The 288,358-nt window shown below is 45.6% G+C and overlaps 5 protein-coding genes across 11 annotated transcripts; 2 read left to right on the top strand and 3 right to left on the bottom strand.

Moving 5' to 3' along the window:
• Window positions 1-67,300: 67,300 nt before the first annotated feature.
• On the bottom strand, window positions 67,301-69,680 carry LOC126530981 (uncharacterized). Its single transcript, XM_050178327.3, has one exon. It carries the CDS (start codon window positions 69,378-69,380, stop codon window positions 68,739-68,741), a length of 642 nt encoding a protein of 213 aa, XP_050034284.2. The 5' UTR covers window positions 69,381-69,680; the 3' UTR covers window positions 67,301-68,738.
• Window positions 69,681-109,249: 39,569 nt separating this feature from the next.
• Window positions 109,250-153,240, top strand: LOC126530980 (uncharacterized). Its single transcript, XM_050178326.3, has 14 exons — window positions 109,250-109,306; window positions 110,581-110,903; window positions 113,901-114,070; window positions 115,709-115,855; window positions 117,008-117,145; window positions 121,851-121,970; window positions 131,794-131,874; window positions 134,074-134,127; window positions 137,695-137,859; window positions 142,097-142,136; window positions 143,338-143,423; window positions 144,035-144,530; window positions 147,063-147,153; window positions 149,523-153,240. The coding sequence occupies exons 2-14, from the start codon at window positions 110,594-110,596 to the stop codon at window positions 149,701-149,703; spliced, it is 2,079 nt and encodes a 692-aa protein (XP_050034283.2). The 5' UTR covers window positions 109,250-109,306; window positions 110,581-110,593; the 3' UTR covers window positions 149,704-153,240.
• Window positions 153,241-155,831: 2,591 nt separating this feature from the next.
• zetaCOP (COPI coat complex subunit zeta) lies at window positions 155,832-163,967 on the bottom strand. Its single transcript, XM_050178325.3, has 7 exons — window positions 163,883-163,967; window positions 163,556-163,624; window positions 163,366-163,447; window positions 163,186-163,277; window positions 161,329-161,462; window positions 158,480-158,570; window positions 155,832-155,956 (listed from the first exon to the last, which is right to left on the bottom strand). The coding sequence occupies exons 1-7, from the start codon at window positions 163,898-163,900 to the stop codon at window positions 155,909-155,911; spliced, it is 534 nt and encodes a 177-aa protein (XP_050034282.1). The 5' UTR covers window positions 163,901-163,967; the 3' UTR covers window positions 155,832-155,908.
• A 207-nt stretch (window positions 163,968-164,174) lies between these two features.
• On the top strand, window positions 164,175-241,866 carry mor (SWI/SNF- related protein mor). 6 transcript variants are annotated; one of them, XM_055070893.2, is made up of 25 exons: window positions 164,175-164,312; window positions 164,853-164,972; window positions 177,502-177,587; window positions 178,298-178,421; window positions 179,771-179,894; window positions 185,476-185,545; window positions 188,274-188,349; window positions 193,073-193,156; window positions 193,997-194,038; window positions 198,418-198,512; window positions 199,262-199,386; window positions 200,805-200,896; window positions 204,335-204,477; window positions 205,223-205,294; window positions 205,546-205,659; window positions 207,067-207,223; window positions 208,168-208,555; window positions 211,454-211,576; window positions 215,356-215,529; window positions 218,552-218,649; window positions 219,036-219,305; window positions 219,994-220,128; window positions 226,814-227,048; window positions 239,019-239,162; window positions 241,265-241,866. In XM_055070893.2, the coding sequence occupies exons 1-25, from the start codon at window positions 164,196-164,198 to the stop codon at window positions 241,366-241,368; spliced, it is 3,312 nt and encodes a 1,103-aa protein (XP_054926868.1). In that variant the 5' UTR covers window positions 164,175-164,195; the 3' UTR covers window positions 241,369-241,866. The 6 variants fall into 6 exon arrangements, with proteins under 6 accessions (XP_054926868.1, XP_050034278.2, XP_050034277.2 ...); XM_050178321.3 differs by having other exon boundaries at window positions 226,814-227,402; window positions 241,295-241,866; XM_050178320.3 differs by having other exon boundaries at window positions 226,814-227,402.
• Window positions 241,867-246,410: 4,544 nt separating this feature from the next.
• Window positions 246,411-261,151, bottom strand: Ostgamma (oligosaccharide transferase gamma subunit). 2 transcript variants are annotated; one of them, XM_050178319.3, is made up of 11 exons: window positions 260,937-261,151; window positions 260,125-260,297; window positions 259,937-260,054; window positions 259,497-259,579; window positions 259,287-259,344; window positions 258,934-259,074; window positions 257,731-257,814; window positions 257,532-257,595; window positions 256,194-256,268; window positions 255,251-255,341; window positions 246,411-246,553 (listed from the first exon to the last, which is right to left on the bottom strand). In XM_050178319.3, exons 1-11 carry the CDS (start codon window positions 261,024-261,026, stop codon window positions 246,541-246,543), a joined length of 990 nt encoding a protein of 329 aa, XP_050034276.1. In that variant the 5' UTR covers window positions 261,027-261,151; the 3' UTR covers window positions 246,411-246,540. The 2 variants fall into 2 exon arrangements, with proteins under 2 accessions (XP_050034276.1, XP_050034275.1); XM_050178318.3 differs by lacking the exon at window positions 246,411-246,553 and adding an exon at window positions 253,401-253,641 and having other exon boundaries at window positions 260,937-261,149.
• Window positions 261,152-288,358: the final 27,207 nt, after the last annotated feature.

The raw sequence follows: 288,358 nt of genomic DNA, 5'->3' as shown, positions 1-288,358 counted from the left end.
ACAGCGCTATCAGTACACCAGTGAAATCAGTTGCTAAGTGGGTCAGTCTTTTGCATATGAAAGTGTAGTTACGTCACTTCTTGCTTCATGTGTTACAGTTGCCGCTTCCCGGCCACTGCAGTTTATGCAACCTTAATCGTTGCCGGAAAACACTCGCTGCAAACGCTATGCGCGAAGGGGACCTTTCTGGTTCTCCTTTTTCTTACCCACCGTGGTTGCTCAGTGGCTATGGTGTTGGGCTGCTGAGCACGAGGTCGCGGGATCGAATCCCGGCCATGGCGGCCGCATTTCGATGGGGGCGAAATGCGAAAACACCCGTGTGCTTAGATTTAGGTGCACGTTAAAGAACCCCAGGTGGTCGAAATTTCCGGAGTCCTCCACTACGGCGTGCCTCATAATCAGAAAGTGGTTTTGGCACGTAAAACCCCATAATTTATTTTTATCCTTTTTCTTTCCCCCGCATGTCCGGCGCCGCTGTCGCGGAAGCGCGGAGGCGAACGACACCTGGTGGTGCTGCAAGGAACCCAGCGGCGCACGCGGTGTGCGCCTCCCGCTGTGATTGGTTGAATTTTTTTGCCCGCGGGCACGACAGATGCATTGGGGGGTAGAGGTAGACAGCTTAGCTGTAAAAAATCGCTTCGTAAACACGGCACACTTCAGCATGCTCTGATCCGCGATTTGGCCAGCGGACCTACAAGAGAGCACGAACACATCCCGCTTGCATGCGAACTGGGAGGGGAGGGCTTCCGTCACGGAGGTTGTCGTATACAGCCTCCTTGGCTTCAGTGGCAACTCTACTTCTCCCGGCTCCGCCCCCTCTCCCTCTAACTTCTGACATCATCAGTGACGTAATGAAGGCATTTGTTTTCTTTGAGAAGTATTTCCAGTTGAATATCCGGCAGCCACCAGTGGTGGAAGCGGCGCTGCCGCTGCGTATATCGGCATGCGACCGAGCGTCGCAATGCAAGTATAGGGAGTTTCCGCACGCTGGTCAAAATTAACCCGGAGCCCATCACTACGGCGCGCACAATAATCATATCGTGTTTTTGTCGGGTTAGACTCTAGAGTTTAACTTTTTCGATGCCTTTTTCTACTGCCCACCACTGAAGTTTCGGACATTGAAGAGCAGGTCCATTATCAGCAACGATGACGTTAAAATTGCCGAGCACTCTTCGTTCTATGAGTGACGTCATTTAGTTAGCATCTTCACGGCCCACCTTCGCAGCCTCATACCGCGTGCCCTCGTCTACAGCAACCAAAAAATGCTTGAGCTTTTCTCACACCGTCATCCTTCTTTTTGATTCCAATAAATTCCTGGTGTTTCTCATTGGCTCAAAATTTCTGTTTAGTCCCTTTGTAACATATTGAATTGCAGACGTACCAGCTAAGCTCTCAACAGAGTCACAGTACTCGAAATAAATAAATAAATAAATAAATAAATAAATAAATATTACCGACGATTACGATACTCCCTAATGCAGCATTTGTGTGCACCTGTATACGTGTTTTCATTTCGCGACATATTGGCTGGCGCGGGGAACGTCTCGTGCGGCACTTTGTAAACCGAGCGAAGTGTAGCGCGACTGCCTCGCTAATCGGCTGATCGCGAGGGGAAGCGCGTGGGTGACGCGTGGGCGTGATTCACAGCAGCCGCCGCAGACAATCTTAACTCATGCAGTGCTTTGTTTCCATACAGATGACACACGCTACTTTGGCGCCATCTCGCAGCCATCGTCGCCGCAAAGCCCCTCATGCTCGACACTACTCTTTTCTTCTCACGCTTTCGCCATAGCCTCCTCCTCCGATTTCCTCCTCGCGCTCTCTTCGCTCTCGCCGCTTTTTCATTGCCCACGGCGCTTCGCGTTCGCTGTCATCTTTCGCTGTACTCGTTCGCTCGGTTACGAGGTAGGGCACTGACGCTCGCCGCGTTAGTGCTGCACTCTAAAATAAATAAATAAGTAAATAAATAAATAAATACTCCGAAAAACGGAGGCACCATAATATACAGGCATTAGCATTTTTTACCTTGTGGCCCGAACTTTACATGGTTGACAATCATGACGCATTGATGGCTCTAGTGACATCAGTCTTCATGTTCGTTCAAGTGAATCTATGAGTGAGCCTTATGTAAGTCCTACAAAATCCATCTGGGCCTCCAGTTTCTACACTGTTGTAGTATAGCCTGAGGTGACATTACTGCTTTAGGCACATGTACTTTACCGCTTTAAAAGAACTAATCTTCTGTTCCTACCCAGAGTCTTGCAAGGTTCACATTTTGAAATCCAACCTCTTGAAGGCTGGAAAAACCCCAGCATGCCTTTCGCGGGGCGATGAGCAACCTCGCAGGCATATTGCTGAATCTCGCTCGTCCATCTTGCAACTATACCCCTTGGTTGTGCGAGGCCAAGGTCAAGGCCTTGTTCTCAGCAAATAATTTACAATTGTCTTCCAAGTATACGCTCCGAAATTCTTAAAGGCAGCGACCACCACTAATGCCCCCTTTTTTATGTGGCATTTTAGTTCATTCGGGAATTCGTAAACATGTACCAGGACATGCCTGTTACTCGTAGTTGTCTGAATGCAGTTTTTTTTTTTTTTTTTGCTACTCGTAAAGAACAGTCCCAGTTCCGTAATGGGAAGTGTCAGTGTAGAGCTCGAAACGTAAAGTCGGGAAGCACCAGCATGGGGTCAGGTGAAATGACGTTAACAAGGCCTACTTAACAGCGTTCGAACTTATCGTGTCATGTGAATTGAATGCCTTTTTATGTTAAGGCTGCGAGACACTTTGAATTCTTAGCGCAATCATTAATAAATGCTTGTAAAGTGTCCGGCAAGGCGTAAAAACGACGTGAAGAGAATAAAGGCCGTGGGGGGCTTCGAATGAATTTTATACTAAACTTTCTCAGGCTATTAAAAGGAGCAAAACAATATGAGTGCTCATAATCTGAATGTGGTGTAATTTACGGGCAGTACAGTGGTGCCCTTGAGATGCTATAACAGGTCCTACACAGTATGCAGTATACACAGTAAGCTTTTAAGAGTGTCAGCAATTTTGACGCACCCGCGTGTGTAGCATCTGCAGTTTCACCTGCGTATATGTAGAACACCATCGGATGAGTTGATGCACAAGATAAACCTAGCAACTATCCCTCTCAGTGCTTAGAACCGGCCAAATTCTTTTTTTTCTTAGTTCACTTGATGTTCCCGTCAAAGCACCTGCAGTGAATTACCACACTCTGGCAAAAAGACTGACAGTGACTTAAGTATCCTTGCGTGGTTTGAATGTGAAATCATTACGACTTCTCTGATTAATTGGTTACGTCCATGATACGTGACGTCATACATTGTCGCGTGTCCTTCACAACTGTACCTTAAGCCACCTTGTTATAATTTGTACCACCCTTAATCCGCTGTAACCTACTGTAATCCACCTCAATCCACCTTGCTCTAATTTGTACAACCCTTAACAAACTTTTCTCCACCTCAATCCACGTTAATATACTTTAATCGACCTTAATGCCCCTTGATCTAATTTGTGCTTACCTTAATACTCCTCAATCAAGTTTAACCTACCTTAGTCCGGTTTAAAGCTACCTTAATCCACTGTAATTCAACTTCATTCACTTTACTCCACCTTAAGTCGCCTTACTCTAACTTGTCTTAACTTTAATTCAGTTCACTGTAGTTCCCTTAATTCACATTAATTGCCCATAATTACTACGATTCAATGTTATACCATTTACTATCTCTTGTCCTGATGAACGTGTATTGATGATATATAATCGTCATCATTAAGACGCTGATGATGATCTTTGGTAGCACTCCTGGCGGACAATGCCAGCTTTTCTGCCTCACGGGACGTCTAATGGTTTCGCAGTAATCCCATATTCCTCCTCAAGTTTATTTTGAGTCTCTCATTAATGCGGACAACACTGCCGAGAGACAAATGCTAAACGTATTCTTAAATAGCTACCGGGGTTGGTTCTTCATGATTGCTTCGTTGTGCAAACGTTTCAACAAAACAATGTATAATTGCTTGCGTTCGAAGATGGTAGCTAAAAGGACATGAATGAAGCATAAACAATGTTAAAGTTAGATGTTTAATTTATCGCTGCCTAAAGTACTAATTAGATATCCACGCGAAATCTCTAGGCTAACCAGAGCGATGACAGGGGTTTCACAATACCAGGTATATGAGCAGTGCTTCCATTTCATTGACCCCATTCACAGACAGTCAACGTGCCCTTCGACGGTCATTGTTGCATCTTTGCCTGTCTTAAGTAATCCAGCGCTTCCTTTTTAGGTGAGTACACATGGCAGGACGGACACTACTCTGTGTTGATTAACACGATAACGTTAGGGGCCCCGTGCGCAGAAAATCCGATGTCGGCGTACCGCGTCTACCATCATTGCGCGAAAAATCATTCCGAACCGCGCATACCCAACCACGAAGGACCTCCGTGTAGCGCAGAGACGTCGCTGAGCTAATTGAAGTTCTCGAAGTATAATGCGCCACAAAAATCATAAAGCACGACCTACGCACAACCTACAGACATGATAGCATCGGATTGTAATTTGAATGTACGAGAAAACATAATTTTGTTACGTGGAAACTCAAACATAAACTCCTTTTCCAGCGTTTCTATCATTCATAGAGCGGCGAGCCGAGCTCGGTTCCTTGCCTCCGCGCATTCGCAGCCCACGTAAAAGGCCGCGTTTCTATCAGAAAGCTCGCCTTTGTGCATAGCATTCGCTGTGAGCGTTTCCCGGTAAACAATGCGGTTACATAAGCTGCAGTTGCCGGGAAGCATGAGAAGCAGTCAGGGACCTTTGAATGCTATCGCGTTCGGCGAAGATTAAGCGTCCTCCAAATTTATGAAATAGACACACGTTACATTCATCAACAATGAAGGCACCGACTGCATGCGCATTCATGACTGCAGGAATGGACAAAAAGAACAGTACACACAAAAAACCGTACAATAAGGTGAGCATATTGCACATTATTACCTTTTGTTTAGGAATCTGTATTCATCGGCACGCAGGAAGACTGAAGTGGCACTGACGCACATGTCGCCTCTCTGCCTGATAAAAAAGAGGCTTCGGATAGCTCGCGAGCTAATCTGTCCGTACTTCTGGTTATAATTTTGGTTCCCTTAATAGTCGTGGCTCACAGTTTTGATCGCTTAAGTATTTGCTATAGCGGCAATGGGTGGGTAGATTCTGAAACAAGGCTGTAATATATCCTAATGATCTTTCATGTTCCTTGGCGCGTTCGCTGACATAGCGCCCAGTTTTACCTACAAACTTTGCCACATGAGAGAGGGATCTCGTAGACCACGTATGTGGCACACCGTACCTACAGTTTTTGGTGTTTCATTCCACGATCGGAAGTCGTAGGGCCGCTACTACAAACCTCGGGGCATATCTTGGCCAATTTACCTGGCGTGAGAAGACCACCAGGACGCCGTACTTGTTGCCAACAATTTTAGAGCGCAGCTCCTGGGCGCTGTTACGTTTCGCCTACAACGCGCGGTAATGCCGGCGCGGATGCAACGGACGCCGGGGCTTTGTTCAAAGCGGCGGACATTTTGGCCCGTTCGACGCCGCCGCAACGCCTACCCGCCAAGCGTGTCCAGGCGTGTTTCAGTGCCACGTGTCTTCGTGTGTGCGTGTGTGTGTGTGTGCCCTCGCTTGTCAAAGCGCGGCAGCCGGGGAGCGGAGTTCCCCGAATGAGGAGCCTGGAGGTCTCTCGGCTCAACCGTTCGCGCCGTCGTGTGGGCGGGTTGGCGATGCGTCACTGCACTCGGTTCAGCAGGTCTCTCGGCTCGACCGTGCGCGCCGTCGTGGGCTCATGCTCCGCCGTCCCGTGACCTTCATCCCGTGACCTTCATCCCGTGACCTTCCCTTTTGGACCGCGACGCCGAGAGTATAAGAGCAGCTGCCCCCGGACGCCAGGAGAGAGGCTCCGATTTGTACTGTTGAGTTACGTGCTCTCCCGTCTCTCCACTTCGGTCGACCTGACCGGCCGCTCTTTTGCCATGTTAGAATAAACAAGTTGTTCTGTTACCAGTCTTCTCTTGCTTTGCCGGGACCTTCGGATGCTTCCAGTGCCCCAGGCCGCCAGGCCAACGCTACCCTTGGGGCTTGCGACCCATTCGCAATAACGGGCGCCAGCACCGAGACCCCAACAACTCGTGCCAGCGGTGCGATTACAACATCTGGTGGCAGCGGTGGGATCGCGACAACGGAGGCCAGCAGCGAAGAGATGCGGTTGAATGTATGCTGAGCAGCACATCGACCATCCGGGAGCAGTGCAACGAGCCCTGTGTGATGACTGGTTGCCTGCAGCGGAACGACTGCGCTGAAGTCTTGGCTGCGAGGTTTGGTGAGTGCGGGACTTTCTTCTTCTGAGTTTTGCCAGGCTTTTGTTAGTGTTAGAAACAGAGCTGGTAATTGGGGTTGTCGTTGCTGCCGGGTTAGTTTGCGGCAAGACAATAGTAGGCAGTAGAGAAAGCAGCATTCAGAGCAGCCATGGATTTGAAGTCGTTGCGCAAACCGAAATTGCTGGAGCTTGCGAGAGAGTTGGGTCTGGATGTCTCAGACAAACTCAGAAAACCAGAACTGCTAAGGGCTATTCTTGAGTTAGAAGCTGAGGATGACGAGCTGTCGGAATGCCTTGAGACCATTGAGGAGAGGGAGGAGCAAAAAGAGAAACAGGAGCGCGAACTTAAAGAACAGAAAGAGAAAGATGAGCGCGAACTTAAAGAACAAAAAGAGAAAGAAAAAGAAGAGCGCGACCGTCAACACGCTTTGGAAATGAAGCGTCTCGAGTTAGAGATGGAACGCGCTCGTAATGGAAGTCAGGCACACGGTGCAGGAGAACGAGTATTGTTCAAAATGACTGACCTGATGCGGCCGTTTAAGCTTGGAGAGGACATTGGTTTGTTCCTGGTTAACTTTGAGCGAACGTGCGAGAAGCAGGGGTTCTCTCGGGAAACGTGGCCACAGCGCTTGCTCACTTTGCTACCCGGCGAGGCGGCCGACGTAGTCGCTCGCTTGGAGAAAGAGGAGGCAGAGGATTTCGACAAAGTGAAATCGAGTCTGCTAAAAAAGTACCGGCTGTCAGCGGAGGCGTTCCGTCGGAAGTTTCGGGAAAATGAGAAAGGCAAAAGTGAGTCATATACAGAGTTTGCCTACAGGCTTATGTCAAACATGCAGGAGTGGCTCAAAGAAGAGAAAGCGTTTGGTGACCACGAGAAAGTTCTGCAGTGTTTCGGGCTAGAACAGTTTTATAGTCGGTTACCTGAGAACGTGCGGTACTGGGTCTTGGATAGGCCAGACGTTAGTACGGTGGCTAGAGCCGCTGAGTTAGCCGAGGAGTTTGTGACGCGTCGGGCTCGCGGAGCTAAGGACGGTCAAAAGGGTGAATTTGGCTCCAAGTTTGAGAGGCCGAAGTTCACGCCCATGAGAGCAAAGGGGGATACACGTAGTGCGGATGCGAGTGAAAGCAGTCCGACCGAACGTAAGGAGACGGCGGCAACCGAAGCCGAACGCAGAAAGCGGTTCGAGACGAGGCAAGCGCGCGTTTGTTATACGTGCCAGAAGCCGGGTCACTTTTCGGCGCAGTGTCCAGAAACAAAAACACAAGTCGTGTTTTTGTCTATATGCAGCACTGACGAGAACATGAAGCTTCTCGAGCCTTACATGCGAGACCTCCTCGTGAACGGGAAAGAGTGCCGAGTGCTTCGCGATTCCGCAGCTACAATGGATGTAGTTCACCCCTCTTACGTAGAACCCGATAGGTTCACGGGCGAGTGCGCATGGATCAAGCAAGCAGTGGAAGCTCATAGCGTGTGTCTGCCGGTAGCAAAAGTGCTTATTGAAGGACCTTTCGGAGCACTTGAGACGGAGGCCGCAGTGTCATCTATGCTGCCCCCCCAGTACCCGTACCTATTTTCGAACAGGTCCGATCACCTCCTGCGCGAGAAGGGGCTTTTGTTTGGTGAGGCTAGCGTTCAGGCCTTAACCAGATCGAAGGTTCGGGAGCTCGCTGCAAAGGCGGTAGTTGCGGGGCCGACGTTGTTGAACGATGAAAAAGGGTCAGAGGCGCAGCAAGCTGGTATTCAGAGCACGCCCGAACTGAATAAAATTGAGCCTGTAGCGTTAAAGGCACCAGATACTGGAGAGGAAAATCCCGACACGGGAAAGTTAGAAGAGCTGTCTCCAGATTTGCTCATCGCGCCTACGTCAGACGGACTTAACAGGTTGCTAAAAGTCAGCCGGTCGGCTTTGATAGCCGAGCAAAAAAAGGATGGCAGCCTAGAAAACATACGCTGCATTATCAAGGAAGGTATCGCCAAGAAAAATGCTCGCTTTGTGGAAAGAGGTGGGGTCCTGTACCGGAAGTATCTAGACCGCAGGGGAGTGGAGTTCGATCAGCTGATCGTGCCTCAATGCTATCGTCAGGATCTGTTGCGCTTGTCGCATGGGGGTTCGTGGTCCGGACACCTAGGAGTTAAGAAAACTAAGGACCGTCTCTTGCAGGAGTACTATTGGCCAGGGTGTTTTCGGGACGCAGACCACTTTGTGAAGACATGCGACACCTGTCAGCGGGTGGGCAAGCCAGGGGACAAATCGAGGGCGCCGTTGAAGTTGGTACCTATCATTACGGAGCCTTTTAGACGGCTCGTTATTGATACAGTGGGACCTCTGCCGGTAACAGCCACGGGGTACCGACACATTTTGACTGTGATCTGCCCAGCGACAAAGTTCCCTGAAGCAGTGCCGCTTAAAGAACTCAGCTCAGTTGAGATAGTCAATGCACTACTGTCCATATTTGCGCGAGTTGGTTTTCCTGCAGAAATCCAGTCAGATCAGGGTACAGTGTTTACTAGCGCTTTGACGACAGCCTTTCTCGAAAGGTGCGGGGTAAGGCTGTTACACAGCTCAGTGCACCACCCCCAGTCGAATTCCGTTGAGAAGCTCCACTCCGTCATGAAGCGCGTGTTGAGAGCATTGTGTTTTGAACATCAAACTGACTGGGAGCTGTGTCTGCCTGGAGTGATGTTTGCTTTAAGAACCGCGCCGCATGCGGCTACGGGGTTCTCGCCAGCTGAGCTGGTGTACGGTCGCTCGCTGCGATCTCCGCTTCGCATGCTTCGAGAATCATGGGAAGGCAGGGGCGACGACCCAGTCGTGGTAGAGTACGTGCTTAAACTCCTCGAACGCTTAAGAAGGGCACAGGAGTTGTCAGGTGAAGCAATGGCAGAGGCCCAGCAGAGGGCCAAGGTTTATTATGATCGGACAGCCAGGGCCCGTCGTTTTGAGGTGGGCGATGAGGTCATGATATTGCGCACATCGCTAAAGAACAAACTCGACGTGCAGTGGGAGGGCCCAGCACGGATTGTTCAAAAACTGTCGGACGTTAACTACGTGGTGAGTCTGCCAGGAAAGCGGAAAGCACAGCAAGTTTACCACTGTAATCTGCTCAAACCCTATAAGCAACGGGAAGCAGTGGTGTGCATGATGGTAAACGTGCCCGAAGAGCTTCCGGTCGAGCTTCCGGGACTAGGCTCAGTGACGAACAGGAAAGACACCGATCAAGTCATTAGTGACTTAATAAGTAAAGCATCGCTGTCGCCTGAGCAGAAAACCGAACTACACCAGCTCTTACAAGAGTTTCAAGGTCTGTTCTCTGAGAGGCCTGGTAGGACTTCTGTCCTTACTCATGACATAGAACTTACCTCCCCAGAGCCAGTACGATCCAAGGCGTACCGGGTGTCACCCCGCCAGAGCGATATTATGGAGGCTGAGGTAAAGAAAATGCTACAGCTCGGTGTTATTGAAGCGGGTGAGAGTGATTATACCTCCCCTTTGATTTTAGTTGAGGTACCGGGCAAGGAACCTCGTCCTTGCGTCGACTACCGCAGGCTTAATTCCATCACTAAGGATCAAATTTATCCGATCCCTAACATCGAGGAGCGCCTTGAGAGAGTGAGTAGCGCTCAGTTTATTTCCACCCTAGATCTTGTCAGGGGTTATTGGCAGGTTCCACTTACAGAAGAGGCTAGTAGGTATGCGGCGTTCATTTCACCAATGGGGACATTCCGTCCTAAAGTTTTGAGTTTTGGTTTGAAGAACGCGCCATACTGCTTTTCAAGCCTCATGGATAAAGTGTTGCGGGGACAGCAAGAATTCGCTTTACCGTATCTAGACGACGTAGCGATATTCTCCGCATCCTGGCCTGAGCATATGGCGCACTTGCGGGCAGTGCTAACCCGCCTGCGCGATGCGGGCTTGACAGTCAAGGCTCTCAAGTGCCAGTTAGCACAGGCCGAGGTTGTCTACCTCGGACACGTGATTGGTCGGGGTCGACGCCGCCCCTCTGAAATAAAGGTGGCCGCTGTGCGAGACTTCCCGCAACCGCGCACGAAGACCGATATTCGGTCGTTCTTAGGTGTCGCCGGCTACTATCAGAGGTACATCCCCAGGTACTCTGATATCGCGGCTCCCTTGACGGATGCTCTAAGAAAGACAGAGCCGCAAACAGTCGTCTGGGATGAGACGAAGGAAAGAGCTTTTAGCGCCCTAAAGAGCGCCCTAACAAGCCAGCCTGTGCTACGATCGCCCGACTACACAAAAGGGTTCGTTGTTCAGTGTGATGCTAGTGAGCGAGGCATGGGCGTTGTACTGTGCCAACGGGAAAATGGAGAAGTAGAACACCCCGTCCTGTATGCTAGTCGTAAGCTGACGAGTCGTGAGCAGGCGTATAGCGCCACCGAGAAAGAGTGTGCGTGTATCGTGTGGGCCGTTCAGAAATTGTCATGTTACCTAGCTGGCTCGAGGTTTATCATTGAAACGGATCACTGCCCTCTCCAATGGCTGCAGACCATCTCTCCCAAAAATGGCCGCCTCCTGCGCTGGAGCCTCGCTTTGCAACAATATTCCTTTGAGGTGCGTTACAAAAAGGGGAGTCTCAACGGTAACGCCGATGGCTTAAGTCGAAGCCCCTAACGTGGGAATCAGCCTCAAAATTGCTTGTTACTGATGTTTTTCTTCCTGAGGCAGGATTTTTAACCTATTGCTTTTGTGTAGTGTTTCAAAGTGATGATGTGCTTTCTAGTGCAATTTTCCGATTTGTGCACGCGTTCTGAGTGCTGCTAAACTACTGTAAGGAACTAGGCAGCAGTATAAAAGGGGAAAGAGCCTGGCAGGGCTTAGTGAGGGTTGTGCCGTGCTTGCTGACTGAGCGGTTGACTTTCGGCGTAGTTCTAACGCTTGCCGGAAACGAGAACAAAAATGTCAACTCTCCCGAAGTCACTTTGCAGTGTCCTGTGTGCACCTGAACGTGAGAACGAGGCCTTCTCTGTGCGCTGCGCTCAAGAAACGCCAAAGGACGCCCGACTTCGGTTATGAGCATCATCGAGCGACATCCCTCCGGACAGCGGATGCAGTCCCCTGACCATCGGGATCTCCTTCCCCCGGCGGGGCGGTCTGTTACGTTTCGCCTACAACGCGCGGTAATGCCGGCGCGGATGCAACGGACGCCGGGGCTTTGTTCAAAGCGGCGGACATTTTGGCCCGTTCGACGCCGCCGCAACGCCTACCCGCCAAGCGTGTCCAGGCGTGTTTCAGTGCCACGTGTCTTCGTGTGTGCGTGTGTGTGTGTGTGCCCTCGCTTGTCAAAGCGCGGCAGCCGGGGAGCGGAGTTCCCCGAATGAGGAGCCTGGAGGTCTCTCGGCTCAACCGTTCGCGCCGTCGTGTGGGCGGGTTGGCGATGCGTCACTGCACTCGGTTCAGCAGGTCTCTCGGCTCGACCGTGCGCGCCGTCGTGGGCTCATGCTCCGCCGTCCCGTGACCTTCATCCCGTGACCTTCATCCCGTGACCTTCCCTTTTGGACCGCGACGCCGAGAGTATAAGAGCAGCTGCCCCCGGACGCCAGGAGAGAGGCTCCGATTTGTACTGTTGAGTTACGTGCTCTCCCGTCTCTCCACTTCGGTCGACCTGACCGGCCGCTCTTTTGCCATGTTAGAATAAACAAGTTGTTCTGTTACCAGTCTTCTCTTGCTTTGCCGGGACCTTCGGATGCTTCCAGTGCACCAGGCCGCCAGGCCAACGCTACCCTTGGGGCTTGCGACCCATTCGCAATAACGGGCGCCAGCACCGAGACCCCAACAACTCGTGCCAGCGGTGCGATTACAACAGCGCCTATTCCTGCGGCGAGCGTCGGCATCCTCGTAACCGAGCGAACGAGCACAACGAAGGAGGAAAGACGGCGATTGCAAGGAGCGCGTGAGGAGGAAAATGGAGGAAGAGGGTGCAGTGAAATCATGAGGCGGAAAGCGGAGGAGGGTGTGGCGAAAGGGCAAGAAGAAAAGCGTAGTAACGCGCAAGACGGGCTTTGCGACGACGATGGCTACCAGAGGGCGCTAGAGCGCGCGTTGTCTTTTCGCCGATGACGCCACCGATACCATACAAGGAAACAAAGCACTGCATGAGCGGAGGTCTGTCTGCGGCGGCTGCTACTAATTGCGCCCACGCTTCACCCACGCGCTGCCTCTCTCAATCTCCCGATTAGCAAGGCAGTCGCGCCACACTTCGCATAACGCGCCGCACGAGACAGATTTTCCGCGCCAGCCAATATATCGCGAAATGGAAACACGTGTTCAGCTGCGCTCAAATTTTGCATTAGGGACTATCATAATCGTCGGTGAATTTTTCAGATAGTGGGGGACACTATGGATACTGGTTTGGCGCTGCTACGTTTTGTGTCCGTGGTTCCTTTGATCTTACCTTGATTTTCTGTAACAGTACCTCGGCCACACTACCAAAACGGGGTCTGAGAGCCCTGCTAAGTAAAACTGAAAATTGAATTCACAGGTTTTACGGGCCAAAACCGCGACATGATTAATGAGGCACGTTGTAGTAGGAGACACCGGATTGGCCTTGGCCATCTGGCATAGGCGGAGAGTTTTCATTTCTCCTGGGGGGGGGCACTGGGGCCCGACCAGCTTTCCAAATTCCATATATATATATATATATATATATATATATATATATATATGAATCCGAGGAAGGCCGGTCGTCCGGCCGAAACGTCAGCAAAAACACGTGCCTTAACGTTCCCCGCCCCGCCCTTTTTTTTCTCTTTTTCGAGCCGGGTAAGAGCGCAGTGACGTGACATTCTCCATATATCGCGGAGTTTATTTATCAGTCGGAAAAGATTAGTATGCAATTAGTAAGTCGCTGAAAATACCGCAGGTAGATTTCCCTTGGCTGTGCCTTCAAATGTCTCATTGACACTTTGATAATCAGGATAGTACGTCTCGAGTTATATAATGAATTACAATTACCTAATTAAATATCAGTAACGAAAATATTACTGGAAGCTACTCCACTGTACTGTAAACAATATGCACTAGGTTTTCTTCGATTAACGCATAGCTCTTTTTTTTTATCTTGGTGCGTGATAGCTAATTGGGACAACCTGTATATATTTATGACCTTTGCATGCAAGTGACGATGTTTCCATCCCTAATAAATGTTGTAAATTGTTAGAAATGTTTTTTTTTCCTGAGTGGTTAGCATTGCTTACTGAAAAGAGAAGAAATACAGAGACACGAAACACTGACGTGCATTTCACACGCCATTAATAAGACTGCCGAAGGATTCACTGAAGGCTAAAGGTTTTTTTTATGGTCAAAAAAGCATGTAAAGCAATTTGAAGCGTGGTGAACATACAGCAACATATTCATTCTTTAGGCATAGGCTATCCACACTTTTAGAAACAATATTAATTGGCTACCTCCATCTCTTTCAAAAATATAATGAGCTTTGTCCTGTGTGTATATTTGAATATATTGTGTATGTGCATGGTGTTCACAGTGGAAATTTAAAACAATGTTGAAGTGATAAAGTACGGATGAGCCAGCCGCCGCTGAAGCTTCGAATGCGCGTGTCCTCCTGTTGTCAGGATTTGCAGAAATAAAGCGAAAGTATGAACTAAAAGCCGTGCACATCCGCGCCCACAATGATGCAGTAAGCTATCAGCCCCAGTAAAATTTCAAGTGAAAAGGTCAAGGAAAGTCAAAAGAAACCTCAAATGATGTGGGTGACAAAGCTCTGGTAATGGCACTTTAGGTGTGTGTGTGTGTCTGGGGGGGCGGGGGGGGGGGGGGTGAAGGGCTTCGGCATCACCCGGGGTGGGCTAAGTCCCTTCTCGGAAAACTCCGGAGGGGTCTTGGCTTCCAGAAAGTACTACACAATTCACATCACGCATACAATCAGATTACAGAACAATCGCTAGCCATGACAATCGAAAGAAGCGCGAACGAGACCAAACCAACCAAAGCAAACAAGCGAGAGCTTAGAACGAGCTAGTTGGTAAGGATTCCTTATGCAAAAATGAGGTCAGGCGTGCAGAAAGGACTGAAGAGTACTCTCGGTATATCGGCATTTGTGTTGTCCACTTCTCTACTCTTGTGTCCTGACTGCACGCCTCACCTCTTTTTTGCATAATGAAGCGAGAGCTGACGCGAGCAGACGATAGTACTAAACTAGCGGTCCGGCTGAGACCAGATACGAGTACGCATCAAACGGGTCCGCATGAAACCAGTTTCCCGCGCGCACATCACTGAAGGGGCCGCTCTCATTGGTGTCCGCCGTTCGCGGCTCACGTCTCTTTTCATCTAACACTCCGCGTTCGCTCTTTCATCATTGGCTGTGTGCTCGTTCGCTCGATTACGCTGAGACAGACGCCGACACTCGCCGCAGGAACGGGCGCCTAAGAGCTGCTCTCGAAAACATGTGAAGTCACGAGCATGAAGAGTAGAAAAATGTATGTACTCAACCATTACTCACATGGTAGCGGAAAGATCGCAGCCGCCAGCGTTCTCTCTAGTAATTTTTGTGGCAAATCATATAGAGACCTCGCCTTTCTTTTCCGTTCACCGAATACGACACGGCGGTAGCCCACCCACGCGCTAAACCGAGACAGAATCGCTGCCGAGAATAGCACGTACGTACACCTCTCCGGGAAACAATGGGCGGGCATGAGGCGCTGATGAATCACGTTCAGCACGCGCTCGGACGCCTCAGGTTGCCTTCCAAAAGCAGACCACGACGCCAGCAAACCGGCAGCCGCCTCTTCTCGAGTTACCGGCACTCGGATAGGCGACCCCGCAATGAGAGCACGCACGCGCACACGTGCATGCGTTATCAATTTCGGACTCGCATGCGCGCGCGTGAAAGTAAAACCGCTCTTCGCTTCGCATGGCACGGTACAAAGGAGCCACGATATTGAAACGGAGGAGGCACTGGCTCTCCATTACGGGTGTTCGCCGAACGCCCCTTCTCCACTTCGCACCCGTTACGAATTATTGATCCGCGCGATCCTTATCGCAAATGCCTGGAGGCAACCGCGAGGAGTTCGCGCACGACAGAGCAGAGATGCGCTCGCGTACTTCACGCCGCGTGAAGTGTGCGTGCCGCGCACCGAAGACAAAAAAAAAAAAAAAAAAAAAACAAGCGATGCCGAAGTGTTTTGCGGGCATTTGCATCCTATGACGCAGGACGTGGACATCTTAGTCGACCTCAAGACGTTCTTCGGTGAATGGAAGAATAGCGAACCCCACCAAGTCTCGAAGAAGGGCATGGTGACACATGCACAGACAGACAGATACATCGGAAAGGAAACATATGGAAGACAAGCGCTTGTCCCCTGACCGCTTCTTTTGTTTTGCGGTGTGTGTGTGTTTCTGGGTTTCTGGCTGATTTCATGCCTTTCGTGCTTTGTCCTCATCTGCCTTGCAACACATGTAGTTCCATGTGTACTGTTTGGTTACCGAACAGCGCATAGCATTCCTTCACATGCTGCACACACAGACAGTGCAATGCGCTGATAACGAAAGAAATATTTTTTTTTTATTGCGGGTGAGAGGATTTGAGAGAAGTGCGCGCAATCTGAATAAATGGCTAACGCCAGTAGAGAATTTTCATCGCTGACTCATGTCAAGACACGGAAAACCGGCGGTTGTGCTGTATCCTTTAGTATACGGGGTATTTCAGTGAACACTCATAAAATTTCACAAATAGCCCGAACTCCACGGAAAGAATCTGTAAATTGTAATATGTACCACAAGGTAATTAGTTAAACATAATTAGTGATTTTTGTTAGCTAGTCGCTTGTGCATTTCAAATTTTTGTGCAAGTAATGTCCGCCTCTTCGAGTAGACCAGCTCATGGACTAGAATTGTGCTATCTAACACAGGAATTTTTTTGACAATTTTTGAAAGTGTTCGCTGAATAAGCACCCGGTATATCGGTTAATCATGCCGACAAGCCAATTTACTGAGACAGAAACCTCTATGGAAGCGTATCATAAATGCCTCAGTTTGTTTACTGTTCTCGGAGAGCGTGTGCCGATTGCAAACGATTTGTACATTTGAGCGTAGCTTGAGTGAAACACTAGATACATTTCATGCTACAAGTAAAACAGCGACACAACACGTAACTTGACGTACTCTATGTTTGCGCCAATTTTATATCAATGAACGAATAAGGTCCCTTTATAGTTGTGATCGTATGTTTGTGCTTATATGTCTGTGCGTGTTGCACGGGGAAAGGGGAGTGGTCTCGGTTTCTTCACTGTGCCTTGGAACAGCCAGCAGTAATATAACGTATGCTTTCCTCTTGTGCCTGCAGTAATTAAAAACAACAAACACGCGGCACGATTTGAGGGGCCTTGCACCTCAGTCTGTCTCCCGCAGCCACGGCACTGATGAGAAGGTCTGTAAGCCATGTGCATGTTGGTCTGTGCACGCTTTGGAACTTCGAGCTCTGCAGTTAGAATCTGCATATTCATACTTCGGACGTCAAATGTGAATGCAACCTAATCAAGGTGTTGGCCTAATTTTGACAAACGTAATGATCCCGTTGATGCACTCATAGCAACCACGGCCGCGGTCGGTGTTGTGAACTCAAACAAAAGCAGTCCGCCTGCGAGGTGTTATATCAGATCCGCGATGACGTGGCAGTGTTTAAATTCTACAGCAACCGTTATACATACATGAGTCTTCCAGTCTAATTAACCCAGGATTCTGATGCTATGAACAAAATGCGTTGAACGCCCTGCGAGATACAAAATCCTGGCACCCAGCGCACGCGCTGCGTGCGATTGTTTGGAAACTGAAGCCACGAACGAGTATACTTCCCGCGTGGGTACTCCGGAGTTAGAGATCCGAAACGCTTGCTGGCAGCGCACGTGGGCGTATCTAGTGCAGAAAACAGCCCAAGCGGTCCGTGTGAGCCCTAGGAAGCCAAGCATGAGGCCATCGGGACGCTACAAGAAAGCGCCGAAAACGCTTGTACTCTGAAGAAAACAAGAGCACTCGAAAACAAAGCTGTCTTCAAACGTATTTCCAAGCGTAGATCTGCAAACTACAAATAGCTGCTACGCGCATGTGCTGTTGCACCCTTCGTTACTGCTCTGACCGCACAAAGCCTTCCGCGTGAGACCATTTCGCATAGAGCATCAAAAGTAAAGCAAGGGAGCACGCGATTCAATTTCGTAAGTAAAATGTTCCACTCACATCTATTGGGCGCCGAATGCTTGCACGCATCTGTGCCCTCAACTTCTGCCGTCTGCACACACACACACACCAGATGCGCCCGTACATTTGTGTAAGACGCATACTATATAGGTGCAGCCAAACTCATCAACAGCGGCTGAGCGGCCGGCTCAGAACTGCTCCTGCGGCGCCTGACGCCACCTGCTGGGTTCAATATCTGTCTGTGAATAGCGCCGAAAGCAGGCATGCGGATGCACGCCCGATAGCCTTATCGAACCCTAGGTCAGCGAGCTGGCTTACTCGCTCGGCTGACTTAGCGCTTTAGTGTGGATCGTGATGAAGCAGTATTTGCCGTGACTCGCCGTGCGCTCGCGTCCTTCGGGTTCGTCTTTCAAGTAACAGTGTTGTATGCCGTGAGCGATATAGAGCACTGGAAGCAGGGGACTGAAGACGAGGCTTCAGATTTTCTTTTATTTAATATGTGGCTTTACGTGCCAAAACCACGATTTGATTATGAGGCAGGTCGTAGTGGAGGGAGCTCCGGAATAATTTGGACCATCTGGAGTTGCTTAACGTGCACCTAATTCTAAGTACACTGGTGTTTTCGCATTTCGCCCCCATCGAAATGCGGCCGCCGCGGCCGGGATGTGATCCCGCGACCTCGTGCCTAGCAGCGCCACACCATAGCCGCCACGCCAACGCGGCGAGTACTTCGGTGGGTACTATGCCACTGCGGCTGGTAACGTGACTATATTATCCCTAACGTTAAACTAAGGTTGCGTCATCGTTATTCAGGTGCTTCTTCTGCATGGTTGTTTCCATTATGTTGTGAACAAGAACGAGCCAGACATGGTCGCAGGGCATGTTTTTAATGGCTGCCTTTTCTGGATTATGGATAGAACATATATATTGTGCACCCATACACATCTCGAAACGTGTTAAATATCTTTTAGATACCGTGACTGTTGTGAGACTTAGCCGACCATCAAGGAACCCGGACCTTAATATCATAATTAGGTGAGACCTAATGCCTCAGCACATGTCTGACACTCGCGCAACCTTCGACAATCTGTGGGAGGCAACCAAGGAGCGGCGAGAACACCTACGATGCTTTCGTGATTACGCGGATTTCGTCTACAAACTCGATCGGTTGTTAAGAAACAACCGGCCTGTCCAAGTACTCACCAAATTTATTTTGCGAAAGCTTGCAAATGAAAATTCATATCTCTATTTTACGTCGCTTACTGGCGCAAATGAAGCATTACGGTTCGCGAGAGTTTTCCAACCGCCCGCAGGTCCACATTTACTTCGTTCTTTTGTTATTTCAGGCTCTGCAGCGACGACCACTTTGAGCATGTATAGTTGAGTGCCAGAAGTAAGGACGAGAGGGTAGCACCCAGCTGCATGCTCGCACCTTGTTCCTACTCGAAGTGCGAGGCTGAACGGTTGCTTGGTTCAAGAGTCTGAATACTAAAGTCGAAGTTCGAGCGACACCAAAGCACGAAAGCTGGAGAGCGCTGCAAGTTTGCTGCGTACTCTCAGGCACAGCCTGCCAGAAAAGTTGTACCAATGTAAATGCAACTGAAAAGTGCGAATTACAGTCGAACTCCTGTTAGTACGAACGCCTTTACAACAATAATACTCGCATGTTTACTTGCACACGATAATGCCTGTATAACGAAGGATTACGTATTTCCCGGCTAGACTTCTATACTTCAAACGCGTTTTGAATGCAGCGATGACAACTACAAGGATTTGACTGAAGCCAAGAAATTTAGGCGTTCCCGACGGGGGGGGGGGGGGGGGGAGGTGCAGATTTGTTTCCCCGCAACGAGTGCACATAGCGGCGTAGCCATTCACCGCCCTCTGCAGGCCAGCCGTGAGCTGCGGCGCTCGTAGGCCAGGAACGCTGCTCGACAACACAAGGACGGCCCGCGAGGATTCAGAATACGTAGTATACAGGTATGGTATTACTCTTCCTCCTCGCACACACATAGCTTAAGAACGGAAATAACAAACCCAGTGGGCTTTGACACTGACGAACGCACTGCACTGTTCGCGGGCTGTTTATTGCACTAGCATGCAGAGATCCTCGATGCCATGAAGCCGGCTGCATGAAGTTTGACAAAATGGGCACAACAAATATAGTGTTTCTTACACTAATTACCGGCTAGTAAGAATGTCATGTACGTACGATGCATACCGTGGGAGCGGCCCGCATCAGTCCTAGACTGATCCCTCAGAAGCTAAATAAAGTTCTTCATACCATACTAAGTACTGGCTCTTGCGGTCATGCTAAAGGATCTGTTCTTTTTTTTTTTTTTTTTTGAAGGTGCTTAGTCTGCCGTATTGCGAGTGGTACACAGCGCCATCATTACAACGAAGTGACATTTATAACGAAGTATTTTGGAGTTTCCAAGCACTTCGTTATAAAGGCGTTTGATTGCAGGTGTTCTGTACTGAACTTGTTCTAATGAGGGCGCAGCTGCAACATAAAGCCTCGACATTAACTTCTTTAGGAATGTAGACTGTTGGCCACATGGTTTTGCATATTGATCATTGCGCCGAAAGAAAAAAAAAGATGTCGAAAAAGAAAGAGAGGTCAGACGCTCTGGACAGACACTCTGTCCAGAGCGTCTGTCCTGTCCGTCTTAACTGACGACCTGGTCTTTTATTCGATAATTTTTTCTCGTCCAGCGCAATGATCATTATATTCTTTAACACTTGGCGTTGAAACGTCCGTCTTAATTAAACCCCAGCAGGTGGGCTTTCCTGGAATCCAACCGAAATGAAATGAGGTTGCCGCGACCCCAAATGGGAGCCTCGACGACGTGCTGGGCAGAGAGATGACATATATTTCCCCATTCGCTGCATTCCTTTCTGCAATCTGCTGCAGTCTTTCGAGATAAGATCGCTGCTCCCGATTCCAGCAGGGCAATTCGCCTTCACCCTTGGCTGGCTTACACGACCTGAGGCTTGCGTCGATTACCTTCGTCGCCAAGTGCAAAACCGTTTAGCGCACCGTGAGTGAACGCGAACGGGTTGGCGCACGCAAATAGCGCCTCGCGCATGCATGCGGGTGCTGCGCGTTCGCTGCTCTAGGCACGCCGGTCTGGCCAGCGTAATTGCATTTCTCTTGACATTGAGAGCCGATAATTAAGCGAGCACGTGCGTATATTACTGGCCCGGTAATGAACACGAGCAAAGAGCACTGACCGGAGTGGCTGGACGCCTTGCAAGGGAAGCTAATTGTGTCAAGAATGCGACCGGCATTACCGAGATAGAAGTAAAGTGTTTCAATGTTGCTGAACTCACTTATCGGTAATGCAGCGCGTAGACAATGCGTTGTGGACAAGTAGGTCACCGCGACAGACACAGCGAAAATGTTAAATGTTCAGAGATAACTGTAAGGCAGTGAGACACGAGCCTGTGTAGCTGCTACACATTGCAGGTATCTGGATATATTGTAACACTTAGCAAACGATGCAAAGGAAAGAGGTTGGCCGCGCGGCAAAGTGGCAATCCAGGATGACAGCGGAACTTGTCACTTTGAGAAAAAGTGCACCTTTTTTATTTCTTTTCATTCGGTTTGGTATTGTCTCCTTGATAAAGCTCATCCGCGGTGAAAGAATTACGACTGAACCGCCAACAACAGTTAGCGCTCGAGAGCCGCTTAATAACTACCAAGCACAACGTCAACTGCACCCCGAGATTCTCCCAAATACGTGGTAGTCGAAAGCCACTCTGGAGGAAAATAAATATTCTCTCGTGTATTCTTCGTGTACTGCAGAGCTCTCATTAATTGTACTGCGGTGTGCGGTACACTGTCGAATTCAGTGTTCACGTGTGGTGTGCAGAAAGTGCGGTATGGGCTATAGAAATCTAAGGTCCGAATTTTGTTACAAATGTTCGGATGATTTGTCTGCATTATTTTCTTATCATACGTCGCGCTGTTGTCTGATCCGATGACGAAAAAAGAAAATAACGGAACACTTAAAAAAAATTTATGGGGTTTTACGTGCCAAAGCCACTTTCTCATTATGAGGCACGCCGTAGTGGATGACTCCGGAAATTTCGACCAACTGGGGTTCTTTAACGTGCACCTAAATATACGGGTGTTTTCGCATTCAGCCCCCACCGAAAAGCGGCCGCCGTGGCCGGGATTCGATCCCGCGACCTAGTGCTCAGCAGCTCGACACCATAGCCACTGAGCAACCACTTTTTTTTTTTTTTTTTTTTTCTTTATTGCCGACTTCAACACGTCAGTTTACAAAATCAGTCCGCGCGAAGAACACAACACGTATGCTAAAAATACGTCACCCTCACTTGGGGTTACGTGATGAGATTAAAATTCACGCATGTGTAGCAAAGCTTCCATTCTTGGAAGCCACTCAGGCACTGGGTCTTGTATCTTGTATCCTTCAATAGCTCTGCTAACAGATTCACAAAAATACTGTCTTATCGGCCTGGCATCAATGTCTGCGTGGCTGACCGCCATCCTGGATCGCCAAATACTGTGCAGGCCCAATATCATAATCATGTCAAAAGGAACCCCGTCTTCACTCTCGACGGGTAGAAATCTAATTCCGAAAGCATCAACCGGTAAGTCTTTTTTAATCGTGCGTTGGAGAATGTCCCAAAAGAAGAGGGCTTCCCAACAATCTAAGAAAACATGTTCGATAGTTTCCGGCTTCCGGCATATGAAACAATGATTTCCCCAAGGCACAAAGAAACCCTTCGCTTCCAAATACGTCTTGACTTCAAGAGTGTTCGTATGGAGCTTAAAGAAGAAACTTTTAACTCCGCCTGGTACAGTCATTCTTTTCACACGTTTAAGAACTGACTGCCATGGACCTGCACAGTACAACGACCTGTACAACGGTACCGGAAGAAAGACCTCACACAGGTCCTTATAAAGTTTCTTTCGCGACACCACTGACAAATATTCAAACGAAAATCGCACTTGCAAGACGCGACATGCCATGTACACCTCTTTAAGGAAGCCAAAAATGCTCCCTTGCATACTCTCCGAACTAACAACCAAATTTGGCAAAACCCTGCCCAACCTAACCTGACACACAGTTCGCAAAAAGGGGTCATTCGTGTCACGAAAAAACATAAATCGGTTAACCAACTGGCCCCTGTCACCATTGCTTTTTTGTTTGTATATTGAACCTTTTTGTTTGAGCGTTATTGAAAGCAACAGCGTTCATGGTTTTCGTTTGCATGCGGCGGAGGTCCGCATTCTCGCGTATGCTGATGACATTGCCGTATTCTGTGCTGACTACGAAAGCGTTCGTGTTGTGGTTCAAATCGTGAAAGACTTTTGTTCTGTGAGCGGGAGTGCTGTGAACTGGGCTAAGTGTTTGGGGTTCTGGCACGGCGACTGGCCCTTAACCCCAACGAATTTCGCAAACATGACTTGGACAGCAACCCCAGTAAAATATTTAGGAGTGCCGCTGGAGAATTATCGCGACAGTGAGCCATATTGGAAATGCCAAGTTGCTGAAATGCGTGAGAAGGCCGACAGGCTCAAAGGCTTCAGCTGGTCTATTTTCGCGCGTGCCACAATTTGTAACCTTTTTTTTGTAACCAAGCTGTGGTATGTCTTGCAAGCAATTCATTGTTCTCGCGTCAATGTGCAGAAGCTGCACCGTGTATTTGCGGTTTTTGTGTGGGGAAGCACTTGGGAGCGGACACGACGCACCAATCTGTTTCACCGCGTCCGCTCTGGAGGACTAGGTTTGGCCCATCTATATCTGCCACTGAGCAACCACGGCGGGTCGGGCTGTTGTGCTTGGCCACCGAAGTTCGATCCCGTCATCAGACGCGTAAGTCATTTATTCTTTGTGTGTGAGCTACTCGATAAGGTAGCAGCAGCCGGCAGCCATAGTCAGTAATGTCTGGGAGGGATCGCAAAGAAGAATTCCTCTCACTTATGCTCTCATTAATTCCTGCGACTAGATGTTTCTTTTTAGAAAGTTAGAAGCGAACATATTTCTTTAAAATACAAAAGCAAATGCGTATGTTAAGTGTTACTACAGGTACTGTCTAGATTTGGCGATATGCATACTGAAAAAAGAAACGCATAAATGTTTTTACGCGCTCGAAATTATGCCCTAAATTGAGTTATTTGTGAATGTAAAACATTTACTGCTTTGTACAAATATTGTGAGGCCAGCATGCAGCACAGCTGAATCACAAATTTCAATAAGAAAAGAAGCTGTGATGTGATTTTTTCAAACGAATACAAGCCAATTCCTTGAAGAATGTTTCCCAACTTGCCATGGTGACTAAACGAAGTCAGCCCAGAATTTATTTTGGTAATCTTAGTATCAAGCTACACGCCGACTACACCCTTCCATTTTGTCATTTGAGCCGTCAATCCACGTTTAGCTGTTACGCGAACATTTGTGATCCACACCGCGTTGGGACGCTGACTTAACTCCGTGTTATACATTCGGAAAAACTCCGCGTTGATAGCTCACGTTTGATGATGGCACTCCAGCGCTTCAACAAACTTTTCAGATTACATTCGTCGGGGCCGTTACGTTAATCCCTCTACGGACATATTCTCATTTCTGCTCGCGGGGAAGTCAGCGCCGCACACGCCTATGCTACTGCTCAGATGCTTAAATCTAGTGGTAACGATATTAACCGGTTGTATTACAGTTAGAAAGCGCTACATGTTAACAAAGCATTGCGGCGGCAGATTTAGTACCTCTTGAAGATACCTTATGTAAATTCTGTGCTTTCGAGAAGGAAGTCGACGTCGGTAGCCTTGAAGGGGCACTAAATAAAACTAAAACATCACTGTAACGAAGTTGAAGTGGTATCCAGGACTACTTTGGTATATGCATTAATACCTGCACTGCAATATGAATCTTTACGGGCACTTCAAGGGAAATCCCACTTACTTAGTTATATCAATTATTTCGCTATATCCAGCCTCGCATTTTCTTATATTGCGCTCGTCCTGTGGTTCTCTTTTCACTGTGTTTTGTCTGTCCCGCTAGCATACACCAATGACACCTTTGTGTGATTGGTATATGGTATACGATAACCATTGGTATATGGTACGATACTCTCTTGGCACGATAAGAGCGTGTTCTATTTTTTCTTTTTTTTATATATTGCAGTGGCACAATTTACTAGTATGGTTGAGTTTTTTTTTTCTCTTTGGAAGAATTTCTCCGTGAGAAGAATTTGCCGGCATTGGCGAGTGCTACACGGCCGGAGAAACTATGTCGTGCCTCAAGACACGCGGTAAAGAGCGCACGCGTGCACGCTGCGAGATACATGCACTCGCTGAAGAAACTTTCGCGCGCACCGCGCGACACTTGGACGCTTATCTGGCGTGTCATCAACGGCGGTCGCACAGGCGCAAAGCGCGCCGGCACACTGCCCCACCCACCTCACGTATATATAACCCTCTGTCGCGCGCTGCAAGCAGCGCGTAGGCAGCGACAAATCGCTGCGGAAACGCGCCGCGCGTTCCTTCTATAGCGCCGCGCGCGTTGCTATACCGCCTGCTGCGCGAGCTTGTCACCGGACTTGTCCCGCGGCCTTAGTCAGTGCCGCACTCAACTTTCTCACCGTCGGGTCGCCGGTGACACTACGGGCGCCGCCGGCGTCAACGAGCGTCGGAAGGCGGGGCACTGCGTTCGATCGTTTGCTCGATACGGTCGCTGTCTCTCTCGACAAATAACTCTGCTTACGCAGAATGCAGAAGCGGAGAGATGGAGGTAATCACTTTAATAGAAACTAAAGCCGCTAGCCAAGTCAAAGCGTTAGTAGTTCCCTACAGAAATGACTAGAGCGAGCTCATGCCAATGTCTACGGGAACTGGATGTATACGGGGGTTCAGCGAGCGCGCGAATGATGACCAGCACATGGATTTGCCTAAACTTCGTCCCGCTGGCTTTGAACGGCCTCGCGAGTTTAAAATTTGATAATTTTCAATAATATGTTACGCTATATATGCAACGATTCGCAATCATATAGCATGCTCGGAAAAGCACGAGCGCTTGCAAATTTATAAAGATGAGGCGTAATAAAGAACGTCACAAGAACATTCGATTTCATTCGTATTAGACAAAAGTATGCGCTAACCTTCATTCTCGTGGTAGCTGAACGAATGCAGCGCCAGGGATTTCTCTGGTGCATTCTTGTGGTAAACTCAATGGGTCAGAGGACCTCGGGGCGCCATTTCGTGCACCGCAGTAGCGTACGCATTTGGGCTGATTCGTTCGTGACTTGATCGGAAACAGTGCGAAATAACTGAACGTGAGAAAGGGGCAGACAGTCTGTTGCTTTCTATTACACGAATAGCCCGGTTACCTGCCCTATTACACGAACAGCCTTGTTATTTTGCGCTGTTTCCTTTCAATTCTGTATGCATACACTGTCAAAATTCAGTCACATTGTCAAATTCATCATCTTGCCATCTCTGATTGGTTCACAGGCCAGCTACGCTGTCCTCGATTCGCTCTAAACGCGAACATGGCTGAATTGGAGAAAAATCGCGAAATTATACAAATTTCAAGAATAGTGTCGTTCCTTTCTACACGATTGCCGGTATACTGTAAAATAATTTACACCCTAAAAAGTGAAAAAGGGTGTAAATGTGTCTATAGCTCACACCCTTAGGGTGTCCTTTATATAGATAACACCCCAAGGGTGTGAGCGGTAGACATATTTACACACTTTTTTCACTCTTTAGGGTGTAAATTATTTTACAGTGATATATATACTCTGCAATCGGTGTGCCACTCGAGGCAGTGCATGCGCACTGTGGCAGCGATAAAATTTATCAGTTTTAGTTTAGTCCCTAATTAAACCAGATATGTTTAGCCCTGCGTGAACATCGTGTGAAAGCAAGTGCATAACGCTCGCCTCTATAGTGGCATTAACGGCATCGCTGCAATATCCCGAAACACCAGTTGTGGCCACAAGCTTAATTCACTGTGCAGTTAATTGAATACTCTAACCCATGACGAACAAGACCACAAACACGTGGAGAAGCCGATTGAGTAGTTGGCTCTCAGTTCATCTTAAGTAAACGTAACCGCCGTTGTTTCGCTGGCCCATTGCACGGGTTTCGCAAAGTAGTTATTCGTCATTCGCGTGATCCGCACAGCTAAAAGAGTACGATGAAGCAATTTCAGTGAATAATGCCAAATTTACATTTACAAAGTCTCCCAGACAAAAAATATTGATGATAAGCGAAGTGTCTACGACTTTTAAAAGTAAGGTTGAGCTGAACGCTGACAGGTGCTCTCGCTGGCACCCTTAGCTCACTACTCGATCGAAGCAGGGAGTTCTTGATATTTGCAGGACACCTTTAACGCAGTGGCGTTAAGGGCCCCGTGTCGTAGAAAACCCGGCGTCGGCGCCGGTGTTGGCGTCCCGCGAGGGAAAATTGCCGTATATATTTAGGTATATGTATATGTCGCGCCTTCCTATGTGACATGCGGTACATGCGGGTTACATTGCCACACCATTCTATCACTAAAGCTGCTCATACATTTTCTTAAGTTCTTGACAAATCATTAGAAGCCAACAAACAAAGACACCAAACACAACATAAGGGAAATCGCTTGTACTTACAACGTATATTACAGAAAGGATAAATTAATGGAAATGGAAAAAAAATGAAGGAAAGCTTGCCGCAGGTGGGGAACGATTTCCATTAATTTATGATTTCTTTAATTCTATTAGTAGAAAGTAATTTCCACCATGCTGTCCTTGGTGTCTTTGTTTGTTGGTTTATTATGATATGATTAATAAAAATCAGGCCCCCAACATGGCGGAGAGGCTAGGTCTTTCTGTCCCGACGTGGGAGCAGCACGCTACGTGCTAGCGCACGTGCCGATGTACCTTATTAAAGTTTTTCAATCCGTCCCCCATCTCTCGGTTCCCTTTCTTTCATTCTCGACAACGTTATTCCTTTGGAATTTTGAGAACGACAGCCCACAAACAAATGCCACGAAACAAAACACCAACAGCGCATTTATTTTATGTTGAATATTCTCAGGCTTAAATAATGAAAGTGCGAAACAATAACAGGAACCTGAAAATGGTGTTTTATTTTTTTTTCGGCGTGGCTGTACACTACTTTCGTGATCGGCCCACGCAAGAGGCCACGTTTCTACCAGAAAGCTCGTCTTCGTGCATAGAGTTTGCCACCAGCGTTTCCCTGTAAATATTACGGTAATATAGACTCCAGTTGCCGGGAAGCGTGAGAAGCAGTCAGGGATCTTTGAATGTTATCGCATTCCACTCGTAAAGGCGAAGCTTAAACGTCCTCCAAATTTTTTTCACAGCACTTTCTTGCGTTTGTTCTCTTGCAATAATGCGGGCAGTAGACGTGCCCCATTTCGTCTTTGTATTTCGCTCATTAGCGCGCCTAATCACCTCGAACCGCATCGCGGCATCATGCACGCATTCAAAATTGGCTGGGGCTTAGCTAAGGTTAAGCCTGGATCTCTCGAAGCGAAAAGGTTCGGTGATGCTTATGGTTTAGCTTATGATTATGCTTTATGATTTAGCCTATGGTTATGCTTACGGTTTAGCTTATGGTTATGCTTTATGATTTAGCCTATGGATATGCTTACGGTTTAACTTATGGATATGCTTAGGGTTTAAGTTATGGATATGCTTACGGTTTAGCTTATGGTTATGCTTTATGATTTAGCCTATGGTTATGCTCACGGTTTAGGTTATGGTTATGATTTATGATTTAGCGTATGGTTATGCTTACGGTTTAACTTATGGATATGCTTATCGTTTAAGTTATGGATATGCTTACGGTTTAGCTTATGGTTACGCTTTATGATTTAGCCTATGGTTATGCTCACGGTTTAGCTTATGGTTATGCTTTACGATTTAGCCTATGGATATGCTTACGTTTTAACTTATGGATATGCTTATGGTTTAAGTTATGGATATGCTTACGGTTTAGCTTATGGTTATGCTTTATGATTTAGCCTATGGTTATGCTCATGGTTTAGGTTATGGTTATGCTTTATGATTTAGCCTATGGTTATGTTTACGGTTTAACTAATGGATATGCTTATGGTTTAAGTTATGGATATGCTTACGGATTAGCTTATGGTTATGCTTTATGATTTAGCCTATGGGTATGCTCACGGTTTAGGTTATGGTTATGCTTTATGATTTAGCCTATGGTTATGCTTACGGTTTCACTTATGGATATGCTTTGGTTAGCTTATGGTTATGCTATATGTGTGCCTTGTGTAGTTATGCAAATTGCTTATCAATAATATATACCATAAGTTATGCAGGATTATTAAACTTCTTTATTCATCATTGTTGGGCAGATTGTCTTGCGATTTCTGTACAGCCATAAACACAGCTCTCTGTACCGGTAGTATCACTCTCTTCTCCTTCCATGTTGAATGCGCACGCCTATTCTCTGGCAAGCGGTTATATAGTCGGCCTCAGCGACAAACACGCGCTTGCGGCGAACGTCAAACGATGGCGCATAGCGCGCGGCAGTGGCCACCTGCGCCGACTCCGAACACGCTTACGGAGCCAATTCCGACATACTCCGGCTCGCGCGAAGCGCGGTGTTGACTAGCGTAGTGAAGCTTTTCGCTTCAAAACTCAGTATGCTCCTATATGTCGTCGCTCGTCATGGTCTGTGGTGCAAATTGCACGGGACATTTGTCTCTGCGCGTTCCACTGTGCCTAGTAGGTGCAGAGGTTGCACTTGTTCTCTCTCTCTCTCTAGCTTGCTGCTCCGCTCTAGACTTTCCAAACGTTTGACACTTTCTCTACGTGAATCAACATCATCATCATCAGCAGCAGCAGCATCATCGTCATCGCAGTCGTCGTTGTCGTCGTTGTTGTTGTTGTTTGATAAGGAGTAGCCATCACCATTAGAGTAGCCAAATTTCTTTATTTTTCTGTTAATTCAACGAACACTTTTTTTTATCCCCTGGGGTTCTTTAATTTGCGCCTAAATGTATGCGCACAAGTGTTTTCTTTATTTATTTATTTTTTTTGCAGTTCGACCAATTAAAGCGTTACAGCAGCGGCTGGGTATCGAACCCGCGACCTCGTGCTCAGTTGCAGAACTCCATTATTCGCTCAGTCACCGGCGTATTGGCGGCTGCTCTTGAAGTTCCTGAGAGAAACCCATTTTTTCCAGTGAGCGGTTTGTTAGTCGTCTCTTTTAAAGGTCAGCTACTCAAGAGGGAGAAAAAGCATATTTCAATATTATTTATCTATTTCCATGGCTTTCAATGCCCGAAGGCGTTAAAGGAGGGAGTGGAGAAAGAAAATCACCACGTACAAAAAGTACATACAAAAATCTTCAAAGGCAGATGCGGAAGCGTTGAGAATGGTGACAGCGAAGGTGGGCAAGCAATTCCATTCACTGGCCGTGCTCAAGATGAATGGATTAAGAACAGCACATCGAATTAATTAAAAAAACAAAGTAGGAAATAAAAGATCAAGAAAGATGTGCTAACAAAAAAATTGACAGCCGGCTATGTAGACAGCCACACGACGCCAACGGAAAACGAAGCCAAGGATCACATAGGGCGAAATATATATATATTTTTAATTGAGATGTTTGTAAATTACTGGCAACGTGTAAGCCCATGTGCGCTCTTGAATCTTGCCGAATATGTCTTACTCGCACCGTGGTTTTCCGGACAGGTGGCACGCGAATGCGAGTGCGTTGCCTTACAAACTTGCACGCGGCCTTGACGACGAGGCACGAAACTCGGCGGCCTGATCGAGGGAGCAGAACAATGGGGCGGCCAACGAACGCTCACTAATGGACACCACAGGTGCGGCGGTGAAGCGGGGGCATGTCCGCGCGACCTTCTCCCACCCATTCGATTCCGTCCGGGAGCCCGACGCTGGCAGCATCACGGCGCGCAGCTGCGCTGCGTCGCCAATCGATGTAGTAAGATTGTCGGATACCGCGTCATGCCGGCGCTGTGGGGCGCAACGAAAGCAGAAGTGGTGAGGGCAGCAGCTTCAAACGGTGGCCGAGTATTCTTCGAGCATTTTAAGAGCGTAACAGCTACGGGGCCGCTGGTGAATCGAGAGGAGGGAGGCCTAAGGGCAGCCCTCCCCCTTCTTCCTCCCCTTCTCTTAGCAATGTCCTTGTATGTTTCCGTAAGAGAAATTCATTCAATATAATGCACATGAGTTACCAAATGAATGTATTAATTACTGTGCTTTCAGTTCCGTTTTTTTTTACTCCTGAACCTATGTGCGTGCGTGTGTTGTAGGGGGGGGGGGGGGGCAGGTGTTGGTAGGGGCTGGTGCTGGTAGGGTTCGGAATCTTGCTTTCACTTGGTGGTAACATGCGCGCAGCTAGGTACATTACATGTGTCGAGACATTTGTACTCCCTGGTGTTCTTTTGTTGCGTTTGTCTGGTTCTTTTGTTTGTATCGTGAATTGAGATACTCCAGATGCTCTGCCGTAAGAAGGGAACGGCGCTTCCCTCAGCCGAAGGCTGCTCTCTACCCCGAGACTCTCTTCATATTTGCCGGGGGAGGGGGGGGGGGAGATGTCGTGGGGTGGGCGGGAGGAAGGGACTCGAGGCGGGGCTGGGGGAAGCTGGGAGAGCAGGCAGAGGTGGAATGACTCCGATGAGCTGGTGCGCAAGCATCTTATAACAGCCGCTCCGACGAGATCTTAACATGTTAAAGTGTTCTTGCATAACTGTAACTGGAAAAATAAACGACGGTATATGCATCAAACGGCAGTGCCTTCCTGAACGACCATCAACTACAACAACGACGAAGAAGTATTACAACAACATCAATTGTAAATGAATGCTATCAATACTTACCGCAGGACGAGAAACGGAACGATAGGAAGTTCTCGATCCAACGAGAAATATCTGCCGTATCTGCCGCAGTTACATCAATCGGATACTACGTCGCTTCGTGTCACATGTTCCCTCTGAGTGAGTGAAGAAACTTTATTGATATGTTCCATCTCAAGCGCGTAGTCCCATATTTCCGCTTTTGACGTCAAGTCAATCGAGTAGTAACTGAGCTCTCTCTCTCTCTCTCTCTCTCCATTTCTCTTCACTTTTCCGTCCCATCCACCGCTTCTTTGTTTCAGCGCCTGCGCGCTTCGACAAAGCGAAATCACCGAAACGAGTTCACGTGTCGGAACGCTGGCACCAACAGACCCTTTTGCGCGACGGGCATATTCTTCCCATCGCTTCGGCTGTTCGGGACGTGCTCGGCATTCAAGCACAGCGCGCGCGCGATTCATGGCGAACTCGCCGCGGCGGCGAGGCGTGTGTGCTGGCGGGCGTCAGCTTCGCGGTGGCGGCCTGCTTTCACTTTTCGCGCAATTTGCTCGCGCAACGCGCCGCCGTGAAAGCTCGTTCGGCCATTAGGAACGCGCACCACGCGCGAGCCGCTACAAAGGCAATACGGAAGTCCTCGAGTAGCGGTTAGTGGGAGGGGGTGAGTAGAAAGTAGTAACGGTAAAGAGGAGATCATGGGGTAGGGGGGGGGGGGGGCGTTTTATGTTGCCCCGTCGCCGCTTATGAATGCTCACGGCGCACTAAACACTGGGCGCGTGCTTCGAAGCCCTATTCATGCCGAACGTTCCTTTCACGAGCGTCCATAGCTTGGCCGGTAGGCTCGACCAACTGCGCTGCGTTTGTCTGTGCCTTCCGTTCGCAACCGCAATCTTATTGCAGCACGCTCCCTCATTTTCTCGTGCCCAGGTTTCGTGCATTGCCAACGGAGTATGCGCACCTAGACGGCGCTTCCGGAAGAGAAAATCGGGGAGCCGTTTAAATAGTCAACAACGCAGCGTCAGTTTGGCGGAAGAGGTGCTCCGCTTACTGGCCTGGCCGTGATGGTCAGATACCGGCTGCGTTTTGAACGAGCCGCGATGCAAAGCACGTCCCGGTGCCATAAATCTCGTTCGGCGTTACAGAGTGCCAGCGAAACCATTACACTTTCGGAGCGTCTGTGGCGGTATATCTTCATGGCGGGATATCCCCAGGGGCATGAAGCCAAGGATATAGCAGTGTGCCGTACTTCGAGAAGTTATTTAAATGTGCCGTGTCCTACGTGAACTTGTGGGAGCATCTTAGGAGGGGGGAGTGACATTCATACGCTCTTTCTTTTCCGCGCAAGGTAATTTAATTATGCGTTGTGGTTGAATAAAAGGGGTGTGGTTAATGAGAGGTAATATTATAATGCGCGCATTGCTTTATTTACCTGTGACCGTTTTACAGCGAAGCTGTATACATCTATCCGAAAATGCATTTGTAGTGCCCGTGGGAAAAACGTGGGCCGATCCCGCAGGTAGTGCAAATTCGGGTCGACCCGCGGCGGAGGTGACGCAGGCTTCAAGCACTCAGGCAATAATAATAATAATAATAATAATAATAATAATAATAATAATAATAATAATAATAATAATAATAATAATAATAATAATAATAATAAATGAAATCAATCAATCAAGAGGAATTATTTCAACTCAATTCATATACTGCAATCGTTTGTGAACAGTACATGGGCACACGAGCAGGAGGCATTGCGATATGCGGAAAGGACAAAATGTATGTACAACCATACACTTTTGACTCGCAAGAGGACAATGCCCTAACTGTGGGGATGTCTGTGCCGTACAAACGAAAGACAGAATTGTGATATCCACTGTGTATATACATATCCAGGCACACCAAAGTGCGATATCGAGAAGTTCATGACCATGCACTTTGCATGGTTTAGCCGTGATCTTGTTAGAGATCCCTGTGATCCCTGTGATCATTGTTAGCGATTTCAATGTGGACATTTGAAAACCAGACAGGAAATCGTTCACTCAGCTTGTGCTAGAAGAGCTTGGTTTAAAGTGCCCCACCAATCAAACAACGGTCGAGTGTAGATTTAACTTTTGTCAGGATTCTGTCCAAGGTTGTAACCGAACCAATCAGTGTATATCACAGTAATCACAAAGCTATCGTCACCATCATTGCCAAAATGATTGAAATAAATACATGTACCATTCTTTAACCCTTTGTGATGTGATACAGCTTCGCTGCTCAAACAGATTCACGGAATGGAATGGCTTCTCAATTTTTTTTCAGCGATTATCACTGTTATCGCTGGGAGCAAATGCGCCTACCTACTGTATCCTCAATTTCTTTAATGTTCTCGCGCATTCTACAGCGAAAGAGAATTGTGTAAGCAGAGCGTGCGCGACGCGAACAGTGTTGCACATTCTCGAAAGTGCCCGAGCCCCTTTGATAACTGTGAAATGTGCGGTGACAGTGTTCGGGTTTAAATAGGGGACGGTCTCAACTGTTGAGCTTCTATTCTACGCTCGACGACTGTGCTCGCCGCTATCGTTGTGATATGAGATTTATGTTCTTAAATCGCAGCTGTGACGGTGTTTGGCTCTTTACCGTCACTGCAACGTGGCAATATTGGGAGTCAACAAAAGGTGCACCTTGCACACTTGGGCTTGGAGTAGTTTCCCCGCTAGATGTCCTTTGTTTCAGCGAAATTTATTTTCACTTGTAGAATTCAAAGAACCGATTCATGGTAGCTTTTCTGCACCACACTCACAGTTAAGGCAACCGTCAAAAGAAACCACATGATTCTGGTATGACACATATCACCTTCAGTAGTGTCTTTTCTAATAAAAACGTGTTTCTATGAACAAGTGCCACATCACTCAGCTTTCATTGAATGCACGTGCTTGTGAAAGAGGCCATCCCGGCGAGGCATTATGTGCAACATTCGGTTGAAAGAAATATGTGATAACCACTAATAAGCTCCTGAAATGAATAATGTTACCTAGTAAACCCATTTATTTGCCGTTGCAGCGAATATTTCGTAACTGTGAAATCAAAGCACGGGAAGGCGTGTCTGTCCAGTAGAAACAGTAATACTGGGACAAGGGGCCGTATAACGTAAAACTACTGCAATAAGTTTTATTCCAATCTCCTCACGTCAAATTTGCGTAACCGCCGACGCAAGCATCGGGCGGTCACCCGCAGGGTTGTCTGAAATGACCAATCAAATGCTCCCCTCGTTCATAAGAGGTCACTTTTGTTTGCTTGAAAAACTAATAAAATTGCCTGCACTGAGCGGCTTGTCTTATCTAATTGGCTCACAAGAGGCGTAGAGCATGCTTAAGTGGAGAGGGATTCGAGGGGGCCGACCCACTGCACTGAATATTGATAACCGGATGAAGAGGGTGGTGCCGCGTCTGCAATTGGTCCGCTTTCCCTTACTTATCTTGCGGTGGCTGGTCGAAAATCGCGACGGCATGCAGCGTAAGGTTAAGAATGCCGCTAAAACGGATCCTCAGCAAATAATAGTTCGCAGAACGAGGTTGTAAACATGCCGAAAGTGCTCGAAAATGTTACACGGCCACACAAAAAACTTTATTGTATGCAAATAAACCCATGCTCTCCGGCTGGTGCGAGTAGCCAGTGCCTGAGCCATCGGCGGCAGCCATCTTTTATTCCTTTCGGAACGGGGCAGCCTGTGTCTATTCAGCAGAAAACTCAGTTTTGTTCGGCATATTAATGCACCTTTAACGCGTACACGTCACTTTGACGTGGTGAGTTCTCGCGGTTTTGTGACGTCGCGGGGCAGGCAGGTGAAGTGGGTGTCGCCCGAAAACTTTTCACCAATAGCCGAGCGCTAATGGCAAAAAGGCGTCGAATCATAAACAACCATTTTTTTTTCTTTCCAGTCATGCATAATCAGTGTGTTCACGTCATATCAGATGCGGAGCTATCGCGGTTTTCGTGACGTCGCGTGACAGACAGGCGAAGTGGGGGTGGTCCAAAAAAGTTTTTGACCAATCGCGGCGGGCTGATTGCAGAATTGGAATAGAAAAGCTTGGAATAGTTTTACGTTATAGCGCCCAAGGTTTTCAGATATTCGTCCCAAACAGTCTATCGCGGTATGCCACGTAGATTTGTTCATCAACAGTTAACTAGGATTTGTAAAGGAATGACGTATGCAGCAGCCAGATATCGCACCACATTCGAGGAGGCATAATCAAAATTGGTAAGGGGTCTCAGGCAGCATTCCTACTGAATGGACAAACCTTGAGAGCACCTCTTCTTTCAATTTACCAATTACTTTCACACTATAGTCGCCAATCAGGAGTTAACATTTTAGATAATTAAAGAGGTCATCGGGGAGAATCTGAAAGTTCTTTATACCAATTGCCGTAATTATTGTGCTGCAAAAAGAACAAAAAAGAACACAAGACAGACTGATTAATGCGTGAGATTTAACGTCCCTAAACTGCACAGTGGATTGTGAAGTACCCCTCAGTGTAGGACTGCGGATTCATTGTGAACATCTGGGGTGCAGCTGCTTAACGTGCAGCTGCTTTTTGCATTTCGCCTCCGTCAAAACGCGACTTACGCGGCTGCGAGTCGAACCCGTGACCTCGAGCTCACCTGTGGAACGCCTCAGCCACAGCGCCCTCACGCCGGGCTATATGTATATGAGAGAGAGAGAGAACAGTTGTAACGTTATACTGGCTTTTAAGCATTACTCGATGTCATTGCTGAAACACTTGGCGTGCCGTGTAAACACAAAAGGCGAAGTAAAAAGCACGGTACTTTCGAGGATGATACGACAAAACAATTTGTTATTTCTTCTTTTTTTTAATGCGATTTGGGAATAGTCTATTTTACTTTAGTGTTGGCGGTTGTGTCATAAGAAAAGCAGCTGGCCGGCAAGAACGAGACACGGCCTAAGGGTCAGACGTTTCTCAAGCCTTCATTCCAGCCTCTGTGGACAGCGCTCTGAAGGTTAAGAGGGCGCGAGATTGGAGCAAAGAAGCGGAACACTCAGGCACGCGCGAACACCCACACCTCCAGACCAGTCGCAACGTTCGCGTGTGTCCCGCTTTTGTGGCCGTGTCGTGCCTTTTCGTCAAGCGTCGCCGTGTCGCCTATGCGTAAGCTATGTCGCCACAAGTGGACCGTGAAAGGGCCTTGCGCAGTTCCTGGCAAAGCGTTCAGCATGCCTTCGAACGACTGGGAGAGAAAACTACGAAGTGTGAAACGTGTGTAGCGTACAGGCAAATCGGCGGTCATCATCTATACTGCCCCTAGCATCACGTATCGGTTTTGCGGTACAACGATTTACAGTGGCACGTGCACATCGCAATTGCATTTTGTTTAGTTCGAATGTAATTATTTTTTATTATCTACTGTGACAGCGCAATTCGGTCTGCTGACGTAGATTGCGGAAAGAGGCGAACGGTATTTTAGCTACAAATCACTATGGCAAAGTGGCTAACCTAAAATATTCATTAATTTACTTTTTAATTATTCACTTTAGAGCACCTGTTCCAATTACAAAAATGAGACTGAGCGCTAGTGAATTCATGTTTGCTTAGCAAAATTCATAAGTTCAACACCACTTTCGAGCTATCCGGCCTAAAAATCGGCGGTGAAATACGTTAGCATTCCAGTTAGCGGTTCCTGATTATTAAGCCGTTCGTGATTATCTTAACTTTAGCGCAAATGCATGTTTAGCTGATTTTGGAGACACATATCTCGAAAGCGGCGTTAGTCTTAGGATGTCTCCTAAGCACGCATGACTTCACTATGTTCATCATCATCATAAGCCTGGTTACGCCCACTGCCAGGCAAAGGCCTCTCCCATACTTCTCCAACTACCTCGGTCATGTACTAATTGTGGCCATGTCGTCCCTGCAAACTTCTTAATCTCATCCGCCCACTTAACTTTCTGCCGCCCCCTGCTACGCTTCCCTTCCCTTGGAATCCAGTCCGTAACCCTTATTGACCATCGGTTATCTTCCTTCCTTATGACATGTCCTGCCCATGCCCATTTCTTGTTCTTGATTTCAACTAAGATGTCATTAACTCGCGTGTGTTCCCACACCCAATCTGCTCATCCCTTAACGCTACACCCATCATTCCTCTTTCCATAGCTCGTTGCGTCGCCCTCAATTTAAGTAGAACCCTTTTCGTAAGCCTCCAGGTTTCGGCCCCCTACGTGAGTACTGGTAAGACACAGCTGTTATACACTTTTCTCTTGAGGGATAATGGTAACCTGCTGTTCATGATCTGAGAATGTCTGCCAAACGCACTCCAGCCCATTCTTATTCTTCTGATGATTTCAGTCTCGTGATCCGGATCCGCGGTCACTACCTGCCCTAAGTAGATGTATTCCCTTACCACTTCCAGTGCCTCGCTACCTATCGTAAACTGCTGTTCTCTACCGAGACTGTTAAAGATTAGTTTTCTGCAGATTAATTTTTAGACCCACCTTTCTGCTTTGCCTCTCCAGATCAGTGAGCATGCATTGCAATTGGTCCCCTGAGTTACTAAGCAAGGCAATATCATCAGCGAATCGCAAGTTACTAATGTATTCTCCATTAACTCTTATCCCCTATTCACTATACTGCTGAGCTTCAATTTCGCAACTGGAACTTGAGCCCTGAAATAATTAGTTAAACAAGAATAATCAGTTACTGCTTTTATGTTTTAATGAGTTACTTGAATATCGTGATTTGTAGCACATATAAGGTCCGCTCTTTTAGATAATCAACCTAAACAAGCCTAGTTGCGCTATATGCATCATGCGATATTTATCTATTTTTTCGTAAAGAACAATAAATAAAAAATAACATCGTATATTCGGTGCATGACACAAATCAAAAGGTAACCTTTGAAATCACCAGATTTTGACCTGAGTGGATGAATTGTGTTTCTATAGGGCACGTACTAGCTAATTAGCCAAACTGTCATTAAAAAAGCAATATCTAGAAAAACGCGCTCCGAGATGCGTGCTTGAGACCTTCGGTATTAAGTCGTCAGACCTCTGACGACCAAACACCGTAGCTCTTATAATCGTATCTTCCAACGTAAATTTTTAATCTCGTTTTTTCTTTCTTTTTTTGAACAGCTAGGCCTACGTTAGCCGGGGCACATGGTATATGCAGCTTTATGAGCAGTGATATCAGAACGAGCAACAGTTTCCAATAGTAGGTTCCCCGAGTTCCCTGGATTGTCCCCTTAAAGGATCCATAGGGGAAGCCAGTCGGACGTCGGAACAGTGTTCATTCATTAATCCGTAGGGTTGGTATAGCAAAGCAACACGTGAACTATAAGAGACGCCGCAGGGGATGGGTGTGGTGATTCATTCTGACCATCTATAAGCTTCTTTGACTTGCACCCCTGGCACTTTTGAACTCTTTCCTCCCCCCTACCCTCCCCATCCCCCCACTATTTCAATGTGGCCGCCACCGCGGCTGCAATTCGAATTGCGAGTGCGTCTTTCCTCGATTCGTTTGAGCAGCGGTGTCCTACTGCTTAAAGACGATGTCGTAGGTTGTTAGGTCTCATTATATTTTGTATCACTCTGAAAGAAAAAAAGAAACTAAAAGAAACGAAGAGGTACGCGTAAATGGTGGCGTCTTACTGGTCTCTTCGACTTAACATCGTAGTTGCAAAACGTGCTGACGCGTCCATACAAGTGTGCATACTCACCTACTGTTCATCGGCATGGACCCCCCAAGAACGCGTACGTCGATCCTAGTATTCCACTTAAGTGCTCAGAATCAGGTACCGGTGCACCTAGTTATCTCCGAAATGGACACTAGTGTCATTTTGCAAGTGTTCACGATTTGCCATCTGGCACTTTGTCTTGTTCTCTCATCTATGTCGCTTCTACATCTACATCTGTTTCACTCTCTCCCTGCTTACTGCAGTGATAAGAGTAGTGCATACCAAGTGCCTCAGTAAACGTGCAAGTGCAGGAATACGAGCCTCAAGTGAGAAATTCAATGCACATTTGCTACAGCTGCGACCATATTGCAACACATAGATCCCAATGGAGAGTTGTTCCTCCACACTACCCGAGCATCTTGCGTACACCGTGCTCTATTACCCCGACGAAAAAGAAGCATAAATGCGGCTATGTAGCCCGCCCCCATCGTCTCCCCGAGCACATCTGTGCGCGATAACAGCTATTCCCGTGCATGTCAAGATCATCATGCAAGAGCGCCTCGGTACACTGGCTTTCCCGTACTGTTATACGCCCATAACGACCCGAAAGCTCGTAACTGCTATACTCGAGCGTCTTAAGTGCCCGCGTGTGCCATGCTTGTGATGATAAAAAGGAAAAGGAAAGCCATAGACAACGAAAAAGAGAGACAGAGATAGTGGAAAATTTTGCAAAGGAAGACGAGTCGCGCACTGTCACGAGGGCTGACATTCGTGCAATGCGCTTCCGACGCGTGCTTTGCGTCATCGCCTCTCAGCCAGCCTCCTCACCTTGCTCCTCCTCCCCATCCTCCTCTGTTGTTTTTCCCTTAGGTCTCCTTGGCGAAGACACAGTGATCGCTTAACGCTTCTTAAGGGCTACTATGACGTGGAAGCTTTCCTCCTGCGCCGAGGAAGTTGTTGAAAGCAAGCACCACAGTGCGGAGCGCCCATCCTATGGCGCCCATCTGAATGTTTTCCTCCGTTGTTCGCGTTTTATTTATTTTGTTTGTTTGTTTCAGATCGTTTCCGTTTTCAATTTAAGGGCCTCGCCCCGTAGTGGGAGGCCTTCAGCGTGACTCGAGAGGGCGGGCTCGATGCGCTCAGCAAGCGTGCCTGTTGAAGTGTGACCTCCATCGTCAGTAATTTCGGTGCTTCTCAAAACTATGACGTCATGGCGTGACACAAATTTTCGGAGGAGCGCCGCCACTGGCGGCACTACAAGGATATCCGGTTTTAAACTCGGCTCACCCCGACGACTTTAAGCTTTGCTTTTACCGTGCTTTATCATTGTCGGGAAGAATATTTAGCGCAGAATTCAAAACAGTAAAGAGCATAAGAAGGACCCATAAAGAGACTTGTCAAGGCATGCAAAGACAGAAAGACGCGTCATAGGGCCTTGGAGCGATGCAACAACCATTTTTGTCGGCGATAAAACTATCCTGTGCCACCACACCGCATAAAATGGATTTTATTCCTTCCTGTTGTCTCCCCTTCGACCAGTTTCTATTCGAAATATCGCAAGTATTATTTAGTTTCGAGTACAACCTATGCTGTGTTACAGCGGTTGGCTTACTTCTTTCGCTGACGTGGGGATGTTAGAAGTTCATGTACAAAAATCTTGTTCTTTATTTTTATTTGTTACGTCCATTAACTGCTCAGACGTGTTAGTAAAACTGCCTTCTTTCTATAATGCACTCTATTCACCTTGTGTACGCATTCTACAACCATAAGTATATCGTGAATAAAACGACAGCATGACAGTTTCCATCTCCAGTTTACGTCAGTCGATCGAGCAATAATGTTTGACCTATCGGCCACTCACTCACTCACTCACTCACTCACTCACTCACTCACTCACTCACTCACTCACTCACTCACTCACTCAGTCTATAGCCAATCTATCCATAGGCAATCAAACGATAGATAGATAGATAGATAGATAGATAGATAGATAGATAGATAGATAGATAGATAGATAGATAGATAGATAGATAGATAGATAGATAGATAGACAGACAGACAGATAGATAGATAGATAGATAGATAGATAGATAGATAGATAGATAGATAGATAGATAGACAGACAGACAGACAGACAGACAGACAGACAGATAGATAGATAGATAGATAGATAGATAGATAGATAGATAGATAGATAGATAGATAGATAGATAGATAGATAGATAGATAGATAGATAGATAGATAGATAGATAGAAAGATAGATAGACAGACAGACAGACAGACAGATAGATAGATAGATAGATAGATAGATAGATAGATAGATAGATAGATAGATAGATAGATAGATAGATAGATAGATAGATAGATAGATAGATAGATAGATAGATAGATAGATAGATAGATAGATAGATAGATAGATAGATAGATAGATAGATAGATAGATAGATTCCCAGTAGTCCATGTTGTATGCTAGGCGAGAGAGCAACCCCTGGGGGCGAAATGCAAGAACGCCCGTGTCCCGTGAATTGGGGGCACGTTAGATATCCCCTGATGCTCACAATTAATCCTGAGTCACCGATTACGGTGTGCGTCATAATCAGATCGTGGTTTTTGGAAAGCAAAACAACAAAATTCAATTCAATTACATTAAACAGCAACCTAGTGGCCTAAGTTGGCTCTCCTCCTATATTTTTAATGCAACTACCATTCTTCGGGAACTTCGTCCAGTTCACGATATCTAACCTCTTTCACGTAACTAGTGACTCAAGTTATTCACCAACTTGGGACACTACGCGTGTGTTGGCTGCTGTCTTGCCAGGCAGATAACGTGGGCGCCTGACCTATAGGAGTCTGGCCTGGTATACGACTTGGGTCACTAGATATTTGCAGGGACAGACAACTCCGGCTCTGCGTGCGTAAGGTACTGTAGTAGAAATCAATATACTGTGTCGTGGTATCGTTTGGCATTGCGTAGGGCAGCGAGACAGCCACTTCGCGTATTCACGAATGGCGTAAGTATATGCAGCGGGTTACACAAGAAAGTTGTCACTGGCTTTGACAATCATCCTTGATGGTTCCTGCCCCAATGTTTTTTACTAAAAGCGGCGAATATATCGAACATTCTAAAGAATTAACAGCGCTGGCGACTGCTTACGAGCGAACGGTTGTCTGTACAGTATGTTGTTCCACTTGCTGGAGCTTTTGCGTTCCCCGATGAAGTTCTTTGACTGTAGTTACGACAAAAGCGATGTGAACTTGCTCTGTCACAACAGCTAACGAACGTATTCTTCGCGGGGTACGAAAGCTTTTGAATATAAATTGAATATGAAACAAGTAGTTACAGCCACAAGAAGAGTTGTCAGCACTCTATGCGCACCTAAAGTGAAGAAGCGAAGTGCCAGACCATGCATTTTATTTTCCTTCTTTTTTTTTTTTGCCGCTACTCTCAACATCGCGAGTATACGTCGTGGTATTTTTGTAGCTTCGCTTTATTTATTTCTTGCCGCTCTTCCGGTGATGCATATTTGTTCCGGCAGTCGGTCATTCTACATGTGGTATCCGCTGGGCGGCCGTCAATGCACGACAAAACCTGTTGGACGCATCTTAACACGCGCCACACGCAAAAACATATTCCTCTCTTCCTTTACATTCTGACGCTGGTATCGCCATAACCGGAGATAAAAAAGAAAGAAAGAAAACAAAACAATAGGCAGCGCGGCAACATCACCGGGGCATAAGGATGACGCGTTCTATATGTGCCTATACGAGGAAACACCTCGCAGCCCCGTTCACGGTTGGCCGGCTGTACGAGGTTCGTTCGCCCGGCAGCCTCCGGGGGCGGGGGGGGGGGGGGGTATAGCAACCAGAAGCCGTCACGCCTGACCCTTAAATCACGACGTGTCTTCCATACGGCCGGCGTTTGTGTACTCTTCCGAAATTCCGGTCAGGCGGGCGACGGGCCTCTCAGCAGCCAGCACCCGGCTACCTTAGTACGGTGCAGCTTCAAAAAAGCCGGGGCTGGGTGCCAACTAATTACCTACGGAGACCGAACGTAGAAAAGTGCTTGCAGCTCGCTTGGCTATAGTCATATCATAGAGGGAGCGGTCTGTCACGGTGCAACTAAGACGACGGGGCGAGATGGCAGATGTCGTATAGTCAGTGCTGCATCCCTTCTACATATATACGGTGATTAAACAGGTGCAGTGTCGTATAGTGAACATCGCTAATAGTAACATAATCTGAAGACACCAGTTGTCGCGCTGATGCCTTTTAAGACTTCTCCTACTTCGCATAGTTGGCCTATTGATTTTGCTCTTTTCCCTTTTTTTTATGCTTTAATGTCTTATTTTTGTATCTTAGTTATGTTTGGTCGACTTTTTCTGCTGCCGTAGACTTCACTTTCTGTCAGCTGCCGTCATGCGTACATCACGCCACTATTTACTATACTATACTATTTAAAGTAGATCTACGCCATTTGTGATAAGCAACTTGAGTATGCGTTCTTCGTGAGAAGTTGAAAACCCAAGCGTCTTATGACAAAACGTCCTATTCAAATGTGTGTCCACCGAAATTGCTGCAACGTCAGCAGTACTTAAGGACGACCTAGAATATAAGCACTAGTGTTACGCTCATTGTCCAAAACACTGATCTGCTTGTGCTGCAAGGGAATACAATCTACACGGTCCCTATGGTGACAAGTTTCTGGTGCAGTTATGCCTGCTCTTGTGTGTCTAACGTTCTTGTCGAAGCGGTTTGCACTGATCATGTGCACCTCTCGCGTTGAGTTTATGCACAAAACGTACGCAAGTAAGGACAACCCAGAGTTCACTGGAGCTTCGACTGCTGTGTATCACTGCTTATCACGATCGGCCCAGCGCAGCCACGCCGACCAATCACAGACCCTATCTTTCTATACTCACAGCCTTTCTTTGTCAAGAAAAAGTTAAATAAAAAAGCGGCGTAAATTCAGCCCGAGCTCAACACGGAGTTTAAATCGGAACGTCGCGCCGAATCTGTAATGGAAAACCAACAAAAAATTACACCCCCGGTTATTTCTGTTGCGAAATAAGAATTCTTGGTAGGGTGGTAGGGGCATTGCACTTGTTTGGGGTGAGCTGGCGTGTGTTGTGCACATGAAAGATACAGCGCGACGTGGACGAGCAGGCAAAGACAACGACGACGAGCAGACAAAGCCCTTTCAAGAGACGTGTTCGGCTGCTGACGCCATAGCACAAATGCTTTTAGGCTCCGGCGTACTGCACGGTATTAGGTGACGAGACAGCGCCCCCTCGCGGGCTAAAAACTGGTTTCCATCTGCCCCGACTGCTGTTCCCGCTCCCCGTTGCCATGTCTGGGCCCACGCGGCAGCGGGCAGCTTCTCTCGTCCAAAAAAGCCACCAGGTATCCAGAGTCACTTGCACTCGGGGTCGTCCCGTTTCCTTTTATAGCCTAGACGCGTGCTCGCTCGCTAAAGGAGAGCGAGCTTGCTCGCGCAAGAGGAGCTAACGCCAATTTTCGCCCGGCGCGCGAGAAAGCGCCGGGCGTCGTATATACGTCGCGGTGCATGTAGCCTGACATCCTGACGGGCTTAGCTCGCATTCCCGAGCCACGCAGATGCGAGGCTCTCTCTCTCTCTCTCTCTCTCTCTGCCTGCTCGACGAGCGGGCAGAGATGCGTGCCGTTGCGACGTTATGTCGGACGTCAGCTGTGTCACGAGTGAAGCAAGGTCCGATCCGCTCGAACTGAAATGCAATGCAAAAAAAAAAAAATACAAGAAAATAAAATAAAAAGCAAATTAAGAAGGTCGGTAGACCTGTCCATACATTTGGCCGTACGTACAGCATTGACAGCGGTAGCTCGCGCGAGCTCTTCCTCGGAGATCGACCAGGAAACTTTGGCGAAACTTTAGGGCAAACCCTGACGTACAGTCAGAAAGCCAGTAAGTTGCTTGATGGGCACTGTTCACTTGATGGACACTGTTCACCGCACACTTGACAGTTGCAGCGCGACTTTAGGCGAACAGAGTCCAGTTAATATATGTAGAGTGAAGAGTAACAGGATATCTTACGCGCGCTGCCTATAAGTAAGTGCACGTTTACACCCTTAATTAGCTTTGGAAAGCTAACAAATGTTATGTGGAAACAGCTTTTAACTACACGTGATAAACCAGCTGAAAAAAAAAATTGACAAGAAACACGGCGTCAGGCACAAGTATACACATAAATTCCCACTTACGAAACCTTCACACACCGGCACACAAACTAGCAATAAAAGCTTATACACAGCTTGACTTTCATTTTAAAAAGTGATTGATGATAATAATAATGATGATGATGATGATGATGACGATGATGATCCTTCAAAATATTACACATACCCGCAATAGGCCGAAATAGGGCATCTGTGCGCATGGATAACGACTTCAGCAATTATAATTTGAAAAAGTAAAACTAGGAATAACATAGTGTGTAACTGAGAAGTGAGACCGAATGAATGAATGAATGAATGATCACATTTAAAAGAAATAAAAAGAAGGTTCCTTGAACAATTTAGACTGAAGGGAGCTTAGAAAAATTAGAATAGAAATAGTCAGTAAATTAGGAATAAACGTGGTGTAATGTTTCGGCGTCAAACACATTGCAGCGGCTAAATACCTTGTACCAAGGCCGCAAGAGACACTATTGCCAGAACAGATTCATTCAAACGAAATTCATGAAGCGGCTGCTCAAGAAGCCTTTTTCTTTGTACAATAATCTGACGACAAATTGAAAAATTTTCCCCATTAGATTCAACCTCTGTTCAAAGTTCTTGGCTAGTCTTTTCTGTAGTTCCTTAGTATCCGTGGTTCCTTTTTTTTCTTTCTTTTTTAGACTCTCATTATCTATTTAGCGGCAGGTGCAAAAGCCACGTGCAAGAGCGTTGTGCCAGAAGAAGAAAAGTGATCGCACCGCGTGCCACGCAAGCGTGTCCTCGCGAGCAACCGTTCCATTCTTCAAGGGCTCAGTCAGAGACCGTCTTTTACCTGCAGCTTGCGGGCCACTACGTTCGCATGGATCCGCCCTCGCGAAGATCTCCCAATTCCGACGAGTCGGCTGGCCACGCGAGAACTATCAGACAGCGCAGCAGCTCACCTACGAGCAGCGTAAGCCTCAGCGTCGAAGACGAGCGCAGGACCACAGCTATGGTGCCGGAGGTACCCGTCCAAGACGCCACCGCCCTCGGTGCCGAGGTCTCCGACAGAGAACAACATCCCTCGAGAGATGGCCAGAAGTCCTTGTTTCAGCGCCTTTCCCGTGACCGATCAGCGAATGGCACCAAGACGCTCCCGGATGCGAGTCGTCTGTCAGCCATCAACTGGGACTCGGACAACGCTCGGCGCCATCGTAGGTCAGCGACACGGGGCGCTTCGTGGTACACGGGCAGTCGAAACACCGACGCAAGGACCGAAGATTCGGCCTCTGCAGCTGCAACTCAATTGCACCCTGCCGCGGCTGGGCTGCCCACTGGCATGGGCCGGTGCATCTCCGGAAGCCGGAGTAGCTCCGAGAGCCGAAGCGGCACTGGTAAGCCGGGTCAGCGCAGTGTCCCGTCGCGTGGCTCTATGCTATCCGCTGCGACAGCGCTCCCGGATGGCGCTTTGCGAGCCGCCGTCGCGGTGCCCTCCGAGAGTCACTTCCTACCGGCAGCAACCTCGCCTAGGGAACCTCGGCCTCTGCTCCCTATGCTCCTCGTCGGAGTGTGCCTGCTCTTTCTCGTCATGGCAGTCATCGTCTTCGTCGTCCTGTTGCCCGGACGCCCTGGTCCTATACCGAAGCTTTGCTCGACATTCGAATGCGTGATGTACGGCAAGCTGCTGTCGTCCTCCATTGACGCCTCGGTGCCACCCTGCCACAACTTCACCCGCTTCGTGTGCGGTGGTTGGCAGCGGGAGCATCAACTGAGCGTTCGCGAGGAACTCAACGAGCGCGTCATCGAGCGCATGACGCGCCTGGTGCGAACCATGGCGGTGCCGGCAGCGGACCAGAACAGCGTGCAGCGGGCGGCGGCCGTCTATCGTAGCTGTGACAAAGTGCTGCAAGGTGAGCGGGATGAATTAGCGATCGTCAAGCGAGCCCTCCTCGAAGCCGGTATTACGTGGCCGAGCTACAACATCGACATGGACGTCGTCCATACGCTGCTTTATAGCTCGCTAAGGCTCGGCTGGCACGTGATACTGCGCGTGGATCCCCGCTGGTCAGAACAGGGGGTAGCAACCCTCCTGGTCGATCCAGGCGAAGCTTACCACTTCGTCGTTCGACGGGCGCGCGTTCTGAACGCCGATTTCGAGCAATATTTTAACATTCTCAGAGACATATTCCTGTTCTCTGGCAACGAGGGCACAACATTCGAGGACGTCATGGGCTTCGAGGACTCCTTTCGCGACAAGTTGACCGCAGCTTACTACGAGCGCACCGAGTACCGTGACTTTCCCGACAGAACGTTCCTAGGGCTCGGTGACACTCGCTGGATGGACGTGCTAAAGAAGTTGAACGTCACCGTAGACAAACACTTTCAGGTGCTCACAACTGGCCACCGTTTTGTCTACAGCTTCTTCGACCTTTGGGACAACCACGGCGAAACAGTAGCGTACGGTTACACCTCTTGGTGCACCGTCCAGGTGGCTGCATTGTACGCAAACCGCGATCTCGTCCTCAACTACTACGGTGGTAGCGCGAGGAGGGTGCAGGCGTACCACGGCGCCTTCTGCGTCACTGCGGCGTACACGTTCTCGCGTTACGCCGTGTTCGGAAGCTACAGCGCCGAAATGCTACGTGGCAGCATGCGCACAATTGCCGAAGCCATGACGCGAGCCGTTGGCGACAGCTTCCTGCGGCGCCTGGCCCGGTGGCGCCTATTCAGCCGTAACATCCAGGTCATAAGCAACTGGTCGTCGTCGTTGTCCAGAGCGTTCCGGAGCTTCGAAGCCGTCCACGACCTGGCGTTGGCTCCCGCTGGTCTCGACATGAGCGACTCCTTCGTGCAGAACTGGCGCAAATCGACGCTCGTCTCGAGAAGTGCGGACGATTCGGTACTCCTGGCCGCCGTCAACTCGCTGGAGCTGTTCGCCGTGTACCTTTTCGGGGCACGGAAAGAATTCCAGCTGCTTCCTGTCGCGCTGTCCTTCCCGCTGTTCGACATCGCGCTGACGGCGCCCGTCGTGTACGCAGGCTTCGGGGCAAGCGTGGCGTGGGCACTGGGACTGCTCTTTCTGGCGGCGTACAGCTCGGACCCAAGTACAAACACTACCGTAGAGCAGCTGAAGGAGTGCGTCGCCGGCAAACCACGCGGAGCAGAGTTGGACGCGGACACCGTGATGGCTGTGGCCTTGGCGGCGGAAGCCGTGCTCGATGCACTCGAGCAAGACGTTCAGGCGACGACCGACCTGCCCATCCCACAGTTGGAACACTTCACCCCGACGCAGCTCTTTTTCGTGGCTCTGTGCTTTGTGCATTGCGAGGGAGGATACGCGCGCGGAAACCGGGCCGACATCTGCGACCTGTCCTTCAGGAACGTCCGGAGGTTTGCGTCCGCCTTTGACTGCGCCGCTGAGTCTCCCATGAACCCCACGCAGCGCTGCGGTGTGCCTTAGTACTCCCGGAGTGTTTTATTTATTTTTATTATTTTATTTCAATGTCCTAGTTTATTTTTGAATTAGATTGCTGTTTCCTCATCAACAGTTTTTTGTGAGAACTGTGCGCAACTATTAGCTCTTGCAGAGTGCTTTATACGCGAGGTAATATGGGTGGCGCGATTATTTTCAGACGATATTTGTTCTGCTTGATTCTACTTCTGCGCGCTTCCCGCGATTACCCGAGTGTCTTGATTAAGAGCTGTAGGCTTGGAAGTTAAAGCACGGGAGTGTTTTCTCGTCATTCACGTGCTTACATTAGCGGCTATTAATGTACGCTCATACTTTATACGGTGTTTAAGGTCGTATTGCAGCGTTGTTGCAGCCGCGGTGTTAGACGTTCTGCGTACTCACCATTGAAGACAGCTTTTTAGCGACGAAAGTACTGTACTTGACCACAAGTTCATAAGTTCTAGGCAGTCTTTTATAGAATTAACCCACTATATATGAGTTGATCCTCAAGCACTTTGCCATGATGAACGTGATTTCCCTTCTGCGAACTTAAGTGTAGTGTGTACAAGTTTCCGGTGGTTTGCTTTGTTATGTCGCAGCATAGCGTTGGCGATAGCGCTGGCCGTGTTAGTGCTTGGTTCAGGTGGCGGGTCGCTGAAATCTCGTCTTGTGTAGGCCAGGATTTTGCATTTGTTAACAAACGCAACACGTCATAAGCTCAGTGTGGGCAGAGCTAATCTTATGTGTGGTTCGTTACCATTAACATGTTAAGTTCGCGGCTACGCAATGTCTACGCTTACCGGCTTACCACAAAGACTGCAGTGACTGCAGACGTCGTGGAATGCAAGCTTCCTGTTGGGCTACTTACTGGAAAGAACCTTAGTTCCGCCTGGTGGACTAGGTGTGTTACGTCGGTAGTTCGGTCATTGACGCGCGGTGGACTACAAGTGGCTGGTTGTCGAGTTGTCGGACGTCTAGCTCGATTGCTTGCAGCCCAAAGAGAACTATAAATGTCAATCTTAAGCCTTCAATGTCGTTTACTTCCCTTCAAAGCACAGCCACGTGCCAACGATGGAAGAGATTTTTGATGGTTCCATGTTCTAGCGGCACTATCCGTAAAAAAAGAAAAAAAATCCGACGAGTTCGTCATATTCTTGTATATGTCTTACCTTACGCACGAGTAATTTTTTTGTTTTTGCTGCTGATTCGACGCCTGTAGTCTCGCAATGCGTCCTCATTTAACGAAGCCTAATCTGTCTACTGACTGTCAAACGAACGACTCACGGCACTTCTAGAGCGGTCGCATATTGTTTGTGCAAATAACCTCAAAAGCTGGAAAAATTCGAAGTGACCTCAGCTTTTGCGTTCGCCTATAATTTCGTCCCGAAAAAGAAATATTTCTACCTAAACCCGGCAAGAAACTACAGCTGGAGAACGTGCGCCCATCTCCCTCACGTCTTGCGTGGGCAAGTTGATGGAGCACGCGTTTCTCAACTCACGGATTACCTCGATGACAACGAATTATTTCCACACACCACGATTAGGTTCAGAAGACATCTCTCCACGCAAGACGCCCTTCTGCAACTAAAACAATTATAGACAATCCGGGGCACTCGACGAGAGCCATCCTCGGGCTGAACCTGAAGAAGGCCATCGATAACGTTCGCCACGATGCCATATTGCGACAAACAGACAAGCTAAATCTCGGACTGCGAACGTACAACTACGTCCGAGACTGCCTCGCGGGAAGAACCGCTCGCATGCGAGTGGGACAACTAGTCAGATCAAATCAACATCGGGAGAGAGAGAGAGAGAGAGAGAGAAAACATTTATTTGTCATTAGATTGGGCGACTTCCTCGCAGGGTGGAGCCCTTAGTTCAGGGCCCCATCGGGAGCTCGGGCAGCCCGCAGGGCTCGGTGATCTCGCCGATGCTCTTCAATCTCGTCCTCCTGAGGTTACCCGACCGATTGCTTCAAATCGAAGGCTATCACACGCTATACGCGGATGATATTACGATCTGGACGACAACGGGCAGTGACGGAGCGATCGAGCAACGTTTACAGCAGGCCATCCAATGCGTGGAAAACTATTTCGTGGGCACGGGACTTGCCTGCTCGGCCGAAAAATGCGAACTGCTGCTATATAGACCGGTCAGAAAGGGGCACCCACCTAAAGGCTACAACCCCCCGGAAAAGGAAGAGATCCACTTAACGGCATCAAACGGCCCACCCATCCTGATGGTAGATAAGATCCGGGTATTAGGAATGATGATCGAACACAAGGGCGGCAATGGCGAAGCACTTCACAAGATAACGGCAAAGGCCACCAGCACGATGCAGCTCATTCGTCGCATCGCCAACAAACACGCGGGCATGCGCAAAGGCAGCGTCATACGACTCATACAAGCCTTCGTCATTTCTCAAGTAAAGTACACGGCAGCATTTCACAACTGGACGGTAGCGGAAAGAAACAAGCTCAACGCCCTCATACGCAAGGCGTACAAATGTGCGTTGGGACTTGCGCCTGGAGTCAGCACCACCAAGCTCTTAGAACTAGGTCTACACAATATGCTCGAGGAACTCGTGGAGGCGCACCAAGTGTCCCAACTCGAGCGCCTATCCAAGACCCGCCCGGGCAGACACGTGCTCGAAAAGCTCGGCATCACGTACCACACGCAGCACGGCATAAAAGTAGAAATTCCAAGAACCATACGCGAGCAATTATACGTACCCCCATTTCCTCGCAACATGCAACTCCAACACCACACCGGGAGACGTAAAGCCATAGCGCAACGCATGAACCAAAGTTACTCCAACAACAAGGAGGCGGTCTTCACCGACGCAGCCCGTTATCGAGACAGGAAGAGTTTCGTGGCGGCAGTTACTAGCCACCGATGCATCCACCTCACGAGCGTCACCGTGAACACGGCACATGCCGAAGCGGCAGAGGAAGCGGCCATAGCACTGGCCCTCCCACAAACAAAAGCAACATACGTGATCTGCGATTCGCAAACGGCAAATCGCAATTTTGCAAATGGGCGCATCTCGCAAGAAGCGTATCACATACTCCAGCGACATCGCATACACCAGGGAGAGGCCGACTTCGATAACCGAAGGCATTTGCTATGGATCCCGGCACGCACTGGATTGAGCACGCCCAACGAAGCGGCTCACCGCGTTACTCGAGGCCTCACTCACCGAGCATCATCGGAGGAAGAGCCCCCGCGGGGTACTGCAAACGTCTGGGCGTAGGAGGATCGTATGACCAGGTTCCACGACATCATGACACACTACCAGTTACAAAGACGCGTATACCCATTCCCTCACGCTAGCTTAGACAGGACGCAAGCAGTACACTTCAGACAGTTACAAACGGATTCTTACAGAAACCCCAGACTCATACACGCGATGTATCTAAACATGTACACTACAAACAGACGCACATCGTGTGGCGAGGTTGCCACACTTAATCACATGTTATGGGAATGTCAGCACTTAACAAACAAGTCGGGCAGTGCCCACCCCTCCGTCTCTTCCACCGCCAGCCTCCGCTCGCACTGGAAGACCGCACTGCTCAGCTCGAACCTGACAGCACAACTCTGGGCCGTCCAGCGAGCCGAGGAAGCCGCTTCAAGACAATGTCTCGGAACCGCGTCCGCGGCGGGTGCCCAGACCCACTAAAAAGACGCCGGACTCAAATCTTATTGATTTGAAAATAAAGTTTACGCTCTCTCTACCGTGCGATTATGCGAACGAAAGATAACTCAGTACTCATTCTCAACTTGGCCTGAATATACCTTTTATTTTCTCGCGTCTTCCTTTTCAGACAGCAACGTCAGAAAAAAAAAAAAGAAGAAACAGATGGGATGAGAGAGATGCTCTTTAATAAGATGCTTGCCTGGCAGCTCGCCTATGCCCTGATTCTCTGACTTAATGTGATGAAGCTAGAAAGGGCACGCACAGAACACACCCAGGTTACATATCTTGTCACAGCCACTCAGGAGGACAACAACAACAAAGCGTGCGTGATCCCTCACTCCTAAAGCTAATCACAGCACCTGGTTAAGGCCAAAGTATCAAAGAAGCGTAAGAAGCTTCTTCGTACTCGATATATGCGCAGGAGGAGCTGCTCTGCGTCGTTTGCCGATCGATTTTTTTTGGATTGTAAAACTTTATTTGTCCAACAGATGGAAGGCTTTAAGCCTTCCCACCTAGACGACGGCCAGGAGTCCTTGGACCCTAGCGGCGGTTTCGGCCAGCCGGACGGTCTTCAGTTGAATCTCCGGATCGGAGCTGAGTAATAAGGTCTCCCATTGTCTTTTGAAGTCTTTTGAATTCAGCTCCTCTGACAACGCAGTGTCGCTGTCACTGTGCTACGCTGCTGCTGCTGCTGTTCTTTAGTGAGCTGGCGCAACACACTTTGGGAGGTCATACATGTTGTTTCCTCTGAACGTGACATTTGTGTTTCTTTCCGAATGATGCATGATCTTTGTTATCTTCGGGCATACACAAAGCAGCTGATTTATTGAACGCGAAGCTCATGACCGTAACATAAGCATAAATTCAAATTCGGACAAGTCACTAACGACTACAACGCATTGTTCTCACCCTTAATCAATGACCACGTGGGAGCTGGACGCGCTAACCACTTGGCGATCGGCAAATAGGTGCTGTCCAAATCCACGCCCCAACAATCGGTCTCCCTGTATAACAGATACAGATCTCGAAGATTATGCTTTTACTCTCTACATGCGCGGGAAGCACGTCAGAGATACGACTTGGAAATCATCTATTGTGGGGGGGCTTCGCTCACCCCGCATCCGGAGAATGGTGCACGTATTTCGTAGGTTACGGCATGCAGCAGTGTATAGCGGACGGGAACGGTGTTGCCTGCATCGCAAAGTCGAATTTGTTCTCCAGAGGACGGCAGCGTCCGCTTCGTGACCCTGCCTCCGTCTCGGCGAATGATCTTTGAGGCAGAGGAAATGCTGAGGACTGCTCTTTTCTCTTGCGACACCACATGCCATTGGTTGAAAGATTTAGTTCTCCGAGTTTGCATATTGCTGATGTTGCGAAGACACGGTCCCAACTTCTTTTCAACTACACAGAAACTCTGAGAGATGGATATTGTTTTTGTTTGCTGTAAGCAAGAATGGCCCAACTAATAATGAGTTCGGCTTCGGAGTCATCCGCACGTCCAGAGTGACACTAATCATATTTTTACACTGTGATGAATTAATAAATATCGCGGCTCGGCCGCAGACTGCTCTAAATGAGAACGAAAACCACCCACTGCAATTATAGATATGCGCCTCTTTACATCCATCGACTGTAGTTTTATTAAAGTCTGCGATGTGTCGCTTGACCAAATATAGTTATCAAAAACCGAGGATCTAGAAATAAAGGTTCTGAAGCTGTTCGCTATCCCTCAAAGACTGCAGGCTCACACAGGAAATAGCTGTCACCTACCTCGAATTCTTTTGAACAGCACGCCCAACAACTTTACGCCCCTGTCGTTTTCAACTTTAGCCAATGTTTCTGCTTTATCATACGAATTGTGCTTATGTTAACTGAGTTCTCTTGATGCTTAATAAAAGATTTCAACGCAACGCCTGGACTGGAGAAGTGCAGCTGTTTTACTTTGCCATCTAGGCTTGTTAAACGTACAACTTAAATGCACGAACATAGCTGCATTCCATCCCAGGCGAAACCGAGCCGCCGAGTCTGTAGATCGACCCCTTGATTCAACGTCCGGCCGTACGCAACAGCAGATTGTCATAATCGCTGACACATATCGCGGTGGGCTGTACACTCGAAGTGCCTCGAGCCGTCAAATGCTCCTTATACGTTACAGCTCGTGCAGTTCACCTACTTTATTTTTGAAGAGTGGTAGTCACACACATACACGTATTTATCGCGCATCTTTGCCACTTTAATCGTATCAACAACCCAGAGCACGCAAAACAACGGGAGATCATAGCGTCCTAACTGCGCCGCGTTGCGCTCAAAATACGAGGGCGTGTTAAACCATACAATCCGCCGCCTGTCCGCAAGATATACAGGAAGCTTAAGTCCCACAAGTTGCCAACAGGTTCCCAACAGGTTCCCAACAGGAGAAGCAGTCATGTTTCCGACGCGTAGCCTGACGGGTCGGATGGCATTGGAGCACATGTGTTTCCCGATCCGGGTGCGGCAACGCGTCACACGCCAATAATACGTTAGACAGTCGTTTCAAAGATAATTGCAGCCTTATAAAATTCGCATCATTTTTGCTGCTCCGCATTAGCTACCCGTGTCCTTCAGTGTCCCGTCTTCAAGCATCCACCGTCATTGTAGGCATTTTTATTTAATTATCTGGCCTGTTGTGGCTTCCATCCAGCGTGGTTGTGTGCCTTCAGAAAACCTGCTGGAAAACATGTTGCTTACCAGCGTGCCATCAGAGCAGAGCGTTGACTCTGATTTAGAGTTGTTGATGAAAATGAAAAGCTCCAAGCCGCACTGAAGTTCGTACATTTATTGAGCTTAGCTTCTTCTTCCAAGCATTTTACTACTAAAAAGACATCATTCGTTCCAGAAGAGATTTATTTCGGTGTCATATCGGGCGAGCAAATGTGTAAAAACTCGGAATCAGCCGAATGATCTGTAACGCACGCCAAGCATGTGGAAACGCAACGGAAGATCAAGCCGGCCCTCTCGTGGAGGCTCAACTGCTTTCACTCATTTTGAAGCGTTGAGGAGCTCCTTAGTCACCGAGGAGGCCTTCGACACGATCCTGGGGCCAGCGTGAACAGAAAGCGGCATCATATCCAAGCCTCAAAGGCCGACGTCGTAGACGATGCTGCCGAGAGAGTGGCATTTTATCAAATAAAACATACTCTCCCTTAGAAGGGCTTGGGTGCGAGCTAGTTAGTACGGATCATTCATTTTGAACAGCGCCAAAACAACACAGGGACAAGGACAACAGCGATTGGTCCTGTGCTCTTCCTTGTCCGTGTGTTTTACTGGCGCTGTTTGAGATGAATGATATATTCACACTATTTGCTTCTTTATTCCCCTCTGATTCGCGCATAACCCAGTGTTCGCGCTACGACTTTGCTTTTTTGCTCAGCGAAGGAAGCCCTTACGAGTCGCCGAATAGAAACGGAATCGGCGGCACGTTTCCCTGCTTGTTTCGGGGATCGTGCAAGCATTGCGCCAGCTGCCCGCTCTCTTCTGCAGGTCGTCCTCTTAAAAAGCCACGAGGGAAAACGAAGCCAAATTGGTCGAGCCCTTTCCTCGGACCGTGGGAATGGATTAGAACATACCCGCGAAAAAAAAAAAAAAGAAAGAACTGTCGGGTCTTGCGAATCCGGTTCACAACCACCTCAACCTTTCCCCATCTGCCGGACCCCTTTCACCAGTAAACGCGTGCGCGTGCGCGTGTTTTCGAGCTAAGTCTCGCTCGCAGGAGTGGCTTATTCCCGTAAGCGAGGGCACCCACGCAGAAGCACAAGCGGGCCACGCAGTGCGTATAAATCTAGCGGGCCACCGCATTGTCTCGGCCCCGACTGACAAATGGCGATCACCGGCGGTAGTAGGGGCACGGCCGCGCGTCGGAACGTATGCGGAGCGGTGCCAAGGCTGTTTCCCTTCGGCCCGAGGCGACGGTGGCTGCTGCGTCTGTGGTCTATCTATGGATATTTTATACGCACCGCTGCCGCAATAAATAGCTCGGATTTTGGACCGCTTAAACCGAGCTGGCGTTGTTCCACGTGAGCCTGCACACTCCGCCTTACAAACTCCGTGCACTGCGGGGAAACCTACGGGTCGCGTCGGCCACTTAAAACGGAGAAGCAGAAGAAGGTCTACTCCGTCGAGTCGAAGCTTCGCGGAGGGGCGAGCCATTGATTTTCAGAACACGCAGCCGACTCTCGTTACTGATTAGCTGACACGCGAGCCGCAGCCTCCGCTGCACTGCACGGAATTATAGTGTGACGCTGCGGACGGTGCAGGTGGCTACGCAGCCTTGGGTCAACCTCCAGTATACTGGACGTTTTCGACGCGGATTGGGCCTGCTCGATAAGTGAAACCGAACGCTTGCCGAGAGTTGACGGCCAAGCCCGTCTTTCCAAGGAAGATTTGCCTCTCGGCCACTTTCGCGCACTGCCTCCGTAATTGGCGAAATGATTCTTTCGAGTCAGCGCGAGGAGTAAGAGAAGCTAGACGAAGGCGCGCCGAGACCTAGCGTCGACGTCGTGACAGAAAAAACACAAAAGAAAAGGGCACACGAGCAACCATGCAGTAGCAAGAACCCGGAACACAGCCGCAACTCTTCGCAGCAGAGAAGACCAGAGCGTGAGAAGTATTATGTAGATGCCATGATACGAAAGTGGGGGGATGGACCCAGCGTATATCAAGAAAAAGCTGAGGTGAATAGACATCATTGTACTCCTTGTTAATGTACCCTACTGTAATTATTCTTTATTCTTCAGAACCCCACCTGATTTTCTGCCGTACTCGAATCCGCTTCCTTTCCATTCTGTAATTCTAGTGGTCCACCGCGTACCCTACGCATTACATGACCTGCCCAGCTCCATTTTTTTCTTTCTCTTAATGTCAACAAGAATATCAGCTACCCCCGTTTGCTCTCTGATCCACACCGCTCTCTTCCTGTCCGTTACCCGCCGTGGTTGCTCAGTGGCTATGGTGTTCGGCTGCTGAGCACGAGGTCGCGGGATCGAATCCCGGCCACGGCGGCCGCATTTCGATGGGGGCGAAATGCGAAAACACCCGTGTACTTAGATTTAGGTGTACGTTAAAGAACCCCAGGTGGTCGAAATTTCCGGAGTCCCCCACTACGGCGTGCCTCATAATCAGAAAGTGGTTTTGGCACGTAAAACCCCATAATTTAATTTTTTCCTGTCTGTTAACGTTACGCCTAACATTTTCTGTTCCATCATTCCTTGCGATGTCCTTAACTTGTTCTCGAACTTCTTTGTTAACCTCGAAGTTTCTCCCCCACATGTTAGCATCGGTAGAATACAATGGTTGCACATTCAACGACAGTGTTAAGCTCCCAGTGAGTATTTGGTAATGTCTACCGTATGCACTCCAACCAATTTTTTTTTCTTCCGTAAATTTCTTTCTCGTGATCAGGGTCCCATGTGAGTAACTGACCTAGATAAATGTACTCCTATGCAGTCTCTAGAGGCTGACTGGTGATCATGAATTTTTGTTTCTTTGCATATTAATTTTCAACCCCACTCTTGCACTTTCTCGGTTAAGGTCCTCAATCATTTGTTGGCCTTCGTCTTCATTGTTGCTAAACAGGATAACGTCATCTCCAGACCGAAGGTTGCTGAGATATTCGCCGATCCTCACTCCTAAGAGTTCCAAGTCTAATAGCTTGAATGTAGTGAATAGCACCGGAGAGATTTTGTCTCCTTGCCTGGCTCCATTCCTAATAGGTAATTTTCTACTTTCCTTGCGGAGAACCAAGTATAGCAGTGGAATCTTTTAAGATATTTGCCTAGATATTTCACGGATGCCTTCTGCACTCCTTGATTACGTAGTCCCTCCATGACTGCTGGCATCTCTACTGAATCATAATCTACGAAAACCATAGAGAGAGGTTATTTTCCTTTATCAACCCATAAAACTCAGCTACCACAAAGACAAAAATAATATTAAGTTTAAAGTATGCGGTATATATACGCTTGACTACACTCGTTTGGTTACCTTTAATTACATTTTTTACCAATTTTTATTTTCTTCTTCGTGCGAGGATGACTACGCATTTACTTGTTTGGCTTATCATTAGTTTCTCTCTTATTTTCGTTTACCTTTTGTTATCGAAGATGGCGCCCGAATCCTGGCCTGTACATTACAGTGGGCTTGTGCGGTTGTTAAAGGAAAGGGATTGTCGAATCATCTTTGTGCTCCTCTCTTAGAGTCCGGCAATTCGCATATCTTAAAACTTGATACTTGCTGACTCGTCATCATTTGCATTTATTTACGTTTTGTATGAGTACCAGGCCACAAAGCTCTGTGTTTATTAAAATAACGGATCGTTTAACTAAGGCTTCCATCACTAGCGCTGTCTTTTATGTTCTTCCGACGACAGTTGTTATCACTTCGATCACATTCCGTATAAATACGCGCTTTTGACAGCAGAATCAGGACTTACATCATCTGCATGGTATAAGCATTTACTGTTCCCTTGGAGCAGAAGTACTTGTAGAACGCGTCAGTTTGAAGCAGCACTAAAGGGATTGCTGTCGAGTCCCACCCACAAATTTTTCCATGAGCCGGTCTGGTCTATTTGACTCTCCATTTTGCCAGTTTTGCAATATCATCGATCGATCACTTCTTACTAGACGGATGTTGATTGTGATGCCAAAGGAGAAGGGCTTTCAAAGCCTCACTGAGACAGTTCGGCCCGACCTTGAAATATCCCGCATTACTCTATTTCTAATGGCTTCCGTGCATGCATGGAGGGTCAGTCTTACAGTGTTATGCGTATGCATCGCCACGAAGATGTCCCTTTCCGAATTCCACAGTTGAAAACTTTCTGGTCGTTTGTTTTTTTCTCACCTGTATTCTTCTCAGATCATTTTCGTGTGCATTCAAGCTGACTGCTACCCGTCGGAGTTGCTCAGACACTATGCCGCTCTGCTGCTGAAAACGTAGTCGCGGGTTGGATTCCCAACCGCGATGGCCACATTTCGATTAGGGTGAATGGGAGCTCCCAAGCAGCAGTATGAAAAGGGCGTCGGCGATGAATCATTGCTATAAGAACAACGTGCAACGCAGCCCTACGAGGCCATTGGAATGCGCAGCCGTGCAGACGTCTCACGTTGGTAAAGCCGTAAACCTCCGTATGTCCGACACTGTACAGGTACACGTGCCGGACATAACACAGGCTATAGATGTACTAAGGTTTGGATATACCGAATAATTTATTATTTAGGTGCACGTTAAAGAACGCCAACTCGTCAAAATTAATCTGTTGCCCTCCATTACGGCTTGTCTCATAGCCCTAGCGTTGTTTCGAGACGTTAAATTCTATGAACTAATAAGGCTGACGGTTCAATCAGAAAATGGCTTTGCTCTTCCTTCTTTTATTTAGTTATTCATTATAATATTATGCTTTAAGTTAGTATCTCTAACATCTTTACGAACGCCACCCACCTTGTGGCCAATCTCTCTGAGTGGGTACGTGCCACTTATTTGAGTTAATCACCAGCAACACAATTAACACCGTTAAATACCGGCTAGTGTACAGAGCACAACGAGTTTCGAAGTGTGGATGAATAAATTGTTTGCATAAAAAAGAAGAAAAAAATCTAAGCAAATTGATTCCATGCACAATAAGAATCAATGTTACGCGAAGCGTTTCACTGGCACGTGGCTACACAACATCGTTCGGGATTACGCAGAGCGTTACCAGCTGCGTCAACGTCCCCCCCCCCCCCCGCTTTTTTTTTGGCAAGACTAACAGCTATGTGACTGACACGATCGTGTGTGTGTGACGACAGTAGCAAGACTACGGTGACGAAGATCGCGTGACGCCGACCTCATGACCTCTAGTCCAGCCGTTCGACGCGAGCTTACGGCATACACCGAATGTTGGGTTCTATATAGGTATACCGTACGAGCGTAAGCGAGAGAAACGCCGATTCTGACGTCATCAGCGACTACATGTTGTGCAATCGTACCTATACACCTATATGGCTATGTCGCGTCGTGTATGTTAAAACGACGATGGCACTTGCACTCCGGTGACGAAACCTTAAAACCTGTTCGACCTGAGCCGATCGTGAAGGCGGTACAAGCGTCGCACAGTTTCTACGAAACTTCGGCTGCTAGGAAGAAAGCACTGGGGAATGTGGGCCGATCCCAGAGATGGGGATGCAGTGCAACACCGCGCCTCAAAGCGCGAGCTGTCACGAGAAAAGAACGCGAGAAACTGACACGTGACGCAGGTGCCACACACACACACAACACCGCGCCTCAAAGCGCGAGCTGTCACGAGAAAAGAACGCGAGAAACTGACACGTGACGCAGGTGCCACACACACACACACACACACACACACACACACACACACACACACACACACACACACACACACACACACACACACGCACGCACGCACGCACGCACACACACACACGCGCGCGCGCGCAGAGAGAGAGAGTCGACTTTGGCACGAGAGGGGGTACGCGTGCGACCGTGCATGGCCTGGCCTAGTGGTGTAGCGCGACATGCTCATGCTCCCGGCCCTCCACGCTCTGTGGAAAACGAGAATGACAGCGCGACGTGCGTGTGTTGATATCCGTCCGATCCGAATCCACTCCATTGAGAGTGCCGCGCATAATCGGGAAGTGTATCGTGCGCAGAGTGAACCTCCCTAATGGGTGGCTATTATTGATGATTTAGTTGAGCTGAAACTATTCTAAATTTCCGAAAGTGTGGTTGACATGCTTTAACGTTGAAATGTATATTGGTTTGTACGCTGCAATGAAGAAAGAAAGAAGGAAAGAAAGCGATTGTGTCCTAGTGGTTAGAGCACTGGGCTGCCGCATGTGCTGGAAGACACAGGTTCAATTTAACTTTCGGTCATGCATTTCTTTTTTTTTTTTATTACAGCGATCACAAGTGTAGCGAAGCAACAAATACCTACCAACCACAAGGTGATTGGAGTGAGGTAAATAATGCTACGCACCGAGAACATCCTGTTTACAGGTCATTCTTATACCAGTGGCAAGTCGCCAGTGACAGGCGGTAGCGTGTGCTCTGTTAACCTCCGTATTTATTTATTTATTTATTTATTTATTTACATGTACCTTACAGGCCTTCGAGAAGGCATAGTGTAAGGGGGGAAATACGGTAACATATTAGTATGGAGTCGGGAAAGAAATAAACATCAGCAACAGAACATGGAAAAGCATTGTCATAGCTCGTTCGTTTCTTTACCTGTACTTGCACAAAATGGAGTTTATACGAAGTTTCTATATGTCCACACTCGGGATTCCTTAACAACAATGACAAAAATTAAGAGAGAAAAAAGAATACGAATGACAGACTTCGTGATCTGCTACCTTCTATAGACCGACCAGGATATGCCATTCGTGCACTTATGCAAATCCAGTTTCCAGTGCCGTTTCCTTTACCCGCACCGGCACGCTTCTACGAATCGCCTTAATCCGATCGGCTTAACGTTTGGTTCTGCTAACGAATTTTCATATCGGGTTCCCGGTAAATCGAGCCGCATATCCTTGCACGGCCCCGGGGAGTGCGGCAGGGGCATGGCAAGGGGTAAGCCGCGTGCGGCCCGTCGCCAACAGGCAGGCGTGGAGTGTTGGAAGGCGTAGGGAGGGAGGGGGTGGGGGGGGGTGAACACGCCCATCGATCTCCGCGGCGCGATAAAGAGAAAGCGGGCTGAGCCGGACTTGAGCGAGCGGGCCCGCAACCGTTCGTACTCGCGGGCTGCCCGAGGACAGCGGCGCCGCACTCCGGGAAGTATAAAACGCGTATAAGTTATACAGGACTTGCAGTGAGCAACACCGTCGCGCAACCGCTGCCGCGATACTTCCACTGACAGCGCTGCTCCCAGCGTTTGTCCTCGCACCGGTAAAGATCGGCAGCGAACGCTTCGCGATGAAAACAAAGAAGACAAGAGAAAAAATGAACGGCTGAAGAGATCGCTGTAGGGTAGCCTAGGCGAAAACAAACGTGTATGCTTAAGAGACACTGCGCGTTCACTCGCGTACGTGGTATGTGAAATTGTGTGCGCGCGCGCGGTGTGTAATACGGGTGGGGAGGGGGAGAGACTTCGAAACCGGCGTACAGAACGCATAACAAAACAAGGTTCCCAAGGTAGCATTCAAACGCACACATACGCACACACGCACGCTCGAGCGCGGTGTATAGCCTTGCGTACGAAGGCTCCCCGCTATCAAACCTTCCTGCATCTCAATGATCCACTATACAAACGGTTGAACGCATGCAAAGATGCGGGGTGCTCCGCGCTACGTACGCGAACGGCATTTAGAGGAGCGGTTGCAACGCCACATGTGTATTTCTTTACCGTCGCTTTGACTTCCATCTGGTCTTCTTTCCTCCTTCTGCTTCTTTCTTTTTTCCTTCTTGGTTGCGTGATCTCGCGCGCGGTGTGCGGAAGCTGACGCTCCGTGATGTCTCGCGCGTTGTCGGTGGCCGGGTCACTTGCGCAACGACGGCCCCTGGCTGTCACTGCGTGTGCCACAGGGTACTTCCCGGTTCGACGCAATGTCTGCCTCATTAATCACCCACCGACGCTGTGTGGAGCGCGCGCGCGCGCGCACTTTTATAATGGACATCGAGGCCCGTGGGGTAGACTCGGCAATTAGCGTGCCCGCTTCGAGTAGGGTTATAGTATAAGATTCCAAGATACGCGTAAGCCGCACGCGGGCGATGAACCAGTCGAAGAAATGGGAAATGCGAATCGGTATAGTCGAGCGTTATCGCAGCTCTGAATCACGCTCTAACGACGCAGGACTTGTCATCTGTACCTCCGTAGATACGTGCTGGAAACCACATTCCCGAAGCTACAGCAATAAAGCGCGAAAGAAAGAACACTAGGAAATGCGGCACGGAAACTGGTCTGCGCTGCGTTTCGGTCTTGGCGCTGTTGCCATTGTTGGCGAAGCGAGAAATAACGGCAAAATAATAATGACCCCAATGCGCTGGGCGTTCTGCTTTCCATATGCATCTGAAACCTGATTGTTCCGTTTCATGCGAGGCCTTAGCGGTACACTGCAGCTTTCCACAATTTCTATTTCCGCTTTACGTTTGGCGTGGATGAAAGTTCTACTTGGAGGTAAATGCTTCGTGTCGCAGAAATATAAGGAACCGAGTAAATTTTACGCGCCCTAGATCGACAGATACAAATGAAAGGAAGTAATTGTTATAAACGGGACCGCAGAAGGTATGTGCAATATTGACATGCATAATGCACCTTTCTACGAGTAATGTTGTATCCCAAGAATGCAGTATAGTTTCGTCCACGCAGAGCTGTCAGCGCGCTGACTTCTTTTTTTTTTTTCGTTCTTGAATCAATCGAAATGCAGCGGGTGTGACTATACAGCAAAGAGGTAGCAGTGTTCTCTGCTTTGACTGCAACAGTGATGGTTAATGTGAATGCATAAATCTTCAACTGTGCATACACCCGAACGTTGGTATCGTCAAGCCTCGGGTAGCAGCTTTTGTTGTTTTTGAGGAATGCACTTTTTGTACGCTACACGTAAAACGCACTCAGTGTACACGTACTACACCCTCGCCACAAACGTTGTCGAAAACACTGACGTGGCGAAAACGTGGCGCATCCTGTCGGATTCGACACTCGCCCTGGATTTCATGGGCGCGGCATGACTGTTTCCATATGGGAAAACATGAACTGCGCCTTTTCGTGCTGGAGCGGATGCGATGGCTGCGACGCAGATTCCTTGCACCGATAACTTTAAGGGGCAGATATGTGTTGTTCTACAGTGAAAGATAAGTTGCGATGTGGGCTTGTTGATATGCAATCTTGAAATTGCAATGTGGCACAAACAGGAACTGTTGTCCATATATAGTTTTCTATATGGTTTGTTTGAAAGGTATACACCGTTTGGAGCACATCTGTGAATTAAGAGCAGTAGCCGGCACCGTCGAACGGGCGCCAACATCTTGATCACAAACAACACACACACGCACATTATCATTTCGCTACCTTAATAAAGGTTATAAGCACAGCGTCTATACGCCTTTGTCGAGTGGTTTTGGAAAGACTTTGCAGGGACGGTCAATTGGCGCTTCATGTGACGTCGTGGTATATAAACTGTTCAGTAACACATATTTTCTGAATATATAGTAAATGAAAACGCACGCTCATGTGCAAAATAAAAAGTACTGGAGTCACTACTACGAGTTACTACGTGTCACTGAAGAGTGTAGCTGGATGCGCTCTATGAAATGTAATGCGAATGCAAGCAGTCGGCAGAATCCCCTTTATGATTGAAGGACGCACGCAGAAAAGACGGGGATAACGACAAGGCGCAATCACTTTCTGCGTTAATTACAGCCGTGATAACAGTGTGACATATATTTGAGGTGAAGTGCGTCATCTTGATCTTTCGTCTTCGTATTGGCCCGTTCGTACCTGTGCTTGAGATGTCGTGTAACAGTACTTTCGCAAACCGCGAGCACAGCGCAAAAGATCTCTGCAACGGTCACCTCTTGTTCTCGAGGCGTACCTTGTAGCGCCCCCTTGAGCTTCGAGGAAAGGTCTGGTGTTTGCTAGGCCGTCGACGGCTAATGCCACAAGTTTCACAAGCTATTCAAATGAAGGTCGCCCGCTCTGTCGAACTAGCCAGTTTATGAAACTCTGTTCTGAAGCATTTCACTCACACACACACACACACACACACACACATGTATAGCCAGGACACGAGAAGTTCACACGACATCGGGCAACGTAGCGCAGTGTCTGTGTTCCTCCCGTGTCCTAGTCATGTTTGACTGCACTATTATTCCAAGACGGTCGCAAGTACTTAGAATGCCTCACATTAATGGCCACAAAGGCCGGCAAGTACAGTTTCCAAAACCGAAATAGTGGCCCATCCAATCATCCTTCCGGAGTTCATGTAGAAAGAAGAGCCTTAAAAAAGCTGCTCGAACAAAACCGAAACCTGGCATAAGTCCGCCAAAACGAAATGAAGATAGAAGTCCAACATGTTTGGGGAATAGCGTCGCTAGCAGCAAGCGTTCATGTTGACCCCGGTCAATTGACTCGACTTCGCAGACGTATAGCACGCGTGCGAATACTTTAATGTAGAGCTCGGGATTAATTTTATACGCGATATAAGCACGATTAAACGACGCCAAGAGCTGTGCAAACTGGTGCTTGTTGATTCGCATATATCAACAATACATTGTCAGGTATTTAGGGACACTGCGCGTGTTTGAATGCTTTGAAAACAAATTTCAGGAATACTGTGTACTCCTGTTGCAATCAAACTTGCCAGTACCGAATCACTGCACAACGTCACACGCATCGAAGTACGTGCGCCTGACACGTTGCACTTGAAGCATATTTGCAGTTCGATGCCGCAGTGCTGGCATACGTTAGGCGCTTGACCTATGAAGCGTGTAGTGCTACACGTAGTACTCGCGTCTGCATTGCCACAGAGAGCTTCACGCTTACCAGCGAACTGCGCAAAGCTGCCGAAATTTACCCAACGCATCAAGACTTGCAAGAAAGTTTGCCGAAAATGTATTCAGTGCCGACTGCAGTCCTAGTTGCAATTGTTGACAACACGCTTTATGTAGCAAGAATCATACAATCCAGAACTCTTCTAACTATACGTCGCGCGCGCACGCTCATTTTGCTTACCTGCCGACGTTTTACATTCCGTAAGCAAATCTGTTCAACAGGCTTGCAACGAATTTCCTCAGCTATGGATTGCCTTGAATGAGCAATCGGAGTGCAATACCGAGACAGCAGTTTAGTTCCCGGATCTAAACGCACGTTCTTGTTTTTAAGCTGAAGCAGCCAGCAGCAAGTGGAGAGCACGAAAGAATTCCAGCCTCGCCCACACGCACACGCTTGTCAAGTCCTATAATAGGTGCAGTAGCTCCGCGACAACATCGAGCTCTTTCGAGTAACCTGCTCGCTCCAATGTAAGCCTTGACGGGGCACTATCGCCTTCGAGCAGCAGAAAAACAAGCAAGCTTTGTGCCGCCACACTCCAGTCGTGGACGAATGAAAAGGTTTATCTTCGAAGTGGTCAGAAGAAAAAAGAAAGCGGGGTCGGAAGCTGCGTCCGGCTATCTGGCATTATCTCGCGCGGCGGGTGAAAGCATAACGTGTTGCTCTGACAGCATGAAAACCCGTCGAGCGAACGGTTCTAGGAAGCAAAATTTACTGTGGTCGCCGGACCTGTCGCGTCGACTGCCATGTGAAAGTATACTATTTCATCATACCTTGCCGTACATCACCTTGCTTGGTTATTTTTTGGGGGGGGGTGTCCTGTCATTACAAAGCCATTATATTAGAGTGCAATACTTGCGCACTGCCCTCTTTCTGGTGCGAGCCATGGACACTTCAGGGCTAATTTTGACCAGGAAGCGCATTCTGTAAATTTACGCATTATTTCCAGTTCTGTAAAGCGTCGCTACGAGCGGCCGGTGCAAACGATAACTGCGACGTCCTAACCGATGACGACGAGCACAGAAGGGGAAATTAAAGAAACGGATGGGGGGGGGGGGGGGGGGGGGGGCGGTGTTACGTGCCAAAACCATGATCTGATTATGAGGCACGCCGTTGTGGGGGACTCCGGATTAAGTTTAACCACTTGGGGTTCTTTAACGTGCACCCAATGCACGACACACGGACGCTCTTGCATTTCGCCCCCATCGAAATTCGACCGCCGTTGCCGGGATTCCGATGGGAAAAATAATGATAATCGTTATAAAATGCGCTCCCCAACATGAAACCAACGGAATTTCGCCTAAACGCCCCGAATAACTGAAACTGCGACCCTGTGATCAGCTGCATAACGCTACCGCACATGTTTCCACCCTCCTCCATCGCGTTAACTCACTTGAGTATAGAAAAAGGCAAGCAATTTTAGACAACTCGGCATAAATCTATATTACAGGTGAAAAGGCACAAAAAGAACACAACTCAGCATGTATTATTTACAGTAATGGCAACGCGCCTATTTACAAGAGTTCGTCGCGTATAAATTCGCCCTGCAATATGCGGGCGAAAAGAAACGCAGGACTACTTTGCGGGCACAGCCTCGCTAACTCTGAGGTGGTGTCCTCACGCACAGCGTTTGGCAACTTGGACAAAGCTTGAGAAAACTGGCTGGTTTTAGAGTCACTCGCGGTAGGCACTGTTTTCGGTTCACAACGAAGAACAAAACGGCTTCAAGACGACACAACCACTACACACGATGTCTCACAAAAGGCACTCCGATACATTGCTAACTCTGAGGCTTGAGTCCTGAAAGTTGCTTATTCGCGAATGAAGTACTCCTTGGAGGAAATTGCTGAGATAATTTCGAATCAGTTTCGACATTACCAAGGAAAAAACAAACAAACTCACGGAACAAGCAACACCAGTTCAACACCCCTTCAGTAATGACCGCACACGGCTACGCCGGCTCACAAAACAGAATGCTACAAACGGGCAGGAGAGCGTTAATTACAGTGTTCCGGTAGCTACGCCCTGATTGGCCGCTAAATTGCAAGTCTGCGATAATGCATATTATATAACATTGCCTTCGAAGGAGAGCAACAAAATACGGGGGCGACCAAACACACGAGTGCGGTCGACTGCGTATACATTGCAGGCTTGGTTGATAGCCAAGTCAAAACGAGCGTCGGGCTTTGAACGAAGCTCGCACTATTTGCATGCGCTCGTGTGCGCGCTATAAATTTTAGCAGGACCAATGGCACGCGCCTGGCTAATAATGGCCTTCGTTTCTTTTCTTCTTCGGCCGAACACACTGACTTAGGCTGCTGTTCACTCCTGGAACCCGTTTCTACGTTAAACGGGACTGGCGCACTAGTGTGATATTAACTCACATCACCGAGGAGCAGCAAACAAAAAGAACTGCGCGAAGTTTGAGGCTGCATGGCGTTAGGCGGTCAACGTTTTGACGCCAAACTAACGAGTAGCTAAATAGTGGGGCGAACGCGAAGATGCGATTGCGCAAGTTTTAAAAGCGCCATCGCGTGGTTCGTGCCTGGCCGACGCATGCAGTGTAAATTCAACTCGAAGACGTAGTCTAGAGTGCCGGTACGCCGCCCTGGACCCGATAACACCTTACGTGAAAAGGGCGGTGCAGGCCAGATGCCGCGGGTGGAACGAAGTTTTAGGAGAAGTAACAACAAGAAAGTGCCTAAAGTTAGGAAGCCGCGGCAGGCACATCCAGCGTACGCAAGGACACAAGAGGCGTACGAATAGGCCATAGATGGCATCGTCGGCCGCACACGCACGAAACGGTCTTCGCGGTCGAAACTTCAACGGTGACAGGCCGGTCGTCTCTGACACGGCTACGCCTCGGAGTCCTCCGGCACGCATTCGCCGTCCTCTTCGCCGCGCAGGTCGATGGCGAACTTCTTGGTGTACAGCTCGCGGGTCCTGGTGCTCTTGACCATCTTGCTGAACTCGCGGAAGGCGGCGGCCAGCGTGAGCGTGAGCCGCTTGGCCACCGCCTTGCTCTCGCACACGAACGCGTGGCACCGGAACGGGTGCTCGTGCAGGTGCTGCAGCGACGCGGACGCCGACTCGCGCACCACAATCATGGCCACCACCTTGCTGTAGCTAACGTCCTGGACGCCGTACGAGATGCACTCGATGGGGTACACGCACGACACGGGAGCCCCGCCGACGCCGTTCACTCCCACCGATGCCGGGTACGGCGAAGGCTTGAGCCGGTTGTTGGCACTCCCTCTCGGCACTCCTGCAGCCCCGGCGCCGAGCTCGACGAGCGTCACGCCTTTGTCGGACACCTCGAGCTTCACCATGGGCATGTGCGCGCTCGTGAGCTTGCCGCTCTTGGCGGCGGCCACGAGGTCGTCGACGGCTCGCCGCGTGTGCTTCAGTCCCCACAGTCCGGTCGCGTCCTGCACGCCCAGGTACTTGACCACGAAGCAGCCGGGCAGGCTCACCTCGTCGTTCGGGAAGCCCTCCATGGTGACCGCTTGGCGAGGCCTCGGGGAATTTTCAGTTGCCGGCCGGTCGGCCGCACGCGAGCGAGGGCCCTGCTGCTACCGCGTTTGACGTTGGCGCGCTCCTCCGGCTCCTGGCTCGCTGCGCCGTCCGCGTTGGTTTGTTGGGTCGGCCTCTCAACCGACTCGGCGGCTGCTGTGCGGCAGGACCGGCGGCGGCGGCGCTCTGCGTAGTTCCGGTTTGAGACAAGCGCGTGACGACGCGCTCCCTTGCTTCTTCCCCGCATCACTCCTCCTCTCCATCCTGCTCCCTCTCTCCGCGTTCCTTTCCTCTGTGCCAACTGTCCCGTGCGGCTGCGGCGGCAGGATTTTTCGCCGTGGGCTCTTTTGTTTTGACGAGAATGCTCCCGCGGGCCTTTACCTCTGTAGGACGCAGTCGTTACGTCAGCAGCTTTCCTGTCTGAAGCCAATTGCGTAATGCCTCTCTCTCTCTCTCTCTTGCCATTTGTGATGTGCGAAATCTCGGGAATGTTTCCTGTCTTCGGATGGGTGCGGAATAATTCGGCCTGAGGCGCGCCCTGCAGCGAAAGCGAAGTGCAGTTCTACTTAGCGATGAATGATAACGTCGTGATCCACTATGCTGTGTAAATAAGCGCAGCACAGAATCACAATCGTTGGCTTCTGCGCAGCACGCTGACCCAGTAACTCGGTGTTTTCCGTGAACGAATGGTTCTATATGTGGATTGCTTGAAAATGCGACACCATTTTTTTTTGTCACACGCCCCAACTTTTTTGGTTAGCTATCTTTCTTCGAAAGTGTACTAAGGGAAAATATGAAGCAGGAACTCGTTATTAGCATGGCACGAACCAATAACTCTAACACTACTCGATGCCCTAACACTACTGTGCAGTCTGAACCGCAAAGTACAGAAAAGAATTGTATTACGATGTTATTCATCTAACTCACAAAATGGTTTTAACGCGTCAAATTAAAGATAAAATCACAATACGTGGAATCTTTTCTTTCGTAATGTAAATTAAGCCCTAGAGGTAAGATCTACCTCAAATGCTGGAAGTGTAAATGACCACATATTCGCAAGGGAGGCATACAAATGTTTAAATAAAGAAGGCATGTATCATACATCGTCCCTATATATTCGCTGTCATAGGCAGTGAATCATTTACAGATCGCCAGAATCTCCGGTCGCAGACCTAGTCACAATAAACTTATACAAAATTATTAATCTTGTCGTAATACACCATAAAACATACGACACTGACGCTAAGGATAACGAATATCTATCGCGTTCTCATACATATTCATACTGAGAGATGAAATCAATAAGCCTTCTTTTTTTTTTTCGTTGGTAAGACGGCACCAGCGGTATCCACGGCGTCAGAAAAGTTCGAAAGCTCTGCTAACGAAGGCCATGATCGCACGCCTGCGCAACCACTTATTTATGACGCCGCGACCAAATAAAGAAGGTTTCATTAGGCTCGGCTACCAACACGTCTATACTTGATTACAGATAATGTCTGATGCCTATCACGTTAAACAATGATGCGCGTTTCGTGAGCTCGCACAGTTGTTGCTTTCGGGGTTACAGATGAAAGCGGCGCACGTTTTCAAAAATCTGACAAAGGAATAAATGAAATAGGACGAAGCATCGAGATTACGTTGTCTTTTGACCATATGAAAAACATAGTTGTTCTGGTACAACTGGTCGCAGACCTAATCCTTGTCGCAAGTCGTCGTTTACCGGGACTTTCGTTAACTCTTCCAACCGGGTGTGCTTCTTTCTGCGAGGAGCAAAAAGAATAAGGGGGACGGAGGGGCTCGGTTTGTGCTCTTTACAACCTAATGAAGCCAGTAGACAGTGCAGCCTAGAAAAACACAGGGGAAATTAACCATTCTTTTTTATCTGAAAAGTAGAAATAACAAGAAAACAAAGGGAGGAATCAAAGTGCAGAAAAAATACAAGTATACACTCTTAGGCAAAGTTACACCCTTTGGCTTGCCCCTTCTGCCACACAACAATAATCGTTATCTGGCTTCATGCGTTTCCTTTCTTTAACGATGCGAGCCCGGTACTTTCCAGTAACGAACGGCACGCGCGTTATCAGCATAGAACAGTTTACACCCTTTGGAGTACCGCTTCTGATTACGCGTGTGCCGATCGTTACTGGAAAGTCCCTGGCTCGCAGCGTTAAAGAAAGGAAACGCATCAAGGCAGATAACGATTATTGTTGTGTGGCAGAAGGGGCAAGCCAAAGGGTGTAACTTTGCCTAAGAGTGTAGGCGCCAGCGTTAAGGTATCTTTTCTACTCTTAGATCTAGATGCATGTTCGCGGGCGAGCTAATTCCTCTATACGAGTGCCTGGACAGAAGTTATTGCGCCCTCTGTGGATGCACTATAATATCCATCTAACTTGTTCCTTGTTGATCTGTGTACGACACTCGAACACTCAGCCACGATTCTTATATTTAAGAACGTAAACGGCGCTCACTATAAGTGGAAAGTTCTGCGCGTATCACAATGGCGGCCAGCACGTCACTACCGCCCTTCTACTCTTCGCTGCCAACGAACTGTATCCGTCTTCTTTTCCTTGTTTTTCTTCTCGTCGAAAGTTACGTGCAGTCTCTCCCTTTGTTAATTTTTTCCTGCGTCTCTTCGGATGCTTTTGCACATAACCTTCAGCGAAAAATAAAAGAAACCGCACACACATCGCCACGAAATGCACTTGTGCATTGTTGGCCTTGGGAAGTCAACCGTGGCCTTTTCTACGCACAGATCTCACAGCCGCTGTCGTAACGCTGACAGATGTGGCATACGAAGCGGAAAACAAAGACGAGCTGCGTACTAAGTGCCCGCCTCAGAGCGACAAGGGAGTGAATGCCTCGTGTCACGCGCAACGCTGGAGGAATTCCTGCGCTGGAGGAGCCAGAAACAAACAGGGTTTGCCCAAATTGACCTGTCAGTATATAGTACAGCTGCGGGGTAGAAAATGAAAGGAACAAATCTAACTATATGTTCTGTCACCGCACATATGTGATCACTATAAGCGGTACAGTACGCCAGTGTTAGTGCTGTTACTAGAAGAAAAAAAAGAAATCAGTTAAAAAGGTAGTTTCAAAAAGAAGACAAAAGTCGCTTTTGCGTCTTTCGGTGTAGTTGCCGCCTGTTTCGTTTTGAATAACGTAACAAATGAGACTTTTACAACATTCAGCCTTAATTCACTAATTTCATTTAGTTGATGCTATGTGGATTAGACACTAAACACGCGAAAACGAAAAAAAAAAAAAAACAGCGACAGCTTTGTTATTTATTATAACAAACTGGAGAGATAGGCATCCTTAGGGCCGGTTATCCCAATATCCCCAAATACAATGCTCAAGCAAGAATAAGTTAGAGGAACACATGAAGAAATATCAAACAAGCACCGCACACATGAACAGCGTTACTATACGGGCATTAGCGCCGGTCGTGTGGCCCAGTCATGCGCACACATGTGTGCGCATGACTGGGCATGCATGTAGGCATGCATGTAGGCATGCATGTGCATGCATGCCTACATTCGCAGCGCAAATAAACGTGACCATAGCGGAAATCACAACACGGCCTCGGGAGTCTCCGCCATAACCGCAGTTATGAATGCAACACCTTCTTCCAGAAGGCTTTTCTGCGACTCCAGTACCTTGTACTCGTCTTTTTCCATCGATGCCTGATAAGAGGGGGACAAGAGCTCTCCGCTTCCGGCATAACTGCTATAACTCGTGGTCTGAAAATGTCATAAATGCGCTGCTTTCAGCGCGTAGCCATTTTGCGACGAAAGTACGCACTTGTACGTACGGGAGAACAATTCGCGAAAAGAAGGCTTTACCTTTGCGCAATACATTACCGTGACACGTTAGGCCCACTGCGCATGCGAGTCCTATAACACTGACTATACCACGCGGCCTCCCCTGCAGGTCAACGCGATTGTGCATCAACGAGGCGGCATTCAGACCACCCGCTTCAATCCTAGTTCGCCCTTGCTATACTTGCTCCGTGTCGCGTCTGCGACATATATAAAAATGGCAAACTCAGCCATCGCTTAGTTTCATCTCACGCTGAGGATAAAGATCAGCCGAAGCTTTGTTGGGCGAACCTTCGCGGTGTTTCCTGACAGTAGCTGCTGGGTGCTGCTGTTGCCTTGCCGAATAGCTCTCACATTAGAAAAAAAAAAAAAAGGTGAATGACGTGCCCGATGGTCGGATCGAACCTCGGGCCCCCAGCACGTACAGTCGCGGACAGAATAAAATGGACCACGGGATCTCCGAAAACGTTCAATTCCCGAGCAGCCTGTACCAGTAACCAGTAAAACTGCCCACGACAACGTTGTTAGCATATTCTAGTCGAGGTCCAAAATGCAAATACCAGCTTTTTCTTAGATTTCATGGTCCATAATATTCTGTCCACGACTGTACGTACAAGCAGCCAATTGTGCAATGGCGAGTATAGCTTTATAGTGTCAATAACGCCAACTAGCCCTTTGCGATGACCGCCGCGTGTCATATACATGTAAAGCGTAGCGCTAAAGCACAAACACACGCTCCAGTTTCCTTTACGCCAAATACGCAGGAATGAAACGGACAAACTTATAGCATTTGATGAGCCTCTTCACAAAAGCTCCGCTTGGCGTAGATTCCTGGATGCACATTGGGTGTGAATCTTTTATTTCTTTTTTACATTGCTATATGCTTGAGAGACAGACCTAGAAAGTGCTTTGATTTCAGTGAAACGCAGCTGTCGCTACAGCGTTAAGGTTGGTGATGAGTTGGTGCTGCGGAGCGCTCCAAAACCCAGTTCTTTACTGCATCATTGATTTATCTGTGGTGCAGCTGTGAACACCATTGGTTCTCATCATCGTATATTAAAGCCGCTTTTTTTTTTTAATATGGCTTGAATTGAATTCTGGGGTTTTACGTGCCAAAACCACGATTTGATTATAAGGCACGCTGTAGTGGGGGACTGCGGATTAATTTTGACCACCAGGCGATCTTTACCATGTCCCCAACGGAACGGACACGGGCGTTTTTGCATTTTGCCTCTGTCCAAATGCGACCGTCGCGGCCGGGATTTGATTCCGTGACCTCGTGCCTAGCGGCGCAACACCATAGCCGCCAAGCCACCGCAGCGGGTTCTTAAATAGCTTCACACACGTTAGTTGGGACCCACTGTTTAAATAGAACCAAACAATACCTACTGCCCAGTGGCGGTTTGCAGGATTCAAATAACGTTTTATTGCGAGTGATAATGTCTAGTCTGGAAAGTCTGGCTGCTTGAGCGATGCAGCGTGTGCTGTACACTGTGATTTCCTCTATGGATACGGTAAAAGTTATCACATTATTGCTTTAATTTCGTGTTTGATCACGTACAGCCGAAAACAGTCGAAAAAATTTCCGGACAATGATTATTCGTCGAATGGTGGTTATTCGATTTGTTATTCGTTAGTGTCGAATATTTGCACACTCTTATTAAAAAGCCATCATATTTCTAGGCGGTCATGGTAGCCAGTAATAACTTTTCTTTTTAATGCGTTAGCATTAGGAGTTTCAAAGTGGAAAATAGTGTATGTGGGTAAAGTGTGGAAAGCCGGTAACATGATAGAGGTATATATACATCTATACGTATATAAACCGAGGGTCCCGATATTTCTTAATTATTATTATTAGTCGAAAGCACCCGTTCACTTAGATGTAGGTGCATGATAAGGAACCCCAGATGGTCCGAATTTCCGGAGTCCCCCACCACGGCTTGCCTCATAATCAGATAGTGGTTTTGACACGTAAAGAACGCCATAATCTAACCAAATCGATTTTTAGTACTCATATCATAAGAAGCCAACAATGACACCACGGACAGCATCGGGGAAATTACTTGTAGTTCTTAATTACATTAGGAAGTATATATATACGTACACACAAACACGAAAAATCGTCAGTTGCCCTTCGCTCCTAGAGGAGGCAGGACGTGTGTCTGTCGAGTGAGCTCCTGAACAACACTTTGCGATGTGGTGAACGCGGTTTAAACCACGGATCCGAGAATTCAAAGAGACGCGATGTAACGCTAACGCATTTTTATCGCATTTACCGCTAAATCACCATTATTTTCCATAAATATATTGTTACAGTAGCGTAAACGCAAGTATGTAATTGCACAGTACGCAGACTGAAGAGCGCAGTTGCTATGTCACTACAACGAGCTATAGGTGTATGAAACAGTAGACAAAATGTGAAAAGCAACCTTGCGATTGCAACACAAAATTGAAAAAAAAGAAACTCATTTACACTCCACACGAGTGAGCACTCGTATAGGCACTTAAAATGCAAACATTCAGAGAATGTGTTACACTCACAGAGCAAAGCAACAAGGAACAGGGTACAGAAAGACACGTCAGTTCATAGTGACCTTACGCTGTACACGTCGGTCAATGCACCAACTATTCCGCTTATCTGCGTCAATAACGCAGAGAAATATTTCCCTTAGCCGCAACGCAACAACAACATCGACCAGATGGGTCACCGGTGGTGTATATACGTAGATACGTGAATCGCGGAAGATTGTCGACGCTGTGCACGTGGGTGGGCGAGTCACCGTCCTAGCCGGCGCACATCCGCCCAGGGCAAACACGACAATGTTGCTTCGTTTGCACAGCTCTCACGCGCGCTGGCCGCCCGCGTTCGCGGAAAGGTCCGCTTCGGTGAAGTGAGATTGCTCACCTGCTTGGCGAGCCCCGGTCAACACAACTGGCTTGTGCCGTCCGTCTAATGCGTGGTCTAATGAGTACATCGTTGCGCCAAAAGGAAAATAAAGAATTAGGAGGGAGAGTAAGAACTTTCCCTCCTAAGTCTTTATTTTCCTTTTGGCGCAACAATGTATTCATCAGATATCAACCAACTCGGCCAGCAACAAATTCTACTCAACTGCTGCGTGGTCTCCGGCATTTTCCGGTCGCCAGTGGTTTTCAGCACCGTCGAGCACGTGTAAGCTACGTGAATGCCGCAGATACTGGATTTCATTCATTCATTCATTCATTCATTCATTCATTCATTCATTCATTCATTTCAGCTTGTACAAGTTGGTGGAAGGTCGTGTGCCTTAAAAACAGCTGTCTAAAACACGTGTGTTCTTATGTACTCGAACACTGTCCTAGCCTCGTTATCGCATTTTATCCCAAACGCCGCTTCCCGAACTATACTTCAACTGACCGTTACGATCACTATTAGTTACGGGCGCATAGAGCACGGCGCAAAGCACTAAAGCGAATAGGAGCGTGCTGAGAAGGCAAATGGACACCCACAGAATTGCTGCTTCGTATCAAGACATGTTTCCGAGATTGGTATTTCTAAATTACTTTTTTTCCAATTACCTATTAATTGTGCGAAAGGTCACTTGAAATGACCAAAAGCAAGATTATAGCTTGTTTACTCTGAACTTTGTATCGGTACCAACACGCTAATGCTTATAAAGCGCCAACTTCTACTCACATATATCGTAGTACATATGCTATAATAACACGATTGCACCGTCTGTGTGTGTGTGTGCGTGTGTGTGTGTGTTCGTAAAGCTTTTTTTTTCTGAAGTGCACGGAGCATATAGCGCAATTCAACCTGTTCAGATCAATCGCCTGAAGAGACAGACGTTATACTTGCGCGACAAATCGTAATGCCCAGGTGGATAATAAAAATAGATATGTCACTAATCTATATTTGCATGATTAACTTTACGGCACATGTTTTAATTGCGAAATAAAAACCAAGCTGCGATAAAGTAACGTCTGTGTAGCAGAAATTCCAAGACTAGCGCCACACTCGAGATATCCTTATTCTAAATCTGCTGAAGAAGCATTGGCGTTACAGTTAAAGGGACACTAAAGCGAAAGAATAAAACAGTTTAGGCTAATGAAGCATTGTTTCAGAATCCTGCAGGCAGTTCCTTTCAAAAAGATAGTTTGTTTATTAGATGAGAAAATGAAGGTCCAAGTATCGGTATTTGAATTTCGCGCCGAAACCCCAGTGCCGGTACGTCAGCGTGACGTCAGGGATGCCAAAGTATGTTTTCGCATTTGGGCAGCGTTGGCTGAGTAAAGGTTCCCGAAACTTTCCATGTTTAATATTTGGTTCCTTTAGAACACAATGTAGTCAACCTGTACCGCTATATTTAATTAGTAGGGCCTAGAAGATGCCATAAAAATCCATGACGTCACAGCCACCAGGTGCGGGAACTTAAGTAGGCGTCGCCGCCCGTATTTCGTTCTTGCGCTTTTTCTGGCTTACCAAACGTCTTATCGTTGTAAGAGTGGTGTTTTTTGGTGTTGTAGAAAGGTAATTTACTGATGCAGAAGAAATCATTTTTCACTTTAGTGTCCCTTTAAGTTCATCCCGAACTGTTCGATGGAATCTTTTGGAAAATGTTTACCTGGAACACCCATGCATTTATTATAGCACACTTTAAGGCCGGATGTCTTGAAAATTGTAATAGGCTTACAAATTGTGCAAACATGACTTCATCCTACTTTTTCTAGTTCATCGTTCTGTTTAATCAGTAGGGTTGGTAAATACATGTGAAATTGAAACAGCACTATCACCGGCATATATCACCGGCTTATTAAAATTGATATATGATCTGCACACTACTGCTCGGCTTCGATTTCCCGATTACAACATGTGTCTTAATGTTAATAATTCATTAGTTAATTAGTGTATCCTGCCTACATTTTTCTTGACTTCGCTAAAGCTTTCGACACTGTTTCTCACGACCTACTTTTTCTAAAGCTTACTGAATTACACCTTCAGAAATATGTTCTTTCTTGGGTTAAATACTTTATATAAGGTCGTTCACAGTACGTAGTTGCTAACAATTCTTCTTCATCTTGTGAACCTGTAACATCTGGAGTTCCACAAGGATCTGTCCTTGGGTCCCTGCTCTGACTTTTTATTAACGGCTCACCAGAAGTGTTCAGTTTTCTTCTATTAAATTATTTGCGGACGATTGTGTAATCTACCACAAAATTACTAGCCCTGATGACTCTCGTAAACTACAAAGTGACCTTGACAGAATTTCTTCGTGTTGTAACAACTGGCGCATGAATCTCAATATTAACACATGTAAATATATGCATGTATATCATCGTCTAAACACCAATACTAATGAACTTTCTTATTTCATCAACGGTACCAGACTAGACTCTGTTGACTAGTTCCTACAGGTATCTTGGACTTTATATCACCAATAACCTTTCATGGAAGGTACATATTGAAGACGTGATTAACAATGTCAGTCGTGCACTAGGGTACCTACACGATAACATTAAAGCTGTACCGAGTGAACTGAAGCTAACTCATTACAAGACATTTGTTCGCTCTAAACTAGAGTATGCTTCGGCAATCTGAAACCCTCCTCAAGCTACCTTAATACAACTAATTGAAAGTGTTCAAGATCGTGCTTCTCGTTTTATATTGTTTATTTGTCTTACGTCAATGAAACTTGTTCTTAGTCTACCAGGGGAGATATTCTATGAGTCCACTTAGTGGACTGTCCATTTCGGCCGCTGCTGATTGGCTGGGGCCACTCGTCTCTTCTTGCATCCAATCAGCGGCGGCCGAAATGGACATTCCACTAGGTGGACTTTTACAGAATGCCCCCCCCCCCCCCCCCCCGAGCTCTTATCCCGTCGTAAATGTGCACGATTATGTCTTTTTCAATAGATCGCTAATTTCAAACCCATTCTGTAATTGAACAACTTATAATACGTCCGTCATACATATCGTCCCGTTGGGATCAGAAACTTATAGTTGGTGTAGCGTATTGTCGAACAAAGTTGTGTCAGGATTCCTTTATTCCAAGAAGTTTGGATTGGACCACCTGCCTGCTTCCATAGCCGCCGTTCCGGACAATGCAAGTTTCAATACAGCCGTAAACAACGCGGTGGGTTGAAGCTTTACTGCTACCCGCCGTGGTTGCGCAGTGGCTACGCTGTTGGGCTGCTGAGTACGAGGTCGCGGGATCGAATCCCGGCCATGGCGGCCACGATTTGATGGGGGCGAGAACACGCGCGTATGTATGTTCAGGTGCACGTTAAAGAACCCCTGGTGTTTCAAGTTACCGGGGTCCCGAACTACGGCGTGTCTCATAATCAGGACGCGTGGTTTTGGCACGTATAACCACATATTTTTTTTAAAAAAAAGCTTTGTTGCTGCACATGTATGTCATTGTTGTCCATGTATGCCACTCCTTTCTATAGTGCCTTCGAGCCTGGAAAGTATGTGAATGAATGAATAAATGAACAAATTTATTTATTTATTTATTTTTTTATTTATTTATTTATTAAGTGCAGTGTTCTGAGGTTGGTGTACTCTAAGGGCAAGCGTAAAAGCCAAAAATGAAAATAATATTGTGGCGGTGTGTCGAAGCAGGCAGACGGAAAACACAGGAAAGGCGGTGCTTGCGTCGTGCCTTTTCTTTTCTTCCTTTTTTTTTGCGAGGCTGGAGGCTTTTAGAAGGTGATTTAACTAATGGACGAAGTACACAGCGAGCGGTCACGCAAAGGAAAGAAAAAGAGACAGTGTATTTCTTTATCCTCTCTCTTTTAAGTCTTACTTTCCGCGTGCGCTGTAGCGCGTCTTTCCTCTCACGCGCGCGTCGCTGACTTCCTGCACCTGCTTCGACGGCCGCGTGAAGGCACCATCGCTACATCTGCACTTTGAGCAGCAATATCGTGCGTAGTGCGCATAGTAAGGTCAATATTGCCCCCCTTTAAAGCTATGCGGTCACGCAATCACACCAATTATTAAGCACAATTCAACAATAGCTCTCTAAGTACCTCAGCCCTATAACGAGCAGTCAGAGCTGTCAAAGCTCGCTCTTTAGTCTTGTTTTGTCCTGCTTTGAGATAGAGTTTGAGGTATAGCTTGTAAATAAATACCAATTCAACTCTGTCCTCAAACTACTGTTGTGGTGAAGACATGGTCAATATCTTTTATACTCCATTTCGCGACGTTAGAGGTAAACTATTAGTTGATTAATACTAAATAAATAGTAATATGCTAATGGCAACCACGCAACGTGCAGGCCTGTGGGCGCGAGAGCCGAGGCGCTATATGTACTCTTTCACCCCTAGCTCCCAGTTAGAGCCTCGCCACTTCCGGCTATACGCCTTGAAGAGGAAAGATGCTGCCTATGTACAAAGCCGCGGAGGCGACCTCCTGGAACTACAACCCCCGAGGTCGACGACCTTCTAACCAAAGGGATATAAACACTGGGGGCCCCACGTGCTGATCACTAAGGTCAGAGCTGTGCATATATCACGTATTGACGGACGACATCGCTTCCTTGCGGACTAGCGGCGACGGCAACGCAACGACCTTCGACGATCCGAATCTATAGCGCCGCGAGTGAGATGTTACGCATGCTCCGACGAAGTGACCCCAAATTCCTATAATTCTACCACCTCGTGTAGGCATGCGCGAGAGAGCAGATATTCCGCGATAAGCAGCGGACCAAGGCCGCGTGTGCACTGGTGTCCTTCTACGTGACTGGCGACGTCCACTGAATAACGCTATGAGGAAACACTCAACTCATTACACGAACTTAAAAATTCTAGGCTTTTACATGCCAAAACCACGATCTGATTATGAGGAACGCCATAGCGTGGGACTGAAATCGAGGGTTCGACGGAAGCCCGTCTGGTCGGGATGAAGCATTGAAGAAATAAAACGAAGGACACCGACCAACATAGAAGTGCTAAAAAAAATGAAAAAATCTAAAAGACGTTTCGGCTTCGCTACGGAAGCCTTGTTCACAATGGGATGACGGAAGGTTCATGGAAGCTATCGAGGGTTCGACGGAAGCCCGTCTGGTCGGGATGAAGCATTGAAGAAATAAAACGAAGGACACCGACCAACATAGAAGTGCTAAAAAAAATGAAAAAATCTAAAAGACGTTTCGGCTTCGCTACGGAAGCCTTGTTCACAATGGGATGACGGAAGGTTCATGGAAGCGTGGGACTATATGTGGATTAATTCTTGGCCGCCTTGCGTTCTCTACAACGTGCACCTAAACCTAAGCGCGCGAGCGCTTTTGCATTTCGCCCAATCGGAAAGTGGCCGCGACTGATGGGACCGAACCCGTGACCTCGAGCTCGACAGCGCAACGCCATAGCCACTGGACCATCGCGGCGGGTGTCACGGACTTCGCACGTCAGGCTCTCATAGTGATCCTTATCCCCCTTTCTCGTTCCCTTTCCCCAATGAAGCCGATGAGACGTCTCTTTTTAATAATTCCTCTCATCTAATCACCTGCTGTGGTACTGAGGCCGCATTCTCAGTTAGTCATCCTTGAGGATGTTGCTTTTAGGGCTCTCTGATAGGCAAGCGAGCGGATGTTATTAGAAAGAACGTACAGAAAAAGAAAAAAAGAAGAACATCTCTCAGCAACGTTACTTTTGTGTCGCATAGTTCTCGAGTGCATTGAAAGCAAGCCCGTCGCAACAGCGTGACATTCCGATCGACGCTACTTCAAGCAAAGGAGAAAGTACCCACAAGAATGACCGGCGTGCACTGCGGTTCCAAGATGTTGCAATCATCGTGCAATATTTGTAGCCCTCTGCACGGGAACGACGTGGTCGTTAGGTTCTTTTTGTCTATGAAACCATACTCGACGTTCGAGTGAGCGGAGTTCCGAGCTCAGTATCGACGGGACCCACGTACGAACCTTGCTAATAGGCCCCTTTATATACTTATTCATTAGCATCGACATTGCCGTTGCGACGACAACGTTCTCGGTAACGCGTCTGAACACGTTGACAAACATGCAACTTCCTCTGCTCCATGTTGCCACCGTCTACCTTCAGTCGTCGTCGGGCCGTCATCGTCCTTCTCGTCGCTATTGCCGCCAGGCAAGCCATCGCTAAATGCTACGCAATACTTTCGTTTAGTCGTCGCTCAAAACATGTTTACTTCCTAATTAGCGCATGTCCGAACTATAGGAACTGGTGCTTGTAACACAAGCGCCTTTATATTCAGAGATTTAAAAATTTTGCGATATAGGATCACGAGAAGAAAGCCAGTTTGCTTAGAATGGTGGAGCTGAGCTGACGTGTTACACTCTAGTTCGTAACAGTGCACACGGCGTTGACGAGACAAGGACGGGGTCCACTCTGCCTCCACAGCTGTCTCGTTGTTTTGTTTTGTTCTTCTTTCTCCTTCGTCGTTCGGTGTTCGTCAACTGGGCAGCTTTGATCAAGGAACTCGCTTTCTTGATGAGCAATTACGAACGGTTTTCCGAGAGCAAAGCCCCCCCCCCCCCCCCTCCGCCGCGTCCTTGCCACTCCACCTTCGCTGCGCGAGCGACGTTTGCGGTCGAGTCCGGGTTAGCAGAAAAAATCGCTCGGCAACCTTGGACGGGCACCCGTCTGGCCGCCCAGCGCGCACATACCCCCCTTCTTAGAACGATACACATTTATACAACGGCACTCACGCTCACCGCGGAGCGAGCGAGTTTTCGCGGCGAGCAGGGCGGCGTATCTCGCGGTTTGATTGCCGAATTGCATCGTGTATGCGTCGGCTCTGATCAGCTGCATACACGTTTAACCGCTGCCCGCCAGCCTGCTTGTACAGCATGCCTGCCTGCCCGACACCGAGAAGCTGTCTGCGAAGTGAAGACTTTCGGCTTAACACTTTGTCTCTTTTTTGTTTCTTCGGTGCTTTAACTTTCCTGCTCCTTCTTTTCTTACGTGTTTCATCGAACGAGCGACCGGTTCCGTCGCACCGGGGGCCCTTATCTGACCCATTTCCAAGTTTGAACATTAATTGGACTCCTATCCAGTGTGTCGACTTTTTGTATGTGTGTGTACAATCTGTGGGAAGAACGAGGCCTAGATCTGCTGAGCCGCGTTTGACCTCAAGCTCACCGAAGCACACTTGACCTTCCTGAAACCTCCGGCGTTTTCCCGCATATACGGGCGGAGTGACGATAGGAAGCCGATGAAGGTATACGGCCAAGTACTGCCGTTGTGCCGCTTCACATTGACCAAGTCATTGACTACTTCGTAAACAAACGCAACTTCGCGCTGAGAGAGTTGCGAGTGAATGAGCGAAGCGCTGTAGTTCTATAACACTGCGGTTCTATAAAGAAACGCGAAATGGCGACATACGTAAGATTGGTAGAGAACACTCCTAGCAAATTCTCTCTAGTGCTTGCTTGAGTCCAGGTTGTATGTCAGAAGCAGCGTAGAAGGTTAAACGGCTAGCGACGCCACCGTGAAATGCCGGAACAAGATTACCGTGACGTCATGAATTATAGCAGTACCTCACGCGCCCTATAGTTATTTCGTTATTAATAAAGAAGGCTCGCGTTGCGTTCTAAATTAGATGACGAACTGAAAAGGACAACCTTGATGCGCTTTTGTTGCACAAAAGGTAATCACATGAGCAAATTTCGTGCAGTGAAATCATGACTCGACGACACTAGTGCTATGGTTCGCGCGTGAGATTTAAAAAAAGTAAATTTTGATCTTTGCTTTTTCCGCTAATATTGTCGTTTTCTCCAGAAGAAACGTGGACAGGAGGAGGAGAAAGGAAACGGAGAAATAAGAAGAAAGGGAAAGAAATATAGCCACTTATATAGAGCCAGACGTGATATAGCCAGTGCATAGACCGGCTTAACCCAGCGCTGACGTTAAAAGGATAAATTGAATTAGTGATGGCAGAAAGAATTATAGGCAAAGTTCTGAACACAATAATCTGGCAGTCCAGGCTTACGAGGTATTTTAACCTCTACTTTTACTGAAGGAAGCAAATGAATCGTGTTGTATACATGAGAATGTTATGTCTTCGTGAAAACATTGTCTAATACAGTTGTGAATATGCGCATCTAGAAAAAGTTATCCATTAAATCCAGTGCCATTTCCTGGAAGTGGATAGAAAACTGGCGGTGAAACTTTGATTTGAGAATGGTCGCTCAAAGCAAATAGTACACGTAGCAGTTCAACCACTTTAGGTGTAAAGGCAAAAATATTCATGTCATGTCGAGCGAAAAGACGGAAAGACACGCAACTGAAGGAGTCACACAAACGAGACTGGTTACTTTCCTTGCATGATTCCTTTCGGCATATTTCGTCTTTTCTCACCGCGTTCAAATCACGAACGTCAACCAACATTCGCTCATTCACTGATTAATCTATACTCTGTACATGTAGCAATATATTGAGGCCTCCTTGCATTCCCCTTCAGTACCTGAATTCCACCAGTTTCACTTCCCCCATCTTCACTCGAGTTCCTACACATCATCATCATCAGCAGCAGCAGTAGCAGCAGCAGGCGGCGGCGGAGGCGGCGGCTTATTTTTATGTCCACTGCAGGACGAAGGCCTAGCTCTCCCAGCGTTCTCCAATTACCGCTAACCTAACTTGCGCCTGCAAATTTTCTCATTTCATCCCCCTGCCTAATGTTCTGCCGTCCACGACTGCGCTTCCCTTCCCTTGGCAACCATTCTGTAATGGTCCACCGGTTATCTGCCCTACGCATTACATTGTCTGCCCAGTTCCATCTTGATGTGAAAGCGTCAAATGGCTCATTGAGCGTAAAACGCGGCGTCCCGCGTCTGTAGCAGCGAAACGGCACCTAAATTCCCATTGGCTGGGACGGAGTAGTGGTAGGAGTAGTGATCTATAGAAGGAAATGCTATAGATTCTGCAACCCCTGAGGGAGCACGGCGAAGCGCCGAAACGGAGTAAAGTGGGCGAAAGCGCACACCTGCGGCCGCAGTAGCAAGGTGTTGCGTCAGGGAAGAAGACATCGCCGCGACGCCACGTCACCCTCGCTCTCACTCTCGAAAGTTTGTGTTATCCGCGCGTTCTTTGTGCGCGCAAGCTATCGTCTGCGTTCTAACTGCGCCTCGGTAAGGCCAAATCAAAACGCGCCAAACGTCTCAACGCGCTCGCTTGGCCTGCGAGTTCATAACTCGAAGCACCGCTCAACGGCGTTCAATTTAATCTTGATGCTTTCGCATTCACACTTCACAAGAAGGGCTCAGGCCTCCTAGGATATTTTTTAGCGCGACAGCTCTACTACTCCAGGTAAAGACCCAGAAAACGCCCGGTACCGCAAATCTGACCTTCAAGCTCAGCCAAGGTGAAACTGGAACGCGCCGGCAGCGCCGACCAGCGTCTGTGTGTTTTCTGTTAATCCCACCTCTTGCGCCATCGAGGGGCGATACCTGCAACGCTACTGGCAGGCTCATCACGCCAGCCTCCTGAAGCGCCTTCTGTGCAACGCTAAACCATGCTATCGCATTCAATGCTTCGCCTTCGGGTAAAACTGGGAATTGTTTCTCTTCAATCCCCCGCGCCGGCCTCTCCCGCTGGGATCGCTCCTTTCTCCTGCGGCTGCGCGTCGGCTGCTACAGCACGGCCGCCCGATTGCACAGACTGCACGGAACAGGCAGCCCCGCGTGTACGGAATGCGGCGAGGATGAGACACTGGAACACCTTCTCCTGCGTTGCCCATCCTTCGACGTTGAGCGCACCGCGCTCTGTGCTTCATATCGCCGAGTCGGACTACCGTGCAGCACGGAGGGTGATCTCCTATTTCCCGCAGCCCCCGCCTCCATCGCCAAGAGAGCGCTTGCTGCCCTCCTTGGCTTTTGTGACGTGACTCAGCTGAGAGCGCGGCTGTAAGCCCCGCTTTGCTTCTTCTTTAACCTTCTTGTTTTTTCTTTCCGCTCTCTTTCATTCTCTCTCTAATCTTTTTCTCCCCACTCCCCTTACCCCGTGCAGTGCTGTTGAGGTGCCCTCCCTTGAGAGACAGTTACGGCACTGCACTTTTCTCTTCCTTTCATCTTAAAATCACTACACACACTTTCTCTTCAACTAGAGTCAACTAGAATCTCGGCTATCCCTGTTTGCTCTCTGATGCTCACCACTCTCTTCCTGTCTCTTAAAGTTACATCTATCATCTCTCGTTCCATCGCGCTTTGCGTGATGCTAAGCTTGTTCTCAGGCTTCTTCGTTAATCTCCAAGTCACTGCTCCGTATGTTATAGCACTGGTGGAATGCACTAAATGTACACTTTTCAACGACAGCGGTAAGGTAGGTTTTATACCGGCTCCTTATTGAGCTATGGCTATTTGTATTCCTCACTTGGTTCCGTAGTGATACTGCGCGAACTATAAAATAGGCGACGCCTTTTCTAAGCGAGCGAACCACTTCGTACTTGGCGGACCGCGTGTTCGTGACCGATGTCATCGCAGCAGTGGTAAATAAATCGCGGCTATAAAACGCTCTGATTATTTGAGACTCGAGAGAATTCATTTGCGGGCTTAGATTTACGAACACTGTCTCGTCCTCGAAACCGTCGATGGATCCTGTTTCGCCAATTTCCCTTCTGGCTAAAATAAATGTTTGCTCCCACCGGCCTGCCAGCCCAACTCACTTTGCTCTTATCGGATCCTGCATGAAGGAGCTTCTGCACATTCAAAGATACCGCGCTAGCTATTTCGCTCGATGCTAATTCTACTCGAGTAGCTTTTCGCATTAATACGAGAAACCGACGCTTTTATTTTATCTCCAGCTGACATATCCTTATCTCCTCTCCTCTTGTTCCCTCGCGGAAGGCATTGTCGCAATGCATACCGAGCGAAAAGTCAACGCACGTTTCCGTATCTCGCGTATGCCCTTGTTTCGCCCCGACATGTGTGCCAATGTTGCACTGCGCGCGCCATATCGAAAGGGACGTCTTCGGCTATCTCCTTTCCACCAACCAACAATGGAACCGCGCGGCCGCTGCAGGTTTATATGCCTCCTCGAGCAGATTGTCGGTGCGCGCTTACCGCATAGCGGACTCCCGTCGCCACGCAGATAACCGTCTCTCACCTTGGCTTCTGCCGCCACTCGCACACAGAACGCGTGGCGCGCATTAAGAGGGAGGAAGGGGATGAAGCGAAGGTTCGGCGTCGCGTCCCATAAAACGCGGCAGCGCCGACAGACGGCTGGCGAAACGAGGTAAAGTGGCTACGAAGGACAACGAACAGCGCGTTGCACAGAAAGAAAGCGCCCGGAGATGCATTGTATATCGGGAGGCCGGAACTGTTGCTTGCCTTCGCGCGGCGGCGGCGAGGAGAACGATGCGCTCTTCCCGCGGCTGATGTCTCGCAAATGTCGTCTTGATGACGCGATTTCTCGGCTCGCAGTCCTCCCGCGTGGCACGGTTGATTATCTTCAGTTTGTTCGTAAGACGTCGCCAATGTGTACTTGTGCGTGCGTTCGCTTTTTTTTCCAGCCACTGATGTCTTGCACTAACCTGCTGCCGTTCCTCTTTTTTTCTCTCTTATCTTTCATTTCTTCCTTAGCTCCTAGGTCATATTCCGGAAAGTAATTTCCAGGCTTTATCTTCGGGCTTAGTTATTTTATGATCAGCGCGAGAGTGTTCGAGCTCGGTTGAACTGGTAATTCGTGTGCACAGTAAGAAGAGAGCGCAAGACGACCACAATAGAAGGAGCCACAAGTCTCAGCATGGTTAGTGTTGAAGTGCGCCTTTGTGCATGACCTCATCAAAATGAGAAATTTATTATTCTTTTAAATTTTGACATAGTGCTGGCAAGAACATACACGCTTGAAAGCGAAATCGATTGCCAGATCCAAGTGGTGAAGTCATTTTTTTTTTTCTTGTCTTCTTTTTTTTTTCTCTCGCGCGCAAGCGTACGTGCTCCGTCTGGGAAATCGGCGAGATTATGTGTGTCACCGCGAGGGAAGCGAGCGCCAGAGGAGGAATAAGGTGCCTGGAGGTGGAGAAGAAAATCGCGCGCCTGCGAAGATACGGAAGAGCGCGCTGAGGATAGATGGATAGACGGATGGATGCTATGAGCGTCCCCTTTGAAACGGGGTGGTGGTTTGTGCCGCCAAGCTTTTGTTCTTATTTTGCCTAATGTCCCACCTATATTTTTGAGGAAACACAAACGCAATGAATTTCCAGCATCAAACATTTTTAACCATTACTGGGGACTTCTGTTCTTGTACGCTTCCGTTGTTTGTGGTCTCCCTATTTTTATGCCACCAATACTCGAATCGCCTCTTACTAATCTCTTTTACGGACATGTTTACTTTCCCCCTGCTAACCTCTAACCCAAGGGCTTGAAGGAGGCCAGAGGTAACCGGCAACTGGGTAGATATCTTCACATTCTAACAAAACGTGCTTCCCCGTTTCCCTAAAATTACCGCAACAAGCACATGTTTCTTCATCCTTGGTGCACCTCGATTTATAACTACACCTTCTAAAGGCATACGGGGGGGGGGGGGGGGTTGGAGCTGTGCGAGCGACGAGGAGCCGAGTGGCCCCAGCCAATCAGCGGCGGTTGAAATGGACAGTCCACTAGGTGCACTCTTACAGAATAGGAGTCCCCCCCCCCCCCCCCTCCCCGATGTCGTTTCGAAAAGTAAGGAGCTTCCTTCACGCGCCAAAGCAACGCCACCTAGAGGAAAGTCTAGGCGGCGTTGAGCGAAGCGGGGAAGGAGAAAGGAGGCGAACCGTCGTGGAGGAGGAGGGTAGTCGGAGGTGCGCTGGGTTGACTTCCTCTGCCAGTTGCTACGGGTTCTGTATGCGCTAGGGACGGTACGGCTTCTCGTAATCGTGAGGTCGAGTGCCGAGTGAGAAGGACGGAGCAGCGACGCAAGCGGCGGTAGGCCGAGCGCGACTGGACCAACCCCGAAGTCGTCGCCAAGCGCCGGGCACTATCTGAATAAGTCTGGCAAAAGGCGCGGGCTTGTCGTGCCCAGGAGACTCCAGAAGAGGAAGAAGGAGAAGTAGAGGGAAGGGAACAGTGTGAATAGTACATCACCAAATTATTTCAAATAATGCAATAATAAATAATAAAGGCTGTGCATTTTTTACAGTGTCTTGCCATCTTTCCTAATGGCACTTTACACATTATAAAAAGCGAAAAACGGACATAACACATACAATATCAAAAATAAGCCTTGATATATCCACCACACTTACACACAATCAAAGCATTTTTATAACAATCTACGTGCAGTGCACAAAAAGAGAATAGCACCCATGCTCTTGCTCGTAGCCCGCGTTCACGAAGAAAAACGTTGCTGTAACATTTTGTATTATTACTGAGTGTATATATTTGTATTAACCTCGATCAAAATCACAGTTGGAGTTACTGCAGCGCTGTTTTTGAGCTCCTTCTTCTCCCCCTAACCTTGCGCGCCATTCTTAGCGATTACGATCAGCTTTCTTTTTAAATCAGCTATGACATGGCAATCAAGCATTTGCAACATTCCTGCTCCTTCTCTTGTGTGTGTGTGCGCCCTTTCAGTGAAATAAAGGGACGTGAGGCCTTACTAACGAATGCAAATTCCCCGATCTCACTCGCTAAACACAAGGAAGAATAGCGATGTTTTCACGTGGACACACCATGCCAAATAAAACTAATGAAATATGTCCGGTATAATTTGATTGCAAAGAAGCACTCGCATAACAACATGAATCCAACGCATGTATCTGTTCACGACCTTGCAGCAACTACCGTATATACTCGTGTAAGGGCCACCCTCGTGCACGGGCCGCACCCCAACATTGGAGGGCAAAATTTTTTTGGGGAAAAAAACGGCCCACCGGAAAGCGAAGTTAATTCTGTTGCCGCTAGATGACGATAGCTACTTTCCCGTTGATGCCGCTCAGACCACGTGGCTCAGGCGGGCGCCGCAGCGCCATTTTTTCTTTGTGTGGCGCGTCATATCGGCTGTGTTGGCAGTGTTCCCAGTCAGATCGGTGGCATTTCGCCTCCAGAGAAGGAAACCCTGTTTGGGTCAGCGCTGGTCAGTGACGATAGCCCGGCATATGAGGTCGTTTACTGAAGCGTTACATCCATTTGCGTCTCTCTTGCCCTCTGCTACAGTTGCGAAAACAGTACGAACCTTTAGCGGGCCGTCATCGGCCTAATTCGTGTAAGGGCCGCACCCAGCCAAGATTCTAGAAACAAAGTGGGACCTTTACACGAGTATATACAGTATTTTCCTAACCTGAGCCATCTGACGAGCTTTTTTTCTTAACTTTCCAGATATGTTGATGTCTAAATGGGTCACTGCGGGGAGAATAAAGTAGAAAATACCTTGGCTGCTGCCTTTATCTCTATCCTAAACAAAAACTTCTTTTTTAAATTAGGCTACTCATGAATACAAAAAAAGAAGACAAAGTAATCGCACTCCTATGCAGATTTGAAACACGCTTATTCTCTTCGAATCTTTTGGAACAGCGATGGGAGTAAACCGACTGTTTCACTCCGGCTATGTTCCTGACACAAATACTCGCTTCATTTTGGAGGCAGTCATCCGAAATCAACAAGTGCAAGGTTGCACTTGTTGCGAGCATGCGTATGTTTATCTGAACCCTGAGTATGTAGCGATGTATACTTATTCTGTAGTACAATACCATCGGTTTGGTGCTGTTCGTGTATTAAAGAAGAAATAAAAATAAACATGCTCAATAGCTTAGTGGTTTGTTGTATATCTCCTGTCCCTTGTCCTTTGTCGTTGCTGTTATTTTCATGCTCGTTTCCGACGCCCAAATGTGTACCGACACGCCGAACAAACGCACGTTGCTAAGCTTAGTCGTTAGCGCGCATGTCTGTAAAAGGGAAAACTGAGCAAATTGGTATAAGTTGCACATGATAGAATACAGCGCGAACGACGCAGTACGATGAAAGAGGGACAGGCACAACCAGCACTGCCTAAAAACGGTACCTTTATTTGAAAAAGAGAAATCGTCAACGATACTCCTTATTGCGAAATTTTGAGCGCAACTTCATACGTGTTTTCATTTCGCGATATATTGGCTGGCGCGGACAATCTGCTTCGTGCAGCACGTTGCAAAGGGAGTGAAGTGTGCCACAACTATCTCGCTAATCTGGAGATCGCCATAGCCAGTGCATGGGTGGCGCGTGGGCATGATTCACGGCAGCCGCCTCCGACAAATTTACCAGCCGACGCGCCCTACTCTGGCGCCATCTCATAGACGTCGTCGCTGCACCCTCCTCTCTGCTTGTTAGTTCGCTCGGTCACGTGCTCGTTCGCTCGGTTACGCCGCCAAAGCTCGCCGCAAGAATGGGCGCCTAAGAGCATGCGCTCTAAAACAATGGCAAACTAAATCACAATCGAAACAAGCGCGAACGAGACCACACCAAGCAAACCAAACAAGCGCTAGCGAGAGCTGACGCGAGCAGACGATAGATCGAAACGAGACCGCTGAGACGAGACGGCTGAGGCCATATACGAGTGCACATCGAGCGGTCGGGCGGGTTCGCATGACCAGTTTCTCGCGTGTATGTCAATGAAGGGGTCGCTTTTATTGGCCTCCGCCGTTCGTGGCTTTCATCTCCCGCTCCGCGCGCGCTCTTTCATCTTTCACTGTGCTCGTTCGCTCGGTTACGCCGACGCTAATTCTCGCCGCAGGAACTGGCGCCTAAGGGCTGTGCTCTAAAGCAAAAAAAGAAACATGAATTATAAGGGCAATGCTACACGCATCCGCATTCTATCATGTGTGATATTCATAGTTTATGTCACAATGACAGTATAATGTGTCTAGACCACTGATCTCTACTATGTAGCATGTACGATGTAGAGTATACGTCAGTGGTCTAGAAAAGTATAAAGCACGGATGTCACGTGGTTATCACGTTCGGCTCTCAATTGCCCGTTGTTGTAATGGCATGAACTCGATCTCCAGAAGCGTGAGTGGGTAGTTTCGTTTTGAGAACGCAGTTCCTTGGCGCCCGTTCCTGCGGCGAGCGTCGGCGTCAGCGTTGTCCCTCGTAACCTAGCGAACGAGCACAGCGAAGCCTGCAAGAGAGGAAAGAGGGCGATAGCGAAGAGAGCGCGAGAATGAAAGGGGAGGAGGAGGGCGCAGCTGAATTATGAGACGGAAAGCGGAGGAGGAGGGTATGGTAAAGCGGGAGAAGAAAAGCGTAGTGCCGCGCAAGACGGGCTTTGCGACGACGATAACTACAAGATGGCGCCAGAATAGCGCGAGTCAGGCATGTGGAAAGAGATCGCTGCATGAGCGGAGGTGTGTTTGCGGCGCCTGCTGTGAATCGCGCCCACGCGACACCCAAGCGCTGCCTCTCGCGATCTCCCGATTAGCGAGGCAGTCACGTCACACTTCGCTCCGTTTTCAACGTGCCGCGCGAGACAGATTGTCCGCGCCAGCCAATATATCGCGAAATGAAAACACTTATAAAGATGCGCTCAAAGTTCGCGTTAGGAAGTATCGCAATCGTCAATGATTTTTTTTTTCTTCGCCTATGGGACGGAGAAGTTGAGGATGACAAGTTGGCCCGAGGACGAAGACGCGACGACTACCGCGACGACGGCATGACGAAAACATCGTAATAGAAAGAACAGACGTGTAGCGCACGCCGCCAGGAACGGCAAGACCATGTGACTGTCGACTTCTAACCTCCTATGGGCGGTCTCTCAATAACGCACCGGTGTCGTCTTTTGAAAGGCCGTGCATTGGAGTATACTGGAAATAAAGGAGTGTGTGTTTGGGTTCCGTAAAGACTGCCTCACACGTCGCTCCTTCTCTCGGAGACCAATGCGCGCTCGGCAGGATGGGCACGAAGCAAACAAGGTTGGAACTCACGCAGCAAAATGATGTCGTCTGTGACAAACGATTCATAGCGGCGAATCATTGCACTGCATGGGTGCCTGGGCAGCCATGACAACACAATTCAGAGAGGGAAGGAAACGGGGCATTGACCTGCTACTGATAAGATCATTTTGTTATGGCTATTGAGTAGTGCATGTTCGCTATCACTTTATTTCCTTTCGTTTCCTTGATCTTTAATACCTCGGGTGGCGTACAGCCTTCCCATGCAAGAAACGTTTTGATCTACCGGGTGTTACAGCGAACACTTTCAAAAATGTTTAGAGGTAGCCTCTGGCAGATGGGACAATTCTAGTTAATGAGCAGGTCTACTCGACGAGGCGGACATTACTTGCACGAAAAATGGAAAAGCATACTTGACTAATGAACAAAAATTCAATAATTAGGTTTTTAGCTAACTACCTTATGGCCCATATTTGTAATTTACAAATTCTAGCAGTGTATTTTGCAAGGCGGATCCACTTCGAATGAATTCTCAGGATAATACCAGTTTCGAGACATCAATTCCCCAACTTTGCGGAGAAATGCACTGGCGTTCCAGTTAGTTTCTTAACAAAACGTCGTTTTATGCATTGAAACACAAAAGTAACTGGAACGCCAATGCATTTCTCCGCAAAGTTCGAGAATTGATATCTCGAAACAGTGTCATCCTGAGAATTCGTTCCCTTGCGAACTCCGAGGCTAGAATTTGTAAATTACAAATGGGGCATAAGAAAATTAGTTAGTGACCTAATTAGATATCTTTCTTAATTAATTGACTATGCATTTCATTTTTTATCCAAGTAGTGTCCGCCTCTTCGAGTATAGACCGGCTCAAGCACTAGAACTGTGCTATCTTCCACAGGCAATCTTTAAAAAAGTTTGAAAGTGTTCGCTGAAACACCCTGTATAATGTACTTGGGGTGATTGGCTGGTTTGTACATAGCATATCGTCGACGTTACCAAATATGTTGACGCTTACTATAGGCAAGAACTCAAGTTTTCTTGCAATCATCGCCATTGCTATGTTATATATACCGAGTGTGCTCTCCTGTCCACGCCTCGCAGTGAACCGCCGCTGGCGTCCATCGCGATTGAGACATCGGTATGCAATTCGCTCTAAGTATGCGGGAAAGCAATCCAGCCCTTAGTTCTCTCGAGAACCTGACTGCCAGTAACGAAATAATATTGGCAGACGTCTTCACTGCAGAAAATCGCGCATGTGATCTTGGGTATGCTACTTCCTAATAGGCTTCTTAATGCTAATATACTCCTTCTTGATGTAATTCCCACTCGATTTCTTTCTCTCTCTTTATCACTCTCTCTTGATGCATCACGCAAGCACGTGGGCCATTTTTTCAGAGGCTCCGACCGAAAAGTAGATCGCCGACCTTCCGACTCCCACTGACGTCTCCAAGGGCACACTTGGAATTCAAGGGACGAGTGCCAGTCCCCACGAGTAGGCCGTGGGGCTACCTTTACTACGGACTCAGTAATTAATATGTTGCGAAAATCTGGCATGTGGCATCGGAGGAAAGTGCAGTGACCATTCCCTGCTCCCGAAATACACCGCCATTAGTTCTGAGTCACTTAGATACCGACATATTTAGCTGGAATATGGTCGGGATAGATGGATATGCGCGTACATACATACATACATACATACATACATACATACATACATACATACATACATACACATACACACACAAACATGCAAACATGCATGCATACATACATACATACATACATACATACATACATACATACATACATACATACATACATACATACATACATACATACATACATACATACATACATACATACATACATACAATTCTCAATCTACCGAGACGAGTTGAACGTTTTGACAGTGGAGTGCTCAACAGACAATAATGAAGGGACAATAACAAAACTCTTAAAACAAGAAGGGAATAACCGATAATCAAAGAGCACACAGAAGGAGACCTTAAAATTCGGGTGAGACCGAACCCGGCGATGAATAATTGAGAGCCACGCTGTCAGGCTGGGCTGTCTCAGCAATACCTCCGGTTAGACCCGCTCGACACAACTTTATGCAAACGAAGCTAATCAGGATAGAAAGCGTCAGGGGCAAAGAAAGTGTAGCATCGGCCAAAGTAATCTCTCGCCGCACATAAAGAAAACGCTAGCAGTTGTTTGCGCTCCAACCTTTTACTAGGAGATGAACTGCACGGCGTCCGTTTGCCTGTAACTCAGTGCCAGCAGTGCGGCGAAAAGCCGCGTGTCCTCCACGAGGAATTCTGGCACACACACACTCGGAACGCCTCTGCGGATTACGCCTCGCTCTCCGTCAACGCGCGGCGCGGTGCCAGGCTGCCGATGTAATAGATGGACGATGGCACGCACTGTTCGCTCGAAGCGTCCATCGCCTATCTCGCAGCCGCCGCTGCCGCCGCAGGCCTTGAACCCAATTCGCGCATCCGCCCTGCGCGTCCGCGGCCAAACATTTCCGAAAGGAGGCCGGCCGACCACTGGCCCCGTGTATACACGAGTCACGTAGGAAGGGACGCACGGAAAGCGCGCGAGGGAGAGACACACACACCACGCCCAAATCTAAAGGATTCGCGCCTGACACGAACTAATAGGCGCCGAGCATGAAAGCAGCCGCCCTGTCGTCCAAAGCACGCATGTGGGATACACGTTGTCTGCGTCGTCAGGAGTACGGACTCCTCAGAAGGCGTGAACTGTGACAACGGTGTAACCCATTTCTCGCACGCGCACATTACAATGGCGTAATGACAGAGGCCAGTTTCGCAACCCTCCTACTGCGCTGGCGTTCTCCGTACTAATCGGACATCGCTGAGCATCACAATCGCGTGCGCGTGTATGTGTGTGTGAGAGAGGGAGGGGGGGGGGGGGAGGTTACGGGTGTGTATGCGTTTCCACAGCAAACATTCAATCGACGTGTATCAATTTGGCACAAAAAGCAGTTCGGCGCGTGTTGAAGAGGTGCCCACATTACCTCAATATGATTAGGAGGTTGCGTAATTTTGTAACTGGCAAGTCTCAACCGGATAAAAGGCATGCCTTAATTTATTCAAATACCCGTATCTCTCGTAATACGGCATCGTCATTTCTCCAACTCTGATTTCCCCATTGTCTCAGCACATCATTGCTACAGATCCACCTGTGAAAACTTAAATTTTCTGAACACGTGCGCGTTTGATGTCATGCGGTATTTTAGCAACTATACCTTGTTTCCCACAATGTATTTGCATGTACCCTACACGGCACACAGAAACCCCTCTTGTGTCAGTGGCTTTTGGAGAGAAAGCAAATGCATAGATTCCCGTCACATATAAGCCGCCTGATACATTTCCTTGTAACCGTGTTCATTGGTGACATCACCAAGTCGTTCTGTTATGCTATTCTTTATTGTAAAGCAACTTGCTTCACGTTGCAACTTCGCTTTTACTTTGCACAATATAGTCAGTTCTTTTATTTTCGCCTTTAAAGCTTGGTTATGAGGTTGCTTTATGCAACGCTTGCATGCTACTTAGCATGCAATGCTATATGCAGTACGATATGCATGCGCGTTCTTAATGCTGTAATTCGCAGACAGTGTAAATGAAAGTGCAGTTGCACTGTAATGCAGACGACGCTCAGCCGTATCAAGCCCATCATCGATGCCTCGCTACCGCCAAATTCCCCTTACTTTCCTCCTTTCTTTCTTTCTGTCTTGCCGCAGATTTTTCGTGGCGTGTGTACAAGCACGGCCAGAATTTTCAGGATGTGGAGAGAAAACTTACGGCAGAACTCACCTCACGTGACTGCCGATGGTAATGCGGTTAGCATTCAAGCAATGTAGCGACACGCAATATTTCTGAAGTCAAGTTTGTTTACCATCTGTAGTTATCATTATGATACTTAGGTTGCTTTGGTTACATGTGGCATAATCCGGTGTCCTCCCATTTTGCTATGGCACTCGTTTGCCATAGTAACGCTTGATCATGGCGGAATGACAACGGCTGTATAACGCCAAAGCACTAACAACTATGGAGTGACAAAGAAGGAATGACGTTGATGAAACGACAAAGGCGGTATGACAAAGGTGGTTGGTGACGACAGCGTGATGACGCCGCCATGAGAGGACGCCATGATGACGCGACGAGTGTATGATGACGATGGCAGCGTGACGACGGTATGACAACGGACGCATGATAGCAACTGTCTGGAGACGACGCCATGAGGAAGGTGCTATGATAACGGCGGCTTAATCACGATTGAATGACGACAGCATAATTACGATAGAATGACGTCGAAGGAACGACGAAGGCAGTATGACGACGACAGCAGGATGACAATGGGATGACGTTACGAAGTAATAGCAAAACGACAGCGTGACGACGACAGCATTGCAACAATGGTATGATGACTACTGTGTGACGACGACAGCATGACAAGAGTTGTGTGACGAAGCTAGAATGACAACAACAGAACGACTGCGAAGGCACTACAGTATGACGACGAATGCATGGCGGTGGCTATATGACGACGACACAATGACGACGACGGCGTGACAACAATGGTATGATGACTACTCTGTGACGACGACAGCATGACAAGAGTTGGATGGCGAAGTTAGAACGACAACAACAGAACGACTGCGATTGGCACTACGACCACAGTATGACGACAAATGCATGACGGTGGCTATATGACGACGACACAATGACGACGACGGCATGACAACGGTATGATAAAAATCGGATGACGGCGAGTGTATGACGACAATGGCGCAACGACGACTGTATCACGAAGCCTGTATGACGACTGTGGCATCCCGACAACGGGGTGAAGGCGACGCGGTATGACGAGAGGCGATTAACGAAGCTAGAATAAGGATGTTCATGCAAGCACGACAGCATCACCATCACCAGCACATACCTATTGGCGCAAGCAGTTAGACAACCTGCCCCACTGGGCTGGCGTCGAAGGTGCGACGACGACGGATATGACGCGAGTCGGATGAATGAAGCTGGAATGACGACAATGGACCTCCTGTCTATGGCGCTAACTTTACAATGTTTTATATCTGCGATGCAAGCAAACAGGATCAAAAGTTTGCACTACTTAAAGAATCGAATGCGGGTGGAATTAACAGCATCAATGTCACGATATGTGAACTCCGAGAGTTTCGCAACTCCGTGCGTTCTTTTCCTGACGTATAGTCAGGCAATAAACATTTGCGGGAGTCATTTAAATTAAATTCTTGGATATTGGGTGCCAAAACCACGATCTGATTATGAGGCACGCCGTAGTGGGGAAACTCTGGGTTAATTTTGACCAACTGGGGTTCTTTAACGTGCACCCAATGCACGGTACACGATTCTGCCTTTTTTTTTTTTGTATTCCGCCCGTATCGGAATGCGACCGCCGTGGTCGGGATCGAACCCGCGACCTCGTGCTCAGAAGCGCAACGTCATAGCCACTGAGGAAGGTTTGGGGGAAAGGATTTACGATCACATGTTTGCAATCGCAGTACTTTTATAAGCTCGGCATTTCTAAATGGTTTTAATATTCAACAAGGTTCTTTTTTTTTTTTAATCTGCAATGTAGTTGTTATCAATGCGGATCTTCGATCGGGCGTTTCGATAACAGATCTCTTCTTTTTTAGTTCTATATAACGCAAGAAAACGGCGTAGCAGGTGTCAAAGGAGAGCAATCGCGCGTTCCCCGCGAATCAAGATACAGAAAAAGAACGACGGGAGTTGTGTATAGCGATGAAATATAAAGCCCGCACGCAAGCCCGATCGCGGCTTCCGCGCGATCCACGTCTCCTCGAGCGAGGCCGCGCCTTCAAGGATCATGGGATTTGTGGCGAGCGGCGAGCTGACGAGAAACGCTGCCATGTGCAGTTAGAATGTAACGACAGGAAGGCGCCAAGGCGCGTGTATGCGTGCCGAAGCGCGTCTGTGTAGGTACGACGCCCGCCGCTTATAGGCGGGTGTGCGTGAGCGCGCGCGTTGAGCGAAGTCCTGTCGAAACGGGCCGTTCTAAAACTCATACCCGGAATCGGAGTTCGCCAAGATTGAAAAAAAAAACGCCCTTATTTTCTTTTTCTCTCCCTCCTCCTGGCTTTGGTGCGAAGGTTACAGTGCAAGGAAACGTCTCGCCTTGAGATAACGGCGCTCAATACATAAACATTAACAATCAACAAACCGTTAATGGTGGGGCGGCTGGTTGTTTCCGGTGGGGGTTGGAGCCGCCCGCGCTTTTATAGGAATACAGGCGCCCGTGCCAAATGACCCGGTCTTCTTTTTTCTCTATTTCTATTCTCGTCTCGATTGCGGCTGTAACGCTGGCGAGATTTAGAAATATTGCGCTAAGCGCGGAATATTAAATACCGTATGGCGTCTTCGGAACTGCGCGAAGAACGGGACTATAGACAATAGACAAGCACGAACGCAGACTATCGACAGGTATTTATTTGAAAGACACATACATATTGCTGCGGAACAGTGTTTACAATGACGAAGAGGCGAGCAGTGAGAAGACGACGACGACGATTGGAGGCTAGCGCGGGCTGTTGCCTCTTGGCCAAGTGCGGCCTATTCCCTTGTAAATATACTTGTATATAGCTTGTCGTCTGCGTCTTCCTACGTAGCATATCTGGTGGAGGTGGACGTTTACTGTACCTCATCACGGAGCTTCGCAGTGGACGGTACGTCGAGCCTTCCTTCATGGCTCCCGGCGACGACAACTCGACTCCGCCGGCTCCGACTCCTGCTGCCACTTCGACGACCTACATCACTCTCCCCGCTCCCCGTGATCCTGGCGTATTCTCGGGCAAAGATGGGGAAGACGTCGATGACTGGATCAGCCTGTACGAACACGTCAGCCGCAATAACCGGTGGGACCCTACTATCATGCTCGCCAACGTAGTCTTTTACCTCGGTGGCACACCTCGAGTTTGGTTTCGGACGCACGAAGATGAGCTCACCAGTTGGGATTCGCTTAAGCAAAAGCTCCGAGACTTGTTCGGCAACCCATACGGTCACCAACTTGCCGCGCAGAAGGCGTTATCCGGCCGCGTGCAGACGTCAACGAAGCCCTACGTCACGTACATTCAGGACGTCTTGGCTTGGCTCTGTGCCGCAAAGTTGACGCACACATGACAGAGTCCGACAAAGTCTCCCACATCCTCAAAGGCGTTGCCGATGACGCCTTCAACTTGCTCCTTTTCAACAACGTGGCGACTGTGGATGCAGTTATAGAAGAGTGCCGCCGCCTGGAACATAATAAAAGCAGACGTATTGACCAGCAGTTTGCCCGTCTGCCCAACACCCCAGCGACATCTTCCTGTACCGACGCTCCTCGTCCCACCAACACTGGCGATGTTACCCGGATCGTCCGCCGTGAGATCGAGGCCGCCTATCCGGCTGCCTTCGACTCCAGCCCCTCCAACGCACCTGCAATCACGGTTTCCCTGATCCAGGCAGTTGTCGCCAGGAATTCGCAAACACGGGTCGTCACACCATCTGCTAAACGAACAGTGTCGCACGAACGCTCGTGTTTGTACAGTCTGGTCCCGGTCTTCGCGCGGTCCCCCAAAAATCACGCAATATGCACCGACAAGCTCGGTTTGGAACCATTCTTCAGTATATATACTATGGGCTTGCGAGTACGAAGTGTATTTCTACGGTGCAGTTGCAATAATAGAACCACGCAATGCCCTGGCGGGCAGCTGAATCATTGTCTTCTTCTTATTCTTCTTTTCTTTTCTTTTTTTTTTGGTTGCGGCATCGAATCCCGACCGCGGCGGCCATGTTTCGATGGGGGCAAAATGCAAAAACGCCCGTGTATCGTGTATTGGGTGCCCAGGTGGTCGAAATTAGTTCCGAGTCCCCCAGTACGGCTTGCCTCGTAATCAACTCGGGGTTTTGGTACGTCAAAACCCACAAACTAATCTAATCTTATCTAGCATTGTCTTTTGTCTTTTTGACAGCACACCGAACGCGAATAGATGTCGACGTGCTCGAAAGTTTGCGGCTGTGAGCTAACAAATTTTTATGAGCGTGCGAATGTATACGAAATTTTGCAATAACGAATACAGCTGCGCTCAAATTTCGCATCAAGATCGCCAGATATTTTTTTCCCCGTCGTTTGTTTTACAATAAGATATCTTTTTACTTTTTCTTTTCTACATTTCAGTTAGAAGAACAGATACGTTTCTTTATGATTTCCTCGGTTTCATATCTGTCGGCGTAAGCTGGAATTGTGACAAAGACTCAAATCCCTCCGCGGTTCCCGCTTTCTTTTTTCGTTTTTTTTTTCTCTCTTTCAAGTTTATTTCGAAAAGTAAAGGATTTGTGCGATTTCTTTCCGTCGAAATACAGAGCGCGAAACCTCTCTCGTCAAAGCTCTACAGATTGTGGCATGCAGAAAAGATGCTGTAACGATAAAACTCCCCGTGTATATCCTCGAAAGTTAGCCGTATGAATTGGACGCTTGATATATCTATAGCCACGGAGCGGGCCAGCTCTGTAGGACGCGGAGGCGCATTCGATGCCCCCACGCTGGATGATAAACACGACACTGCGCGCGGGCGTCCTGAATCCCAATGGCGATAAAGGGGCCCCGCTCGCGGTCGTGTGATGCCAAGCACGTTTCCAGGACGCCGTCCCTGTCGAAGTATCGTGCGCGCACGTCCGTACATGGCGGATGCCCTGCACGAGCTTGTGTTTTCCTTTTTTTTTTTGCGATCGTAAACCCAGGATGCGTATGCATTGCCTGCGTTTTCGGTAGTCGGAACGGCAAACGACGGGAAGGATCGAGAAGCGGCGAGACGGGAAGGTTTTGCCACTTCACCGCGGAGTCGCCGAGATTCTACTTTGTCAGTCACGACACGTCTTGAACGGGGCAGGAAGCAATGGTATACTGGCTTATTCTTGTTGCTTGGTTCACGGCGCGTGCGTCATACTCAGTTCCCTTTGACTGTCGCCGTAGCAGTATAGTATACAGCTTTGTGAACAAAAAGGAGATGATTAACTGTGCTCCGTGAATGTTTAACTTCTATGTTCGCGTCGTTTTTCTCACCTCGACCTCCCACGCGAGCACGCGCACTTGCGCACGAACATGCATCTCATTTCTCTGCGGAATGAATACGGCAAGCTTCACGCGGTGAGCTGCGGTAACACGTGAGTTACGAGGTGGTGTCGGTCGAAGTGAAGACATGCGAGAGGCGAAGCTCGCCATGTTCACAGCCCTCGTGACTTCTGACTGTCCCATAGCGTGAAAACGCGCCATGCATGAGTAGGGTTGCCAACCGTACCGAATTTAGTGGGGAACTCCATAATTTCGAGCAAAAGTTCCAAGTTTCGACTTGACCCAGTCAGGATTAAAAATTAAATTATGGAGTTTAAGGTGCCAAAACCACTTTCTGATTATGAGGCACGCCGTAGTGGAGAACTCCCGAAATTTTGGCTACCTGGGGATCTTTAACGTGCACCTAAATCTAAGTACACGGGTGTTTCCGCATTTCGCCCTCATCGATATGCGGCCGCCGTGGCCGGGATTCGATACCGCGACATCATGCTCAGCAGCCCAACACTATAGCCACTGAGCAACCACGGCGGGTCCCAGTCAGGATGGTCAAATGTACCGACTCTTGCTCGATGTCAACTGGATGGCAATAATTAAACCAGATTTTACTTTTTGTAACGCTGGACAATTTTATAGCGCGTTTTTCTCGTTCGTCTTCTGTTGTATTGTCATAAACGTAAAGGCGGATGTTGTCTTGGCTTTACTTATGTTGTATATATTATGTTGTATATAACCATTCACAGGTTTGCCTCTGAATGCAAATCACGACATGAACTTTCCACGCCTTCCCTCCAACGCACGCGGAAAGTCCAGGTCGGCCATGCACACGGCTGCACATAGACAAGCGGCTCCTGGCACTGACTGGCAGTGTTGCCACATTTTTGGGGCACGTGTCGCTAAACTGAGACAGAAAAGACAACTTTTGCAAAAAGGTCGCAAAAATTTTCGCTAGAACTTTTGAAGGAACTTTAAATTAAGAAAGCATTTCGGAACACTATATTACATTAGCCAATATGGGATAAATAATCTACCGAAGTGTTTCACGTTTGTCTGTAGTCTCTGCGCAGGTGAGGAATAAACAGCCAATTTACCGGCAAATTGTATAGGGCTTTTTATTCACTAATATGTCTACATAACAACGGATGAAGCAAACTGGACTGGCGCGCGCTGACATTCATATTGTAAGGTTAGAAATCCAGTACAAAAAGCAAACAAGAAAACACGGGTAACATGATTTAATTCCTTAACGGGAAAATTAAGGCACTTGGATCAGACTATTCCTGCAAATTTTATTGTTCTTGATGCTCGTGAAAAGAGAACGATGTTATTGGACACGCGCTTAGTCTAGCAATGTGCTGTTAATGCAACGATAACGATTTCGTCATCTTTATACGTAGGTCAAACACTGCGATTCTGCCGCATGCTTCACCTAAGTTTGCCCGAAAGCTGTGAGGAACGAAAGCGGCGCGTTCAGATTTGCGTGGTCGAGCCCAGCCACTCCGACATCGGCCTGTTTCTGCAGTCGAGCTGTCTGATTATGCGCCTGCTGCGTTCTGATCTCACCATACACTTTCTCGCAGTTATTTTTGGCAAATTATTTACTGGCACGTACAGTTGAGAATGTTCTCCAACCAAGCGTATCTACTGAAACGACGGTCTCTGCAGCGCTACAGGTTCATTCAAATTGGTGTTGCAAAAAAAAAAAAAAAAAATAGCATAAGAAACACACATCTTGATAGCACAGTGCGAAGCGGAAGCACAAGCACAATTTGAACACCTTCAATCCGAAGACAAGCGTTGCTTAATCATGGTCACAGAGCCCATGCGCCGCACCGTCAATTTGGGTCACTTACTTGTAGTTTTTTAGTAATAAAGTGCGTCCTGAAAGCAGTTTCCGCAGCGACTTTTCTGACTTCGAAGTCGTTAAAATGTCGCCATTTATTCTGTCATGTCACTAAAAAAATGTCGCCAGTCGGTAAATAGTAAAATTTGTCGCTAAACAGACCAGAAAGTCGCTAAATCTAGCGAAAGTATCGTTAAAACGGCAAAACTGCTGAGGATCGGCCGTTGCCCGGCACTTTTCATATGCAACCACCGTCGGTGGTCTTGGACAATTTCTTTTTTTCTCTGCAAAGTTGTCGCAACCTCCTCGTCATAGAACCATTTGTTGTATCCATTAGTAACCATCCTTAAGCATCGCAGTTTCTGGTGTATATTACCTAGTATTCAGAAATGTTTAATTAAAAAGGTACAAAGGAAACTTAAAAAAAAATGTTTTCTCAGGATTTTTCATTTTATTCCATTTATTTGCTCTCAAGGCCGGAGCATTATCAGAAAGGAGTGCGGGTTACAAAATTACGTAAATATATATAAAAAAGTCACAGGCTTGCTTGCCCGACACATGTCGCAGCAGTCACAGCGCAAGCTGAGTGTGAGCGCCCCCATAGGAGCCCGTAATGCTAATTACGGGCTCTAATGCTAGGAGCCTGTAATGCAGATATGCTGGTGAAATCTGCGGACTATCCAGAACAAGCACTGAGCATTTTCATGATTGGGTATGTATAAGCAGTTGCTGTATGCTTTATGCTGTATGCTGTATGCAGTTGCCGTGTGCTTAGATTTAGGTGCACGTTAAAGAACCCCAGGTGGTCGAAATTTCCGGAGTCCTCCACTATACGGCGTGCCTCATAATCAGAAAGTGGTTTTGGCACGTAAAACCCCATAATTAAATTATTACGGAAAACAGCAACACGCAATTCCTTTATATAAGTATGGCGACAAACAAATAACCTCCAATAAATTATAGGCCAATCTCTCTAGCATCCTACTCTTGCAAAATTCTGGACGGCTTAATACACGCGCATATTACAGAGTACCTTGACAGTAATAATATTTGGTCAGAATCTCAACATTGTTTTACCGCGGTTATAGGACTGCCGATAAATAGCTGGAATTTCGTCACGACGTCATTTCTGCACTTGATTTAGGTTACCAAGTTGGTGACACCTTTATCGACTTCTCCAAACCATTCTACACAGTCCCTCGCTCTAAGCATTTACGCAAGCTTGACTCATTATTGAATAATTGTTCTCATGTTAATTGGATTGCATGCTTTCTTACCAGCCTTTCACGGTGCGTAAACACTAACTCTCCTGCCGTTGACGTATATTCCCGCGCGCCGCAGGAATCCGTCCTGGGGTCATTACTCTTCTTGCTGTATATTAATTATCTACATTCTAACATACCTATAAATATACGCTTACATACGGATGATTGCACACTTTACCAAATTATAAACTCACAAAATGGTCAAGTTCTTCTTAATGATGCTTTCTGATAAATTTTCTCAGTGGTGAGAAACCGAGCAAATGACCATGAATTTTAACAAAACCATATAGGTCATTTTCCAACGTTTGCTTCCAATCATGTTTCCTTGTGAATTTAACGGTTGCGCACTAGAAAATGGGCCCGGATATAAATACCTAGATCTTTATCTTGCTAACAATATGTCATGGCCTCGTCACATAAGTTGTATTTGCAACAAAGCACTGAGAAAGCTGGGTTACTAACGGCGTACTCTGCGCTCAGCTCGACTCTAAAAACTAAATTAGACACTTTCAAACCACTTATCCGGCCACTCCTGGAGTGTGCCTGTGTGTTATGGAATCCATATTAAGAAAAAAAAAAAAGGCATTCAGAAGCTGGAAATTATTCAGAAAAAAAGCTATCAGGTTCAGCTATATACCGCTGTTATGATAGCAACATTATCCCTGTCTTCTAAACTTTCTGCGTTAAATCCAACTACTCTCTGCACCCGTCGCTACATATAATTTCTAAAGCTTTTGTACACCTTTGTTAGTTCGCCTAACTTCTCTTCTCCTATAGCTCTTAGCACATACATAAAATTCGCGCTACCATCCTCATCTTGTACGCATCACCGTCTTAATATTGCACCCTATTGGTCACGAACTGAGGCATTTAGGAGGAGGAGGAATAAACTGTTATTGTAGAACCAGATCGAGTTTTTTTTTCCCCTGTAACTATAGAATATTGGAATTCATTACCTGGAGCCATTGATTCTATTCCGTTGGGCAATTTATTGCTCAACTAGAGTGTTATTGATCCTTCTTGTTTATGGTTTGCTCTGTATAGTGCTTGTATATTCATACCGTTTGAGTGCTGCACAATTGTATATTTCCTCACTCCTGTCACAGCCCTAAAAGGGCTGCAGTATTGGAAAATAAATAAATAAAAAAATATAAATATACAAACCTCCGTCACCGTTTTATGCATTGAATCGCAAAAGTAACTAAAGTTCCCGCGCATTTTGTCGCACACTTTGGGTATGTGTGTGGAAAATGGTGCAATCCTAAAAATTATTTACAAGTGGATACGCTTAAAATTCGTCAATAACAATATGTCCCGTAAAGTAATTATTTAAAGATATAATTTACGAATTATTTTAATTCGACGATTATGCATTTCGATTTGTTGTGAAATTAATGTCCGGCTCTGAGTAATCCAGCTCAGTGATTACAATTACGTTGTCTGCCACTGGATATACAACCCCGCTTCCACAGTCCTTCCATGTTTTTCGGAAAGGGTAGCACTCCCAAGTGGATAGACCCACGTGAACCTTTAAGTCGCGTTCTCCTCGTTCCCTGCACACAAACATCGCGGCGCCTTCGCATACTGCACGGACTGATCGTTCCCACCAAAGAGGTTCTTCACCCGCTGGCCCTGTTCCCTCGGCGGATCCTTGCTGGGACGCTTACGTCACGTCTGCTGCACAGCGGAACCACGCTTCGACGTGCGTGCCTTCCTGTTTCCACCCTCCACGCCCTCTGTTTCTGTTTGCTTTGCACTCCGGGCTCATTTAATTCACAGTTGTGCTATTGCGCTTGTCTGTACGCGTGCGTGTTCAAGTGCCTATGTATGTATGTATGTAAGTATGTATGTATGTATGTATGTATGTATGTATGTATGTATGTATGTATGCATGTATGCATGTATGCATGCATGTATGCATGTATGCATGCATGTATGTATGTATGTATGTATGTATGTATGTATGTATGTATGTATGTATGTATGTATGTATGTATGTATGTATGTATGTATGTATGTATGTATGTAATATTTGTTAGTTTCCAGAGCAGTGTGAGGAGTGCACGAGGAAACGGCGCACAAAGACGGGTAGTTTTTACGCAGCGTGTCACGAAGGCACATATTACCTACGCCGACACGGTACATGTTTCATTACGCCACGTACATTACACTCCGCCATCCCCTGCAGGAAAAAAAAGAACAATATCATCGTAACCGTTGAGAAATATATATGGTGCCTCCAGTGGAACAGGCGGGGATACTGACCACTATGTACTAACGAGAAATGTATTACTTGAAAAAACAAAAACAAAATATATATATATATATAGTGATTATAAGCAGTGCGCAAGCAGCGCATGACGGGTGCTTGACAGTGACAGTTTCCACGGGCCGTTCAATGACTCGAAATGACACACAGCGTTTACCGAAACCGTCCGGGCCAGCGCACAAATGAATTGGTGTCACGAGGTCTACGCAGTTGACCGCAAAGTCGTCACACTGTCATCATAAAGTCGTGGGAGGTTAACTACACACTCTGGATACAAATTCATGATACACCGTACGTAAAACCATATGCATAACTTATCGACGTAAACCTGCAGTCTTTCCTTAAGAGCGAAACTCGATAAAAAAAAAAAAAAAAAAGCTAGCCTACCATATATTTCATTCCACGATATCAGCCGCTCAGAAAAACGCAGTGTTTTAATACCATTGGCTTGGTCCGATATAGCGAGGACGCGCGACAGGAGATTTGGCATGAGAGTTTCCTGTGTGTGGGGTGGCATGGGTGCGCGTCATGAACAGCACTAGAGCAACTCTAAAGAAAAAAGAAAAAAAAACATTTTCTGGTAGTCTTCACACTCTTTCAAGATGATCTGATTAAATATGATTCAAGATGACCCCCGAAAAAAAAAAATTCTGGCTGCGCCACTGTACAGGACACACAGTACACGTACAGAATCGATTTGCTGCCGCAAAGGCGTAGGAAGCAGCTGTCATTGGCGTATGGTGGACTTATTATTTTTGTCCATTGTGACATAACAACGACAAAATAAAAATAAAGACCCTTCTTTTTAAGGCGTTGTGGTTGAACGCGTGGTTTATTAAAGCGTCGTAGGACTGCCTTACCAGCAGTGCTGCGGCCGTCGACGTCTCAGGTCTTCCGGTAATTAGTAAACTGTATGTGTTTACGAGTAGGACAAAGCTATAACTATAGCGGCTTGTTGAAAGCACACTCTGGTAATGACTAATACAGTGAATGTTACAGCAAGCTGCGTGGTTCAGGTATCCGTTGCCTGAAAGGATTTTCAAATATTTTCGCCTCCCGTTTGATGTTACAACACATATTTCATGGAAGAGACGCGTGGACAACTCAACAGCCCACCCGCTTCCTTAAATAAGCATAACACTCAACCCACACATACCATTGTCCAGAAACAAGATATTTGCGTCTGCAGGGGGTACATGTGCTCTACATCTGCGACCAGAAAGGACAAATAAACGATTAAAGAACTGCCTAGTCTAAGGTACATATTTTTAGACGATGCTTTCCATTTTGCGTTCTTTTTGACGTTCGGCATTAGTTTTGACAACCGCTCCGCCGTTATGTTGACGACGAGGCGACTGATGTGGTATCAACCATCAATTCATACAAAATACCGGACCAAATTTATACCTAACGTCCAGGTTCTTTCTGCAGGCTTGACTGTGGTATTTCTTGTTGCCAGTTTAGGTTTCATCCATTGGCTGGGCAGTTAAAAATATGTATATATTTTCGATTGCATTGCGGCCATCCATTTCAAACCAATCCAAACTTCGCGCCTCATACGCTTGCGTCACGAGCACGTCACCAGTAATGTTTAGCTCACGTAAGGGTAAATGAAATATAACAATTGTTAAAAAAATCGCGATGCAGGGCACAGTAATATTTTATAACTGTTCTTTAACGATCTGTATTATAGAAAGTAAAATCTTAGAAAAAGAAATTGTCACGTGATGTTGTGACTGGTGGATTCGTCATTCCATTCCGTGCATCGCTGTTTCGTATCGTATCTTGCGTCTGGTAAGATGTTTTCGCTTTTTATTGCTTTTTCCTGCCAAACATTGCAACGATGACTCACCCTTAGTGACTAAGGATTTGCCAAGCTTTCTGTGGTTCTTTATTATTTAACAGGAAAGCGATAAGCACTGTCGCCCTACGTTGCATAGACATATTCCACTCTCACTGTTTGTAATGTACGTGACGTCGTTTGCTTCCGCATTGAAAAATGAATTGCTTGAGAAACACAAATAATTACACGCGCTCTGCTTTGCGAATTGAATATTTGTTTACCTGAGCCGAAATGCGCTCGTGTCATGGAGGGCTTGGGATAACCTTGCCTACTTGCGCGCTGATGGTTGCGTTACCTGGAACGAGGGGAGACCTCCGTGAGGACTGAATTAGCTTAGTCGATAAGATAATTGCGTCTCGCGAGACGTCATTGGCAAATTGTATCTGCGCAGATGTCCGTCTGTTGGGGAGCTTACGATTTGGAGAACGACCCTTGACAAACGAGCCACGCTCAGTGCTGCTACAGGTGATCTTAGCAGCGCATTTTGCGTCGGGAACTAGGTCGTGGATTGGTAAACTTTCATCTAAACAGCGTTGAGGTTATTTCTCAAGCTGAAAGACGACAGTGCGTCTTGATTATTTTTACGCGTGTGCTTACGCGTTCGCAAATAAGGGGCCAGAGAGGCATTTTTATCAGATCTGTCATGCCTAGTCGCGCAGCGGTTTACTTCCTGTAGCACCTTTTTTGTCGAAGAACTTGCTCTCGAATGTAATGCGCTGCACACTTCGCCTACTGAGGGACTTTTATATCAACCCTTATCATGCGGGAGAGAGTGCGACGTAATAAGTTGGCTATGTCGGCTGTCGACAGCTGATCCCATAGACACCTTGCGCTGAAGCTTACCACAGTCAGAACGCCAGATTAATTTGCTTTATCGCGATAACTTTTTGCACAGTGTGCAACAGCGCCCGAGCAGGCGTCATAGCGAACGGAGAAAGTAAAATTGGAAAGACGCGATGCCGATTTGCGATGACGCATCGGAAAGCTCGTCGCGACTCAAGGAACGCGCTCGAGCGCTCAGCACGACCATCCGCTAGCTTGGGCTTTTGACTGGGCGAAGCTCGGTGTGAAGCCGTCTGGTGACATAAATGAGAGTCGCAGCATCCTTAGGCCGGCGCATGGTTCCTGTTTGACGATCGAGTCACATGTTTACCTGGGCCCTTTCCTTTCACTTTGCCCGAGTTTGCCCTGTTTGCAAACGCAATATTTATTTCAGTGTTTGCAGGCAATCCAAAGAAATGGAAACTCCGACCGCGGAGACCACCGTCGACCAAAACAGCAGCAACCAGCAATCACAGAGCAGTTACAGCGGGACGGATGGATTTTCACTGGCAGACATTGGAGCTTACTTTAGCGCTCCTGCTAGACGTACCTTTGCCACCTGGGAGGAACTGGAGCTTGAATTGCACATCTCGGGTCCCTACATACCAAGCAGCTGTTTCATCGAGGTTTGCACGGCAGAGTCAATGAAACAAGCCACACTGATCCCTTTTGACAAGTGGGTCCAGCAAGCTGTTCCTGACACCTTTAACATATTCATCTCTCAAGGTGAGATTCCTTTTAGACAAGGCTGCTACACATACTACACTCAATATATTTACTTGATTGTAATGCACACATTTTTGTGGAGAAGATTAAAATTACATGCATGATAGAATCAAGTATGAAACAAAAAGTACTGTAGTGACAGCCTATCATCATTTGTATTAAATCTACACGTCACTGAAGTCGTAGCTGCGGCATTGTGTGTGTCCAGTTTGTAAGGTGGTTAGACTACTATGATACACAACACATTTAAGAAATGCAATATCTGAGCTCCCACTAAGAGCACTGAAGAGGAACTTCTGTGAGCTGTTGTGTCTCAGAAGCAATAAATGTACTTTTACATAGAGAGTAAATTGCTATTGCTCTTACCACGGAAATCTGGTGACTGAACAATTAGAGGCATTTTATTTTTCATTTTCTTAATTGTGAAAACCTGACTGCATGTTACAATTGGTGGCATTGCATTTGTCGTTTGTGTCCGAGAAAACCAAGTGTGCGTAAAAATTGAGGGTGCCTTAGAATCGTGTAACTACAGTAAATGCTGTAGCTGTGAAGCTTGCTATCACATTATGGCTCGTGCAGCTTTGATACTGATCATTTTAAACAGAAAGGTACTCTGTTGCCACGTCTCATACCACCACGACCTCTCGTTACACAAGGCCTGTGCACTTTTAGTGGTGATGTTACAAAGCAGGGCTGAAGTATCTTGAACACGATGATGTACAAGATGGAGTGAAATTCTAGGGATACAGAAGTGGTGCCGTACTGCATTGTTCTGCTGTTTGACAGTGATGCACCTGCATTGCGAAATGTTGTACTGTGTGCATACATCCTTTATTATCTACAAGTGTGCTCTATTGCTCACTTCATACATACACACACTGGAACGATGGAGGGAGTGCGTGACATGTTTACTGCTTGAAAAAGACCAGGACTATGAATGAAACATGAATAACATGGGTAGTACTCTCAACTATATTATTCGTGACAGGTATGCGGTTATATGTACACAAAGATTTGATGCGTGCAGAGTGCTATGATAAGTTGACATGCCAACGACATCTTAAAGCTCTATTCACATGACGGAGCAAATTGCGATTTGAGCTCTCGGATTGCATATCACATGATCATACATCACCCGTTCCTGTGGTGCTCCCTCAATGCGCTTGATGCGCTTCACCATACTGCAGAAAGCCAAATCACTGTTGGGATTTTCAGCTATGTTGTGTTTGTGCTGTCAGAGCAAGAATAGAGTTGCTTGTACACACTGTGATCGTCTATTGTGAGTGTTGTTTGCAAAGTGAACCAATGCATGTTGCATGACAAGTTACTGATTTATTTGTGATCACATCCTCTAGCGAATTTAGCTTAACGTTGCAGTGACTTGTAAAAAAATGCAGAGATGGAGAGAGACAGAGAGAGCACCGAGCACTGTTTCGGCAGTCGCGGTGCATGCGTTGACAAAGCTTTTGAAGCATGTAGCTGCATTCTGTGCACTTTTGCTAGACACTCTCTGGCATCTGAAAAATTTCTTGTGACTTTAGGTCAAAATGAACTCTCTGTTAAGCACGGCCAGCTACATTGTTCATTCGCTGCTAACGTGTGATTTTATGGATAATCTAATGACTTGGCTAAGCAGTTGTATGGGATTCTGCAAAGTGGAGGAACATTTATGAAAGAAAAAATTGTCATCCACTCAAATGTAGCACGAAGCTTCAAAAAACCCATACGGGTTTCTCAGAAAGAAAACTTCGCAGTTGAGGAACAATTCGTCCTGGGCTGGGATTAAAACTCAGGACTAACGCCTTTTTGGGGAGGTCAGTCACTCTAGCACTAATGCACATGATATGCACTGCCGGTGCAAAATAAATAAATAAATAAATAAATAAATAAATAAACTTGATCTTTTGTTGCCCTTTTGGTTTGAAGTGGGTGATTGCCTCTTGTTTCTTCCAGTCATCTAATTTTACTAGTATCTTTATTGCTTGCATTCTCTAAAACTCGTGAAGATTGGCATCCATCAGTCATCTGGCAACATTTCTAAAGTGCAACATGTTTCTTTTTGTTTTTTTAATATCACTGTTCTAGAATACCTGCTGCTGTTTCTAGGGTCACGTAGGCCGGCACACTATATATTTTTTTTAATCCGTCTATTTCTGTGTTTAATAGGCCAAGCCTTGCGGCAGAAAAGGGGTGCTCTATGGGGGAGTTATCTCAGCAAAATCGTGCCTGTAACACCGAGTAACTGGTCACCATGATAATTCTGGAGCTTGTGGCACGTAGCGCTACATTGAGCACTACATTGCGTACAGTCTGAATGAAGACAGCCTTGTCTTGAAGAGGCTGCCACAATAATTATGTAAGAAGGACTTGATGCTGCAAGAGTGCCTTGCACAAAAAAGGAGTGTGCAGTTGGGATGCAGAAAATCTCATGCTGCATAAACATCTCCCAAAAGAATGGGAACATAATTGTACTGAATAAACAGGAAAGTTCAAAGGAAAACAAAGTGCTTATGGCACTAGCTCTCGCAAGCTGCTCGCTGGTCCTCACCGCATAATTTTCAGTCAATCAATCAATCTTTATTATAAGCGCAACAGTAGTTATACATGGTAGAATATGCAGAAAGAGGTCCCTAGTATGCAAACTGCAGACAAGACTTCCTATAGTAAGACAACAAAAAATTAAGATAAAGAACAAATAGTAAATACTAAAATCAGAATGTTGGCAATAAGAGAATAAGAATATTTCAATGGCTAGCTTCAGAATCAATGTGAAACACTTAGTTAAAGTAATTTAATAGAATGCAGCAGTTAATTATATAATAAAAATAATTTTAGATTTTGCTTTAATACATGAATAGGCACTATTTCTTTCATTTGTGGTGTAAGTATGAAAAATGAAGAGATAAAAAAAGATAACGCTATTTCTTCCATAATTCGTATGTACTTTAGAAATTTGTTTGAGCAGTGGACAGTAATGCTCTCCCTTCGTTCTTGCAGATCACAGACTCAAGCCCGAGAGCGATTATGTGGCACGTTTCCTGCATGAAGGAATTGCTGTTGCTGTTAGTGAGAGCTTCGCTTTCACTGAGTGTGACAATACTGACGAGCTGTTTGTGCTGAGCGTGAAAGAACTTCGTGATCTTACTGCCTACAGGAAGCACTTTCGGGTATGTAATGATTCTACCGGTACTCCATTTCATAGATAGCGGGCAATGTTACTAAGGCTAGAGAGACTTTTCTCACTGTTCGCGTTCCCTACAAAAACGTTTTGCATTGCACATGGAAAAAAGACATAGGTGTGTGTCATGTAATTTCATTTCACAGAAAGTCTCATATCGTTCTCTCTCAAAATATAACATAATTAATACATAGCCATGGCGCACCAATTGCACTCTTAAACACAAAGTATGTCGCATTACGGCTGGAGGACAAATATGTACAAATGTGATTTGGTCTAACCTTAGGTATACAAGTTGTAATTGCAATATGTGAAGTAGTTCCGTAAGAAGCTTCACAGGTCATAAACAGTTGCACTGCAAAATGCGCCAAGGAGTAGCTTCTATAGTTCTGCGTGCTAACTATGAAATGGAGTATACACATGCTTACAGCGCGCTGTGACATTTAGTGCATGCTTTCTCCCTGGACAGAGTGCATAAGGCTGCCACAAAAACACCTCGATTAGTATTTCGAGCCCTCATAGCACCTTAGATTTGAAGTGAAAGTCTGAGCGTCAACATTTTATTTATACATGTTCGTGTTAAGCATCATGTCAGCCATTTTTTCTCCTAAAGTTGAAGATGTGCAGATGTGTATTGTTAAGGGAAGAGTTGGGTCTGAGACCAGTTTATTTTATGATGTTGAAAAATTGTAAATTTATGTGCTTACTCCAAATACTATATAAAGTTTTCTTTTCTATACGCCGATTGATTCTAATTCTATGCAGTTTCTTTATTACATTTTACGGAGATATTTACAAAAAAAGATCACTTCCTCAGATCTTACTTAACAATTTATCTATGACTTGTGCATGATTCAAAGAATCGAATAAGACCAGGCTTATTTCCCTATCTGCTCTTAGAACAGGAGTTGTGAAACTTTGGCATCCAGAAAAAAAAAGTCCTCCAAGGGTCTTTGAATTAGGCAGGAGTCATTGATACTACTTAACAAAAAAAATCTGAGAAACTGATTTTTTGCAGATTGCATCCTAAATTAAACTAAAGATGTTTACATGAATTTTGAGCCAAGGGATAGCCTTAGAAAAGTCAGTGCCGACTGTGATGCCAAGGGCATTATGGGAATTTTGAGGGTCAGTTTTGGTCTTGGAGGCCGCGCGCTGCGCAGCTAGATACTGCAGCTGGCATGGGGTGCTGCGACAAGTCCGCTCGCCAAGCTCAGCATCGAAGCACCCGGAAAACTGCATGCTCTCATTCATCTCCAAGTGTGAGCATGGCGATGCAAGCCGGGCCAAGATCGCGCCGATGGCGCTTTGACGCGCACAAAATGTTTCTTGCTCTCTGTGGGGTCAGAGCTGTCGCTTTTTTTTTTGCGTGCTCTTCAGCTACACTTGCAGACATTTCTCTGTGCACATCGCTGCCAAATCAGACAGTGGCAGCACAGAACATATTGGGCAGCAGTGGGGAGACCCTTGGTTTTTTTGGGATGTTCACACTGTCGCAGTTGATGACCCACAGATTCTCATTGTAAATTACAGCTCTACAAAGCTTTTTTGACAATTTCTTTTAACTTCATCCTTGTCGGTCGCCTGCTTCTGCCACTTAGAATGCAAATTTTGTTTTGGCTTCCAGGGGTGCCAGGCCAAGCTGAGCCAAGCTGAGAAGCAACTGCGAGAAGAGAGGCGGGAGAGGGCTAAGGAACGCGAGGTCAACCAGCTAAATGAGGCTCTTGTCTGGGAACTCAAGCAAGGCATAGCAGCCAAGAATGCAGAGTACATGGTAAGACGGTACCATTGCTGGATCAACTAACATTACCAATGCAGTTCTCGAAGGGTCCTCAAAGCACTATCCTTTCCCTTTTAACTAGCGTTGTAGGAATATTAATGTTTGGGACAGGATTGAATATGAATTGGTTTGTGCCAGATGTGAATTGAATCAAATATCAGATACTTTTCGAATAAAACACAGCCACATTCACCATTTATATAGGATGCCATTCATATCCTATAGTGTTTATCCGCAATGTTAATAAATTTTGGTCATTACTGTGCATTAGTTTTTTTTTTTGGCAACATTTTCGAGATCCTGTTTGCTCGCCATTGTTGGTCATTGTGTATCTGTGAATGGAGCACTTCAGAATTGCTCTAGTAAAAGTGATGGTATAAAAGGTGAAGCGTAGTTACAGACAGCCACTCTGCTGCAGACCCTTTTTAAGTGTGCAAGTAAGCTTCTCCTTCTCTTCATTGCACTTTTGTCCAACTGGTGGCAGCTCTTGTGGTATTTTAAACCAAGAGTCCATGCAAAATGTTTGTTTTCACAGTCCCGTGTGATTTTGCCACTATTACCACATTAACATTTTTCACCTAAGATAACTGTGGGCGTAACTGTTAAATTGAACATTGTCCAACTGCATTGTGGGAAAGATAGATGAACAGTAAGAAAGTCCTCTGCATAAAGAAAGAAAACTGCTAACACCCTCAGCAAATCTACACCAAAAAGTGAATGTGTAAAGAAACTTGCTACTTAACAATGCTTAAACTGCTTAACAATTTGATTCGAACGAAAAATTTCTCCAGGTTGTGCAAGCGAGCTGCGAACAATTCTGCCATAGTCTTGGCCTCCTACATTGTGCAACTTTTTAAAAACTTGGCCCACTTAGCTGGGATACCCTGTCTATCTTTACCACATTCATTTTTCATCTTCAGAAGTGCTCAGGATAAACATGCAATGCCTTTCACAGGAGGTGGGTACATGCTGCATTCGGGCTTGTGTGAAAGCTGAATTCAATCTCACATAAGTGTCCAAAATTAAAATCGCTCATCAGAATGGAAGTGTAGGTGATTGACAAATCAGGATTCTTGCAGAAATGTTGAACACTCTGAATATTGGCTGGGTGCATTCTCAGATTTACGCTTGTGTTGGTTCTCGCAGAGAGCTCTCAGTGAGGTGGAAGCAAAGCACAAGCAAGACATGGAAGTGAAAGAAACAGCACTGTCTTGTACGAGAAAGCTGTTGGACGCATCTGCCAAGAATCTGACTACCCTCAGAGCAGAGCATGAGGCACTTATGGTATGAGCTGGCAACTTCCTGCTTTCACAAATTTGCCCCGGCTTCCTACCTGCTTCTTGAATATGCTTAGTGAAGGGTAGAGCTGCTCCTTAATCGAGATTATGCTTATTCAGCAAAACTTCTTTTTACAAAGTACGAAATTCTTCCATTGTTCTTGTTTCTATAATTGTAGGCTGATGTTGTGTTTTAAAGCTTTTGTAAAGTATGGTAACGATACCATAATTAATCTTGCTAAGTTAAAAGCAAACACAAGGGTTCGTCCAACCAGGCACAAAGAAATGTGGACTGTACCCACCCCTAGAACTACTTATGATGAACAGTCTTTGTCCTGCAAGCTACCTTCCGTTCTAAACTTATTAAACCATGAAGATGTTGATCCTTCGTGTAATCAAAATTGTCTCAGTAAACGCTTCGCCCAGTCCATTTATTTTCGGGTATAGTACATCCTTCCGAATTTTTTGTCCCTCTTCTTGTCGATCGCTGCTTTTCATGTTCATGCCATTTCAAGCCTCTGCAAATGGGTTCTATTGTTTCGTGCTTTGTTACAAAATTTTTGTTTACTCGATGTTATGTAATATTCGTTGATTTATTTGAACTCTTCGTGCATCACTGACCGTCATCCTGCTGTTTTGCCAACTGTAACGGGGTCGGGACCTCGTGAAGCTGCTTAAGCTTTTAGTCCCGTGCTCCTCCTATCCAAAGGAAATTAAGTTGATTGATTGATTGATTGATTGATTGATTGATAGTCCCTCCATTTAAATTAAGATAGCTAATATTTAGGGGTTTATTACTAGCAGTGTTTTTTTTCCTGCTATATATGCACATCTGCGCTATATCTGTATCTGCTATATCTCACAGCCTAAGGCACTGATTACACTGCTGAGTATTCCTGAGCTTTAATTTTGTGATAATGCATTTTTTTTCACCTGATTGAATGCCATATTTTAAACAACTCTATGTTGCAGTCATCGAGCAGAGTTATTGAATTAGGTACATTGGCCACTGAAGTTAAAGGAAGGAAGGAAATTCATTCCTCTCGGCAGGTTTAAGCCATAAATTAAGATGTTAAAGAAAGAACAACAGGGAGGAGCCAATAGTCCCCAATCAAAATGTTCTTTAGTGACACGAACATGCAGACTTTGTAATGCTTGTTGCTAGAGTAAAACGTTGCTATAACTCAGTTAAAGAAGAAGCTGAAATTATTTTGTTATAGCCATTACTTCATTACAACCGTTGTCCAACCCCCTGGCCAACATTGGCCGCTGGATTGGTAATTACCGTTGGGTAATCCAAAGTGGTTGCAAACAGCCCACCACACCCTGCCAAAGGACTGTGAAAGAAATGAAAAAAAAAAGTGCATGTAACTCGAGGCCTTCTCATAACGAAGATGACGGGGGAGCTGAAATTACTTTGTTTTATGGGTTACATTGTTATATCCATTATTACCATTTATTGCAATATATGCCAAGTTGGCTGCACAATTGTAAACATGGAAATAAGAAGACGGCTTTGCAACCCACGGAACCGCTACACGGCCACGCATGCAATGAAATTTGAATAAAATAACAAAAGAATCTTCGGCGTGTGCAACATGTGAATTAGCACCTGACGTGACAGCCTTTAGATAACTGCCATCTGTTCCACTGCACTGTGATGTTCTTCCGCTCCCACTTTACACTTGGCTCATTGCGGTCTAGCAGCACATGACAAACAACACAGCACTCCGACGTGTGATCGAGGAGGCAAGCAAACTTCCCCGCACCGGCTTGGCTCGGCCAGCTTGTGGGCTCCGAGGTTGCACCGATGCCAATGCGATCTCCGAGGCCATGCCCAGCCGCTAGGCCACGCGTCGCATCACAGGGAGAGGGAGAAGGGAATGCATGGTCTGGGCGTGACCCCCGAGATTGTGCGCGAAGGTCTCTGAGGCGAGGCCTAGGTGCGGCTGCCTGCGCGGCACACCGTAGAAAAAGAGAGAAGTACGAGGGATGTTCCGAAAGTAAGCTTGATCATTTATTTTCACACGGAAACTTTATTGCCCCCCCCCCACAGAAAATAGAAATGCACCATGGCATCATGAACTACACACCTTGCTCTATTTTTGCACATAGTCGCCATTGCCGTTGAGACATTTTTCGTCGCGTGCAATCACTTTGAAGAAACCATTCTGGTAAAACTTGGTGCCCTGCAATGCAATTTCTCGCACAGCCTGCTCCACCTTAGCCATTATTTTGGAACTGACGTCCCGAGAGTGCAGCTTTCAATGCAGTGAATAGGTGAAAGTCTGATGGGGCAATTCGGGGCTGTACAGGTGATCCAATGTCTCCCATCCAAAACGACGAATCTGATCTTCATCCTCCACACACTGCCTTCCTTTGCTGAACATGCAATACGAGCGACCAACCGTTTGACGAGACATGACCTCTTCACCATACACGATCTGTAGGCGTTCATGGATGACGGACACACTAGTCCCACGTGCCCATTCATACTGGATAACAGCACGCACTTCCATTGGCAACCATGTTGTCAGCACATGTCTGTTTGCCATCATGATTTGTACTCCAATAACCTCAGGCACGCTGGCCTGCTGCTACTGTCTCTTCTTCGCCGCTCTGCACACGCGTTATTCCTCCTCCGCTGATGCTCCTTTTGTCGTTGAACCAGCAATGGGTGTGGATTCTTATGGTGATTGTTTATTTCACCTGGGGTGCCATCTTCTCTTTAAAAAAAAGAAAAAATGCCGATACTTACTTTTGGAACGTCCCTCATAAATGCACGAATTTTTCGCGCCACTGGGTGTAGCCGTGCAGCATGGCACGACTTGCATGTGACCCTGAGATTGTGCTGGGGTCACATGCTAAGATTGTTTATATTATGTCTTCCATTATATTGCACATCTAGAAGCTATGCGACAACTTCTCGCATATAAAGGATAGCACTTGGCTAGTTCAAATTTTGGGAAATGCCCATAAGATTTTCTAACTTGGTATGCCCTGAAATGTTGAACCTGGTATCATGAACATTATTGTGACATTATGTATCATGAAGGCTGTTATATGGTGACATTGCTCATAAAAAAGAAAAAGAAGTTGAAGGGCAATTCAACACCTATGTGGAAGGCAGGGGCCTCTTAGCCGATCAGGGCTACAGGAGCACAGCAAATAGTCCGTCAAATATTTGAGCAGTTTAAGACTAGATTTAAAACATTAAGCACAAAAATTTTACGCAGTTTGGAGTGGAAATTTTAAAGTATAGGGAGCACTTTCAATGAGTCGCAAAACTGATAGCAATGACCCGCACGAACGCAGCTCCTTGGAGGCCTGTTACAAGGTGGTGATGCGCCGTCTTTCAGCAACATGGCCTTGCCCGATTCGGTTGTGTCCCCTGTGTGCCGTCCATCGAATGTGCGCCGTTTCCCCAAGCTGGCAAAGCAGATAGCTTTAAACGTTCTTGAAGGGCTTCACGTCGAGTGCAGAGGCAGTTCAAGCATGAATTCGCTTATCAAGAGGACTGGGGAACTCACCCAGGGGAGTGAGCGAACGCTCTACCAGTGGACAACAAAGACGGAGAAGGCGGGCAGAGTGTTGTCACCGAAGAAGCGTTGTGGTGGAAAAGGCGGTGAGCGGACAAGGAAGCTGGTGTCCATATTAATTTTGGCTGCTTGTGTGTAGAAAAAGAAATGGGGCCAGCCCCATCGGAATAGGCGTCGCCCTTCCAAAAAGAAAAAAAAGGAAAGATCAAAAAGACACCAGTGCCACTTGCTACAAAAATAAACAAATTAAACATTAATATACTTCTTTTAACATAGGTGGAGCCACCTGTCATTGTCATCACGGGGTGACAGGCGCGTAGAAACACAATTTTCTGATGCGCTCCATCCTGATTGGCTAAGTGGCCCCTACCTTTCACAGCGCTGCAAACAGCTTGTGAAATGAAGTATAGTTGAGGCCGATAAAAGACATTATCTTTTTGGGCGAGAATGGAGTGCATGAACCGTATAATTCAAGGTCTGTTTCATTCGGCAATATTTTTTTGGGCGCAGCATGGCACTGCGAAGGCGAGTAGCGAGTGCGCGATGTTCTCATTCCGTGCCGGTTCCCCGATCTACTGAAATTTCCTTGGTGCTACGTCCTAAAGGGGGAGTCACTGTGCTCAACACTGTCGCATTAGGGTAGTCTGTCTGACTTCTGTTGCCCTCCCCGTTTGTAACCTGATCAAGCACGTGCTAGCAGGTGTAGGCAGAGAGAGGGGGGAGGGAGTGCGCAATAACATGATCTACGAAAGAAGCTGGAAACGGACATATTTGATATGGAAAATTGGCAGTAACTCGCCAAAGAAGACATTGTCTTCAAAATTAACGGGAGTGTTGCACAGATTTATTATGACTGTGCTAGCACCTGGCAGCTGCGGCAATTGCAGGAGCAGAGCAAACCAGTGTATCATAATGTCGGGATCATTTACCTCCTGGGTACTGAAACTTAAACTGTTTCATAGAAACAAGTACTGTAGTAAATTATCTAGGGCGCTCTGACAGTCGCCAGTATATTTTATAGCGCATGGAGAGCTTGAACCTTCATTGGCAGAAAAGAATTGATTGATATAAAAGTGAAACAAAATATTCTCTCAGTGCTTTCCTTGAAGCTTATTTTGCTTTTTAACAGATTGCTCTATGTAAAACATCACCATTGACTGTTGTCTTGCATAGGGTGACTACAAGCTGCAACAAGAGGCACTGGATAATGTTCAGGAACAGCTCTGTGCACAGGAAAGCACAAAAACCTTGCTTCGCAGTGAAATCAAGAGCTTGCAGGAAAGCAGAGCTAAGGTGAGACAAAGGCTGTACTTGTACACTCAAATCTCTATGCAACAGAGTTGCATCCAAACCCACTATGGTGGTGTAGTGACTATGGTGTTGTGTTGCTAGGCGTGGGGGAGGGGTATCAAAATCCGACTGCAGCGGTTGCATTTCTGTGGGGGCAAAATGCAAAAACGCCCATGGTGTTGTGCAGTGGGTGCCCGTTAAAAGAACCTCAGATACCATCACCATCGTCAGTCCCAATAAGTTTCATAGCACAGTTGTGGTTCTTGCTGGTTTTCTAATGTCAGCTTCGCTGCTATACAGCTGCGTTATGCAGTAAAGCATGTGCAAAATATTGCAGTGAAGCATACGAAGAGTAGAAAGGAGTCACTGCTGCGGAACATAGTATGTGTTCCTTAATTATACACATATGCCTGCGCCAGCTCCAGTCACAGTACAAGTGACGATGTGTCTAAAAGCTGTACTGGCAGCCATTCAGAACTTTTTCTGACATTGCTGTGGTGATGTGCCTTCCTCGCTTTTACGCTGTTTTTCTGTGGTTTCTTGAAAAATGTATCAACGGGGTTCTGCTGTAATTGAAAATGTGGAATCCTATACAAGTGAAGTGGTAACAAGGAATTACAATGTAGAACACTTTTTGCTAGTAGTTACTTCAGATCACACTTTTAAGCCACTAATTATCCAGTGACCAGAGATGGTGTGGATGTCACAGCCCAAGCGTAGATGGAGAAATTATGCTGATGCTGCTGCATGTATTGGCAAAATCAGAAATGAAAGAACGCATTCTAGTCAGCCCCATCATTATTGTATTTTCATTGTCCGTGACTGTACCTTTGTGTTCAAGCATTCACTTTGTTTTTCAACATTGGTGTTATTCTGAGTTGCAGCTGAAATGTTTAAGGTATCGCATGTTTAACCACAGGCTATGCAGTTATGCCACAACCAAGCACAATGTTTTGCACAGAAGCAGTCCCCACATTATTTCTTTCCTTCTTATATGTCAATTTATGTCGATAGTTGTGGTAATCACATTTATAGGAACAACACAAAATGTTTTTGTGTAACGTTCACTTTTGTGTTTTCCTGTTGTTTTGGATAGCAGTGGTTTATGATGGGTTGATGAACATTAAAGAGGCTGGTTTAGAGTCTTTCATATTCACTGATCTGACATGCAGGAGTGAGAACTTAATGCAGTGGAACCCCAGTTATACGTCCCTCGGTTTTGTGACGACCCGGGTTTTACGACGGATTAGCGTTGTCCCGGCAAAGTCCTCATTGTTCTCCACAATCACTTTTTCCCTCTCTTCTCGGTGGCATTGCCTCTCGTTGCTTTGGGGAAGCGTTTCTCTCTCCCCCACCAGCAGCCACCTGCGACGCTCGCTGTGCTGAAATAGCGCCTTTTCTTCCCCACAATCACTTTCTCCCTCTCTTCTTGGTGACATTGCCTCTCATTGCGTTGGGGAATCGTTTCTCTCCCCCCCACCAGTAGCCGCCCGCGATTCCCACTGTGCTGAAATAGTGCCTTTTCTTTTCCACAGTCACTTTCTCCCCATCTTGGCAGCGTCGCCTCTCGTCGCACTGGGGAAGTGTTTCTCTCCTTCCAGTTTCCCAGCAGCAGATCGCCAACAAGGTAGCACGGAGAGGTCTAGGTTTATCGCACGTGTTCGTAGTAATCCTAGCGACCAGTGTTCAGCAGAGGTTTTGAGTTGTGTGGAGCAACGCGATGTACGATGTCTCGAAAGCGGGCAGTTCTGTGGTTCGGCAATAGGCTGAATATTACCGAGGAAGCGGAAAAGTGGCATGGAGCCACGAAAGCCAGCATTGTCCGGGACCTTAAGTAACCCGGATCTTTGGCATCATTAAGTGCGCCAGGCAAGGGTACCGGAAGTGGTTAGTGCAGCGTTGGCTGGTGGCTATGGAGCACAGTGAGTTGGAAAAAAATATCACTGTGCTGGACACCATGCATTTTATTGCCAGTTCATGGAATGCAGTGTCGCGAAGCACACTCACTAACTCGTTCAAGCACTATGGCTTTAAGCGAGAGACTGCCTCCTCTTCTGGGGACGCAACAACCTCGATGCCGCTTGAGGCCGATGCAGGCTTCGCCGACGACTATTTCAAGCGTTTAAACCTCACCACGACCTTTGCCGAGTACTTGGAGGCCGACGACAATGTTGCGATCTGCGGCGAGGTGTCGCTGGATGACGCCATCGAGGAGGCTTTGCCTAGTGCCGACACCACTGCGACATCGGACGAGGACAACGACGATGCCACAGATGCCGTGCCTGCGCCTACCACGTTCGCTGAGGTGCTACGGCACATAGATAGCATCCGGAACTTCATCTGTTCACGCGACGCTGTAGAGGACTTCCTTTTGGACGTTGCCCAACTCGAGCGAAAGCTTTTGGTTCGCAGATCAAAGAAGGTGCAAAAGAAACTTACCGACTTTTTTTAAAGTTCGCGCCGGCTGGCGGGAATCGCGGCAGTGGGCAGTGGAGTGCCATAATGGTTCGTTTGAATACAGCATGGTTGGTACCTGTACTGCAGCATTAATACTTATCGCATTTACTTTTTCGGTAATTTGGGTTTCCAAGCCCTGCAGAGTATGTTAGTAGCTTACATTGAAGTTTCTTGTAAATCTGTCGTGCGAAATAAGTAGTATGTTTATAGGCATAATTTATGTTCGGATTTTACGAGGCCCGCATTTTACAACGCTTTTTCGCGGTCCCGAGAAAGTCGTATAATTGGGGTTCCACTATAAGGTTTCCACCTAAATGTGGCAGGTACTGTAGAATGACATTCTCTGTTGCATAAACGAGAAGAAAGGGAGTTAACCGAGGGGCCCCATTTTTATTAGTAATATCATAAGAAGCCAACTAACACTGACACCAAGGACAACATAGGGGAAATTACTTGTGCTTAATAAATGAAATAAAGGAACGATAAATTAATGGAAACTAAAGTGGATGAAAAAACAGCTTGCCGCAGGTGGGAACCGAACCCACAACCTTCGCATTTCGCTAAGGTTCCCACTTGCGGCAAGTTGTTTTTTCATCCACTTTAGTTTCCATTAATTTATCGTTCCTTTATTTCATTTATTAAGCACAAGTAATTTCCCCTATGTTGTCCTTGGTGTCAGTGTTAGTTGGCTTCTTATGGTATCTCTGTTGCATGTAGCTCAGTGGCTCTTTTTTCTTATTTATGATGGTAAAATAATGATTGTAGACCACTTTGCTACAAATATTTATCTGAAAATGTTTGTTCAAGTATGACTAAGTTTTGACTAGCAGATGTACTTATAACATTATGTATAGCACCACAGTCTTGCACATTTTCTTGATATTTAAACAGCCTCTTGTTGAATGGGGAAGCCTTGGTTTTCAAAAGCAAGAACAATATCAACAGATATCATAGGAAATTAGTGTTAAACTCGATAATGGCCTTGTTTGCTAAAGCTTGTAGTTTGTTGCAAAACGGTGTGGTCATTTTTGTATACGTCAGTCATCTTGGCAATTCAGAATTTATGGAATGTCAGAACAAATGTCATTTATATCTAGGTGTGTTACTTCATTAAAAAATGGCTGTCAACATTGTGGAGGTACAAAAGGCAGTACACAGTTGAAAAATTCCGTGGAACTGGAACTACTCAACTCATGGAATTTTCACCATAGGCACGCACTGTCATGTGTTGGTATTACTGTCATCTCCAGTGTGGTGATCACACAAGCAAGCTTAGGTGGATTTGTTAGCAATGGGGTTTAGGGGCACAAGGGGTATTAAACATTGATGTGCAGTAGAACCTCGTTGACACGTTCCTGTTTTGCACATTTTCCTGGCACCAACCTTGGTGACCAAGGGCACTAAATGTGACCCAATACAGTTTTGCTGCTTTCTTACCACATACTACTTTTCTGGAAACCACGCTTTATTGCACTAATGTTCCCTATATCACCAAACTGTGATCGCATGGTACGTTTTTCGAACACCAGATCCCACGTAAACAAGGAAAGGCTGTCATGCCACGTGGCTCCACTCCTTGAGGCAGCCGGCCGCAGTGGTAGTTTTGCCGCAGTGCTCGACCGCTTGTGTCACGTGGCAATGCCGGCACGTCCTTGGGCTTTCGGTATTGTTCCAGAATCTCTTTGGACTTCGCACATCGTATTCATTGCAGAGGCTCTGCTTGCATTAGTGTGTTCGAGAACTACGGTCATAGCATTGAGGAAACGCAAACCTTTGACCATCAAGGAAAAGCTTAATATACTTGCAGTCATCGACCAGAACCAGAAAAAAAAAAGCAGGTTGACCAAGCCAGTGAGCTTAGCTTGCCGGTGTCAACTGTTAATGCGATTGTGTCATAGCGCATGGAAATCAAAGCGAATACCTTAGTGTTTCGTGCTGGGAGAAAGCAAGCCCACGGAGCAAAGCATGGAGAACTTGAAGAAGTACTGCTGAAGTGGTTCAGGCAGGCGTGGGCTCCCGGCGTAAGCATTGATGGCAGCATTCCTCGGGGAAAAAGCATTGGAAATTGCTGATGTTTTGGGAATAGATGACTTTACCACGTTGAATGGCTGGATCAATCATTTTCATAAAAGACACGGCATTAGCTATCGACAGATAAACAGAGAAGCAGCAAGCGTGAACCCGCTTGATCTTGGGAACAGGATCGCACTGTTCGCGAGTGCTTTCAATGCTTATGACCCGCACGATGTGTGCAATTCAGATGACCTTGGCCTGTTCTTCGGGGCTCAGCCCAGGAAGTCCCTAAGCATGAAGGGAGAATCCTGTCATGGTGGTAAGATCAGCAAAGATCGTGTTACGATACTCCTTTGCTGTTACGAAGATGGTAATGACATGATGAAGCCGTGGAGGATCGGAAAGGCAAAGAAACTTACGTGCTTGTATAACATCGCTTGCCTCCCTTGTGTTTACAAGCACAACACAAAGCCGTGGATGACGTGTGATGTCTTCGAAAAGTTCCTTCAATACCTCGATAGAAAGGGTGCAAAGGATGTGAAGGTGTGTTGTTTGCGGACATTTGCACGGCTCATCCAAAAAAACATGTTCCTCCGTAATCTGCACATTTTCTTCCAGTAAACAGTCAAGCCAGTTGCAACCACTGGATGCGGGTGTTATCAAAAATGTGAAACACATCTATAGAAAGTGCATTGTGCGTCACTTACTTGCTTGCATGTCCACGGGTGAGGATCCTGGGAAGCTATCACCATTGGATGCAATGCATTATCTGAGCCAGTTTTGGGAGGACATAAATCGCGAAATGGTAAAAAACTGCTTTAAAAAGTGAGCTTTTCAGTGCAACGCAGCAGAAGTACAGCCCCGAGTTACCGACGACACACTTGAAGTTGAAACAGAGGCGGAGTTCCGCTGCATTGGCGCGCTTGAAAATTTTGTTGCGGTTGATGGCAACATCCTCACGTGCGAGCTACAAAGCATGGCAGAGATAGTTGAACCAATAACAGGTGGCGAAGCACAATTACCTGAAAACGACGACGAGGACGATTGCATTCGTCCGCCGGCTACTTTGACCAAAGCCCTCTCCATACTAGATGCGCTGTGCTGCTTCTTTTGTGCCAAGGACAACAAAAAGGCTAAAACATTTCGGCAGTGTATGTAAAAGGAACTTCTCCTTTCTCAAGGTCAGGTACTACACTAGCAAAAGATTTCAGGTATACTTAGTAGGAAATAAATCCTGTCGCATCTCAAACCTTTCTTGCTCTGTTGTTATTCTTCAAATTTCTCGTGAATTTGGATCGTACAGTTTCGTGGATACTACATTTTTTCTCGCATTTTCATTTTTAAAATAGATCAACAAGGTTCTACTGTACTGTCTGACAGCTCTTGTTAACCCACAAGGAAGTGCGAAGCCTGCAGTTCTTTGAATGCCGTTGGCTACTGCAACTTGCTCAGCATGGTGCAGGATGCATCTTAAGTGAAAGTGCATTCTCTCAAAACACATGAATATTTATTTGCTGTTCTTTTGCATTGCTTAACTCTTTCCCTACCATGGGGAAAATAGGTGGTTTTTGTAGGTTACGCCGGATATCTTTCTCTGAAGGAACTACTGCACTCAATATTTTATGTAATACAGTAGACTCTCGTTAATTCAAACTCAAAGGGACCCCAGGATTTTGTTTGAATTATCAGGAAGTTTGAATTATCGGAAGTTCTCGCATATACTATGACTCTGAGCAAGATTACAGCGCACATTACAATTAATTATCCACTTAAATCATATTTTAAACATTTCACTCTTTAATTACACAGTAAAAACAGAGCAGAGGTGAAGGATCCAGAACAAGTTTAATGGAAATCTATGGCTGACTAGACCGTTTGAAGAAATCATGAATTGTTGATTGTTTTTTCTTTACATGTGCATTAAGAACAAAGTTCTCTATTCCATTAAGAGCAGCCAGTTGTTCTTGAGAATTTTCTTCTACAGTCAGAAATTTGCGGACCTCGGCAAGGTAGTGGAAGGCCTGTGCTGCTGTCACAGAGGATTGCTCTTCTGATTCCTCTTCACTTTCGCTGCTGTACTGTGCTGGCAGCACCTCGGCCACCAAGTCGTCCAGGGTGTCTTCCCTGCACACGCAGAAGTTATCATCGGCAGCCGCAAGTTCACTGAGGTCAGCAGCTATGTTGTGTGCTTGGAGTGCAGAAAGCACTAGCCTTGCTTCATCGCTCTCCATTTGGAGGCAGTCTTCACCTTCATTTCGAGCGCAGTCAGGCAAGGTATCACTGGTGTGGCCTGGTATGCGGAAGGCATGCTGGAAGCAGTTCCGTATCGTTGCCGATGTTACTGCACTCCATGTGTCAGCTAGCATTCCCACAGACGACAGCAGTGTTACGCTGTACGACATGGAATTATCCATGCATATTAGCATCCTCTTAAGGAGTAGCTTTCTGTAGTTTATCTTCAGACATTTGATTACCCCCTGATCCAGAGGCTGGAGGACAGCTGTTGTGTTTGGAGGGAGGAATTCAAGACGAATTGCCTCCAGCCCCTCCACGTCACCGTGAGCGGGACAATTATCCACTATCATCAGCACTTTTCTTTTATCGCGCTTAAACCGCACGTCAAGTTTCCGCAGCCAATCCTCAAACAAAGATTGCGTAATCCATGCACGTGTATTTGCTGCATAAGAAACGGGAATAGCTCGGACGCCTTTAAAGCATCTCGGACGCTTCGATTTGCCAACAACGAAAAGTTCGGGCTTGTGACTACCATCCATATTGGCACAAACCATGACTGTGAGCCGCTCCTTGCTCAGCTTTCCGCCGGTGCAACGTTCCCCCTTGCGACACAATGTTTGCTGAGGAAGGCACTTGAAGAACAGTCCCATTTCGTCAGCATTATAAATGTCAGCCGGGGAGTATTCAAGCAGTAGGCTCTGAAGACGCGTCTGCTGCCAGTCGGTAGTAACCGCCTCATCGACCGCTGCCGCTTCTCCACTTACTGTTTTGAAAGTGAGGCCATGTCGCTCCTTGAATCGCGACACCCATCCATCACTACACTTGAAGTCTTCAATTCCAAAGCGCAAAGACAGTTGTTCGGCCTTCTCTCGCAGGATTGGTCCACTTACTGGTAGACTGCAGTTCTGAGCGCGCTTCAGCCAAAGAAAAACTGCCTTCTCAAGCTCCGGATGCGCCGCCTCCCTAAGCCTTTTTCTGTCGGGAGCGAAATGGCCTGCGTTGTTTCGCAGCTTGTCTTTCGCTTTCACAATCGTTGTCAGCGTACTTTTTGTGATTCCATACTTCAATGCCACAGAAGTCTTCTTCGCTCCAGCCTCAACTTCTACTATGGCTGCCAATTTTTCTTTCACAGAAAGGGTTCGGTACTTCCCCCTCGGAGACATGATGCTACCAACGCGGGCGACCGACCAGGGAAAGAAAAGCGCGAGCGGTCACGTGATTCGGAATCGGCCGATGCTACTCGCGTCACTTTCGCACCTTTTTTTTTTCCTTTTCTCGTGCTCTTTGTTTTTACGTCAGGTTTTACGTCAGTTTTGAGCGTTTTGACAAACGCAGGTGGACAGTCGTCATTTCCACAAGTTTTGAGGGTTATGTGTTTTAATTTCGAACTTCCTGCTTTGAACTGGCTAGCAAGCATGCTAGCAAGCCACGGAAAGTTGAGCAACAATGTGCCCTTCGGGAGGCTTTTGTTTCGAACGTTTGTTTGTTAGGCTCTTGTTCGCTTTCTTTTATTTTTTTAGGCCATAGTGCGCTTATTTTAACATTTTCCGCTGTTGTGGTGATATAAGAAGTCAGATTTTTCACCAGTGGTGGGAACGATAGCCGATAATTTTCCGGTATGGACAAGCAAAAAGTACGAATTAACCAAATTGCGGTGTTTGAATTAAGCGGCCTTAAAATACATTGAAAACATGGCGAACCAACCAAAAATTTGATTTTTGTTTGAATTAACCGAAAGTATGAATTATCAGAGTTTGAATTATCGCGAGTCTACTATACTTAAACAAAAGACAGAGTGAATGCACTTTTCACACAACATTTTTATTAACGAAATGTCATAAAAAAAATGGCATAAATGTCATAAAATTGAGCAAAGGTTGTGAAGACACGCTTGTATCTACTAAGAAAAATATGTACAACAGATTATGAGATATGCAAAATGTACTGCCATCTGATTGGCACTATCTCCGAAAAAATCTAAATTTATCTTTGAACAGGTATTCCACTACAAAAATTTAAGTGCTAGCACTACAGTTTGGCTTGCCAGGCTACGGCCGTCGATGTTCTGGGCTGGCTTGCGTCATTGTTAGACTTTGACTCTGAGACCGACAAAAAGGTAGCATCCTCAGACTCGCTGCAGCTGGATCCGTAGATACAGTCAGCCACAAATGAAGTGGAATGGCGAGATCTGTGATCTTTTGAAGTGCGTGCACCGCTCCCGGAAGCGGCCATTTTTCATTTCTGCTTTGACGATCGCCAAAGTTTGGAGTGCGTTCAAAAATTAACGCCTGGTGGGGAAAAAGCGAACTGCTTAGAAAACAAAAATATAGTTCTCCTCCTTCATGTCCTATGGTGCAGTGTGCCCGTGAATGGCGCAGGAAGTCTCGAAACCCACGTTTCATATCATCTATAGCGGGCGGCCATTTTTGCTTTCTACTTTGACGAGCGCGAAAACTTCGGAGTGCGGTCAAAAATCACTGCCTGAGAGAAAAAGACGAACTGCTTAGAAAAAAAAAAAAAAAAGGTCTCCTCCTTCACGTCAGATAGCGCTGTGTGTCCATGAGTTGCGTGGAAAATCTCAAAACCGGCATTCCAAACCATAGTTAGTGGGCTAACGATGCCCTTTGGGCGCGGTACAGAAAGAGTTAGTGGTGGTACAAATGTTCCTTTCTTTAAAATTCAATTTGTGTTCCTTTGACATGAGAATTGTGTTCCTTTTATTAATAGAGGAAATCAAGCACAAAGTTCTCTTTAGCTTCCTTGTTAAGCTATGGTGCCGGTGATGCCAGTGTGACGCCAGTGATCTTACAGTGCTTTAGCATTTTCTGGCAATTTTGGTGGAATGAGCGTTCCCAGAAATGGTCAGGTTAAGTCGTTGCTTTTGGATGCAATGTAATAGCACTTCATTGATTGACGATTAACTAGTCTGCGCAAAGTTCACTCGACCGATCTAGTTGGATATTCCTTACTATTGCCTCCTTTAAACAATGTGAAACAGAAACCTGTCTTTCACAGTTAAAAATGGATTGAAAATTGATGTGCAGTGTGCAATGCCTGGTGTGGCTGTGGTGAACTGTGCTGAAGGTGTTTTTTTTTTTTTTTCTCCCCCCCCCCCCCCTAGTTTGCCTTGAGGGTTGTGAATGTGATGACAGAAAATGATAGCCTGAAGGAGACCATCCAAAAGTTGTCCCAAAAGCCTGCTGTGAGTTCTCCTTCGTGTTCTTTAATGGTCAATGTGTGTTTGCATGTTTTTAGTACTCGGATGACAGGTAAATTTATGCACCCATCATGGTGATACCAGTTATACCACATGCCATTGACAAACATCTGGCCTTAGCTGGTATAGGTCTCGTAAATGTATGTTTGTCATTAATGATTAGTATATGGCAATTTTTTTAAATGCTCAACTGTCGTCTGGGCGCACTACAATTGAAAGAGGGGATTCTATTCTTTGCTCAAAATATTTGGGGGTTTATATGTGAAGTTGTAAGCTATGGACATGATAAAACTTGTAGAAAAAAATTTGATATTTACTGTTTTGCTGTTATTTTCCAATATATTGATGACGCGAGAAATATGTTGAGTATTTATTTTTAACAGATTGTGCTGATTGGTGCCTGAAAGGGGGAATGTTACTGTATTTTGCAAACACAATGCAAAGGCAAACTCAATGAAAATGGGGGCAGGAGCTTTTGGCAAATATTTGACAAAATTAATATGGTTATAAGTTTATGACAAACTAATGTGAATTGCAACTGTAGCTGTGAGCTTAATGGGGCCTTTTAGCATAGTGCAATCTTCAATTATTACAACAGTATGCACCCAAGTGGAGCTAACACTGCATGCAAGTGAGGCCCTCATGCGCTTGCATTGTGTTAGCAGATTGCCTGCCATGCTATGCTAAAACATCCTAAAAGCGTGCAGTGGGCTTCACTGAGAAGCAAGATGAACATGTACCTCGGTTTGGGCTGTGAGGCTGCAGGAATGCGCATTGCAGCAAAGGGTTAGGCCATTAGCTCATAGATTACCATCATCATCATATATTTAGTAGTTCCTGCTGTTGAGCTAGCTGGTGGGTGTAGAACAGTAACCATTTTAGTGCCAAAAACACTGTAACTGAAAGTGGTAGTCCTTTCTTTGTGTTTTTATTATTGTAGTTTTAGCCTTAATATCGTTACCGTTTGCATATTTAGGCTCACTGTTACAACCTTATGCTGCTTCAGTCAACTCAAAGGGCGTGTGGACAATAGGGAGCGGTGGGTGGTATTTTCCCCGCTGCTAACCATGGGGAGAACCCTCTCATGAATTTGCCTTAACTTCATTTTTCTGGCTTCGAACGACTTTTTGACTTTGCAAATTGTTCATATTCAACAAAATATTGCGCCACAAGCTCAACAATTCACAATGACTGTGTATGTGGACAGTCTTATTTGCCTTCATGCATTTAGAAACATATGATTGTTTGGAAATATACACAAATAAAGGCAAATAAAGGCAGATAAAGTGAAACAAATAAAGCCACAATATGGTTTGGAGCCACAGGCATGAACAGACATATTCATGTAACAATACCCATCAATGATATCTGAACGATCGCAACGCCATGATTTCTTCTAGTAATTTGAGTAGGATGCTCTATGCCTACGACTAGTTGGCCTTATTAAGCAATTTCCTTCACTGCTGAAGTCCGATGACACACATTTTAGGTCATTTGGCTCAGATTGTGTGACACAACAGCCCTTTGACTGATCATCTCTATGTGTTACAGGATGTGTGCCTTGTAATTTTGTCAGTCAGTGGTGCGGTAATGATGGTTGCAGCTGCTTCTGTTTTACTTGTTAACCAAATCCTTATGTCTGTACAGGGCAACAGTCTTTCTTACTACTCTTGGTTCTTGATGCTAATAAGCACAGAAAAAAGGATGAAACGTGGAAATGAACTGTCCAATTACATTGTCTGTAGAAAAGAAAGATCACATGATGGGAATGTAAAAAGTTGAAATTGGGTAAAAATCTCATCTGTACTATAATGACGGTGATGAGGCCTCATGTTCTGCAAAGAACAGCACTTTAGTGTATTGATTGCCATAACCCAGGACCCATAGATTAACTGCATATTATTGTACCAAACTGTGTTTTTGTCTTCTGTCCTGGCAGCCTAAATTTTTATTGCTACATTTAAAAAAAAAAAAGAAGAAGAAGAAAAAGATCTCAGGTGTATTCTCGCGTCTTTTTGTATCTAGCTTACAGCTTACTTATGTTGTGGCCAAGATTTAGCACTTATCCTCCCCAAGGCACAATTCACTGTTGTAGTTTCAATCATAGTGTACTTGTACCAGTAGTGCTATGCTTGTTCTTTGATACCGTACGGCACTGAAGTCTTGCCTTGCCACACATTCCAGATGTCTGACAGTGGCATGAGCACTGAGGATGATGACGAGACACTCGACAATGAGGTGGGTTTTTGGTGCAAACGGTGTGGCTCAATCCGCCATGTTCTTTCTGTAAATACTTGTACACGTTCACTTTACAGTTTTACTGCGGTGGCAGTTATACCGATGCTTGAGGTGCATTCACACCGTTGGCACCACTGGCATCTTTGTTGGACTTTTCGCGGATTGCAAATGCGTGGCTTGTGTGTGAAGGTTTAGAGCGGGGGTTCTCAAGCTTTCTAGCCTTGGAGAACCCCACCAGCTTTCCTAGAATGGTGTAGAACCCTTCCCAATTCCCCCCTGCAGTGCTTATACACATACTCGCCATAAGGGCCCTTTAAAGCATAAAGGGAATGCAATAAGAGAGAGAGGATGGGGGAAGGAGAGCAAGGCCTAATTTTCTCTGGATCACCTAACCAAAGCAGCACGGCCACCATGTCTGATTGCGGTCTCCGTTATTTTTTCGCTTTGCGTGTAACCTTTAATCTTGAAGGCCATCACTCATCATGAGGAGCTCGCAATAATACACGTACAAGCGATATTTTTACGTGCTGCTTCCCGCATTGTAAGGCATTCAACACATTAACGGGCCCCTCACCAGTCCACTTAGCAAATTTTGGTTATATGGTGGAAGTTACGTGTCCTCTACCAAGGGAGCATTCTGTCAAAATCATTTTTCAATTGGTTCATTAATAGCCAAGATAGAAATATTTCAGTGACATAGTTTCACTCTCAGTGCACGCAACTGCACGAGATGGGAACAAGCAGACGAAATGGGAGTACATCTCTCTTGCTATGGTACGAAGTAAAACAAAGACTCACATACATTCAGTTAGCAGGTTTTATTATTTTCCCGAACTTTAATTCTTCTATTGAAGCAACAGATTAAACAAATAACTGATGTTACCTTGAATGCTTCTTGAAGCCACATGTCACATGGCGTTCGGTTTGAAATTTAAGCTCTTTTCACGGCGCGTACAGACGTAATACTTAGCAGGCATAATTGTTAGCACGTATTGTATGCACTGTGCTTGTCAGCTCAAAATGGCCAGAGCTGTTGAGGGGCCCTTTAAGTTGGGCGAATTGGTTACGAGTGTTATGAATCGTGGTTCACGGCATAATTCTAGACAGGACACAGCGAGATACACAGGACAAAGGTCGAACTTCAACTGGTCTTTACTGCACAATGACCCAGAAGCAGCAATTGTAGCACAAGGGTGAATGGAAAACATTGCCACTGCACTCATTTTATTGCAATTGCAATTATGCAGAAACTCCAGGCAAATTTTCACCGTCGCCATAATGTTTCAGATATACACTAAACCCTCTTTCATATGTTATGGGTAGGGGTGTGTGAACGTTTGAAAAGCTCAGATATTATCAAATATTATGTGATAGTATCTGTATTCGATTCAGAAAGTAGATGTCTGAAATTTTCGAATATACGAATCAAATTTTATATATTGCTAGCTGTGTGGGAGCAAACACGGCTCTTAGCATTTGTTTCTGTGTAATCTAACAATATTGGGGCGATCTTGGGCCGAATTTTGTGATGATTTCGTGCTGCTAGCAAAATTTTGCCTGTAAAGCACACTTTGCCACTAATTGTGCGCGCACGTAATTCCGCACGCGTAATGTGTGTGAGAAAGCCCACCTCTCAGCAGCAAGGGGCACAGGTTTGCGGATATCAAGGGTGGACTTTTCTTTTTAAGCATCAAATGCTTTTAGCTCCCGTTGTCGGCGACCGTCAAGTGTCCTTGAGTCAAAAGCCAGAGTCGTTATCTGGGCAAGTTGCAAGAACAAACCGAAATCATCCGGGAAATCAATCAAGGCTACACTACATAGGCTAGTTACTTCCCAAACAAGTTACAAAAAATATTGTTTCCGAGTTCTTCCAAATGTTCACAGTATCAGTCAAGCTGTATGTCTAGTATGCTGAAGTTTTCTTTGTCATTTCCAATAGGGCAACGTTCAAAGGGGCAGATATAGGGTACTATACCAGTATAGGGTACTAAACTATACTATATATATAGTACAATTCAAAAAGGGCAGATATAGGGTACTATACACTTGATTGTCACCTTTTGGCACTGAAACACAGTTGCCTGTGCTCTTTTCAATGCCAGCAGTTCGTCAGGCCCGCGGCGCGTCTGGTGCGCCAGCAGCACCGGTAGCATGCGGGAGCATCCAGGCCGGTAGCCTCTGGCCACTCCGTTCGTCCGGCGTACTGCAGGTGGCTGTTTGACTGAGACGAGACTTGCAATAGGGTTCTGTCTGTGACGGGAAACTGTTGCGTCGATATGGACCAGTGCACAGTATGGCACGGTGTGGTGTGATGTGGTGTGGTGTGCTGTTGCAAACATGCACTACACCCATTTTTAGATTGTGGCTACTACCATCTCCAACCAATCTGCTTTGCCGGTAGCCATTTCATGCCTAGATCTACTCTCGATTATGGGAGAGCCAGCATTCTTTTTTTTTTCAGCCCCTAATACTCCCCCAATACTGAACTTATTGCTTGACAGCAAGTGCGATGAGTGATGTCTGGCGCAGGGTTAATTGTCTCCGATTTTATGGGCATTTGATGCGGTATAACAGTGCACAGGGTGGCGAGGACAGCTAGTGAGAATGACTAAATTCTCCCAGTTAACATGAGCCAAATACACAATGCTTTAGTGTAATGACCTACTCGTCTAGTTTTTTAGCATTACGTAATTGCAATGTTCATAAATAACAAATTAACATAACTTGCTAATAAATGCATTTGCATATGATAATTTACTATTCGGTTTGATATTCAAAGCTAAGTACTCGTATTCGATTCGCATTCAATAATTTTGATAGTTGCACACCCCTAGTTATGAGAAAAAGACATACAGACTGGGTACACGTACGATACAAATTTACTAAAAAAAATTTGAATTACATGAAGCGTTGCGTGAATCGCTGCAGTATGAGACGCCGACACACTCGTGGAGCTCGAGTGGCCCCAGAACCACTTAGTTGTTATTGCCACTTGGTCATATTCGTTATCGCAGTTTGGTGATGCACTGAATGTTGGTACCAAAAAATCATGTTTTCTGGGCACATATTAACTGGGAAAAAAGAAGCCCAATTTTTCGTTAATTTTTTGTGTTAAAACATTGGCGCTTGGAAATCGTATGGAATTAGATTGTACCAATGAGGTTCTGCTTACTTACAACGAGGTTTTACTTACTTACTACTTAAGATACTAAATTAGAGCTTGAACTAGTGTCTTATTTTTGCTCAGTTTTGACACTGAGGCTTTGGCAATAATTTCTTTGTCGCCAAAGGTCTATTAACGAATTACCTGAAAAAATTTTTTTATTGAGAAATTTATGATTCATTGAGGTCATCTTGATTTGAATACTACTAATTAGATGTTTCTTTTAAGAGTAGACCGTACCAGATTCACGTGTGAGTGCACATTGAATATTCAAGGAAGTTAGAATTGTGCTTCTGCCACAGCACTCATTTAGCCAGGGTGCTGCTGTGGGAAGTTAAACCTTGTCATTTAATCACTGTAGCGGTGATTATTATTCACTTGTTATTTATTCTTCCACTTGTCAGGTGAACAACAACGTCATCCTCACTTCGTCGGCTGCAAAGGAGCTTGAAGACAAAGTCAGGGAGATGATGGCTCGGCTCAGTGCTGCTGCTGACGAGTACGCCAAGCTGTACCGAAAGTTTAAGAAGCAAGAGATGCTGCTGGCATACTGCCGTTGTGCGACAACAGTGAGCCACCTCTTTCTTTCCTCTCACTCCTATATCACCCGTTGCCCTCTATGGGCAAAGTGGTTGGCTTGTCATTCGTGTCGCAGCAGCTAGACGCGGAAGAAATCTTGGATAACCTCCAACTTTGCTTAATTTGGTTGACCTCAATCTGTTGCTAATTTGTTAGTGGTTTTGTCATCCCGAAAGAGTGCCCATGCATTTTTGGGTCAGGTAAAGCTTGTAACAACACAGAGTTCCTTGAGACTGAACCCTGTGAAAGCAAACCTTCTTTTGATGGGGGGAGGTAGGGCGCTTCAGTGCGCTGAGCTTCAGGTAAGACAAACATTCAGTAAAACGAGTTCTCGGGCGAGTTGGTCACTTATTGAAGGCATAACAGCAGCGCCAAAAAACACACGCGAAAGCAAGGAACACTGACTGACACGGACAAACATGTTTCCTTAATCTGTTATTTGCACTTTTAGCACCAAGTTCCTTAACTTTTACACATATGCTAAAGACGACATATTAAATTAGGCTTGATAAGTAGACCACTCACCTTTAGTGCCAAATCGGTCAATCTCACCATGAGTGGAGGCTTATTAAGCTACGCTGATCCTTTGAGATTCTTGCGCCAGCTCTACGTTGTGTCATGGAGTTGACAGTACCCGCTTGCTGCTCCATAATTGCTTATTGGTGAAGTAAGGTTAGATTGCATTGAGAAGTTAACAAAGAGTCCACCTGTTGCCTTTTGGGAACATCTACTGCTCAAAGGTGAACTAAACAGGTGAAGATACAGTGAAATTTGAGATATATCACGCTTGTGTCAACAGCACTGGAGAAGTTCAAACACAAAATTCGGAGAAGGAAAGCTTTGCCATCATATTTTTCCTTAATTATAAATTTTTCCACCAAAGGAAAGCAAATAGAGTTATGAAAGACTACTGTACTGAGTGAAAACTGATTTAGTGTTGGCCTTTAGTGTCCTTTCAGGCCATACAAGTGGTGCTGTAGCCATGAGCATGTTGCACAAACAATACCTTCGTGCTGCCTGCTTTGTCTCTTTTACACTTGTTTTATTGTGATAGCAATTGTAGGGACAGTCCAGGGGAAATTTCGCCGTCATTGTAATGTTCAACATAAAGTCCAACTGTGATAAGATTCTTTTGCTCAGCACGCGCTCTGTGCTGTGGTTGCGATGGTGAACTGAGGATGGTGGCTTGATGCATGCCGTTTTGCCGCCTGCCTAGTGTTATAGGTCATGTGATCGAGAATACGCAAGGGGGGTGCACGCTTTCACTCCCACCTAAGGCGTACAATGCACGAGGGGCGATGGCATCTTATTGCACTTGGACTTAATGTGGAACATAGCGCTGCTCCGCTTCGGTGGCTCTGGTCATGAGGCATGGGATTTGAGAGGCGCATTCGCAATCAGCCGCCTGTAATTCTACCATTTGACCATCTGCATTGATGGAAGTTGCCAATTTATTGCCTCGGTATTCTTTTGCAGTGGCCATTAAATTTTGTTATCCAGTAACCTCACAACAATGAAATCGGCGGGGAACGCAAATAAATTCGCTTTTGCAAGAATTTTGTTGTCGCGAAATGAGACAGCACGGATAGGTAATGCGTCGCAGAACGAAACTTTACTGTTAAAATTTCATTAGCCTACTTGGCAAGCTTGCTCAAGGCTATAGAACTGCATTGCCGACAGAACAAAGTGCAGCCTCATGCGTCGATCAGAAGTGGCAGCACTGCCGTGGAGCAGTATTCTTGGTCAATTGCTTTCGAAAATGCATATCACTTTTGCGAGATTTCGTGTAACTCGGCACCAGACACAGAGCAACAGCGCTCCACATAAGCAGCAGCATTTCTCCAACGCATGCTGCCGCCCGTAGGTGCCGACGCGTCCGGTGCCGAGTGCGAAAGTGATCGTATCTTGTATACCCGAAGCAAGTCGATCGAGATTACGGTCCCTTCATGCAAATCTGTCTGGCACCGAATACGCACGTGATGCCTGTCAGGTGGAACCAAAATCAGCGTTCTTGAAGCGAGGAGTGCGTATTCCCAGGCAATCGCGTTATCACAGCCCAATGCGCGGCACTCCATGCTGTGACCACCGTCATAAACGATTCCACTTCGGTGGGTCGTGGATTTTCTTGTTATTGCTGCATTTTTCTCACTGAGGTGCACATTATGCACTGCACTAGGTTCTCCATGTAGGTTCTCCCATGGCGGTAGCAACATCTGTGCTGCTTCATATGGGCGTTCAACAAACAAGATGGTGGCCATGACCTGTTTCTGGCATGATTGCTTCCGGCACTTGGTTGTTTTTGTAAACAAAGATGGTGGCACCCAAGCAAGTGTAGTGTGGTGGTATTTTACACAATTTTAGTTCAAAGCAATTTCATTTGAGCACATTTTCGAACCTGCTAGCCTTGCACGAGTAGGTAATATGCGGGGTTATGTTCGGGTGATTTTTTTTTTTTGGCAGTACAGCGACATTTCGTTGTCAAGAGAGAGAGAAATTTATTTACAGAAAGGCAGAGAGGTCGGCCTGAGCTATAACTTGCTCTGGCCTGCTACTCTACACTTGGGAAGAGGGCGGGGAGGGAAAGGGCTGATGAATGATGATGGTATAAGGATGAGATGCGTATATACAAATTCACAGAGTTGTGGACTCTCTAAAGCCGTGCTTCCAGCCCAGTGGCTTGGAGAAAAGCTATAGCGGCACTTGTTACCAGGGCTGCGCTGTTTACATTAAGCCAAGGACCTAAAGGAAACTCGTCCGATAGCGGTCTCTCGTGGATCTTTGCAATGGAGGAGACAAGTTGCTGTCGTTCTTGCGCGTAGGTGGGACACACACAAAATATATGTTCAAGTGTTTCTGGCACCTCACAGCATTCACAGTTTGGGCTAGTATCACTGGCACCTATCATATGTCTATAACGGTTGGTGAATGCGACACCAAGGCGAATCCGGTGCACCATGCTCGTGTGGCTTCTTTTGAGCTTGTGAGGCATACGAAATTTCATTTCTTGGTCCCATTTGTGTAATCGCTGGTGTCGTCGATCTGGTTGGGTCCAGTGTTCTAACGTAGAGTTGCGGTTTATGCGACGAAGTAGGGCGTTAGTGTCTGTACGTGAGAACAGAATGCGTACTTCACAAGCACTATCTAAAGCAGTTTTCGCTTCAGCCTCTGCCTGTTCGTTCCCGATCAGGCCACAGTGTGAGGGTATCCACTGAAAGGGTGACAATGTGGCCATTTCTAGTTGCGTGGTCGAGGCGTTCTGTAATTTCTATAGCCATGGAATAATATGGGCCCCGTCTGAGGACACAGTCAATCGTTTGAAGAGCTGGCTTGCTATCGCAGAATATCGTCCATGCGTGAGGTTGTCAAGAGGTATGCATTGAATCCTATGGGCATTTGCCAGGAATATGACAATATTTTATTGTCGCAAGAATTTCGTAGTCATGGCATTTTGTTATTGCTGGTTTCAACTGTACTAAATCGTGTATAAACACACTTAGTTATATTAATGTTCTAAATACATGGTGTTCTATTGAGAAAAAGTTATAAAAAGTTAGCTACTTCGTTATATTGAAGTTTCTTATATCAAGGCTTACCTGTACTGGAAAAATAACATCAGAGCTTCTTAATCTTGCAAGTACACATACTGTTCTTATTTCTGAGTGTGAATGCTCACCATTATCAAGAATTGCCTAAAGGTGCCTGTTGACTAGCATTTCGAACAGTTGACTCAACTTCTGAATGATTTGAGTGAATTTGACTTCTCCGAATCTTTAGCCAAGTTCAAATTAAGAGAAGTTGAGTTTCAGCAATGCTTTTATGTATATTGTGAATTTCTTTTGCTACGTAATTAATTTGTCTAGAGGTGATCGCTGTGTTTTCCAGATCGTGATTCACGGGGGAAGTTTCCTGAACTCTTTTACAAGAAATGTAGCATGAAGCAAATGACTGCTGGAACAAATGCTTCTGTGCCTGTAGTGTGATTTTCCTGCTTCACACTAAACTTAATAGCGCACCAGCCAGCCGAAGTAGTTTGGCTCAAGTATATTTCTCGAACCCGTGTCTGACTGTACTTCGAGTTGTAAAGTTCGATGTGGCTGCTGCATGCTAGCATTCTTCTAGATGATTGTTATTTGTTCCCTCTCCTGTGTCGAGCCTCAACCTCGTGCTGTTTACTTGGTGGTAGTTTGGTGTTTGATTGTAGTTTTGCTCTTTGGCCTGTTGTTTCAGAATGACCAGCACACTGCCCAATTCACGGCATCTAACCCACGTATGCTGCTTTCCATTTCCTTACTGTGCGCATTATACTGCATTTACTCGATTGTAATGTGCATCCAGGTTTTTAAGCCCAGAAGTAACAAATGCCTTTAACAATCACCCTGATGCTCATACTTCAAGAAAAGAAATGTAAGGTCCGTGACTGTTCTCATACCACCGTTTCATTCTAACAGTGAGATAGAATCTTTACGGCTGTATATATCATTTGAGATAGCACATTTTAAGTACCTTGCCGACCATGACAACCTAATGAGCTTAAAAAACAGGCACAAACAATGTCATTCACAGCTGCAGCTGGCTTGTCAATTTCATTGCAGCAACTTTTACTGCCAATGATAATAGTTTGTTACTATTGTAGTTTTCGTTTCATTACAGCGCACATTTATTTCTCAGCAAATATTTCTTGAAAAAAAAAAAGTGCTCTTTAGAATCGAGTAAATGCAATAATTTTCATTGTGTGAGTGCAAAACTTTGAGGAGCACAGGCACATTGCAGTTGACTGCTGTCACACCGGTTACACAAACACTGATTCTATTAATCTTTTGTGCAGTCAGTGTAAAGGCCAACTGCAACAATATCTTAATTTGGCTAAATTAGTTATAAATGAGTAGTATGTATTAGTGGTACAATCTTGAGAAATCTGTAGGGCGGGTAATTGTCTAATTTTCTTATTAACAGCCTTTAAATGGGACCTAAGCATAGTGTGGACACCTAGTTGTTAGAGGATATGACACAAATCCTAGATTGTTTTCAAGGCTTTTAGCCCGCTGCGGGTGCCGCCCGGTCTTAGAGCTTGTGGTGCGGCGCTGCTGTGCTAGTTCTGAACATGCCGTGTTCTGCATAATTTTTGGTGAGCAGTAATGGCATGTTTGTTTTTGTTTGTGCCTTGTTTTTATTAAAGTTTCGCTATAAGTAGGTATTATTCTTGCAAATTTTTCACAACACATTTATATACTTGTATTTCAAAAGGAAAACTTTGCATTCTATGTGTGCTATATACTGCGCAGAGCCGGGCTTTTTACGGGATACGAAATTTTCTTGCAGTTGGCCTTTAACACGCTCTGCACAGTGCAATTGCATCAATGCCAAGTGCTTTGCTCCTCATAGTTTTTCCTTGCATCCATGTGTTGTGTGCACCTTTGTCCCTACTGCATGCAACTTGGTGTTGATGTAATCCCTTCGCTGCATTTCAGAGATCACATCTTGCAGAGCAGCCGCAGCTGGGTCTAAGGAACTTGCGACAAAGAAGGTTTCAGTCAGTGTGCCAGCCATTGCTGAGGTAATAACTGTTATATATCATATTTTTCAAAACTACATCAGTAAATGTTCTAGAGCTCTCCTCCACTTTAGGCGTATTGGCTATCATATTTACAAGTGTGAGACCTCTGCTTTTTACTTCTTTTATGCCTACATGCTGACACACCATACTGCTCTGCAATTACTCCGCAGGCTGTGAAACCACTGACAACTTGACATACCTTTATTCAATGTTCAATTTTTATTGTTGCTGAAATTTGTTCTGATGCAAGTGTCAATGCTAATGCCTTTTGGTGGAACTTTTTTTTTGAATTTTTTTTAGTGAGTCAGGTCCAAAGGGGGCTGTGGGCGTTTTACAAGAGCAGGCTTTGCTCGAAGAAGAATCATAAGCAGCAGCTAAGGTCAAGTGTTCCTGTTCACATTGAAATCTGGGATCATGTCGAGTTGAAATATGAGCATGTTCTTGCTTTTACATATAATGAGTTTGAATTGACTCACTTTATAACTGTACACCCATTTTAATGCTTGCAAATCAGCTGTATTCGTGTAAAAATTTAATATGTCTGCCTGTGTGGCGGTAATTGTAGGTGAACATCTGCTGTATTATACATATATATATATTTTTTTTTTCAGTTGAAAGAGGTTGATATGGCACGTTTTCCAACCCTGGTGGACCTGTCCTGCAGCCTTCCTGGCACTTCGAATCTGACCTGCCAGGAGTGCCCTCCCACAATGGGAGTCGCTGCCACCAAGACCTCCAGCGTTGCAATGGCAGACTCATCTTTTCACATTGGTGCTCGGCCCAAGACAACAAACCTTTCCGTGATCTTCGACAGCCAGCATGGTGACGTCACTCCGGCATGTACCAAGTCACGCAAGGTCACTGCACCGGCTTGGAGGAGGACTCCTCGAGCATCACCGCTGTCCAGGAGTAGCCGACTGGCCACGCAAAGTAGCAGGCATGGCTGGAACTTGCCGTGCGGATTGCCACCTTACGGATTTGGTGGGCCGACAACAACCCACAGAGACCTGTGCCTGCAAGACGCAGCCGCGCAGACGGATGGGACCACGACTACAGACAGTGCAGCGCAAGTTGGAGCCACTGTGCAACCAATTCCTGGAACATCTGGTATGGTGCTGGTTGATGGTAGCTTTGTTGGTCATTTTCTGGAATGCAGAAGTACCTCGCCGCTTAAGCTATACACAAAATATGGCAAGCAATCAAAATCTGTTGAGAGTGACTTAGTACGGAGTCTGTCGTAGCCCTGCTGTTACTGTACTCCCATACATAGCAGGCAAAGCTGTGAAGGTTAGAGGGACTTCTCTTGCCGTCTGTGTTCACAACCAAAAACGTAGTATGTTATGTATTAAAGAAATATATAAAGTACGCGCCATGTAATAGACTATGTGTAAAACCTGCAAGTGTGCTTCTCCACACGCCTTCATTGATGTAACCTAGATGGCGGACCTCGGGCTAGAATCGCGAACATGCAGGTCATTGTCATCATTCCTGCCACCGTCCGTTCTCCGAGCCGTCTGTTTCAAAACGTGTCTCAGCTTTAATAGTGCTTATAGCAGGAATGCGGCCATCTTGGTTAGAGAAAGTTAGCTATGTGGGAAAGCTGTTTAAGGACTTCTACATATTGTCTCTTGGATGTAAAGTTAAGTGTTGTATTTTTACATTGCAGAATATGACGTGTAGCTCAGACCACTTATAATGTAACCGCTTATAGTGTAGGACTGGATATAATGCGGTCTTTACTGGCTCCCGTTTATCTTCCCGTAGAACTCGGTATGTACGCATACCGCTTACAGTGCAGTGGTGCAATACAAAATACAGTCGCTGACTGATTTTTCGGACTTGATGGATATTTGGGACTTCATAAATACACTGTCAGGGTTCTCATAGAGCTAATGCATTCTTGTGACCGATTTTTCGGACAAACTTAGGCCCCAACGTTAGAATTTTCAGGCTACATTGCTGATTCCGAGCTACACTTCGCGATCTTAGGTGCCGGCATGTTGGATGTTCCTCTGGCTTGGCTTCTAGTGGCCCGCTCTATATCCTTCAAGATTGGGAGGTGCACGCTTTCAATAGAGAGTGGACGACATAGAGTTTCTCACTGTAATACCTAGAGGGAAATCTGGCACCACCATTGATGGGAGTTTCCTAAGGGGCACTGTGCCGTCATGGGAATGAAGGTATATGTGTATGCGAGGCTTTTGTTGGCTGGTATTGTAAGAGGTTTCATCTAAAACGTGGATATGGCTACACAAATAATGCGTTCTTAAAGTAAAATCTTCATAAAATATTTCCATTCACGAATATTACATCTCCCAGTAAAGTTTACTCTCCTATAATGCATAACCAAGCGAAGAAAAGCAAGAACAGATGGCAAACTGTTCCAAAGCAAGCGCAAATCTTGTCGTCTGTCCTTAAATTTTAGCGGCCTGCTGATACTGCTTACGTTTCATATAATTGTGCATGCAAATAACAAGTTCTCATAGTTAAACAAAACATGTTTTTCTGTAATAATAAAGTTAGAACTACTTTTTACATGCTGTTTTAGTAGAGAATGAATTATTGTGACAGACAGAATGGTGCTTGCCAGGCACGTCTTCAAGGTGTCCTTGCTCTCCGAGAACGATGCCAATCCGAAGTCATAATATACCGGCATTACCATGCATACCACAGTGCAGCAGCGCCAGATTTCCCTCTAGGTAGTATAGTGAGAAACTATGGTGGGCGACATCCTCCCATCTCGGAGGCCATCCCCACTGTTCCTTGGCTCAAAAAAATGTTCCAGGAGATGCCACTTTCTCTTTTTTCGGTCAGCACTATCGTCATGATCACTCACTGCATGCGCAGAATGTCTGCGCCGTTTGCCGACCCCGAGCCAAAGAGGAAGTGCCTTCTCCTTTTTGCGCCCAAGTAACCCCGCCGTTAGGTGGCGTTAGCACAGCAACACTCGCGCCATCTCTCATACTACCCTGGAAGCATACCGACCACCGCAGTAAAGCCATGCAGCGAAGCCAGATTGCAGGAGATGGGAGCTATGCGAGAAAACAACATATCAGGGGACGCGTGAGAGTCGCGCATCCCCACAACTAGGAAGATTCAAGATCACTTCCTCTGCTAAAGTGGCCCATGTGCACGAAAATACTACTTGTAAATATATATGATGTCACACTGATGCACGAGCACTGCAGTTTGAGCGTAAGATTTCAAAGAGTAGAAGTTTGGCATTAGCTTCCTAACGCTATGAATATACAGTTTTGAAAGAATACTTGGTTGCCTTAATGGAATGAATGAATGAATGAATGAACCAGTCAGTCAATCTCTTGTACCAGCATTTCGTGCTTAAGGTCTTACTGTCTACTAGTGAGTCCAGATAAGCCACAGATTAAAGTTTAGCCCAACATTCACCATCAGAGTTATTGCGTCAGCTGAGCTGCCAAAGGCTGAGCTGCCTAAGCCAAGAACTGTCACAGGCAGCATGTGATGCCTCATGTCTATTACATTGTAGCTTCGAAAGGTAATTGTTTACAAACTGTAGAATTTGTGTTTATTTGAAATGGTCTGTGGAAAGGCACTGCTATGTTCAGCAATTTTTCCTTTTTGATTTTCTTTTGTGCCATCTCCATTTTCTTTATATGCTAGAAGAGGAAGCAGCTGCAGATCTTGACAGTGCGTATGTGGCAATTGAGATGCCTGATGCAAACAGCGAGTCTACCCAGACAACCAGTACAGAGTAAGTATTTTTCACTTGTTTGCACAATTAATGCACTCGACTGCCTGAAACTTCAGTGATGCAGTGTTATAGGCATGAAAATTTGTGCGCTCAGAAAATGTGATGAAGCTCATTGACATTGATCTTTTCACTGTGCTTAATGCTGAGAAACCATGATTAAAAATTTAATTTTATATACAATTTTTTGCACAACTATAATAAAAGGCCTGCAGCACCTCGTTGTATACTGCTTTGAACCATTAGCTCCAAATAAAATGATATTGCCTCTGCACACAACCGCATTTGCAAAAATGTACCAAGCTCAGCCACTAGACACTGGATCATTGCGGCAAAGCCATGCTCTTTTCTCGGCTTGATGCTGTAAAATGGAAATGGGCAGTGGCACAAAAAAGTCTAAACAAAGTTTATTTGTAAGGGAATAATTTCTGTAGAAATCCACAAGGTGGAGGAGGCTTAATGATAAGGAAAATAATCATCCACCCAAAATGTAGGTTTTGTAAAGTTCCTTGCTTGTCTGAGGACTCGAGGTGTGTTCACTGACTACTGACAGAGGGCCACAAGTAACGACCAGGGTAGGTATTCTGTAAGAGTCCACCTAGTGGACTTGTCCATTTTGTCTGCTGTTGAAGTTCTGATTGGCTGGGCTGGGCTGCGCGTCCGCAGACGCGAGGTGCCACAGCTAATCAGCACTTCAACAGCAGACAAAATGGACAAGTCCACTAGGTGGACTGTTGCAGAATACCTCCCCAGGGAGTGACTCATGAGTGCAGATAGAGATGTTCGCACCAGCAAGTGTTATGACCTGTTAGTTGCCAGCTTGAAATCTCTTGTGCTGTTTGCATGCACTTCACACCTGATTTCGCATAGAAAGAGTTCTGATTGTTGTAATTATTTAAAGGAAAGCACACAAGGCAGGGACCTGTCTGCTTGTAGCCCGCTTAGCTCAACTAATAAATTTAGAACGTTGGGTTTAGTAAATTCTTGGAGACATCAGTAACTTTGTAATTAGCTCACCCGGGTTCTGTGGGAACCTTTAGCATCCAACTAAGATTTCAGTTACATTTCACATGCAAGGTAAATTTTCTTGTGCAACGTTTAATGAAAATGCTCTTTTTTCCACCTAAGCTCTTGCTATAATTACACTTTGTGTTTTCTGACGCTTCTTTTTATCAAAAGCCTATAGCATGGAAGTGTAATGTAGTTTTGCCATATCTTTTTGCCATGCTTGTATCAAGCTGCACAATTCCAGATATGCAGTAGAGCCTCGTTCGTACATTTTGGGAAAAAAAAAATGAGAAAAAGCTTACTAACCGGGAAAACATACAATCTAGTCACAGAAAAACTTGGCATACTCAATTATAGTTGGCATCTTAATCCAAAGTGTTGCGTGAAATGTTGAGGCAGGAGACATGAGTTTGCCTTCTTTTTGTGCGGCTTCGACAAGCCTACATTAGTGCTCCTCAGGTTTGACCTGGGTCAGCGGCTTCTCCGAGTGGGGCATTTTGCCGGAAAGTTTTGACACGACCACTTGGAGTGAATTGTTGCGCCGCAATGATCGGCGCGAGACGTTAACGCACGTCGTGCAAGCGGAGACCCACTAGCCCGAGATGTATGTCATCATTCTACTATTGTGTAGTGCTCAAACTCTGTGATGGGCAACCAAAATGAAATCTGCTGGGTGATGCTGGAATAGGGTGCCACCAGAGTGAAACATGACGTTCACATCGTGCCGCCTGTAGCTGGGAACAGTGGTTCATTTGAGTTATCGTCTCTAAAAGCATAAAGCATACTTCTGCTAGCACTACGCTACGCACGCAGAGACACAGATAGGTGAAAGTGCTTATTTAAATATGGTTGGTGATGACAGTTGTGAACACCGCGCGAGACGACCGGCGAGGAGATATGCTGGTGTCGGAATAGGAAACTGAGTGCGCACCGGCATTTTCATGTGATACAGGTAGGCGAGTACTGCGGGGAAGCTGCTGCAGCAGGCAGCTGCTGTCCTTGATCGCACATGCCTCACACTTCTTTCATGTGTTCGTGGGATCTAGCAGCTGGAAAACGTGTCATACGATTGCCGTTTGGTTTATTGCTGAACATTGCTGCCGAAAGATTTTTGGGAATGTATCAGCTTGTACTAAAGAAGTACAACTGTGTTGGGTCATTTTCTTGTGTTTTCGATTGCTAGCGTTGGTGTTGAGAAATCGTACGAAATGGGATCATATCATATCATAGCAAGAACATTGCATGGTTTCACATGGAAGCTAATGACAAAAGGAATGGATTAGCAATACAGTCAAACCTGGATGCGACTTTGTGTTGATCCGACTACAAGTCAAACCCCATATTGTCTTTTGTTTTCTCTCAAGGCCTGCAATGGAGATTTGCGTCCTGTGTACCGAAGAGGTGTGGGACCTGGAGAACCACATGAGGGATGTTCATAAGCAGCAGCCCTGCCCGGTCTGCAGTTGCCTGTTTGACACCACACTGCCCACCACCTATCTCGAGAATCACATCGATGAACATTTCGCTCCCGTGTCATTTCACTAGAGCCAGCATTGGTCACCCGGCATGTGTTGATCACACTGGTGGTGGCGACAAGTTGTCAAAGCAAAATCTTATCAGTGCAGTTTGGGCATCCTTCAGTATTGGTGGTGTGCCATTCAAATTGTTTTGCATTCATTGTCGTTTTTAGCCATTGCAAAAAACGACGTAAGTAATATTGTGCATACTAAATTGCTGAAAAATTATTCTAGTTCTTAACTAGATGGTGATAAGAAACTAAAGCAGAAGCAGAAGTGATCCCAGATTTGATCAGGTTACTGTTACGACATTGAATAATTTGGAGCTGGCAGTAGTTAACTGTGCTGCGACATGTCAGACAGCATTATGTGCCCTGTTTATTTACGAATTGAAATACTGCATAGCATGTGGTTAATTTCACCACTGTACTTATCAGTTTACTGCATAAATAAAAGCGTGTTTGGACTTTTTATTATGCATATTAGCATTGTCTTCCCATGGATGTTGTGATTTGCACTTGTCTATCTGTCAAAATTCTCTCTAAAAAATATCAGTGCACAGACTTTTGTGGAACTTTGTGGTGACGTGTTTACATGTTTTTGCTTCATAAGCACTGCATCATTTATTATGCACATGCCTCCTTTTACTATTTTGTACTTGGCAATCACATATGTATGCCTTTTATCTCAATATTCACTGTTTTTCTTTATTTACAAGCTGTTGTGGCGCTTCACTTTTGGGGGAAACTTGTCTTTCTATATTTTTACTCTAAAAGGATGTCTGCATTAGTTCTGTGCTATGTTGAAGCCATTGTATTTGACAGTCAATGTTATGTGATGCCATGGATATCTATCTTGCAACAAAGAAAATACGAAAGCATTTCGTACGAACATCAACACTTGTGTGTTGCTTTGTTTGGCATGGCTCTCGCTGCGCAATAAGTATTTTCAACATTGAACACTACCAGATATTCTCTGGAAGGCCTTAACCTTCAATAAGCTACATGCAGATGACTAGTAGAGAGTGTACAGTTGGCCACAAAAGTTTACGGGACACAGGTTCCACAACAACTGTGAACCAAAACTTTGAATTACAGGCTGCGTGCCAGGGGCGGTATTCTCAGGTGATCCACTTTCGGAGATACTTTTACTCTCAAGATTTCATGTGGTTAGTGTCGCATGTGTTTGCTGATTACAGCCGAGTGTTCCTCGCACTGTGCCAAGCGTGCTGAGACTAGAGTGCCTTGCATTGTGCCAGTAACACTGTTGCTTGTATATGCTGATATGTCTGGCACCAGTGACCTGAAGCTTAAAATGACAGAAAGCTGAGCTAGTTGGTAAGGATTCATTATGCAAAAAAGAGGTGAGGTGTGCAGACAGGACACAAGAGTAGAGAAGTGGACAACAATTGGTGTTGTCCACTTCTCTACTCTTGTGTCCTGTCTGCACGCCTCACCTCTTTTTTGCATAGTGACCTGAAGTCTCGCGAAAGTGAAAGTATCTCCGAAAATGATTGGCCGAGAATAGGCCCCAGGCTTTGCGGAAATTCAGCTTTTTCTTTCAACATGTGTGTCCTGTAGACTTTTGTGGCCACAGCTATACGTCTTGTCACTGGGCTGTCTTTCTCCCTCGTGACAACAGCATTTACTTGCACAGTTTTGGTAACAAATAATTTTTTTTACTTACAGAGCCAAGCTCAAGTTACCATTGAGCATGTTTAGTTATTTGGAAAGTCACCGGCTGGTAATATGGTTACAGAGAATGGCATGTGGTTTTAAGTTTTGAGACTGTTGTGTGGCACGCGTGATTCTGTCACAATAATTTTGAGCACCTGCTTATTTAATCAGTTAACCAGCTTGTTCCTAGTCTGAGCCATTGAAACGAGAGACCATGACACGTACATCTTTAATTCCATTTTGTATACTAATATCTCTGTGCTTCTGGAGCTTCGCTTAGTAGCCCTTACTTCTGACGCTCTTGCAAAATATCTGTAGCTAATGTGTTAGACCCGACATGATTTGCAATAAGCTGTCGAATAGACACTTGAGACAAATGCCAAGCCAAGCTAGAGATGTAGACAGATTACTGTGTTTGCAAGAATATGAGAGTTCTGTAATTCCAAGCCTTGTGCTGCTGTTTAGAATTGTGCTAAATATATAATGTGTGTGTAATTTAACAGTTGGCAGTTGCCTAGCCTTAGTCAATAGGCGCGCAGTTTGTGGCCAACTGATTGATTTTTAAAATTTTGCCGTTTTCTTGTATGCGAAACATATTCTTGGCAAAGGTGACTTATTTGTTATTACTGATATTAATGCATTTAATCTACCAAACTGGCTTAATTTGGTATTTATCAGTGGTGTCCTTTTCAGGGTGGTAGCTTACTCCCCAGAGCTTTGCTCAGTGTTTCATTCCGCAGCCGACTTTCTTACGCTAGTTGTTTGTTGTACCCAGAACATTAGCGTGTATGTGTTGGAACATGGTTAGCTTTACGACTAGCTTGTGTTGTAGAACGATCACTTCCTATGTGCTTTACTATTTGGTTGGAGTGGTGGAACTGGATTTGGTAAATTAAAATTTCGTTGCCACACTTGTAATTTTAAACTAGGAAACACACCGTAGTGAACTAAAAGATATATTTTTGCGGTGTTATGAATGCGTGCAATCAAGCGCATTGCACTAGAAACGGTGATTTCGGTGAATGCTGTTTCCAATGCATCGCGATATCTTGACAGACATCGAGTCATCGAAAACTGCAAGCCAAGCAGGAAGTTGTCATTGTGAATGCTAATCTTAGCACCCCAAGCTTACAATTTCTGTTATTCTTTCACAAAAATGCAGCACTGGAATGGAAGCTATAGCAGTATGGTAACGTGAATGCACGTGGTCCCTACGCTGTGTGCCCCTTAATGTTAGTGCATAAAATGCCGTCTTGAGAATAAGGGCATGTCTTGTAGCGTCACCTTCTGTACAACATTTATGAGAAGTGGAATATAGACTCCTTATAAAATACGGATAATGTGTTGCGGTATTGCATCTAGAACATCTACTTGCACAGTGAAGTTTTCTTGCTGTTGATTTGGTCATAATTTTGGCAGTTCCGCGGTCAGGAAATAAGCAAGATTGAGTTATTTGGAGAACACACTGCTATTACAAAAATTGTTTTTGTTTTATTTTTAGAGGTTTGAGAAAGTTGCGTGCAAGCTCTCGCTACAAAGCTTCAGTAACGCAAGTCCTACCCATGTGTAGCAGCTACAACAGGATACACGGTGTGTAGTTGCAAAAGTTTTGTGAAGTTTTTATAGTTTCGGGGCACAATGACTGTGCAGAGTGTTCCCACTGAAATGTGCTTCCAGTCAGGCTCCAGCAGAGTGCACGTTTGTAAAAACATTGAAATTCAGGAGAGATGTGCAGTCTCACAGGTTTCATCACTCATTACTTACATGTGTGTGCAATAAACAGTCAAGGAAGTAGCAGTGCTAAAAGTGAATTGTAGTGCATATCAGTGGGCCTTTTATTATTGTTGTAGGCCATTTTCCCAGAAAAATAAAATAAAATGTCACCACTACTCAACTGTTTTTGATGCAGAGCTGGCTGTTTCCGACTTTATGGCCACAAATGATTTCATTTGGCAAGTAGCAGTGTATATTTTGTCACTGCGGTTGACTTAAGTGATTAAAATTTTTTTCTAGCTGTAATTGGGCACAAATTTTATGTCACAACGTACACTCAGCTCATGCAAATTTGGCAACAAGTCGCTCAGGACAAATCGGGTGCTGAAGTGGCAGCATCCATGAATTTTTGCGAGCTCATACCACCTTAGACTTTGTAATCTGCTAAGCAGGGCATGTGGAATGTTTACAGTTAGTAGGCAAGAATCGCCTACTGCCATTCTTTAAATGCTTGGAATCTGCAAGAAGTTTTACTGTGACCCATAACTTCGTTCTCTCTTGCTCACTGTAGCTTTCAGTGGGTCCTCCTCACCGATACTTTTCGAGCTTTAAACTACCGTATTTATTCGAATATAGGTCGTCTTCTTTTTCGTTTTATGTGTTACCTTAAATGAGCTTTCAAACTATATTCATGACCAAGGAATCTCGACTTAGATTGTGAAAAAAGCTAGCAAAAGTACCAAGCAAGCTGCATTCCTCCGTCGCGCCCGTTGTAAAGCTAGTCTGGAGATTACCTAGATTCTTTTAAAAAATGCTGCATATCTAACGCACTCGATCGCAAGGACAATGACTTCTCTGGCAGTTCCGACGGGGATGCAGCGTGTGGCATCAACTAGCGAGATTCAGTAGCCGAGCTACTACCATACCATTCGACCAATATTCTAATTGTAATATTTTTAATTTTTCGGCAGGTTCAATATACAGGAATCAACCTATATTCAGGTTCAACCTATTTTCGAGTAAATACGGTAGTTTTCGCATAAAAGCTTTGTTTCTTAAGGTCATTCACAATGACCAACACATACTTCAGCAGAGCTTTACAAAAATGCAATGTATGGGAAAATTCAGCTACCCATGCCAGAAAATGCAGAGTAACTTGCAATGAAGGTATTTTTGTGTCGTGCAACTACATTACGAGATTTGAATGCACTTAATGGGAGTAGGGGTGGGGCATATAGTGGTTCAGTTGTGAACAAATCGGGAGGTGTCATTTTTGACATATAATTTGACACCTCGAATCACTGAGTTACGCGTAGGAAAGTTGATGCAAAGCTCATATTAGCATTCTTGATATGCTGGATCATGTTTTCAGTTGTACATAGTTTAGCATCGCGCAGTGGCTAGTACACCCGACTCCCGAATGCACATTGCTGCGACGGGAAACCAAAAATACTAAGCAACTAATCATTATGCACCTTAAAATTTACTAAAAATAAATTTTTTTGTAGGAACGTAGAGTGCTCAGTGATTAAAATGTGATACTCTGAGCATATGGCAGCCGGTGCTCTTTGTGCTGCCGGTGAGCGCTGTGCAATACTGAGGGTGCCAAATACAACAGACAAAATGCATCACAAAGGCTCTTGTTTTTATCGTGTACCGCAATGCGTCGTATTGGTGTCCCCAGAGCAAACCGGTGGCACAAAAAGTGCCGGCAGCCGTGCACTCCGAGTACAGCATTTGAATCGCTGAGCACTGTACCTTCTATGACCAGAAATAAGCGTAAACAAGTTCTATTTTTTTTATAGCAAAGCTGTTTATGGCTAGGGTTCCGAGGATTTTTTTGGTTCGTCAACAAATCTACGTGTGCAAAACCTCAGCTCCCGAATTTGGTGCAAAATTGCTGCATTCTGTGCAAAAGCTTGTACGTCTCATCACTTGGATATGCATTTTCAGTAGATTAGTTATCAATAGGCCCCATTTTTCAAGATAAGTAGACTCTCCGGTACATAATCAGATAATTTTTGCTCGCTTACGGGGGTGGGTCATTGCTTAGGGGGTATGAGCCATTCATCGCCTTATGTGACTGAAAAATTTCTCGGGCAGGCACAGAATGCTTACGCATTTAATAACAGAGGCGATACGAGAATGTGTGTGCATACCTATCATCACAATGACCACCGATCAGGACAATAAATGTGTCTGTACTTTCATTCAAAATTCTGTGTCTCCTCTGAGTCGTGTGCTAAATGGGGGGCTTTCCGCGATACTATCGCCTCGGCCACGCCTTCGCCATCAGCACGCGCTGATTGCCTGGTTGAGCACTACGTCATCAGATTTTGCTCAAACAGCCAATCGGCATGTGCTTGATGGCGATAGTATCGCTGAAATCATTCGTTTCAGAATATGTCCCCAGCTTCGCTGGTCATCCACCTTCACAGATTGCAATGGCTCACGATTCTTTTCATGTGCAATGGTATTTGGGCTTTCTCGCGTTAAGCAGAGCAGCTTGTTTACAAAAGATTTTGGCATGTGTCCTATTTTAATGTTTTGAGTTCAGCATCCACCAATGCTGCACAGTGGGCCAAGGGGCTCTTGGTGTTATTCTTGTGCCTTAATCGAAGTATGTAGTACGAATGTCTTGACGTTCATCCCTCTGGACTAAGCACTGCAACCGTGGCTGAGGCTTAATTGTATGGCCTCGTAGCACATTGCCACAACTGCTGCCCAGATATGGAGCCACTAATGCATCCACTGAAAGGACTTCAGATTCTTTCCATGAAAAAATTTATTATACACGCAGCTTCTGTTTGTAAATGTACAGTGTGAAAAGAAAACGAGACAAATCTACTTCAGTAGGGACCACTTCAGTTGCTCCTTGGCAGATTGGAACACCTGAAAACGAAGACAATATATTGAGTCTGTACATGTTCATCACCACTGTACAATTGATAGCCAAGGACTCTTGCTTGTGCCTCAAATCGGCCTTGTCCATTACTTGCTTTCAAAGAAACTGTTGTGTTCAATCATGTAACTTTTTGTTTTGTATAGAATGATCCAATGTTAAGAGAACACAAAGTTGGTAATCTGCCATTGCTTATCACTAAGATATGGCATCAAGGCCCACTAAATTTTATTGTATAAATGCACGCCCAATTGATTATATCCAGGCACTTTGTTCTTATTACTGCTTAGGTGTTTGTTTTAACAGTTAATTGTTCTGTACATCTCGCGACACCTGTCGGTATGTTAGCTCGTCTTGGAACCTTTAGGTGGAAACACATGGAACAGTTTATTGCAACACTTTTGACGTGGCTTTTTCTACATTCAGTGCATTCATTTCGCACTGTGTGGTGACAGAATTCTTACCACGGTTGAAATGCATGACAAAGGATATTTGAATTGAATTCTGGGATCTTACGTGCCAAAACCACGTTTTATGAGGCATGCTGCATAGGGGGACCCTGAGTTAATTTTGGCATGGGCATTTTTACAGTTCGCCCACATTGAAATGTGACGGCCGCATTTCAATGGGGGCGCCGCCAAGGACAAATGCATTTGTCTTATGTTTAATGCGTCGTAGGCACCAAAGGCAGAAGTCGTGTCTTCTGCATTAACACCTAAAACGAAATTTGAACTGTGTGCCACGGTGACATTTAGACAGCGGAGCATTATGGGCATGCCCCACTGCGCCGTAGCCTTCGCAGTGCAAGTCGTTGAAGAAGGAACGGGAGCACAGCGGAGGCCGTGTTTGATTGCCAGTAACTCCGCTTCTGCTAAATGCATTGAAGTACTTTTTGCACCAAAGTATTTCTGAAATCGCCTATTTTCACTTCAAATGCCTCTTTCCACTTCGATAAAAAGTGGTTCAGGGCTCCTTTAAATAAGTCAAATGAACATGACATTGCTGTGCCAAAAGTGGAAAGCTTGAAATAACCAATAAATCCACTTTTCTAATGTAATCAATATATATATAGATCAATTAGGTGAATTAGATGGTTTATAAACTTAAGAGAATCACTGAGGCCAATGAAAATTTTCACATTTGTTTGACCTGGCCAAAAATGACTGATTATCCACCTCCAAATCACTGCAAGGCGACTGTGATATGTGCAAGGGTGGGAATGCCCAAAGTCATTTTGTAGTAATTTTTGGAGCAAAGAATATTTCATTCTGCAGCAGATTAGAGGAGACAAATTGTGATTTTGCAGCAGTCTGGGGCAGCGGTCCTTCCATTGATGACTGGCCCAGACTGGCGCACAGACGGGCCATTGTATTGTAAAAACAATCGTATGGACACTCAAGGCGAATTTTTTCTTTCGGCATGAGGTTCTGTTGAATATTCAAGTGCCATAAAACTGCACCTCACATGCTGTTTGCTGTGGGTGCCAGGGAAAGCATGCGAGGATGAGCAGAGAAGGATGGCAATTTTTGGAGCAGATAAGATTTCATTCTGGAACAGATCAGAGCAAACAAAGATTTTGGAGGGGTATGGGGCATGCACATTTTAGTTTAGTGCATTATTATATTTAAGTTTGGTAATACAATTCACAAAACCTTGCATTCTGCAGCATTAAAGGGTTGAAGAGCTGCCCAAAGGCATTTCTCACACTAGTTTGTGTTAAGTGCTGGTGAAGTGACTGGAGGTGTTCTTCCAACATAATTTGTGCAGAGGCTAGGTTGAGTGCACATTGTAGTATTCTTTTTGTTTTTTTTCACATTCATAAGCGATGTGACAGTACAAACTCAAACCAAGATTTTGCTTTGCCACTTACTAGACTCACTAGAAGCAGCTAAACATTTGAAGTTTACATTGCAAAATTGGGTGTAAGCCACCTGAATGAGCTAGAGTTTCTTGGCATCTCCTTTTTTGAGTCTGCTTGCCATTTCAGTTTGCAATTTTTGATTGGGACGATGCTGCTGCACAGAAAAAAACAAAAACGAAAGGCGCTACGTTTTCGTGGGACCGGTGCCAGCACAACAACGTGACTCGGCTCCACCAAAAGGGATACGCAAATTAGCCCAAGACCTCCTGGCCTGCCCTCACTCGCAGCTCAGGTGGCAAGATAAAAGAATATTGATGCCTTTAGGTTTATTCAGGGGCCTTAATTGGGTACGGCTGTATGCATCTACTGGCAAACAGAATACGAAAGTTATCTTTGCACGCACTCCGAGACCAATGACAACGCACTGCATGGTGCTGGTGCTTGCCAAAGCCAAAGCCAAAGCTGGCACAGCATGCTGCAATTTAGGTCGTTTTTCCACTTTTGGCACAATTTGACACATCAATATGCGGGAGCATCAGAATGGCTTAATTGGCACAGAATTTCCACCCCTGCATGTGCACATATTTTTTCTTAAATAGAATTTCACATTGCTTTCAATTCTTAATGCAAATACTAATGGGTACCTACTAACCTGTGCAACAGTTTGTTCCCCGAGTGGAATGTCATCAGTTCTCAATGCGACCTTCTGAAGAATTGAGGTGGGGTCTGCTTCCAGAATGATGCTAAAAGTAACAACATTTTTTTCTCTTAGGTTATGCGGTTAATGAAAACTGCAAGAATAAGCAAACTTGACTGGTGCACACAGATTAAAGAAAAGACACGCACAAGGACCATAGTTAAATGGACGACAGTAAATATGAACTTTCAGATACATGTAATCAAATGGCTCATGCCAAAGAGTTCAACAAGGCAGGCACAGGAATTGATAAAATGGTAACAAATTATGTTCCATTATTACGAGCGCGCATTTTTTTAAATAGCTTATGCAAGCTGCAATATATATGCCAGAGGCTACACTACTATCAGTGTTAACTCACAGCAGGGTTATTTTGTAACCGACAAATAATTGTAGTTATTACTAAACTTTAAAGGACTTGGTAGGCTAGTTTGTACTTCCTGAAAGACAGTAATTGCTGCCACAGGCCACCCATCTCATCGTCAGTTATTAGTAAAAGTAATGTTTCAGAAGGAGCCGGAAGGCCCTCAGCATCATGTGAAGCATCTGTTAGCATAAGGCAAGCATTTCCCCAAAACTTGAAAGCATATTCCAGTACTTATGTGATGGACTCAAAATTTAGTGACACTTACAGTGACAAAATTGTGCCACGTACGCTACATATGCAAGGATATAACGAGGTGAAAAACATAATGCAAGGAAATAATGAATCGTACAAATTTTTACAATTCCAGTAGCGACTAACAGAGTAGAAAGAAACAGTAGTCACTGGATTAACATGAAACGCTGTAGCATGCCGTGATGTCTGCCTATGAGAGAACACCTGACCATACGCTGGGGCCCATGCTCTTTGCCATGACGAATTGAATGTGGTGTTCTAGCCAGACTGGTGTAGTGTGGGAATAAATGTGGGTAGTTAAAGGCAGCTACCATGAACAATGGTCTTATGTGTACATGTGCAAGCACACTTCAATAGCGAATTGAGCTGTTAAAGCCACTTTGAACTTTTGAACCATATAAAATCTGTGCTACTGTCCCTTCTCTCTTAGCTGTGCTTTCATTTTTCCTCACAGGGTTATGCTCCCTTGCGCTCCCCAAGTGCTCTTCAATATGCGGAGAGGCCGGATACCTGCACAGTTTAGCTACCTGGTGGTTGTGTTTGCAATTTCCACATATAGAAGCACAGAATCATGCTATCATACTACAGTTAGACCTCGATATAACAAACTATTTACCTTTTCATAACCTTTTGCCCAGAGAACAGCATATATTTAGTACCTGAATATAACGAAGTGTGTTTGAATGCAATATCAATACAAGGAAATTTCACTGGCGCCGCAACAGGAATGCCGAGACAATAAATGGGGACTTCCGCCAATGCAGGTGGTCAGACGATTAAATTACAAGCGGCTGCTTGCAAATCCACCTCGCAAATTGCACGACAGCCGAAGTAGAGCTGCATCGTGTTCGGCATAAAGTCCAAGTGCAATAAGATCCTATCGTGCCCTGCAAAGTGCGTGCTTTAGGTGCGAGTGAAAGTGTGTGCGGGTGAGACAAGGATGGTGGCTTCACGAGCGGCGCCTTCCTGCGCAAGCAAAGGGAAAGAGACGGAGGGGAGCAAGCTCGCGGTAATGCGATCAAGCGCGCATGAGGGGGCGGAGCTGGGGCAAGTTGGTGTGTGTCTCGGCCATGGCTGTGCATGGCTGTAAGTGCGGCTGAGAGCGCATACACGGCCTCCCACACTGCTTAAGAGGTAATCTGCCGTATGCGCAAAGAGTGGGCCTGCGGAGACAAGAGACGGCGTGGCACAATGTAATCTGCCTTACCACGCATTTGGTATCGGAGGTTGCGTATTCTTGAGTTTCAGTAACCCGCTGGAGCTAGAAGCAGATGGAGCATTCGCTCCCTGCTGCCAGCGCTTTTCCCAATTGCATCGTCCCAGTGCGGGCGACGCTATCAGCTGCGGGGGTGGAGTGCACGCGAAAGCGTGGTTGGGGTTTGCTTAATTCGTACCGCTGAAAAGATACTGTCGATGTATATGGCATGAAACCGTATCATTCATCGTCGACTCCCAAATTTATAAAAATAAATTGTTTTCTAATGGAAATATGCTTTTTTCGATTGCCCAATAATTTGCTGCTCCTTCCCATATAAGAAAAATCGGTCGGTGACTCTATTCATTTGAATAAAACGTTGAATTTCGATAGAACGACATTTTGATATAACGAAAAAAAAAAAAAATATGGAGTTTTACGTGCCAAAACCACTTTCTGATTATGAGGCACGCTGTAGTGGAGGGCTCCAGAAATTTCGACCACCTGGGATTCTTTAACGTGCACTTAAATCTAAGTACACGGGTGTTTTCGCATTTTGCCCCCATCGAAATGCGGCCACCGTGGCTGGGATTCGATCCCATGACCTCGTGCTCAGTAGGCCAACACCATATCCACTGAGCAACCATGGTGGGTGATATAACGAAGCAAACTGCATATTTTACCGACTTCGTTATATCAAGGTTTAACTGTATTATGTTCGCAGCATTGCTCTGAAAACAGCACGGGGTCTCTTCTCAAGTCAGTACTGACACACAGGAGTTTGCATCACATTCCTTCAAACAGCGGCTGCCACTTAAAAGGACAGCTCTTGCATTTGAATGAGTATGGACTGCAACATTAAATGCAGGAAGAAAAATTAGACAGTTAGTTTCTCATCTTTCTCGTGATGACTTATGTGCCGCTTTACATGTGCTTAAGTATGAACTCAATTTGTAGCAGTATGAAGCTAGAATTAGTGTTGCAACTTACCCGCCGTCACAGATCTCATCAACAGCAAGCATGATGATGTCAAGGTTGTCGAGAAGAACTTTCTTTTCCACATTTTTTCTCAAAATCTGGTTGATGGAGTCGTACAAGCAGTTCAAAGCACTGCACAGGATCAGCTGTTGGAGGGGAAAAACAACATTGATTATTGTGAAGATTTCAAAGCCATCTAGTTACAGCCGGGCTTGTTTGTTAGGCACAAATGTAGACATAGGGCAGCCACAGAGGGAAAGAGAGAAAGGAAAAGGCAGGCGAATGCCAATGGAAAGGGCACAATGTCTGCCCACACATTAGAAGGAATGAATAGAAAGACTGGTTGAAGAGAGGAGAGAAGACAAGAAAAGGACGTGTCACAGTGACAAAAGCAACCAAAGATCAAAGGACACAATGCAATAGGAACAAAGACTGGCTGGGGCAATGTAACAATTCTATTCGAATGCAATTCTTTTTCACACTTTGTCAATGGTCTGGGTAGCACCTTGCTCATGTCATCACCAGGATCGGCTGATCATGAACATTGAAATAGAATTGAGCGCAAGGAGTCCTTAAATTATACTGGCCATAGTGGGGGCATGAGACAGGTTAATTCAAAGCAGAACACGGTATAAAAGTAACAAGGTAGTCCAACGTCTATTTATACTGCACACAAATGGTACACATATGGAAATGTGAATTCCCAAAAGCAGTAAGTGCAGGAAAGGTAGAGAATTTATTCCTTTGGGATAAAATTTTCATAACAGCAGACATTGGTAAATGTGGCATAATCATGGTTAGCTAGTTGGTATTTAATGCCTATTAATCAACATTACAGACAATGAATGTACCACTATATGAGAATTGCAAAACTGAAGCCAGCCAATGCTCAAGCCACATCCCCTTAGTTTGAGTTCTTAGGATGAAATTGTGAAATAGGATATGGGTGGCTGGTGAAAAACAAGGGTAAATGGATATCACTGGGAGATGCCAGTGTTCTGAAATGGACATAAATTAGGCTGATCATGAAATGCACTTGTGTTCCACATAGCCTTTAAGGTAAAGGAAACTTTCTAGGAATATGATGCGCAGAACACCAGCGCCTTCTTTTTCAGTAAGTTTGGCAAAGGATATCGCGGAATTGTTACCAATCCCAAGCTTCCTACTAAACGAACATGCCTTGAGTGTCGACCATCTTTACCTTTCATAGAGGCAAATTTTATGCAAATTTTCAGAGCAAACTGGTCAGGTGCACACAATCAAACCTAAACCTGCAGACACACAATACTGCCCATGTTATTACTGCCATTTTAGACTTCAGCATTTGAAGACTGCGAATGCACAGAGGCTACCATTAATACAGAGAATGACCTTACTAGCGTACAGCAATAAAAAAAGTCTTCTTTTCTCAACTTCACATTGTTTCTAAAAACATGTGCAACAAGCTGAGCTATGCCCTATACTGCTCCAATATACATCAGCAAGTACTACTTCACACTTAAGTTGTCAACGCAATAAAACAGAAAAAAAAAAATGTGTTCTTAGCCCGATAGTTTGCTTGCTTGCTGGTTCCTTGACTTGCGGCACTTAACCACCATGGGGAAGTGGCCAAGAAGCCAGTGGTTCAACGTAAAAGGTCGGGGGAGACAGCAAAACTTGAACGAAAAAGGTAAGTCAGGGTGAGGTAGAACTTTTATGATAATTAGGAAACAGATTTACTTGGCAGATACAGAAATAAAATTAACTGTAATTATACATAAACAGCAAATTGTGTTATTTTTGGTGGTAGTACGCGTCCGCTACTTTTGTCTGAAACTTCTAATAAATACAAGCAAAATATCAAAAGAAAGCCGATAACGTAAAACACACCTCATTCTCATGACTGCTTCCCATTACGTAGAAGAACAGGTCCACGTTACTCCGGTAGACGCACGTCAGTCCATCTAGCATTATGATTTCAGCTGAAACAAGCACCATTTGAAATTATTAAATTTTGAAGGTAAAAAATAATAACCAAGAGCTAAACAAACTGTCACGTTTCCGTCTTACCGTTTGCCCGATGTGTCTTGTTGAAGAGGTTCTTCTCAAACGCTTTTTGCTCTTTGGCGGACGGAAAGGTATTGTCATAGTACTGAAATAAACAGAGCACACAAGCATGATCATTTCTTTAAGGAAACGAAGCGGAGTGCTGCAGATTTTAAAGAACACACTAAGCACGTCCCGCAGTTCACCACCGTACCTTGGCCAAAATTCTGTTTCCATCGTTGTCAAGGATGGCGATTGCTTTCACCGTGTACAGTGTAGGTTCCTGGAAGACAAAAGCACATCTTCTATGACTAATAGACATGGAATAAAACACGAAACAGCTTTTGCGGCCACGAAACAGGATACCGGCTGGGAAAGCAACGCGAAATTTTGCCTTCCACAGGCTACTAAGAGTTAACGATTGCAGTGGACTTCTTTTTAAAAAAAATAGCTATAGACTTAGTTCACCAGAGAAAATGTTTACACAGCGTTCATGACTCGGAAATAATAAGATTTACTTTCGGCATTGAATTTGACTTACCAGCAACATAGACTCCATTTTGAGTGACGTGTAGTGAAACAGTCTTGTCTTGACGCGGCCGAATAAGCGATGATCAAGCCAACCAGTGATTAAAGCAATAGGTGTAGAGTTTAATATTACCAAATTATCTAATATTTTTTAGGTATTTAAATTTTATTCCTCTTTTAACTAAGATTAGTTTTATTATGCCGTTATTTCTCTGTCACGGCATCCGTACGCATATTGCGACATCACGGCTTCCTCGGGAAACGTACCAGCCGCGGCTGAAGTACGGCTCAAGCCTGAAATCGCGGATCGAGCATTATTGTTAAATATGGCGGTCGTTCAAAGAAAAAGGGACGGTGGGCCAAACTTAAAATTTTATGAATCCTCGGAAACGATCGCGCTGTTTGACGCTGTTAGGCAATGGCTCCACAAAAACTGCAAAAAGGTACGATGCTCATATCTTTCTATGCCCTTCGTATTGTCGGAACGAGTTTATTTTGACAAGAATAGGGGAACCGGTGTTTGAGTCGAGATCGCCACCGCGTCCCCGCGGTCTGACAAGTGGGGTAGCGTGCGCACTGTGCGCGCCGGCTCGGAAGTGATCCTTGAAGCGTAGTGTACGCTGGCACACAAGGAGGGGCACGAAAATAAATTGATTTCGCTGCCTGCATCTGTTAAGAGTTTCTTGTTTTATTAGGCCTAAGTGTGGGAGCTACTGCAAACTTGGCAAACAGAGAAGTGCAGCTGCCCGATAGGCGAACGAAGCCTCCACACCTATCAGTAAATTGTTAATAGTAGGGCTACGACTTGAGTGGTGTGCGATATTGTTTCTGGCCATGTTTGGCTTTATATATGTAAGTTTACGTTGTGCTTGAATGCTTTCAGCTTCGTAGGGCCAGGAGCGTTCCATCGTGAACAGCAGAAAAAAAAAAGTCAAAGAACACTAGGCCCGTGCAAATGTTTGTCTTTCTTTTTCTGGGTGCAGTACACGCAAGCCGAACCACCTACGAACAAGGGGTTGTCAAGCTTGGTCATTCAGCTGATTCAGTTTCAAGAAGACGCGTTCGGGAGAAGTGTGAGCAAACCGCCGCTGACACGGCTCCCGGTGAGTAATCCCACCAATGTCGCCCCGTGCGCGTCGGTGTGCGTTTTCATTCAAAGTGATCGCTGACACAGTCAAAACGTATAAAAGGAACGCGATCTAGTTTCGCAAGCGAAAGTGACTGTCTCATGAGCACCGTCACAAATGATTGTTACGCACAGAAAGCGTAATCTTTATCGCAGTTCTATTCTAATAGCTGCGGAAGCCTTATAAGCGCTTTTAAATAGCTGCGGATGCCTTTTAAGTGCCTTTAAGGTGTAACTACATCGAACTCCAGCATAAAACCAGACAGATGTGCAACACGAAACTAAACAGAATGTACACTTGGCCCGTGCCTCATTCTGCATTTCTTGGTTCTTCAGTTTGTGTTTGTACTAGCTGTAGTTGCAATGTGCCAACGCACTGAGCTCACAGAACAGAGCTCGCTGGTTTACCCTATGTTTACCATATGCTATATTTTATGGCATTAGTTACCATCGGATGTCGTTGTTTTTTGTTTTGCATGGAAATTAAAATATATATAGGCAGACTCAGTAGTGCTCTTAAAAAGACCGTGAAATGATTTTGACGATTTTGTACAAATGTGCTGAATCATTAGGGTAGGACCTTCTAATCATAAAGTGATGCATTTAAGCACCCTGCATAAAGCGTTTTAAGTTATTATAAGGTTTTAAAAACATGCTTTGCTACCAATTGCAGTGGTGCCGCTCCCCTGTGTTTTCAACCACCACCTGCCAATTGACATCAGTTTGGCGAGCTATTCGATTGGCTACCCAGGTTGCGTTATTGATAATTTTTCCAACTTTATGACAAATGTTTGTTACAGTTGGAATGTTCTTCAGTTTGTTTCTATAAAAAGAAACAGAAAGAGGATACACGACTACAGTTTACCACTACACTCAAGCTCTTCCTGCACACGGCAACTGTCGTCTGCTTGTGTTACAAGATTCTCCGTGTTGACACGAGCTGCGCGGTCAGTGCTGGTCTCGAGCTTTCTTTTCATGAGCACTATGGATCACCCTTGTTACGTTGTAGGCTATAAATCTAGCAATCGGCAACATGTCAAGCTGCAATGTTGTGTCCCTCTGCAAGGCAACATGCGAGTGTTATAGCTGCAGCGCATCAGGCTGCCTATGTCCGATCAGCGCCAGCATCTATGCGTTTGTGGCTATCACTTCACGCTGGAGGATTACTACCACAATAGAGAGTTTTAGTGTGTGCGGTATTCGGGTAAATGCGAGCGCAAGTGGACTGGGCCTGGGCGTTTTACTGGATGAGCAGAGGCGATATATACCTCCCAAAAATGTATGCCAGCAGCAAAGTAGAATACACTTTGTTATTGCTATATTAGTTCTGTATTTGGTTGAGCTCTGTGCCACCAGGTGGCTCCACCATGCAGACCATTCACGTCTATGCCTCTGAGAGGTTCATCCTGTGAAATGGCCAGTTCCAGTCCGCTTGTGCTCGCGTTTACCTGAATGCCAGACACGCGTAGCACTATTGTGATAGTAATCGTCCAGCGTAAAGTGATTGCCGCAAACACACAAATCCTGGCGCCGATTATATACCAACAGTCCGATGCACTGCAGCCACTCCGCTCGTCTGCTGCCTTGTAGAAGGACACGATGTTGCAGGTTGATATACTGTCAGTTTATACGTTTACAGTCCACAACAAGGGCGAACCGGGGTGCTCGCGAAAAGAAAGACCGCAGAGCTCTCGTCAACACGGAGCACGTTGTAACACAAGCAGACAACGCTTACTGTGTGCCGAAAGTCTTGAGTGTAGTGATAAATTGTCCTTGTGCATTCTCTTTCCGTTACTTTCTTTTTTTGCAGAAGCAAAGTAACTAACCTTCCAACTACTACGAACAGCATTTGTTTCAGGGTATCAAACCGGAATCGAACCGGAACCGAACCGAACACGTATCTTGTCCGCCATATTGGAACTGAACCAGAACAAATCGAAGGAATCTTTCCGAACTGGTTCTGGGAGCGGAGATTTTGAGCAGAGCAGTCTGGTAAAGAGAGAACTTTATTTGCTCAAAGCATTGTTGAGAAAAACGGGAGCTGCTGCCGAGAGATACTGCGGCAGCATTGTCCATCCACGCTCTGCACATCCTGATAGAACCATAATAGGTCGTAATAAACAAGTTGATTTTTATCAAGTTATCAGCCTCTTATGGCCACTGTTGCCATAAGAAATCTGTGCACATATGAAAAAGCCTACGTGGCTCGACTAAACACCCTGGCGTGTGCCGTAGAAGGCTCCAGAACGGTGGAGAGAAATCGACTCGCAGCCCGTGGAGAGCGTATAGCCTTTTAAACAGTGTTAAAGGGATCCATCTCCATTTTTCATCGGGGGCGGCGGCGCTGCAACGGAGAGAACCGACTCGAATGTTCTGGAGCTTGATTACGTGCCTGACCAATAGCGACGCGCACCCCGGCGGGAGAGTGAGAACGCTGTATCTTGTACTCATCCAAAGGTTTTCGAAGCAAGTAATAATGGGAGGTAAGACTGTAGGAAGCAACTGAAAGACAAAAAATGAGGGGCGATGAACTGGTTTGATACAAAGGAAATCTGATAGCATTCTCCAGTACCTTCTCTTCCTTTGTGCTACTGTTCTACTGCCTTCGAGTACCAGCGACCACTGCCGTTGCTTGTGACTTCACTAAGCTACTATCTTTACTAGAACCCAATCGCTGTCACCTGTTGCTGAAGTGGCATTAGCAAGTTGCTATTGCTAGTTTTCCCTGAAGTGAGTGAGTTATTATAGCCGGTCTGTTAGCAGCTGGAAGGTGGGGAGAATGAAATCCGTCTGAATGCCACCTCTTGACAGTTGGAGGCTGATGCCGACACTGAACAGTTTTTGACTTCTAACATTGCTAGTGCTCTAGCCTTAAAGCTAATACACAGTTGAAACTATAGGTACATGAAAAGCTTATCAGGCTGACCAATTTCTTTTTTCAATGCGAAAGCATTACTTGCCTCATTGAGCGAAAATGTGTGTGTGGCGGCATTTGATAGTACCAAAACATATGGCGGACGGGCAGGTGCTCTGCTGCCCGGAGAAGTTGCCTGCCCACCAAAGAGGTTGCCCACTTGCCAGTGGGCTGTTTGCCTGCCAGCCAGAAGATTCAGGCGAGGATGCATGGTTTGGAGAACGGCCAGTCACCGGCCGGCCAGAAGGGGCGGGAGGGTCGGCAAAACTGGGGCACTACGTGCTGGCCAGAAGGCTAAATGCCTGCCTGACAGAAGATTGCGGTGAGGATGCATTATTTGGAGATGAGGTGCTGCCTGTCACTGGTCGGCGAAGGGAGGCCGCACAAGGCCGCACCACAGCGGCTACGTAGAGCCATTGTTGTCATTTTCCTCAAGAAAACTGCGGGGTATGAAACTGCAGGTTTATGAGCCAAGAATAAAATTTAATTTAATTATAATAATGAACTAAAATAAATGAATAAAAATGTGCTTGCGGCTATAAAGAGTAATGCTTTCACATTCACACACGTAAGCAGCCTTAAGTGTCCCTGCGAACCTTTTATTTTGCTTCAGTTGGTGTTGTAATCGTTGGCCTACCATGGAAAACATATTGCAGTTGATTGTACAGTTAAGTTGGCCAAGTCGCAACATTTACAAGAACAAACCTACATTATGAATCCGTTTTTATACCGATGTGACAGGGAAATGAAAATGCAACACTAAAAGAGTAAAACGTAAAGTAAAAAAAAAAACGCTTTTTTAAAATTTTTAAAAACCAGCTCGAACCAAAACGGAATAGTGTTCAGGAACCGAACCCAAAAGGCTTGAACCCCAACCCGAACTGAATCAGCAAAAAAAAAAAAAAATCCGGTTCAACACCTTGCTTTGCCATAAAGCTTGAAAAATTATCGATGACGTTTTCTGGGCAACCAATCGAATAGCTTGCCCTACTGGTGTCATACGGTCACCTCAAGTCACTTGCTCAGGGGTGGCTGAAAACTCAGCCAAGTGACATTTATTTATTTACAGCATACTGCAGACCATAAATGGGTCTGAGCAGGAGGGGCAGAACAAAACGAGAACGACAATAACAACTGCAATAAGCGCAGCAAATTACATTGCAGTAAAGAGAATATATAAACAATGACACATAGCAGGAACAGAAAACAATAACTCTGCAACTGTCAATAAGTAATTTTATCAAAGGCATTAATACTGGCTAGTAGATCAGTCGGGAGTAAATTCCATTGAGTTATTGTGTGCGGAAAGAAAGAGTACTTAAAAACATTTACTCTAGCGTTGTACGGTGTTAGGGATTCCACGTGATGATTTCTTGTTAGGCGTGTTGTTGTGGACTTCTTAAATGGACCAGGACTCATGGAGAGCTTGTTATTTTTGATTAAGAAAAGTAAAGTGCATGCTGCGATCGGTAGTGATGCACTGTTTTGAAAACCTTATAATAAATTACGCACTTTACATGGAGCATATAGATGTGTCAACTAATGATTAGAAGGACTTACCCTAACGACTCAGTACATTTGTACGAAATCGTTTCAGGGTCCCTTTAACAACTTTTAGAAGATGGGAGTTGAGGTTACTCACCAGTTGTAATTGTTGCTTGAACACTGATTAAGTGTTTTCTGCTTCGTTGGAGGTCACAGGATCAATCTTGGCCATGGTAGCTTCATTTGTAGGAGTTGAGGGCCGGACTTCGGGATGAAAAACAAACTTGGGAGTATTTATTTTACATTATATACAGAGAGGTGAGAGTCAAGTAACAGTCGTACAGTCATTACGGGCCGGCAGCAACTCGGACGCTGCGGCCCGCGGCAAGAAGTTCGAGAGAGGTGAATCAGGGAATGCTCTGGAATCTCTCTAGAATGCTTCTTTTTAAACCCTTCGAAGACTGGAAGTCGCGTCATGTTCGGCCAATGGGAGAGCCCGCTCCGATGACGCCACCTTCGGCCAATGGTAGGCACCCGTGCGGTGATGTCACACCCGGCGGCTCCCCGCGGTCTTGCCTTGCTGTGGTGCAATGCTCTCTTCAAAGGCGGCGAAGGGGGGACGATTGGGCTCCATTGTCCGAGGGCCCACCTGCTCCCGGTGGTACAGCCCCGCTGTGGTGGCAAATGCCTTCTTCAAAGGCGACCGGTGCGACGCTGCCAGTCCTTCCCGGTACATCACAGCCGTTTGGCTTCGGGACTCACGTTACCTGGAACAGTGCCGGGCTATCCCCTCGCTTTCTGGAAGAACCAAGCAGTGAATAGCTACCGGCGGCGAACGAAGTGGGGGCCTTCAACTTGTTTGCACGTGCGCTTCTCTGGAATGTGCTTTCCGTGTTTCTGCATTCCTTACTTAGCAGTGGCGCGATTCGATGTGGTCTGGGGAACTCGAAGTAGGCTCAGGAAACAGCCCCATATCTAACAGCTCGTCCTCGCCCCGGATGTTCTGAATGGCCGGTGAACTCAATTCGCTGGCCATGAGGAACGCTGAAAGAACCTGCAGGGTATTGGTGTCGAGCTTCGTTTGACTAACTTCGGGATCCTGGGCCCTGGAGAACATACGTCAAACAAACAAAACAACACAGCGCTGCACCACGTGTAAGCGCAGGCTCTTCATCCCTGACTCGCCAGGCTATTACTGAGTCAAAATGAACCCTGATCTTTTATTTTCCCCAATTTTGACAAAGCAGTTCCAACCACCCTTCCAAACTGCTATCCATTTCTCCCCGAATGCCGACAAGACCAGAGTACCATTGTTGTTGCAAAACAAAATGTCGTTGACGATGCAAACAACAAATGAAAACAGCCGAACATAACTTAAGTGGCCTAACTACACGAACAGCATGTTTCCAATCTATCGCAGTGGCATACTTATCGCACGTATTGGTGCCACTGAACAATCTGGTCAACCTCCCAAGTACGTAATCACAAGCGCACTAGCCTTGTGGTCACTAAACAGAACGCGTACTTGCGTTGTATGCAAACTTTTCATTTACGCTTACTCACGTTTCTTCCTTTAGTCCCTCTAGGACACGTGACTTAAACGAACAATTAAACTCATGGGACTTACACACTCCGCAGAACTCTTAAAATGATGCGTCTTCTACTAACTCTTTCCACGCACGCTCACTAAAGAAGTCAGAATACGGCTGCCCTCAACACACACCAGCAACCCAGTCATAAATCTGCTTCCTTCCGTCCACACAGGACACGCGCTAATGGAACTAAGAACGCTTCTCAGTGCAAATCATGCACTCACTGAAAACCTACGCACTTAACCTTAGAAAATTCAAAAACACTCAAAAAGAAAGAAGGTTAAATAACACACACGCGCGTTACGATAGGCCTTTCAACAATAACCTTGACCCTCAGGTTACTCACACACACAAAAAGAAAGCCTATTTACTCATTAACTAACACTCGCGAGACTACATGTTTACACAAACCTCATCTTTCAAATCTCCGAGCTTCTCAAACGAAAACATAAACAAAGCTCAAACCTTACATATTGAAAGAAATCCTAGTCTCGAATCGCGAAAACTTTCCGATGCTCAAAATAAAAAACAACACACTTCATTTCTACGGAAGGGCTCTCGGCCTCCCTTTCCAAACGCTTACGTCTGACTCATACTTTGAGTCGTACCTGAGGTGGTCGCGGTTTGAAAGCTACTCTGGCTGCCGAGGAACAACAAAAGGGCTGACTCACTATCAGCTCCCCCAAGACGTTACGGTCTCCTGCCAATTTGCGTCCTGGCGCCTCGCTTTCCTCACAAACTCGATTGACCGCGTCGCTACTCCCCACCTGGTCTCGTCTTGCCACCTTGCGCTTCTTCGTACTGCACGCTGAGCTTTGAAAAGAACTACGGAACGACGAGGAGTTTAACTGCCCCGTGCCCCTTTTCCGCGTCCGTGCAGAACATGCTTCTCTGTCTCCTTTTGACCGGTGGCTCGAACGTTTTCGATGCGTCAACATCGTCAGTGACGACCGCACCTTTTTCCTCGTGCCCTGCCCTCTTGGGTCTCTCGCCATCTTTGGCGGCGCTACATTAGTTACCGTCTTTCGGTCTTTACCGGGCTTCTTTCTACGGCGCTTTCTCTTCGCACTCACTTTCATGTCGCCTTCTCGTGCCTCGTGCTGGCCGGTACATATTTCGTCGGCCCGGATCGGACTCTTACCCGCACAGTCTGAGTGATTTACAGTCAAACCCGGCTATATCGAACTCGCAAAAAAACGCCTATCAGTTCGATATAGAGCATAATTCGATATAAGCCTGCTAAATAATTGGATGTCATAAAAGCACATACCATTTATAAAATAATTTTATTGAGGAAACTAGCTTAGTTTGGCATAAATTAGTCCTGCATTTTCTTCTGCTTGGGCAATTTCGCTGCCTGCGACGCACGCACTTCCCCACGTTGTCTAAGGAGTCGGAGCAGCTGAGGCCGCAACCTTCCGCATTCGCGCAGAAGCGCCGGACTAATGCGAGTGCACCAATCACTTCGGAGGATATCGGCAAAGGACCGTAGTTGCTTTCCTCAATGTGCCTACTGTCATTCGTGCTCGGTACGATGTCGGCGATGTAGTCTTCGTTTCCGGGCTCTACCGTGGTCGCGACACCATCATCTGCACTCACAAACTCGTCCACCGTTGATTCGAATGTCCCGCAAGTTTTGTTAGCTAGCTCCAAACTTCGGCAACACCGGCAACGGCTTCGTCGCATTCATCAGAATTTCCAGTCCTCACCGAGCACGCGGAAACCGGCACGTATGAAGAACCCCTCGTACACGGCCGTGCGTATGCGTCGGGCGCCATGGGCACCGGGTTGCGAGTCTGGCTACTTTAGCCCTAATCGTGCTGAGAGTGCTCCTCGGAATCTTGCACGCTGCGGGGACATCCAACTTCTCATCGCGTTCGACGCGATTTATGATTTCGAGCTTCACGACGAAAGGCGAATTCTGCCGCTTCATCACGGCAACACTGCGGGAGAAGGCCCACAAGGCGCAAACACGATAAACCAGAGAAGCAGCCAGACAACTCGCACTTTCGCCATCTTGCACGAAGAGAGCACAAGAGCTTCTGATTGGCTGTCTGAGCAAGCGCTGTAGGCGGGCCAGGATCATCTTTTGCTGGGGAGTGTCGCTAGATAGTGATCTAAAGAAAGGAAGGACGCTTGATTCTGCAACCCGTGTGGGAGCACGGCGAAGCGTCGTCAGGGGAGAGGGGTGGCAAGTGAAAGATAGAAAAAGAGGGAGGATTATGCGCGACACGGGGAGTGTCGACGGCTCGCCCGAACAGCCCGAGATAGCGCGGTCACGGTAGGGAGAGCGGTTGGATGGAGCCGCGCCGCCGGGTTTCCCCGCTACCGCGAGGGAAAGCCAACCTCTGGGGGCACTTTTCCGCCGCTTGACGTTCGATATATCGGGAGTCACTGCAATATTTGTTCGATGTAAGCGTAATTTTTGCTATATATACTCATTGTAACTATACCGTGACCAGAAATTGTTCGATATATAGAATAATTCGATGTAAACGGGTTCGATATAGTCGGGTTCGACTGTACATTTAAATCAACACTCTCTCTGCCTCGACTGGCGGACAGCTCAACCGACTCTGGCACAATGCAGCAGGCTTTACTCGAGTTATGCAACTCGCACTCTTGCGAACTGCCCTCTACTGCATTGCCCAGCTCACGCTGTGCATCGGCACACAGCCCATCGGTATTGATTGCTGTCTCACGCGCACAGTCCGAATGATTAACAACGGAATCATCCCTATCTAGGCTATCTAGACTGGCGGAGAGCCGCACCGATCCCTGAACAATGCAGTTGTTCTCTCGTGAACTACGGAGCTCGCCATCCCGAGAACTACTCTCAACTGCATCGTCCAGTTCGCACTTCACTTCTGCACGCAGATCTGGCTCTACATGGGTGCTCGCGTCTGTCGGGTCAGCAGTACCCTTTTCTTCGCTAGCAACCTCGCTAACATAACCAGCGACGCACACGCACGGTAACTGTGCCAATTTGTTCGCAGCTGGCCTAGCTGTCTCTACAGTCATCTGTTGGCACAGCACCTCGTCGCTCTCCTTGTGGCCTTTAACGGCCTCTGTTGCCACTAAGGCATCGTTAGCAGCTAGCCTTTTCCCTTCACTTATGAATCTGCAGCCAATCTCACAGGCACTACTCTTCTCGTCGGCTTTTGGCGAAAATCCGCTCGATGCTGCCTCATTCTTTCGCTCTGTACTACCTACAGAATTCTCAGACAGCCGTTGTCTCTGTGCCATTAACTGATCACAATACTCTATCTGTTTGATCAGTGCTGCCTTCTCTCTCTCATACTTTTGCTCACGCTTACGTTCCTGATACTCACGTTCGCGTTCCTTCTCACGTTCGTGACGCTCACACTTAAGAGTAAGTTCTTGAAGCTCACGCTTCCGTTCATTCTCGCGTTCTTCACGCTTACGCTCACTCTTACGTTCACGACGCTCAGGCACACGTTCACGACGCTCACGCTCCCGTGGCTCCTGTATCACCTCCCAAGCAAGCTCAATGCTTTTGCCATCATTGCCACTATCGTTAATCGCCTTTATGATAGCTGGCGTTTTCATCCGTTCGTCCGCCTCAACTCCCAAATCGTCGCACACCAACAACAAGTCTAACCTCGTCAACCTTCTAAGATCCATGGCAGCTGCCCCGACAGGTGGGTAGAACTGTTTTCCTTAATTTGTGCAAACACACAATGCAACAAACTCCCGATTCCCAGAACTATCAAAATGAACGCACAACATTTGAGTCTGGCGAATCAAAAGGAAAAAAACCACGCGCTCACTTACGGTTGCAGCACCCTGCCATCCGGTTCATTTGTCCGCTGTTCCCGGTTCCTCCGGACTCCCTGGGTCGAAGGCTCGCTGTTCTTCGCTACTCCCAGTTTCTTCGGACCTCTTTCGACGAAGGCTCTCTCTTCTTCGCTCTTCCCGGTTCCTTAGGATCTCTCTCGACGAAGGTTGATCCGTAGCGCTGCCACCAGCTGATGCATTCGGAGGCGATCTCACCGCTGCCAACCAGATGTAGGGGTCGAGGGACGGACTTCGGGATGAAAAACAAACTTGGGAGGTTTTATTTTACATTATATACAGAGAGGTGAGAGTCAAGTAACAGTCGTACAGTCATTACGGGCCGGCAGCAACTCGGACGCTGCGGCCCGCGGCAAGAAGTTCGAGAGAGGTGAATCAGGGAATGCTCTGGAATCTCTCTAGAATGCTTCTTTTTAAACCCTTCGAAGACTGGAAGTCGCGTCATGTTCGGCCAATGGGAGAGCCCGCTCCGATGACGCCACCTTCGGCCAATGGTAGGCACCCGTGCGGTGATGTCACACCCGGCGGCTCCCCGCGGTCTTGCCTTGCTGTGGTGCAATGCTCTCTTCAAAGGTGGCGAAGGGGGGACGATTGGGCTCCATTGTCCGAGGGCCCACCTGCTCCCGGTGGTACGGCCCCGCTGTGGTGGCAAATGCCTTCTTCAAAGGCGACCGGTGCGACGCTGCCAGGCCTTCCCGGTACATCACAGCCGTTTGGCTTCAGGACTCACGTTACCTGGAACAGTGCCGGGCTATCCCCTCGCCTTCTGGAAGAACCAAGCAGTGAATAGCTACCGGCGGCGAACGAAGTGGGGGCCTTCAACTTGTTTGCACGTGGGCTTCTCTGGAATGTGCTTTCCGTGTTTCTGCATTCCTTACTTAGCAGTGGCGCGATTCGATGTGGTCTGGGGAACTCGGAAGTAGGCTCAGGAAACAGCCCCATATCTAACACATTCCTCTGGTGGTGCAATGCAATAATGCTCATGCCCCAATAAAATGGTGCACATTAATGAGCCAAAGGTGTTGAAAACTATTCTATGGTGTTAGCCCTATATGGGCTGCACTATATAAAATTCATCTCTTGCAGCCATGGGGTTGGTTTTGAACATTAAGCCCTTTCATTCAGTCTTTCTTATTGGAGCATCTTGGAAGTTCATATTAGCTCGACTGTGAGAAATTGCCATTGGCCCTATCTGTCACTGGTGTATGGTTGTCTGCATGAAGGTTCCTAAGGAACAGTGCAGAGTGATGAATTAGTCCCACACAATAGCTGCTGCTTTTCAACATGTTTCACATCCTAAGCTCACATACCATGTGACGCCAGCAGTTAAAAGTATATTCCACGTTTGCTGCCTTGGCTCTCAGTGGCTGTGGCTAACACTCCCAGGCCCAGTTTTGTACGCATACGAAATTGCAACAGAAAGTGGACTGAGGGTTCGCCGCCGCAGTAGGTTTTTCGCACCTTCACTGCGATATGGGTCCTGGCAGTTATTTCCCCTGTGCCGCTGTGCAGGGTTTTCATGTAGTGTGCAAGTGATGTGTTTGCTAAAAATCAATAAAGAACAAAAATTATTGTTGCATCTGGTTTGATGTGCCATGGCGTCTTCTCTCTGCACCTCGACGAAGTTTTAAAGGAGACCCATTGGTAGGTCATCGTGCACTGGAACCCGGATTGGTAAAGCATGTGTATTAATTTGGAAGATGTCGGTTGGGCTACGATCTGCGACAAGTTGTCTTTCATTTCCCATTACTTTATTATTTCTAGATGTCAAACATAATTGATTTCCCATATGCATTTTCTGGCTTCACTGTATGTTTCTTCGTGTGGTTGTCGAGCCCCTCAGGTCCCTTTATCCATTTCTCCCATCCGCTAAGCCTTACTTGGGGATTGGGATAGCCACTGGACTATCTGCCTGCCTTGCTTATTTTAAAAGGTAGACATCTTAGACATTCACTTGTATTATTGGCTTTATCATGCTTACAGCTTATCAGTTTTAAAAATGCATTATCAAAAGCATATAAAGACACATCGAGGTAGAGTGATCAAGGGAGGTTTGCACTTGTGACCCAGTAGAAGGGACAACTTCGCGCAGAAGGCAGTTTCTCAGTACTACTCACATGTGCGTCTTGTGAATGGGCAAATTATGAAACAAATAAAGGTAGTCGATTTGTCTACTCATTTCTCTTATGCAGTTCACACATGGGATAGTAATTTCTATATACATACATGGCAATTGTGGTCCTTCTGGAGTCACGTTACAGCACCAGGAACGGTGTTTAGCTGTTTTCGCAAAGCACCCAGAACTGATGGTTGTGCCAGCATTCTGCAAAATTATGTGCTGACATCTATGTGCTGAAGAAATCTTGTATAAGGGACGTCTAGAAGGAATTGTTTCTCTCATTTAGCTGAAAAAGAATCTTAATTTTAATATGCGTAAGGGTGGATTAACATTGACTGCTCTAGAAACGCATGCTTGGTCTGCCCTAGGAACGTGTGGATTTCAAGAGATGCCCATTGTGGTCTGTGTTGATTGACGAGTGTGTTAGAATCATTCAGTGTACGGTTTCATTTTCATCTCAAAATATTCACATTACCTGGACAATCACTGTAGGTGAGTTTTGGTACCATAGTGCAAAGTAGTAGTATGCTTGTGCTGACCACCTCTTGACTGTACTAATGCTGAATGTAATCTCTTTCAGATGAAATGCTTTATGGACTTTAAGCCTGGAGGTGCACTTTGCCACATCTTCGCTGCTGTCTACAAATTCAAGAGCGAGCAGGGATGGTGAGTTGACATTTAGGTAGTCTTGTGATGGCAAAAGAGCACATGTCAAACCAGCAAGATGGCACACTGCACTTGTCTTCTTTTACTCCAAATGGTGAGATGCACCATGCATTTGCAGCAAATACTGGGCATTATACTGAAATAAATTCAGATGTTCAGTGCCATTGGGTAGTATTTTACAAAAAGTACTGGGTCATGCATGCGTTCCTATTTTACATGAGTGGCCACATTCTTGTGATTACTGCACCTTGTTCTTTTCAGTCATTAAGATTTATTTAGTCTAGACTTAACAGTTTTTGGAACCTGGTTGTGTGCAAAGACCTTGCAACTATCGTATTTGTATACAGTGGCATTTATATATTCTGTAGTGAACATAAATAGGCTGATGCCTATTTATGCAATATGTGCACATCAGTATGCTCACTGGGATGATTGTGTTTTAGCGTCAGTTATACAAGAATTGAGTAGGTTTGTTCACAACACTAATGTAGTTTTGCATGCTGGTATTTAAGGAACACTTGACTAGATACACTGCATGGAAGATTTCTATCTGTGCACAGCATTCTCAGTTTTGAAACTGAGCAGCACAGCACAAGTGCACAGGGTTGAGTACTTGCTTTTGCCACCTTAGGTCATGAAGGTATCAGATGCCCATGTTCAGAAAGCGGTAAGCTTTCGTTTTTCCCCACTGCTTGGTTTTGTTGTTCCAGGCGCAGGTTTGACTTCCAGTCCCCGTCACGCATGGACCGCAATGTGGAGATGTTCATGACAGTGGAGAAGACCCTGGTGCAGAACAAGTGCTTGTCTCTGCCTCACATTTACATATCCTCCGAGGTAAATCCTTTTGTGCCCTCTCTGAAGCTTTTAGCAGACAAAAAAAGAAAGGGCTCGGTTTATATAGTAAAACCTCACTGATAAGATGCCATTTCATACGATTTCCCCGTGCCAACTTTCGTGATTGAAAACCAAAACATAACCCAATACAGTTACCCTTCTTTTTTGCCAGTAATACATACTTTCTCATAAAACATGATCTTTCGGCACCAACGTTTGTACATTGCCAAATGGCTATTGTATGATACGTTTTCCGGCTGCTACATCCTATCTGAACAAAAAAAGGCGTGAGGTATGTGTAATAGAGAGCAGTAGACGCCCGCCATTGGAGTTTCCCCACAGTATTTGTCTGCTCATGTCACGTGAATCAGTGTGCACTCAGTTTCCTCTTCAATTACTAGCAAATCTCCTCACAGGTCATCACATTCACAGCTATTGCTGCCAACCCTATTGCAATAAGCATCCTCACCCATCTGTTTCACAGCGCATTTGGCATAGTGCTGTTGGAAGCATACTGCACACTTTAATAGGCGATAACCCAAACATGCCATCGTTCCCTGCAGCAGCCAGTGCAATGTGAACACCACAATTTGAGTGACGGGATGTGAATGAAGCATCTCTCAGGCCACTGGGGCCCCACCAGCTCTATGCGCATTGGTGCCTCATGCCGCAACAACTCTTGCTTAGTGGACACATCAAAACTTTCTGCCAAAATCCCCCGCCTGAACAAGCTGCTGACTGAGGCCGAATTTGAGGAGTGGAAATGTAAGCTTGCGAAGGGCAGAAAAATGATAATGCACCTCTCTGGTAGCGTGGGCCCCACCAGCTCGCAGTGTTTTGCATTGTGTTCGCGTCAACTACAGTTAGGTCTGCCAAATTGACAAGGTGACTTTGGGATAGTACGTTCTACCAGTTAATACATCTTATATTGCTTTTCTTCCCCCAAAACCTATGAATGAGGTTCTGTGGTAAATGAGATGAGGTGGTCTGTGTTGTTTAGTATGTTTTCTAGTGCCATATGGGGGTACTGTTGGTGTCAAACTGTTTCGGCATTCAGAATATGTGAAAAGGATGAATTTCCACATATCCTGGGCACCTAGCCATAAATTCAGAGTTGCACTATGTGCAATGAACCCAGTTGTCCATTTGTTTAGACACTTCACGCTCAAATTAGGCAGAAATTGGGCATTCCTACAGAACCTTTGCCGATGTTCCATTCTTAACAACATGCATGGTGTTCTCAGCCTTCTATTCTAAGCAAGGCAAATTTGTGTCATTTCAACCTTTCATTGTGCCACTTTGAAATATTTACAAAACACGTGGACTAATTGCTGGCTTGGTTGATGCAGGTGGAGAAGCAGTTGGTGCCGCGCCTGAAGGACATCATCAAAAGGCACCAGGGCACTATTGCCGAGTCTCCAGATGATGCCACCCACATAGTCTACCCACCCGTGCCCACGACGGATACCTCTGGTATGTGATGCTGAACTTCCTTTGCCGAGCATTGGACACTAGCTGCACGAAGCTGCTTGGAATGTGCAGAGGGGGTCCACTGTTAAAGCGAACACCAGAGTGCAGAGCATCTCCAGATTTTCATTTTCTGTGAAAGTACAATTGCCCAGATTTGCAGCAGATAACCTGTGGTTGGAAGCTATGACTCTTTGACACATGTGTGTAGTGCATTGTCGTTGATTCTGTAGCCACTTGCAGCTTGGGTGCCAGCAAAGTAAGAGGCGCGCATTTGAGTGTTCTCTTTAACAGTGGACTGTGCTGTACATCATGTACAGTGGCTATGTAGGCTGTAAGGTATAATGTGGCACTGATGGTTCTTTGAAAATGTCAATAAGCAATTTTATCATAAAAACTGGAATATAGGTCGAACTTTTTTTCAAAAAACTATTGCAAAAATTCGACCCTCGTCTTATATACCGGATATCGGCAAAAAAACTACGGAAGTCTTGCAACAATGGGTGGATGAAGTAAAGAAGCGCCTTCACCATCACAATCAGCAGCAGCGCGTCGTGGCGATATTGTAGCACCGCCAATTTGCGTTTACATTGTCACAAAGTTATATTGGTTAAAGGCTGCTTTTTCACATTCTGTTTCAAAATGAGCGGAACCCGATGGCAAGTCGCCGTCGCCTTCAAGAAAACGGCGATTGAGTGCGCGGAAGCCCATGGCAACATCGCGGCACAGTGCAAATTTGGAGTATTTGAAAAGAGCATTCGGTACTGGCGGAGACAGAAGCAGCAAACCAACAGAAAACGTCATCTCGTGGGCGGACTGCAGCGGACCACAAAACTGGAAGACAAGGTTGCGGAGTTCGTCCTGGAGCTGCGTGTAAGATCGCTGCCTGTGACAGCCGAATGCATCCGTTTGAAAGCGGTAGAGATCGCACGTGCCTCTGGACTGGGCAGCGAGAAGCACTCGTCATACGACTCTAGTTCGGACCACTCTAATCAAACGCGTGGCTGTGATTCGGAGTAGCGCTTGCGCACTTTGTGCCCTTCTGCGTACCGTACACGCGGCCAATTTTTAACAGTATCGCGCGACCATCGACCCGTGTGTTTGTCAGCACCTTATCATCACGGCACGGAGCGGCGAAATAGCGACAGTAAGCGCACGTGTACACATGCGCGTATCTCGTTTGTTTCGTCACTCAGTGCCGTTAATAAGGTGCTGACAAGCACGCAGGTCAACGGTCGCGCGATACTGTTAAAAATTGGCCGGGTGCACATGCGAGCAGCATTTAAATAAATACTGTCACTATTGTGCATGAGTTGCATTTGTTTCAAGGTAAGGGTGTCTTTCGGTACTTTTGCCATTTCGTTAGTTGGGGGATCGACCTATATTCTGGTCCGACCTATAGTCCGGTTTTTACGGTACTTCTTGATTGACTGAGTGAGTAGCAGAATTGACCGATTGCCGTACACTTGAAGAATGCCGGCAGCCATAAACCTTAATGGGCTGATGGGCAGCTGTGGCAAGATGTACTACAGTGCAGTCCACTTATAACGATATCGATAAAGACGAAAAATATGATCGTTATAACCGATGATCGCTATATCTGGACTGCAGTTATCAAAAAAAAAAATTTTTTTTTTAAACGCGTTTGCGCTCTTTACCTTTGCAGCTCTGAACTCGAATTCGCTACTTGCTCTAAAGAATAGACGATGTATACAGTAGGCCGTGAAAAACAAACTTTATTTCTAGCGCCAATGACCGTGTCAAGGATTAGGCGCGCCGAAATAGTCCGAAATCTGCACTTGCTTTTGCGGCAGCTTCAGCTTCACAACCGCGGTGTGCATGGATTCCAGCTGCTGCGCGAACACTGGCGGCAATCCTTTAGCATGCATAAAATCAATTAAGGAGTCGATCGACGACAGTGCACTTTGCGTGGACATCGTGGTCGAGGTCAAGGAGCCACTGTCGATCTCGTTGTCGCTGATGCCGTCGCCACCGTCGCACAACTTTGCGTCTGTCGAGACAGCACATCTTCGGCGATCGCGTCGTCGGTGACCTCATCGCAGAACGAGGCAGCACTGTCTGCAGTCAAAAACTCCTCCTTCGACACACCACCTGTGTCACCAGTAGGAATGAGCTCCCAGAGCTCGGTTATGTCAGCGACTTCCACCGGGTCGGTCTCAGCGGGTTGGGGAAGTTCGTCCTTACGCACAAAGCCCGCCTTCTTTAAGCCATTGGTGATGAACCACTGGTAAAGCGCCTCTTCAACATCGGCGTACAAGGGGTCTCTAAACCCTTTTCCGCTGATCGGAATGGCCGCTGATAGCTCCTGCCTTCACAATCGCGGTGCTCCCGGTTTTCAAGATGGTTGATATCGTTAACTGGACGAGCTCATACTTCTTCACGAGGGTGCTCACCTTGAAGCCGCATCGAGAGTCCTGCAAAATATCCATCTTCGTGTCAAGCGACACAGCTTTGCGCTTTGTCGGCGCTATCTTCGAACTGGGTTGAACCGTTGGTTGCACGCTGCTTCGGTGGCGTCAGCCTGCTATCGCGAGAGAGACGCGGGACGGGCGCCACCGCGCCGCTTTGCTTGTCGCTTCTTTTTTTCTTTCTCTCTCTTTCGGAGCGACTGTGGCAGACTCGCATGAAGCAGCTAGCGCCATCTTGTGGCGCGCTGCGCCAACGTTTGCTGCGCCTACTCGTGCGCGGGCGGGGCGAGACGCGCTGCGCGGTAATGGCGGCAGATACGAACTTACGGAGGTAAACATCGCCTCGTCTCGACATCGTTCGTTTCAGGGAACTAAGCAACGCAAACGTTACGATTATTTGGCACGGAAAACGCCGTCCAGACTGCAAAATTTTGATCGTTATATCCGATATGCGGTGAATAACCTATCGTTATAAATGGCTTTTTTCCCCATAGACCTAATGCATAAAATGACACTCTCATGTCGACCCATCGTTATAACCGATATATCGTTATATGTGGTATCGTTATAAGTGGACTGCACTGTATAGTTCTTGCACGCTGAAAAACCCAGCTCTGCAGGCAGGGAGGGGAGAATAAAAAAGGTTTTACAATAGATGTGGGTTGAGGAGATAAACTTCCCAACTTCCCCCTGGAATACCACTTTTCCATTGAAAAGTCAACAATGGCATACTGTTTGGCATTACCCTCATTGTTGCCTTGAACCCAAGTGCAGCGGTAAAGCGTGGCGAGTGCTACCATAATCGTGGTGTGCTGGCAGGGCTCCGGTTTTGATGAAATTTAATACCCATATTAAGGGGGGACGCGGCTTTCGAATCTCGAAAAATGGCCAAAATATCGAATTTTGAAAATCACATTTTCAATTTCTATTACTCTTTTTCTATCTGATTCCGAAATATCATCACTGCAAACCACATAGAAGTGCTCTAAAAAATTTATTTCATCAGCCAAGGCGGCGAAAAATTTTCGCGGAAATCAAGGAAGAACGGCATTTTTCAAGCCACATCTCCGGAACAGCGCAACCGAGCGCCGCCATCTTGGTCTCGTTGGAAAGCGCTTTTCTCCGTTTTCAAATTTGCCGCTTCAGCTACCTCCTGGTCACTACAGAAACAAGCACACAAAAAGCAAATGATTGAAGGTTGTGCCGGAGTCTGTGATTGGCTGCACCCGCCACGTGACTCCAGTGCGGTTCGCCATTGGTCCGGCGCTCGTGTCGTCTGCTCAGCTCTTTGCACCTCGCGAGTCTGGAAATCTCCACTGGCCGTAATCTCGACGTGTCAAAACGTGCGCTAAGCAGACATCGCAGTTTGTGGACATCTCAGACCTGCAGCTAAGCATACCGAGCATCGGCGACGCGGACATCGCTACAGAGATTCGCGCACGAAATCCAGACATGCGGCTAAGCCTTTCAGCACTCGGTGTTTTGGACCAAGCACATTGCGCACGCGATCCTCGGACCCGCCGCTAAGCATTTCGCGCATAGGAGCCTCCAACTCGGCGATCCAGCACATCACGCGCGGATATCTCGGACCCTCATCTAAGCACAAGAAATCTGCATCGGCGCCTCCAACTGCGCGAATACGTAGTACATCGAGCATTGACTCTTCGAGCCCGCGCCTAGGCATTTCACTCGTTGGCACCTCGAACTGCGCGACTAAACACATCAAGTGTCAACTCCTCGCGCCCGTGGCTAGGTACTTCACAGTTTGACACCTCGGACTGCACCACTAAGCACATCCAAGTGTAGACTCCTCGAGCCCGCGGCTACTAATTTCGTGCGTCGGCACCTTGACTGCGCGACTAAGAACATCAAGTGTCGACTCCTCGAGCCTGCGACTAGGCATTTAGCGCATCGGCACCTCGGATCGCGCGGCTAGGTACTCCGTGCATCGGTACCTCGAACTGCATGACTAAGCACATCAAGTGTTGACTCGTTGAGCTCGCGACTAGGTACTTCGCGTGTTGGCACGCCGATCTGCGCGAATCGAAGGGCAGAGACCCAAAAAGTCACCTGTGAGCAAAGTCAGCAAAAACTACAATACTCGTGCATTTTGAGAGATGTGAACTGCTCCAAAAACTTTAAGAGACGTTTTCTCAAAAGTGTGTTTTGGGCACTCTGCATCGTCTGTGGAAAGGGTAGCATGGGAATGCCTGGACCAATTTTGAATCTGTTTGTTTTTACGTATTCCCTGAAGTGTGCTTGAGGTTATGACAGTCTTCAGTATCTTGCTGAGGGCTTAGTTTTTATTCTGCATGCTAATTTGTGAATGACAAGCTCTGGTACAATTAGAAAAGGTGAACATGATGTTCTGTGTAAAAAAAAATAAAGCAGTTAAAAAAATTTGGAACTGTTGTACCCTGTAGTGCTCTTTTGAGCAAAGATTAAAACTACAGGCAGGTCCCTGGCATGTTTTGTTATATGGTTTTTTCCTCCGTAGAGCTAATTGGAGGAAAAACAACCCATTGTTATAACTGATATATTGTTATATGTGGTATCGCTATAAGTGGACTGCACTGTATATACGTGCCTTTTGCACATATTTCAGTCACGCTTCGCACTAGGAGACGGGCCCTGTAGTGGTGAGACTGTAGGGGTGCAAGTAGTGCGAGAAAAGAGCACACTGGCACGTACAACCTGAGCGGCCACAGTAGCCGCCACTCGCGATATCCCATGGCACCATGACTGGCTGGCCTAAATAAACCATGGCCATGGCGGCTATACCTCTTCGTGCCACCTCTCACAAATGGTTTTAAATATGAGTTCACCTTGATTGGTATCCATTGCATATTGTTTTTGAATCATCCATGCCAGTCTTCGTGCGAAAACTGCAGATTATGAAAACCTGGATGTAACAAACAATTTGCAAACTTTCTTCAATTTCGTTTTATCCAGATTTAACTGTATTGCAATGCATAGTGTAAATTTGGCAACTGTGTGTGTCTTGATATTGCATCTAAAGGATAAGAAAGAGTGTACAAGCAGTTTGTGTTTTGTCCTATCTACTATTAACATTTCATTGTACCGCCTTATTGTTTGTCCTAAAGTACATGGTGTATAGGATGCCCTTCTTTATTGCTCCTCTCTCTTTCGTTATGCAGAAGAATACGTGCGCTTGGTGATGAAGCGGGATCGGAGTGCTCTCATCCACTGGTGGTATTTTCCCGACAGGTGGGTGGACATTATACAAAACAGTTGTGAGGTAATAGACAGTTTTAGAATAGCGTTTACAACGAAATGTAAAGGCATTATGTACATGAAGAAATAGCGATCTCACTGCTCATGCTCCGTACATTATTGTATTTCTGCAGTTTGGCACGAAACACCAAATGATGCCCTGCCCTTTAACGTCTTCCTCCTGTGTGTGTTCCCGTATGTTAAATTAGAAGGGTGCGTTAAGCTGCCGCACTTCGCACTCCAAACCCACGCACTTGAGTGTTCTCAGGCGCAATGCCTTTGGAGCATAGCTTAAAGGGGCACTAAAGGCAAATACTAAGTCGACTTGGACTGTTTAAATACCATAGCAGAAACCTCACAGCGCTTGTTTAGTGCCAAGAAAATACTTAGTTTATGAGAAAATTGCATCTGAAGGGTCCGGATACGTTTTTCGAAATTCAGATCTCCCGCCACCCAGCCGGGGAGTGGTGACGTTGCATATGCCATCACCACCCTTTGTGGCCGTCAGTGAGTAAAACGGTGCACGAGAGACGGTGCTGTGGTTTTCTGTACAAAACATAAACACGTGGCCATGGAGAAACCTAACCAAGACAGAGCGGAGGGTGCTTCTGTAGCGGCTGCAGCTGCTTTTGGTCAAGTGGCGTGGACTGTTCGGGCAGCCTGTGACATCACATGGACAGCGAATTCTCTGGTACTGGCAGTTTGCGCAAGTTTCATGAGCCAGAAAACCAGTGCTGCACTATGCGATAACGAAACTACTGAAATAAGAAAACGCGGGGTCGACCACCCGCGTCGTCGTCGAGGGTAATGTCAATGAGTTTCTTTTTCTAAATATGAAATTGAACTGGACAAGTAGCATTTTCTTTCATCTTATAATGCAATACAATAATGTATTTATAACGAGTGATTGAGTGTAGTGACAGAATCTAAATCAGGAGTGCCTTCGTCATCGGGCAAGTACTTGCATGTTCCCTGGGAGTCTCTAATCGTGCCCTGCATTTACCTCAGTTTCTCAATTACTAAGGCTCTGTTCACAATAATATTGATGCGATAGAGATTCTCAAGCACTGATCTATCACTTTAGCTTGACTTCATGTTTGGCTTTACTGTCCCTTTAACAGCGATTTTAGGCGACTGTGCCCAAAACGACTGCACCCGGGAACACCAATGTGGCATATGACGAGTGATATGTCGCTTCCGCATCTGCTGTCACATTTCATTTGCTTTGGGAACATGGCACCACTGACAAGCTGCTGCAGTTCTTGATTGACGAGGACGAGCTTAAAGAACTCAATGTGCAACAGCGGAGGCAGCAACAGCGGTTTACATTTGTGATGCAAACTGTTTGCGCTGCAATCATAGGTACCAAACCACAAATACTATCTGCTTCACGGTATGCTGACTGCACTAATTCATTGCAGATCGCAAGAGCCTTATAATTCGATGCATTCAGAATTATGTGGCCAACTAACGAATGACTATTTGGTTGGCAGGCAGAACTCGTTCAGTCATTTTCCTCTTTTGCGTGAAACAAGAGTTCTAATTCAAAGCCAAACAGCACGTGCAATGCATCAACTGTGCCTTGAAAAGGTGAAAGTGCAAAGCGCGGGGAAACATGTCATGTTGCTGGAAGCCATAGCAGGCGTGAACTCCTGTGCACCACCTCCCAGGATGGAGAGCATAGAGCGCGCTCTCTTATCGTGCACCGTAAGTCGCTCTCCGCGCTCAAACTCTTGACTCAACGGACAAAGTCTTGAAGGTAGTAGACTCAGTGTAACGTCCCACAAAGGTGCTTGTGTCTTGCCCTGAAAAGAGGCTTAACTTAGGAAAGACGTCAATGACAGACTGGTGTCAACACCCCCTTGAAGTTCCTGCACTAGCTCGCTGTGATGTTATGGATTTTGACGGTGTCTGCACTGGCCAGTAACGACGGACTACATTGCACTCTAATACTGTAACCAAAGACTGAACTTTGCAAGTTTCACAAGCTTTTACTTATCCTCAGTAGCTCAAATATGAAAGAAATGCTTTGAAATTTGTGACATCACGCTGTTGTACCCGGTGATGTGGTTTCTGCACTAAATGTAAACAATGAAACTGCAACATTCATTTTCTCTTATAATAAACGACCTATTACTGTGAAATTAATAATAGCAATTTTGACAGAGTACATTATCAAAGTCCAGACTGCTTTTAGCATTTCGCTTGAGTGTCCCAAAAACTCTGCTTTCTCTGCAGCAGAATCATTCGGAACTGTGTCTACTTGCATCAGTCTTGCTCCCTGTAGACTGAAAGAGCTGTTGTCCGTTATAGTATTCGTATGGAACAAACATTCAACAACTTCAAATAGTGATTTCTCCAATTGAATAGCAAAGACTCTTTGATTCATATATAAAATTTCAGATATTCAAACACCCCTCAAATTTAGTTAACTGAAATCTAGAAATAATAAAAAGAGAAATGAAATTGGATAAAAAGACAACTTACCGCAGGTAGGAGCCAAACGTGCACTTTCCACATTGCGCGTGCAATGCTCTGATTAAGCTGCCGTGGTAGCTGTCATGTCCACTTTTTGGGGCATTTGTATGGGTGTACTGTGTACAAGATCAGCTCTGGGAGTGCTAACCTGCACCACTCGTGGCACTGGCTGTGTTCTTTAGCACACCTTACCAGCAGTTCTGGGATTTGACCCTTTGATGTGCTTTGTTCTTTCTGTCTGCAGCTTTGACACCTGGGTGTCTGGCCTGGACATTGACATGGAACCTGACTCACCTCAGACCCACACTGGACCATATGAGGTGGGTGCTGTCATTGATTCATGCACTCAAGAAGATACCGTGTTTACTCGCATAATGATCGCACTCGCGTAATGATCGCACCCCTGAATTTTGTCGTCGAAATTCAATTTCTTTTCTTTCCCATGTAATGATCGCACCCTTAACTTGTCGCAGCGATATGTGGTGTGCCAAGTCTAGCCAATGATGATCGCGCTTACCATTTGTTGAATGCTACGCGAATGACTCTCGAGTACCAAGCGGTCTTCATGCACCCAACATTCTTAAACAGATGCCCCATTTCATTCCTTTCATCACTTTCCGCACTCACATGGGAAAAGAAAAAAAAAAGCTACAACAAACTTGTCTTGGCTTTATTATTTGTAGGCTTCATAATGGTTTTGGTCAACAACAACATAAAGGGCGCCTCTCGATTCTTGTCGTCTGCACTCGTGGGCACACAACAAATCGCGAGTGGAAACGATAGTGGCCACGTTTACACTTATACACGTTACACGTGTACCCTATTCATACGCCAACGCTTGTAACGCAGCTAAGATATTTGCCCACCCTTAGCAAAAACGTGCTGTATTAGGATAGCAGTGAAGACAAATGCCGCAGTTTCCGCAGCATGCCCGCCATGTGTTTCTATGTCACTTGCAACTAAGTGCGCCCATCTCTGTTTCTGTCCCCTCAAAGTGGACATGGCTATTTTAGCAAACTTGCTGATATTAACGATATTATTCATTACTGATACGGAGTGAACTGTTTCAATGTGTGTAAAGTACTCACGAGAAGAAAAATAATCGCGTTCGGCACGCTCGGCTTGCTCCCCCGGCCGCAATTTTTGTTTTAGTGTCCCGCACTGACAGTGGCAGCCGCCTGCACGTCATTCCGCAGCAAATGCGGGATGAAAAAAGAAAATGTTTCTTCTCGTGAGAAATTTAACCCTCATAATGATCGCACACCTGAATTTGTGTCAACTTTTCTGAAAAAAAAAAAGTGTGATCATTATGCAAGTAAATATGGTATTGTGATAGGCTGGCCAATCTAAAAGGGCATTTTCCTTTTCTTTCTTTCTTCCCCTCCCCCCCACCCCTTTTTTTTTGTCTGTTTAAGGCAGAGACGGATGAAAGTCCAAAAAAGCTGCCCAATAATGTAAAGCAGCGATATTATGTGCAGCAAACGTTGCACTGTTTTCTACAGTATGAGTTGGAGTAAACATGCACAGTTCTGCTTGAGCAGTCTCTTTTGAGAAGGAAAAGAATATCGTTAGAACCCACATATAATACGAACCCGCAATTGTATGAGGTGAAATTTTTGGGACACGAAATGGAAAAAAAAAAGTTTTATCCGCGCACAATACGAGCTAGGAAAACTCTAGGAAAACATTTATTTAAATTGCACTCCGCACTTCAATCACTGTCTTCCTCAGCTGCGCTCTCTTCGGATAGTTCTTTGTCGGACATATCTTTCCAGATGTACTCATCCTCTGTACCATTGAGGGCGTTCGAGATGCCGCATTTCGTGAATGCCTCTTGAAGGTACTCTAGTATGCTGGCCCATGCGTCCACAATCCACTTGCATAGCGCAACTGACAAAGCCCGCTTCAGCCGCCCGGTCGGCAAGCTCCTTAGCTTTTGCCTGCATAAGCTCCACGCTCACAGCTAGATGTGCGGCTCGCAGTTGGTGTACGAACTCTGTCAGGGCAAGTTTGATTTCCGGGAATGTCCCACTCTTCGGGCCGCGAAAGCCTCTTCGCATTTCGCAGCACGCGAAAAGGGCTTCCTTCTGTCGACGCCATTCGCGAATGCTTCCCTCGTTGATGCCAAACTGCCTCCCGGCCTCACTGTTGCCGATGTCCGGTGCGGTTTAAGGGGGGACGCGGCCCTTGAAAACCAAAAAATCTGGAAAAAGTAGATTTTTGAAAAAACATATTTTTCGGTTGTATGCCTCATAAACTACCTCTTCTGTAATTATCAGCACCTAATTCAACCGTAAAGTACCAAAAGAAATGCCACTTTTTAGGCCACCGCGGCCCACAAAGCACGCGCAAATGCCGACGTGAAGTCAAACTTCGCGCGCGCGCCATTCCCGGCCCATGCGGCCTGCCCGCGCCATCTTGGTGTCGTTTTGCCGTGAATTCTTTGTCTCTATTTTGCTGCCTTGCAAAATAGCATCGTCGGCACGGTTGAGGCACTATTGGCGTTTTCTCGCAATGTGATGCGGAGCGCTGATTGGCCGGAGCAGCGCGTTAAAATCCCGTGGGCTAAAGCGCGTCTGCTATTGGCTGCTGCGCGGGCGGTGGCGGACGCTCAAATCCCGCGGGGTAAAGCACGCCTGCCATTGGCTGCTGCGCGGGCGGCAGCGGCTGCTCCCTTTGATGCCGTGCTCGCGTTGTTGTTGCCCCTTGCTCCGTCCGCCTCAACACGAGCTTGTTTTCCTCTCAAGTGCGGAAAACGCTACGTTGGTCAAACTGGCCGATGTCTGAATGACAGGCTGCGTGAACATGGTTACACTGTCAAGAATTGTATTACAGCTGGGGGGTTTCTTGCGCAGCACTGCAAAACGTGTGGTTGTGAACCTGTCTTAGAGGAATGCGTCATTCTTGGTCGCAGTCGTAATCAGCTCACAAGAGAAATCATCGAAGCAAAGGCTATCATTGGTCTGGGCCATGCATGTGTAAGCTCACCCTCATTATCATTATCAAGCAATGAATTGGCGTATCTCCGACTGCAGCCACAGGCTGCCTGAATATGTTGCCACTTGGTTACTATCGGTTTTGTTGCTTGGTTTTCTTTGTTTTCTCTTGATGTCACGTGGTTTGCCGAGTGTATAAGTAGTCTTGTGTCACGAAATAAACCATCAGTTGGAAGTTAGTGCTCACCCTGTTTTCCGTTCCCTTTGATTACCTCCTTCCTTTTTTGCTCGTCCTGAGCTGCGCTAAAAGCCTAAAACAGTCATGACATACCAACTCGCCCAAAATGCCACGCTTTTGACGAGCTTGCGAGCTGCTCATCGCCTTGCGCTATCTCTTAGATGATTTGCACAGCTTTTTTTTTTTTTTTTCCCCGTTAGTTCTTCGCTGCACGTGATGCCAGCAAAGCCCAAGACAGTGCAGATGTTCGGTGCACGGGAGCACGATATGCGTCTTGTACGAGCATCGAACTTCCGATCTTCCGCAGCGAGTGCCGACTGCGTAGATGCTTTTCGGCGGCGGAACTGTGCTTTCGGCTGTCGCCAGTCAAAAATCCGACGCACTGAGTGTGCCTGGAGCCGAAAGAGCTAATTAGAAGCTCCGCAGGTGCTTTCTAATAAAAAGACACGTATTTAACTTTGAGGCCTGTTTTGTCGGAATGGATTTTTTCGCTAGTAGTGGTGCTGGGGAAGGCGATATCTCAAGAACCGCTCTTCAGATTTGTATGCGTTTTTTTTTATTCTGTTCCTGAATGACTTTGCCAGGGGGTAACGTGCTTCTTTTTTTGAAAGCTGGTGCACTTAATTTATAATAAGCAATTAATTTTTGATGAATGTGGTCATTACTGGCTACATCAAATTCAAAGTTGTCTTAAAATTTTTTGGAGGGTAAATTAAAGAAAAGGGCTCTTTAGCCCCCTGGGATATCTATCAAGGGATCATCACAGTGAATTTCAGGTTCCTACGATGTCCTGGCATTTCTCCAGGCTCTTCCTCAGGCATATACATGAATCACCTAGTTAGACCTCAATAACTCTGGAACTAATAAACATATATTCGTGAAATTTTGCAGTTCCTCATAGTTTGATGATGGTGTGAACGTACCCTGAAAGTTTCATATGGATATCTTAAAAAATAAAAAAGTTCGATCTCCAGGGTAGCCTCCCCCCTTAAATAACCTGTCTCTTGAAAGCAGTCGAGTACTGTTTTTGGGGTCCAGACATCTTGGCCCTTCAATGCAGAATAAAAAGATTCACTTTGCGAAGTGTGGTTTCGCATGTGCTGCCAAAGTGTGCACTCAACAATAAACAAACGATGCTGTAGTCGCATAGCAGTAACGAAACCAAGCTATAGCCACGCAGCAATAACGAAGTCAAGCCATAGCCACGCAACAATAATGAAACCAAAACTTCTCGCCCAAATCCCGGACTGAAATTTTCGTGCATATCCGCATATAGTGCGAGGCGAAAATTTGGGATGCTAATAATAGGGAAAAAAATGCGATCTGCGCGGGATTTTACGTTATTGTTATTCAATGATGACCCTAGTTAGCATCATCTTCAGTCGTGAAGGTGGTGTTCCCCAGTGGTAAAATTGAGAGGCACTCTTCCTAGTCTTTCCTATCCTGCTGTTCACTTACTGCTGGCTCGTAAGTTCTTTCACCTCGGTGCTGGATTATGGTTAGTTAGCCTAATGGGGCCTCAATCAATCATTGCATGTGTCTGTCCAATTGCAGTCGCCAGATGCAGTATTCTTCTGTGGTGTAGCATTGGCAGTGTGGCTGGGAGGCAGAATTTTCAACTCAATCTGTGGGTTTGGAGTCAAATACTCGTGAGACACTTTGACATCTTTATAAACTTTCTGTTCAGTGTTGATGTTTATGAATCACTTAACAAAAGGTGCCCTTTCTGTTTGTTCCATGTTGCACAATTGTTGATTTGCTCGCTGCAAAAGTCATTCATTCTACAATTGATTTCCATATGGCAACCGCTGTTATTCATTTGCATTCAGACAGTGGAAGATCCTCACTTGAATGAACTTTCTTACTCAGGTCAATGCCAAATGGCTCGTCGATTTGGATGAGTACAACGAATGGATGAATGAGGAAGATTATGAGGTCGAGACAGATGCTATGGTGAGTGTAACCACCCCTTGTAATTGTCTGTGCCTTCTAGTTCTGTTGCTCTGCGACACTTACAAGTGCATAGGTTTTTAAAAAGAATGTGCTCGCACGCCTCCGCATGTGAAAGGCAACTTACAGCACAATTATGTTGCTTTTACCACAAACTAATTTCGATGTTAGTGATATCCAAAGTGTTTAATGTTCAAATCAAGTGAAACAATATTGGAGTTTGGGCACTTTTTCTTTCTTTTTTTCCTAGAAGTCAACACATGTTAACTTCAAGTGGAAGAAAACTTGTGGTCAGCTAGATAAATTGTTGCCGTCTCCACAACCATATGAAGCCAGCATACAATGAAGCCAGAAAAATATAGGAAAAATGTGCTTTCCTTTTTTAAATGTGTAAAGTTAATTGTAGATAAGGGCTAAATTAGCAGCAGTTTTTATATTCTTGCTAAAGGAAAATCTTTTGCTGCTGGGAGACTAACTAACAACCTTTGCATGATGCTTGTAGTGGCAAGTGTCCATTTGTCCAATGGTGCTCAAGACCATGGCGGCAAATGTGGAACATCTTGAATTTCAACTGCAGGTGTCATGTAGTGTGGGATCTTGGGAGCAGGCAACCAGCCAACAAACCCCCATATGCTATAGCTCAAGACACAAATGCTGCCATAGTTGAGGCCCTTCTTTGCATTAAGTGAGAGAACCAGGGGGATCCGATTTTTTTCGTGAACCTGCTTGTACTGTATTTGGCTATGTTGTATCAGATATCAATGTGAGTCCAGCTTGCCTAGTGTCTCGTGTTTAGTTAGTGGTTTCTTAGGCTTTGATAGTCTTCCTTTTTTTTACTTCCAGGGCCGCAGGCGGTCTCCCAGGGGAAAGTACACTTTGGATGAGGTGAGCTTGGTGTTGAAACATGGTGAAGTGATATACATACTAGGAACACATAGTCTAAATTGAACACAAAGAAGAGAGAGAGAGAAAGAAAAACAAATGAGAAATGGAGCGACCAGGAATAAAACTATAACAGCAGTAAGGCGATTGACTGTGCCACATGTATGAGAGTGCACCTGTCCTTGGGATTTATTAGGAGCACTGTACGCTTAAAATATTATGGGTGCTTGGCGCCGCGGGACATCTTGTGTGGGCATGCTATCTGTTAGTGAAGTTGCAACCTTGCTTTGTGTTGTCCACGAGTTGTTTACCTTGGAATATTCTGTCTTACCGTATTTACTCGAATCTAGGCCAGCCCTGATTGTAAGCCGACCCTCAAAAGTGCGAAGCCAGAAAAAGAAACAAAAAAGCAAGGACAGCGTTCACAAATTGAAAACGGCATTTATTGAACGATGAACATGCCGAGCTCATTTTGCATCATTATCGCTACTAGCCTTGTTGCTATCTTCCTTATCGTTGTCATCTTTAAACAGTGCACTGTCTTCAAACAGTAAATGCTATCCACGTTGCGGCGCACTAAACAAAAACATCTCCCATTGCCCCCTCCAGCGACGGGCATTTTTCTCATTGATGCTGAAGTCCCACCCAGCTTGAATGTTTGACTATGCCTAAGCGGCTAGCACAACTTTTTGAAAGTGGCACTGTAGCAGCATCACGTGTTTGGCGCCATTACAATAACCCCGCGCTGCACGCCGATACCAGCTCTGGTACGACACTGGTCAAAGTGGTGACGTCACTCGTGTACTTGAATTGGCTACTGGCGTGGCTTGTAGTGGCTGTGATACTGACTTTTCTAGATGGCACTAACTATCCACCATATTTATCAATTTCAATTAAAAACTGGTGCGTTTCTTAAAAACCTCAAATCTAAGCAGACCCCAGTGTTTGTTATATGATTATTAGAAAAAACTGTCATTCTAGTTTCGAATAAATGCGGTACATATCCGTGTTATTCTCCCCTCTCCTTTCTGGTACATATGCCACATCCTGTGCAATTAACTTTTCAGTTTGTACTGTAAAAATTGGAGTATACAGGTTGATGCAAAATGTAAGTCAACTCCTGGCTTTGAGGGGAATAAAATTTAAAAAAGAAAGGGGATTCTTCAGTGCATTCAACCACAGAACATACTTTATTCGGTCAATATCAGGGAGGGAAGTGCTGCACCAATTGCGCCATCTTGCACCAAACCATCAAGCTGCGCCAGCGTGCGCCAAAACACTATTTTTGAGTGAAGTTGCCAAATTTAGCAGGATGCACGTGCTTGTTCAGTGGCAACTGCACAACCCATAAACATGTGTTGGCCAGTGCTTAGCTCTGCTGCAGTCCAAGCCTAAGCAATCTGTTTCAGCATCGGTGTCTTTGGAGTGTTGGTGTGTTCGGTAGCATAATTGTAACTAGGCCACAAGAAAATGCAAACCGTCTTATGCTATACAGTCGCCGACTGATTTTTCGGACTCCAAAAATTTGGACATGCTCAATTATTCAGTCTGCTTCGCGGCACCGCCATTCTCCTCATAGACAGTAATGTATAACAACTGCCAAAAGTTCGGCAACCTCTCGTCTGATTTTTCGGACACTCCTTGAGCCAACTCGATCGAGAGCACCATGCACCGACTCTGACCGATGCATGGTTCGACTTGCTGAACGCCATTTTTGTTTTGAATGGAGCCTCCTTGCTGCCCCACGAAGTGGCGCTACTGCAAATCCCCGCTTGTCAGTCATCGTTTCTGCCTGGTTCGATAGAGTTGCTACAGCAGTTCCGGGCTCAGCTTAGTAAGCCATGTCAAGACAATCCAGCAGCTGATTTGTTTGTTTCTTCGTGCACGACGCTGCAAGTAGGCCACGTTTTTCGTTTGTGCGACTAGTGTCAGCGTGACGGCGTGGTGGTGTTTGCTTCGTGTGCTGTGTCGAGGTTGTGGTGATCCAACGCGACATACGGAAACATCGCATCAAGTGTCTAATGGCGCCGACAGTGCCCGCGCAGACTGCGCTGGGGCATGCCAGCAAGCGAGTGCCGGGAGGCGTAGGATTTGTCGCCTTCCGATGTGCTCCCTACTGACGCCGAAAATGTTCTGCGGAGACCTGCGCAGTGGTTTCATTTCGATTCCGGACACCATCTCATTTGACAGTTTCACAGGTGCTGACACTGCTGCACTGACATGCGCAGAACTCGACGACGGCGAGATCATTCGTCAGGTTTCTGCTACACCGCCGGACGATGACCTGAGTCGGAAGATGATGCACCATGTGCTGCGCTGCCGTCGCATGAGGAGCGTGCACAAGCAGTGACTGTGCTTTCAGCCGCCTATAGTGATCGTACGATCCTCTCCGAGATTCAGGCTTATCTGAATGCGCATAAACAGAACAGCGTGCAACGGCGCATTCACGATTTCTTCAAGTCTACTGCCGAGCCTGAATAAGTGCGTGGAAATAAAAGATTTCTTCCTTTTCTTTCTTAATCTGCTTTTTCAGACACCTGTTTATTCTGACATTTCCGCAGTCCCCGTGAGGTCCAAATAAACGGTCGGCGACTGTACAGTGCCTTACGAATTTTTTATAAAAGTGTTAAGCGTTTGCGCATATGTGGACCAGCTAAAGATTATAACTGGTGCTTATTTCATGGGGCAGTCGAAAAGGAAAGCCGTGCTGAATGAGTAAGGTCGTACAGTCTGCTCAGTGTGTAGCTCGTCAGTATTGTTATACATTTCAGCATTTCATATTGCGCCCTATTGGTGCATCTGTGTCGATTAATTGCCTAAATCTATTTTGCACGTGTACAATGTCCGTTTACCGGGATGATAGTGAGGCATGCTGACAAATTATTTGCTTGCTTTCACGAGACTTCTTGGTCACAAATCCAATGGCAACTGCAATCGGCACTCAGATTTTGTGCTCAGGCTACACAATTTTCTGCGCGGCCATGCCACACAGAATCAGGCTCTTGCCGCCGCAGAATGTAAGCCAAGGATGTAATGTTTCATATTTAGTTAACCTTAGCGGCGAAATTGTGGTCATAATTAAACGTTCTCCGAAGCTGCAAACTTCTGAAATTGCATTCGCAGCAACGATGTTCACAACACGTCTTGCGCAGATCGAGTCCAAAAGTTTTGATAAACCATCGCTCAGCATATAAAATGTAGGTTGCCATTTTACAAGTATACTGGCTTTTATGACATCTGTGGCAGAACTTTGAATAAGCCCGAATTATCGAACTTATTCGAAATATTGGTCAACGACGCAGGCAGGAAAGCCAGTAAACATTTTTAATCCCTTTGTTGTTTTCAAAAATATCTTAGACGTTTTTCTCAGCAAGTCATGTGAAATGCCGGCAAAGGTACAGTGACCAGTACATCACTGTACATTTATTCTGCGGTATTCTACTGTCTTAACTGAAGGTCACCGAGAATTAAAAATTACCAGTGGGCACTACGCAAATGGCGTTCACTGTACCTTGATGGTTGTTCATGGTGGCCACTGTGAATATTTCTCGTTCATTCTGCACGAATGGTGGCCGCGCCCAGCTGCTAGCCCTTTGAGCACACCGCACGGAGTGAGAGAGGTCAGTGGAGAAATCTGATAGTGAGCCGCTGCTTGTGCACAGGTGTGCCACTACGTGCAGCAGCGAGAAAAACCAGTGTTTCTTGATGGTGTATTCGACGCGAGAGTTTCGAACTGCCGCGGTGACTGAGTGCCGAACTGGGCGGAAAGCGCTCGTCTTGTGTCCTTCCACTCCGTCGTCGTCTTGTTCGCGCTGTTCCCATTATGAATATATACCAATTCGCCCAACTTTCCACTTTAATAAAGGAAAGCGATGTACTCTGTGCACAACCGTCGGGTATTTTTTGGTTTCAGAGATGTATCTAGTTTGTTATATTCATTGGCAGGGCAGTTTCGCCTCGTTAAAACAAGGTTTTAAAAACGTGGATCTCTATGAGGATTTCAAGGGGAATTTCATTTACTTCATTATGTCCACTATTCTTTTATATCCCGTTTCATTATAACGAGGTTCGAGTGTACTAGTAAATTTTGTGGTGCTATTGTCATTTGGAATTACATGGCTGATATTTGTTTTGAAAATCGGGTAGCAGCACTCTAAGGCATTCAGTGATTGCAAATTCTTCTAGCTAGATAGTAAAACAAATTCCATTAACTGAAAAACAGCCATTTGCCTGTTCATTATTTTCACCCACGATGCTCTTGAAAACATACATTTTTTTTCTGGTGGCAGTCGAGTGTGTGACGTTAGTTGACCCATGCCTAGCAAGTGTGTTGTGAGTGTACCTGCTGCAACATGGGTTATTGCTTTGTTTTCCAATCACAGCTGCTCTCAGGAGAAGGAGAGAAACGCGACCGAAAAGGCATCAAGAAACGAAAGAGGTCTCCGTCCCCTCCCCTGGACAAGCGGAAGCGCAAGGGGTGAGTCCCTGCTCTCTGAATGGATGGGCATTGGTGGCAAAGTTAGGGCTGCCAGCCGTCCTGATTTTAACGGGGCAGTCCCGAATTTTGAATAAATGCCCGTGGTCCCGACTTGACGCAGTCGGGATGGCCAATTGTCCAGACTTTAGCTTTATTTTTTTCCTTTGTCTTTGGTTGCATCGTGATACGGTAGGTTCGGTTTTCTTCATGGTTCTAGCTCTGGTGTGGGCCATAACCCTTCACAGCACCTCTATCTACACCGGTAGCTGCGTTAGCCAGGTAGCCGCTGCAGCCTTTTTAACATAAATAGAGGCATGGTAGGGCAAAGTAAACTTGTGCTTCATCGTTGCGTGCACGGACTGGCAACTCCTGGCACTGCCAAAGTCTGTCATCACCACTGCACCCTGCACCCCCCCCCCCCCATCCTCACCACCTCCTCCTAAAAGACTGAAAGCTAAATGACTGGAACTACTAAAAGATGTACCCAGTGAGGACCAAGATTGTAGCTGGCATCTATGGGACCGTTACCTTGTTTTCAAATGTCCATTGACAGAGAGTTGGACCTGTGCATATGCTCATCCAAGTGACAATTTAAAAAAAATAAAGTACAGCATGAAGTGACAGATGGGGAAGCTGTTAAGAACAGTTCCTTATTAACAACAAAAAACATGGCTGGTCTTTTTCTGTTGGCCTGCTGGGCTTCTCTTTGTACGTGTCTAAGTATGGCGTTAACCGTTCTGCTCGTGCAGAGGGCGCAGCCCGGCCATGGGTAAAAAACGCTCATTCCGCGACGACGAATCTGACGACCTGACTAAAGACATGGAGGAGCCCTCCCCCGAGCCCAGTCTTCAGGAGGTCTCCATTCCCCGAAGCAGTGAGTTCATTTTGCATCATAACATAAAGATTGATAAAATGTTGTTTAAGTGAAAAGCCTATCTTCATTCTCAAGGGAAAATTCTGTGCTCGCCTAATTTACGAAGAGAAAAATTTTTGACAATGCGTTTTACGACTCATACTTTCAAGCTTTCTAAAAAACATCACATGTTCCTAGCGGTGCTGAAAATATTTTTTTCGCAGAACTGTTTTACAGAAAGACTTCTTGCTTTAAATAGATAGTCCTCAATTTTTTTTCAGAGAAATCGCTGATGGTCGAGCGCCAAGGTTGGGACAGTTGGTGTGGAATGACCCACATATATACCAACGCAAAATATTTTTTTCTCACTTTACGGTTCCCTCAGAAAAATTACGGTAAATTTTTTTCTAGATAAGTCCCTAAGAAGCATTGGAATCTGCAATTAAAATAATCTACCCTGGGCAGTTGCATATGGCGAAAAAAATCTACCCTCAAAGGGTTAAAAGTCAGCTTTGACGCAGTAGAGGTGTGTTATGCATTCAGGCATATGCAGTGTATTGCAGTGAAGCATACCATGAATGGAAAGGGGCCACTGTCACGGGATGCAGTATGTATTCTTTAATTACTCACGTGTGCATTTGCCAACTCCTGTCACAGTATGGGCACCAACACACCTAATAAGTGTACCGGCAGGCATTTAGAGCTATCTTGGACGTGCCTGTGACCATTTGAGCCCTTGGGGGCAGTAAAAAGCGTGCATTCATATTTTCGGACGTTTTCGCGGCACCTGGCAAGCCCGAAAAATTAGATGTTGATTGTATTCGGCGATGGCCGATTTCAGGATTGAAGCAACAAATGTTTAGCCCCCTAGAAATGTATGGGCGCTAGCCGGGGACCTTCGGTCGGGATCACATTAACCGAAAAATCAAATTAACCAGGGTCGAATTAATGGAAGCCTACAGAACTGAAGTTTGAATCAAAGCGAATACCAAATAGCATAATACGCAATCGACTATATTAATGTCTCAAATATTTGTGTTGTTATGTTATGTGTTATGTTATGTGTTATGTTATGTGTTATGTTATAATTGTTATGTGTTGTTGCAACTGCACCTTAAGCAGCAAATGTTACGAGAATCATGCTCTTCATACACCCATCCTGAACAATGTGTTTCATCTGTTGAGCTGTTGACGTATTTATTGCATGGTTTATTGTTGCTGTGACACAGAAATGTTTTCATGCCGAGTGGTTGTCATAGCACCAGTAGAACTTGTCTGTTCGTAAAACTGTTTAGAGACCACCACATATTTCATTTGTCTGTTGTCTGAAATGTTTACTGTTGGGAAGTCATGTTGGTTCCGAGTTAGGTCTTTTAGTTTCCAAAAGTTGTGTTCAGCTACCTTTCCCACCCCTCTTCCATCCGTGCTCTCGCCTGCAGACCCAAATCAACGAAGCAGCAAGGACAGTGAGCTGCAGCCAGTCAAAGGAGGTACCCTCATAGACCTGGATGGGGCTGACATGGATGATAAGGTGCGAATACTCGATGTCGGAACCTTGGGTGGGAGGCTAGAAGGGTGTTTGTTAGCCACCCTCCTGCCTTTCCTTTTTTCATTTGTCCTTTGCTTGAGCTCACATAAGATCTTGTGTCATCTAGAACATCATATTGATGCTCAATTTTAGTTAAGGCGATGTTAGACAAAAAGAAACAACAACAAAAAAAAACTGCACGCCTGCGCGGCATTTGCAGCACTCTCCCGGTGTAAGATGGTGGAGCAGCTCCATAGCAGCTCCATTTTCAGCAGCACGCACTAGAGGGTCTTCACAGCCAAATCTCTTTGTGTCGTTTTCATGAAAACAAACTGAACTGTCCGCCGGGCATCAACGGCGAGCTGTGGCTTGTGCTGCTTTCTGCACACTGGTCTGCTTGAGCTCGACCTTCCCTGGTTGCAGCCGCGCATGCAGCTCTACGATACACTTCTTCAGCAGTGGTTTGTACCTTGCGAGGAGGTGCCGTAACATGTACTGAAGAGTAAACAAAGGTGTCGAGACTACGTAGCACACATGTCACATTCCTTGACGCTTGGCACGATACGATGCAACTGTACTGCAAAGTTTGCATGTATAGATGCTACGCGGCGTGCATCTCGCATTGCGTGACAATTGGCACAATACGATGCTGCTGCTGCTAATGATAATTTATTGGCATCCCCTTTGAAACAGGGTGGTGTCAAATAGTCACCTAGCCTGCTTGATACACATACAGGTACACATACACATTTTTTATTCTAGTATTTTGGTATACATCTCCTTAACACTTTCCGGTCTGCTGGTAAATAGGCAGTTTTTGGGTTGTCTAGTAAATGATTTTTTTACTGCTTCCGCAAATAATTGATCTTAGAATGTATAGTATCAATTTGTAGAAGAAGGAATGCGCTTTCTAATGATATTATTTTCAAGCAAACATTTGTTAACAGCTCTTTGAAAAAAAATTATTTAATAAAAGGATTTGTGAGAAAACAAGAAAACTCCGTAAAAACAGTATTCCTTCTTTGCATCAAGAGAACATTAAAAAAATTTCGAAATATGCGTTTTGTACAGAAAGGTTATATGCAACGTTCCTGCAAATGTAGGCTTTCTATCTGTAGAAGTTCTTTATATATCAAGGAAAATGTTAGCCTTAGTGGCTATTGTGCTTATGGAGCGGCTCTCAACGAACTGCCGCACGAGCATTCTGATGCAGACTCATCAGAATCCATTGAAATTCGCTGTTTGATAAAACCTGCCATGGTTAAAAAAAAGAAACATGAAACCAAAACTAGAAAAATAGTTCCTCTTTTATGCACTGGATGGCACTAGCTGTCCAAAAGCACCCCGAGCATGGCAAAATTTGAACTTGGAACCATCGATAACGGGCTGTCGATAGGAATAGGTGCAGACAGGAAAGTGTTAATCTTCTTTTTCTTCCTCAAAGCTTCTCTACCTACCTTGTACCTATCTGCCTTCTCGATCTACCTATGCAACTGCATTGCAAAGTGTGCACGTATCGATGCCGTGTGGCGTGCATCTTGCATCACATGACTCCTCATGCGCATATATGGCATGTTTCCACAGCAGCCAGCAAGCGCTGGCATAATGCAGTCGTAGAGTAGCTGACTCCTGTGCAGAGGTCCCGGGTTCAATTCCAGTGGGAACAGTTTTCTTTTTCTTTCTTTCTTTCTTTCTTTCTTTCTTTCTTTCTTTCTTTCTTTCTTTTTCTCATTCCTGGGGATAGCTGCGACCGTCACTGGTGGCGGACAACATGGCCAACCAAAATGGCTGTTGAAATGAGCCCATAACAGCTTACACTGTAAAAGATTGTTTATGTGATGAACAATGTGAGAATCCAGTGCCAGGTCAAACTCAGTATCATCATGATGAACAATGCTATTGCATGTGTCTGCATCTGTAACACAACACCTGTCAGTACTTTGTGAATGGCAGGAGAGCTTGCCTTTGTCATGGGTTGTCTTGGTTCCACATTGATGCTTATGTTGAGAGGTGGTGCAGTCTCAAGTGAACAATCCATGTGATCTTCAAGATCAATTTCAAGCTTGCACTGTTTGTCGACTGAAACACATTGTTAAAGCTTTGTTTCTGGTGTACCTTTTTTCATCAACTTTGCTCTATGGTGTTGGTGTATCTGATGCCATGTTTTGGCATCATTATTGCTCTAGTAGCTTCTTTCCTGGAACTGATTTGCGCATAATGATGAATGCACTGTTGGTTCTCTATTTACGTGGCCCACAGCTTACTGGTTCCCCTCACTTGTATGCTGTCCAGAGAGCATTTGTTTAGGGGCTGTGTCCTGAAAGATCGCTTTTGCACACACCTTGGTGTCATCCTGCAACTGGCATATTGTTGTGCTCCTACCAGATGTATTCTCTGAAGCTCCCTTAAAGTCAGCATGCATGGCATGCTCACTTAAGCATGCAAAATGCCAAATGCTGAGGTGGAAATTCATCTGAGAAATTCACTGGGCATGTTGAACAAACATCAACAGTAGTGCTTGTCCCGTCTGCCTAGCTTTCTGTTGGTCCCGTTTATTGCACTTCACCATAGTCAAATAAGCATCGGTAGCAATCAAAGCTCTCCTCTTTGCTCCCATTTAGAAACTGCCATCAGACATGTACTCATGTACTCATAACATGTACTGGCATGTACTCGAGGTTGATGCACCCTTGATTGTGACACCTACAGAATTTTTCATGGCTGTAATGGAAAATGCATTGCCCTTAATTTTGCTCACCCCCCGACGTTCCTACAAAAAAAAAAACATGCAGAATGCAATACCCTTTTTTGTTCCCTCACTAGATTTTTAGGGTAAGAGAGAAATAAGGATTTGTTCTTGCATTCAAAATAAAAATTAATTGCATCTGAGCCACAGTAGACCGTACGTCACTCGTTGGGTGCCAGCTGTAGGGGCTGCCAAATGGCAAACTTGAGGTGCTTGCAGGAACTTCCGGCACCCACAGTGCGACAAAGCACGGCCGTCAAGATTGGAAGGAGCGATTTGAGTTGGGCGATGGGATTTGAAGGCACAACCTATTGCACTTTTGGTTATTTACTGAATTCTGATGCGAATGTCATGTTTCAGTGAATTTGTCCAGAAAAAAAAAGTGTACTTTAGAATAGCGCAAATACGATGTTTGTGCTTTACAAAAATGGAGGCATGACCTACCATTCAAAAAACAGAAATCAAATAAAAGGGGATGGGACGGGGGTGCAAGATTTGTTTGTTGATCTCTGCTAGTGTCCTTCAGCAGCAGTTGATTTGTTGGATCATCTGATTGACGTTTTAAAGGCAATGTTCTGTCGATGAAACTCTCCCAGGTCTGCTTCTGCTGTTTCTGCCTTCTCAGAAGTCTCGGGCCCTTGACAGTTTACTTGAGTTGCATGGTTCCTAAAAGAAGTTGTATACTCCTGTTCCAGGGTGACAGAGACAAGGGCTCCCGACCAGGCAGCCCGAATGGTGTGGGCAAGAGTGAGAAAGCTGAAGCTCACGATGACAACGTCACCGAGCAGGCAAACCACATCATCATCCCCAGCTATGCAGCCTGGTTTGACTACAACAGGTGTGTGCTGTTGTGCTTTGGGTTCTAGGGGGAAGTCCTGAATGTTGTGCTAATAGAGATGGGTCGTCAAAAAGCATCCTTGGTCAGTGTTCTTGGTCAGTGAATGTAAACATTGCATACCTCAAGGTGTCAGTCAAACAGAAAAGTGGCATTTGGCGCTCTCAGAGCACCAAATTCACTTTACAACTAGGGCGATAGAGCTGGCTTCATCTGGCATGCGCAGTTTTCCAGCTCCACTTGCGCGATTCATGTGCAACTGGAGCTGGAAAACTGCGCCTAGTAAATGCTGTGGGGAATGGAGAAGTCTGTTTCTTGTTTATGGTGGGCTTGGCAGTGGTCGGTTTCGACAGGAAAGCCATCTTGCAAAGCATTTGGTGATGCACGAAGTTCATTCTGTTGAATATCAGCATGTTTTATGTATATAATATGCTATGCATTCTCCCTGCAGCCACAGTGTTCAGTGATTGCTGTATGTAAGAGATAATTTGATATTACCAGGATCAATAGTATTGGTATGACAACTGTCAACTGGAATATTTACTAAGCTCGATGCTAAGGTACCAAGCCAGTACTATCTTCATGACTGCTCATATGGGGGATACCATAAATATCATGGGATCTAAACAGTTCTCTTGTTGTAAAACCTCTGTTTTGTATTCTTATGCCTTATGTTAGTGCTGGCAGTCTGAAATGCTTTCTCTTTTCCCCTAATGCCTCTGGGTTCTCTTATTTTTTGTATTTTCAGTATTCATGCAATTGAAAGGCGTGCCCTGCCAGAGTTTTTCAATGCCAAGAACAAGTCCAAGACTCCTGAAGTGTAAGTCTCTTGCACTGTATATCGCCTTGTGTTGGGTGTACTCCTCACCTCCTTTGATTTTGTTTAAATTCTCTGCACGAATAAAGCCTTTGTCGGCTATGTGAACCTATGAAATAAAAGATCTATTTGTGAATGCCCTTCTGAAAAGCAGATCAGAAGCACAAAATACTGATAAAGTCCGTGGAAGCAGTGTTTTAGCTAACTGAAAATTTTATCAGGACATTTATAATCAATATGTAATTGTTTTGCAGCTACATTGCGTACCGCAACTTCATGATCGACACATACCGGCTCAACCCAACGGAGTACCTGACAGTCACTGCATGCCGGAGGAATCTGGCGGGAGATGTTTGTGCCATCATGAGGTGAGTGGCTCAGGAAAACATGCTCATGAAGTGCGCTTAACAACGGAAGGTTCTTTTTTTAAAGGTTTCATTTGTAAGGTAGTTGTTCTAATTTATCAGTAATTCATTTGCTTGGCTGCTGCATTTTGTCCCTTACGCATTACCACAAATTCTCGTAGAAACACCAAAGAACAATGCGTCACTTGTCAGGATAAGGAGGGGGAATATCAATGGTGCTATGCCTCGGCGTACACTCGGAAAGCATATACTATTATGATTGCAACTAACACTTCGAGCAGGCCAGCTAGCTATAGTTCACATCACTGAGGGTACCCTCAAAGGGAATAATACGCAAAGTAAATAGGGGCTTCCGACTTATCAGCTGGGGATATGGGCGGCCGCGGCAATTGCCACGAAAAAAGAAGGTTGGCCAACCACATGCGGCAAAACAGGAGCGGCGGCAAGGACTTCCAGACTCACTGCTTGCTGGTGACCAAAGAGAGACTGGCGGTGTCCGAGGGATCTCACGTTACACACCTGGTGGTGCTGATAGCGCTTGTGATTCCCGTGCGCCGCCCGCGAAAGAAAGGTTTCCCCTTTCCCCAACCTGCTTGGCGCATGTGCGCCTGGCACGATGTTTCCTGCCCATGCAACAGTCATGGGACCCGAGGATTCCCACACCCTATAGATAGACAAAGTATCCCTTCAAAACTCGTTTTTCATTCATTTACTGGAAAGAGGTTTATTGCTGAAGTAAATGAATGCCAGCCTTGCCTTCTTTGAAGTTTGGGCCAAATACCTCTGATACAGAACATTGAGGTGAGGTCTCAGATTCCAAAGTAACATGTCATAGTGGGGCTGTTCCGGTGCTACAAAAATCTTGCTAGGTTGAGTATTTGGCTAATTTGGAACGCAGTGCAGTTATTTACGGATGAACAGTTGAGCAGACCCAAATTTTATGACACTTCAATGAGCTGGTGCTGCAATTTCAGGATCTCATCACCGCCTGTATTTTGTTTTTTGTTTCTTGCATTTCTTTCACGTTAACGAACATCATCTCACAGCAAGAGCGGTCATTTCATTATTGCAGAAGTGTGAATTATAATAACGCAGTTTAACTCTCCTGGTTAGGGTAAAGGGAGACTGTGGAAAAAGTTCCAGACTACAGAACAATTTTGTCGCTGTGTATTGGGCGCCTTATACAGCACAGCCACTGCTAACGCTTTACTATTTACACTTTCCTGTGCAGAAGCAAGTGAAGCACTCCCATTGCAGCGGTTTACTGTGACAGTGTGTACTGTACTAGTGACGGGAACCATGCAATGTCTATGGTAGCTGTAGGGGAATTAAATAATTTTGTTAAAGAGAGGGTTTCAGAGGTTTATGTGCTCGTGAATGAAGGCATTGTTGTTTCTCTTTGCATGGCAGGGTTCATGCATTCCTGGAGCAGTGGGGTCTGGTGAACTACCAGGTGGATGCAGAGAGCCGCCCAAGCCCCATGGGTCCCCCATCAACATCGCACTTCCACGTGCTGGCTGACACCCCCTCGGGACTGCAGCCACTCAACCCTCCCAGGACTCAGCAGGTGAGGAGGGCCTTGTTTTTTTTTTTTTTTTTTTTTGTTGCTTATTTGAAGTTTGCACCTGTTTTCTTAAGGATGTCTTTCTGTGTTACAAATACTCTGTCAAAGTATTGCATTGTAATGTCTCAGAGTAGGCACTGCAAAGGAAAAAAAAGAAAAAAAAGGGTTAAGCAAAATTAAGCAACACATAGTAGACTTGAGAAAATGTTTGCCTACATCGAAATGCACCTGCTACGGCTGGGAATATAACAAGCTAACTAATGCTTGCAAACTGTTTGAAGGCCTTGTGAATTGTATATTGTGGGAAAAGATGCATAAAAGATGGTGTGGTATCAGGTTTTAAGCAAACGAAGGCCATTCAGAGCAGATTGAAGGGAAAGAAATGTGAAATTCCATGCAAAATAAGTTACGGATGACTGGTGCATGCATGTTTGCAAGAATGCACAGGTTCTTGCTCAGGAATATGCCAGTGCTATGGTGTTTGCAGAAAATTTTAGAAAACGTCTGAGGCAACCTTTAGAGTTTTTCACTGCTTGAAGAAGGTGCACAAAGTGCCATCGCATCAATGTATTCTGTAGAAATGTTGAGCACATTTTTCAGCGGTTTTCGTAGGCTGGCTAACTGTTCTTTCTCAGGTTATTAGCAACTATAAACCAGTACATATAACTCAAAGCTTATAGATAAATTTGTTAATACAGAAAACAATTATCAGTTTTTATTCTTTTAATCTGTGAGTTGACATTCAAATAATTTGGAGAATGTTCTCAATACATGAAAGCTTGAAACAATTTTTAACTTTACTGTGTAGAGTGGATAACCCATTTGCAGACCAGGTATTGTTTGGGAGTGTATAAAAAGGTTGTCATTGGGCTGGCTTTAATGGTGTTTGCCAATTGTCTTGAGCTACTGGCTGAGCTGGCATGGTATGTTCACATGGGTGGCTCCAGCCTTCAGCAGCGCAGCAGATGCTGAACCTGGATAAGGCCAAGGAGGAGGGTGGCCCCGGCAAGGACGAAGGAGGGGGCATCCCGGCCCGTGGAGGCTCTGCGAATGCCACAACGACCATCGGCGGCGACGCTCTGGGCCTCAAGATGGACCAGTATGCCAAGAAGCAGGCGTACCTCCGTCACAAAGCGGCTGCAACTGTGTCGCGCGAGTGGACCGAGCAGGAGACCCTGCTGCTGTTGGAAGCCCTGGAGATGTATCGCGAGGACTGGAACAAGGTGTGTGAGCATGTGGGCAGTCGTACCCAGGACGAGTGCATCCTGCACTTCCTCAGGCTGCCCATTGAGGACCCCTACCTGGACGACCCCGCCGCGGGAGGAGGTGCCCTGGGTGCGTTCCTCCTATCTCTACCATCTTTCCGGGAAGGCCGTCGGCGCTGAATGATGTGCAGTACAGTTCACTTGTTCACTCTCTGTGCTGCTGCCAGTGTAGTTGTCGCTAGGAAACATACCTCCAAGTGTGGACCGATGATGAATATATCCATCAGCTTGCTCCTAGTTGCAGTTTTCGACACTAAATAACGACACTTGTCAGAGTTACAGGCATAGGTAGCCGTGCAAGGCAGATAAAAATGTTTTGAGGAAGACAGAAAAGATTAATGAGGTGTGTACAAAATGCTGGGATGGAAAAGCATGTAATAAATTTAATTTGATTAAATCCAGCAGGCTAGGTGACTATCACTGCCCCATCTCAAAGTGGATGCCAATAAAGCATCATTATCAGTGTATTGTGTATAGCTTTTCCGTTAATTATGCGCTACATGAGTACTGCACTGAAAACATGGCTGCCTGGGCACCGTATTTTTGGAAAGTGCTTAGGATATTTGGTGCAATTTTTGTTAACTTTCTGGAGAACGAAGGGGGTAGGGAACACCTCAACAGCAATAAAGGAAGCGTAACAGCAGCACTTTTTCAACTTATCAGACAAATGTGTGATGAATGAGGCAGACATCTACGTGTACGAGTATGGAATGCAAGCTTTCACATTATATGGGAACTGTAACCAATGACTAAGCATGGACTGGGCATTCCCTTTAAGAGTGGATGATACGGTACTACGGAACCCCAATTTCCGATCTCTCATTTATGTAATGAGCCATGCATTAAATGCAGCATGCCTACCCATGATTAGCAGAAACAGAAAAACATATTTCTGCAGGCAAGTCAAAGGCTGCATGTTAAATTCAAAGGAGCCACTTTTTAGAGCGCAACTCTTAAACGCTGTTCCTGCGTTGAGTGTCAGCATCGGCGGTGTACTTTGGCATTAACCAAGCGAACAAGCAAAGCGAAGGCTGAAAGAGTGAACTCAGAAGTGTTGCGGGGAATGAGAGACAGCAATAGTGAAGAGAGCGCAAGGAGGAGGGTTATGATGAGAGCGTGAGAAGAAAAACGTAGTGCCATGCAAGATGTGTCTTGCGGCGACTATTGCTACGAGGTGGCACCAGAGTAGTGCGCGTCATTGGTGAACAGATTGGTAAGGCATGCGGCGAGCGCATCCACCAATACCACATATGGAAACAAAGCGCTGCGTAAGTGGAGGCCTGTCTGCGGCGGCTGCTGTGAATCGCGTCCATGCGTCACCCACGCACTGCCTCTCGCGATCTCCCGTTTAGCAAGGCAGTCTCACCGCGCCTCGCTCTGTTTTGCAATGTGCTGCTCAAGGCAGATTGTCCACGCCAGCCAATATATTGCAAAATTAAAGCACATATATAGCTGCGCCCAAATTTAGCATTAGGGAATATCATAATCGTTTGCAAATTTTTTAGAGTGCCGCTCTTAGGCGCCTGTTCCTGCGGTGAGTGGTCGTGGCGGCGGCGTAATCGAGTGAATGAGCACAGCGAAGGATGAAAGCGAATGCGGAGCGCAGTGGGTGGATGAAAGACGTAAGGAGGGTGCGGCGGAACCATGAGGTGGAAAGCGGAGGAGGGTATGGCGAAAGCATCGGAAGAAAAGCGTAGCACAGCGACAATGGCTACAAAGTGACGCCAGAGTAGTGTGCGTCGTCTGGGAGGTCTGTCGGTGGCAGTTGCTGTGAATCATGCCCACGTGTCACCCACGCGCTGGCTCTTGCGATCTCCAAATTAGCGAGGCAGTTGCGCGGTACTTCGCTCCATTCGCAATATGCCGCACGAGGCAGATTGTCCACACCAGCTGAAATATAATGAAATAAAAAACACGTGCAGAGCTGTGCTCAACTTTCGCATTAGGGAGTATCGTTTGTTGGTGAATTTTCTTTATCTGTTAAACTGTGGAATTTGCATGGATATTACATACAATTGGGTATACATTACAATCGCTTTACAATTGTGGCTATGCATCTTGAATTTTTGTAGTTTGCCTAGTAAGGCAAGGATACCATTGATGTACACAAGTACCCTTGATGTTTTGGTTTTGTTGCAGTTGTAGAAAATTTTAACAGATAAGCAGTGGTCTTGTTTCGCCTTTAGAGCAGCACATGTTAATTAATGAAATTGCCATTGTGTCAAGCTGTTTTGCTTCTTGTTCTGCTTTGATATGCTTGCTCAGGCTTGGCTGTGCTTCTAATTGATGCAAGATTTGTCTAGATTCAAGTGGGGCAGTCTCATGTTTTGCATCTGTAGCTTAGGAATAAAAATGAGAGCAATTTGTCATGTTCTTACGCTTTTTTGTGCTGTGTACTTCAGCCAGAAGTGAAAGCCTGAAGCTTACACTTTAGTAAACATGTCTTCCTCGCTGACTATAATTAAAGAAAATTGATTGGGGAGACTTTTTTAATACTGTGATTTTGCCCCGTCATGTGGACCTCCTCCATAAAGCCAGATTGCTACTTAAGGTTGTGATATTAATGGCAGAACTCGTACTGGTGCCACATGGGCACATTTGTTAATGATTGAATCCGATAAGGATTGAATTTTCAATCATGATTGGAACCATTCTGCGAGCATTAGCAAAGGAGCCAAACATGGTCGAAGCATTATTCAGGCTCAGTCGTGATCGAAAGTGCTAGTGTGACACTGATATGAGAGGGTAAGCTGCTTGGGCTTGTAATAGGATAGGATAGGAATAAACTTTCTTTGTACAACAGTTATTGTAATGGTATAGCATATTTTAGTCATACCTGAGAAACATATAATGAAAGAAATGGTTGCAGAAAAGGACAAACACTGTCTGTCTTTGACCTTCTCTGCATGCATGCAGGCTTCCCAAACTATGACAAAAGCAAAAGCACTAATTCTACATCCCACTGCAGGACCCTTGGCTTTCCAGCCGATTCCTTTCTCCAAGGCGGGCAACCCCATCATGTCCACTGTGGCCTTCCTGGCGTCAGTGGTTGACCCTCGGGTGGCCTCTTCGGCAGCCAAGGCAGCAATGGGTGCGTTCACTTCTGACATGAGTAGAGTTGCAGCTGAGCCTTGGACGTTGTGCAGTTAATGACAGTTCTGTGCATCGTACCAGTTCCAAAAGTATGCCTCCAATTCCTGTATTCATCATAAATCAAGGGTAGGGAGAGGGGACAAAAATGGTTGCTTAGTGTGACTAGCTCTGACCCAAGTGGTGCGAGTATATGTACATCAAACAGTTTGGATGGAGGGAGTTCTGTTCTTTTATTGTTTTAAGGACAGCCAAAGTGCTGGTAGCATGTTTTGTAGTGAAGCAGATGTCATTATCATGTAGCAATATTTCTCGAAGTCAAGGGTAGTAGTCTATGCTTGTTATAATGGACCTCCGTACAACAGACTTTCAGATATAACGGACCATATTTCAACCTTAGTTTGGTCTGCTTATTTTATGAATGTAACGAAATTCGCTTTTAAAACGGACCACGCTACAACGGCCTAACGGCTACAGCAGAAGAAATTAACGGCAATTTTTGTCGAAATCGGGCGTGTAAAACGGACTTTTGCTGTGTCGGCATGGGCTGGCAGCTGACTTGCGAGGGTCAGCCAACGATCGTGGCTCAATGTCTTGCGTGCGAGGCATGGGGGAGGGGGGTCGCAAAGTCGAATGAAGGAGGGGGAATCTACTCCGGTGGCTGCTGCTAACGGCACAGCCGCGCAGGCACCGTATCTTGAAAGCGATCTGCAATGTGGACAAGTGAGCGCCCGCGCAGGCACCGTATCTTGACAGCGATCTGCGATGTGAACATAGTGTGCACCTGCACGGGCCTCATCTTCAAAGCAATCTGCGATGTGGACAAAGTGCACCCAGTGCCGCCAGCTTCGTGTTGCTGTGCTTTCGATGTTTAATTCGCATTGAAGCGAGAGACAGCACGAAGGTCAATTCGCCCGCTGCTGCTGCTGCCACGCTTATCTTGCTTAATTTGCTATTGCAATCGATGCTTCACCTTTCGGGCGAAAGTGCGACTTTTCCCTCGAAAGCTGTATATGACTAACCTTCCATAGTTCTTTTGGCGTCCATCAACAGAAAAAAATCATCATGTGGGCTGATTCTGGTGATAGTGCCGAAACGGTCAAAGCTCAATGGCACGTACCCCTGTGGGCTCGGGAACCTGTAATGCACCCTTGAATTTCGTACGTAGGCCGATCCCGAAGATAGTGCAATATCAGGCTGACCCATGGCGAAGGTGAAGCAGGCGTTAAGGCCAACTGCCACAAAAGTTCACTTGGGCTAAATTGACTATAAATGCCTAGCCTATACTCTCAAGGTAATCTTGGCCAAGTCACAGGGCTGGTAATCGCCTAGTTTGGTTATTAGCAGCTATTAAATAGTGCCTATGCAGACGACGTGTGCACCTAGCAACAAAGCGGTAGCGATGCAGATATGGCGCATATTGAATAATCGTACGCAACTGTTGATCTTTCAATTGCGCCTAGGCAGCCAGGCACATTGCTCGCTCGTCATTTGTAAGTTGATGGGCATTTCTCTTGGGTGCGTTCTCCCTGTTGCGCTCGTGATTTGAGCTGTTGCAAGAACACCGACGCGTTGCATGGCCGTCGGGTGCTCGAATACGTACTCGAGCATGAGCAATGTCTGTGCAGTACACAATGCTGAGAAGAGGAAGGCCGAACATATCTTTCCTGTCCCTGCTTTCTGAGTGCAAGCGTGCACTGCGGCGCGGACCAGACAACGCACACAGAGCATGTAAACTGCTGTAGACGAAGCTGCAGTTTAACAGCACAGTCACTTACCCATCAAGGTCTGCTTGGAAAACGCTTTCTCTCACCCTCCATGGTTGCTCAGTGGCTATGGTCTTGGGCTGCTGAGCACGAGGTCGCGGGATTGAATCCCGGCCACAGCGGCCGCATTCAATGGGGGCGAAATGCGAAAACACCCATGTACTTAGATTTAAGTGAACGTTAAACAGAACCGCGGTGCAGGTGGGATTCTAAACTTTCGTTTTCAGCTCGCTTCGGCACTTCCGAAGAAGCCGACGCGGCCGCTTTGTCCACGTGGTCCCTCATGCCACGTCACGCCAACGGTGGCGCTAGCTTTTCCAGTGGTGGAGCTCGCCCCCAATACCACACTTTTGCTTGGCCACCCCAATACGCTCTTTGAGCAGAGGCAGAACGCATCGAGGCGCTGCTGTTGAACACAGACAGCCAGATAGAGAAAACTGGCTGGACTCTTAAGAATACTTTGCATTAAAAGCACATCGCGGGCATGCAACAGCCTTGTCACAGCGCATGAAGCAGCTAAGAAAGTATACGAACTCTTTGACTAGCACCTGTTCAACTAGGACCTGTTCACTGATACACCGGAACGGAATACATGAAAGGAAAGCAGACAGCGCTGGCGCTGGTTCTCCACACTCTTCAATGTACATCACTTCAGCTGGGCGATAATGGCATTGTTTTTTTTTTTTTTTCAGTTTCTGTATGAAAAACAGATTTTCGCTAGCTCTTTGTGACGGATTGAACTACATTTCAAGCATTAGATTTTGCACAGAGGCTACTGCATGTCTAAACTATCCGAAACTAGGCTTTTTACACTGTCAAAAATTTCGTTGCAGTTGGCCTTTAAGCACTCCCCATATGTGGGCCGATACCAAAGATAGTGCAATGCTGGGCCGACCCGCGGCAAAGGTGAAGCAGGCATTAAGCACTCCCCATACGCGGGCCGATCTCGAAGATTGTGTAGTGCTGGGCCCACCCGCAGCGCAGGTGGGGCAGGCATTAAGCACTCCCCATATGTGGGCCAACCCAGAAGATAATGCATAACCGGGCCCACCCGTGGCAGAGATAAAGCAGGTGTTAAATGCTTCCTATAGTGGGTCCATCCCGAAAGTAGATCAATTGCGGACCCACCTATTTCGTTTGAGAGCTTTGACTGTCGTCAGCTTTCGCTGCCATTTCATCTTCACAGAGTGGAATGGTTGTCAATTTTTTTGTTTGTTTTTTACTTTGTACGTTCGTCACTCACTCTCATTTGCAATAAAGTTGTTAGACATTGGTGACAAAAGTTTCGGAAGTGAGGCGTGCCTCCTCTATTACAGACTTTGGATAAAATGGATGTCAGGGTCTGTTGTAATGAAAGTTGACAGTAACAATTCCTTTCGAAATTGTGTCTAATTTAGTTTAGCGTGTTCAACTTGCTAATTACTTTAAAAGTAAATTGGCAGTTGGTTTTCCAAACGTAATACACTAGCTGTATGGTTAAAATCGATCAAAAACAAACATGTAATGAATTGAGAATATTGTATTTGTTATTAACATTTGATCATGCCAAGAAATAAGTGGCTTAGTTACGTATGCACACACACATGCGCGTACAGAAGGGTCAAATTGTTCATCTGCAATTCAAATTGCCTATAATAACTGGTATATCTAAGTTTCACAAGCGATCGTAGAGGCGATGCGCTACCAGGCACTACTTGTTGCTTTGACTCTGAGGTCTACACGAAAAGGGCATCTCACTTCCTCGTAGCACCAACAGTAGTAGTAACATAGTAGTTCGTAACATATTTGCACCGTGGAGGCACCAATGCTGTCCCATGTTTACAAAACTTCAGATCTTGGTAAGTCAGTTTAAAGAAGTAACCACTAGAGTGGGACTTACTTTTTACCTTTTCTGTGCCTGAATGCTGGATGTTGTTTGCATTACATAGAGTTTAATATTACTTTGATTGTTGATCTTTTTGTTGTAACTGAACTATTGATGGGTCTGCGCTCTTTCTACCCTGACAAACTGCAGAGGAATTTGCCAAGATCAAGGATGAGGTTCCCTCGGCTCTTCTGGATGCACACATCAAGAATGTCGAGACTGCAGCAGCAGAGGGCAATCTCAACCCTAAGGCAGGCCTGGGCATGACAGGCATCGCAGGCACGGGTGACAAGGAGCCACAGGAGAGCACGGCCGAGCAGTCTAGTGAGTAACCTAATGAGCAGTTTGGCTGACTCTGCAGCCTGGCCGCTTAGTAGCTCTAGTTCCTCCTTACCTGTTTGTGCTGCTGCTTGCTGCACTGTATGAGTGAATGTTGTGGGAGGCCTATGGATTGCAAGGGCATGTATAGCAGTGACTTTGTCAGTTGGAATTTGTTGGCTTTCACTATCCAGGTAAACCTCAATATAACAGACTTCAGTATAATGAAGTACATTACCTTTTCTAACTTATTGTCCATAGAATAAACACCATGTATTTCGAACCACAATATAACAGTGTTCTTATACACGATTTCAATACAGTTAAACCTCGATATAACGAAGTTGGTAAAATTGGCAATTTGCTTTGTTATATCGAAATTTCGTTCTATTGAAATTCAACCTTTTATGCAAGTAAGTACAGTTGCCGGTCGATTTTTCTTACACAGAAAGGCACCGCAGAATTATCCAAGTTATCTGGCAATTGAGAAAAGCAAATCTGCAAGAGAAAGCAATTCATTTTGATGAATTTGGGAGTCGGCGATGAATGATATGGTTTCATGCCACATCGACGATATCTTACGAATTAAAGTACGAATTACGCTATCACTACGAATTAAAGCCAGCCACGCTTTCGCATGCACTTTCCCCCCGTTGCTTCTAACGTCGTCCCCACTGGGACGACGCTATCATGAAAAGCGCCGGCAGCAGGGAGTGAATGCTTCGTCTGCGTCTCGCTCCAACAAATAACCAAAGCTCGCAACCTCCAATACTAAATGTGCCCGAAGACGTCTTACACGATGCCACGCTGTCTTGACACAACCACTGTTTGCACACGCGGCAGATGACCTCTAAAGCAGGGTGCGCGGCTGTGCATGCGTTCAGCCACGCTTACAGCCATCCACAGCCACAGCCGAGACATGCGGCAACTTGCCCCCACCCGCCCTCTCACGCACGCTTGATGGCATTACCGCGAGCGAGCGAGCTCCGCTCCCCCTCTGTCCCTTTGCTCGCACGAGAAGGCAGCACTCGTGAAGCCACCATCTTTCTTGTCTTATCCCCGCAAACTCGCACCTAAAGCACACAGTGTGCTGGACGCGATAGGTTCTTGTCACACTTGGACTTTATACCGTATTTACTCGCATAATGATCAGACTTCCTTGTCAGAAAAATTGACGCAAAATCAGGTGTGCGATCATTACGCGGGTTAAATTTCTCGCGAAAAGAACAAAAATCCTGTGCCACACTCTCCAAAACCCTGCTTCGTATGAAATGAGCGGGAATGCTGTGTATTGTGACAAACAGTAGCGACGGTTTGTTGAAGCAGAAGTGACGAAAGTAAATTAGGTTACTAGTGGACTCAGCAAAAGATGAACGATGACTGCCGCACTGAGAAAAATACTATACGCTTTTGCTTAGAAAAAGTAAAAAAGCATCTCAGCAATTATAAATCGCATTTTAACATTTCACCTTGTTCTCGTTTTACTCATAATCTGCCAGCCCCCTGCAGCCCCCTCGTTGCGCGCGCCACCTAGCGGCTGCCCAACATTAGTGAGACGTGCCGCATGCTTCCGTCGGAGCACCTGTTCTTTTTACACCGTGGTTCAGGCTCTTCATTTGGGGAGCAGGGCTCATTTCGACTCAAAACTCATTCGGAATCGGACTGCGAGGGCATTGTTGGTGCCGTTTGACGCAGACTGTTGATGAGAAAGACTTCTTGCAGCTAAGAGAGCACTGTATGGAATGCATACTAAACAAACGAGCACAGTATGGCAGAACACTGTCTGGAATGCGAATTCAACAATCAAGACCGGGCCATGCATGGTGTTGGCGGAATGGATGGATGGGATGATTGTGATGTTGATGTGACATCACAATTCGTGCAAAGCCTCCAAGATCGACATTTGCAGTTATATCTCTGAGGTGCATTGCTATGACCAAGGCAAGGCCTTAGGGATTACCGTTTAGCGTGTAATCTCTGAGGCCATACTTGATGTCTCGTCGAGGTTGCCAGAGCAGATAATGGCGGCAGAGTCACCATACGCTACAGCCACAGACGGAGTTTGGATAATTGAATGTAGAGCTGGTGGCTGTCCGAAATATTGGTTATCTTTGCACATTAAGTCTTTGGGGCCATTAGCGGTGCCGTGAAGCTGTCCAAATTACCGAGCATGTCCGGATTATCGGTATCCAATTTATCGGTCGGCGACTGCATCTGGCATCATTATAAGTGGGTTCGAATGTATGAAATGTTGATTTAACGAAGCAAATTGGTGATTTTACCAAGTCATTATAATGAGGTTTAACTGTATTTTAAAAAAGAAATCGGGCTTCGAATATTGAATTGAATATTGAAATTTGGAATCTTAAACTAAGGGAAATATAAAGGTTGTGTGGGCTCGCAACAAAAGGCTCATTTACGTTATTTGTTACTACTAATACCATTAACAATGAAAAGTCCTGTCAATTAAGAAGCTTGCAAGTCATAAGTAAAGAAAAAGTGATTGTACCTGCTGAATGATTACAGTGGCAGCAATTAAACAAAACAGCACATAGTACTGTTCAAAGGAACAGTGAGTGTGATCTTTTTTGATTTATCATAAAGGGCTAAGGGAAGATGCGTAGTAAAAGCAGATTCAAATAGCTTTAATGTTTTCCTGGCCCTTGTTAGATTAACTTTTTCAAATGCACCTTGCCATTAAAACACCTAGCCATTTCATTAACTTGCCCAATGCATGACTGCAATGCAGAGGCTTGTGTGTTGTCAGTGAACATGCAGCTGTGCAGTTATATTTTGGGGCTGATTAATTCTTGTACATGGCCTGTATGGTGGCCTATATGGTGTGAGGCTGTATGGTGTGAGGTGGTATGGCAATGGCCTGTGGTGTGAGGCTACATGGGTGGCTGTTCATTTTCGCGACAAGATATCGCCCGTGCATTCTGCTTGCTTTGTCATTGGTTGATGTTGGGATGACTTCTGTTGCCTTTCTGACAAAGCATTTTTCTTCTTTTTTTGGTTTGGCTTTCAGCTGGAGAGGAGTCAGAAAAGGCAGAAGAAGGCAAGGAAGGAACAGAGCCCTCGCTCTCTGCAGCTGAGGTCAAGCTGGAAAAGCCTAGCAGCTCTGAGGTAAGGCTTTAGGGTCATTTGTGCACTGCTAGGTCAAATACCCTATTTGCATGAGCATGATGTTAATTCTTTTTATGTGCTTAATTGCCATCTTTAGAATGCACTTCATGTTTTGTTTGGAGCTGTGCTCCAAGTGAAACACCCAATCCAGAATGATTCCAGAGCCATCTGCTACAGCACCTTTGTTGCACCAGCACTGCTTTGAGGCACCCCTCATGGTAGCCCAGTGGCTATGGCTATGACTATGGCTATGGCATTGGACTGCTGAGCTTGAGGTCTCAGGTTCGATTGGGGCAGGACACTACAGCGTGTCTCATAATCGTATCGTGGTTCTTTCGCATAAAACCCCAGTGTTTGATTTAACTTTAATTAACCTGTTGTCTCAGGAAAACTCCTCTGCCTCGGCTGAAGGTGCCCCGACTGCTGCCAGCAGCACTGGTGCTGCGGCCACGCCCGCCGGAGGAGGGGAACCCGAGGACAAAGCGAAAGCAGCCAAGCTTGGTGAGGAGCCTTCCAAGGAGAGCCCCGATGCGCCGGACCAGGAGTCCATGGAAGAGCCCAAAGCACCCGAGACGGACCGCGACCGTCTTGTCAAAGATGCACAACTTTCCACGGCAGCTGCAGCTGCTCTGGGTGCAGCGGCTGTCAAGGCAAAGGTGTGGGGCAGTGCTGCTTGTCATTTTGGTTTGAAAGCGTGCATGTACCGTATTTACCCAATTCTAAGGTGCACCTTTTTTCCCCCAAGACGATACTTCTGAAAACTGCCTGCCCTCTACAGCCAGATAAAAAAAAAAAAAGAAGGAAAAAAGAAAACTGAAACCATGTTTACGACACTGCCAACAGCCTGATATGAGTGTCAGCGTCATTGTCATTGTCATCACGAGATGGTGACAGAACTCGTATAGGTTGGCGACGATCACACACTGGTTTCATCAGAAGCTGATTAAAAATGTTGCAGTTTTACATGCTGAGCTAGCGACAACAGAGCCATGTCTCCTCTGTGCTTTGCAGGACAAACTGGTGAATTACTTAGCTGTGGACCAGCATCCTGTTCATTATTATTGCAAAGTAATTCAAGAAATGCTGAGTATCAACTGTAATGAACTATACCAATGACTTTAATGAAAAAATACATTCTGCGGTGGTAAATGCTGCAGGTTTCATCTGATCCTGATTACGACAATCAGGGATGTAGTTAGATTTAAGTGCACATAATTTGCACATAATGCAACTTCTTTCGTATAGAGCAGTCAAGTACGCAGTGCTGTTGTGCTTAGCATGCAAGTTCATCTGTTGCTTGTGACTAGGTCTGTAAATGTTGCATCTTGTGGTTGTCACTTTTAGCACCTGGCAGCTGTGGAAGAGCGCAAGATCAAGTCCCTTGTGGCGCTTCTGGTTGAAACGCAAATGAAGAAGCTGGAGATTAAGCTACGACACTTCGAGGAACTGGAAGCTATTATGGATCGTGAGAGGGAAACGGTTGGTGGATTGCTCTATTGTGTGTTTTTAATGTTTGCAAATGCATTTTGCACTGTATATCAAATGTTTGACAGGTCATTCGGTAGTTGTGTGCATTTGAAAAAGGGTTGCAGCCTTTGACGAGGGTATACAGAAGTCCTTAATAAAAACTTTCAGATGCGGAATTTGGGACAATCTTATCAGAGCCTCCAAAGTTCTGTAATTTTTGTACTTCCTGAGAACTTTAATTTCTTGAGAATGGCAATTCATCACATGCTACTCTTCAGCACTACATGTCACAGCAAAGAAAAGCAACCATCAGTTCACTACCTGGAAGCAAGTTTTAAATTTTGAAATGCTTATAATGCTCATTGTAATCACCAGCCTTCTCACTGCTATCAAACTTCTTACTGTATTTACTCGCATATTGATCGCACTTTCTTGTTAAAAAAAATTGACACAAATTGAGGGGTGTGATCATTACACGGGTTAAATTTCTCGCAAAAAAAAAAAATTGACAACAGGTAAAAAAATAGGTGGCTGCCTTTGTATGTAGTGCTGGACACCAAAGCAAAAATGGCGGCCTGCGGAGCAAGCCGAACGCGCTGAACGCGATTTTCTTTCTTCTCGTGAGTACATTACATGCATTGAAACAGTTTCTTCCTTATCAGTAATGAATAATATCGTTAATATCAGCAAGTTTGCGGCAATAACGTAGCCATGTCCACTTTGAGGGGGCAGAAACAGATGGCGCTTAGCTGCCAGTGACATAGAAACACATGGCGGGCATGCTGCGGGAACTGCGGCATCTGTCTTCACTACTATCCTAATACGGCACGTTTCCGCCAAGAGTGGGTGAATATCTTAGCTGTGTTACAAGCGTCGGCATATCAATGGGGTTCACTTCTAACGTATCAGTGTAAACGTGGCTGCTATCGTTGCTGCTCGCGATTTGTTGCGTGCCCACGAGTGCAGACGAGAAGAATCAAAAGGTGCCTTTTTTTGTTGTTGCTGTTGTTGTTGACCACAACCATTATAAAGCCTACACATAATAAAGGCAAGTTTGGTTGTAGCTTTCTTTTTGTCGTTGAAGTGCGGGAAGTGATGAAAGGAATGAAGTGGGGCATCTGCTTAAGAATGTTTGGTGCGTGTAGACCGCTTGGTTTGTCTTGAAGAGTCGTTTACGTAGCATTCAACAGATAGTGCGATCATTATTAGCTAGATTTGGCACACGACATATCGTTGCGGCAAGTTCGGGGTGCGATCATTACATGGGAAATAAAACACACAAAAAAAGGAATTTTGACGACAAAATTCAGGGGTGCGATCATTACGTGAGTGCGATCATTATGCGAGTAAATACGGTAATTCCATCATTGCGTTCTACATTTATGCAAGGCCACTTGCTCATCTTTTTGTCACCCCCCCCCCCCCCTTTTTTTTTGCTACTGCTCCATTAGAGACTGTCAAAGAGGAATGCAACAGTTGAACAATTTTTCAAACTTGTAGGTGGCCAGGGAAGTGTCTGAAAAATTGGTCTGTGTGAAGAAATACGTAGTCAGCGACTGATAACTCGGATGTAAGGGGAGCTGCCAAAAAGTCCAAATATTTGTCCAGTCAAATTGGATTGGCAGATTACAGTTCTTGAATGACAAAGAGGTTGGTCCTGGTGGTGTACAAATGCTGTAGACTTTTGTTACTCAACTCCAGTTTATTCAATTCCAACCGAAGACTTTCGCCGGATAATTTGAACTAGACCAATCAGCAAATGGGGGCCCCTATGGTGACCCCATTTGCGACCCTTTTAGTGGCAGCACCATCTCAGCAGAGCTGAGAGGACAGTGAATGCATTGAACATATGTCGAAATCTCCCATCGAAAACGACTATTTCGGGCCTTCCCTAGGAAAATTTTCAAGCAATAACAGTAGCTCACAATGTCTTATTACGGTATTCACGCATTTCTAACGTGCATTTTTTCTTTCTTAAAGGGAGACGCTCCTCGAAAGAACATTTCTTTCGTAATTGTACTAGAGATTCGAAAATCCACCTATTAAAGAGCATTTATTTCAAACAGATCTCAAATATGTCATTAGTTTCTGTGTAGCTGCTTAGTTCTCGAGTTAAGTCTTACACAATGGCAAAATAGAGCAATATTGTGGGCACTTTATTGTGTAATAAATTTTAGCAGCACACTTTGTGCTGTAGCTTATTTTTTAGCTCTTTGTAGACCGCAAAGTGCCGATATCTATTCAAACAGCATGTACAATTACTGGAACTATAAAGAATTAGGATACTTCTAATATTTTTTCACAATCACATGAAATTATTCTTGTACACTTAAAATTGTCTTATGCTAACGAAATTTGGCATACATACTCTTGAGAATAGGTACAGTGCTATTATCTACTTGAAATTGCAATATCTCCAAGCAGTAAGTTGCAAAGTACATGGTTATATTTCAGAGAATTGGGAAAATAAATCAGTTGGAATGTTATAATTTTTGTGCATAGTTTCAGTAGTTCTACACACTGTTTGGCTAGATATCGGCACTTTGCGATCTACAAAGAGCTAAACAAGCTACAGCACCATGCGTCTTGTGAAAATTAATTACATAGAAAAGTGCCCATAAAGATGACTATATTTTGCCATTATGCATCACATGACTCTAAACTATAACGGCTACACAAAAGGTAGTGCCATATCTGAAAGCTGCATAGAAAACTTTATACTTGACTGAATTTTGAAACGTCGAATACAATAAGTAAAAGTTGTTTCGATGAGCGTCTCCCCTTAAAAATATGGTGCGAAAACCGCGTATGTATGCTTTGCTACACAACATGGATGTTTTGCAGAGAAGCTGACTTTCAAAACCATGCGGCAAAGCTAACATTTAAAAAAATACAGCCATTATTGTGCAACATATACTGCATTTACTCGAATCTAGGCCTGCTCGGATTCTAATCCGACCCCCAAATGTCCGAAGCCAGAAAAAATTTTTTCAAATCTTATCTCGAATGTAGGCTGATCAAGAAAGTGAGGACAGCGTTAACAAGATGAAAACAGCATTTATATAATATGAACATGCTGAGCTCACTTTACGTCATCATTGCTGCTAGCCTCGTCACTATAGCCCAGACCACACTTGTGCTTGTGGACACATGCAAGCTTGCGTCCACGCACTTATGCATGCGTAATGTGGCTCGGCTCGCACACGTCAAAATGCAGCATGATCTTGGTGAACAGCTCCTCTCTATTATCGTGCACTTATCTTACCACTGTCATCTCCTCGTCACGACACATGAAAAAGCGTGTCCTGTTGCCCCCTCCAGCAATGGATGTTTTTCTCATCAATGCTGAAGTCGGCTCGAACGGTTGATGGTGTCTCTGCGGCTAGCACAACTTTTCGTTTGAAAGCGGCACTAAAGTGGCATTGCCTGTTTGGCGCCATTACGATGACGCCACGCTAGGGGCCACACCACACCATATTTCTCTATGGCCGCACGTCGATATGACACAGGTCAGAATGGCGACGTCGCTTGTGTACTTCAATTGGCTACTGGCGTGGCTAGTAGTGGCTGCGATGCTGACTTTTATGCAAAGCATATTAACGTAGGTTTCGGGCCTTCGCGAGACGCCCGGCGGTGGCCACCATTGACCCTGAAGTGGGGTCACGTGACATGATGCACGTGATGACGTCACACAGGCTGCAGATGGGGCCTCATATCGCGCCGTCGGTCGCCTTCCGGCGGTGGCCACCATTGACCTTCAAGTGACCTTCAAGTAGGTCACGTGACATGACGTCACGTGATGACGTCACACCGGCTGCAGATGGGGCCTCATATCGCGCCGTCAGTCGCCTCCCGGCGGTGGCCACCATTGACCCTGAAGTGACATCACATGATGTAACGTCACGTGATGACGTCACACCGGCTGCAGATGGGGCCTCATATCGCGCCGTCGGACGTCGCCCGGCGGAGGCCTCCACGCTTCGGTTCGCGCCGTCGCGTGCGACGCGGCGGCGGCACCACCATCGCTGCATCACGTGATATGTGACGTCACGCGAGGGATGAAGCGGCGCGCGCCCGCCGTCGCGTCAGTCTCTGTGCCCGTGTCAACATGCCTCCAAACGCTAAGGACGTTAATAATAGGAATGCAAAACGAAGGCTGCAGCGTGCTACGGAAACCGATGAAGAACGCGAAGAACGCCTAGCCAAGCGGCGCGCTCAATATGCGGCTCGACGACAACGCAACATGCTTCGCATCCACTGGGCTTAACCTTCATAAGCCTCCAATTTTTCTAGATCGCACTAGCTATGCACCATATTTATCATTTTCAATTACAAATTGGCGCGTTTCTTTTTTTAAATACTCGAATCTAAGCCGACCCTAGAATTAGGTATATGATTAATTTAAAAAAAAAGTTCAGTACCATTCCACTCTGCGAAGAAGAATGACCAGCGAAGCTGTGTATGTAGGCCGCTTAATGGCGAACTGCACCTCCACCGGGCGTTGGCCCAGCATTGTACTATCTTCAGGATTGGCCCACGTATGGGGGAGTGCTTAACACCTGCTTCACCTCCAGCACAGGTCCCGGTATTGCGCTATCTTGAGATTGGCCCGCGTATGGGGAGTACTTAACGCCTGCGTCACCTCCGCCGTGTGCCGGCTCAGCATTACACTACCTTTGGAATTTTTTTCTACACACAGACACAATAGTGGGAAAAGTAGCCCATAACAGCTTCACTGTATGACAATTTTGTTGACTACAAAGCATAACTTTCCTGTACTTTATTTGCTGTGAAATAAACTTTTTTTTTGTCCCCCTAGTTGGTGAAAAAGACTGCATATTTGCAAAACCTATAGTATTTGTAATTGAAAAATATTTCATTTGCACTTCATTTTTATTATCCAAATTAGCTTCGAAATGAGAGATTTATATTCACACTCCTAGTTTAAAGTTTGTCCTATATGACTAAGTCTTGGCAAGCCATAATTGATGCAGAAACAAGAGACTAGTGATTTCCGCTGATGACTGTGGCAATGTGAACTCCACCACTTTGTTTCAGTAGAACGCTAGCACCGCTCTTGCTCTTTTCTGACGCACATGTGTAGTGTTCAGCATGCTCCAAGGGTCTTCACAATTATCAGTGTGTGGCCAAGTACCAGATACAGTCGAACCCGGCTATATCGAACTCACAAAAAAACGCCTATCAGTTCAATATAGAGCATAATTCGATATAAGCCTGCTAAATAATTGGATGTCGTAAAAGCACATACCATTTATAAAATCACTTTATTGATGAAACTACTTTAGTTTCGCATGAAATAGTCCTGCATTTTCTTCTGCTTGGGCAATTTCACTGCCTGCGACGCAGGCACTTCTCCACATTGTCTTAGGAGTTGGAGCAGCTGAGGCCAAAACCTTCCACATTCGCGCAGAAGCACCAGTCTAGTGCGAGTGCACCAATCACTTCGGAGGATGTGGGCAAATGACATTCGTTGCTTTCCTTATTGTGCCCACTTTCGCTTGTGCTCGGTACGATGTTGGCATTGTAGTCTTCGTGTTCGGGCTCTCCTGTGGTTGTGACACCATCATCTGCACTCACAAACTCATCCACCGTTCATTTGTCAACAGCTTCTGGAAATTCTGACAGCTCACTCGAAACTTCGGCAACACAGGCAATGGCTTTGTCACATTCATCAGAATTTACAGTCATCACCAAGCACGCGGAAGCTGGCACGGTTGAAGCAATTTCAGATGAACCACTCGCACATGGCCATGCGTACGCGTCGGGTGTCACGGGCACCGGGTCACGAATTTGCCAGCTTTAGCCATAATCTCCCCCTTATTCTTCAAGATCGTGCTGCGAGCGCTCCTCGGAATCTTGCACGCTGCGGGGACATCCGATTTCTCACCTCGTCCGAAGCAATTTATGATTTCGATCTTCACGACGAAAGGCGAATTCTGCCACTTCATCACGACAATACTGCGGAAGAAGGCCCACAAGGCTCACACACAATGAACCAGAAAAGCAGCGAGACAACTCGCACTTTTGCCATCTTGCACGACAAGGGGACAAGAGCCTCTGATTGGCTGTCTGAGCAAGCGCTGCTGGCGGGCCAGGATCATTTTTTGCAGGGGGGATGTCGACGTCTCGTCCAAGGCAGCATGGTCACGGTAGGGAGAGTGCTAGGATTGAGCCGCACCACTGGGTTTCCCCGCCACCGTGAGGGAAAGCCAACTTCTGAGGGCACTTTTCCGCCGCTTGACATTCGATATATCGGGAGTCGCTGCTATCTTTGTTCGATTTAAGCGTAATTTTTGCTATATATACCCATTGTAACTGTACCGTGTCCAGAAATTGTTCGATATATAGAATAATTCGATGTAAATGGGTTTGATATAGTCAGGTTCAACTGTACCTCCGAATTAAAAAGCGTTTGATACCACTAAATAAGGCGTATGCCTGCCAGGACCATAGGGGGAGTCCGAATTGTAGATCTTGATGAGGTAATTGGACAAGGCAACTTCATTTCTGCATTGGTGTTGCACCAACTCAAACACATGCATAACCTTTTGCTTGCTTTGCATGAATATGACTGCAAGCTTGTGCTTTGTGCAGACAGCTTCATGCAAGCCCTGCTTGTGCAGGAAACGAAAAAGTAATGAACCAGTTTCTTTCTTCTCATTGCCTGGAACCACAGCTGGAGTACCAGCGGCAGCAGCTGATCCAGGAGCGGCAGCAGTTCCACCTTGAGCAGTTGCGAGCAGCTGAGTTCCGGGCTCGACAGCAGGCACACGCCATGATGATGGCTCAGCAGGGTGGTGCTACAGCGCAGCCCACGGCAGCCCCTGCACCCCCGGGGGCTCCACCCGCAGCTCCACCACCTACAGCAGCAGGAGGAGGGGGCCCCACGCCAGACGGAGGAGGAGACCCAGGTCAGCACCCACCGCGAACTGGCAGTGGCCCTCCCCTACCTTCCCCGCACCCACAGCAGCAGTCGCAGCAGCAGCAGTTACCGCCACAGCAGCAGCGTAGCCCTTACTACCCAGGCTACGGGTCTACTCCACCTCCAGTGGGCGGGCCCCGACCATACCCGCCCACTGGGGGTGGGCCCCCGGGCGGTTACGGGGCTGCTCCTTACCCACAGCCCAGTGGTGAGCAGGCATTCCGAGTACCCCTTGGCAGCAGCCCCCAGCCAGGGGGAGCGGGTGGTGTGCGAAGTCCCGGCTTGATGCACCCGTCTGCAGCACCTCCTCCCACCTCTCCCATGGGGCAGCAGCTCCCCTCAGGTGAGCAGCGCTAGGCACATCTCCTATGTCAGCACAGCAGTAATGTGACGTCTCTCGCAGTTGTGTTGTACAGCCTTTGTAAAAACAAAATTAAACCTCTGTGTGCCTGAGTGCAGCCTTTCCAAGACCTATACTTGGCCTCCTGTTGTGTTTACGCTGTGCGAAAGCTGTGAAGGTGCAGATGTACGTTCGTTCCTTGCCCCTAAGCTCCCAGGGTTTTATAACACCTAGAGTTTCATGAGCCACAATTCACCAGCACTCATGCTCCTAATGGTTTCATTTATTTTGGCAAGGGCTGTACCACTGCTGTCACTTCAGTTCTTTCTCCATGAGGTTCCACTGTCATGTTTTACGTGGAGCACCCAAGCAGGTCCATTCACAGTTGTGCTTTGTGTATTCTTTTCAATTAGCTTACACAATTCCATCACAGTGAACTGTGAATTGCATCTGTATTATTTTTTGCCTCAATGAAATCTGAAATACCAAGGCAACAGCTTGACAAAGCTTATGGAAGGGATGCATTTTATTTGGAAAGCCAGCCATTGCATGCCCTATCAGATGTAGACATTCCCATTTTGGAAATTTAGATATAAGAAGCTGGAACCCAAATTTTTCCCCCACTGCAACCTATAGCTCAGCTAGATGAAAATCAGAACCAAGAAGAGGGCATGTGCATGCTGGCTGGTTCATGACTGGAGCTAAAACGGTACATAAAAATGAGCAAAAGCAGCACCGACATAAGAACTGTTGTCTATTGCTCTTGTCATCTCATTCTCTGCTCTGGTTTTGTTCTCCCAGACAGAACCAGCACTGCTGACACATGAAACGTTATATGCAACAGATAACACCTTAAGACCACCAACTGTGTCACATTGTTTGTTCTGGTTCACTTTCCTGCAGCATTGGCAGCACTGTTGTAATCAGTGCAAGTGGCCCCTTGACTCCTGTCACTCATCGGCACATATAAGAGCCCGCAATAAGCTGATCGCAACTCAAATAGAATCCAGGTGTGCCTGTGGTGTCGAATGTGGCAGAAATGTGTGCTGTTGTTTGTGTGTCTTAGATAAAAGCTGGATAGGAGCACATTTCGTTGCATCATCTGGCTTGCCTTTTGCCATACTCATGCAAGCTGGAGGAACTAAAGCCCGACGGGTAGGAGTGCACAAATATCAGACACTATCAAATGCGAGGCAAGTGCAGGTCTAGGAGCAATATTCTCGATTTATTTATTTATTTATTTATTTATTTATTTATTTATTTATTTATTTATTGTACCTTCGGGGCCAATAGTGTTACACAGGGGAGTGGGTTGGGAAAAAGAATAAAAAATAAAAATAATGAATTGATTGTTCACTTTCAGGGATACAATCACTTTCACAAAATTTCATGTGACCAGCACCTGATGTATCAGTGCCTATGGGCAGCAGTGTTCCTGTTACTGCACCAAACACAACGTCACCCGTAGACACTAATGCTTTCAATGCTAATCGCTCGAAGATGTCGCAAAAGTGTTTGTTCCCTGAACTGAATGACCAAGAATAGAGTCCCAGAAAAATTTGCAGTTGTAGTGTTCGAGCTGTTCACTTAGAAGCATTACTATAGGGATCATGGGAGCCGTCATTCTATTGCAGTTTTGGACTTGTTAGCGAGTAGCCGATAAAGATCTAGTCATACAGTTGAACCCATTTATAACAATATACAAGTGCCAACAAAAGCTTGAACGGGGGGGTGGAAAAGGTGGCATAGCTGCAGTTACATGGACAGCAGATAAATGAATAAGGTGTGTGTGTTAAGGGGGGGGGGATGATCGTCGTGTGAACTTGCTGTGATCCTCCAGATTTCAGAATCTTTGACAAGCGGCAAAGCACACTGAACCTAACAATGAAACGGCATGGACGGCACCTGCTCTTTACCATTGGCACCGGCTAGGCATGAAGCAGTGATAAGCTGTGTGATGTGCGGTCCTTTTGTCTGTTGCGAAGATTGGCCTTACGATAACCCACCTGCCGTAAAGTTGGGAAAGCCCTTCTGTATTTTGGAAAACGGTAAAGAAAATCTATGCAAGAAAATAAAAGATTGCTGCAAAACACAGATCCACTATTAAACTGAGAATTTCATTCGTATTCAACACAACTGAATGTAACTAATTAAGTTTCAGAGGAAAAAGGCACTTGATTATATTCATGATAAATTCTGTTGCTAAAAGAAATATTTTCCAGAGCTTCATATACTAGAACTGAGCTGTGATCAGTGCTGGTATACTAATTTGCTGTTCCCTTAAAGGTAGATTGTACTTTGTATGTTAATTTCTATGTACCTAAGTTGCTGATGCAGTAGACTCCCGTAAAACGAACCTGAAGGGGCCAATAAAATTTATTCGTCTTATCAGAAGTTTGTCTTATCAGAAGAATAATTGACAGCATGACCAGGTGCATCCAAATATTTTACATCAATATGGTAAATGAAACAGACTTACAACGGGGGGAAAATGACATAAAAAGCATTTATTTAGCTGAACTCAATACAAAACTGTCTTAAAGTGGTACTCTTGCTTGGTTTCATCCAGTCCGTGATCGATGTTTGTCACTTCTGTTCAAATCGGCGAGCAGCCACAAACGACGTCATCTCACGTAATGACTTTCAAAGTCCTTCTCTGCCTTCGTGCTGCTGGAAAAAGTTCACTAGGGCACTAGGGAGCTCAAGCAGGCATCTGCCGCCTCAGAGGTCATTGGTGCAGGCTCCTAGCTAGCGAAAGTACGAAGGAGCGCGCTGAGCGTGTGTCAAAGCAACGCCACCTATAGGAAAGGCTAGGTGACGTAGAACGAAGTGGGGAAGGAGAAACAAGGCGAAGCGTCGTGGAAGAGGCAGGTAGGTGGAGGTGCGCTGGGTTGACCTCCTCTAGCAGTTGCTACAGGTTTTGTTTGCGATACGGACGTACATGGTTCGTCTCATGATAACACTGTCCTCGGCCACCGTACGCTGTGTGTGCGAGTGAAAGCGCGTGATGCTGAACCGACGAGGGTGGCTCAATCTTGCATGCTCAAGGGACGAAAGCGGGGAGTAAGCGCACTGTCTTTCGTTGCGTTGGCGTTATCTTGAAAGTGACCTGCTTTGGGGGCACAGTCTAGAGGGTCCAATGGCTTGTATCTTTGCGTGCGGTGTTCTCACTGCTCAGTTTGCGTTGAAGCTATAGACAGCACGAAGGTCACTTCGCCCGCTGCTGCCATGATTCCTCACGCCAGCGTTTTGACAGCGAGTGTCCACGCTCATCAAGTGTGCGCGGTCATTGAGTGTGATGTGTTCATGTTTGCCTGTGAACACTGACACCATGCTTGTTAATCTAGTTAGTAAGAGAATGTTCTCAAGGCGACGTTCTACTCCAGCGGTTACTGCATATGGTGCAGCCGCAGTAGCTCTGTCTTTAATACAATTTGCGATACGGACAGTGTAGGCATCTAGGCGCACCAAGGGCCGATAGCATTGTGTGCGCTATAGCACCCGTATGCTTGTGCGTCATCTGCATTCACAAAGTGAAACGTCACTAACTTTTTTCATTTCCTCTCGTTTTTGCCTCTGTCCACGGGCGATGTGTGCCGCAGGCCTTCAGTAGGATGCCTCGATGAGCGTGCTCTCAGATTGGTAGTGGTGGTGGTCACTCTGAATGTTCATCTTAACTGAAGAGTATGTCTGAGGCAGTTCGTCTTAAGCAGATTTTTTTGCATCGAATCTATAGAAAACCGAACAAACGTCTCCTGCTGTTTGTTTTATGTGAGAATTTGGCTTAACCGAGTTCGTCTTAAAGGGACCCTGAACCACTTTTTATCAAAGTGGAGAAAGGCATTTGAAGTGAAAATAGGCTATTTCAGAAATCATTTGCCGCAAAAAGTGCATCATTGCATTCAGTAGAAAAGGAGTTATTGGCAATCAAACACGGCCTCCACTGTGCTCCCATTACTTCTTCAATGCCTTGCATTGCGATGGCTATGACACAGTGGGGCGTGCCCACAACGCTCCGCCTTCTAAATGTTACCGTGGCTCACAGTTCATATTTAATTTTGGATGTTAACATAGGCGCCACGACTTCCGCTTTTGGTGCCTACGATGTGCTAAACATAAGCCAAACGCAATCGTCCTCAGCGAGCCGCAGTGCACTTGTGGTGGCACCCCGCGGCGGCCGCGATATCTACGCCCTGTAGCCGACTGCAGCTTGATGTCAGCTCTCGGCCAATAGCAGCCATCTAAGGGAATGACAAAGTACAGCGTCTAGAAGAGAGTGAGGACAGGGCTTTCTGTTGAAAAGAGAGCGTTTAAAAGAAAGGTGACTTTGCGATCCGCTTGTGAGCTCCACTCCACGCACCGCGTGGCCTTCTGTTGAAAAGAGAGTGTGTAACCCTTTGAGGGTCGAATTATTTTGAAAAAATCTTTCCCAGGTGGTCAAATTACTTTATTGCGGATCTTGAATGTACAAAATGTATTGAGTCGGGAATAAATAGTCAAAAATAATTAGGAACAGTATTTTGGTGTCGGCATCACTCAGAACTGCAAAATGTTCAATAGTATTTCCGAGCATGGTACTCCTTGAAACACGGGTCTACGCACAGCGCCTTATCGCAGTCTGCACACCTAAAATGAGTGTCTGTTCTCTTGAAGCGAGGAGTTGTGTAGGCGCACACATGCCATCTCTGCGTGCGGCTGCCTTGGGCAGAGGTCTGAGGCACCCTCTCGCGTAAGCGTGTTGTCGCGGAGAGCGAGAATACCTCGCGAACGGCGCTGATAAGCAAGTAGTGATAAACAAGCTAAGAGCAGTGCAAATCAAGATAGAAATCAACTTCCGCCGGCCCTGCGAAAGCGTGCCGACAAAGAGAAAGACCACGTTTCACGCGCCTCCGTTGGATCACGCCGCGGAACCGAAACCGCGAAAGCGCGTTGCCACTGAGAGCGAGAATACCTCGCGAACGGCGCTGAAGCAAGCTAAGAGCAGCGCCAATCAAGATAGAAATCAACTTCCACCGCCCTGCAAGAGAGTGCCGACAAAGAAAAAAATTACGTTTCGCGCACCTCCGTTGCGATCACGCGGCGAAACCGAAACCGCCAAAGGGGCGTTGCCGCAGTCTGAGCGACGCGCTGAAGCTAGCAATCAGCTCTGTTTATCTCCCCAAGAAGGTAGCACCAATTTCAAACGCATCTTGTAAGTGCTAAGAGGTGGCAGCACCTCCCGATGAGCGGTCATCGTCATTATGGCGCGAAATTTCAAACGGAGGGTCGGAACCGTACCCGAGACCTTGCGGGACAGAAAACCGCCGCCGTACATGTACGGCGAAAACCTTCAAAGGGTTAAAAGAAAGGTGACTTTGTGATCTGCTTGTGAGCTCCACGCACCGCGTGGCTTTCTGTTGTAAAGAGAGCGTTTAAAAGAAAGGTGACTTTGTGATCCGCTTGTGAGCTCCACGCCACGCATTGCGTGGCTTTCTGTTGAAAAGAGAGCGTTTAAAAGAAAGGTGACTTTGTGATCCGCTTGTGAGCTCTACTCCATGCATCGCGTGGCTTTCTGTTGAAAAGAGAGCGTTTAAAAGAAAGGTGACTTTGTGATCCGCTTGGGAGCTCCACTCCACGCACCGCGTGGCTTTCTGTTGAAAAAAGAGCGTTTAAAAGAAAGGTGACTTTGCGATCTGCTTGTGAGCTCCACTCCACGCACCACATACGACAGCAAAACTTGGCTGAGATGTTCACAGCAGCGTATGCTACCCACGGACTATGTTATTTCATCAAGCCCGAGGGGTGGTTCAGGGCCCCTTTAACGAGAGTTCACTATCGTTTCCTACATTCTTGTTATGCAATGCTAGGAGACTCTTGAGCATATGCAGCACTGTATTGCCCAAAATTTGTAAGCATTAAATTTAGGAAAAATTTTCTTATGTTCAATATTCTATTCGATATTTGGCTTTCTTTTTAACAATTTGATTTGAAATCTACCATTCGCTATTGTCAAACTCCCAGTAATTGGAGATCAGTGGGTGAGGCGTTCGTCCTGCAGTGGGCATAAAATAGGCTATGGCTTCTGCTGCTGATGGTGGGCTTATCAGGGGAGGTATTCTGTAAGAGACCACCTGGTGGACACGTCCATTTCTTCAGCTGTTGAAGTTCTGATTGGCTGGGCTGGGCTGCACGTCCACAGCAACCAGGCACCACAGCCAATAGGCACATCAGCAGCAGGCGAAATAGTCGTGTTCACTAGGTGCACTCTTACAGAATACCTCCCCAGCTTTCTGAGGGTTGGTTTGTATTCACCATGTTGAAATATTTGTGCACTCCAGCTGACAAGTCACAGTGGCTGTGTCATGCCTTGTTTTCAGCCCTGATGCTTCATGCTAACATAGATTGCCTAAGCTGCATGGTGCGCACTGCTAACATTTCTCCAGCCCAAATATGCATTGAGCTGGTGGCACTTCTATCTAGCTCTACCACGACACACTCTGCACTTGTATCTGCACACCCTGAGCTTCTGTGCAAATGAGAACCTTGAACTTTCACTGACAAAATAACTTCAATGTGTGTGTGTGCATGTATGCAAGTGTTGCATTGGTTAGCTTATGTTGCCATTTTGATGAGGACAAAATGTTTGCAACAGTGCTTCGTAAATTTTACGAAGTGCTAGTTTCATTATAAAACTAGGGCATTGAGTCCTGTGAAGACTGTCCCTGAACGTGGTATAAGAGATTTGTTGAGAGGTCGTAAATCAGCAAGGTCAAGAAGAAACTCTTGGAAAGTTGAGTGAGTTGTATAGGTTCATTGTCAATGTGGATGGCAGCACAAAAGATGAACACGCAGAAGTACGAACGGGGTGAGCAAAAGCAATGCAGCCAAGAGTTTTATGGGCTTTTTTTCCCCCTTGCTTTTGTGTACATAATGTCATGCCATCCTGGGATTGTTCATTTGCAGTTTCTCTGTATACATGTAGAGAGTAGTGGGGCATTCTGTATCAGCAGTCTGTTGACTCATTAGATGTATTTAGAAAGGGTGAAACCCTTTCCCAGAAGTGTCAGAAGTGTCATAATCCTAAGCCTTCATAAACAATGAAAGGGTCAGTACCCTTTGCTGCCCTAACCTGCTCCGAGATAGAGCAGTAAATCTTAGATGCTATGCCTCCGCACTGGCCATGATGCAGAATCACTGTGGTTGTATAAGACGTACGTACACAAAAAGTGCACTGAAACGACCTGTTTCTGAGACATATTTTAATTACTACTCTGCCCTGAATGCAGATCTTCACTTCCGGATTGAGAGAGAGAAGTTGGGAAGCATATACCTTTAGTAATAACAAAATCAGGCTTGCTACATTCATTTCTTCAGCCACTGTGTAAGTGCTCAGGCATGGGACAGTTTTCACAGGATTCGAAATCTGAGCACAGCAACTGCTTTGACCTTACATAATGCACTTAATTGCGCTTGGTGTTCATTTCTCTGGCAGGCACCTATCGGCAACATTCCTCCACCATTCTCACGGGGCATCCGTTCTAAACGCACCCATGACACTGCAAACAGAGTGTACATTGTCAAAGAGGTGAAGCTGCGCTTCCTAAGTTTACCGTCCCTCTTTGGGACGAACTGGGTGCAGATACCATATTGCGCTTTTCTGGGACACTACAAGTGCAACTCAAGCAGCTGTAGATGTGCACAAAATGCGTCAGGTGAAGAGATGGGCATGCCCAATGGAACATTTTGTATGGCAGCTCGCATTACACTGGCCTGAAACAAATCCGTGTTCATCAAGATTGGCTACAGTAAGCATCCTACTAAACTCTTCTGTAATGCCCAAGAAGACATTCTGCACTAATCTTATATTTTATGCCTCTGGATTACATTTTGCTTTGTACTTAATTATGTAAATTATTACCCACGAATGTTCCCATGAACATTAGTGCCTATTTTTCATCCACAATGTTGTGCAAGCTTTTATTGTAATGCAAGCTGTGCCACGGGTGCATGGCATAAAATTTTCTAGTCAAGCTTGTCAATGTAAATCATAAGGTACTGCACATACATTGAAGAATAAAGAACTGGCCTGTTTGTTCCTTCTTTATCTCTTGTGTCACTTTCAAAATGTATACATAGTCATAAAGTATGATGTCAATGATTGTCATTAAACGTCTGTTACGCGCACCTCTACTCCAATGTCAAGCATAGAGGTGTCATAGAGATGACATCTCTGATCAACCTAAATTTTATTGGTGCATTCATGAACAAGTCAGTGACTTTTGCTATAGATGTAAACGAAGCCAACATTCACGCTGGGTGAAGGCATCCAAGTAGAATCTGGTTTATTGATTACAGTAGACTCTTTTTAAAGTACACATGGATAGACTTTGGAAGTCTGTTGATCAAACCACCATCCAAGTAGAATCTGTCTTATTGATTACAGTAGACTCTCTTTAAAGCATGCATTGAGAGACTTTGGAAGTCTGTTGATCTAACCGCAAATTGTTCCTTACAAGAGTTCAGTGAATCTGTTGGAGACTTCAGGTGCCCAGACCGTACTTTTTGCCAGAGGGCCTGCCTTACCAGTGCGTTTAAAGAGAGTATACTGTAGTGCGTGAATCTGTGGAGTTCTAATTGATGACATTTTCTTTCTCTCCCTCTCCCTTTCTTTGCACTGCTGACTTGCAAGGTTTGAGGTGGCAGTAAGATGTGGACACCATTTCAATACTCTGCTTCTTGTAGCATTGCATGACTGCGTCTAGCGCATGACTTTTCCTGCACTTAATTTCCCCTGCCTCCCTCTTTATTGTTTTTTTTTTTTTTTTTTTGTAGTGCTGGAACTTTTCTGTAGTTGCACTTGCCTTGGCAGTGGAAGTAAATTTAATCAAATGTTTGTGCATTAATTTTATTCTAAGTACTACATTGTGTTCATTTTTCGTTAAGCTAAGCTGTTAGCACGTCTTAGCTTTCAGTGTTTGTCATGCCATGTTATGTATGCCCAGCATGAATGTGCACATTGAACGTCGTTACAAGCAATGAGGTGACTTGAAAGGTTTGTGCTCAAAGTTCAGTCATGTTGAAACTTGTGATTAGAATTTCTGTGCCCCTGAGCTTGCAACTTCATTGAAAGATAAGTGTTAACTTTAAAAGTGTTTCTTCAAGATGGTTTTCATTTCATACTTATAACTTGGTAGCCTGAACTGCATCATACTATGCCTGGGCTATCCAAACAATATATTAATCCTGTTGCTTAAGTTTGCTTGTGCTTTCTGTTTGGAACATTACTTGCTTGGGGGTCACTTTAGGGTGCAGGCAACGATGATTTTGCATTTTCAGCATATGATGTGGTAAGCAACCATGTGCTTTCTCACTTCCAGCATCTATAGTACCTTCTTGAAGGACATTGCCTTCTGTGTGACTGATTATAGTTTATTTACACAGAGTTACTGGACTGTGCTGCAGCTTCTAGTATTTAGCGTGTGTGCATTAGCTTGTGTGTGTGCGTGTGTGTGTGTGTGAGTGTGCGGCACACAGAGAAAGAGTCCATGCATATGTGTTGTTGGTTTTGAGCATCTCTGCTACAGGGGTTGTTGCCCAAATAATTTACAGGCATTTTACTCCATAATGGTTAAAGCTCTGTCAGTGCCTCCAGTGTTTGCTTTAAGGCGGTGTCACAGGGGCAACATTTTGACCAGCATTGCCTGCAAACCTGTTGTCGGTGAGCATGCAACACCAAAGTAAAACAATTGTTCAATATGACAGCGCTGCTGAGAATATCTTAACGGGCACTGTTGGCCAACATGCTGGCCAATGTGACAACACTGTTGGTTGTTGTTATGTTTCTTCTGATCTGTCTATGTTCTCTTTGCACTGTCTTCTCATAAGACATACCGTATTTGCACAAATATAATGTGACAGGGGACATTTGACAAAAATAACAAAAGCAAATGAACACAGCATAATGAAGAATTCGTCGCAGAGATGTGCGCCTCTGTGGGTGCACATCAACGTAATGAATTCAACCATATGCTATGCTGGAGTGTTCCAGCAGGACAGCGTTGTTTTGATTGGAGGCACCAAAAGCGTGCACACAGCAGCAACTGCATTCATGCATACAAAGTCTCACGGATGCACATCGTAGTTCAGATCACCTTATTGGACTGCTCAGTGTTGTTGCCCCTGTGCTGTCGCTTCACAGCAGATACACTGCCCATTTAGTACATGCAACGTCTGTATGATCCCTAGGACTTACAGAGGTTGTCTTTCCTGCAATACTCACTTGCCTGCAAGTGGAGGAGCATAGTGGATTTTGGAAGCACCGAACTGATTGGAGGAGTGGAAAATCATGCGTTATATTTGTGCAGATACTTCTGAATGTACTCAGACATTGCAGACTGTTTCATTCTTTCTCTCTTCCTTCCTTTCCCTCTCTCCTCCTCTCTATATAATTATCAAATGAGGGAAGGTGTTAGGTGCAAGCGTTGGTGTACATATTTTTAAATTCTCGTCTGCCCTGAAAATAGTGAAGCATGCTTATTATTTTTATGTGCATGGTCAAATTTAATATAATGAACAGTCAGAAATGTGGTCAATTCACAAAGTAGGATGTCAACTGCCGTGTATATAAAGGTCTGCCAGAGAAGTTCCTTATCTCTACTTTTGTGGTTAGGCTGCACTCTGACATTGAATGCCACTTGCTCGCTGAGGTTCTACTGAAATTTCCATTCACAATAAGTTGACACATCTTCAGGAGCCATGCTTCTCAAGAAATACTTCACAGCGGAGTTGCACTTCTATTCACACAGGTGGCATTGTGTAGGCATAGACACATGCATGTGTGAAGTACTTGCACTGTGCAAAATTTCTGAATTAAAACACAAATAGAGAGATGTTGAATGGGTGCTGCTAGGCATTTCATTTACATGTGTGAAGTGATTATGATGTTACCTGATTATTGTCAGCCATTTAGTCACCCGTTGCAAATTAAAAATAATAATAATAATTATGCACTTACACAAGCCAAACACCAGAACTGTGTTTCTTCCTTTCTTGCACACAATGTGGATTTCTTCATAACATGAATCCAAGTAGATGGCGTACAGACCAGTGCTGTGTGAGGGAAATGCCTTGCTTGTGGGTTGAGGAGATTTGGGACAGACGGTAGCTTAACAATTCTTATTGTCACGTCGACCAGAAAGGAAGTTTTTGAGGAGTAAAAGGCTGTTGAAGTGCCCCGGCAGTTCAGTGTGAAATAAAATACAGCTACTTGTCTGTCTAGAAGAATTGGCCATTAGAAGTTTGTGCCCTGCACCATAGTGCATCCGTTGCTACTAGTTTCAGTGCGAATCATCTTGGTTGCAGGCATGCTCTGTTGTTCGGCCATATGTTGTCTCACCGAGGGTGCCTTTAAGGTTCTTCTCCTGTCCATGTTTTCGGTGTCTCGTCTTTTTTCCATTTGTTGCGTTGCGTGTGTGAACCTTTGTGACCACGTGTAACACTGTTTTGTCTTTGCTTTCCTTCCCCACATCCCCCATCTCTTCTCTCTGCTCCCTTTCTCTGCCACACCCCTTTAAATTCACTCTGTGCAATCAATCTTCCTCCAACGACTGTGGCTTCCCCTTTCCCCCCTGGCTATGGCAGCTGGAGCGCCACCCATGCCCTCCATGAATGGGGGCCCAGTGGTTCCCCCCGGCACTCCGTCCCCCATGGAGCAAGGGACCCCTCCACAGCAGCCACAGCCACCGTCGCACAGCCAGTGTCCACCTGGCGCGGCTTCGAGCCCAGGTTGCTAGTCCCCTCCCCTACCTTTGTTGTCTTTGTCTGGTGTAGAACTGCAAAGCATTGATTAGAGGGAAGTGTGGCACCAGATGCTGTGGGACCCTTTATTAGAGCACTGCTACATGCAGCGTGGTAATAATGGGAAGTATGAGCACTGGCTTGTCTTGGCGAGTGGCTTAAGCATCAGTGCAACTGGAGCAGGGATGTCTTTCACAGAATGTTCCAGTCAGAATTGCGTAGCAGCTCATTTTATAGAACACTGACGTCTTCAACAGGCTACCGCACCGTCACAGAGCTGCACGATTAATATGCCTGCTCTAGAACTTCCATCTGCTTGCCCAGTTGGGTTGCTACAGCTTTAGCAGTGCAGTGATGCCGTCATGAGGTTGTGGTATGAAATGACCAACAAAACTGGAAAGTTTGCACAATTCTACATGGCAGCATAGTAACAGCATGTGAGTACATTGCTAGAGCTGACTGAAAAGCACAGTGGTCTCCCAGCACTGGACTAAATCTGCAGAGCTGGCAAGTTGAATTCGTAGCACAGTTCACAAATCAACAAAGATGTCAATCTGAAGCCTGTATACTTCCAGAATTCCCATGGTCAGTGAACAGCTGCTGTGCCAAATTTCCCTCTAGCAAGCATTTGTGAAACTACACTGTCTTGTCTTCTGCATGTTTGCTTGGCACAACACTTCGAGGCTTTATGATTCAGTATGATCGAGGGTTAAAGGGTGTTATAAAGACTAAGTCTAAAGCAAGATAGAGCAATAGATTGCATTTTGTTCTTTTATTTTTATTTCAAGCTCGTCCAGTTTGTTTAGAGGGAGGATGACCTAAGTGTCAGTGTACTTCGGTGTTGTCATCATCTGTTGAACAATAAGAAGAGCTGCATAGTACCTGTCAGCACCTGATAAGATGAGCTTTATGCCAATGTATTGCCATGATATTGATCAGTTCTTTTACAGGTACTCTTTGGAACCTCAGTTTGATTGGCACGGTGTTGCGGCCTCGTGGCACATAACCAATGCCATCTTTTTGCATAAGGCTGCATTTAGCCAATCGTACAGTGATAAAACTGTTGCGGTTATAGAGTATTTCAACAGCATTTTGAATACAGCATTAAGAATTATGGTTACGTCTCAGACGTGACATTTGTACAAAAATTGTGGTTCATGTTATGCTCTTGAAAGCATGATACGGTGATTGCTTCTAGTGCACCAAAACAAGGGAAGGAACGCAATGAGTGTTGCTAATCGCCATATCTGGGAAGTTTATAGGGCTTCAGCAGACCGACCGCTGGAGGGATCTTAAGAGTGGTGCTGAGCTTCGTATGAAAGGGTGCGGAATGCTTAGCTTTGAGGCCATAATTAATACACATTTGAAGCTGCAGGTCCCCCAGAATGTTGCATTTCAACTCTTGAAGCTAGTACAACATCCCTTGGTTAACACATGGCTTTGCTAGCTGGTTGTTATTAGGGAGCGAACAAAATTCATGTTTATGTTGTCACTGCTTGTCTTAAAGAGATTGGCAAGCGTCCTCTTCATTCTGGGATTTTATTATGAACAAGGTAAAAGCAGAGGAGTTTAAACATTTTATTTAAACAAGCTTCCTTTGGTCAGCTTTTCACACAGCAACTTGATGCTAAATGCACAGGTTTTATACATGTTCTATGCTTAAGAATTTGGAAGGGTATATATTTCTTTAAAAGTAGCTAAGGGCCACAGAAGGATGCATGATTCATCCAGATCCTTTAAATGTTAAGCTTTTACCACAGATACAGTGGTGTGCTGCAGTTTGCTCATTGCGGCTTTTTGCCAAATGCCTTTAAAATGAAGCAGCCCTTCTAGAAATTAGTAAAATTGCTGACACAATGAGAAGACTTCAACCTCTCAATGCTACATTAGGAAGTTTTACCCGTCGCCGTAGTTGCACTGGAAGCAAGGGTATGTTAATTAGTGTTGTCTGAATGAGGCGCACATTGTTGTTAAATAACTTGTGTTTACATGGCATCTGCTGTCGGATGACTATAGTTGTTTTTAAGATGGTTAGGTGGCCTTCTTGTTTTTCAAACTGTTCCTTGTTCAAGATGATACTGATTGGTCAGGTTCTGGAAACGTGCCTGTTCCTCCCTCAGCCGAATGCGAGCCCCCAGCTGCGAGTGGAGACCCAGGAGCTGGCTCGAGTGCTCCAACTCCCCCTGGACTCTGAATTTCTCCACACGACAAGAACCTCTGCAGCTCATCTGCTACAGTCACAAGACCTTCCCAATGGCTGTTCATTCAGATTGTGTCATCCTCATCGCCTGTACATTACTTGGACATTGTCTCTTGCTTACTCATGGCCCCATTAACTATTGGCATCTCTGCTTCTGTTCTGTTCAGAGTATGACTTTTTTTTTTCCTTCACAAGGTGTGTCAGCATTCGTAATTTCTGCTGCTTGCCTGATGGCAGTGTGAAAATTTGCTCATCACATCGCCACGGTCCCAGCTCGGTGCTCGCTTCCGAGAGCGGTTGTCTGCGACGCTCTTGTGCGAGGTTATTGGGAGCATAGTCTTCGAGTTCTTTTCCACTCAGATTCCTGAAGGAATAGCTCAAAGTTGCATCGAGGAGAGATGCCGTTATCATTTTTTTTTTTTTAGAGGGAAGTCATCCTGCACCTGCACTCTCATACACCATCCCATCAAATAAAGAATTTGTCCCATTGTCCTTGTTGCCATGACCTCTAACTGCAATAGCATTTATTGCACCTGCTCTACAGTTCTCGTGTCTGGAAGTTAATCGCGCAAAACCAAGAACTTTTTGAAGCCTTGTTGAAAAAGCATTGTAGTGGTGCTTGCATACATCCTTTTATGAGCACATTGGGTACTACAGAGGGAGAGGTTACCCTTCTCACAATAGCCAACAATTCCTTTATTATCCTGTAGCCTTTGTCAAATCATTATGGAGTGTAAGCGTTGAAGTTGGTGTTCCTTTCACATGTTTTCATTAGTAAGGCACATGTGTATCTAAAACCTTCCTCCTCAACGAATTAATGTAAAGGCTCTCTTTAAAGGAATTAATACAACACTCGGGTGTTTCATATTTTCATGCCCAGCGGCAGAAAAACTGGAATGCCATAGGAACTGTAGGGAACCAGCGCCGTCTAGAAGGTGCTATGGTATGTTCATACAAGTTCGGCAGTGCATCTCCGGTGACCATTTTTAGTTTTGCTCACAAGAAAATATTTCACTGCCTGAGTGCCAAGGAAAATGAAATAATCTTAGTTTTGCAAGAAAAAGGTCAGTCTTTATGAAAAGAGATTGAAAGCGCTTTGTCAGTCTAAAGCGCTTTTTGTTAATTTTGCTGACTCCACATTTTGTTTAGCTCCGAAAAAAAAAATGTGTTCTGGTTATGGCTCTAAAAATATTTAATGATAGAGTATGGTTCATTATCAATTCTCATTAATTATTACAGAGTATCACCGCTATAATTGGGAGTGAAAAACATGAAAACAGAACATTGCAAAATATTGGCCAAAGTCCAGATTTTTTTTCTCCATATCTGTGAAGAGCATGGTTTTCAAGTTATGTCAGCTTGCCATGGAAGTTGTTGAAATTTGAGGCAAATATCTTTGCCCTAGGCAGCACTAAAAGTTCACAAGAAGCACTCAAGTTTAGGTGCATTGTTAAGTTACCGTTACTAAAAAATCTTTATAAGAAAGGAACAGTGTAATATATGTCGCATCACATTTTTGTTTTGCAATTGCAAAGCGAGAAATGTGACCGAGTAGATGGTGCCCCCGTGACAACATATGGGGTCTGCACATGCTCGTGGTGGCAGGTTCCTTGTATTTCTTTTCTTTCCCCCTTTTCTTTTTTTCTGAAATGCTCCAGGATGGACTGGAAAGTGAGGATTGAGGAAAGAGAATTTGGGGCGAAAACACTCGGTGCATTCTTGGACTAGAATTGCAACATCTGGCATGGGATCGGTGACAGAACGGCAGAGCATTGTCACATTGTTTGGAGCCCTTGATATCGGGCCATTAAATACATGTCCTGCCTGCAGTTCATTAGAAACAGTGGATAAGATGCAAGCACAATTTTCTTAGCCGAACACAAGTTCGTAACTTGATCAACGAGGGAGTGTGCAGTGGAACTTGCAGTGAGCAAACACCATATTGGGCGTGCTTCACAAACAACTGTAATAAAGAACAGGCTATGCACTGTTTTTGATTGTTTCAGTGGTTACTAAAAAGTGCCCTAAAAAGTGCCAACACCAGCTGTTGCGGCAACCACTAAAATGGCACAATACAGTCGAGCTTCGACATAGCAAACGTTCTGGCACGTGAAACCCCAGAATTTCGTTTTAATATATATAGCGAATGCAAATGTAGCAAACTAAGCATAAGTTTAGTCTTGCCAATTGGGCATGTAATGAATATATGCTTATAAATATGGGTGTGCAAATACTCTAAACTTTCAAATAGCATATCGAATATATGGCCTTATTTGATTCTTCTCGAATTGCGTAGCCCTTATTCAAAAACTTGAGTAATCTTCTAGTACTTCATGTCGTTAAACGTACGTGATCAAACATGAAGTAAAAATGCGATAGCCTTCATCCCATCCACAGTGGACAAAACGTACTAGAGGGGGAGCAGGTTGGCGCAGATCTCCTTTTCTAGTGTCACCACGGCTGTGCATGGCTGAGGGCGCACGCAGCCCGTGCCACCTGTTTTAGAGGTAATCTGCCACATGTGCGAAGCGTGGGCGCTCCGAGTGGCTTGGCATAACGTGCGCCGTCTTCCCACGCATTAAGCGCTGGAGGTTGTGTAATCTCGAGTTTTGGAGACGCGTTGAAGCAAGAGGCCGACAAAGCGTTTACTCCGCCCTGCTGCTGGCGCTTTTCATGATGCCGTTGTCCCGCTGCGAGCGACACTGCAAGCCGCAGGGGCGAAGTGGACACGAAAGCGTGGATGGCTTTGCTTCGTATCGCCGATTTTCAGCACGGCATGAAAGTATCTTTCGTCACCGATTCTCAAATTCAACAAAATGATCTTTTTTTTTTCTCATTCAGGTTTGCTTTTTCCGATTGCTTGATAATTAAGAAAATGTTGCAGCCCCTTGCCTCTAAGAAAAATCCATTAGTGACTATTTTGCATAAAAGGTCGAATTTCAGTGTAATGTAATTTCAACATGAAGCTAATTGCCAATTTTACCCACTTTGTTATATCGAGGTTTAACTGTATTTATAGATGTAATACTTGTGTCCTCTAGTTGCATTAACTATGAGTGTGTTTTATTGCAACATACTTGACACGAAAGTAGCACCATCTGCTGCGACCATTTGAAATCTGCCATTGCCGCAGATGGAATGCATTTCTGATTTGGCCACTAAGGTATACACAGATATTTGGCCTACAAGGCTGCATTTCTAAGCTTTATATGCTAACACATGACTGCATATGCTCTGAAGAGCCCAGAGTCTGCGAACAAACTGTTTAGTTGTTCATTATCCCATTGTTCAATAAAGTTGCTGTATAATGTGCAGTCTAATGACAAACTTCCTAATGTTGTGTAAAGTACCAGGATGTGAAAATGTACATTATTCGCAAACTATTAGGAAAATCTTATATTTGCTTCTGGCACTATTTATACTCTACATTGTCTCAAAAACTGCTATTTGGACAACCTTACTTACTGCATATCAGATATAGCGAAGGTATTCTCCGGTTAGATGCGACTTTGTTGTGGTGAGATTTGACTGTACTGTTCTAAATGCTAGACTCTCTCCAGGGCTGTGCTGGAGCAGCAAGTTAATGCATTCCTGCTTTAGGGTGAGCTAGTTCCAACTATGTTCAAGCATGCTTGTTGTGTCCTCACTTTGGCGGAACCTGGACAGCTTCAGAATCGGCTAAAGATGTTATCCTTGTGAAGTTGCAACAAGTCCTAGTATAACAAGTGCTCCCTCTGCTTCTTACGCTGCCTGTTACATTACTGTCTTGCAGTTCTAGCACACCGAGCTGACCGAGGTTTAGTTGTAACTGCTTATAGTTCAGCCTTCATGTGAGGCACAGTAGTGAGCCATGCTCCTTGCTCGCAATTGTTCCTTGTGCTAAAGCTGGGTTCTTGCTGCAAAGGCACACCTTTCTGGAACTTGCTCCACGTGTACAATTATCTTGCCTCTGAAGCCAGCTGCAGTGCGGTGAGGCATACAGCAAGAGACTGATAGTTTGTCTAGTGGGTTTGTATAGTCTTGAGTAAATATTTCTGGCTACACATGTAAAGTGTGTGTCAGCACCATACATTCATTGCATCTCTGCACACATGGCTTTATGGCAGCTTTATAACAAAGCTCTATACATATATAAACTATCAAATTGAGACTGCACACCCTTTCAGCATAAACAATCAACATGCTGAAAGGCCATGTGACATAATCATTCTTCTGCAATGTTCAGCTAAAGCCACAGGCTTAGCTTAACATCTAAACATCGAAAGACTGGTCCACTGGCTTCATGCTGTTTTACTATAAAGAGCAGAAGTGGAAGCTACTACTGGTTTGAGCCAACCAAAAGTGCAAACATGTAAATGCACATGTCCCTTCACAGCGCATCTCTCTCTGTATTGGGGCTTCGTCTGGTCTGTCAGCAGGGAAATATAGTGTTGGCGGGCAAAATGCTGACTGACCAGACGAAGCCCCAATGCCGAGAGATGTGCAGCATGGAGCCAGTGGACCACTGTCTTTGGATGTTCAGCTAAGCATGTGGCTTTAGCCACAGTTTACTGCTGAAATTACTAGATTACTAAATTGGATTACTAGGTTACTAAATTAAATCATGAAATTACACTAATTTCCTACTAAAATTACCAGAGGAAACTCTAACTGTGATCATTCAATGACTGCTACTAGTGCATTGATGTGTCTGACTTCAGATGTTCTTGTGGCTTCTTTATTATACTTTATCTACCTTTATATGGCTAAATTTCAAAGCACTGATTTTTCTAAATGCATGAAGGCAATAAGACTGCGTGCATGCATAATCATTGCAAATTATGAGGTTTTATTGAACATAATCGGTTTGCAGTTGCAAAGTGATTTGAAGCCACAAAACCAATTTAGGCAAATCCTTGTACTAGCCAGCATTCCTGCGCTTGCTGAATCAACATGCTTGCAAGCCCCAAAGATGCTACTACCAGATTTTGCTCGTAATTTTTATAGAAATCTCTTGTGAATAGGTGACCCAATTCGTGGTGACTCTACAGCCAGTATAGTGTATAGTTCTTGTTTATTGACAACACACAGCAAAAAAGGTGAAAACAAAGGCCAGCAGGAAGTCTTGCAATTGTGTTGAAGGTTGCACCCCTTGGACCGGCCCTGGCTGGTGTAACAGGCACTCTTCTAGTCGTCATCGCTGAAATGTAAGAACTCAATTCCAGAATGTGACGAAGGTGTGCAGCTTGCTTGTGTGAGTAGCTACTGTCGGTAGCCTCATTACATGAGAATAAACGGGACACTAAAGGTAAATGAACTACATTGGTAAGTTGACACCTGTGTTAGCAAGCATGTCTCTGCTTAAAGAGGAGGCCCGGTTTGTCATAAAATGAGGCTGGCGATGCAGTTACTCCAGAAGTCCTAAAGCTATTCCTTGTAACATAGCATCGACAGTCGCAACTAGTTTATAGTTTCAAAACCACCTAACCAAAAAATAAGGACTTAGTTTGCCAACCCAGCTTTGTAAAATTTTCATGCATGTAAAGAATCTAAAATCGATTAAAGCAGACCAGCTGGAGAGCATGTCGCATAGATGTGGTATTGACACTGCTGTTGGATTTTATACAGGCAGTAAAAAATTTATTGACTGCACTGGGCTTTAGATGCACCGTCAAACACTGCAAACTCTGTACCTCGTGTATTATGCTTGCCCAATGAAAAATTAGGTGGCCAATCAATATCTACATTCAGGGAGGCTCAAGTAGAAATATGAGCCGCAGTGTATCGTCTACATGCCAAAAAACCAGAAGCTTTGCCGCTGCTCTCAAAAGCCCAAAATGCTTCTATACCAGTCCGCCTTCACTCTATCTAAATGGTGGCGCTCTTTGGCCTTAGATGCCCTTGCGCCAATAAACTTCAATCACCATCATCATCTATCTAAATGGCCAAAAAACCAGAAGCTCTGCCACTGTTCTCGAAACCCCAAACTGCTTCTATACCAGTTAACCTTTGCCAGAAGCCCAAGTCAAAAGAAAAACTGCAACACCTATTGCCTATTGGTTAAACCATTAAGGTTCAATAAAAATCTACCAGTTACATTTTGCTGATTTTATGTGTCGGACTATCTCTTCACACTGTAAATACCTTGTGAAAGTTTTGTGAGTGGTGCTTTATTCTTTCAAACGCTACGATAGTGTACTTCATAAAGTACGCTGGACCTTTATGGGAGCAAAACCTAAGTCACGAAATGTATATGCTATACCTTGGAGCTTCCAAAAACGAAAAGGCTTGCAGCGAAGTTGCAACGAAATTTTGTGCAAGCCCGCTAACCTGGTAGCAAAATTAGCACTTTAGTGTGCAATATTTTGTTATGGACGTGTTTTTACTTATGAAGTGTGTAACATGACTTCATCAAGTAACAAGGAAGGGCTTTGCTGTTGCTTTCAGAGGTGCGCGCAACGCAAATATATTATTGACGCAGATCTAGACGCGACAATTGGCGATGAATACAAGCATTCAAAACTAAAGAATTCATCACTTGATTCAGTGGTAATTGAAACATACGAAGAGACTGGCGACATCTCCAATGACAGTCGGTGTTTGCATTACAATCCCGTTGTGTGATTGCTAAGTGTCATTTTCGTAAGAATTTTCTGTCATTTCAAGAGGTGGAGTCTACGTCTGGTTCACCAATCTGGGTTGCCCTACTTTTATTGCATAACTCATTTTGATTTACATAAGAATATACATAGTCTTTGTTGTTTTCTGTTCCCTCCCACTCATTTTCCAATTTGTAATAAAGTATGCTGGAATCATCTTTCTTCTTAAATATTCATGATATCTAAATGGTTTCTACTTATCTAAATCTACTCTGACATTGCTCGCTATTTTATTAACTGAGAAGACAAGAGCATCGTCACCTTTGTCGATAGCAAAAAAAAGGAACCAGAAGGAATAATGGTAATGTTAATGTAATTCTAAATACATTTCTTTCCTGCAACAGTCTCTGAAGCTTTTGTAGCCAGCAACAAATATTTTGACGAAATCCAAGTAAACCATCTTGTGTGCGAGATCGAGCACACCCCTCTAGTATACACATAGGCTCAGCGTAATTTAAATGAGTACATCTGCACTCATTTTCTTGCGACGGAATAAATATGTGTTGTATATGAAACATCATGCGTTCATCATTTACATCCTTCTTTTCTAAATGTTACCCAAAAAACTTCAGCTTCAAGAAGCATATATGCTTCAGAAAAAATAAAGAAGCTGCATGTAGAGCAGCATCTGCAATGTTCAGCACTTTTCCAAGCTTGGCGATGAATATATCAGACGCATCATGCAGCTTACAGAAAAAGTTCTTCACAGGACCCTTCTTAGCAAAATGGCGTACCAAAGAACACTGTGTTTTGTCTTTATATACAAATGAAAATAATACTGTACTTTTAGAAGTACGCTGGGCGCTAATGGGTTAATGGTCATATTTAGACCAGACGTAGGAACAGTGACCGTCCCCAACGAATGTGTCTGTTGCAGCTCTCTATATGCCCTGTGCGACTGCAGTTCGAACGAAATAGTTGCGTTCTTTGGGTTTGCACTTGTGTGTCTTGTGAAATATCTGCACATTGCAAACCTAGACTGAATTTAGCCATATTTGGCAAGGAATATTTATTGCCTAAAGCAGCAGACAGCGGTGAAGGAAAGTGCAAATGTCATTTGCTCTCTATGCCTAGCAATAACGCGTAAATGTCATTTGCTCTCTGTGCCCGTTTAGTTTTGGAAACTTGATACTCTACACAGCAATATCTACTACATGACTACACTGATGCAGCTAAACCAAACAATTAATGCATTTGATCAATATTGTTTTAACCAAACCGATAAGGGCTTTGTACCTGAAGGCTGAGGCGTGTTAGCTCTTAAGCGTCTGTTCCTGCATTGAGCGTCGGCACGCCTCAGTCTCGTCAGCATAATCAAGCAAATGAGCAGAGCGAAGGATGAAAGAGTGAATGTGGAGCGCAACGTGGGATTGGACTACTGTGAACGGACAAGGCGGTAAGTGGAGAAGGAGAGTACGGTAAAAGCGTGAGAAGCGTAGTGCCGCACTGCGGCGACGATGGCTACGAGATGGCATCAGAGTGGCGAGCGTCGTCTGTTCACCGATGGCGTGTGGCAAGCGCGTCTAATGGTACTATACATGGAAACAAACTGCTGCATTAGCAGAGGTCCGTTTGCGGTGGCTGCTGTGAATTGCGCCCACGCATCACCCACACGCAGTCTCTTGCGAGGTGCTCTCAAATTTCCCATTAAGGAATATTGTAATCGTCGGTGAATTTTTGCAAACTACACATAATATAAACAACACTGTGTTGCCTCACCATAACCTTGCAACACCAACTACAGTATGGCCAAGTGCACACCTGCCAGCTCTCCTGAATTATCTGTAAACTTTACAAATTTGTCCTCAATTCACAATTTTACAAATGTTGCATGATGTTTAATGAAACCTTAACTGAATTTCACGAAAAACTTTTATAGCTGTTCAAAGATGATGCGGCATGTCCCATAGAATGTATGTGCTCGAGGCAAATAAAAACAAAGAGGCATGCTGTTCTTTTACCCCATACCCCTGGTTTTGTGCCCACATTATTTTTACGAATTTTCCAGGTTGGCAGGTGTGCAAGTGTCCATTTTAAGGCGATAGCTGGGTGAGGCAGCATTGCCAAGGATTTACAGTGATGGGTGTAATTTAGATTGTGAGGGATGAAGTGGCAGAGCAGTGGCCATGGCCAACTGGAGTGCTTGAACGTGCCGTGGGTCAACATGAGAGCCAGAGCAGGAGTTCTACATGTCACACTAATTTACCAAATTCCTTGCTATGTGGTACTACTCAAGGTGTCAATTCCCTCGGATGAGCGAAAGAGGAAGGCACGACGGCTTTGCTTTGCCACAACCACACTGAGTAGCAGCGAGAAATCACTTGATCTGCTTGCAGGAGTAAAATAGGTGTCTGGAGGTAAGGACAATCGGGCATCGACCACAGAACAACCCTGAGATGCGATGGCAAACTACAGCACTCAGTTTGAATGTTGAAGGTGGAAAGCCTGCCAACTATGCCGTCTTTTTGCTCCAGCTTGCATGTTCACAATGCACTTTCTCCCCACCTACAATTCCCTTGATTTCCCAGCTTCAAAATGCACAAGAGCTTTGAACTAAATAAGGGGCAGGAAAGGGGGGTATATTAGGTTATCACAGAAGCCTTCCGTACAAGTATATTAAACGTCCCCCGAGGAGGCAGTAACTTCGTAGCTGAACAAAAATGATTTTTGTACACAAACAACCATTCATTTGTTGTTCCCCCAATTCCTGTGGCATGCTGATGCCATAATGTTTAATTACAAGTGTCTCGAATTTGAGAAAGCTTGCAGATAAAAAAAATTCAACACTTACGATACTCCCTAATGCAAAATTTGAGTGCAGCTTTATACATATTTTTATTTGGCAATATACTGGCTAGCGCACGGACAATGTCTTGTGCAGCACGTTGCAAACGGAGTAAAGTGTGGCGTGACTCCCTTGCTAATCGGGAGATTGCGAGAGACAGCGCGTGGGTGACGCGTGGGTGCGATTCACAGAAGCCGCCGCAAACAGACCACTGCTAACGCAGAGCTTTGTTTTCATGTATAGTATCGTTGGACACACTCACCGCATGCCATCGGTGAACAGATGCACACTACGCTTTGCTTCTCGTGCTTTTGCCTCCTCCTCCACTTTCCTCCTCAAGCTCTCTTCGCTTTTCATCCCCCACTGTGATTTGCATTCGCTCGGTTACACCGAGGCACGTTGGCATTCAATGCAGGAATGGGCGTTTCAGAGCCACTCTAAAGAAATACATATTTCCTGTGCATTTTCTGAGGCAACTGATACAGCTGCTAATATTTTGAGTAACCTTCCCACTGGCAAATTTGTTTTGTGGGAGCCCACAAGTTTGAGGAAGGTTCATGGAAAGGAAAATTGTAACTTCGTGCTTCTGGTTGGGTGGATGACCGTTTTTCCCTCCTTGAAACTTTTGACTGCACTAAAGAAGTGTGATGTGCCTAAAAATTGGTTGTCACATTTCCTGCTAGCAGCAGTAGAGGAAAGCTTTTGACAGCAAAGGACTGTTAAAAATCCATTACGCAGTTATTTTGAGTTTTCTTTTGCATATTGCAAAGTGCACTATCTTTGAGGGTGGCCTTCTAACTCCATTTCCTCTTCTACCTTTGGATCTTGTGCAAGCAATATGGAATTATCTCCATACAAGCCAAGTGTTAATTCCCACAGCAGGCCTTTCCAAACGGATAGGAAGTTTTTCAAGTCTCACTGAGTTGTTGCACTTCTGGTCATGGGAAACGAAAGGTTAAACGTAGGAATGTTGTTGACTACCACATTCAGTGATGGTAACCGTGCAATTGTGCAAGTGGTTCAAAATAGACCAACTGGTTCAACATGGCCTTATGAAAGAAAACTGATAAAGTAGTGTTATCTGGTTGTGACGATTACAACTGCGCTGATGTGAACAATCAGCGTGACAACACAGGTGCATGTGGAGCGCCGTGTGTATCCAGCCCACCAGAAAAAGTAAAAAAAAGAGGAATCTGCAAAGGTATAACATTTAGGAATATCTCATTGCTGAGAATGCTGCTCATATGAAAGACAGCAAAAACTTTCGGTTTCAGAGTTTCATGAGGCAATGCCTTTTACTATAACGGGCATATTCCACATCTTAATCTATGGTGCAGGGCCATGTTGAAAAGTCCTCTGTACATACTCTACTGGAAATTTTTGTGTGCCTATTTGATAGTAATTAGAACTATTAGAATCGTGTAAGTGTAAAGCCCACAGCTATTCATTGTGCAGTATTATGCTACATTTACATTACAACAATGCCTGTTTATGCGATTTTGAAGCATAATAAGTTCAGTCAGATTTAAGCAAATTCAGTCAGCAAAATTTTCTGTATTAAAGGCCAACTGTAAAAAGATTCTGTAGATAAAGAGGCGTCGGTGCAAAATTTCATGTTTGAAATACGAGTGGCAGTGTTGTGAAAAGCTAGAAAGATATTGCAGTTTTGGATACAGAAACTGAAAAAAAAAAAAAAGACGCTACCACCACTTGCCGAAAGTGATCCCTGACCTCCGAGATAAGCCCTTACCACTTATGCTATTTGATAGTGCTATAAAATGTGCAATCTGAATCTTGATACTATCCGTGGGTCAAGTTGGCAAAGGGTAAAGCCAGTCCGCACCATGTAGTAAGGCCAGACGCACGCACACTCCAGCAGTTGCACATAGATGCATCTGCATGCATGTGCTGCATGGTGTAGACACCGCAGCCACCACAGGGTGCCACAACTAGCCCGCTTGCCATCCAGACACTTGGGCAACCACATTCTCCGACTGGTCTCTGTGGGTGACATAGCTCGAGGAGCATAACTAATTGAGCTAGTCCGAGCACCCGACACCCACAACTGCCAGCAACATGTTAAAAAATCTCGGAGCCGTTGTGTTGAGATTTGTGTCATAGCGACAACCACCAGGTGCCTGCATCACCTGCTTAGGTGCCGTTTACAAGGCTGCTAACAAGAGCATTACGCAATTACCTGCCCTGGAGCTTTGCCAAGAGTGGTTCAGTGGTATACACTACTCTTTGTAACAAATTTAGTCAGAGAGTGAAATACCATTGCAGTTGCCCACACTAAAACAGTTGTGTAAATAAATGTATAGCAAACACCGTGTGGGCTCTGGAGGAGGTTAAGGGGCATTTTAAGAATTCCAATTTAAGAGTCTTGACAGTGTACCACTCTAAAGGTTGCCATGTGGTCCAAGGTACCAGTGTACCAGTGTACCGTACACCACACATGATGTTTATAAATGGAAGTGTATGTAACAGTACCTTTTAACGGAAATGCCAGCACGTGCAAAGTTCTTGCTCAAGACAGACGAGAAAAGCTGCAGAAAAACTACTAACAGCTCCAACTTCAATATGACCACAAGATTGCCACAGGGTCACATCCGCACCATTTTATTGAGGAAAAAAAAAACCTAAAAACACCATCCAGCACACGACATCCTTTATAGTTGAAACGAAATGTGAATAACTTGGAGGTACTTATGTACAAGAGAGCTCGAACAATGGTGAGCTGAGGTGCAGAGTGAACACAATCCATCTGATGCAGCTCGAAAACTTGAAGGGATGTGTTGAGACGACCTATTACAGCCTTGGAACTGTGCTCACTTGAAGAGGAAGCTGAAAGGAAGAACAGCAAAAATGGGGGCGATGGGGCAGGCTAGTAACACCTATTCAACAGTATGGCAGTGCTCAACCCTGGTTTTACTGGAAGCAACGGCAGTGGAAAGGAGAAGTTGAAAGCGTAAGCACAGGAAGGGAGCCTGCAGAAGTTGGTTCAAATGCCAGCGTGACAACAGGTGGGAAGGAAAGGACAGTTTGTGCAACAGCAACTTGTGTGGGAAGGCAAAGGTTGGAGATGGGACACGAAACGAGCAAGAAGCATGCAGAAGCAGACAACCACTGCTGTGAAGGATAGGAAGTGCCATGCTAGAGAAAGTAATGTACCACAGGTGTGGGGACCGGAGGTAGCTGGCATGCACCACTGAAGCACATACAAAAGTGCAGCCTACAGAACAAATTCAGCCATGCAAGTGCCGCTACTTGCTAGAGAACAATCGTACTGCACAAAAAAAACAATAAATGACACTATTTAGCCATATCTAGCCCCTTGCACCAAAAAAACGTCGCATCATCAAAAACTAATAAGGCTGCTGAGGCTCATTTTGTCCATAAGTAGCACTGCAATGTCATTTGGTATGCAATACCAGCACTTTGCATTTTGTGTTTAACTCTCCACTCAGATGTGGAACCAACCCTATGTTATTTCTGTACACCATGCACCGCTTCGCTAAACAAGTGAAATGGTACAAAAGCTGGAACTGCATATTGAATTAAACATGTGTCTCTGCTCCACTCTGCCACCAATTTCAGTGAACTGCTATAACTTTAGAGCCTTTGTGAAATATATTTACTTGAAATACTTAACTGCAAATGCAATTCTTAATGAAATACCTGCTCTACAGTTGTAGAGCTGTGCGCACTGGAACCGAGACAAAAGCTTAGCAGCATGCACTGTGCAGTGGTTTGGTAACATAGCCAGGGATCCCTGGTTCCTGACTTTTTTTGTTTTCTTTTATTGACTAAAATAATGTCCTCAACTAAATGCACCATTCCCTGATTAATATTTTGTTTTGCTGCACTTGTAGAAAGCTATTTGCACTCGCTTTCAACAAGAGTGAATTGTGGAAGTTATGTTGCAAAAGTATTTGCGTGCTTTTAACACAATGCCAACGAAGAGAGCATTGCAAGCCTTTTTCAAAATGTGGTACTGCATTACAACAAGCAGTAGCAGGGTACTTTTAGTTGCTTTGACTTCTGCAGTGCTGCACAGAATTAACTACATGTACGAACCTACAGTCGCAAGTGGAGACTAACTCTCGGAGTCTTATGCCAGCTGCTTAAGCCTTGATGTAAAGGTGGCAAGTGTGTAAATAACAAAAAGAATGAGTATTGTATTGCTTGCATTTGCTTAGTGAAACATACTTTGCCCAGCTCATGGTCAAACAATCAAGGCACATGCTCATTATGAAGGTTGTAAAAGATATGAAGGATGGTACTAGTATGAAAATGCAGTGTGTAATAATAATACTTTTTCTGCTTGCTAGGTTGTGTTTTCCAATGCTACCATCAGTGTACAGGTCATCACAGTATTGATTTGCTTTTCTAAGCACTTGGCAACACACTCGAACCAGTTCAATTTTTCAAACGCTGGCTGAGGTGATCTCACCTGTAAGGATAACCATGAGCTTTGGACCGGAAGATTGAGAGAAGAAAGCTGAAGAAGACTGCAACCAGCAGGAGCCCAACAATGGCCATGACTGCAAACGGCAAAGGCGCCAAAGGCTGAGCACATGTCCTAGCTGTCCCGACTGTAGAATCATAGCTGGCAGTTACATACTATCAAAGTACATTTTAGAATAATACCGGTGTCACATGGGGCACTTTTGATTGCAATTGAGCCCAATTAGGATCGAGTTTCTCTATCGCAATTGGCTCCTTTGCACAGGCTTGGGAAGGGACCCAACTGCCATTGAAAAATTCGATCCAGATTGTGTATGGCCGCAACCGAAAGTAGCCCATGTGACACCAATACTACGATAGTCTTATTATCATACAAAGGAAGTGCAACCAAAGGTAAATGTGAACAACCTTTACCATAGAAAAGTCCTCAATTAACGTAAACAGAAAATGCCTGGCAACACATAACTAGGCTACACATATTTTTAATAAGGGTTCTCCACAGCTTTCTGTGGTCCAATAAAAATTTTGCACAAGAACCTACTTGCAATTTCAACACTGTATGTGTCCCTCCTTATTGATCAATCTTTTTGCACTAGTTTTTGCACAAGTCAACATTGTTGCACAATTCCAGTAAATGCACAAACTAAAGGACATTTATGGTAGCCTTAAAAATACTCTTAATACTGGCAATGCTCCATCAAAAACAGTGAGGCATCCTGTAGTTCTGTTAGGCACTTTGAAATGATAGAAACAGAAAATGTTACATCATAACATTACTCCAGAAATACCAGCACAAGTAGCTCGTGGCCAAAAAACACAGCTCCAAACTCGTATGCATAAGAAAACGATAACAAAGTTGTACGCATGTCTGGAAATGCCAATATACCACCATAAAATTAACGAATGCAGCTTTTCTCCAGATCACTTACTTTTGCGCTTCTTGGGATCCCCCTTTGACTCTGCAGCGTCATTCATGAGAATCATGCCAAACACGATGGCAGCATCTGGTGCAGTTGTTAAGGTGAGTTCAACAAAGTTCTAACTTAGTCCCAGTGAAATCTATTTGAGCTTACCACAGTGAGCAACAAATTTTAACTGCCAGACTGAGGTATGTGTAGAGGTACAGCAATATACTCACTCTGGTTTCTAATGCCCTTTGCTTTACTCGTTGAAACTGCCCCTTCACACTTGCTATGAAGAAAAGAATCTAAGCAGAGCTGTGAAACAAAGAAAATGTGGCGACTAAAGATAGCTATTCTAGTGTCCTTATTTTGGAATTTAATCAAATGGCACACTCTTATGCCATCTCGAAGTATTTCTCTTATACACGTGTAGGGAAGGAGCTCCAAAACGCGTCAATGGAAAGCTGTCTGTGAGTGTCAGAAGCGATGACTAATGAGGTCTACTTCACTGTGGTTATAAAATGTTACGAGCTAGCATACCAGGCCACGTTGCAAGGAATTGGTATTAGAACCTAAGAAATCGGGGATGAATGAGGATAGTTATGCTGGCAAACATTAATGATTTCTGCAAGGTATTAGTCCTGTCACCCTTGTTTGCCTTAATAGACACATTGTGAAAGCTGTAATAGAAATTTGGAGACAAATGCACCATGGCTGTAGCAAAACTAAAAATTCCAGGCTTGCCCTTCTTCCACCACTATAATACCACCTCCCTTTTCAAGGTAGCACACACATAGTAATTTCATTTCATGCATAGCAAGCAACAGCTTGTAAGCTGGAGACAGATTACCCTCACTGCTCGCTTTTACAACAAAAAAGTAGTGTGTCACATATTAGAAAGACACAGCCGTGCTTAACGTAATTAAATGTAACATTGCATCTCGTACCTTTACATAGGCAAAGTGGCATGCTTCTGCGACCAACAGCCATAGCGCCTAGTTTGCGCTCGCAACCATAACATAGTATGCCGCATACCAGAAGTACGGAGGTGCACAAATACAGTAATATGCGACTCGACATAACTTTACGTCCACAAGTTGCAGTTGTAATACATGAGGTAGCTATTCTGTAGAAATCGTCGCAGATCAAAAGCAACTGCGGTGCTATACTCATGGTGCCATACTAGTTGCATAACTTCTGCAATGTTGCCCGATAAGTATGAAACGAAGTACCTAAGTACTTTACGTTAAAATTGCAATGAAATGTAGAAAGGAGGTACTATAATCAAGCCCTAGCACCAATTTCTTCCAAGGATAACATGGCAATAAAGAGAATGTAAAGTGATGCTGTTTAACAAAAGGATACTCAGGAAGATGACAATGTAGGTCTCCACAATGAGCTGGCCACCACTGCTGCTGTGAATGTAGGCCTAGAGAAAGCAATTGTGTCAACATGGCTTAGCGCTTCACGAAGCATCAGCGATACAGTCAACGAAAAAGATTATAAGAAAAACATCCGCTTTTTGAAAGCTCGACCAATGTTAACAGAAAATGTGATGACTCACCACACCGCGCTGTGTTTTGTGCATAAACGGAGGTCCACGGATGTGGTTCCACATTTGCCCAGATGTCATAGCAAAGACAATGCACTGCAAAATGCACCATTTAAGCCACATGATTAGGATATACATCCACACCTGCTTACCTCCCACCAGTGAAAAAAAATATAAATAATGTTTGATGGTTCAACTTCTGCTTCAGTGTGTGTGCATTTGTTTTGATTCATTCAACATTTAGCAAATATTTTTTTTTTTCAAGCACATGATGTATGATGATAAAAAATTAGTGTAAGCAGAGAAAATGTGGCCAGTAAGAAGACTTACAGGCAGGTATATTATCTCAAACCTAGGAGCAATAAACAGTAACATCACTGAACCAGTTACAGCTGTTAACGGAAGTTGCCGAAGTGTGCATCCAGAATCTTGACCTCATGACTGCCTTGTGATAAGCATTCTTTTTTTTTTACACGGAAGCGCAGAATTCACAAGTGTGCAACATTTCCTAACAGAGTTGACTGGGAGATGCTTCTCTCAGAGCGGCTAGTTACAGCGTTACAGCGCTCTTCAGGGCGAGTTACCATGCCTTCACGAAGTTTCATATTCTTTACATGAAAGAGTAATTCGTTTTTTGTCTCAAACAACATGCTATATTCAGTTTGTTAGCAATAATAGTTTATCAAAGTGCAATGCAAGGCAGCTTCCCTCATGCCTGCTCCCAGAAAGATAGTAGATATACAGATGCAAAAAGCACCTACACTTTCTCATCTCCGAACATGATACATGATGCATCATAAAATTACCTAGTTCTAATTTCTTCACAGGAGAGTTTAAACTTTAGCAGAACTATCTCGGCGATGAAGAGGTCACATAGGCCATCATTCAGCAGTTGGGTGCAGACAATGTTAGGTCTCTTGTCTGACGATTTTCTGAACAGAATTCTAGCATAAAGGATTAGTGTAGCTTTTCCTCTTTTCTTTTTGTAATTTAAAGCAAAGTGGGAGTGTCTACAACACTGAGCTCAGCATGACACTTGGATTCCACAAGGCGTCATAAATTTCTAACACTCGTAACAGCTAAGGGCACATGGCAGGCCCTAGAAGCCTTCAAATAATGCCTGTGATCGTCTAATTGGCCGCAGCTTTCATCTTAATTTTGTATCACATAAGAGTGCCTCTTAAAGAGAGTTCTCGAGTCCGAAGCGTCACGCACCAAAGCTGCAATGCCCCAGGAAGTCTTGTTGTAGAGAAAGTCAAGGTTGTTTCGTCGCATGTAAAGCAGAGCTCCGATAAGAGCCACCAAGATGACAAGTGCAATGGTGCCCGAGTAGTTTGGTGGCCTGAACACACGGATCTGCAGTAAAAATAAATCAACATAAATGCAACATTTATGCTTTGATCGAACTGATAATGGGTCAGTTACCACATTACAAAGAAAGCAATTGTCAAAGTACATTGGCAGCTTTACATAGCTTGGGTAAAAATTAAAGGCAGATCATTAAAAAGGCTCTAACCAGGTAAACAAGCTGCCAACTTTTAATAACTACGTAGGCACTTAAACCTTACGTGAACATCTGTGCGTTCAGCAATCCACCTAGCCAGTCCTTCAGCTCCAAATCCTAGCCTAAGGAAAAAGAAGATGCATTCCTTTCAGGAATCTGTTTTCAGGAAACTGTCTGCTTTCGAAATTTGTGCATAGTGCAAATTGTGCAGGTCTTTCCAACTCAAGCATCCGAAATAGTGTTTGTGTCTCGCAAAATTTCAAAGGAAACATGCCTTTGAATATCATGGTGGTCAGCCCTCTTCATTTTGCCTTTCTCTGGAAAATGTAGGAACACCGGTGCCGAGTTTTGCTGGAGCTGAAATCAGAACATACACAAGCACAATTAGAAGCAAAACCAGTTATTAGTTTACAAGGCAGCCAGCCTCACAAAAGAGATGTAAATATACCTCTATATTTCTATGCTTGCACAACTTGGCCATAAATAGCTATGATTAATGGAGCTATATGAAGGACCAATAACAGGCCTTGCAGTAAGGTATTTAAAAGCTACACAAGCATTAAAATTGGAATCCATGCAGGCAATAAAATCATACGTGGCGATCGCAAAACTAATATATACAGCTAAGTCATCTTGAAAGGGGAAAAAAAATGCAGCAACCATTATGTTCAATTCAAGAAGACTAATTCGCAAGACTCATAAATAGCAACCTACCATGTTAAACACGTCTGACCCTTCGTCGAAGTCAACGAGGCCAAAGAAAATGCGATTGCTGTAGGCTGAAGAGTAGCGCCATGAGTTTGCCAAAATCTGGAACTCTTCATTTGCTTGCCTGCGAACAAATTAATCAGTGATGAAAACACCGAAATACTTAATGGGCCGCTCGGCACAGCGGGGCTCACCTGCAAATGGAGCACTGCCGCTGGGGTGACAATGCAGTCAGCATCACGATGAAAGAGTAATTTCTTGGTGCCGTCTTGATGAAGTGCCTGAACTTTTCCCCATTCAGTCGGATTACTGGTCGCTTTAGGCTAAGTTCTGTCAACTGCTGAACTCGTTCACCCAGCGTTTGTGCCTACGAAGAAATCCTCGTAGTTAACATGCTCTTTCAGTTACCGTCGTTTTGTATTTCAACTGCGACATCCTTGCACTAATTATGCCGCAGCAAGCACAGTGAAGTTGACGAAATACACATCAGAAGAAGCACCTCCGGAATGTCCCGCATATAAAGACAAGCAGCTTAAGTTGTACCTGTTTTCTGAATTTAAAGTGGGCTCTGCAATAAAACCGCTCTGCCTATTAACAAAAAATAATAATAATAAAAGTAACGGTGTTTTACTGGATGTATGTTACGCAGCAGATTACAAAACAACTTTCAAAATGATACTGAATCTAGAGCATGTGCATGAAGCTCCCGATAATATAACAGGTAAGTGGTCAACGAAACCCCCAAATGCTGCGTTGGCACAAACGCAACGGCAAATGTTGTGATTTGCACACAGGTATTCTCAGCAAGCATGCGTGTCAGATTAGATGCACAATTAGATGCACAAATTATAGCGCGCTTGCTTTGTGTTGTCGGATCAAGAATGTAAACTCGTGATCACGCTAACGTAAAACAACTTCCGCACACACTGAATGCGTTTACTGCATGTGCCAAGATGCGATACGTGGCAACCGGCATTAGCGCAAATAGATGCAGAGGGCTACTCACATCTTTTCTTCGGTAATTGCCAAAACTGGACTCGATGCTAAGTAGTGCGACTAACACGAACAGAAACAAGTTAACACAGGACTTTAACATCCTGCTATATTGTGTGTAGGTGGCTCGGAAATTGTACTCGTCGGTGTCGAACGCCTCCGCGCGAAAGCGAAAGGATTTTAGAAGGTATGTTTAACATGTGGCTGGCTTTCGTCAACCAGTCATCGGACGGCTCATGTGTAGCCACGTAAACGTCTTCATCATACCAAACAAAATAAAAGGTCACTTAAATGTTACATGAATAATTAGTAATAGCGACAGATTTTCCAAATTTAAATCTTGACACGTCCATTTTCAACTTAAATCATCAATTTTAGTTTTTATATATTTTACTTTGCATGTCAGGCTGGGTGTGCAAGGTGTGCACGCTTGTTTTGCGTAATAAAATCTCGGAAGCTATGTGTAAGTGTTTATTTGTTCTGTTTTAAATTTCTAGGTGGCGCAGCAGTATTGACATGGCTGTTGGTTGTTTTGATTTTGGGCACGGACGCAATCATTTTGTTAGTTTACCCTTGTTAGCTTGATTTGCATTAGACATTGAGCCGCACATGTAGTGAAATGATCGTGTCTTTGTGTTATTATTCACACCTGAAAGAAGTACAGGTGCCATGGACATCGACTCCACACGATAGCTTCTTCTGCTAAAATGAAACCAATCTCGAAGGCTATGCTTTTGCGTACTGTAGGTGCCAAAAACGATGTCATGGTCGCCATATTTTTTTGAGAAATGCTGTTGATTGAGAAGGCTGGCAGGCCGACACGAAAAGTTTGCTTCCTTTGGTAGTTACCTTATCCCCAAACACGATAATTATCATCATTCTTCTTGGGTGCCCTTTCTTTGTTTAACGCTGCGCACCTACCCGGTACTTTCAGGTCGCATCAGGACACACTGTCCTTGACAGGGAAGTAACTAGCGCATAGTGCTTAAAAGAAAGAGAGAGAGAGAGAGAAATCCACGCAAAGCCTCAAATGGTGTCAAATTCTGCAGTTTTACGTGCCACAATCACAATCTGATTATAAGTTATGCCGTAAAGGGGGACTTCTAGTAATTTTGACCACCTGGGGTTCTTTAACTTGCACGTAAATCTATAACGAACGTTCCTTCCTTTCACCCCCATCGAAATGCGACCGGGATCGAACCTGCGACCTTGAGCTCAAGAGCGCAACACCGTAGCCACTAAACAACCGCGGCGGGTAGCTCCAAAGGGTGTGAACACTTCTTACAGTTTAGGTGCAAGACATTGAGAGGAAGACATCAACGACTTGCTTGAGGACCTGAACGGCTGAACCAGCAAAATGTAAGGGCAGGTTTGAAGATTAACAGTGCACTGCATCTCAGGACATCTCTGGGAGAAGCCTTCGTCATGCAGTGAACAGCATTTCTGATGGTGAATTAATAAAAATAATCGGCAGCATGATGACCACAGGCCTTTCGATGCACTCATGGTAACTAAATCCCGCTCTGTGAAAAGCTGGATAAATCGGAGAACATTTTGATGGTGTAGTAGTAGTAGTAGTAGTAGTAGTAGTAGTATGATAGTGTTTGCATAACAAATGTGTTGCCTAATAACATTCTCTCTGGTATCCTCTTCTATGACATCAGTGATAATTTACCTATATTTTTCTTCCTTCCTGGCGTGATATCAACGTCCCACGGTTCTACACGGTAATTAATGCTAACACAATATATACGTTCAAAACATTAGTGGAAAGTACACATTGGATAATGGGTACGAAAGAACTGACGTAAACGAAGCATATTCTGCATTTATTAAAATAACAGTATCTTGGGTGCTACAATAATGCCTTTCCTCTAAAGTAAATTAAAACTGGCAAAAAGTTTAGCCTTAGATGAATCGGGAATTGTAAAAAAGAATAAAGGAGAAAAATACTATGCAACGCAAGTTTATCAAGAGCCGCAATGCTGATCTCCTCACTGAATATAAAAAATACAGAAATAAACTCAACCACGACATAAAAGTAGCTATATCTACTTACTACATCAATCGGTTCACAAAAATACAACCCAATTGTAGAAAAGTGTGGCGTGAAATTCGTTCTTTAGCTATATAATAAACGTAATTCAAGCTCGCCGCTTGCTATTGTAACAGTCAGTGGTGAACTTATAAGCTCTGATCTTGCAACTACTTTCATTTAGTTTTTCATTAGTGAGAAAACCAGCGAAAAAATTCAGACGCAAACACAACTGAAAGAAGAAACACCACAACGCTGGACTAGCAGCTGACATATATTTGAAAAAACGGATCAACCCTCGAACATCAAACTGACGACGCCTGCGCAATGCTCTTAGCAAGGTACAAAATTCTTCACATGGATGAAAACGCCATATAACCTTATCTATTTCTACTTTCTACTTCCTTATCTTTAAAGCTCAACCTTTCAGGAAAGCTATCTCTTTATGGCTTAGAGAGGTAGAAGGAATACTAATGCATTTTCATTCCTCTTGTAGACTGATATAAAACGCCTCAAGTATTTCTCTTTCAGTTTTTGTCCTGCCCCTGCCAAGAATCGTCACATTTTCCAAAAGTGGTGCACGATCACACTGATCACTTAATTGGTTTTCTCAAGTCTCAGTATGAACCAACTGGTCCAGCAAGCAGCACTTCTATAAGTACGTAGGTAGCCACACCAGTGCCGGACACAACGCTTTCTAGCCTAATCACTCCTTTACAAAATTAGATTGCGCTTATGAGAACGCAGACACCCCATAAATGGACGATATTGTGCGATGCCAAATCAGCGCTACAGGCGCTAAAATACTCTTTAAAGAAAGGACCATACTATCTGCTCGTGCTGGAAATCGTCAAACTTTATCACAGTGCCGAGTTAAGTGGCCACGTGATCACCTTTCAATGGGTGCCTAGCCATTGTGGTGTTTTTGGTAATGAACTCGCTGACAGTGAGGCAAGATCGGCCTCCTCTTCCTCTGATGAAATACGGATTGCCTACTCGCGACCTGACACCAACTCCATGATCCAGGCACTCATGCAGGACCTTACAAAGGCTTACAGAGCCCACTCTGATAACATTCACAGACGTCTACATACGATTGACCCAGACGGTAAATTCTGTTTGCCCCCGAAGCTTACACGGAGCAAAACATCATTGCTACACAGGATTCGGCTCGGCGTTGCTTTCACCCGTCGCTACGCACACCTCATCGGCCAATCGAACAGCCCTGATTGTGTACACTGCCAGATGCCCGAAACACTGCAACACGTACTTTGCGACTGCCCAGCATATATGCTGGACCGAAGGACGTTAGACAGTTTCCTAGCCAGCGTTGGCAGGCAACTACTGTCGGAGGAAGCTATCCTCGGCCCATGGCCTGACACTGCAATTTCAATGCGTGCAACAAAAGTATTGTTGAAGTTCCTGCAGGACACCAAGCTCGACGAGCGGCTCTAGCGAGGCAACTGTCTCATGTACATAGGCACTCACCACTTCTCTTATCATCATCATCCATCCCAATACTTTCACTCCCCTTCCCTCTTCCCCAGTGCAGAGTAGCAGACTAGAGCGCACTAGCACAGGTCGACCTCTATGTCTTTCCTATCAATAAATTCTATTCATTCATGCTAGATTGCGCTTATGCCAACTACAACTAACGAAACGTCTTCATTAATTCATAAGCTAAAAAATAACGTTTCACTTGGACATGATGGCATACAAGCAGCTCCTTTGGAACACGTATCTTCTTTAATATGTGTCGTCTTATGTTACAACGCAAATCGTATGTTGGAAAGTGGGGTGTACCCAGATCACCTGAATATAGCACGTGTATGTCTAGTTTGCAAAAGGGGGGAAAGAATGAAATATTTAATTACAGACCAATTTCTGTTCTACCCGTTTTGTCAAAAGTATTTGAAGGAGTCATCAGTACTCATCTCGACTTTCTTCCCCGTAAGTACAACGTACTACTTCTTCGCAGTATGGATTCCTTAAAAACAAATCACCCGAGAAGGCACTGTTAACAGTAAAAGACAAAATTATTGACAATATAGAAATGAAAAAATACACTCTTGGCCTTTTCATAGATTTCCGAAGGGCATTCGATTGCGTTTATCGCAAGACCCTCCTACGTGAGCTTAACAGTTATAGGATACGTGGTATTGTCTCTGACCTGCCTAAAAACTATTTCAATACCGGAATCCAGCATGTTCAGGTCAACGGTGTACCCTCCGAGAAATTGTTGATTCAGCACGGCGTTCCCGCAAGGACCAATATTGACACCGTCATTCTTATTAGCTTACATAAATGAGGATATCGCTAACATACGAAAATCGCCTAATCTGGTCATGTACGCTGGTGTCACGAATATATATTTTTTAAATTTCGTTCCTTGTCCCGAGTGGGGCCTATGGTTAATGCCTACTTAAGAAAACTACATATCTGGTTAACGACTAACAAGCCAAGTATCATGTTGTCTAAGTCAAACCACATTACCTTTCATCCTATCAATCGCAGAAAATAGCACTCTGGAAATTGTCTACGAGCATAGTTAATTAAAGTGATTTTCAATCCATAATTTTATCGGTATTTGGTTGGATGACAATTTTTCCTGGAATTTTCACTCCACAAAATTAGTTCCTTATCTGAGCAAAACCATTAATAGTTGTATATATAAAACATTTAATTTCTTACCACCCTGCGATATTATTGCCAACTGCGATTTATTACCAAGTGTGATAACCTCGAGTGCACAAGTGCACTCGAGGTTATCGCACTTAATTCTTGTTTGGGGAACTACGACGTCCAGTAACTACCTAAAACTAATTTTAACTCAGAAACGTGCTATCGCGGGCTGCAGAGGGGTTTTATGGCAGACCCCTTTAGGCTTATCTATGTCACCGCTATTTCAGAAACTTGGCATGCGTTAATAAAAGCAAGTATATAATTTCCGTTCACTTAAACACGTCCACCGTCATGAATTGTATTTTTCTTGTTCAGATAATTTCAGCAACCGATTTGCTTTCCGTACGAAACGTAAACTTGTGCCAGTTGCGCGCATTAATTACGGCAAGCAGATACTAATCTACCAAGTTTCCGTAATAATAGGTTGATTTTCTTTTGAGATTGAATATTACCAAGCTTTCACAAAACATGTTTTATATCTACCGTTAAAAACACTTCATTGAACAAACTGAATGAGATATTTATGTAGTGGATGTACTCTACGTTTACTTTGCTACCTTTGAAATGATTTTCTCTTACGTGCATACATCAGTTTTAAAATCTTGTTTTCTGTTTAATGACTCGCATATATATATATATATATATATATATATATATATATATATATATATATATATATATATATATATACATGCATCTTCAGTTTACATTTCTCATGCGATAGATTGTGTATGCACTCTAGTTTGTTTACATTTTTGGTATAAATATGATGCCTGTTGACTTACTGCGCCATCCGGTTTACGTGCCTATACATTGCATTGCATTGTAAAATTGTCGCAAAGTGCCTGTGCACAATGCCAACTGCTTTACGGGTGACCACGACCCTGTCAGACTTGGCGTCGCGCCCTCTTTTCGTTGAAAAGGAATAAACTTTCGCCTGCACGAATGATCCCGCGTGTTAGCCGCGCATACCCGCTCGAAGGAATCAGCCAAGGATCGGTAGCAAAAATAAAAATAAAGGAACTTAGTGCATATCTGTACGTAAAAGAATCAAAACAGAAGTCAAATAAGGTTGGTTAGAATGAAAAGAAAAGATAGCATTAATATAAATTGAATAATTAAATTAAATGATAAAAAAATTAGGCAGGTACAAAGCTCATGTTGGAATCCATATGAAGCAAACCTTTATTTAGTCAAGCGGTGTGTGCTAAGCCTTATAAAATTAGCTAACGTTGACGCGTACAATTGTGTTCACTTTCATTATGTGCAGCATGCAACAACATGCAATGCTTACGTTTATGCACCGAACCACTCACAAGCTATGCCGAAATGAAAACGCCAAATCAGGCGGATGACCAGTGTGATATGCCTACGTAGTGACGTCACGAGGCCTAGGCGATGTACAACACTTGTCTCGGGAAGTGCAAGTTCTCGGGAAGACCTGCAAGTTCCGCAGCCGTCATCGACGGCTGCGGAACTTGCAGGTCTTCGCGCTGCGCTTCGTCTCGTCAGGCAAGAAAAACCTCGAAGACGGTCAATATTCAGTGACTCGAGGGCAGCACTGCAGTCTTTGTTATCAGCCCTGCGGCGCGGACCACACGAACAACTGGTATTCGAGAACTATCCCATACTTTGGCTGAGAAAGAACAACACGTGATATTTCAGTGGCTTCCAAGTCACTGCGGCATCACAGGTAAAGAACACACCCATGACGCTGCTCGGCCGGCTCTTCTAGTCGATAAAGAGGAGTCCATACCGTTATCAAGGACAGATGCTGCTAGAAAACTTCGAATGCTCGCACGGGATATCACGTTCTTAATGCGGAACACCCGAAGTTTTCAATGCAACCGGCTGCACCGCCTATAGAAGAGTCATCTCCGCCTTCGCACCCCAGCTAGACTCTGCCGACGCGAGGCTACCCTGCTTTATCGAATATGGCTAGAAGTGGCCTTTACGAAGTTTCTTACTTTCAGAATCGGATGTTCCGACGACGCCTCGTGTGATGACTGGGGTATCGAGGAGACTCTTCAACACGTTCTCTCTGACTGTATTCGCTGCAATTTACAGAGACGATCGCTTGCAATCGCGATAGCGCACTTTGATGAAAGGTCTTTAACAGAGGAACTCATTTCAGATTGCCGATATCACAAGCCATCACAGCAAAGTGCGACAAGGGCAGTGTTGAAGTTTTTAAGGACAACAGACTTGGACAAGCGGCTGTAGCCTGAGCTGATGTTTATAGTGCTACTGTGCTATGAGGTGATAGTAAGCGGGAATAGCGACCGACTGCGAATGCCGTATCTGTGCGTCCTTTCTTTTCCTTTCTCTAACTTTCCATCACTTCACCTCCCCTTTCCTTTTCTCTCCAGCATAGGGTAGCAAACTAGATCTTCCCCTCTGGTTAACCTTTACCCTTTCTTTTTCTTCTTCTCCCTCTCTCCCCTTCTATCTTTGTCGAGTGAACAATGACGACAAGTGTGTGCACAGAGAAGCTCCATATCTCTTGTGCCATAGTGGCACATATCCATTCTGGAGAGAAAGCGAGAAGGAGAGAGAAAGCAAGGAGCAGAAAGGTATTGAATTTCAACCAAACGAGCGTCGGATTTGCTACCCTACACTTGGGGTAAGGGAAAGGGGAAATGATTGGTCAAGAATGGATACATACCCAGTGACACATACCGAATGACCAAATAAAAGAAAGTCAAGTAAATCAAACGATCCGTCGAATATGAAGCGCTATTCCACTAAGAGGTCGGCGTGATTTAGAGATCCCTGTGAGCCGACATTATATATTTTCAGGTTAAATGTAAGAATATTTTTTTTCTATTGCGCCGAACAGAGGTGCGCTTACTGGCATTACTTTGTCGGTCAGCATAGAAGGGTTATAGTATAAGCCCGCTTGCTATTGCTTGCATTCGGCGCACATATAATCTTCGAGATACCGATCGACCGACCCAGCAGTATAGGCAGCAGCAGCACACCAAACCCGGGCAGGTAGGAAGAGAAAGCTTCCCTGTAATAATTTATTAAAAAAGAAACAGTGAAGTCTGAATTTAGCAATGAAATCGCTTGGAATCGCAAATAAATTCCCGCAAGACTGAGAAAGTTTTTCTGTCACTGTGCTCAAGACTCGAAGTGCCCAGTTAAGGTTATCAAAACAGGATCGGTTTGTTCGAATCCAAGATAACGAAGCGGTAAATCACCGACAAGAGAGCAGAAAAGGATCTGTGGTCTAATCCTCATCACAAACAGTGCAATACGGTAATTGGTCAGCACTACTTTCTTTCTTTCTTTCTTTCTTTCTTTCTTTCTTTCTTTCTTTCTTTCTTTTTGGTGAAGGACGGCTAGTAGCACACGAAAGTAAACTTCTCCATTGAAGACCTTGCGTTTAAATTAATACTTTAAAAGTTAGGTAATTAATTATTGTTAAGTTATGGCGTAATATCAAAGCAAGAATACTGAGTTGCTCAAGGGGACAGTGAACAATCCTAAGTTAATTGCATACTCGAAGTGAACACGTGGATTTCTTAAGGTTTGGCACAAGTTAGCTGAAATGCCCTGCATGTTTCAATTGATCTTTTTACTGGTGGTAGCGCCTGCGAACCGATGCTTTTGCTTGGTGTGTGTGCCTTACTTTCCTCATATTTTCTCACACGGCAACACGTCGGGAGTAAGCGTTGTTCGACACTTTGCACAAAACCGATGGATAAAAATAACATGACGCCCTTCCTCATTATCATGCTTATGTCCATCATGACCATGATAGTCTGATGGCCATAATAAGTTTGCCGTGGCTTGGTGGGCCAGTTTCTTGATACGGCTGTTCGCCCTGGTTCGCCGGGAGTATCAATATTTAGACACTTCTCGAATGTTCTAGTGATGTATGCCGCGACGTTTTCTGCCCGTTTCGTGCGTAAAACTAGAATGAGAAAAGCGGATGTTTCAATAATTTTTTTAGAATCAGATAACGTGTTTCAATTCGGAGAGACACGTTCCCTCAAGTGACACAACATCGAATACTTCGTAATGACCCACCGTTGTGGCTCAGTGGCTGTGGCACTGAGAGGTTGAACACGAGGTTGCGGGTTCGAATACCCGCCGCGGTGGCCGCATTCCGATGGGGGGAGGCGAAATGCAAGAACGCTCGTGTACCGGTGCATTGGGTACGCGTCGAAGAGCCCCAAGTGGTCAGACTTATTGCGAAGCATTTCCGTCCCTCATAATAAATCGACTGTGCTGTTTCAGGAAGTTAAACCTCATAACTTAGTTTTTTTTTAATCTTAAGAATGTGTTCATAATCTTTCTGGAAAACTCCAACAGCGTTTCGCGTTATGGAAGATAATAAACAGAGTGGCTACCCCTTCTCGGCGACTCCTGAAGAGTGGCAAGAGAAAAGGCCGGCCCGTACTTGGGTCCACAGGCGTTCAAGTTGCTGCCCTTTTCCTTCGGAAGACTACGACTGCACACACTGTAAAATAATTTACATCCTTAAAAGGGAAGAAGCAAACATGCGGCGTTTCCCACTGAAGCGCGGCCCATGTGGCTATATACTATAGACGAGTTGGTTGTCGGCTTTCGCGGGTTTCCAGCTGCACGGGCCTGCTTTCAATCAATCAATCAATCAATCAATCAATCAATCAATCAATCAATCAATCAATCAATCAATCAATCAATCGATCGATCGATCGATCAATCAATCAATCAATCAATCAATCAATCAATCAATCAATCAATCAATCAATCAATCAATCAATCAATCAATCAATTTTTGGGCGCGGCTAGTGAGCGAAACCCGTAAGGAAAATTTCGCCTTTCCGCGGCGCACACTCGGTGTCCACGCTCCCGACAGCGCGCGTTACATCTCGCATGCGCGCAGCGAAGACGCCCGCGGCCGATGCGGCGGTGCAGTGCACGGCAGGCGCGCGTGGCCTGCCGTGCGCGTGTGTCCCACTTATCGGAAGCGATCTCGCACGAGTGGTCAGGGACGCCCTTGGCGCTCGTCCCGGCGCCGCCGTGGCGCCGCTCCACCACGCGTCCGTATAGCTGGCCACGCCGCCACTCGTCGTCGCCTCCCCCCTTCGTCCGAACGGCGGTATCAGCTGCAGGCGTGCGGGGTTCAGTATGCCCGTGGCAGTAGGGCGAAGCCACGGCAGCGCTTCTCCGGCCCGCATGCCCACGCTATCTGCGAGGCGCCGACCCGCTGTTGCACGCACTACATACGTACAGGGCGGTGCCGAAGCCGCACCATCCCCGCATTGAGTCGGTGACCGATGTGGGCGGGCGACGGCCGCTCGCGAAGCGAGAGGCGGCGCGCGATGACCACGCTGTGTACAGGACTGTCGCGGGACTGACACTGTCGTGGCAGCGGGCGACGGAAACGTAAAAAACCGAGGGGAAACGATTAGTCAGGTAGCCATGAGCTTACAAGTGCTACTATTCAAGATATCTAAAGCAAACTTACAGAATACATCACGAACCTGCAGGACGTCGGCATTTCAGAGGCGTCATTGAAAGAAAAAGAAAGAAGTTAGAGTTTTGATTTTTATTTAAATTGTTCCTTGTAATAGTTGCCGTTGAGCTGCACCCTTCCATGCGGCTCTTGTATATATATATATATATATATATCGTTGGTTGTAGCATTCATAATTTTTCTCCGGTTGTTATATGTTTTCTTTAGATTTTTGTTGCGAGTTTCCCGTCCTACGTAATTAGCCTGTCCTATATGCTCGTCCTGCACTAAGCCCATCCTGCATAAGTGGTGTAGGCTGGGCAAATTTCCTTTCTGCTTGCCGAGACACCTCGAGACGACTGATCCAGAAAGGCTAATGCCAGAGAGAATTCCCGGTTGGCTACCGTGTACTGTGGGAAAGGGAACAAAACACAAGAAAAGAAATGAAGATTCGAAGGAAGCAATTGCGCACTAACTTAAAGCTGGTTTAAGCGTCGTGATGGGCACAACAGCGGAAATAAAGGGAAGAGGAGAATACAACTATCCTCGACCATGTTGAGACGCACTTAATTCGTTCCTTTGGTTGCGAACTTTGTACCCGCCCTCCCCCTCCTTGTCTCTCATCTGACTTCGATTTTGAGACGCAATCTTAGCACGGGCTTCATCATCACTTTTCGACATTCACGACGAGCTGCAGCTTGCGAGGACTTATCACAGTCAAATAACCACAAGCACTAAACAATCCTACGCAAAATCGAGGAAAGGACTTGATGAAGAACGAAGACACAAAACGCGCAAGGAGCGCGGACTGATAACAGCTGCTGTGATAAAGGTGAAAAAAGAAACAATAGCGATGACAAACATATGTATCGAATGCCACGCGTCAACGGAGGTTGTGGGTCCTGCTCCTACCGCTGTCTTTCCATCCACTTCAGTTGCATTTTGATTATTATTTCCTCGTTTAAATTAAAACGCAGTTAATTACCCCGGTTATTCGCTTCACTGTCTTTTGGATTCGAGATATTGCTCCTAACTCGAGCTACTCGGTTTCCCTGATTCTTCTCGCTCATGTAAGACATACCATTCCTGACAAGATCGAGATTGCAAGCATGAGCGGCTTTAAGTTCCTTTTTTTATAGTCAGTTGATCAATTTATTTGTCACCGAATGCTACCAGCGCTGAAGTGACGTCACGCTGTACAATGACGACGCTGTTCTCCAACTGCACGCTCAACTTACAGTGAGCATTAGGCGGCCGCCGAAAACGATGGCAGCAGAACGCTGCGTCATGGCGTATTCCGGTACGCTGTGCCGGGCTTTATCGCATGCCACAAGTATGCAGCTCGCCGGGCTTATGACTTTCAAGTCTTGTTGTCGATCTTGCATTGCGGTGCAGATGCGCAAATGCGCGCCTCCGATGTCTAAGAACCGAATGGTCCACACCAAGCGGTGACAGCGAGTGGCCCTTTGGTGTGAGCGCAAGGAACGGAACGCCGACACGGTGAGCTCTGTTCATGATTGTCTCTTCACTCTTAGAGAATTACTGAAAACATACAGCCATGATATACAGCTCTCATTTCCTGACTATCACCCGCCGTGGCGGCTTAGCAGCTGTGCTGTTGCGCTACTAAGCACGTTCCGGCCGCGGCTTCATCTTGATGGGGAACGAATGCAAAAACGCCAGTTTACCGTGCATTGGGGCCAGGTTAAATTTTCTTAGGGGGTCAAAAAGAATCCGGAGTCCGGCAATACGGCGTGCCTCATCATCAGATAGCTGGTCTGGCACGTAAAATCCCAGGATTTTTTAAAAGTTATTCTTCTATCTTTTACCAACTAAGCCCCCTCAATGTCAACATCCCCAATATCAAAATCAACAAGCGTCTGTCGATCAGGTGTCACCGTCCCCTAGTTTTTGCGCGAAAGCCTGGCATCGTGAAACAAATCCACCCAGTCTAGATTGCGGTCTTGTACTCTGCGTGATGACAGTCATTACGTACAAGTTCCTTTGTGGCTATGACCTTAGATTTATTTGCTGCTCTCCTGGATGTTTAGTTGTGTGCATACAATAGAAACGACAAATGATATTCACAAGGTTCTATATTTCGCAACTATGCTCGCTGATTTAATTGGTGACCTGGGGATGACGGCTAAAAAATGCGGTAAAAAATGCAGGCCGCGTTTCAGAATGTTATGTAGGAGGCCTGTGCATGCAGATTTAGTGACGAAAGTGTCTTTTTTAATCTGCATTCTAAAACACGTGCGTCTTCCGTGAAGGGAGTTCATGCATACTCTATTTCCTGCGTATATTACAAAACATACATTAAAAATGTTATAACTGCATAGGACAGAGGTGGAACGAATGGTGTCCTTGTCACACTCGCCGCAACCTTAATAATAATCTTATTAATATTAAAGTAAACAATGTTAATATTAAAGAAATTAATATTAATATTAATAATCTAAACACATATAATTACCACAAAGAGAGACATAATAGCGGGCTAGCAGTAGTATCTTAAATGCAGACTAGGGGGAAAAGGAAAGGGGAAGTAGTAATGAGATGAAAAAGAAGTGAAAGCCACCCCACCCCACAACATATCGCATCACATACATTACACGAGCATTACATCTAGTGCCGTGGTTGACAATATTTTCTGTACAACATTGCGAGCTTCATATCGAGCTGCAGCACGACTTTTCCGAAGAAAAAGAAGCCATTAAGTGCTTTTCGAGCAAAATTAATTCAGAGAGAGATATAATTTATTTGAACGAAGGCAGAGAGGTCGGTCGGAGCTAACGCGCTCTAGCCTTCTACTCTGCACAAGGGGAGGCCGGGCATCGGGGACATAAAGGTGTGACAAAGGATGATGATGACATAGAAAGAGGGATGCACAACGATGAAAGCAAATTCAGCCTTCTGATGATAAACGTTCAGAAATCTCATCCATGAAGCCACTATCGGGTTCCGTATCTTGTCTGTAGTTCAAGTGAACCTAGAGATAAAGGCGCTAAGACGAAGCTGGTGTGCGGGCCTCCCCTGCGTGAGCAGCACAGGCGCCAAGCGAAAGCTTTACAGCATGTAAAGAGCTGCGATAAGAGGCTCCAGCACGGCGAGCATCTGCAGGGCACTTTTAGCGGCCGGATTCTGAAGACCACCGAGAACCACGCGCATTGACTCTACCAGCTGCTTCAGCATTTTCTGACCGCTTTCCTTCTCACTGTGTCCATCTCCTTGCTTGCCCGTAAATTCCTCGAACCTGCTCAGCAGCACACAGCAGAGAGACATTTCATACGTGAACGCTTTCTCGTAAATTCTGCGCGATTTCTCAGGGCTCTGACCTCACGGAAATTTCGCAGAGGTTTCAAAGAAATGCCACCGGCTTATCGCGTGCCCCTTCTGACTAAACCTGATAGTGTCACATTGTGATGACGGGGAATAACGACTCACTGTCAGAACTGTGAGTTACAAATTTAACTCTTTATTGGGCGAACTTGTGCCCCGAAAAGACAAGTAACACTCAAGCACGACAGCGGCGAGAAAAGTCGGCGATCAGCGAAAATGTGATCAGCGGGTCAATCGTGTCGGTTTTCATACATGACTCGTCAAAGGTTCCACCGTAACCGTTGGTGCTCGCGTGCCTACCAGAAAGTAATATCTGGTATTACACAATTCGCGTCGCGGATACAATCAGATACAATAGAAAATGGATAGAACCATCGATAACATTAGAGAAACTTCCGATACATGCAGGGGCGTCTTGCGCCTAGCGATAACATTTGTTAGCCGGTGAAAAGCGGTCGCTGGAGAAAGATAAATGGCGTGTCAATATATAGGAAACTCGTCCGACAACCACGTTAAGATCGGACTTGTACACGTTACAGAAAAAAAAAAGGTAATCGATTACAATTACAGCTACCAGTTGCTGTTCCACGCAAGTAATTGGGCCATTAATAATAAAAATGTAATCGATTACCTTAACGTCACGTTCCCATCTACTTTCATTAAAACATTGTATACATACAGTAAATCATCTGCAATCATCATCAATAAAGACATCTGCAGCGACACTGAAAACTCGCTCGATATGCGCGCTAGAGAGAAGTGTTGTCTTAAAATATGAACACCTTGTTCCCAAGAGTGTGTGTGGTTTCCCATTGCCTCAGTGCTGATCAAGTCTGAGTGCTCTTATGAAACGCAACTCTTCATTGTTGCTTGGGTTAGGGGAAAGCGCTCCCGATAAGAGCAGTGAAAAATTGAAAAACAGACCATATGTGATTCCCTGGCATCAAGGTTGGAAGTGGCCATCGCTATCGGGCCACAAAAACGACGTTTCAATTTGTCGGCCAACATCTGGCGGATATTCACCCGGTACCCTTGACTCGCTGGCCACTTAGACATAGACGATTAATTGCAACGGAGGCCAACAAACGTTCACGTTCCTTGAAAAGCTGACCAAATCTCTAATGTAATTTAATATACTAAAGTGCATATTATTCAGGCCTAACAATATTGTTAGTGTGTTGCAATCGTAAAATTTGGTGTATATGAGTTATGTATGTATTAAACAGATAGAAACATATGCGTTGAATGGCCAAGAACTTCTGCCTATATCAAAGAAGTGATAGACAGTACTAAGCGAAGAATAATTAAGCAGCAGCTTAATTAGGGCCGCTTAAAAGTGCTTCCAGGAGAAAGAGGGAAAATTATTACGATATACAGTCTCAGAAACCGGACTTCCAAGAGAGGTGTGCAGATCTGCAAGCCCGTCATGTTCAGGGGATCGAGGTGTAGCTGCAGTTCACTGATTGTGGGAACGAAGTAACCTATGTACATGTTTTCATCCCTTTTGGCACAATGGTTCTCGTTAAACTTAAGTGCTCAAAGCTGCTTCGCCTGATATGGCTTGTATTGTCCGAAATGTGAGGGGATAATGAAAAAAAGGTAATTGAATTACAGTGAGCATTACCGAGCAAACAAAGCAATCGTTAAATTATGAAATTACCAAGAAACGTAATTGATCATAAGTGATTAATTACGTGTAATATGTTAGGCGCAAGCCTGATTAAGATCAATGTCTAAGTATGCATGCGAGCAAGCTACTTTCTGGCAGTGAACACTAAAGCCAACGCGAATCGCTGGGGGGGGGGGGGGGGGGGGCGAGGAGGAGGAGGCAAGCGCGCTCCGCCAACCGCGGTTTGAGGCTCCTACAAGTGACAGATGACAAAACGCTCATTCAGAAAGGTATGGTGTCTTCGTCTGTCGTTTGGAGGGTACAAGGGAGCGGGATTTATCGCTGAAGTGTGAGCACTTGCTACCAGGAGCGGCATCTACCAACGGCGCAACAGCCCCGACTTCCTGGTGAAAGCCAAGTCACGTATATGCCTCGCGGCGGTTTTAATTTTAAACCACCCACCGGTCAAATCTACTCCTCGTGGTGGGTGACCTTTTCTGCCAAAGATCTCTGCGTGTCGTAGCGTGGGTCTTGCACTCCCAGATCAGGTGCTTCTCTGTTTAGCCCTTACGGGCTCTCCGTGGTAAGGGCAGATGTAACAGCGCCGCTCGTACGTAGCTCGATGTCGTCGCGGCTACTATGTCCTGGTAGCTCGCTGAATGAAATCGTGCCCCTCTTCGGTTGCGTCGTGGCTAAAACGAGTTAGTCCTTATTGAAACACTGAGTCAATGTTCCGAGACCTGTTTATGAGATAAATTTAATGCAATTTCTCACAGTTTCGAAAATGTTTATTCCAGCAAATTATGATACGAACTATATATATGTGAGTCACATTGATGGCACACTACCATCAGGCAGATAAAATGCAAAGAACTGAGCACTCTATACAGGGTACGTGTTCGCACTTCACTGCAAGCGGCAGCAAAATTGTGCAGCACCGAAGAAAAGGATTTACTTTCCAAAAGGCGCATGCCATTAACCGCTATAGACTTCCGCGCGCTTGCAGTAACGCATATTTAAATAGCCGCGTAATGTGAAAAGCGATCGGCAATGACAGACCGCCGATTAAAACCGTTCGCTCTTCCATATAATCTGAAAACACACATAATGCGAATTCGCAGTGGCATTCTACGGCTCAAAACAGTCATTAAATAGGGCGGAGTGTCTTTCAGCTTAAATGCACTCAGTGTGATGCTAAGCGGTTGTTTTTCATCTGTATATGATCACTCTATATGTTCCAATGCGCCACAAACTCCAGTCTGCCTCTCGGTGTCCGCACGCATTCACCATTCTGTAAGCACACGGCTTGCAGACGTCTATATATTCGAAGATTAGTTCGGCCCAGCGATGGAACTTCGCGCCGCTGTATGACTACATCTGATGGTCCTGCTGCAAGGCAAGATTGATTAGCCATAATTCACCTCAGATTCGCCATGCGATCAGCCCCCTTAGCAATGCAAACACGCGCTTGTCTGGAACGTGCAGCATCAGTTCGCCACTCGCTGACGGCCGCAAGAACTGTACTCCATTTTATTGCGATAGCTTATACAGGGTGTCCCACGTAACTTTCGCCAAACTTTAAAAATATGCAAATGTCACGTGGCTCGTCAGAACAAAGGTATATTGTTGTTTGCCTTCGCTTGGAGATACTGAAATTATTTTTTTATTCCGCCTAATTCGACAATGAGTCTTAATTGATTAGTCAATTTCTCAAATATTATAATTAGATTAAAAGTGTCAACGAGAAAATTGTAGAGGAACATGAAAAAGCTCCCGATACATCCTTCTGTTGCTCAATACGTGCTACATAAAAGGGTTTTTGCGAGCGTGAAAGAAGCCCACGAATACACGCAAAGTGCCTCGAGCGGCCGTATTGTGTAGCCCGTATTGAGCAACAGAAAGCTGTATCGGGAGTTTTTCGTGTCGCTCTACAATTTTCTCATTGGCACTTTTAATCTAATTATTATATTTGAGAAGTTAATGAAATAATTAAGACTATTTATCTAATTAGGCGGAATTAAGAATATACTTTGAGTATCTCCAACCGACGGCAAGAAAACATTACATTTGTCCTGTCCAGCTGCATGGCGTTCACATATTTTTAAAGTTTGGCTAAAGTTACGTGGTACACCCTGCATATATGGACCCTCCAGGTGCATTCGCATAACCTTTCTCGCTGAACAGCTGTATATGCATGTATGCCAGCATGTACTGGTCGGAGTGAAACGGGTGGTAAACGCCAACCTGAATACTTCTTTATTTCGGTGGCTCGTTACCCCATCACAACAGGAAAACGTGTTTTTGATGGTCACTCTTAACAATGTACGCTTTGAAAAGCCCCTGCGTCAGAGGTGCGTGGTCCCCAAAGTGTTTAATTACACAGTCAGCGGCACAAAACGTGTCGCAAAGCCTCTAGTGCTTATTGGACTCGTGGTTGAGCTTCTCGCACTTCTTTCTGTCCTCTCTTTTTTTTTTTTTTGGTGGTGCTGCTGATAAGCCACAATCAGCCGCGACGTGTCGGGATATGGCGTCACTCGCCGGCCGTGACCTCCGTATATGTGATTCGGAGAAACCGGTGCGTTCACCACTCTATACCACGCCGCCAGCGATGCTTAGATACGCAAGTAGTAGGTCTCCGTGTGTAATTGTACAGCACAACTTACTGTTAAAGAGAACGCATACCACTTACAAAATTATTGTTGTCATACTGAGGCGTTCCCATGGCATGTAGAGTTCTTACAGCCTTCAATAAACTCTGTATGAATTTCAGTCAAAAATTTTAAGGGAGATAATCGTGCTCCAGGAGCAATTACAGTTCAGGGTTGGTACAAAGTCTTGGAGAACTTCTTTTTAAATGTGAATGTCTACTTAACGATTTACATTAGTACCTTCTGTTCATTTCCCACCCTATTCCTCTCTCTTTCGGTTCATTTTATTTATTAATTCGTATGTACACCCAACGCGTCACATCATGCGGTCACGTATCTTCACTTTAGTAGAAGAAATATACGCGCTACGTTCTCTCAGCCTCCAAATATTTTCGATGACAGTCGTTAAATTTCATCATTTGAAATCTGGCACTTAAATCTCTCCGAATGCCTTAGAAAATCAGATATCAACATTTTGTAAACTGAACCTTCTAGGTCGTCTGAAACGAACAACATTGACGTGCCGCACGTACGCCACTCTATAGAAAATACCACCTTTCTGTGAATGTGTCAGTTGTAAAATTTGCGTAACCGAGATAAAGATATTACAGGAACTTCAGTCAACGCGCTCATTTTCTCTGCATTAGGTTTCTTGACCGATGCAATTTACCGAATTGGCGGTATAAATTTTGTGTTGCAGAGTTGCTGGCAAGTTGATATTACATTTTCATAAGTTGCTCAATTTTTTAGTTGTTGTACGAAAAAAAAAAAAAAACTTATGGTCACGAATTAAAATTTTGCTTGCATCATTCATTGAAATTCATTTTTTTTGTCTTCCCAACTTCATTTTTTGTCTTCCAAGCTTCATTTATATTATTTCGGCGCTTCTGCGATAGAAGCATATCTGTGTTTATATAACCTGTGTCTGTATTTTGAAATATGTCTATAGTTTCCAAAAACGGAGTACACCTCATGTCTCGGTCCTAAGCTAAACCATGCTGCTTTCTGGAGCGAACACACTCCGGGGTGGCTTAGCGTTTATAGCGTTGCGTTTCTAAGCACGAGGTCGCGGGTTCGATCGCCAGCCGCCGGGGCCGCATTTAAATGGGGGCGGAGTGTAAGAACGCCCCTGTACCATGAATTGGGCGCGCAGTAAAGAATCCCAGGCGGTCGAAATTAGTCCGGGAACCTCCGCTGCGGCGTACCTCATAATTAAAGCTTAAGACCCCAGAATTGCATTGCATACTTTCGAGAATAAATTTTATTTTTTGAACACTAATATTTTCGTTTCCTGCAAACGGCGGGCGCGAGATGAACGAGGGAAATACATATCAGTATGCAAGTTTGTCTTGCAACGTAGCTGATTGCGCTAATGTATGAGGGTGCCGTGCCTCATTTATCTGCGTAGTTAAACAATTTCTTGCTGTCGTCCATACGGGTTCTATTTTTTTTTTCACATTTCCACTTTGGCACAAGCAGTGCCGTCATTTGAGCCGTTCTTATGATCTACACGATGCAAACGCGCACACCCGATACTAAAAATTAGGTATTACGATGCAGGTCCACACAGGCCTTATACGTTGTAATCTGCATTTGCTAACCATACAGCCGACGGATGCAGGTTCTACAGCCTACTGCATGTCATTTTATTTTTTCGGTGTGATGCTGTATTAGTGAATCTCGCAATTTTACGTAGTACATAGTTACTATATAGAGAATATATAAAACAAAATAAGAAGGAATTAAATATTGAAAGTGATGTAAGACGCCTTCATTTTCCTTAATTGATCCAGTCAGGCATATCACTTCTTTTCGTCGTGCCACCGCTTCGATCACATCCTGAAAAAAAAGAAATCTTTAATAGTCGCTTTTGCAAACCTGGATCGATATGGCAGTTCCAATCATCTTCTCATTTGGAGTTTTGACACTCGTTTACCTTCACACGTAAGCTTTAGCCGAAGTCCAGGATTTAAAAAAATTTCCAGGACGATATCACGTGGTGTGATTAATTTCTTCCATCTGCAAAGCTTAATTTCTTTCGCGAAAATTTGCAATTGAGACTTGATTTTTGTTGTTATTAGTTTTACCCAGCCGATTCTCGGTCGATCCTTATAATATGTGAGCAATGAATAACAGGAAAACAGAACAGACGTTGGAGCTTGTTCGTTTCCATATTTAAAGAGGAAACAACCAGCTGCGCTTGTAACAGCAGATGTTTTGACAAACCGTCTACGTGATCAGGTGCACTGTGACAGCTTGGTAACACATTCCTCTATGCAGCCCCGTTAGCCAGACGATGACAAACGTGGTGACACGGGTGTATGGTTCGCCCGGCGCTAGAATCCTTTCGAGTATAAAGTTTCCTACAATAATCACCAGAGGAAACATGGCGCTGCGATCGTTCAGTTGCAGTCGGAGTAATGTGTACTCTGTAAAATCATTTACACCCTAAAAAGTGAAAAAGGGTGTAAATGTGTCTATAACTCGCACCAATAGGGTGTACGTTATATAGATAACACCCTAAGGGTGTGAGTTATAGACACATTTACACCCTTTTTCACTTTTTAGGGTGTACATTATTTTACAGTGCAGCACATGGATTTGTTTAAGCTCCGTCCTTCAGGCGTCAGACGTTCTTATCGCGTTCTTAACGCGAAGCCTTATTTGCGTCATTCATGGCACTTCGCGGTAGGTATAGGTAGGTAGGTTCCTGTCTCACATCGCTTCAATAAAAAGACAATAATGTGTGATCGTTGGTGGAATCGAGCTTCTGTCGTCGAGCACAGCAGTAGCGTGAATGCTTTACCCATTAGGCCACGATCGCGCAATTTTTTTACTTCTTTGTTACATGGGAGCAGAACAGCCAGAAAAACAATCTCTTCTTTTTCGAAGTCAGCCACCTCTTTGAAACAGCCGGCACGTGCACTTCGATGGTGCCACTTTCTTGTCTTCTTTCCTTGTGGCAGCTCGCGCTTTGTAGTGCCGTGTTAACCTTCACTATCTCAGGGACCAGTCCAATTTTCCTGGTACTTTAGTCGTAGTAGCTTACGCTACGTAGAAACTATGCGACGTTGTGCAGACTTCAGGGTCGCGCGAATTGATCACGTTTTAGAATTTCTTCACCGGAGTACAAATTCCATCATCGTTTTAACATATACCACATGACATAGCCATAGTTACTTACGATTGTACAGCACGTACGGCGCTGATGACGTCATAATCCGTGTTTCTCTGACTTAAACTCGTCCACTACCTACATAAAACCAGGTAGAACCCAACAATCCCGATCTCGTAAGCTCGCGTCGAACGGCCGGCGCAGTAATCATGCCGTTGCCGCAAAAGGATCGTTTTCAACTTGGTCGTCGTCGTGCCGTTGTCGTCACACACACTAGAACTCAATTTACATAAACACGTTGGTCCAGCTGGTATCGCTTTGCGAAACCCCGGACAAAGCTGGATAGCCAGGCATCTGCAAAGTGCTTCGCATAGCATCGATCCCCACAGCGCGTGGCATCTGCACAATCTTTTATTACGCTTTTCTTTTTTAATGCGAAGCATTCTTGCCGAGTTTAACCCAGTTTTCTTTAACAGGTATCTAGCCGGTATATGCCTGTTTTCGTGGGCCTACCTCGAAGACAGTGCAGCGTAAAAATGCGGCCCGATGTGCCACGGGAGCTCTGCTCTATATTATCCATATGTGCTGCTAGGGCCACTAAGTATGTGTCACTGGGTATGTGCTGCTCTTCAATAAACCTCTTTGACGCCCAGTTTGATCACTGGGTATCACAACAACAAACACAACGTACTTAGCCTAGCTTCGTAACGCAGCTTCAAGGCAGCTTCACATCACGTAGAGGTCAAATGTAGTTGACTCGTGATCTGTTTAGATTTTTCTTTTACTTTCAAATCAATGATATATTTCTGTGTGCATGAATGCCGTAAGACTTTGTACATATCAATATCCCTTTCTAATTTTCGCATATTATAACGCAGTATCTGCTTTTGAACATGGCCAATCTGCAAAGCTACAAAGTGGTTTGATGCCGAAAAGACGAACTTTATGCAAATCCATGAACTACCAACCATTCTCATAGTGGGTCGACTTACACCTATCATAGACACTCGCAATTTTCCTCTAGTAAAATTTGCACAAAACACCACTGTTGACTACTACAAGCAGTGATGGCTCCACAAATGTATATTGGCTTTCAAGAATTGCGCAAAGTATCGCGTCAGAAACTTTCTTAAGGGGAATTATCGTGGTGTAAAGCATTATGTAGTGGCTTCTTATTTGAGCGCTTAAGAGCTAAACGTTCTTCCTTTAGATTAGGGTAGCGCTGCCTATTCCTGGCTGTTCTGGTTCACGGCGCAGATGCAACGCTCGCCTTCTTTGGTCGAGGCATGTTCGCAGTCCGAGAGCAGTAGCAGCCGCGAAGAGTAGCTAACGGCGCCCGGGGTCCCATCATTGCGCCAATATAGAGTTTTAGATTAAGGGACGCAAGCCGCTTGCCTACGCAAGAACTAGGGCCCACGGTAGCGCGCATGCGCGGAGTCCTACTTCTCCGCTCCTAGTTCTTGCGTACGCAAGCCGCTTGCGTTCCCTTAACCTAAAGCTCTCCAATATGAACGTGCGCCTCCGCACCAGGTGCGTGCCATTTGCGCGGTATAGCTGTGCCTCCAGCGCGTGAAGGCTTCGGATTTTGTTGCGGGTGATGTGGCCTTCGTACCCAGAAGACCCAGGACCGCCAAATTATTGTTCCCACTGCTCTTCGCCCTTTACCTGAAACCGTTATACTTAAGTGTAATTCAGTCGAGTTGCGTCCGTGGCTTCAACATGCTGGGTGATAAGGTAAAGGTATTAGATGGTTAGTATTGGATTATTTAGTGTTCTTCTGCACGGATAAGCCCAGTGGTGAAAAGGTCGTATTTACAGTGGAGAAATTCGGCAGCGTATTAGGAGCATGGATGAACTTCTCGAAAAGTTTAGGCTTATGGTTTGGCTCGTGGTGCTATCTATAAAGCGGAGCAGTTCGACGCATATAAATTAAGCGCGCACTATTGGAAAGAAAGAGTTTCGGTTTTGCAAAGTAGCGCTCAGCCGTTCGTTCCACACCGATTTTCTGTTTTCAGGAGAGCTGAGGCCCGCAATGAGTTTTTGGTAACAAAAATGTACTACGTATTGCGAGTTGTTCATTGCGCCTGGCTTTATATCCAAAGTTTTCGCCGAATTTTTGTGACTTTCGTATGATGACAATATCTTTAGGCCAGTTAGCGTGGCCGGACTGGGCTTAGTGCATTTTTAGCTACTGCAAACAGTGTATCGTTTCTTCCTTTTCTTCCGCGATACCAGGTCATTTATCCGGTCATTCATGCAGGTTAATGCCTCACCGGATCTAGTTGTTCTTTTTTTTTTCAAAATTTTATTCGCGTTTATGCTTGCGGGGTTTAATGCATGAGGTTTGCTTCGTGGTTCATTTCCTGGCAGCTCATTTTCCCCCTGAGTATGCTTGTACTTTGTGTACTCTGTGTCGCGTAGAATGTTATACAAAGATTTACTGTCCACGCTATTTCCGCCTACATTTTGCCGATCTATACATTGACTGGCCAGGTCACGATGTACTAAAGCGAGTTCGCAAACTGTATATGTCCCCGTATATATCCCCTTGCTGCAAAACACTCTCATAAATTTCATAGTGAAACCTTACTGGCAAAAACATGGCCACAGAAAAAAGAGTATCTTTGCGTCTTCTGTTAACCGTCGTCTTTGTGATGTGCCAGAGATAATTGAACATGAACTGTAAAGACGCCATCTTATTTTAGTGTGCGCTCCAACGGACTATAAAGAGTGAGTGAGTGAGTGAGTGAGTGAGTGAGTGAGTGAGTGAGTGAGTGAGTGAGTGAGTGAGTGAGTGAGTGAGTGAGTGAGTGAGTGAGTGAGTGAGTGAGTGAGTGAGTGAGTGAGTGAGTGAGTTACACCTCTAAAGAAAGACTTCGAAATGATGATTATGATGATGATTTGAGATTTTAATGGCGCAGTGGCCATGCAGGCTATAATGCGCCAAGCACAGCTTCGTAATCAACCCTCACACTGCGCAATACCGCTTGCCGACCTCTGATGATAACGTGCCTTTCGAGATTTTTTCTCATGGGAACGCACATATTGTGGAAATTGCGAATGGTGGACAACAACGCCGAACCGATCGCACCTGCGAGGTTGCATTTCGTACCGATGGCTTTGCGCATAAAACATTGTTATGATGAATGAGATACTCAGCCGGTCTGGAGCACCATTCTGGTGACGTGCTTATCTTTACCACCCTTCTACAGCGCAACCTATATTTCCACCTAAAGTATAAACAGTGCTTATGACTGTGCCCCCGTCTGTGCGTGACAGTCATTGTGCCCGCCATTCTGTGACTGTCAATTGGTGAATGTTTTATGGTGTTACATGTTAGTGTAATAAATACCACGAAAAGAAAGACAGAAAACGCGTTTGTGGCCTAATGGTTAGAGCGTCGGGCTGCTGCGTTGGTGGATCGAGGTTCGAATCCTGGCGCCGCGGATGTGTTTATTCTTTAAGTTGAATCTACTCGGCGAGAATACGACCAACAGACAGACAGACCGACCCGGGCCTAACCATGGTATGGTAGGCAAAGAAAGCTTCGCTTTGATAATTTACGCGCCGTTAGCTCTGCCCGAAAACTCCCTCCTCTTCGCGCTGTTTTCCTCCTCCGCTGTCTACGCGGCCAACTCCGCGCTGTGATTGGCCGATGACCACGCTACTCTTCACCTGTATCTCATCTCACCAGAAGCGTGCAGTGCAGCTAAAGTCACGTGTCGCGTCAGCCAAGCGGAGTCGAGAGTCAGAAGGAGGGCTCCTCCGTTATCTTCTTTTGATCACCTTCCTAGCGAGCCGACTGTATGGAAACTTGATGTGAGGAGCAGTCACGCACAAAAGGCTAGCCCTCCTCCTCTCCTGGAACATGCAGCCAGCTCATCTTCATGATTGGCTGGCGCCACCCCTACAACATTTTGCTGCACTGTACGGCGTTAGTCATACGGCAGGCATTACCAAATCATGACTGGGAACTTACCACTGTCGTTGAGAAAAAAAAAAAAACTGTACCACCATTGCATTCTACTGGTACTAACACATGGGGGACAAACTTGGAAGTTAATAAAGAAGCTCCTGAACAAGCTAAGGACTGCACAAAGAGCGATGAAACGAAAAACGTTGGGCTTAACGTTATAAGATACGGGAAGAGAGCGGTGGGCATCAGAGAGCAATCTGCGTATCCAGTATTCTGATTGACATTGAAAGAAAAAAATGTCCGAGGACACCTGAGTACTTATTATTAGTTGCGAATGCTAAAGCATTTATGTCCCAATGAATGCTGCTGAGCGGTCCTCGGAGTTTTGCTTTGCGAGTAATGTTTACGAGTCTTGCATGTTTCGAGTTTGCGATTAAATTATAGGGGAGTTATTATTGTTTGTGTACAATTTATACGCTAGCACGTTCGCTGTAGACCAGAATCATTTGGGCGATATCGCTGAGGAATCAAGGACGCCGCATGCAACCGACGTCATGCGCGACGAGAGACACGGGACGCAGCAGCGGCCACGAACGGAGCATCCATGCGACGCCCCGCGACATCGCATCGCCGTTATCTGCTCCGTCCGTCGAGGCGCGCTGGTGAAGTGGCGCCGTGGCAATGCCCTCTCCCCTCACACAACACCTGACGCGCTATGGAAGCAGCAGGTGTTCCGTTTCCAACGATCTGCCCCGTCGAGGCCCGAGCCAGCAAGCGCGAGCCAGCGTCATATCGCGGCTACAGACGCCGACGACTTTTTCGTTCAATGGGCACTTGACGCTTTCGCATAAAACAATGTAGCTGGGCAGACCATGTAATGCGTGGGGGAGATAATCGGTGGACCATTAGAGTTACAGAATGGGTGCCAAGGTAAGGGAAGCGCGGTCGAGGACCGCAGAAAATTGGGTGGGGTGTTGAAATCAGGAAACTTGCAGGCGCAAGTTGGAATCCGGTAGCGTAAGGCAGGGGTAATAGGAGATCAGTGGGAGAGGCCTCTGTCCTGCAGTTGACAAAAAAAAAAAAAAAAAAAAAAAGCTGATGTTAATGGTGGTGATGATGTTGATGAGACGGAGCATAGTTCCTCTTCGTTAACCTGGGCGGCGCTGGCGTCGGCGGTACCGCGCCAACGCCATGCAGGGATGCAGGGTAGATTATGACTGGGGAATATCGTTGGTATGAAGATAGGAAAGATAGATAATAAAAGTAGACTGCCATTTAGGGCAATAATTTTTTTAACGTTTGATGGATTTTAATAAACGCAGTCGAAAGGTAAAAATAACGTGCTTGGCTGCACCAACCACTACCCCGTTTCAAAGGAGACGATCATAAGCTCCATCCATCCATCCATCCATCCATCCATCCAATCCGAAAAAAAGGACTAGGTGAGAGGTATCGTAAAGAAAACAACTCGATCGGCAGTTTCCGAAGGTGCTCTACAAATCTGCGTATCGTACTTGGAGTCCTCAGCCAATAATGATAAAGTTGGGTAATTAAACTTAATTAATTAGTGAGTTATGGGGTAAACAAAAAATTGTCTGAGTTACTATAGGCTATTGCGAATAGTATGTGTTCGGTTGGATTCGCTTCCAACGCGCCTTTCATTTTTAAATTCTTGACTTGAGTTATGTCGGACACCCTGTATATATGCACCGAATGTGTGTGCTGCTGTCTGTAACAGGGAGCCAAGGCCCAGTCAGGCCTACCGCCTTTTGCCTTGGCTTTCCTTTTCGTTTGAGAGCAATGAACATGAAATCAAATCAAATAAAAAAGACAGCTAACAATCAGGAACAAAGAATCAGTTTCATGCACAAGATAGCTAATTGTCAATAAAAAGACTGCACGAATAGCCTATCCACATAATTAGGGCCTGGTTGCAAACAAGTTTCCAAGAATGAATGGCTGTATGTCAAAAAAAGAAAAAGAAAAACGTTAAATAAATGGTTTCCGAAAAAAAAAGAAAGATCTGAAGTTGCGGAAGAACAAATAAGGAAGTTGCTGAAGTGCTTGTGAGCCGTATGCTTATGTGAACGTACCTGTTGCGAGAAATACATCACTGATTGTAACGTCGAAAACAAAATTGCTATATGGCTAGACTTCTAAAAACACTAGAAGATTTGCTACAAACAAAAATCGCGGCTGTCATGTAGGATTCCGCCGCGAAGCTGAAAACAAAGATTGCGTTACGTGCACTTTGTATCGGCATTACTTCGAAAACTTTTGCCGTTGATTTACTTCTGATAATTTGCGATACTTTGTTTAGCAGACAGAGAACAGTAGCAAGACTGTAAGGGTAAGTCATGGAGAAATACGAGTATTTGGTTAGTTTCCAGTATTCGAAAACACCGAATAGTTCCTTTTCAAATATGAATACGACTAGTTAGTGCGTAATGTTCGATTCGCATAAGAAACTTTGAATACTCGCCTACCCTTAGAACTTATTACGCGACAGTGAAAACTAACCGCATCTAATTATTGTGATTCAATCTACTGATAGTAGTGGTGTTAAGCGGCCAGCAAGAATGCTCAGTTACGATTCATCCAATAATTTACAAGGCTGAGCAGTACAAGCAGGCCAGATG

Source organism: Dermacentor andersoni, chromosome 5, assembly GCF_023375885.2.
Source record: "Dermacentor andersoni chromosome 5, qqDerAnde1_hic_scaffold, whole genome shotgun sequence".
Lineage (NCBI taxonomy): Eukaryota > Metazoa > Arthropoda > Arachnida > Ixodida > Ixodidae > Dermacentor > Dermacentor andersoni.
Note: the sequence above shows the minus strand (reverse complement) of the source record. Positions and strands in the feature narration are given on the sequence as shown.

Bases quoted from the DNA above. Each gene is read 5' to 3' on its own strand.
- Ostgamma (XM_050178318.3), bottom strand. From the start codon at position 261,026: ATGTTAAAGTCCTGTGTTAACTTGTTTCTGTTCGTGTTAGTCGCACTA. The intron at 259,345-259,496 runs GCATGTTTCCTT...CTTTTTCCTTAG, and splicing joins GACCACCATGATATTCAAAG to GCTAGGATTTGGAGCTGAAG. The intron at 257,815-258,933 runs GTGCGTGACGCT...TGCATTTTGCAG, and splicing joins CCTGGGGCATTGCAGCTTTG to TGCATTGTCTTTGCTATGAC.
- mor (XM_050178320.3), top strand. From the start codon at position 164,196: ATGGCGGTCGTTCAAAGAAAAAGGGACGGTGGGCCAAACTTAAAATTT. The intron at 177,588-178,297 runs GTGAGTTGACAT...TTGTTGTTCCAG, and splicing joins TTCAAGAGCGAGCAGGGATG to GCGCAGGTTTGACTTCCAGT. The intron at 220,129-226,813 runs GTTGGTGGATTG...CTGGAACCACAG, and splicing joins TGGATCGTGAGAGGGAAACG to CTGGAGTACCAGCGGCAGCA.
- zetaCOP (XM_050178325.3), bottom strand. The intron at 163,448-163,555 runs GTACGGTGGTGA...TGTTTATTTCAG, and splicing joins GAAACAGAATTTTGGCCAAG to TACTATGACAATACCTTTCC. The intron at 161,463-163,185 runs GTGTGTTTTACG...CCCCTCCAACAG, and splicing joins GAAGCAGTCATGAGAATGAG to CTGATCCTGTGCAGTGCTTT.
- LOC126530981 (XM_050178327.3), bottom strand. From the start codon at position 69,380: ATGGAGGGCTTCCCGAACGACGAGGTGAGCCTGCCCGGCTGCTTCGTG.
- LOC126530980 (XM_050178326.3), top strand. From the start codon at position 110,594: ATGGAAACTCCGACCGCGGAGACCACCGTCGACCAAAACAGCAGCAAC. The intron at 134,128-137,694 runs GTGGGTTTTTGG...TCCACTTGTCAG, and splicing joins ACGAGACACTCGACAATGAG to GTGAACAACAACGTCATCCT. The intron at 142,137-143,337 runs GTATGCTGCTTT...GCTGCATTTCAG, and splicing joins ATTCACGGCATCTAACCCAC to AGATCACATCTTGCAGAGCA.